The sequence below is a fragment of the Heloderma suspectum genome, chromosome 6 (assembly GCF_057233095.1).
Source record: "Heloderma suspectum isolate Gila_16-S chromosome 6, 16-S_ref, whole genome shotgun sequence".
NCBI classification, from domain to species: Eukaryota; Metazoa; Chordata; class Lepidosauria; order Squamata; family Helodermatidae; genus Heloderma; species Heloderma suspectum.
Window position 1 is genome coordinate 6,320,373 of NC_139463.1, and position 205,257 is coordinate 6,525,629.

At 45.3% G+C, this 205,257-nt stretch overlaps 3 protein-coding genes across 11 annotated transcripts; all 3 read right to left on the reverse strand.

The window, feature by feature from the left end:
- Positions 1 to 1,311: 1,311 nt before the first annotated feature.
- On the reverse strand, positions 1,312 to 94,978 carry SIK2 (salt inducible kinase 2). Of its 2 annotated transcripts, XM_084803535.1 has the most exons (15): positions 94,703 to 94,978; positions 82,407 to 82,523; positions 73,932 to 73,995; positions 48,169 to 48,330; positions 35,815 to 35,939; positions 32,904 to 33,027; positions 28,325 to 28,545; positions 26,144 to 26,296; positions 24,090 to 24,254; positions 13,464 to 13,692; positions 9,270 to 9,554; positions 8,361 to 8,521; positions 7,515 to 7,628; positions 7,098 to 7,189; positions 1,312 to 5,772 (listed from the first exon to the last, which is right to left on the reverse strand). In XM_084803535.1, the coding sequence occupies exons 1-15, from the start codon at positions 94,883 to 94,885 to the stop codon at positions 5,205 to 5,207; spliced, it is 2,763 nt and encodes a 920-aa protein (XP_084659661.1). In that variant the 5' UTR covers positions 94,886 to 94,978; the 3' UTR covers positions 1,312 to 5,204. The 2 variants fall into 2 exon arrangements, with proteins under 2 accessions (XP_084659661.1, XP_084659662.1); XM_084803536.1 differs by lacking the exon at positions 26,144 to 26,296.
- A 6,477-nt stretch (positions 94,979 to 101,455) lies between these two features.
- Positions 101,456 to 128,951, reverse strand: LAYN (layilin). Of its 5 annotated transcripts, XR_014784038.1 has the most exons (9): positions 128,746 to 128,951; positions 117,500 to 117,791; positions 114,379 to 114,536; positions 111,808 to 111,849; positions 111,094 to 111,180; positions 110,694 to 110,796; positions 107,805 to 109,200; positions 102,688 to 102,743; positions 101,504 to 101,729 (listed from the first exon to the last, which is right to left on the reverse strand). XR_014784038.1 is itself a non-coding variant. In XM_084807206.1 (8 exons), the coding sequence occupies exons 1-7, from the start codon at positions 128,852 to 128,854 to the stop codon at positions 102,725 to 102,727; spliced, it is 810 nt and encodes a 269-aa protein (XP_084663332.1). In that variant the 5' UTR covers positions 128,855 to 128,934; the 3' UTR covers positions 101,456 to 101,729; positions 102,688 to 102,724. The 5 variants fall into 5 exon arrangements, 3 of the variants coding, with proteins under 3 accessions (XP_084663332.1, XP_084663330.1, XP_084663333.1); XM_084807206.1 differs by lacking the exon at positions 107,805 to 109,200 and having other exon boundaries at positions 101,456 to 101,729; positions 128,746 to 128,934; XR_014784039.1 differs by lacking the exons at positions 101,504 to 101,729; positions 102,688 to 102,743; positions 117,500 to 117,791; positions 128,746 to 128,951 and adding exons at positions 104,271 to 106,502; positions 116,394 to 116,439; positions 116,724 to 116,736.
- A 28,310-nt stretch (positions 128,952 to 157,261) lies between these two features.
- Positions 157,262 to 193,013, reverse strand: HOATZ (HOATZ cilia and flagella associated protein). 4 transcript variants are annotated; one of them, XM_084803549.1, is made up of 7 exons: positions 192,184 to 193,013; positions 189,301 to 189,374; positions 183,714 to 183,773; positions 183,191 to 183,240; positions 160,808 to 160,918; positions 159,485 to 159,520; positions 157,262 to 157,577 (listed from the first exon to the last, which is right to left on the reverse strand). In XM_084803549.1, the coding sequence occupies exons 1-7, from the start codon at positions 192,659 to 192,661 to the stop codon at positions 157,538 to 157,540; spliced, it is 849 nt and encodes a 282-aa protein (XP_084659675.1). In that variant the 5' UTR covers positions 192,662 to 193,013; the 3' UTR covers positions 157,262 to 157,537. The 4 variants fall into 4 exon arrangements, with proteins under 4 accessions (XP_084659675.1, XP_084659676.1, XP_084659677.1 ...); XM_084803550.1 differs by lacking the exons at positions 157,262 to 157,577; positions 159,485 to 159,520; positions 160,808 to 160,918 and adding an exon at positions 177,734 to 179,033; XM_084803551.1 differs by lacking the exons at positions 157,262 to 157,577; positions 159,485 to 159,520; positions 160,808 to 160,918 and adding an exon at positions 178,681 to 179,033 and having other exon boundaries at positions 183,709 to 183,773.
- Positions 193,014 to 205,257: the final 12,244 nt, after the last annotated feature.

The window sequence follows — 205,257 nt, forward strand, 5'->3', positions numbered from 1 at the left end:
ACTCAAACTCATGGCTGATTTAGCCTGCTATAGGGCGACTCCCTGGACACATCATTACTGTATCCTTCCATGCTCATCCTGCTCTTTCAATTTCTTAAACCACGTTCTTTCATCACACTACTAGGGAGACATTAGATTTTATGTAACTGCACTCAGATGCTATTGCTTATCAGATACCTCAAATTTTACTAGACCTATCTTCTGGTTATGACTTCTCTATAAAGCCAGATTCTGTACTGCACTGAAAACAAGTCTGAATAAAATTAACTTTCCGTAATTAATCTGTGAATCAATTTGCAATCCCAGCGTATCAAGCAAATTGAATTATTCATATCCTAACAGGGGACAGGTACAAAAGGAGCATCATTCCAATGACATTTTGCAAAAATCCATATCTTTCTCCTGATGCCAACGAGATGACATGAATTACATACAGTGCAGCTTGATTCTTTGTTGAAAAACAACCTTGATGAGAATGAGGGTTGTTTTCATGTTTTAAAGGGTGCTCCTAGTTGCACAGAGGGCATCTGCACATCACAGCCAAAGGTGGCACTGGAAAAAAAAACACTGAGGGATTGAAGGGTGACATGCATTTCTGCAGGAGCTGGGATGAGCTTTGCTCCACACATTAAATTTCTGAAAGAGAAATAATATATTTCACCTTAACTCTCCCATTCTAAATGTAAGAGGGAAGGTGTGTGCGCGCGCGCTTCTTGTCGGAGGTTTCACTTCACCATCACCCTGTGCTGCCAATGTGTCCAGCAATCCCCACAACTTCTACATAATGTTGTTCTTTCGGGGAGGAGGGGGGGGGAATTCCTGGTTTAGCAGCAACCACAGCAACTTTGCAATTCTATGGGAAACATCAGTCCCAGGAGGAGAGAGTGAGTGTACACTAGGAATGGGGAGCACAGCACCGGAAGAAACAGAAGAGCCGCCTTCCCCAAGCTGGGGGGCTCAAGATGTGTTGGCCTACACCCCCAAAGTCCCCCAGCCAGCTATACTGGCTGGGGGGTTAAGGGAGCTGCAGTCCAACACAGCTGGAGCAGACACGTCCGAGGTCGCTGTACCACGTGACACAGCGCTCCAAGGTGTGAGCGCAAACTCTTCCCGTGGTCAGTTTCCAGACACCAACGTAACTTGCAAAAGCATTTCTGTGAAGGGAGCTCTACAATGATTATTTTTCTTGATTTGTAACCACAGGCGCCTTTGCTAACAGAGTAGCCTCAAGGGAAAGGCTACCAAACTTGGCATGTAAGAACAGGAGAGGATGGCCACTTCAGCTCACCAAAAATTTAAAAAACATAAGGTCCATGTTCTTTATTTTGCATGAATACACTGTAATAGCTTTTACAGAGTCCAGCATACCAACCGCATGTAAATACTACAGACGAAAGCACCAAAATGGGTGCTCACAAAACTAGTGCATTTCTCCCAAAGCGAAGACTAAACCCTTTTAACTCTTTTTAAAAAAATACATTAAGGAACGTACCACACACACATATTGCACTTATCTCCATATGAAAATTTTTGTTTAACCCCATGTACATCTCACCAAAGTCTCTTCAAAGGAACTTGCATTAAAACTAATAAAGCTAGTAGTTGCTATACAGTAGTATACACAAACCCTCTAACAATAGACACAGCAAACTCGACAGAAGCGGCTATTTTGAAGTAGCGCTAATACAGAGGGAGAGGCAATGCTCTATGGATATGTGAGTGTGGCTGAGGAAAAATGGTTTTCCTCTGTTATCGTAACAGAAATGACACCAAATGTTCAGAAACACAGGCTGCTAAGCAGAGGGAGACGTCTCATCTAGTTTTACATTCAGAACTTCTGCCCCCATAAGCTGAGGTACAAAGCGACTGCCGACAGAAATGATGTCTATACTCTTTGCCCCTGTATACCTGTCTGTAGCCACCTCCTAAGGTTGGCTACAAGTTGTGCTCTGGGCGCACCATCAGGAGAGCTGTATCCGTTGCATCAGGTCGTTGGCAACTCCAGGAGGCTGGTTCCCTGGTCTTCAGTAGTCCTTGGCAAGAACACACGAGCCGAGAGTCAAACAAGCTTCAGTCTGTCTCCAAGCACCCTCTAAATATCCTCTTGCAAAGAGATGCCCGCTCACAAATCTCCTATGCGTTAAGTCAAGGAGGACCATCAATAAAAGATGAAGAGTTCTGAAACCTCCTTCCCCACAACCAAGACATTACAGAAAATTGCTTTAGGGAGCAATCCTGTGGCCCCTGGACAGCGTCTGAGGGGCCATAGGATATTTTGGTTTCCCAGCTCCAAGATAGCACTCCGACCTTGGAGGAGGGAATCAGAGCTCCAACCCCCCTCCCCCTTGCAGCTGGTGCAAATCTTGGCTGCTCTCCAAGGTCGGGAACTCTACCTGGGAGGATGAGGAAAGGGGGCATTTTGGTGGGGCAGGAGGAGGAGACTGGAGAGGCCAGGATGTGAGCTACTCTGAGTCCTCTCCAGCCTCCCCCCCCCCCCCGAAACACCATTGTTAGATGGGCATAAAAGCCCGTCTAGTGGAAAATGCAGGGCAGGAGGACAGGGAGGCAAAGATCACTTCCGCTGCTCCTCCCGCTCTGCATAGGGTGACTGTAAGCCTCCGAACTTGGAGGCTTACAATCAGCGCAATAGGATTGCATCCTTACAGACTTAAGAGTACAGGTAGGCAGCTTTCTGTCCAACCCACCAAGGTTTTGGTTAACACAGGCCAGTGTGCTGTGATGTCCTGGGTGAAAAGCCTTGGTGGGCTGGATGTGGTCCAAAGGCTTATGCCTCCTACCCCTGGCTTACAGAACCCCTCCTGCACAAAGCAAAGAGGAGAGAAATGTCTGACTTGTGTTAAGCTTCTTCCCGCCCCCCGGAATAAAACAAGGGCCTGGCAGAAGGGTGGCCAGGTCTCCAGGGCCTGTGGGATTTCCTGCCATGCTTACAAGGAAATAAGGCAGTTGGCATCAGCTTGGCTGACATCTCCTTCCCACACCCATATGAAGTGCCGATGATCCAACAAGAAAGGCTCTTCTTGGGAGAAAATCCCTGCAGTCATTTAGATGGAGACACAACGTTATTAGCCCTGGCTTGTCCGGCAAAGAAAAGCTGGGACCATCCCCTCAAAGTCCTATACCTAAGAGCAAGGATCCTCCACAGGAAGGAGAGTCAGCTTAAGCACCGCACGGGGTGAATGTGGCACACAGACTGAAGCAGGTCGGGGTGGGAGGGGAAAGGAAAACGTTTTCCCCAGTGAGACGGGCCCAGTTATCATCAAGGTGAGCGACCTGCATTTGGGCTGGACCACTTCAGACAGCAGGTGGGGGCTCACAGGGTGAAACGCTCCTCCATACACCCCCCTCCAAAGTAGGGATGAGCAGGAGGTTCTCCGCAGAGCCTTTTTTGATGCAAAATTTGGGAAGCCAACCCAGACCCCATTTCAGCAATGTTGATGTTTGGGGGGGGCGGGGGGAGGGAATTACCTTAGTGGTAACACATGTTTCTCTTCTTTAAAACTTTGAAATACTTATAAAACAGGCAGCACCAGCGGTCCTCTCGCCAGCTACCTCCTGGCACCTGTCTTCCCGCCCAGAATGCCCTAGATGTGGCTTCGTCATACTGCAGTCTGAAGTGCTACAGCCCAGGCACACACCGAGTCTCTCAGTGAAAACTGGGTCTAAGACTGCCTTAAGTCAGATCACCTTTGCTAATCCATTGTTCTTTGTGCTTAAACAAATCTGTGTTGTGCTTAAATCTTTTATCTGCTCCCACCAGGATGTTCCAGAACATCAGTGCCTTCTCCTTAACACTGTCACAGCATTTTAAAATACCCTCTTATGTGACAAATTCAAGAGATTCTCAGTATTCTTCCTATGGATTTGAGGCCAACAAGTCACATCACAAAGGTCTAGGCCAAATGCTTGGTAGAGCAGATGCCTGTTGAAGTGCTTAACAAATCAACAGTTATTGATCCTAAATATTGCTGTAATACTTTTAAACATTTCAGATATATAGATGTACAAGTCAGAAACACTCCAGGAAAATGTTAAAACCTGCATTCCACATGGTGGAACTTGGGCTCTGAAGGGACTTTGGTGTGAGCATGGACATCAATGGGGTATTTTCTACTTCAGAAAAGAGAGAGAGAGAAAAGGAGAGTCTCAAAAAGAACCCAAAAAAGGCACAGCACTATCACTTCACATGGGTTTTCTGATAAGCTCATTTTGTTTTGTCCTTAAAACGCTACATCCCTAAATAACTGTCCAAATATACAAAACCTAAGAAACCACCAGCAATGCACACTGCTAAGTCCAAGTCCAGTTGCTTCTTTTAAAATAGAAAAGCAACCAAGGGCAGCTTATAACAACTTCTCCAGTGATCAACTTCTTCCCAAGCTTCCTTGAGAGGCACAACTGAGTCACCCTCCCATCCCCAGGGTCTTTTCCCAGGCCTTGCCCCCCACCTCACATTCTCTGCTCACTGATCTTCAGAGGACCTCCCAACATGCTTAGTTCTATAGAAATCCCAGACAACAGCTCCATGTTTTGTTTGAGATAGACACATGGACCTTTTCATCAAAGATCCAGGGACTTGTCATGGTCGGCATGAAGACTGGGAATGTCCCGGCAAGAGTCACCAGCCAAGAGAAGGAAGTGGAGGCAGCGAGGAGTGTCGGGTGTCCTCTGAGGATTGTCTGCAGTCTAGTTCACCATCAGCAGCTCAGAGACAGGTTACATTCCTGATTTGCTCTAATGTCAACCCACATCTGTGCCAAGTTCCAATGAAAAATGTATTGCTTTTATTGCCAAGAAGTATGGTGTGTTCCATATTCACTCTTATTCCTGAACTCTGCCAGGCTTCCTCTGACAGGGGTTACATGGTTAGCAGAATACCAAAGGTTGTGGAAGGCCAACACTTCCTTTCTTCCTCGAAGTTGCTGCCTCTTTCCCTTCAAAGTTGTTCCTTCTTTCATTGAAAGTGCAGTACGCATCGCCAACCCTCTGCTGGCAAGCTTTCTTGTAGAGTGATACTCAGTCATTCCCTGCTAGTACCAGTGAGGAGGGCTTGTATATTCATCTATTAAGGTCAAGGGTTGGGTAATAAGCCAATTTTAGGGGTAGAATGTTAAATTGAAATCCACACGCATTGATGTCCTTCACTTCAACCAACCAGCCTTCCATCCAGAATGCTCCCAAACCTGCTAGTTCACCAAGACATAACCACCATGCTGGGGGTCAACGGTCTCCATCATTTCACAATCAAAGAGCCCCGGCAACTCCACCAGGCCTAATGCCTCGTAGCTAGACTGGGACCCAGGAGATTGGACGTTCCTCCGGGGGTCGGTCACTGCTACACTGCTCTGCTGAGCTGGGTCCAGGGTATACTGCTGCTGACTGGCATAGTCTGGATCAGGAGGGGTGCCAACAGGCAGTTCGCAAGTCTGATAGGGATACTGCTGCTGCTGCTGCATGGGAATCTGTGACGGCAGCCGAGACGAGCTGTGGATCGGAGGAGAGGAGGGCTGGTCAAGCGGCAGCTTCCGATACTGACTAAGGAAAGGGTCGTATTGCATTTGTTCTGCAGAAGGCTCCACGACAGGGCGCAGGGGCTGCACCAGGCTGAACTGCGGAGGGGGCGGTGGCTGCTCCTCATGGCAGGGAAGGGGGAGCTGGCTGGACCTGGGGTAGGGGCTTTCAGCTATTTGCATCTGGTTGAAGTATGCTTGCAGCTGGGATTGCTTCTGGAGAAACAGCCGCTTCTGGTGCAGCCTGGACCAAGAGAGAGACCCAGAAAAGTTAGTTCAGCCTTTCCTAAAAGCCACAACCCTTTCTGTGGCACAAAAAGTAAAGGTAGCTGTGTCGGCTAGAAGAAAAAAGCCAGAATCCATACTAGCGTAATACCTTTATTAGGCCAACCCAAAGCTCACCAAAAGCGTGCAAGCTTTTGAGATCTCCAGATCTCTTCATCAGGCAAGATGTTACAAAAGGCAGGTGGGGCGGGAGGGGGGCAGCAGGGGCGGGGAGGCTGCCTTCCTGTTGACATCATGATGCCTGTGTGGTCAGAGTCTTAAGATGAATGGGGTGTGTGCAGATATTCAAACTGGGCTCCCCCAGGTGATTGCTTGTACACTTTTGGTGACCTCTGAGCTGGCCTAATAAAGGTATTATACTACTATGGATTTTGGGACTCTTTTGGTGTTGCCTTTATCCTCCCCTTGGATCTTTGGATCACTAAGCTGGCAGCAGATGTCAAAAGGACTTCAAGCCTCTGCTCCAAGCCAGGAGCAGAACTAGCCACCAGCCTCTCACCCCCATTTTATTACTAACTAGCCCTTCTAAAAAGCACTTCTATTTTTAGTACTCTTTCTTCCTTATCAGGGAAACGGAGACAAAAAAAATGCAGCTTCTCCAGTTTTATGTAGCATGCGCATCTAGCAGAGCTAGAAAGTAGAAGAATATGCAAAGTGAGCTTAAGGAGCCTTTGGAAGAACCTGGGGAAGACAGAGGTCCCTCTGAACATCTCCAAGTCTGCACAGCAGGACAACTTCAACCTGGAACCAGCAGCAATGCACTCTGGCTGAGTTTCCCCACCCCTTTCTGAGGCTGACTCCCAGTTCAATTCTGAGCAGGGGAGGCTAGACATTCATTCCAGACTTGTCTTCGCAGAGCTCAGCAGGCAAGTCCCTCCCCTGCAAACGCTCAAAGGAACAGCTTTCCCCCTTCTTCTTAAAGAGGTATGGGTGGATGGGGAGAGGGAATACTATAGGGTGAATGGACCATGCTGGCTGAGGGTGATGGGAACTGTAGTCCAACACCAGGTCAGGGGAGGCTGGCATAGGCTAACTGGGCTGCTGCTGCTGCTGTTCTGGTTTTTGATGGCTGGACAAGGATTAGCTCTCTTCTGCTTGGAAACGCCCTCCCTGCTGCAGCATTTGTACTCTGCAGGTGGGCTTGGTTCTGTTGTTCTGTGAGCTAGTGTTTCTCCTGGCTCCTGGTGTTATTCTGCTCATACACAGCCTTTCCTAACTAGGCTTCCTATTACTCTTACTGCAAGCTGATATGCCCATATCAGCAGGGCTTGCCTTCTTGCTCACCTGTGCTCCTGTAACTGCTGCTCAAGGCTCCGAGGTAACTCCTTGCAAAAAACCTGGCAGGCATTTTGGGCTTTTGAAAGCAGGCTTGGCTTCTGGAACAAGGTTAAAAAAGATCTGTTGTACCATCAGATACACAGTGTTCTATAATCCTGCTGGAAGTATTTAAAAATTAGGAGTTAGCTACTGCAGTGCCACCCCACCCATGACAAGCCAACTAATTCAGCCACGATGCACACAGAATACAATACTGCCGCCTCAGTCCCACCTCCTGTCACCCGAAAGCATGAGGAGGGTGGGGAGAAGCCTGATGTCCTGACCCATTTCACCTGGGGCAAGACAAGAAGGAAGACAGGAACACTCCCTGCGGACATAAGTGCAGTTTAGATTGGCTTAACACTTCACAAGAAGGCACCGTACCTGGAGCCTGTGCTGCAAATACTGTGTTTCTAAGCTCTGCCGCCTGGAGAGCAACTGGGGATGCATGCCGTTAGGAAAAGCAGAGGCAGCATCCTGCTGCTGGGATGCCTCTTCCTTGGGAGAAAAAGAGGGAGAGGGAAAGATGAATACACTGTGGAGACCCTCCATCCTCCCTCAGGCCACACTTTCTGCTTAAGACTTTGAGCATGCTGCCGAGAGAGAGGGCTGTAGAAACACAGCCCAATCAGGAGCCAGGCAACTGGCCAGAAACCTGGAAGTGGGGTGGCTGTGGGTGGGGAGAACACCTGTGCCTGATCTGCTTGCGTCCACCCAGAGCCATGGCTGGAAAGAGGTTTGAAAATCCCCAGGTGCCATCATCACATCTACAGCCAGCACATTTGGGCTGGAGGCTTGTTTCCTGAAGAAACCCCAGAAGTATGAAGGGAGGGGTCTTCCAGAGGCTAATGTGTTGCGTACATCTGGACTGCAGAGCTCCCTACCCCTCCTTAGAGGAGGGCCCCCACTTAGGTCCACTAGCCCCTAGTTCCTACACCACTGTAAACACCCCAGCTCCAACCCAACCCTGCCCCCAAACATTCCAAATTTGAGGGGGGCAGGCAAATGCGAGGCAAAAGATTGTAATAAAAACTAGATGAAAGCTAAGAAAATGCATCCAGCACAGCTTCTTCCTCGGCTTCCTGGGTGGCAAGTGCCCTGGTGTGTTTGCCCTCTCTTCAAGGTCTTTCAAGCACATCTAGACTTCTCTTTGGTGCAGCAGCTGAAGCAGCTTTGCAAGGCTTCCCAGAGCACAAACGGATATGCCGAGAGTGCTCGTGAACGACATACCTGGGGCCCACTCCCAAGGTCTTGCAAAGGAGGAGGGCTGAATCCCAGGGCAGGCTCTTCTTCTGACCTCATCTGTTCGTACAACAGCTGGACTTTGTTCAGCTCCAGGATTCCTTTGGTTCGGGCCAGATTCTGAAGGTGCTGTCGAAATGCTACAATTCCTGGATTAAGAACAACCAGAGCAACTTTGAGAGAAAAACAATCACAGGTCATTGAAGTATGTTCGTGCAAACAGTTCCCCACTGTAAAACTTTGTATTTTGTTTAGGTTTTTCTCTTTGTCCCTGTGCTGCTCTTCATGTGTTTCCAGCATGCCCACCCACCCACCCTTTTAAAAAGCAGCCATTAGAAAACACCAAAAGGTTGTGCAAAAAGAGGTGATGAACATTGAGGCTATGATCCTACACACTCAAGAGTAAGTCCCACTGAACGCAACAGGACTGACTTCTGAGCAGACATGCACAGAACTGCACTGTGAAATACGTCCATGGGAGCAGGTCAGAAACAATCCTCCTCTCCCGCTGCCCCCTTCAAAAAAGAAATATGATGCAGAATATCAAATAGCTGGACATTTCAGATTTTAAAAAGGAAGGTTCAAGAGAAAGTCTGGAATGAGGGACATTGAGATGACCATGTCCAAACAAAACCAAGGAAGTCTTGGTGAAGCCAGGGCCCACTTGCTTGCTGACTTTCACACTCAGAATGCTAACTGGCAAATGGCACAGGATGGAGTGTGGGTTGTACAGTCCTCTTGTGACCTTTTCAGGTTAAAATTATCTGGAAACCTGCAGAAGCATATTGCAGGGCACCCACAGCATACCACGCACACGCACACACACAGCCAGCCTGCCCAAACACAGGCAATGCAAACCATGTGATACAACAGAACGGATTTGTTTCCAGCAGTTACCTTGCGTCAGAGATGTGTCCGATGCTCTGCGCCCCTCTCGGAAACTGACAGGGGAGCGGTTGTGGGCCTCTCGCTTGTGGGAGGCCAGAGCCTGCATGGCTGGATTAGCGGGTCTCAGGCCTATGAAAGAAGGGGTCATCCTCGGAGCTGGCTGATTGGCCAGCACCATTTCCTTCAGGGAGGACGTGTCTTCCAGGAAGTTAAGATCCCTCTGGATGGATCCGATGTCATATTCAGAGTCGACACTGCTCAAGGATTGGTTCTCGTCCATGGAAAAGACTTTCCCTTTAGAACCCAGGAAAATCCACAGTAAACGGAATGACAGTAAACCTGCCAAAGCCAGCAAGCAGCTATGTCTAAAGCCCTGTACCTACTGATGAACTGGAACATAATAATGGGCCTTGAAATGACTTCTCAACTCTGCAGTAGTCAGTTCACACAAAGCAGCAGCTCTCCCAACTGCAGAATGGTCACATGAATTGGCATGGTGCCAGACAAATATATACCACAGCCTTCTCCAAGCTGGTGCCCCCCAGATGTATCAGACTACAACTTCCATAATGCCCAGCCAGCATGTCACAGTGATGGGAATTTTAGCCCAACACAGCTGGAGGGCACCAGGTTGGGCAAGGCTTTTCTACCACATGAAACTCTTACTTTCTGATCTAAAACACTTAAATGAATAGACCAAATTTTCAGGACACATCATGCTGTTTTTCTGTTCGAATATTGCCCTGAGCGCTGTGAGAACTGTACACTGCTCCTCTCTATAGCAACGGAACCACTGATCCTACTCAGTGGTGTCCAGATATGATACACACTTGGACATGAGCAAAACCAACTTTCCTACATTGAGAAAAATTATACAGAAACTTGCAAATGAAAAAGACATAAACTGAGAATTGTCCTTACCTGTAAATTCCCTTCTACTTATTCTCCAAACAGCAGTCCAGACACTGGGTGCTCTGGACTCCACCCAGTAGGAGACAGTAACCTTTTTTTAATTAAGTCAGGCTAGTCATTAGGAGACTAGCCTGGGGGGCTGGGCTAGGAGGCACCTCCCACTACCCTCCTAAGGCCAGAAACTACTGCCTAAGCAATAATCCTGACTTCACATGGCCTAACCCTGGCAGTAAATCCAGGGCAGTCACCCTACAGGGTGGGAGCTGGACCACTCTCTGGTGAACAAGTAGAAGGAGAATTAAGAGCCAAGGAAAACTGAATTCCCTCTACTTGGCGTCATCCAGTGATCCAGAGACTGGGGTGTAACAAAGCAGTGTCCCACATATATAAAGCAGGGCGGGGGGGAGAACAGTCTGGACTTGTGGTTGAATTATATATATATATATATATATACACACACACACACACACACACACAATGAAGTACTCTGCGGCCAAAGACTACCTTGGCAGAGGCAAAAATAAAATCAAGCCTGTAATGCAGGCATGTTGAGCCTCTTTCATCCCAAGGCCCAAATTCCAAGCCAGAGAAGCTCCTGAGGGCCACATTCCAGTGGCGGGTGGAGCCGAAGGCAAAAGGAGGCTGGGCAAAAGGGGTGGGGCCAAAACACCACTGTATTTTAGCTTAATGTTCTTACTGTCAGCTGTTAAGCCACATGGGAGGTATCTCCACCTGTTAAAATGGGGTGAAACAGCACAAATGTTGGGAAACCACCAAACCATTGGTGGTTAGGGGAGAAGGAGTGGGGCCAGGGGAGCGCCAGAGAGCTGGATTTGGCCCCCACAGGGCCTGAGGCTCTGTACTCCTGCTGTAGTGCTTGGTGGGAGTCCAACAGGAAGACCAACTCATGGCCCTGCATACCTTTCAGGAGAGGGACTAGGCCCAACGGCTTGAGAGGTGCTGCTCCTTGGAAGGCGGGAACTAAGAGCTCCGAAAGGCGGAGGCTTCCCCAGAACCTTATATGTTTCTTCCTTCCTCAATACACTGTCAGAGATGTCCCTGAGGTGCTTCTAACTCTGCCCTCACCCCACAGGTGAGGAAAAGGGAAGAAGACCGTCCGAAGGGCTGAGCACAGAGGAAACCTCCAATGCCCTCCTAATGCCTAGACCAGCCTTCCCCAATGCGGTGCTCTCCAGATGTGGACTAAAACTCCTATCATCCCTGGCCAGCACAGCCATTGGCCACCTTGGCTGGAGGATGGAAGTTGTAGCCCAACACATCTGGAGGGCACCATGTTGGAGAAGGCTGGTCTAGGCAGTCAACAGTGGAACTGGGAAGGGGGGAACATCTTCCTGAGTCCACCAGGGGGAGCTTTGAGCTCAGCTGCCTGCCAAGGCAAGAACAGCCAGCCAGGCAAAGGGAATTCCCAAAGGTAGTAATGGGAAATGACAGGATTAAATTTCAAGCCTCCACGATACTGGGGTGGAGCTGAGACTCCCCAAGACTGTTCTGGTGCTTATTTTCACTTTCCATTTCAGTTCTGTTTCTGCTTGTTCCAGAACAAATAGCTTACAAATTGGGCCTACGAAAAGTGAGTAACCTCTCCCTTTTTTCAAAGTCAAGAACTTAACCCTAAAGAGTCCACAAATGTAGAAACACTAAGTCTCTTAAGCCCTGGATACTGAAGCCCTGGCAGAACCTCATGCATCCCTTTTAGGCCTGAAAAGGCATGGGTGGGGGAGCCAAAGGAGGGGCAACACCTCACGTGCAGTGGCTCAGGAACCCCTTGAGGTTAAGCTTCTCTTTCCTGTTTAGTCTTCCGTTGTTCTTTTTTAGTCTTCTGCTCTTTCTTCCATCTTCCTTCAAGCCTGCTCTAACAGGCAGACCTTGTTTACAACTGGCTTCCAAACACAGTGGGCAGGAGAAAGACGGGCCTCAGGGAAGAAGTGGAAGGTGCCTCCTCCTGGGCAGGGAAGAGAGCACTGAGGGCCTGGACCACTGAAGGCGCCCAGTGACGAGAAAAGGCCTTTCACCAGTGGCAGTGCGGAGCCAGGGCTTGCAGGGACACAGCACTGCACTGTTTCATTAGAAGGGACCCTGATGTCATCTGCCCGCCCCCACCACCCAGAATTCCCTATTTCCTTTGACCTTAGCTGCAATTTTCACAGTAACTGGGGCGGATTAATTTTCCCAGCAACAATATATTGTTCTCTGCTCTGATGCTAAGCATTTTAGGGTGTCTTTGTCTTGAATGAGCAACTAAGACCCATTGTCTTTACAAAAGATCTGCTCCTGATGGAGTTAAAAACTGCTAGAACAGGTGTGTTGATATGGAGCAACACCGCATCTGCATTTCTGGTCTCTCCTTTGGAGTGTGGCTATGGGACCGTCATGACGAGCACCTGCACTGCACATTACCACCACACCACCGCCTTTCAGCGTCTCGTGCTTCTGCACGTGATCCCAAAGGTGCTTATCGGATCACATGAAGGTACGTCTTGTGTGCCCTGGCCCTACATGGCAATCCTGGAACGTGCTTGGGCACCTGAAATATACGGGAAATGCAAGGAAACTCATATGTTGGTTTACGGCCATGACCCTCTTAGCGGCCCAGACAGGCTGTTTGCTCAGCAGCAATTTTGCTTTTAATGCAGCCCACCTTTTCCATGGAAGGGCAGGAATTTCCCACTGCAGACACTGGGCATGTCCTGTACACAACTTGCAAGAACTAAGAAGTCTCCCAATTCATGAGGAGACAGCTGGCTCCTCCCATTCACATAGGAAAGACTGGGAGATAGTATCTTTGGGAGCTTTTCCATTTGCTACCAGTGCCATTAAACATCCACAAGCTGGTGGCTCCTTTGCTGACATTGTTTGCTCTTCCCAGCCTTTGCACACTGTCATGAGATTGCTTGGCAAAGCAACCTGAAGCCATCTGGACATTTACTCCTCTTATCTTCCTACAAAGCAAATTCATTGTTGGCTCCGAGATAATAAAACACACATACGGCTTCTCTTTGTTGGCTGCGAAGTTCAGTGGGATGTAAAACTGAGCCAGAGACTTCCAATCCACCCCTGTGCCTTGAGCTGCCTGCAGCACTTCTCCCTACCAAGAAGTCCTGCACAGGCCCCTGCTTTGCTCCTGAGATGCCACAACTGGAATTATGTGGATGAACCTGAGGAATAAGACTCTGTCTTAGGGCAAGGTTGGGCCAGATGACCTGTGGCTACTCTTTAGCACTACTCTAAGTTCTTAGATTCAGCCTGGGCCAATGGCTCCTGTTCCTCTACCTGTGCCTGGCATGACAACCAGCTGATTGGTTACTTCTGCCAGAGTGTGACGCCTCTTCCCACAGCGAGTCGCTTGCAGGGCTGCAAATGCTTGTGCAGGATCTTCTTCGGGTTCTCCCTCTGTCTCTATCCCTTCATCGATGGAGGTTTCCATCATGCTGCTTGGCAGGGACTGGCACCCCTTCCTCCCCATTATCAGGGGAACAGGATCCAAAAGGCAGCCATTCACCTAGTACCAGAGCAAAAAGGGGACACACAAACACACACAATATGATGCACATATATACAGAGGCACCCCAACATTTGTTGTACATTGCCCAGAGTGGCTGGGTGACCAGCCAGATGGGCGATCAACAAATTTAATAAATAAATAAACAAACAAACAAACATTTGGAATCTCTGTGAATCAAGTGACAGACGGTTACACAACAGAGGAGCATCTGAAAAAAAGAGCAGATTCAATCTATCACACACCATGAAGCCAACTGTCAAAAAGTCAAGATAAGAACCGGCAAGAAACATCAGAAACAGACATCAGTGAGGTGACCTTTCTGAAGGGCCACCTTCTCCTGGTAAGAATGAGCACACTTTCTAGTTCAGCAGAGCCTTCTCACCCCACCACCCAGACAGATAACAGAAGTTAAACCAACGCCAGCCATCTCTCTCCATTCCCTGGGACCTGCGTGGCAACGTAATTCCAGAAAAGTAATAAAATTTTTGCTATTTCAGTGACACCTTGCTAGAAACATTTGTCAAAGAAACTGAAACATACAGCTCCTCAATGCCAGCTCAAGATTACCATCCAACTAAAGACTTGCATACCTTTTTCCCAGGAACTAGAGACTGGGACACAGTTGACTGGGAATTCTCCTGTGCAATCCTGTGAAGGAGAACAAGCATATGCTCTTGTCCAATGGGGCTTGCACAGGAGATGCTCCCGTAAGGCCCTCCAGGTGTGCTCCTCTTAAAATAAACAGCTGATGAGTGACCCCTGCTGCTCTTGACTAATTCCCAGTCATTTAAGCAGCTGTTTCTGAATTCCATCAAGAAATCTGTCTCATGGGATCAGCTTCAAAATTAGTTAATTGCTAAACTGCTGGCATTGGGCCAAGTGCCCACTTATCTAAAAGCTTCTGTGGATGCCTAAAAGCCTGTATGAGTTTTACTCTGGTTTATCTTATGGGAGAAGGTTTCTTAGACAGGACTTCAGTGAGGGAATCACCCCCCGCACGCACCCAAGTAAGGGAATCACCCCCCCCCCACGCACCCAAGAAAAAGGCACATTCATCTACCTCTAAAATTTGAAACATAGAAGTGTCAGCACAGAGAAGAAATTGCATCAGCTTTGTGTATCTCAGTTTTGGTCCTTCTAACTTCTGGAGGGGTTGTGGAACACAGGGTGAATTTCACATGTGAACAACCAGGTCACAAATCAGTGCAACCAGGCAGCTCTGAGGACCGATTCTAAAATGTGCGAAAACAAAAATGTAGAACAGGTATGCATGTGGTTGAAGGGATCTTCTCAGGTAAAAATGTATCCACCTGAGCTTCATTCTGTCATGTGTCTGTTGCATCAACCCCAGAAATACCTGTTGGGCTGCTCTAGTGATTGATTTCAAGGCAAGTGATTTTGATGCAAGTGAAAGTTCTCTCTAGATTCTGCCTTGTGATGGAGCTGCTTTCATTGTCTTTAAGTGCAGGGTGCTAAAAGCTTCACCATCTCTATGTTTCACTATGATGCATCTGATTTGTTGTTGCTGCTGCTTGAAAACTCACCCAGGTCTAATCACTTTAAAGGTTTTTTTTTTAAATCACCTGGTACAATAACTCATTGTACATTCCTTAGGCCCTTAAGTATGAATGATCTCATAGAAGGGGCAGCCCTTCTTGCCCTACAAAGGACTCACCTAGCAACACCAGACAAAAAGCATGGCGTACTCTAGTTTAGGATGATGGCACCAATTGTGGTGGCCAATAACACACTGACTTTCATTCTATACTTCCTCTGACTCCTTTTTTCTTTTGCTTTCTATACTGAGAGGCTGAAGTACAAACAGAAGCAGCTTCTGCATGTTTCACTAGCTTAAATAACATAGTTTTGCAATTTGCCAACTGCTGCAGGCATGGACGTTTCAGAGGCAACGTGGATCTCACAGCTAAGCTACAGGGGTGGCATTGTTTGTGCCACAGGCCTTTTAAGGTATCTCCAGCTACTATTACGTTTATAACACAGGGAGGACATCAGTGCTGCCTGGATTTTCCCAGCTCTGCAATACCTTTGCCTAAATACTTTAAAGGGGAAACCAGGCTGAAAGGATCATCTGTGTTACTGGTGTGTCCACACCTTAAGACAAGGTTGGGGAACTTCCAGATATTGCTGGGCTCCCAATTCCCATTAGCCCCAGCAAGCATGGCAGTTGGAGTCCAGCAACATCTGGTGGGCCACAGGTTCTCCATCACATCTCACAACATGACAGAGGAAAAGCAGGCTTTGTAGAGTTGCGAGTCTGTACATGTGAAGACATCTCTGGATGTAGAGTTGCGAGTCTGTACATGTGAAGACATCTCTGGGGAAAGCTGCTTGCTTCTCTGCCATAAGAGCAGGGAACAAAAAGCCAAGATACACCAGCCCCATGTTGATGATGACTGCAAGGAATACAGTAAGCTGTGTAAAGCCCTGCTTGGTAGATTGGATTTGACAATCAAGCACAGAAGAAAAACAGGTTGAAGACAACACCTCCTGTATGAGCAGGTCTTGGTATTTTAAGCAACACAGCTGCAAAATGAGAGAGTGAGCACCATACTTTCTCCCCGGAGGCAAAGTTGTGTTTCTCTCAAAACTCTACAGCTGCTAACTCAGCAGTGGGGCTGTGTTATGCTAGGCGGACCCCTTTCTGGAGCACCAAGCCAGCCAGAACGCAAAACGTTCTGTAGCTGGCACCACGCTACTACCCACGTCACAACAGCACAACATTATCTGTTAACAGCAGGGCTGGTTAAGCAGCAGTGGAAGTCATAGCCAACTTAGTTAAGTCAGCAGAAGTGACACAGAACAAACAATTTGATGGAACAGAGTTCCAATTTCAAGACAGGTTCCTCAGTTTTACTTTTCGGATGGTTTGTAGTAAATCAGAAGAAAACAGCTAAACCTCAACAGCTGTTATAAAGAGAAATCTCCTGGATTAAAGAGGGGGAGGACTCAAACAATGTGCCTGAATTTTTTGCCATTCCAAAATGTACACAGGATTAGACTAGAGCTTGTCGACACCCAGGGTCAGGATGCTGTATGATAAGAGCCCTGTTCAAATTAATCCAGCCTTATCAGAGACAGCCCATTGTGCACCCCACTAAAGCATGGGAGAACTCCCAATTCATCTATTGAGCTACGTACTTAGAAGTGGTTGATAAGACTGAAGCACTCTAAGCATCCTGTCTCAGGATGCTTCTAGATGGAGAATCATTTGGGTGTCAGGCATGCTGGTTCAGGGTAACAGATGCATGTGTTTATTCCTGTGCCAAATCCTCCTAGCCCAAATGGCAAGCCAGGGATTATATGAATCACTTTAGGAAGGATAGTCTAAAAGCAAGACGGTTGTGCGATGACCCTGTACTACTTGGGTGCCTTTTGGGGGGCAAGCTCAGATTCTTGCTCTTCTGTTTTAGCACTGCAGCCCAAAGCCAACTGTGGGAGATGCAGCCATCTTAACAACCTCATAGAATTTTTTTAAAAAATTATAAACCATGAAAAAATAAACTGAATGATTATAATTCACCTTTATGTCATCTCCTGTTAAGGATAGTGGGCTAGACAGCCCAAGTACATGCTGCTCTTATATAAATATAGAAACCTCCCATACTGGCAATCAATGGGGTAATTTGAATCAGACAGAATAAAACAGGCCAATTTTAATGAGGCAACGAATGTGCAAGAACAAAATGAGTTGCTCGCTATGTAGGTATACACACTATATAAACATGCTTTTGGCCTATTTTGTGCTCTTGCCACAAGAGCTCCAGAACATTTCCCTCCTGCCAGCTCACATAAATCCTAGTTATTTCCTACTTCCCTTCAGGACCCATCACCACAGAAGCTTGATGTGTGGATGTGCAGTTGTTCATGGGAGCAACTGTCTATACAAGTTTTCCTGTATAAGCTACAGTAAGCAAAACCACCGGGATAACAGAAAAGAAATCACCGGGATAACAGGCAGGCATGGCCTTGGTGTACAAAATGAAGCAGGACAAAAGCTAATAGAGTTTTGCCAAGAGAACATGCTGATAATAGCAAACACTCTTTTCCAACAGCACAAGAGGCGACTCTACACATGGACGTCACCAGATGGTCAATATCGAAATCAGATTGATTATGTCCTTTGCAGCCAAAGATGGAGAAGCTCCATACAGTCAGTCAAAACAAGACCTGGAGCTGACTGTGGCTCAGATCATGAGCTGCTTCTTGCAAAATTTCGGCTTAAATTGAAGAACGTCAGGAAAACCACTAAACCGTTCAGGTATGACCTAAATCATTTCCCTTATGAATATACAGTGGAGGTGAGGAATAGATTTCAGGGATTAGACCTGATAGACAGAGTGCCTGAGGAACTATGGACGGAGGTCTGTAACATTGTTCAGGAGGCAGCAACGAAATCCATCCCAAAGAAAAAGAAATGCAAGAAAGCCAAGTGGCTGTCTGATGAGGCTTTACAAGTAGCTCACGAAAGAAGGGAAGCGAAAAGCAAGGGAGAAAGGGGAAGATATACCCAACTGAATGCAGAGTTCCAGAGAATAGCAAGGAGAGACAAGAAGGCCTTCTTAAATGAATAATGCAAAGAAATCGAGGAAAACAACAGAATGGGAAAGACTAGAGATCTCTTCAAGAAAATTGGAGATCTCAAGGGAACGTTTTGTGCAAAGACGGGCATGATAAAGGACAAAGAAGGCAGGGACCTAACAGAAGCAGATGAGATTAAGAAGAGGTGGAAAGAATACACAGAAGAACTATACAGGAAAGATCTGAATGTCCCTGATAGCCATGACAGTGCGGTCACTGAACTTGAGCTGGACATCCTAGAGAGTGAAGTCAAGTGGGCCTTAGGAAGCATTAGTAACAACAAAGCTAGCGGAGATGACAGTATTCCAGCCGAGCTATTTAAAATCCTAAAAGATGATGCTGTTAAAGTGCTGCATTCAATATGCCAACAAATCTGGAACACTCAACAGTGGCCACAAGACTGGAAAAGGTCAGTTTACATTCCAATTCCAACGAAGGGCAATGCCAAAGAGTGTTCAAACTACCGCACAATTGCGCTCATTTCACATGCCAGCAAGGTGATGCTCAAAATCCTACAAGCTAGGCTTCAGCAGTATGCGAACCGAGAACTACCGGAAGTACAAGCTGGGTTTAGAAGAGGCAGAGGAACTAGAGATCAAATCGCCAACATTCGCTGCATCATGGAGAAAGCAAGAGAATTCCAGAAAAACGTCTATTTCTGCTTCATTGACTACACTAAAGCCTTTGATTGTGTGGATCACAACAAACTGTGGCAAATTCTTAAAGTGATGGGAGTACCAGACCACCTTACCTGTCTCCTGAGAAACCTGTACGAGGGTCAAGAAGCAACAGTAAGAACCAGACATGGAACAACCGATTGGTTCAAAATTGGGAAAGGAGTACGACAAGGCTGCATATTGTCACCCTGCTTATTTAACTTATATGCAGAGTACATCATGAGAAACGCCGGGCTGGATGAATCAGAGGTCGGAATTAAGATTGCTGGGAGAATTATCAATAACCTCCGATATGCAGACGATACCACCCTAATGGCAGAAAGCGAAGAGGATCTCAAGAGCCTCTTGTTGAGGGTGAAAGAGGAGAGTGCAAAAGCTGGTTTGAAACTCAACATTAAAAAAACTAAGATCATGGCATCTGGCCCTATCACTTCCTGGCATATAGAAGGGGAAGAAATGGAAGCAGTGACAGATTTTACTTTCTTGGGCTCCAAGATCACCGCAGATGGTGACTGTAGCCATGAAATTAAAAGACGCTTGCTCCTTGGGAGGAAAGCTATGGCCAACCTAGACAGCATAGTAAGAAGCAGAGACATCACCTTGCCGACAAAGGTCCGTCTAATCAAAGCTATGGTTTTCCCAGTAGTAATGTATGGCTGTGAGAGCTGGACTGTAAGGAAGGCTGAGCGCCGAAGAATTGATGCTTTCAAACTGTGGTGCTGGAGAAGACTCTTACGAGTCCCCTGGACTGCAAGGAGGTCAAATCAGTCCATCCTAAAGGAAATCAACCCTGAGTGCTCATTGGAAGGACAGATAATGAAGCTGAAGCTCCAATATTTTGGCCACCTAATGCGAAGAGAAAACTCCCTGGAAAAGACCCTGATGCTGGGAAAGACTGAAGGCAAAAGGAGAAGGGGATGGCAGAGGATGAGATGGCTAGATAGCATCACGGATGCAATGAATATGAACTTGAGCACGCTCCGGGAGAGAGCGCAGGACAGGAAGGCCTGGCGTGCTATGGTCCATGGGGTCACGAAGAGTCGGACACGACTGAACGACTGAACAACAACAACAACAAGCAAAACCAAATGGGACTACCAATGCACTACAGATTATCCTGGATAGATTGTGAATTTCTAGTTGCAGGGTGGGAGAGAAAACAAGATGCAGCACAGAGATAGAAGCCTTCTAATATTTTTTGACAACTTGAAGGTCCCAGCAAGCTTGTTACTACTCATGAAATGAACTAAAAGCAAATACTAATAACACCGTTTCAATTAAAGCATCATGCTGTGTGCCAAGTTTCCAGCATCTCACAATGTAAACAGGCAGGAAAACAACTGCAGTTACAGCTGAAAATTAACATGGAAATTCTTGGCTCAAAGGAAACTTGAGGGCTAGTCATTTTCAGAACACCGTATCTGCAAGTTGACAAGCTGTTCTAAATGTGAAGAAATCTAAGACTGGCTGCAAAATGGCCTCAAAACTATAAACTGAAATCCACCCAACAGTGTCCTTTTCAGCATAAATGACAAAGACTGTTATGGCATCTTAAAGATTTAGCTTATGCCATAATAAATTTGTAAGTCTTTAAGTCAGCCTTGTTGCTTGGCCTACAAAGATTAGTAGCCTGCAACATTTTTTACTCATCTGCTTTTTACTTACAAGAGGGGCTCCTCTTAAGAGTAAAAAGCAGGCTTGTAAAAACTTGAGACTAGTAACACAGCAGGCTCCCTGCCTGCTCTACCAGCTCTCTTAGCTTACATGCTGGCTGCAGAAATGAAGCTCCATGAAGGCAAGTGAGCTGGAGGAGGCAGAGAGCAATCCATGCCTCCATTGCCAACCCACTGCATTTATGTGCTAGCCAGGGAGGAGGGGGCTTCACTTCTCCCCCGGCCAGCACAGAAGCTGTGTGAGCTGGCTGAAGAGGCAGGGAGAAACTCACCCCTCCTTTACCAAGCCACTGCATTTCTGTATTGGACATGCAGAAGGCAAAGCTCCTTCTTGCATGCCCAGTATAGAAACAAGGCTAGCTGGTGGAGAAGGCATGGATCATTCCCTGCTGCTTGATGTCTAGACGAGACACGCAGGAAAAGCCTTCACCTTCAGTGCATCCAGTGTTGGAACTGATCAGGCTGACACATTAGGGACACTGTCCCTGTTGCAACAGCCTGATTCGCTTCCATATTGCAACCAGCACGGAAGCCAAGGGTGCTGGCGAAGGAGGGCCAGATTGCTTGGTCCCTCTTTCGCCAGGTTGCTCACTACTTGTCCACAGGGAATTCCATGTGTTCACCTGTGTGAAATTCCTGGTTGTCAATTGCGACCAGGTGAGCTGTTAAAGACAAGACTGCTTTAAGTTAAATTCTTCATTGTTTATGCTGCAACAGGTTAAACATGGCTGGCTACCCCTCTGCAAACTTTTCAGCACAAGGTTTCATATTTTGCAGAGAATGTGGAAAGATCTATGAGACAAGTTAAGAAGCGTCACCAGCTCTGGTTAACTTCTACTTAGAAGGGAGGCTGACTGGGTATCAGTCAAAGAATACTAGAACCAAAAAAGACATGGCAAGTTCCTTCACACCACAGCTGAATATTATCATCTCTCTGTGGCTTCCATGTACATAGTATCTATGTCACATGCATGTGTTCCACAGTGGTAGCCACGTGCTAGAGAAATTCACTGTGCACTTTTGACCATCTTTTCAATCTTTCTTTTCATGATATTTCTTTTCAATTTTTCTCTCATTTAAAAGTCTCCTCAACTACCTTGTCGAAGGTAGAATTGTTAACATTAAACACACATAAAAATTAATATGGGAAGATCCAGTCACAAATGAAGCCTTTCCTGAAATGAACTACCTTCTCTGGCAACAAGAATATTTGTGAAGATAAACTTTAGAGCACAAGTCATTATCTCAGAAGCATCCCAAGGTCACTTCGCCTGTTCCAAGAGATCGTTTATCTGTCATGTGGCACACATCATGTCACAGGAATGCTATGCCAACTTTACTGTATATAAAAATTTAAATATCAAAGTTGGCAGCTCCTGGCTTTGGCTCATGGTATATTTCTCACACAGCCCCCTGTGCTAACAAAGTTCCTGTTCCTGGGTATGGGGAAAAGCTGCCACTTGGAGAAGAATTTTCAACTTGCCTGGCTTTTTAAGAAGCCCTTCCTGGACACATAGTCAGGTGCTTCAGGTACAATGTTTATGTTGTGGCATTAGAAACCGCACCGCCGGAAATGTGAGATCTTTTCTACCCACACCATCCACCCTGGAAAATACCTGCAAGCCTCCCACTTCCTTCTGCTATGAAGTAGCCAATTAATCCATCTCTTACACATCTTTTATTAGCTACCCACTTCTGATAGCAGAAACATATCTGGTGGTAAACCACACTGAAAAGGATGCCCACACAAGCACCATAAATAAATGGGAACCGTTGTGCAATACCACAAGAAGACTTAACATTGCTCTACCATGAGCTAACTTTGAAAGGCAAAAGCAGCCACAGCCCACAGGCCAAAAAAGAAGAAAAAGCCAATTCATGTTTTTTTGATGATTTGAAATATTTCTACCCAGCTTTTCTCCAAAGTGGCTTACAACCTCATTTGGCATTAATATGAATCAACACTGCAACATCCTACAGCAGCCTTCTCCAACTTGGTATCTTCCAGATGAATTGGACTACAACTCCCAGAATTCCCCAGTCAGCTAGCTGGGGGATTCTGGGAGTTGTAATCCAACACATCTGGAGGGCACTGGGTTGGGGAAGACTGCTCTACAGAGAGCACAGTCAAAATCCATTTTTTTTAAAGACACCAGCATAGTTCAAATTAATCAAACACTACTAAATGCCCAGGTAAAAAGAACAGTTTTTAACAGGAGCCCAAATATCAGTAGAGCCCCATCCTGGCAGACAGATTTGAGGCTGAATTGTACAAACAGGGTGACGTTACAGAGGCAGCTGCCTTCCTCACAGCTACCCACCCTATTTCCAATTGTAGGGGCATGCAGAGCAGGGCCTCTAATGAAGATCTTAACCCTTGGGCAGGTTCATGTAGGAGGAGGCAGTCCTTCAGGGATCATGGCCCCAGGCTATTTACGGCTTGACAGGTCAAAACCAACACCTTGAATCATGCTCAGAAACAAACCGGTAGCCAGTGAAGACCTTTAAGTACCAGTTAAAGTACTCTAGCTGCTTTGTTCTTTATTTATTCAGTTCAACTTTCCAAATGTTCTTCACAGACATGCTCAAGTAAAGCACATTGCAATAATCTAATCTGGATATTACCAGGGCGTGGAAAACTGTGGCGTGGCCATGTTTTTCCAAGAGGGGCTGCAGCTGGCAAACTCTTTCTCATAATACTAGACCCTGGGGTATCTAAGGAAGCTGAATGGTGGGAGATTCAGGACTGGCAAAAGTGCAGATTTAAACGATGGAATTTGCTTCCTTAAGACGTGGTGATAGCTACCAACTTAAATGGCTTTTAAAGGGGATTAGACAAATTCATGGAGGATAAGGCTATCAACTAGTCCTGTTGGCTATATATTATCTCCATTATCTCAGGGAGTATGCTTTTCAGGACCAGTTGCTGGGTAACATGAGCGGGACACTGTTATTGCCTTCATGTCCTGCTTGTGGGCTTCTCAGAGGCATCTGGTTGGCCACTGTGAGAAACAGGACACTGCCCTAGACAGGCCTTTGGTATGATCCAGCAGGGCTTTTTATTGTTAAAGGTGCTTTGAATGACAGAGGCCACTCACCACTAACTGCCCAGAGAGCTTCAGCTATTGAGCGGTATAGAAATGAAATAAATAAATAAATAACCTGGGGATCCATCCATATGGCCAGAACTACTAGCACCCCTAACTGATCCTTTAAGGTTGGGTGCAACCCATCTAGAACAGACCAACTCCTTGGCCAACTGTATTGCCAGCCACCAGTACCATCAGACAACTGTAGAATAAACTGCAGCTCTTCTGTACCAACTATCAGAGATTAGCACAGAAATGTTTCTGTTTATTCTACAATTGCCTCAATGGGCAGCACCTTAGGAGCTCCAAAATTCTGGGAGACCTGAAATATGGTATTTGAGAAATCTAAAATATACCTTTGGTGTGTCAATTCTCTCTTCCTCCATGAAAGCTGATTCTGTGTGGCAGGCAGAGGGGGGAAAGGAGAATGCTTCAGCGGCAGAAGCTGGTGGGAGGCCAGGAGACCTTAGCAGCCTTACATTCTGGGGACGCAGGTTTACAGGAGCCCCTGCAGCATGGGCCTACATGGAGTAAAAGAAATGGGAAAGAAAGAGCAGTTATTATGCAAGCAAAACACAAATGGAACTAGAGGTTTAAGACATGGGATGGAGAAGGGGCAGAAAAAAAACACCAGCAAGTAATAAAGCGGAGGGTTGGCAACCTGTGGGACAAAACAAAACAAAACAAGCCTAACTTGACAACAGGATAAAGGAAGACAGAAAAGACTGGACTGCTCAGAGCAGGTGCTGTGTCCTGCCCCATCAGCCCATACTGCCCCACATGGGGGTCAGAAAAGAATCAAGAAGGAAGGTGCTGGTTCTGCCTCGTGGTAGTTCCACGTGAGGCAGAATGTTCTTAGAAGAACCTTCTCTTCTGCCTAAGCTCTCAACATTTCTGTATTACAGGCTTTGCATGCCCAGTCCCACATGTAGGACTGTACAGAGGCCATGAAGAACTAGGGCTTCTCCAAGGGCTAAAGTGAAGTTGTACCTTCCCTGTTATTTTAAGTGTGTGCTAGTTAATGCTCATTATAGTGGCGTCATACTGATTAAAGGAAGAGTAAGAGGCAGCAAGAGGCCTGCCAGCAAGGAGATTGCCACATCAACATTAACCATCCGCGTACACTGCAGATCCCAGGCCTGCAGGCAGATGCTGCTCCCTTGTCTCCAGCATCGCACACTTGGTTTCTATAATTTAGAAACAAAGGACATACACAAATATAAGTTCGTGAAATAAGGCAATGTTCGGGGATCTATTGGGAGCTCCAACTTACTGCTAATTTTCATATGCGACAAGGTCCAGACTTATTTTTAATGAAAGAAACTCTGATCCCATCTAACATTTTGCTCCCAAGTGTGTGTGACTCACACAACACTGAGATACAACAACATCAGGGCTCCTGAAGCAGGGGCAAGGCCAGCTGGAACATCATGCTAAACATGCCCCAGTGCAGGACAGTCAGAATGTTTCACCAATGAGTTTGAAAGCGATTTAACAACCTGACTGCTTTCCAGACCACCAGCTGGTTTATGAGTATGTTAATGTAGGCCAGTGCTTACCCTGCAGCTTCAGACCTGAATTGTTTGTGACTTGAATGTCAAGAGAATCACAACATCTCCCCAAAGCAGAGTATGGCATGATTGGTAGGGAAAACCATTAGCTACTTAATAAGCATTTACATAGCACTTGGACGTGGTCAAACACCTTCACATACATCACAGTAATCCTTACAGTGACCTTGTAAGGAAGTATTATCATTTCCATATTGCAGATTAGAGCAGGGAGGGAGGAGTTGAGCCTGAGAGATGTTGGCCTGCCTAACACTACCTAGAGAGTTCATGGCAGAATTAAACGGGGGGGGGGGGGGGGGGCTGCCTATTTCGCAATTTCAGCCAATATACCAGTGCACATTATAGAGGCATAAAACACAGTTTCTTGCCTTTACCCAAACCATGTTGCATCCTGAAATGCTCTGCATCAGAAAAAATAATCAAGAAAAGTAACTGGGCAGCAGCCTAGGTCCCTCTTACTAATTCTCTTATCACTGCAGCAGACAGCACCACTCCCTAGAACTCATCAGGGGAGTAGTTGATTCCACATCAAGGGACATGCAAGGGGTCAGGGCAAACTTTTGTGACATGCAAACAGCCAAGTTCCGGGATCTAAAAATAGGGTGGAAGGGGTTGGGATTTAAAATGGGACTCTTTGGGAAGGGAGAAAAGCTTTGTGACTGAATGCTGGCTTGTGTGTTATAGTTCAGTGGTAGAGCACCAATTTTGCATGCAGAAGGTCCCAGGTTCAATTGCCAGCAACTCCAGGTAGGCCTGGGATGGTCTGAAACCTGGAGTGCCACTGCCGGTCAGTGCAGACGGGAGCTTCCTATGTTCCTAGTTCCGCCTAGAACAGTTACCTTGGCGACTGTTTGTTCAGCGATGGTGCTCGGTCGTCGCTGGCGGGAATCTAGCCGTTGCTCCACGGGGAAGCTACTGCGATGTGACTTGAGCCTCTCTATGAGCAAGTAATAGATAGCAGCAAAGTGGTTGTAGCTCTTGTTCTGCAAAGACTGAGAAGAGAACAAGCATCCCAGTGTAAGTCAGAGCATCTTATCTTTCATATTTCTCTAGGGCATAAGGGGCTGCCAGAACTATGTGCGTACTGAGTGGTAGAGCGTTCCACTGAACAACTTTCTTTTGGACAACTCGTGTGTGTAATTTTTTTTTTCTGTTCAGATTCTACCTGCATATTTGTGTTCAGAAGGTATTTTCACAGAGATAAGGTAGTGAACTGAGGGTGGGCATTTGCCTACCCCTGCATTGTGTTCTTAGCTCACTTTTATGGAATTGCATAGAGTGTTTTCTGTAAGTACATCCTGCAGTGCCATTTGGGTGGGCACTTGGACAAGATGCCTTTCGATCCCTTCCAGCTCAGCATTCTGTCACCAGCCAAAAGGGACAGTGAGTATTGGGCCCTGGGGCTATAACAGCAGCTTTATGACAGCATCTGTTGAAGAGGACAACTCACCAGCAACTCAGGTCTGCTGTCTTTAGACCCTCAAAAAACCAACAAAACCCAGCATTAGCTAGCCATTCCAAATTCTGAGCCACAATAGGAAATGGAGCCCTGAGGAAAGAAAGGCTCAAGGTTTCATTCCCTGCCCCTTGCCACTTTCTGGCAGGAAGTATTAATACTGCAGACTCCACACTGGCTAAAAATATCGACCATTCTGAAGGAAGTGATCACACAGACTCCTCAGGGAGCATTTTAACATTTATTTCTGGTAAGAAGCTTGATTTGGAATCCTAGCTGAGAAACCAAAAATAAAAAGGAAATTGCTTGCTTCTCTAAGGATATTTTTTCTTTGTCAAATCTCACATTTCAGAAGCTTAAAGCAAAAGGGAGGGTATTTCCTGTTTTGTTCTTCTCATTATCCCCACTATCTCTTAAAACATGCCCTGTAAATATAATGGAAAATAAGCCCACCTGAACATTTCCCCTTCTTTAGGCTATGAAATATAAGAAGGCTTGCCAGTGAAGGAAACAAAACATCATTTTCAAAAAAGGGGAGATTTGCTTTATTGCTTTAAAAAAACCCATAAAACGACTACATTTTAAAGTAGTTTTAATTTGGTCCATTTGAAACGATAAAAATACCAAATCCAGGGCAGAGGGAGCCTCTAAAAATAGACGAGTACTTACTACTTTGTTCAATGCTTATTTCTGTCCACATTCCATATTGATATGATACACTCTTCAGATGCATCATCATCACCACCGCCGCCACCAATTCTTATACCCCGCCCTTCCTCCAAATGGAGCACAGAGCAGCTTACAATATTAATAAAACAAGTACCAGAAAAACAACAATAAAAACCTGCCATCACAATAAAACAATTTAAATACAATAATAATAATGTAACCTACAAACAACAAAACCAACAAAACCAACAAATCAGGAGCCAAATATTTTTGTGAACAAGAAGGTTTTTATCTTACATTTAGACGTATTCCTAGTGGAGGCTAACTGCACCTCTCCTGGGAGGCAGTTCCACAGACACAGGGGACTGCCACGGCGAATGCCCCGTCTTGCGTCCCCACCCTCCTCACCTCATCTATGGCGCAGGTGGGGTGGGGGTGGGGGGGGGGGAAGATAGCGAGGATATCTTCTGCAGATCAAAGGGCCCTAGTTCACTGGTAATGGCTGGCCCACTCATTACCAGCCTAACATCTCACCCATGGGCATCATACATTTCACTGCCACTGGAAAGCTCTGCAAAAGAATCCCCAGAATACAATATGAGCTATCGTGACAGTGTATACTGTGGGGATACTAGCTAAGTAACACATCTTCCGGTATCGGAGACGTACTTGCTAGCATATATCCAAAGGCCATCAGTTTTCCTCCCCAAAATGATTTCACAAAAGCACTGGGGTCACTTAAGTTCTCATACCATTATGTAATTTGTTTTAACTTCACACAAAAGACCTAATAATGCTACAGAACCTTGAGGAAAGATACCAGATTTTTTTCTTCTTTACAGAGCAGTAAAGTAGGGCTGTAAACCATCTCCCTCAACACCAGAGACTGTTTTACCTCAATCGTTTTTTGTTGATCTATTCCCAAGCTGTGCATCAGTCGCAGAACTTGCTCGTTGTATTCTCCAATTGAGGGCTCATTCTCTTGACCTTGGGGGTAGAGAACAGGTCTCTGAACAGGAACCTCTATTAGCATCCACTTGTGCTCTTTAATCTGAGCAATTGTCAGCCTCTTAGAGGGGTCCAGGACCAGCATCCTCCGGATCAGATGCTCACACTCTACATGCACAAAAGAAGGGGTGAAAAGGACAACTTGACAGAGCTCATATGGGATCTAGTGAAGAGGTAATTAGTCCAATACCTATTGATACAGGCTATTAATAATAGGAAAACTGCTTAGTTTAGATGCCAAGTAAGTTCTTGCTAAAAATAAAAATAATCTTGAAGCCAAGGTCCTTAATTTGTACAAAGAACAAAATCCATCTCTCCCACAGGTGAGCAATTAGGGGAACAGCACAATTATTTCGAACTGCAGGCACAATAAAAGGAATAATAATAGTTATTTGCACCCGTGGGGCCAACTGATGTGCACAGAAGCACTACATTTGCATTAACCAATGAAGCCTCAGAACTGAAGCAGAAAGTAACTGCATTTTAAAGCTGATGTAACACAACCATGGACACAAAGGACTTCTGTGGCAAAGAATGCTGCCTTATTCCACAGTCCAGCTTCGCACTCATGAATATGGGCATTCTCTGGGTAACTGCACACATTAATGGTCAACCATAATTTAGGGTTACATGCACAAACAGAAATGTGCTTGTGCAAAGCGCTCCCCACCTCCTTCTCCTGCACAGCTGGGAGGAAGAATAAACCAGAATTTAGTTTCACTTTATCAGATTCCTTACATGTGAACCAGATATTGTGGTTTAAAATAAACTCTAGTCAACTGGTAAACAAACTGACTTCAACCCATAGATTGTTTTTGTGCTTTGTTTAGCAAAGCAGACTTTATTTTAAACCACAATTCCTGGTACACACATAGCGACAAACCAGGAATGTGCTGAAGTGAATGAAATTGGAGCCTGGCTTATTCCTCCTGCTGGTCACGTGGGAGGAAAAGAGGGGTGCGCGGGAGCCCAGTGCTTTGCGCATGTTCATTCTTTCTCAGGCACTTAACCTTAAATTACAGTTTACTGTTACATGCAAATGCATCCTCTCTCTCAGGTGTCCCAGAGAGTGACCCAATTTTTTCTCCTCGTAAGTTCCCTCATTACCCTTGAAAAGTTCCCCTTTCCAGCCATGCATCCTTTGCTCTTCTGGTTTGCTTGCAACTGTGCCCAGTATCGTTGCTGGAAACCACTGTGGTCTTTGCCAAGCATTTATGGGGTCTTTGAGGAAAGCTGCTAAGAAGATGTTTTGCTGTTTCAGGGCATACGATCATTTCACCTTGCACCAAGATAGGTTGTTCTTCATAACGTATCTCTTTTTTATGGCAGATTGGATTTCCTCACTCACCCAACCCTGTTTAAAGATGGATTTCGATGACTGGGAGCCAGATGGTAGCTGCCAACACTTGGAAAGGCAACACAAGGGAAGGCGGCCACTTGGGGTGTTTCCAAGCAGGGGGCTCCTAGTGCTACCAGTCAAAATGCACTGTGAACCTATTCCAGCTTTCTCTCCTTGACCACTGGGGGTAGGGGTGGTGTGCGGTAAGAAAAAAGATGGAAGACGTGGTGGGAAGACATAGGTTACAAATGGCCTTCCAATGTCTGGACCTCTTGTAAAATTCCATGTTTGAGGAAAGGTGACTGCAGGATACAAGCCTCAACTGGAAGCGCCCCTGGTGTCTTGGCCACAGAGTGAAGCCCAGCAATACCTGCTTCCCTGGAATTTTTGGTAATTTCCAAAGGGGTACCAATTTCAGTCTGTTCCACCAAAAACAACAAAGAGTCTTGTGGCACCTTAAAGACTAACAAGTTTATTCTAGCATTAGCTTTTATGGACACTATTCACATCTTTAGTTTTTAAGATGCCACAAGACTCTTGGTTGTTTTTGCTGGATATTCAAGCGACTGCAGAGGATGCGTCATGCTGGGCTTAACTACATGGTTAGAAAATACTCAAAAGTCTTGTCCTTGCTTGAATCTATTCCTCGGACTCCTAGGAATTAAAGGCAATCCCATGTCCACAACTGCATTCTGAAAGGCAGTTACTTGATCAGGATTTCATATTTGCTTTCATAATAGACTTATAGCAAATGTAATTTTGAACTAACAGAGGCTGTTCTCAACCTCAAAGGCTAGAGAACATGAGCCTAGATGGCTTAGGGTTAATATCAAAAGGCTGAGGGGCAAAGATTCTGAGAGAATGCAGAGCTTATTCTTTTCACAAACAAAACATGAAAAGGACTTCACTATTTTGAATCCAAGGTGAATAGAAGCACAGCTAAGCACTGGAAAACACCAAAAGTAGAACATAAATGATGGAGAAAGGAAACAGAGCAAGGTGGTGGACACATTATTTTGGTGTTGGAAGCATATACTTGTCATATGAAGAGCCTTTTACAAAAGGAGCCAGTAAATAATGTATTTTAGGAGTGGTGTCTATTGGAAAGACTTAACAAAAAATAATAATTAAAATTAAAACAACAAAGAGACGTGTTGCACCTTAAAGAATAACAAATTTATTCTGGCATAACTTTTCGTGGACTATAGTTCACTTCATCAGATGAATGAAGTGTTACTGACAGCTTCAGGTGTATATACAGTACATATGGTGGTGGTGGGAGGATTTTAAGGCACAATCCTATTGAGATAGACAGTCGGCTCTGACTTCTTGTGAAGTCAGAGGCAACCGCTATCCAATGCAGGGCAGCTGAAGCATGCAGGAGAGGGTTCCTTCTGTGCTCTGGCTTCCCTGCAGTTTGCCTTAGATGTCTGATTTCAGGTGTCTAAGTGTGGCTTGGGGGGGGGCTGGGCTGGAGACCGCATAGGAAGCGGTCTGAAACAGCTTCTGTGGTCTCCTTCCCTCCCTGCCCCCGGGAAGGCCCCCTTTTCGCCCTGTCCATCCTCTGTGTTACAAGCACAGACAGGCACAGAGGAGCAGCCACCGCAGTTCTCTCTGCCCTGGCTATGAGAGGGAGGGGAACACAGTTTCCTGGTTACGAGCTCGGAGCTGGGACACCCAAAAATTCTATCTCCCCCAGAGAGGCTGTCTAGGGGACACAGGACTGCTCTCTTAAACAGTGAGCTTAGAAGGAAATTAAATGCAGAAAGTACTGACAATCACATTATTAACAGTGGCCATTCACAAAACAATTGCTGCTGATAACAAACATCCTGGCACTACGTAAGCCAATTAACACGTGAAGCGTGATTTAAAAAAATACTTTAAAATTCAAGCCTCTGGCAATAGAACTTGAACCTGTTGATGAATTCTAACTCTAGAATTCTAATTCTAGCAGACTCTAGCTCTAATCTCCCACTGAAGTGTCTTTGCTCCACAATAGCCACTTTAAGGTCAGTGACAGACTGGGCAGATTCACATGACTGCCAGCACCCACAGTGGCTTAAATAAGCTGTGGCAGGTGAGTGCCCATGCCGACAAGCCACCCTGCCCAGGTTCGCATGTCACAGTAGGCTGTGGTGCCCACCCTCCACAGCTTGAATATTCACAATGGCGGCCAGCATGCACCACAACCCATCGTGGCTTATTTATCAGCTCATACAAAGCAGGTGGAACAAGTCTATTCATTCATCACTGCTTAGCACTGTTAAATATGGCATCCCAGCTGCTTTCTATGGTATATCAAACAGCTAGTTTGTGCTGATACAGATGGCTTAGCAGAGGCTAGAGTATTATTAGGAAGCTGCTTAGGTCAGTGCTGAATCATGGAGCCAAAAGAGCCCGACTCCACATTATGTTCTGTGCACGTTATAGCAGGTGATGCGTCACCCAATTGCTCCAAGACTGGTGCTTAGCCACTTATGTTATCATATGCTAATAGAGCTGCACAATGGAGCAACCGGATGACAACTTGACCATGCAGCCAGCTGTACTGGGCACTAACAGATTGATTTATTTTCTGTTTATTTATGTTTGTTTACAATATTTATATACTGCTTCTCATCTGAAATAAATCCTGATGGGGTTACAAAAGAATAATAATAAAAAAAACTACACACAAAGATACACACACACAAAATAACAACATGAGGCTGGTTTTCTCATGGCTGGGAGAAAACCAAAGTAAACAGATATGGTTTCAATAAATGCCAAAAACACGCCAGTGTTGAGGCCTGACATACCTCAGAGGGGAGATCATGTCACAGGGCAGGTGCCACTGCAGACAAGGCCCATCTCCATGTCATCAAAGTCAATTTGCAGCCATCCAAATTGACCTTTAGCAGCTTCGCTTTCTGTGAGGTTAGAAATAATGTTCTTCTAGTCCAAATGCCTCTCTTTTTTGCCAGAGGGATGAAATGGAATTATCTTCAGGACTTTTATTACACAGGCAGGCACACGCACACACACACGCACATGCACACACACACACACACACCTCATCACCTGCAGCATATGGTAATCAACAATGGAAATCAAAGCAAAAAGAACTGATTCACATAGATATTACCTTCAGACATGAAATAGGGGATCCGGAATCTTCCTTCCAGAACACGTTGCCTCAGGATGGGGAGTGTAGGTCCGTCAAAAGGCAGTGCTCCGCAGACTAAAACATAGAGAACGACACCCATGCTCTGGAAAACAGAAGAGGAGTTCTGTGTTTGAAAACATGCAGGCCCTGTCCCTCCTCATTCCAAGGTGCTAGCCCAGTCACATTATCGTTTTATTTCCAAAGGGTTTTTTTTTTACATCTGAATGTTTCAAGCAGCAAGTAATGTATATCGAAAACTTACCCAACACATATGTAACCCAGAACAAGACCTATACAGCAATACTACCAACAGCACCCCCAATCCTTAGAAGCCCATGTCTAGGTTTTAATAAAATGTCAGCTCTTGACTTTTGTAATACATTTCTTCTTCTAAAATTCTGCAAGAAGCCTATTGGACTTCATGAAAATGATTCACGCTTGCTTAACTTGGCTGCAGATGTTGGGTTGTAGTTGCTATAGAATCAAAATAATCTGGCCGGGACAGGCTAGATGTGAGCTGCATGTTTCAAGTGTATGTTCTGGGCCATCTGGGAGGAGGCTTTTGACGCTGGTCTGACATAAGAGGGCAAGGAACCCATTTGAAGTCACTTCTGCTGGGCTGCAATCAACCCACAAGCTAGTGCAGAGGCTTCCTCATCCGCTGTGTTCTTGTGTTCCAACTACCCACTTGTGGGTTCAATTTAACATCTGGATCTATCTGGCAGTGACATTTTGATACTAGTACTCAACTGCAGGGTTGCCATTGCATCTGGAAGAAGAATTCTCAAGTAGGGCAACATTCACCACGATGTTATGATAGGAAAACATCCACCTGTGGAACTAACACGTTCCACAGCATACTTAATGGAACAGCCACCCTATCCTGGATATGTTACAGCACCCCAGCTATCATGTGAAAGGCTACAGGCACGTTCTATCCAGACTGAAAAACATTACAAGAACGTCTGCAATTCTGGAACTGCAGAGCAGACTAGACCCTGACTGAGACTGATAAGGGAGGCTGGGATATAGAAGCTAGCTCTACTCAAGAAAATGTAAGCCATCTCTAACAGAGGCATAGGTAATCTTAATCCACGTTTGAATCCCACTCCAAACTTTGCTTGAATTCTCACTGCTCAGAATACACAAGCCTGATCCTCTCTAGTTCCCAACTCATAAAAGCTTAGGGGAAGAAATCCCTGTGAAGGTCAGGATAAGAGCCTCAGATCCTGATTCTATGCAAAGCCCATTAAGAGTTATTACATAAGACTGGGGCAGGGAGTTTGGGGGAAGAAGCAAAGTCAAAATATCAGCAACTTGGCAACTGCTGAGCTCTCATTTGAAAATATGTACATTATCAAGCAGCACAAAGTGAAAGTTTTAAAATCTGCCCTACAGTTTAATGCCACGCGGAGACTGTGATGATTTGATAGTGTTATATATGTAGATTTGAAATACTTTTATTATCCACTTTCCTTCTTTTCAATGTTCTCCCCAGCATGTTTTGGCACTCTAGACACTTCTTTAAATGGTTCTACCCCATACAGATTGTCGTATTGGGGTTGGGGGACAGATGCAAACCCCACCATAACAGTGGGAACATTGGCCAGCTTTGCAAAAGACATAGGCTTCTGTTTTAAAAAGAGCCTTTACATTGCAGTGCAATTGTTTTTCTTCTGTTTTTCACAGCAATCTGGTCAAGTCAATAGCTTCCACAAATATTTCCCAGAACCCCTGTTGTTCTGGCACATCCTCACAGCATTAGGTGCTGTAAATGACTGGGTGTGTATGGGGTGTGAACAGAGTTCATTTGGAAGTTACAGTGCAGCAGACGCAATGAGGTGGATATTGTTTCCTCATTAAAGAGCAATGCTTGTTGAAATGTGTTGATCTCTTAATGTGGACCACATGGCAGAAGGTAGCACTAATGTCCATGCCCTGCCTTTTTTCTGAAGAGAATGGAGACTAAGGGCCAATTTCCACATGGCAATTTTCATTCATAGGAGTGCATTTACAATACACCCACCATCAGATGGGCTTATGCCTGCCATAAACAGGCAGAAGGTATAAGACCTTCAGATGTTACTGTTTTCCTCACTAGAACGACTTGTGGGAAGCATGCTCCCATGACTGCAAACTGGTATCAGAAAATGCCACGATATGCATCTGTGAGATATTCAGTCTGACAAGTCTGAGCCCCCAAAAGCTGGAACCATGACAGATTGCAAAATCATGCTGTGTGTGCATTGCTAATACCAGGAGACACTAAGACCCAATTACAAAAAAGAAAAGCATGAAGAGCAGCATGCTTGACAATGCCTTAAAAGTTAAAGGAACCTGGATCAGCATATTCTCTCTTCTGGATGCACTTTGCAAGATTTTCTTGCCACCCTGCATGCCCTTTCCCATTAGAATAGCATGAAGCAAACATACGCATGGAGACACACACACACTTTAGCTCAGCCATGTGTACCAGCCTGCAGCAGCAGCAGCATTGTTCAAGGCAAACAGCCTGCCTCTCAACAAAAAGAGAGGGCAAATAGCCATGTGCAAATGACTCAGACAATCCCTCTGGCCTTATAAAGACTTTGGTCTGAACTCCCAAAGAAGGAGGAATTAATGTGCTAAATCATAGCATGGGCACTTGAGTACAGCCTTGCATCGATTCAGTAGAGAGTGGTCAGCTTTCTGCATCGGCTGAATTACTTCCCTTCTAACAATAGCTGCAGATTTCAAAGGCACAAGTTCCCAGTCTCAAAGCTATTAGGCCTTTGTGACATGTCTAAAGAAGCAACAGCAACTTATCTATGGCCTATAAGAGAAATGAAAAATAACTAAAGGTTAGCAGGTTCTTTAGAAAAAGACACTTTATTTAATACAATGAAAATACCCAAATATCCAGCTGTGGACCCTCGTACTGCTGGCCTTCAAAGACCTCGGGAGCTGCATATGGGGGACTTCCACACCATGTTGTCAAAGGCTCGCCACTTTTGTAGAAGTTTCCAAACCCAAAATCTGTGAAGGGAAAAAAAGTGTAAGAGATAACTTAGCTATATTTTGAAGCCTAGGCTGAAGGTATCTCAGTTATGAAACAGGACATAGCCTTATGTACATTAAGCCCAAGAGCCCTCTGGGCTCTTTGCATTTCCAGTGACTTTGTTTAGACTTGACCGTATACAGAAACGATTCTCCTTAGTCACCTCAAGAGAATTTTGGTAACTGCTTAATAAGAGCTGGAGTCCTGCAAAGCAGTCAAAATCGTGGGGAATAGAATCCAAGTGCTTGCAGCCTTCTCCCCACATAACATGTTAACCAAACTCCCTTACACCAAAAAAAGTTATATCAACTTCATACCAAGTGCTGCCAAATGTTAAACCTAGAGAAATGGGAAAGAGACACCTCCCCTTCTTCTTGTTACAAACCCATCTTAGGAGTTGCATTTAACAATCGAAGAACAACTGCCAGTTTGGGGTTGCTGGCGTGCCTTCTAGGTCTTCAGTTTATGTTTCATAAAGGTCTCCGTTAAAGGTTGCTTGCGCAGTTATTACTCCTGAGTACAATGAAGTACTGTGATTTATCTATGGGGGTGCTGTGTACACCCTGGCTTTTCCGTTATATCAATCACAGACGTCCAATTCAGGTTGTCTTACAGACAAGAGCTTAAAGCAAGAAATGCCATGTAATTCTACAACAATGGGCACTCATTTTGTTTGATGCTGTGAAAAAGCAATGTTCCTGGAGGTCAGGGCCGAAATAAGTTTTTAACTCTGATCCTGAGAAAACCGCTGTGATCTCTTTTCCCCCCTCTTGTCACTCAGCTTCATACCCTGCGTGGGTCTCTGCCATACATTCTAAAATCAGGAAGCTGCAACTTAATAACCGCTACACTTATTGGCAACCTCCAGCCCATCTATACATTACCTGTAGATCCACTCCCAAGAAGTGACTGAAGTCACCCCAACCTGGAGAGCCTTAAAAGCCGCTAAAATATAACGTGCATAGCAAGAACAGCTTAAAAGGGCAAAACTTAAAGCTCAAGAGCAAAGAGATGGTGAACAATTAAGTCGTTTGAGGAAGAGGACACAGTGGAGAGAACACAAGGAGTCTGTTTTGTGCCCTTTCACATTTTAATGTCACCTGCATAGCTAGCATGATGGTGGAAACAAAGGAGCATGAGGGCGTTGATTTGCACCAGTATGGTATTCTTGACTTAAAAGCCTGCAGGAGACTAGCAAGTGTATGTTTCCAGTTCTCTCAGCACTTTATTCTGTCAAATACTGCTGTCAAAGTATAATATACATTGTTTGTGTAGCAATTCTAATGCAAGATCTGTACAGCACGGCTTCATGCACACTTACTATTAGCATAGCACGGTGCTCGGCTTATCACTTAACAGCGTCTCGAAAGGAGCTGCCCTAACTACTTTTCTACAGAGCACTGAGGTGCACAAGCTAAGTTTCCAACTGTGTCTTTGCAGAAAGAAACATGCCCTAGAACAACAAGCCAGATGCCTTCCTGCATGGAATTGTTTCCTTGTGAGGTTTGTGGAACCTTGTGAGTGAATCTCAGAGTTTGGTAACAGACAGTGCTGTTGGTTTAGTCTTATCTTCCATCTGAATAGTTCAGAGGCATGTGAGAGCCATGTGGCATTATCAGCAGATAGCAGGGCAGATAAATGCTGCCATCAGGAGACACTGTGCAGGCATCATCAAGAGTTCACTTTGCTCCAGTGGCGGGCACATTGCCTTTTGCTGGAGAAAGATTCTGAAGTTACCTGACACAAACTGTGCTACTAGATGGAGCTAGAAGTGGCATGAACTAAGACCTGGGATTTAAATGTGTCTCCACCTCCAAATAGCTTTTGAGCCATCCTAAAATCATACAGACAGACCAAGACTCTCTCTGTGAGATCCAGTGTGTGGATGCCCATAGCAAAAGTCAATTTGTGTGTAACCCACCCTCCTCACACTGGAAACAAAATACAAATAAGGAACTGAAATTCAAACAGTTCTGCACCTGCAACTCAATATGTCCAGACATAGAAGACTGTTCCCTTATGAGGAACCTTAAAACACACACACACACGATTTTTCAAATTTGCTATGCTAGAAGAAACATGACAATGGTCTGAGTAGCATTTTCAGAGAGCCAGTCCAAACAAACAGCCATGTGATTTTGCTGGTCTTGGACCAGGGAAACAGATAGTGTCAAGGGTTCACCCAGCAGTAACTCATGACTTAGCATTAGCAGGATGAGATACAGCAAACCTTGGGCTTGCATGCTTCCTGCTCCCCTCTCCTCTAGTGCAGCCACAAGGAGGAGACCATTTTAGTTTAACCACAGTTTACTATTACATCTAAACCCTAAACTGTGTTTAATCTCAACTATGATCAATGGAAACAAGCCAGCTTCATAAACTATAGCATGAAGTTGGATTGTTTCCACTAACCATAGTTAAGACTAATCACAATTTGTTCAGGTTTGGACTTCACAACAAGCTATGGTTAATCTAAAACACTTCCAAACTCTTTCTTACAGCTATGAAGGAGATGGTAGCTTAGGAGCCTGAAGCTCACTGTAACTTGTCCTCATAATGCTAACCCATGCTTTAGCATTATGTGCTAATGCAGCCAGTAAGTGGTTTACATAAGTAGACTTAAAAAAAACACACAACTATTTGTCCAGGATATACAATTGCTAGTTTTCCTTTTAGATAGGGTTGTTGAGATGTGTCTGTGTGTTTTAGATTTTGTAACCCACTTAGAGCCTTCAGATTAAGCTGTTAAGCATTTTTAAATAAAGAGAAACCCAACCAAAAACATGAGAACAACTAAAGGCACTCAAGACTGTTTAGCCTCAAAAAAAGGTGGTGGAAGGAGCAATATGCTAAGTGTCAACATACTTATCTGGCCATTTTAAGTAGGATAGTTATAAATAAGGATCTCGGGGGAAAAAAGGAAGAAGGGCCACATAATTAATTGCAATAGGGATGTTATAAAGTCACAAGTGGAATAAAAATAAATTAAATACCTGCTGAGGGCTGTAAAGATATTGATGTTTTTAACGGCAGGGGATGGGCTAATTTACTTTGCGGTCCCTTCCAGCCCTGAAGTGATAATCTTGGTGGGAAGAAACTTTTACCTGAACACAACTGAGAAACAAAGACTGTTTTTTACCTCACAGTTCCCCTTTCATTCTGTCTTCCCCCAGTCTAGAAGCTGTAGAATTAAATTTTCGTAACTTATACCCTCTGTTTGTTACACATCCAGTTGCTATCACTGCTAGACCTTTTTTTTTTTTTTTTGGGTGAACTTAAAAAAAATCACTTTAGCAAACCTTGAAAAACATGAAGCCATTTCCCCCCAGTTTGACTTCTGTGCAGGTGTTAGGAGTCTTTTCCTACAGTTATCTCATTCATATCTGTCACACTGAGCTGAAATCTATAAAACCCGAAACATACTTGCAAACTTCCCAAGGGTGGCAGACAGGCAACAGTATTCTGGCATGAAATGTTTTTAAAGCCTGTTTTTAAAGCATCATCCTCAGGAAATTTCAAAAACAGATTATGCATACTTTTGATAAGGTGAAAATACAGAGGCTTGTTCAACCAGGGAATGCCTGTTAGGCAGTGCAGTGCATCTAATTCCCACAAACACAGTTTCTACTATCAATGTCTCTGAGCTGCCTATTCTTTTATGTGAATGTATTAGATACAAAACAGGGCTCCCGAGCAAAGGAAGGTCCCTCTTTTTCAGTTGGGGTGTGTGTGTGTGTGTATGTTGGGGGGGGGAATCCTGGCAACTAACTGGTAGTTCTTAAGCCTGCCTCCCTTTCTGAAGAATAACACTGCAAGACTGCACCTCCATCCTTTTAGATGATATGGGGGCAATGAAGCTAGCAACTGGTTGCCAGTTCCCAGGACTAAGATCAAACAGACAATACCTGACTATTACTTAAGTGCTCTAACCCCTACCTATACATGAACTTCATGCAAAAATACACAGAAAACTAAGCTGGAGCAATGACGCTGCTTCACACACACACATTTATTTAAAATAACTTTAAACATTGGTTTGCATGTGGTGCCTCTCCCTCACTCTAATAAAGCAGGAGTGGGGAACCTGTAGCCCTCTAGATGTTGTTGCTCTCCCAACTCCCATCAGTCTCAGCCAGCATGGTCATTGGTCAGGGATTGTGGGCCCTCCACAACATCTGGAGGGCCCCAGGTTCCCACCCCTCACTTATACTCATGCAACTGTACCAATACGAGATGCAGTATACTAGGCATTATTGCTGATGCCCACCTTGCATGATTGTCTATAAAGCCTACATACACGTGAGCCCTAATGACTTAAGGTCATATGAACAGAAGCTGTAAAGTGCTGGATTAAGCCGTGTGTGTATGACTATTTCTGTAACCCTGCAGTGTTATGCAGTTTCTCTTAAGAACTAGATGATAAAAAGGTGTCCCCAACCAGTCGTGTCCGACTCTAGGGTGCGGTGCTCATCCCCGTTTCTAAGCCGAAGAGCCAACGCTGTCCGAAGATGCTTCCGTGGTCATGTGGCCGGCATGACTGAACACCAAGGTGCACGGAACGCTGTTACCTTTCCCGCCGAGGCGGTACCTATTTATGTACTTGCAATTTCTTGCTTTCGAACTGCTAGGTTGGCAGGAGCTGGGACTGAAGACGGGAGCTCACTCCGTCACGCAGCACTCGGGTCTCGAACTGCTGTCCTGCCGACCTTCCGGTCTGCAGTTCAACGTCTTAACCACTACCAACAATTAAAAATGTACACAGAACATGAGCACTCATACTGAGCTGCACCATTCAGCTTGATCACTGTTTATTTTAATCCTTTGTGAGGAGTGTTAGAACATTATTAAATGTAAATACAGAACAGCATACATATTTCACTCTCACACAGGCTTGCAAATAACCCCTCACTTGTTCACCTGGGGTAAGGATAGTCCAGACGGCGAAGCAAGATAGCTGTGTGCAGCCTCCTGGTACTAGGCCTTTCACTCTAACCCTTCTAGGAAAGAGGGAAAAGAGCGCGCCTAGCAAGAAACCTCCCTAACAGAATTCTGCTTAGGACAGTCTACATCCCTTCCTTCAGGCATTAAAGATCACACATGCCCTGCCCATAATATAGCTCCTTCGTTTTGAAGGCTGATATTGGGCTTTCTTGTGTTACCCCTATTCCCACCCAAAGAAGAAGACAGGCCATCATGCTGTCTGGTCTTAGAAAGAGTTCTGTCTGTAACACAACATGACAGGTAGCTGGATTTGTCTTTTGCAAGAGGAGCAAAAAAAAGGACACTAGATCTGTCAACCCCACTGTGCTTGCCAAGCTGGGGAGATACAGAGACACTGGCTGCTTATTTTTCTACAAAGAGCACTGGTCTTGAATTGAGGGGTTGGGACCCACAGTTAGGATGATATGCCCCGACCTAAGATGGGTTGCAGCACCATTTTCTTTTTTTTAATTAAGGGAGGCAAGGTTTACCAGCTACAGAGCCAGACAAGCCTGTTCTGGCTTTTTAATAGTTGCATGGAAGAACAAATCTGAGCAGGCTCAACTCTCCCTGCTCCTGCCTGAGAAGCTGCATCTACTAAAGTTCCCTCTTCTACAAAACTTCAAAAAGGGACAGAAAGCCTGTCCTCTCTTATATCTAATCATCCTATAACTGGGGTAGGCAACCTGGCGCCCTCCAGATGTTTTAGACTACAACTCCCATCAACCCCAGCCAGAAAGGTCAATGATCAGGGATTGTGGGAAGTGTAGTCCAAAACATCTGCAGGGCACCATATTGCCTACTCTTCTCCCAGAAAGAAAAACAAGAAGATGGCCATGTATGGTTAAACAAATAAATGTAGAACCCCATGCTGCAGGTTGTATGTAAGAGGTGGACCTTGGTATGAGAAGGTTCAAGGTGACAGTGCTGGATGGAGAGGGAGAGAAAGAACCTGAGAAGTAACTGCTGGCCTTTTCGCTTTCTCCCCCACCCCACCCCCAAAACAAGGAGAAAGGGAGCCCATGGAGGACTTCCATGTTATGAAGGCTTCCCACAAGCCTGGTCTCTGATCCCCCCCCCCCCCCCAAGATTTCAAGACTTTTTGTTTCTGAGAACAAGTACTAAACATACCAGATTGGTCTATATACTAAACTTGCTCCATTGGTTTACAAAAGGTCTCAAGTCCCCAAATTAGAAAAACCCCTTTATCCAAAAAGAGCAAATGAGTTTAAAAGGGGAGTAATTTAAGAAAGTGGATCTATTTGTTAGCAGAAGTCAAGTTACTTGGCTTCATTGGGGAGACATGTGGATCTTTTGTTATTTGGTAATGTGAGCAAGGCAACAATTGCAGAGAGGAGCTGATAAAAGGAAAGGAATGAGAAAAAGAAAGAGAGAGAGAGAGAGAAGATAAATAAACCTGACCCACTGCTGGAACTGAATACTGATCACCCAGTTCTGACGTCAATGCATGTTATACGCTCCACCGGCAGCAGCAAAGACTACTGTGCAGCCTTTCAAAATAACAGTCTCTCATACCCACTTTCCTTCAGATGACCCAACTGCAGTCAGCTCTTGGGGATCTCTGCTCTGTACAGTGTCACTCTGATGTTCAAACTGCTCTACTGAGTTTAACCCTCCTGGCCTTTAAAGAGGCTAATGTCGACTTCAAGGAGTTGGGCTAAGAATACACACTGCAGGTTCAAAGGTGCTGCATTGACCAAGTCAGGCCCACAATGCTTCGTCCCTTTGTAAAAGGGCCTCACTGAAGCAAGAATACTGTATCACTACCTTCACAGAACTGTTGTTATCGCAGTTCCAGTCGAAGTGTCTGATGCCACCATCTGCCTGATTTTGTGGGATCAGTTCCAGTTGCTGCGGCCTGATGATGTGGACAAGGTGCTTGCAGCAACCATGTGCCCTCTCGATCCCTGCCCCTCTTGGCTAACAAAAGCTAGCTATGACTGGGTGGGTTCAGGGAGTGATAAATGCTCCCCTGTGGGAAGGGGTGGTCCCTGCTGTCCTTAAGGAGGCAGTAGTGTGGCTACTCCCGAAGAAGCCTGGACCTGGACCCAACCGTATTAGACAACTACCACCCAGTCACAAATACCCCTTTCTTAGGGAACGTACTCAAGAAGGTTGTCTGGGAGCAACTGCAGGCACTCTTGGAGGATACTGATTATCTAGATCCATTCCAGTCTGGGTTTTAATCTGGTTATGGGACAGGCTTGGTCACCCTGATGACCTTTATCGAGAAGGGACAGGGGGAGTGCAACCCTGTTAATTCTGCTCGAACTCTCATCAGCTTTTGATACCATTGACCATGGTATCCTCCTCAATCGACTCTGTGGGATGGGTATCGGAGGCACTGTGTTACAGTGGTTCCGGCCCTACCTATGGGCCAATTTCAGAGAGTAACACTGGGTTACATTCCTCAGCCCCTTGGCAATTGAGGTATTGGGTTCCGCAGGGTACCATCCTGTCCCTAATGTTGTTTAACATCTATATGAAGCCGCTGGGAGCAGTCATTAGGGGATTTGGAGCGGTGGCATCAGTATGCTGATGACACACAGCTCTATCTCCCTGTGACATCTGAATCAGGACAGGCTGTGCAAGTCCTGGATCAGTGCCTAAACTCAGTAATGGGCTGGATGTGGGCCAATAAACTGAAGCTGAATCCTGGCAAGACAGAAGCCCTGTGGGTGAGTGGCTCCCGAGTCTGGGAGATAGGCTCATTGCCTGTTCTGGACAGGGTTGCACTCCCTCTGAAAGATCAGGTTTGTAGTCTGGGGGTACTCCTAGATCCATCATTGTCGCTGGAGGCCCAAGTGGCCACAGTAGCTCTGAGTACTTTTACCAGCTTGGGCTGGTTTGCCAGCTACAGCCTCTCCTGGACAAGGATAGCTGGGCCACAGTGGTACAGGCATTACTAACCTCAAGACCGGGTTACTGCAATGCACTCTATGTGGGGCCGCCCTTGAGGCTGGTCCAGAAGCTGGAGCTAGTGCAGAATGCAGCAGCTCGGCTGTTGCCAGCAGCTGCCCCTTTTCAGCATATAACTCCTTTGTTGAGGAACTGCACTGGCTGCCTATTCGCTACTGGGCCAGGTTTAAGGTACTAGTGTACAAAGCCCTAAACAACTTGGGACCAGGATACCCGAGAGAGCACCTTCTTCTTTACCAACCTGTCCGGTCACTCAGGTCATCGGAGGGCTTGCTCCTGGTGGTTCCACATGGACCTATAGCCTGGTTGTAGTTCACCAGGAAAAGAGCTTTCAACGTGGTGACCCCTTTCCTTTGGAACTCCCTGCCTTTGGAGGTCAGGCAGGCACCAACGTTGCGTTGCTTTCGGCGCCTCCTGAAGACATTGTTATTTCGAGAGGCCTTCCCCGCGTGACGAGCTGCAGTTTATTAAGTTCAGAATCTGTTCTTTTAAAACGTTTTCATTGTTTTAATTATGGGGTTTTATTCTTTTATCTTGCTGTTCACCACTCTGAAATCTTTGATGTGAGGTGGTATATAAATATTGTAAATAAATAAGATGGATACTTTTCACATACTCTTCAAAAGGCTACGAAACCTCAACAGAAGAGTATTTTCTCAGAACACCAAGAGGACTGTATTCTCTCCCAAGGAATTTGGAGTCTGACAAAAATTATTAGCTGTTCTTTCTGGCACACGCTCCATACCTCACCCCACCTGAGAACTGATACAGAAGTCAGACAATCATTTACCAGTAAACCTACCACAGCACATAAATCAGAGCTTGCCAAGTCAGTCATCCATATTGTCCTCACAAGTGTTAAGAGAATTTTACCAAACAGATCACAAATCTGGGGTAAAAGCAGACTGATAAAAATCACCACACAAATAATCAGTGTATGAACTGGCCACATGCTCCGCTGCAGTAAGATCCATGCAGTAGTTTGCTATCTGCATCCATCTAAGATTACCAGACACTGAGCTTTTGGTTAATTTCCTTGTCATTATTATTAGTAATAGTAGTAGTAGTAATAATTTATTTTTATTTATAAATCACTTTTATGCCCACTTCAAAGCAATGTACAATTTAAAACATTACCATAACAGAATACAATCACCACAGAATAAAAAAAGAAACAAAAATTATTTAAAACAGGCTAAAAATAATAAATCAAATGACTGCTGAAACAGTTGTTTTTACTGCCAGCCTAAAACACAGTAGGGATGAAACCAACCTGACCTCCCTTGGGAGGGAGTTCCACAGCCAGGTTGCTGCTACAGAAAAGGCTCTATTTCATTTATAAAGTTAAAAAATAGAATGAAAAGTATTTTAAAAAAGAAAAGAAAAGGCTCTGTCTCGTATACCCACCAACCTAACTTCTTTTGGTGGTTGGATGTGCAACAGGGCCTCCAATGGAGACCTCAAATTACATGCGGGCTTATACGGAATGAGGAAATCTTTCAGATACCCTGGCTCCAATCAGCACCTTGAACTGGGCTCAGAAACAAATTGGGAGCCAGTGTAGCTGGTTCAAGAATAGTGATATATGGTCTCTAAAGCACATGTCAGACATTAGTCTGACCGCTGCATCTTGCACTAGCTGTTATTTCTGAACAGTTTTCAAGGGTAGCACCACATAGGTTGCATTACAGTAGTCTGAATGAGAAGTAATTACGGAATGGTAATTAAGTATTGATTATTCAGGGAAAATGCCTGGACAAATATTAACTAGAAAATGCATGGTCTTTTCAGAAAGGAAAGAGATTCAATATTTAAAAATAAGGTCAGTATTAATTTGGGTAGATAGCTTTAGAGAAGAGCAAACAAGATCTTCAAAGCAGACAAGACAGATCCAACATCACACAGGTACAATAACTGTTACATTTCAAAAAGGAGTCCCAAAGGCCATTCAAAAATACATAGTTCATATACTGAGCATAAACGGTATGAAATGATGTTGCGATGGACACTGGTTTGTGATGGCTTTGAAAGCGAATTAGACAAATTAATGGGGGATAACTCTATCAATGACAATGGACCATGATAGCTAAATAAAAACTCCATGTTCAGAGGCAATGACAGGGTTCACATGTCATGACAGGGAAGGGTCTACTGCCTTCAACCTCACTGTAAGCTTCTAGGAAGCACTGGGGTAGCCACTGTTGGTAACAGGGTGCTGGACTAGATGGGCCTTTGGTTTGATCCCACAGGACTCTTTCGTTCTTATGGAATACAGATCAGAAGACAGTGCAATGTGGTGGAATGAGTGTTGGATTCAAAGTGGGGGATAGCCAGCATCCAATCCCTGTGTTGTCACTTTGGGCCATTTACACAGCCTAACCTACCTGACATGGTTACTGTGAGAATAAAATGATGGGAGGAACCAAAGCTATATATGTTTGAAGGATGGGCAGAATAAAATGTAGTGAGTACATAAAGCAAGCAGATGACTGTTGTTCATATACAATGTAAACTTTGAGCCTTTAGATCAGGCTGTCCTAATAATTTCATTTCAGTGTTGATTTCTTCAGCACTGAAGACTTGGCAGTATACAGACACCCACAAGCATCACAATAAATAGAACTAAGCTGGTTTGCACCAGAATAGAACAAGCATCCCCTAGGTGGAAAGATGTATGAAAAATCAAGACACCCACTGTGCAGGTACACCAAAGCCTGCCAAAGGCATTTCTAAGTTCATTCTCATGGCACCTGAGGTATCTTACAATGGACAACACTAGAAGGGGAACTTCAGTTGATGAATAAAGTGATGCTCCTGTTGCAGAAGAGGGTGGGGAAGGTTCTTGTCACAACATGAAATACATAGTTCATTGATACAAACAAGATATATGTTGGTCTTTTCCTCGGTAGTTTGGCTATCCTTCAATCCTTCCTTTTCTGCCCTAAGAGATGCGCAAAAGGAGATCTGGAAATAGCCTAATTTTAGCTAGCACTGCAAACTATATAGTCTGAGGAACTGAACACTTCCCCATTTCCCGACTTCTGCTTTACAATGTAAATTTCCAGTCATAACGGGGTGAAAAAAAATACCACTGGTGTTCAAAATAGTTCTTTGTATGTCACTGATCCATTTGCTTCAGAGGTACAAGAACAAAATACTGATTATTCTACCTTCCCTGCAAAAGAAAATTTCATTCTAGTATTCTCTTAAGTAGCCATTTTACTGCAGAAACAAATTTTACTTTCTTCCAAATCTTTCAGTGTTAAGATTAATGTTTCAAAGCTTTATCATCCACTGAATGTCACTAAATTCTTTCTCAATATAGCACTTGTATCCCATTTCCTGCCCAGTGTATATTGCAAAGGGTTCTACATGCAAGTTCTAAGCCCATGGTTTCCTAAGTATAAAGAGATCCCTCAAAGATAGGAGCAATTTCTAAATGAAGGAGGAAGACTTTCATGACGCCCATTAAGTCAGCCTGGGGAATTTGTGTTCACTGCAGCAGTGCATATGGGCTATATAAGATAATTATCCCCCCATTTGCAGTGAGTTAGTGTTTGTCTGTGTTAACTTTACTGCAAACTTTTCTTTTGCTGCAGCTGCTCTTCTTTTCCTGTCGTTGTCTATTCCTACATAAGTAAATGCTAAGAAGTCTTAAACAGCCATTATTCCCTCCTCCTTGGAGCTAAGCACCATCTGGAAACACTGCCAGACATCTTTTATTCCAAGAACTCCACAGCTCTATAGAACTCTCAGCAGCTTAAAATTGTTCTGCCTTAGAGTGTCCCTCATTTTTGAAATTCTGGTCTGGCAATCCAAGGATCCTTCGCATTATACTGAGGCAAAAGAAAATTATCCTATGCAAGGAACATCTGCTGTGTCTAAATTTGTAATTAAAATTAAATCAAGTGTGCTAAAATAACTCAGAAAGTTTCCATTCTGAGCCGCTTCTTCTTCTTTTTTTTTAATACTGAAGAATTATTTAATTAATTTGTAACCTGCACATCTGGAAGTTTAGCGCGTTGTCATGACACTACAAAAATTAATAAAACCCTACGAAATTATTGCCATTTTCCCAAGAAGATAAAAATATAGACGTAGGGGCTATTTTTAGCAAGACCTTAGTGCCAACATCCTACATCACCCACAACACAAAGAACGTGATCAGTCAAGCCTCTCCATCTTTCGTCTTCCTCTAGTATTGCCACAGGAAGTTGGCAAAGGTGAGAGGAGAGAGAGATTTACACCTCAGACTCCAACACAAAAAGAATAAAATCTTTGAGGTACCTGCTATTTTAATATTCATGTTGTTATCAAGCAGGAGGTTTTCAGCTTTGAGATCACGGTGCACAATCTTCCGGCTGTGACAGTATTCGACAGCAGAGAGAATTTGCCAGAATTTGCGCCTGGCTTCAGACTCGCTCAAACGGCCATGGTTAGCAAGGTAATCTGTGGAAAGAAAATGAGTTTCAAAGGGTTAATCACATGGAAAGTCTTTTTCAAGCACTCATCACAGGGAGGCAGCGGAGACAGTACGCTGACATCTTTCTCAGATTAACTGGCAAACCATACTGTGGTAGTTGCTCACTGTTTGAGGTAACATGTTTGCGCCAAGGTTTAGTCACTACGAGGAAGCCCTTTCGCATTCTTGTTTACAGCTTCTGGCTTTGGCTTGTTCAAAAAACAAAAACAAATGTCAACTTCTCATCTGCTGGAGACTGACTGAACATTTCACCCCTCCTTCACAGTACGTTCTGTACTGACTGTTTACTAGAGCAACCAAAGGTGTTGGCTTTGCACAGGGCCTACCTTCAGTTTCCTATGCATGGCAAAGAGAGAGAGAGAGAGAGAGAGAGAGAGGAAGAGGAGGTAGGCTGGGAAGCATCTTCCTTTCCTTACCGCCCCAAAGGAGGCGGGGAGCAAAGTACAGGCTTTTAGGTTTCTGGGTGGGGGGAGCAATCTGGCATATTCTCTGTCCAGTTTTAGAATTCTGAAATAAAGGACATCTGCTATAGCCCAAGCAGGGCTGAAAAAATGTTACATATTCCTAGGTGCCAATATTAAGCTTTAGGTGACCATCCCTGATTTACAGAGCTATGGAGTGAAGGAATAATTAGACAGTAATAAGCAAATGGGTGTCTGGCAACACAGTGATGGGCCCGGTAATTTACACAAAGTCCAGTAGAATCTGAAGCCATGAACATTAGGATGTAGCTTAACTGGAGAAAAATATTATTCACATAGGAAAGAAGAACTGGAGAAGGACTCTGCCTGTGGCGTTCTAAACACGTGGCTCTTGACAGCATTCTTCCTACTTCAACAAATACCATGCCTCCTTCTCTAAAGGGGGTGGAGGGAGTACAGCTAATTTTAAAACATATTCCTGTTCTCCCCTCACTGCAATAAATGGCAACATTTCTTATTAACAAGGAAATAACTTGAAGCCAGATGCTTCTCCCTTTTTCCCCGTCCTGAAAAGTAACCGAAACAGCTGCATGTGCAGCCTCCAGAATGAGGAGCCTTTCTTAAAGCAGGAGTTGGCAACCTAAGGCCTGTGGCCATTTTAAGCCCACAAAGATTTGCTTCCCAGAAGCTGACACACAGAAAACAGTGGGAGGGGACTGGTGAGAACATATCAGTTCGTATTGTTTTCTGGATTAGAAGGTTATGATGAGAAGTCCTACTGATAGTAGATTCACACTCCTGTATAACCAATATTTCTGCTCAAGGAACAAGGATATAGCAGCTACAGATTAAAGGATATATAAAACCTCCACATTTCCTTGGAGAAGAGGTGAACTAACTTATGAAACTGAATGAATCAACAGTAACAAACACCAAGCCACCCATGCAATAAACACCAAGCCACCCATGTCCATATTTTATGGGAATAATACTGACAATCTACTCTGGGTATGCATTTCTTAGATGAAACATGAAAGATTTCATTACTTCCCCCCCAAATGACATCAACATACCTAGCAGGACTTCTGTGGTAAGAGGAATGAGATGAAATGCAAAACAAAAATGGGGATCAACCAAGCCAGCCTACTAAGAGATCAGCTGTTACATCTACTAACATAGGGAAGCCTTCACTTAGCCACGAGCCGCTAATCCAAAATACATGTTTTGTTCTGGAGTGGACAAAGCAAGCTTGTACTTGGGGCTCCCCTATGGCTAGCACAGATATCTGAAGGCCTGGGGGGAAATGGGAAGGCGGGATATTATCAAGCAAAACAAGAAGTGTTCAAGAAGTGCTCAAATCACTGCTACAGTGACAGGCATTTCGGTAATCTAGACAGGGACAAAGTAATGCATCTCTCCACAACTTGAAACCTTCCCTGTTCCAGATTAGCCCTTCATCAGCCCTTCAACCCAGCAGTTGAACTACATTTCCAACAGCCTAATAGGCAGGCTGGCCTCAGATATTCTTCTGTCTGACTGTCAGAAAAACTTCCTGACTGTTAGAGCAATAGGACAATGGAACCAATTACCTGGGGAGGTGGTGGGCTCTCCCACACTGGAGGCATTCAAGCCGAGGCTGGACAGCCATCTGTCAGGGATGCTCTGACTTGGATTCCTGCATTGAACAGGGGGTTGGACTCGATGGCCTTGTAGGCCCCTTCCAGCCCTACTATTCTATGATTCTATGACTGGATACCTGTCTCGAAAATAACCATTCACAGACCTGCATGTGTTCAGTTGCCCTGTAACACAACAAGTGTTAGAATTGAGGCTCCTTCTCTCTCAGTTCCTTCCTAGGAATCAAACAGCTATGTGCTCTGCCCTCATCTGAGTGAAGAACTCCCAACCCTTGATTATTTGCAAAGCTGGGATAATACGTATCTGAGAATGAATACCTGGTCCTGGTCCTCTACAACTCTCATATGTAATTGTTTTATTTCATCCTGGCATTACCATAGAACTTGTTTTAGGTCTACACACTACTGCATGCTTGGAAAAATTATGAAGCAAAACAGCCAACCTCATATTATTCTAGAGTAACTGAATAAAGCTCCAATTTACCATCAAAACCATTATAATAGATCTAATACTTCACATTTAGTTTATAAGGACATTTTCAACAAGGTATCACACTGCAATTTACTTTTCAATCCATTATGAAGATGCCCGCCTACCTGTACGGAGAAGCTGATAGAAACTATGCTTTGTAGCTTGCATTTTAAATATCAGGCCTCCAACGGTAATTCAATTCATTGATTCATCACAGAATCATAGAAGAGTAGGGTTGGAAGGGGCCTATAAGACCTGATTAAACTTCAGTGGATCAATTAAAAAATAGGGACACAGTTAATTGGGCACTGTCCTCAAGAAAACTGATTCCAGTTCAAAGTGTCCTTTTGGGGGCGGGGGGGGGGGAACAGAGCTGAACTTACAGCTTTCTGGTGGATCCTTGCCTTGGTGGGCCCAACAAGAAGTAACAAAGCTGAGCTCAAAGTGCTGCTTGCCTGTACAAGGTGATAGTCAGACTGGAGTGGTGGGAGACACAAGCAAAATCTTGCATACTGCATGCCTGTCTCCACTGGAGGAGGACAGTTGATAGTTTAGTGAGGTCAGTACATCCACTCTCTATTGGGGCGGGGGGGAGAAGGAGACCCAACAAAGCCTCAAGGTAATTATTATATCCTTTATCATTATATCCTTAATTACTGTGTGGGAAAGTTGCATTGTCTGAGGCAAGGAGGGGCCACATTGCCCCCACTGGCTCCTGCTGAGAACAGGATGCTATAGGAGGTTAATGTTGGTGTGACTCAGCAAGGCAGTTGTTCTGAACTTTATTAGAGCAGGTCAGATTGAACCTCCAAGTGCAGAGGAACTATACCTGTGAATTTTAAGGCCTTATAAGTGACTAAAAAGCCCCCTAGAGTGTAGTCATCATTTAGTCTATCGGTGGGCAACCTCTGAAGGGCTGGGGCTAATTCCCAACCCTCTGAACCCACTGTGAATATGGGGTCTGCACCCCTCCCTGCTGCTGCAGTTACCACTACCATTTTTTCTACTGAAGTTTGGCAGTACAGGAGTGACAAAAAGCAGCTATTTTCTTTTAAAACAAGGAGTACAAGGGCCATGGTTGGGAAGCAAAATCGTTTTCCTGGGAGGGTGGGGATGGCAGGGGTTGCAAAAATAGCTGGGGGGGCAGAGACTGCATGCGGTTGGCATCCCTTTTCTCCTCATATCCAAATCTATGCAAATCAGTCAATGGAGGGAGCAATCCTATGGCTGCTAGACAACGGCTAGACAGTATAGGATATGTCGTTTTCCAGGAACCAACCTCGGAGCCCGCACTTCTGTGCTGCCTCAGAAGCAGCGCGGAACAGCTCCGTCTTCCACGCTCACAAGAGGAGTGCGGAGCGGTTGGAAAGGGGTGTGGCTGGGGCGTTCCGGGGCGTAGGTGCCTGTACAACACATTCTATGTGTCATACAGCAGCCTCCCTCCCCGCTCCATGCTCCCGCAGCTACACAGCTGCAATCGGCTATCTAACAGAAAAAGCAAAGCAGGAGAAGCACGGAGGGAACGATCCCCCCCGTGCTTCTCCTACCCTGCTTTGGATAGGCAGCCGCCTTCAAGTTCGGAGGCGGCCGCCTATCTCGATAGGATTGCACCCTAAGTTGTCTTTCATATTCAGATGACAGCACTACTTAATGCACCATTCCAGGCTGCATTTCCATTTTGCCCCTTACCCTAAACAAACTTACAGTAGTTGTTCTTGCTTTTCCATTCACCAGGTGGTGGTGATGAATGCAGCCTTAATAATTACTAGATGAAGACTGAAGTCTTGTGGCTTTGTAGGCCCCTTCCAACCCTACTATTCTATGACTATTCTATGAAGTACTTTAAGATGCTAGAGATGATGGACAAAACGCTGTAATCCCCACGATGCTGGGGGAAAAATTTAGGAGCAGAGAAAAAGATTTTACATCTTGGAACATGGGTAATGAGGTTTAATACACAGAGAGAAGGAACAAACATTATCTTCTGGCAACATTTCAGATAAACAAAAAAGATGTCAGAAGAACAAATCTAATTTACAGTACCAGTTAAGCTGTTTGTTTGTGGCACAGAATGTAATGAGGGGAACGTAGCTGGCAAAGAAGCACAAGGAACCAAGGTTAAAATCCAGCACAACTCAGTTGTTATAGAATAGTTGCACTGGGCTTTTAACTGTATCTCTTCCAGAGGAGGTAACGTGTGAATCAGGATGCACGATATACAGCAGTATTTGGCTCTCAATGTTATTGCCACTTGAAAAAGATGAATCCATACTAAGCCTGTGGTGATTATGGTAACCTGATATTAGCATACATGAAAGTGGAATTCAGAATTTTTAGCTCGAATGCTCATAGTATTTTGCTGGTAGACATTTAGATTTCTCATAAGTGTATATTTAGTAATGACGACGACCACACTGGATTGGAATCTCATTTGTTTCCTAGATAAATTTGACGGGGATCCCAGAACTTTAGGCTGTCGGCATTCCTTTACACAACGTCTTTCTCTAGCCTGTGCAGGTAGCAAATGCTCGGAACCCTCACCCTGCTGGGTCTCCTGCAGGCAGGATATAAAGAAAATGGATACCTTCTGGTATTAACAGGATATTTATTTATTTATTTGTTTGTTTATTTATATTTATTTATTCAATTTCCAACCCGCCTGCATACAAATGCTCTAGGTGGCATACAAAGTCAAAAACAATTTAACAAAAAACCCAACAATAAAAACAATATAGCATAAAAACAGTATGTAACAGTCAACTAAAAGGAATGAGGGTTCTAAAAAGGGAAGGCCTGTCGGAATAACAGAGTCTTTAATTCCCACTTAAAAACTTCAAAGAGGTCAGCAGGTGCGTTTCAACTGGCAGGTCATTGTACACCTGAGGGGTGGCAAAGGAAAAGGTCCTCTTGCATGTGGCTGCTAATCTCACATTAGGCAGCCGCTGCAGATAACCCTCAGAAGACCTTAGAATGCAGCCTGGGACATAGGGGAGAAGGTGCTCTGTATTTGTAATGTTTTTAATCTTTGTAAACTGCCCAGAGAGCTTTGGCTATTGGGCGGTACAGAAATGTTGATGATGATGATGATGATAATAATAATAATAAGGAGGAGGAGGAGGAGGACGACGACGAGGAGGTACCTTGCGCCAAGACCATGTAAGGCCTTAAAGTTAAGAACCAGCACTTTATATTTTGCCCAGAAACAAATTGGCAGACAGTGTAAAGATTTTAAAACTGATGTAATATGGTCTCTACAAGGTGTCCCGGAGAGCCACCTGGCTGCCATATTTTGTTCCAGCTGAAGTTTCTGAACTAGAAACGTAGGCAGCCCCAAGAACAGCACGTTACAGAAATCAAGCCTAGAGGTTACCAGCGTGTGCACCACCGTTACCAGTCCACATGTTCCAGGAATGGGCATAGCTGGCATATCAACTGAAGATGATAACAGGCACTTCTCATTGACACCTCCACTTGGGGTGCCAGGAGCAGGGTCAGGTCAAGAAGCACCCCCAAGCTATAAACTTGCTCCTTCAGGGGGAGTGCAACCCAATCCATGAACTGGTTGACATACCTCAGTACCTGAAATAGGACCCTTCACAGCGAGCACCTCTCTCTTGCCTGGATTCAACTTCAGCTTGTTCTCCCTCATGTCATCAGCATACTGATAACACCCAGCCCCAAATCTCCTGATGATCTCTCCCAGGGGTTTCATGTAGATATTAAACAGCATCGGGGATAGGATAGAGCCCTGAAGGATTCCACTTAACAGCTCCTTTTTTCGAGGAGCAACTATCCCCAAGCGACACCATCTGGAATCGTCCGGAGAGAAAGGAGCAGAACCACTGCAGGGGAGTGCCCCCAACCCCCTCAGGCGATCCAGAAGGATACCATGATCAATGGTATCAAATGCCACTGAGAGGTCCAAAGGAACCAATAGGGATGTACTCTCCCTATTGATTCCCAGGTGAAGATCATCCACCAAAGCAACCATGGCAGTCTCAATTCCATACCCCACTCTGAAGCCGGTTTGAAATTAGTTAACTCATTCCAACTTTCTACAGCAATCCTTGTCTCTCAAATGTTCATTCCATTTTTGCATCATTCACATCGCAAAAAAAAAGTTCCAAATGTTGCTGCGTATGCAAAAGTGCATATTTCTTTGAGTCGAATACTAAGCTAGTGCAGTACTTCATTCACACAATCAGGCATAGCAGTAGAACTCCTAGAAATGGGGCACTAATTAGGGATAACGTACATCTCAAAGATATATAGAGAGTGCTGGGCTTCAGTGTCAAATTTTATTTGAACAGTTTATAAAAGCCATGGATTCCCAGTACGAATCCTATTGCTATAGGCACTGCATGAATAATACAGTATCTATCTACCTCTTATATTAGAATACAGTCTATGATGAGAAAACATCCCAGATGGAGAGGCGTGCAAGTATGCATGTGGGGAGGCATGACTGTGGTAATAACTACATAAGAAGATTGTATAAACATCTTAAATTAGGTCAGTACTAAGAGGTTTCAATGAGAATTCTCATGTAGTATCAGAGTCCATTCCAAAACAACCTCAATACTAAAAGGGGAGGGGATGAAATGATGGAAAGCACCGGATATAACACAGCACATTTAAAACAAACTAACTGGTGTTCATCAGTTTACTCTTGGTGTGATGGTTTAGAAGAAAATGATGTCTACCCTTTTCGTATGTTTTATGTTCATTGCATAGCCCTCAGTATTTAAAGTGAAATAACAGTGCAATCCATGTGGACAATGCTTTACATGGTAACAAAACGGCAGTTCTCAGGCAATTTAAAAGGTTTTACAATCTGAAGTTCAACACAGGAAAGAGAACAGGGGATGGGGGGAAGATAATGGAGGCGAGTATAAACAGGGAAAGAATATGTTCTGTTTAGCTACAGGTATTTTGGCTTAGTTCAGCAAGGGATGAGGACTAAGGGATTGTGCCAAAGGCTTTCCATGAAAGGGTTTTTTTGGAAGAGGGATTCAAAGGAAGAGAAAGGCAGCATCATAAAGGTGTTATGGGAGGTAGTTCCAGGCAGAAGGAGCAGCAAGGGCAGAGTCACTTAAGGCACAATCCTATGCATGTTTAGACAAAAAAAGGACCTACACTCCCAGCATACCCCAGCCACCATGGCTGGAGCATGCTGGGATATATATATCTGTAGCTGTAGGTACATATTTACTCTGTTGTTATCTGCTTCTGGTTTTTATGATTTGGTCCTTTTTTAAACCACCTTGATTGGTCTAGAAAGGCAGTATAGAAATACTATAAATAAATGAAATAAAAATAAATAAAATTAAGAAGAGACTAAATGGATGCAATATCATGCACAGTAACCTAAGAGTGAGTCTCACTAAATTCATTTCCAGGAGGGTAGCCATGTTACTCTTGTGCAGAAAAACTCTTAGGGCACCTTAAAGATTTAAGTTTTTGTGGACTACTTCATCAGATGCAGGCAGTGTTATCCTGAATTACACAGAGTGGACCATAGACCACGATAGCTTATGCCATAATACATTTCTTAGTTTTTAAGGTGCCACAAGACTTGTTGCTTCCACTGGATTCAGTTTGACTTGTTTACCAATAAACATGCACATAATCATAATATATATGCACCTTCATGTGACAAGAAAGAACACACCATTATCCAAGTATTTAAGACAAAATGTCCCCCCCCCCCCATTATACAGATGCTTTTTGGTAGCATCATTCTTAATCACGCAGAAAGGTGCGTCTGTGTGTAATAGGGACACAGGCCATCCTTACACACAGAGACCTGGTTCACACATCACGGTAGCAAATTGTGGGTTACAACAAACCAGCGTTAACTGCTGGGCTGGTTAGCCTCTAAACAACCCATTGGTCTGGGTTCGCATGTCATACTGACAACCTCAAATTGTGCCAACCTGAGGTGTGCATGTGCGTGTTTTTAACAGAAGTGACTAGCACACAGCACATGTCCCTACAAATTGGACAGATGCTAATTAATTAATCCACAATTTGCCATTGAATGCCGCCATGACATGTGAACAGCCCTAAAGAAAACAGCAACTGAAAGCCTAGAAGGAGCATGTTGGAATCCACCCCAGAAGTTACATCATTCCTATAAGAATCAATAGCAAAGACACTAAAAAGAAATGTACTTTTGGGGGAGGGGCTCTTATTGAAATCAGGTGTCTAATTGTTTTATCGAAATTGCTCACACTAACTGGTTTCAATGGATTTTTCCCATTTTGTAAGATGTTCTTCTTTTCAAGTCTAAAGCTTACACACCTTTCAACTTAAAGTCTGCTTAATTAATAATCTTAACCTATTTTTTCTTAACAATTAGGATTTATACAACAAAATTACATACCAAACCAAGTATTCTACTAACCAGGAAGGTGTAATTTTAAAGTAAAACAAAAGCCTACATGTTCTGCATTATGATTAATAATTTAACATGACCTTTCATTAGATAGATGCACCTCAAGCTTTGCAGCAACATTTTGCCTACTACATCAAAAAGCTCCATTAATTCTCTCTTTGCTCACTATTATAAGACATGACAAAGTTTTCTGCATTATTATCTTTCTCTGCCTTTCTTCTGAAACAATATTTATTGTTTCATTCCAGTCACTTTTAAAGTGGTCATCTTCTTCGCAACTAGGTCTTAATTTCCAAAATTTAAAGAAAAATGACATAGGCCAAACTACGTGGTGGCTTTTGCCAGGAACAACATAGAGTTAATGTGCAAGCGTGTGTGCGCGCACACACCGATCTGTCTATGCCAAAGAAGAATTGCATGCTCCAATATCCTGAACATATTTTGAGAAAAGGAGGGTGCATTCCAAGGGTACAGTTACATGGCAGTTTCTTGTATTCCTGGTTCAGCACTTGAGCGACCAAGGGCAGGACACATTGCATAAACAAACAGGTATCCCTGAAGGCCAAGTCTGTGCAGCGTGCAATGATACCCTACAACTGTCTCCCTGAACAAGGCAGGTAGTTGTTGTTGTTCAGTCGTTCAGTCGTGTCTGACTACACACACACATATACATACAAACACACACACTCGTGTGTGTGTGTGTGTGTGTGTGTGTATGTGCACACATAATAGAAGGTAGGAGAGGGATCTCATGTTCAGCTTTTTATGCAGTAAGTTACAAACACCTTTTACTCTTTGAAAAGACTAGTGGAGAACAGCCCAAAAATTGACTTCAAAACAATTCTTTTAAAATATCTGTGTTTCCTCTAACTGACTTGACCTTTCATACTCTAGTCATTCCTAATTTTAGGTCTTTTAAATGTCTGCTGGAATATTTAGTGTGGGCAAAGCATTTTCATGCATACCAGTAAGCAGGAATTCTTTTCACTCAGAAAAAAGACGCAGGAAGATTCAGGAGATACATTAGCCTTACTGATGTACTATTTATAACTTACATAGAAAGGCTTATTCGCGACCTACAACTGTTGACAGATAAGGGAAATTAGGTCTCAAATTTGATATGTCAATGTGTTATGCTAACAGAGAGGCTTGTTGTTCCCTTTGGATTACTAGTACAGATTGTCAGGACCAACGTTTTATTGAATTGATAGAGTCAAAGCTTTCCACAGAGGAAGCAAGTTGTGGGCCCTTCACTAATGGTGGAATCTATACAACAACCCCCTAGCATGATGGTGCAGGATGAAATGAGAAATGTAATGGTGGGTTTAGAGTTGCATTAATTAAATTTTGTATGTATACACAATAAAGTGCACTTTGAATTTAAGGCGTGGTATTTAAAATTATGCTAATTATTTTGAATTGCTTTTTAAAGTACTGGGAGAGACGTAATCTGCTGCACACTTTTGGAATGGATTTTTTTTCTCTTTTAAAATACACTTTTATAAACAGTACTGCATAAAGGCATTGCTCTGACACTGGCAAGCTACTAATACCGACATAAGAATTATGATTTTCCTGCACCTCAGCTGAATTCACGCAAATAGGTCAAAGCATTTGCTTTTTAATGTAAACAAAGGTAGATGATGTAATGATGGATGCAAGCCCTTCTTCTGTTTGTAATAATGCCATTGTAAGATCTGATTAATGGTTTTACTTCAGTCAAACTGGTTATATAATTGCAATGGGCCAAACACGGTTGTCCTAGAAAATTTAATTTCTCAATAATGACAGGTTTGGAAAGACTCAAACTAAGCCGGCCAATTTTGACTGGATTAGTTCATTGACATTCTGTCTGAAAAGCATCTCTCCCTGTACCCCATATTTTTTCCCCTTGTGATGCCCCCTTTTTATTCTTCCAAAATGTTACAAAGGCTACCCAATTGTCTAGAACAAACTTTAGTTCAAGGATGCAAACACTAAGAAATTACTTGTGAGGTTAACTTCCCCACTAATCAGATAGTCAAGTGCTGCATCCATAATTTCTCACCAAAGTATATCAATTCTACCTCAATTTGATGATCACCACTTCCACAAATTCCTCTTCCCAATCCTCACCAAGTACTGCCAATGTTTACTTCCTGGGCTATATCCCAGGCAGCAAAAAAACAAAAGCCCTACAAGGGTAGGGGAGAGAGACAGCTTTAAAAGAGGACCCCCACGAGTAACTTGGCCTTGCTATCGAGTATGGTAGAAATATCATCTGCATATACCGGAGAACCTTTGCACAGCCTCAGCTAGTGCACCAGCTGCACCCTTTCCTGCCCATTGCTACATATGCTTTGGTCACATTGATTTCAGACTACTGAAACATGGCCTACGTGAGGCTGTCCATCAAATGCTTGGAAGCTTCAACTGATGCAAAATGAGGGTGCCAGAGTAGCATCTGGGGCCTGTTTTATGCAGCATAATTCCACTTTTGTACCATCTGCACTAGTTACCAATACATTCCCAGGCACAATTCAAGGTGCTGGTCATTATCTATAAAGCTTTAAATGGTTTGGGACCAGAATACTTGAAAAGCCCACCTTCTCCAACATGAACTGGCCCGCCCACCCACGGCATTTGTCACTGGGGGTCTTGCTCCCCATCCCGTTATCAGAGGTCTGATTGGCCATGGTGCAGAACAGTACCTTCTCTGTAGTACAGGGATGAAGAACTAGTTTAAGGTGGGGGGCTGAACTCCCGCCTGCCCGCCATGACATCAGCATGTACAGCTACAGCCAGATCCAATGATGTAATCACTCCACCCATTTTCCCTTTCGCTGTGCTGGGAGAGGCACAGAGTTCCCTGCCTCTCCCCGCATGGAGAAGAGCCTCAGCTGGCACTGGGGAAGTGGCTCCTCCCAGCGCCAACTGTTATCTCCAATCTGAGATTGGCAGTAACAGTAGGGATTCCTCCAGATCAAGCCCTGCTCCCTGAAGCAACCCAATGAGGATCCACAGGCCAGAAGAAAAACCTCTGTGAGCCAGAGGTTCCACAGACCTGCTGTAGTAGCACCCAGGTTGTACACCCCCCTCCCCTGATTAGCACCCATAGTATTGGCATCTAGATGGGCTGTTAAGATCTTTTTGTTCCACTGTACCTTCAGTTAAGTTTCCCCCCTCTACAGTTTCATGTTTCTGCTCTATCCTGGTAAGTTTGTTTCTGTTCTTATTTTATATTATTGTACACCAGGAGTAACTTGAGCACACTCTGGGAGAGAGCGGAGGACAGGAAGACCTGGCGCGCTATGGTCCATGGGGTCACGAAGAGTCGGACACGACTGAACGACTGAACAACAACAACACCAGGAGTGGTCAGAACATAGATTGGGATCCGCCGGTAGATCTCTGGGTGATTTGCAGTAGATCAGCAAGGATTTCAGACTTGAAATAGTTTAACAGCAGCAAAAACAAAAGACCTTTTCTCTCTCCTAATTTATTTATTTGATTTGAATCCCGCCTTTTTACTATTTTGCTTATGAAATCAAACTTCCAGATGCTACTGGTACTTCTCAGCTTTTGATAGCTATTCTAGATAAAATTTCCAACTGGGATGGTGCTGTTGGGTGTTAAGTTGTATTACAAGTACAAATGAACAGATTCTAGACAGAAGCCAACTCGTAGGTTCCATTGACAGGCAGCTACTGCTCACAACAAGCATTTTGACACACCAGCTGGACCTTGCTCTAAGGAGATTTGGAAGGGCTGACTGCAAGATAATAATTTAAGCTGCAGCTTTTCTCCAGGGATGATGGCTTGCTTATTAGGGATATTGTAAGACCAAGTCAAAGAACTAGTTTGCCAATACATACAGGCAGGGCAAACTAGCGATTAACCAACCCCCTCCCTGCCCCCACAAAGAAGCCCCTGATTAACAGCCAACCAAGCTCAGTAATACCCTTGACCATCTTTTTGTAAAGTAAGCAATTTCAGTACAAAGAAAAAATATTCTACTTAATATGTACATTTTATTTACTCATTAATTTGTAATTTTTTATTTTTTTCTTAATGCATTTTAAAAATATAGGTTATACCTACAGGAAGAGCAATACTAGACATATTATATACAACAACAAGACATCCTTTCTCTGGGTTGCTAGAATAAGGCATTTGGTGGATTTTTAAACCACTTTTTAGGATAGGTTATCCTCCCAAGGTGGTTTATGATACTCAATAAAACGTAATAAAATCACACAGAAAAACAACAACACCACATAAGCCAATACATTAGGTAAAGCAATCTATTATTTTTTTTAAAGCAGTAAATAAAAACATTAAAATAGGGGTAGCAGATAAAACAGTTACAGCACCATGAATCATCCAAAAATTGACCTGATTCGCCCCATCACCGAGGGTTGAACAAGCCACCGCAGGGCACAATTTGCCTAATTACCTGCCCAGGCGCAGGTTGTTGTGTCATCTGAACCCGGGTAGCATGGCTTCTTGGAGGGGAAAACAACCCTCAAATAATCCATGGCATGTTGTGGACTTGTTTAACGCTGGTGATCATGCAAACCAGCCTGCTGTCTGGAAGAAAAATGTCTTTAGAACTTACCTAGACCAACAAAGAGTGGGCCAAACATATTTCCCTGAGGATGTGGGGCCACCACAGAAGAGTACTCTAGTACATGCCAGCCTAACATTGCTTGCTGATCAACCAGAGAGAGGGCCTCAGATGCCAATTTTAAAGCTCATGGAAGTGCATATGAGTGCAGGTGGTCCTTCAGATAACCTTTAATACCCGGGGTTGGAAATTAATAGGTAGCCAACGTAACTGGTGCAGAATAGGTGTAATGTGATTCAAAATGCCCAGCTCCTACAGGCATTCTTGCTGGTGCATTTTACACCAGCTGAAGTTTCTAAACCATCTTTAAGGGCAGCCCCACATTGACTGTAGTACAGCAATCCAGTTTGGATGTAATCAACGCATGTGTCACTGAGGCAAGATCTTTCCTCTTCGACACCACATCCAAAAGTACTCCCAAACTGTGTACTTGGCCATGTAAGGAGAAGCAACTATGTATAGGATCAGTTGTTAACAACTAATATAGGTCAACATTACTCAACTTTATATTTAAATTGCAGCAACTGCACTAGAGATGTGAAGGCCTGGGAAAAAAATTAGAAAAATACCAGGTTTTCCCCATTTTTTTTCCAAAGACTGTTCTCGCCCTCTCCCCCTGAAAAATGGGAAAAATTGAACAGCTTTGGATTATGAAATATTTTCTTCTAGAATTTATGACAAGGTGTTTATACATCTGTTACCCAGCCTTTACTCCCCTCAAATGATTTCTAAAAGCTATGTAATAGGAAGACTTTTATAGAAGGACTAGATATGTAAAATGTCTGGAAATAATGAAGCCATGGGGAACATTTTTTAATCCTCTCTGTAAGGTTCTCAGCTGAGTTATTTCTTCCATTTCTTATTAGAATTATTGATCCAATGTATCTTTTACCGACAGACATTTTGGAATGTTCCAAGTCATGCTCAGTTTCCCAACATGTGAATAGTCACCATATCATAATATGGAAGAAAATACACATTCTTGACAGTTCTACAGAGCTCTGTGTTTCTAGGTTTGTCTTCCTCTGCCTCCAGTTCTTCTTGCTTCTTCTGGCTTCTAGGATTCAGATGTTTCAGGGACTACTTCCTGGTCAGATATTGTCAGGAACGCCCTTGCTACCTTCTGAAATCCTCAAGTAGCCAGAATCAACACGCAGATGATTGCTTACAGATGCTAATTGCATGAGCCTAATGAGGGAAACTTAAGAGAGCTGCCTACTAGGGGTTTCTAGCCTTAGTGAATCACTTGATCTCTGTTCGGAGGGTAACGGCGGGAAGCCTCTGAACTTAAGGGCTAGGAGGCGAAAGTCCACCCCTTTCCCGTGGGGCATCGGGGCGCAGCTGTTGATGTCGCGCCAAGCGGGCTGAACGCCTCCTCTCGCGCCCTCCATCTCCCGCTTGTCCCTGTGCCGGCGCCTAGCATCCCAAAGCTCCAGTTGTCCCTCCCCCTGCCTTCCAGGGTCGCTACCATTCTCAGGAATGTGAGCAGGGAGGGGCTCTCACTCCGGCGGCGCCTCTGAACAGTGTGCGGGTTCCTCTCCCACGGTTTCTATCTCTTCCTCAGAATCAGAACTGCTTTGGGGCTCTATGGGCTCTGATCCAACCCTGACAGACATAAACTAGGAACCTAAAATATGTTCTGTGTAACTTGATTTGCTCATGGAACTTTCATGTTTTGGACAGATGTTTTGGACTTACAAATGTTTTGGACTACAGTAGCCAGCATTCCTGACCACTGGCCATCCTGCCTGGAGCTGAAGTTCAAAATACCTGGAGGGCACCAGGTTGGGGAACACTGTCCTAAAGCAACAAAGTGACTTTAGATCTGTAAAGGGTGCTAAAAAATAAGTATTGCTTATTTTTCAATTTCCCCCCAAATCTCAATTTTTCCAGTAAAACAACAGGGGGAAAACCCCATTTTTTCCCCATGGCTTCAAAATTTCTGGAAATTTTACATCTCTAAACTGCACCTTCCTTTCTTTGCCAGGTGGCTGGTATATTGCAGCTAAACTTCTGTCCTCTAATATTTTGTTCTTAGAAATCTAAATGCTGTCATTTTACACTTGCGTTATGGACAGGTTTGACCTTCTCCTTAAGTTGTTCTATTTGGGGTAATTCAGTAGAAACTGGAAACCTCCTCAGACTTAAACAGAACAATAGCTGGAACAAAGAGGCCTTTCACTTGGAAGTGAAACAGCTTCCTGTCCTGTTTTCATTAGCATGTTACTTATTTGGAGGAGTAAAACATGTGGAAGAATTTGGAACAGGCTGATATTTCAAAGCACATGATCCAACATAAATCAAGTTCAATGGACGGGTACACTAGGAGTTAGGACTTTCTTTCGTCAAGTATTTCTAAAGCCTTTTTCATGCCAGTATACATAAGCCAACCAGGAAGGCTCAAGAAAGTGTTTGTTGCTTAATGAATTGAGTGTATGCAAGGTACTTGGTGTAAGCAGAGTGTCCAGGGCATCTTCAGTGTTTGAGAATTTGGTGGCGGTACTTTTAAGGCTGAAGAATGCTACAAGGACACTATGGGGCTATCCTCACTCACATGAAGCTTTGGATCATGACCATACCAGTTTTCATTCTGGTTATGTTAATGTGAATGAAGAATGACAGCATTAAATATTCATGGCATGGTAGATTGAGAAACTGGCTTGATTTATATCGTAAATCAGCAAGAAAAAAGCAAGAAAAAGTAATAATTGATTTAAATTAAGTTTCTCACTGATTATTCATATATTTCCTAAACAATGTTGCAAATCTGACCACTAAAACCTATTCATGTATAACTAGATAAAGCAGGGATGGGGAACTAAGAAAGGTAGTTTTATTACACACCAATTAAATGTTTGGCAGGAAAAAAGGAGAAAGCTTTTCACCTGCAAAATTTTATTTTCTTTGCTGACTTTTTGCTCTTATCAACAGCAGCCTTGCTTTTTGGCTCTTATTAAAAAAATGAAGCTTGTACACATGACTGACAAACACCCAAGGCACTGAAAAGTACTGCTCAACGATAATGCTTTAGAGGAAATACAGAGAGACAACTAGAAGTGACTTTTAAAATTGCTGCAAGTCAGCCTCACTCAAAAGTCAAGCCACGAAACAAACAGGATGGCATCATCTCAGCCAACCTTCACCTCCTCTGTTCTCCAATGACTAGAGGTCTTTCCACTACAAGCCAATGAACTTTATTCCAAACTGCTCTTCTTGGCAATCAACAGGCCCTCCTTCCATCAAACTAGGCCCTCCCCCAGGCCAACAACTTGAATCACCACCAAATACCTACAATTTATATTAGTGGCAGTAAGTTAACGATATTATCGTTGCTGCAGTGTCACTTTGCCCTTTCTAGAATATCTAACACCAATCAATAAGCATGTACTTCTAAGACTTGCAGCCAATTCTTAAACATGAATTCCGGAACAAATGCTGAGTCTATTCTGTTCCTGCAATGGTGTAACTGTTCATTCTTAATCCATTTTAGAGACACACATATGCAAAATCTTTTGAAAAGATTCACAGAGTTTTGTTAGTCACCTCACCTCCACCGCATTCAGCTCTTTCCCTTATACAAATTGAACCCAACTGACAGCTTTTTAATTTGGAATGTTACACTTGCATGCAAGGAGAAAAAATTAAATTTTCTAAAGTAACTCCTACCATCACAGATGGTTTATCAAGTCATTTAATAGGCATGATATTATAGCTGAGTTTTGCCTTTGAATAAGGTAAAAAACTTGAGCCTTTTTTTGTAAACAAATTGTATATTGGGTCTGAATCATAGCAGTGCATCAACTTCTACACACAATGGGATTCAGACATATATTTCTGGAATATCCACCCTCCTCACAAAAGCTGCATGACAAGACACTTACAATTCAGAGGTGCTTCAAAAGCAGTTTGCAAGATGTACGGGGTTCTGCTGTTCACATAAATGCCACAAAAATGTCACATGCAAGCCCTGCAACACCTTCATAGTAGCTCTTTGGATCTCAAACCTCTTCATTCAATTTTATCATAACTCACCTTGAGTTCCTCGTGGAAAAAGACAGTATATAGCATCTTAAAATCCATGAAAATATGACAAGCCACAGAGGGTTGTCGTGTCGTCCAAACCCAGGCTGATTCCCAACGGTGGCATATGCATGGGCAACAAGCCACCCTATCAACTCATGGCTTGTTCTAGGGGTTGACATACCCATGATGGGTTGGCATGTCGTCCAAACCCAGCACTGCCAACCCATTGTGGGTTGTGGGCATTGGGCAGTGAGGCACTCAGCAAGAGTGGTAGAAACCCCTGGGACTCTTCCTGAGTGTGGCCTTGATCACTCTTTGCGATTGCAGCTGAGCCACTTCAAGTGCCCCTTGCCAAATGGGGGGGCTGTCACAGGTTCCCCCGTCTCCCATCAAGTCCCCCGTCCCCCGCTCTGTGACCCAGGTTGCGGTCAGAGCTTTAAAAAAAAATCCTTTATTTTATTTGTGCAAAATGGGGCCAAAATATTTTTTTTTGTATTTTCCCAGCTCCGGGGAATGTGCACAAGTGTCTCCCTTTACACACACACACACACTTACTTTAAGTTGTGTTTTTGAGTTGCACACTTCCACAACTCCAGCTGTCAGAAATATACAGACTTGCCTTGTTTGGAGCCTTGTATTTTTGAGCTGTCAAACATAGATCACCCCCTTAGCAAGTTTATCCCCAGGATTGAAAGGGTTGCCCTGAACCTTGGGGGTGCCTTCCTCCCGGTCGACCCTTCCCTGAGTTGACAGGAACTCTTTTTCATGGAGATCTACCCCCCCTTTTTTATCTCCCAAACCCAATAACCGCATCTAGTTTAACAGCTATCAAACTAGAAGTGATTCCTGCGATTGGGAGATTTAAAAAGGGAGGTGTAGTCTCCCCCAAAACACTTGCTGGGGACTCAGACAAGTGGGGATTTGAAGACAGGCACCCCAAGGTTCAGAGCAACCCTTTCAACCCTGGGGATGACCTTGCTAAGGGGGTGGTCTACACCCCATTTCCCCACCTGTCAACTGTTAAAGGCTGTCAAAGCAGCCTACATACAGCGTAGTTTTGCCTGTTACCTTGTATGTTTGACAGCTCAAACATACAGGGCTACAGACAAGGCAAGCCTCTATATTTTTGATAGTCAGGGCTGCACAAGTGTGCAACTCTGAAAACCCGATTAGAAAAATTTTTAAAAAATTATTTGCACATACTCCCCAGGGCTTGGACAATCCAAAAAATAATAATTTCAGCCCCATTTTGCGTAAATAAAAGGACAAATAAAGAAAAAAGCTCCAACCATGACCGGGGTCACAATCGGAGCAGGGATGGGAGACTTGGCAGCAGACAAGATGGGTTCTGCCACCAAGTCCCCTGGGATACTGGGAAGAACCAACTGGAGGACCGAGGGGGAAGGAGAGGGAGAACAATACAACGGAAACCCAATCATCTGTCGGGCTCATCATGGGTTGTTCCAACAACCCACACTGGCTTATTCCACGGACAGGGTGAGTTGTAGTGAAGTGCGACGAAGTCACCCATACAGTCTGCTAGACATACAGTCAGAGCCAGAAATATTGGAACAAGGATAACTGTTTTGGCAGTTGGCCTCTGTACACCACCACATTGAAGTTGAAAGGAAACACACCCAGATGGGAGTGAAATCAGGACTTTCAGCTGTAATTCAAGGGGTTTGACAAAAGTGGGGCACTAACCATTCAGGAAGTACAGCCAGTGGCATGCACACACACCCATCATTGGTGCCTCATAAGTAATGGAATGAATGGCTGACAAGCAGCTGCATGGTCATGACCCCATGACCAATCAAGCAGATAAAAGGCCTGGAGGTGGTTCTGAGTGGGACATTTGGTAGCTGTTCACTGGAACTCCCAACATGAGGTCCAAAGAGGTGTCCATGCAAGTGAAGGAGGCCATCATTAGGCTGAGGAAACAACGCAGACCCATCAGAGAGATAGGAAAAACAGTGGGAGCAGCCAACACAACAGTTTGGAACATCCTGAAAAAGAAGGAATTAACTGGCAAGCTCAGCAACATCAAAAGCCCTGGCAGACCATGGAAGACAACTAAAGTGGATGATCGCAGAATTCTGCTCATGGTGAAGAGGAACCCTTTCACAACATCTAGCCGGGCCAAGAACGCTCTTGTGGAGGTAGGCATGTCATTGTCAACATCTACAGTCCAGAGACGGCTTTATGAATGTAAATGCAGAGGCTTCACAACAAGGTGCTAACCACTGGTAATGCTCAAGAACAGACAGGCCAGATTAGCTTTTGCCAGCAAATACCTAAAAAAGCCTGCCCAGTTCTGGAATAAGATTCTTTGGACTGATGAAAGCAAGATTAACTTGTACCAGAATGATGGGAAGAGAAAAGTATGGAGAAGAAAAGGAACAGCTCATGATCCAAAGCATACCACATCATCTGTCAAACATGGTGGAGGCAGTGTTATGGCATGCGCATGTATGGCTGCCAATGGAGCCAGGTCACTGGTGTTTATTGATGATCTGACTGCTGATAAAAGCAGCAGGATGAATTCTGAAGTATACAGGGCTATACTTTCTGCTCAGATTCAGCCAAATGCTGCCAAAGTGATAGGACACCGCTTCATCTTGCAGATGGATAATGACCCAAAACATACAGCAAAGCCAGTCAACTGATCTACACCCAGTAGAGCATGCTTTTCACTTACTGAAGACAAGACTGAAGGCAGACCCACAAACAAGCAGCAGCTGAAGGCAGCTGCAGTGAAGGCCTGGCAAAGCATCTCGAGGGAGGAAACTCAGCATTTGGTCATGTCCATGGGTTCCAGACTTCAGGCAGTCATTGACTGCAAAGGATTTTCATCCAGGTATTAAAGGCGATCCTTAAGTTTGAAATGATATTGGGTTGTTCCATTACTTATGAGCCACCAACGATGGGGGTGTGTGTATGCCACTGGCTGTCCTTCCTGAATGGTTAGTGCCCCACTTTTGTCAAACCCCCTGAATTACAGCTGAAAGTCCTGACTTCGCTCCCATCTGGGTGTGTTTCCTTTCAACTTCAATGTGGTCGCGTACATAGGCCAACTGCCAAAACAGTTATCCTTGTTCCAATATTTCTGGCCCTGACTGTACTGACTCAGCTCACACATCACAACAACCCAGAGTGTCAGTTGTGAATGAAGCGGGAGTGAGCATGCTGATTCCCGCCACCTGATTGTTCCAGCTACAAGCAGGAAGACCTAAATAACTGAGGGACGCTCGATTCCCTGAGTTGTTAAGTGTGATGTGTGAACCAGGAATTCTGGGTTGCCTCTCCAACAATGGAGAATTCCTGGTTCACAGGTCACACTTAACAACTAAGGGATGGAGCATCTCTGGACTGTTTAGCTCCTCCCGCTTCCAGCAGGAGCAATCAGGCGGGAGGAGCCAGCATACATGGCTGTTGTTGTTTACAACAACTCCGGGTTTTAAAAAAACCTGGGTTGTTGTGATGTCTGAATTGGGCATCTTATACCAGGTTCAACAATATATAAGTACAGTACTGTGAACAATAATATTGCTAGTTAGCCCCATTAAGTATACTTGCTTATGAATTACAGGAAGCCTCATTTACACCACATGGATATAATCCAACAACAATCACTGCAGAAGAAGATAAACTGATCATAAATAAAAGAACATTGGTTTTGTCCTTGCATGCAGGCTGATGCCCTCATTCAGGAATTTCCTCTCAAGAGATTTCTCTTGGTGCACTGAAGATACATACTGCATCCAAGAGACAACAACTGTGGTTTGCTCAAAGTTCACACTTTAGGATACCGAAAACAAGGAGTACTGTACACCAAGACCTCTTACTTAGCCAGCACCAAGGAACTGTGTCTCCCGAACTAGCCAAGTGATATATAAGATGGTAAGAGATAAAAAATAAAGACAAGACCACATAATACGTTTATCCATTAGAAGATACTAAAGAATACTATGGGCACCATACCCTTAAGACTGCCAAAGACAACCTAGAGTGCAGCCTTCCCTGCTGCTGAGGAAGTGAAGGCATGACATAAATAGCTTGAATTCTCCCATTTTATGTTATACGGAAATTGGTACGAACAATTTACATTGTTACATCTGACGAGGAGAACATTCTCATCGTGGGCAATAAAGGAAAACACCACATCATCCCATTTTCCAGGAAGAGCTCTAGCTTATTATTATTCTTTGACTTATTATCTTTTTATCTGCCTTCCTCCAAAGACCTCAGGGTGGCATACATGGCTCTCCCCCCACCCCATGTATCCTAACCACCTGTGGAGCAGGCTAGGCTAAGAGCTGGCAACTTGCCCAAGGTCAGCCACTGTGCTTCATAGTTGTACAGAGACTTGTATTTTGGTCTTCCAACATTCTAACCGTTACACCATGCCTTTATTCTGGTAACCCCCCAAAGCTACTATGAAACGGGACCATCCGGAACAGTCCACTCGCAGCACTTCTAATACACAATTAGTCATGATCTAAGCTATGCACTTGGAGGCATTGTAATACAAGACTTCCCCAAGACATATGATATATGAGGAAGTCTCCCTTAGCTATATCATCCTTCATCTTCCATCCTTTGCACAAACCAACAGCAAAACTGTGAAGTCTGGAAGGCACCCAAATGGTTATCATATCCAACCACCACACAGGATGGCTGAATTAATTAGATTAAAGCCATCTGAAATTGATGGGGGAGGGAGGGAGGAAATATAGCTCATGGGAAGAGCACATGTTTTGCATGCAGAAGCTCCTAGGTTCACTGCCTTAGCAGATCCAGATAGGGCTAGGAAGGAATCCTGATGGAAACCCTGGGGAGCCTCTGCTGCCAGTCTGTATCAGCAATACTGGCCTAAATGGACCAAGGGTCTGACTCAGTATAGGACCGCTTCCTATGTTCCTGTGACGTTTAGGCATCCTTTCCCTATAGCAGGGAAGGCAACATGGTGCTTCAGGAGTTTTGGACTACAGTTCCCATAACCCCCAGTCAGCATGGCCAATAGTGAGGGCTTATGGAAGTTGTAGTCCAAAACATCTGGAAGGCATCAACCTGCCATAAAGCCTTCCATAACTTCCTTATACATCTTGCACTGAGAGGATGGAGTTAGACACAACCTAGGACAGCTGCCACCATCAGAAGATGGGAGAGGAGTGGCCTCTATCCCAACTGCCACCAGAAGGGCTTCTAAGAAAACATCTTGCCCCAAAGGGATGGGAGAAGAAACAAATTAAGCTTTAACTCAAAAGAAGAGATACTGCAGAAGAGAAGAGGAACAGACCAGCAAAGAACATGCCAGCCCAAAAGGACAATAGATGCAGTGCAAATCTGAGTACAATTTGTTCCAGAATAGGTATATTCCCATCCAGCTGAGCAAGCAAATCAAGCATCATCATCATGGTTTTTTCCTCCTTCCTCCCAACCTCTTTCCTTGTGTCTCCTGTCTTTTTAGACTATAAGCCTGAGGGCAAAGACTGTCTAATTACTGATTCTTGTAAGCCGCTCAGGGAGTCTTTTGACTGAAGAGTGGGATAAAAATGCTTTGAATGAATGAATGAATAAATTATACAACTTGCTCCCTTGCCCAATTGATATATTGCAGTCTAGAAGTGCTTACTACAGGTCCATTGAAGTCTGTACTGGTGCTACATAAATTCAATGAGATAATAAAGGCAACACCCCAGAGTATATGCAGTGTTTTCCCCTCACTGCTGAGTAACCTCAAACTGCCCTCCTGCTGGAATAAGGAAATGGAGGAAAATGTTTCTAGGACAGACAGCCAAGACTTGCACAGATTTGATCCTCCTTTTAGAAATTAAATACAACCTTTGAAAAGCATGAGTTCAAAATTCACCTGGGTCTCTTCTACAACCACCACTGCCAAGACATTTGGTTTCTTGGGAACTTCTTTTAGAGCCCAAATCAGCACTTCCTAATGACCAGTTCTCTCAGTTCTAAATGATGATCCCAGAAACCCTAAATAGACTGTGTTCATGGTAGAATGTCTACCATGGGTTGTGCTTTATCAGGAGCTAAATCTGGGGGGGCGAGGAGAACCTGTAAGCATCCATATGTTGTTGGATACCAACTGCTATTAGTTCTAGCCTGCATGGCCAATGGTCAGAGATGATGAGATTGGGATCAAACATCTGGGAGGGCCACAGGTTCCCCATCTGTGCTCTAAACAAATCAGCAAACAGAAACAGAAAGGAAACCACAGAGCAAAGAAATGACTAGCTTGTTTCACAAGGAAAACAATCTTATTAGGCACCAATCCTGAAAATTCACATGTACCACATTTCTACCACAACAGACATCTGTTTACTTACTAGAATTCAAATTCTGATTCTTTGGTGACATACTACTGGCCCACTGCTCCCCAGAGGAAATCCTGGTGTTAAGAAATGGGCAGAGTTCAATACGTCTACCCATCACAATAAGTGTGGCGTTGCTCTATGACAACTGTGATGGGCTGTCAGCCTTTCTCCAAATGCGACAGAGGTGGATGGAGAACCTCTCAGCAGTTGAGCAGGGATTCCTGCCATATTTCCAGTTGGGGGGAAGGCTGGGAATTGTTTGGCAGCTGTATGGCCAAGGCATCTGGAGAAGCTTGGCCACATAGAGCCAGACCAGCAGACGTCTCCTCAACTCTAGAGCAGGAAAGCTGGCGGGGGAGGTTGGACACTGCTGCCTGAAAGCTCCCCATGCAATTCAAGCAAAGATGACAAACTGGCCATTCTTTTCCCACCCACCCTTTCCTAAGGAAGGACAAGCGGGGGCAGGGCAGGTGTTGGACGTGATGCTCTGGGCCTCATCTGGGTAACGTACTTCAAAGGCAAAGGACTATTTTTCCTGTGTGACCACTGTGGGCCAGGAGAGATCAGAGGGAAAGGAACAGGACTTTTAACATCACTGTTCTCCCAACACCTCCAACCATTTTACTCCACACAATTCTAAAAGCCAAGAGCTGCCGATGGAGGCCTACAAGACCCAAGGAAGAGTGCTGGTGAAACTGGAATGGAAAGATTAGAATTAAATATTTTTTGTATATTTTAATTGTTGCCCTATTTTATTAAGTAAACTACTCTGAGAACTTTTTGTTGAAAAGTGGTATATACATATTTGAAATAAACAATACTTCGTACAGATCATTTCTTTTGAAAACTATCACTACTGCTTAGGACTGCCAAGCTGCCCCTGGAGAACAGGAGCTCTGTCTCTCGCCACCCTTCAGTTGTTCCTCCTCCTCCTCTCAGCACCTACCTGGTTCTGTCACCCTCTCTTGCTCCTACCTATGGGAGCAAACAGGGAAGGAGCAGGGTGAGGTAAGCTGTACCTGCACCTTTCCTTGCAGGTGCAGGGCTGCTTTCTGGGTTGCAACCACATAATCTTGCCACTACTGAAATGCCAAGTTTTGTAAGAATTTATCACTTCACCCCCAAACTAAAGCATAGGTCCATTTGTTCATTAAGGAATATGTGGTGTAGTGGTTAAAGTGTTGGACTGGGTCTCGAGAAATCCGGGTTCTTGTCCCCACTCAGCCGTGAAGCTCACTGGGTGATTTTAGTCCAGTCGCTGACTCTTTGCCTAACCTACTTCACAAGGGTTCTTACGAGGATAAAATGGAGGAGAAGGATGATCATTTAAGCAACCTTAGGTTCCTTGGAGGAAAAAAAGCAGGATATATATATGTAATCATACATTAAAAATAATTAATACTTGCCCTGGACAAAGCGTATTAAATAACACAAAATAACTTACTCATTCAGCAAGAGGTAAAGCAATGCTCATGAATAAGTTTAATACAAAAGCTTCCTTTAAAAGAGAAGCTTAGTCTCAACAATAGCATTAAAGGTTACTTTAAGACAGAAGGCAAGGTACAGTGTAAATATAAAGCTTCTATTTTTAAAAATAGAAACAATCCCCAAAGAAGTCACAGTACACAGTCACTGAAATAAACTAGCAAGCTATTTTTAGAGTGAGAAGGCTTACCAAATATTTCTCCATTTTTGGCATATTCTGTCACAAGGTACAACATGCTTTTGGTCTCCATCACCTGTTGATGGATAAATCAAATATTTGCTTAATTAGTGAAAAGAGGAAAAGCAACAAAATCCTGGAAATTTTTCAGCATTTTCCCCAAACTCACCCAGATAGCCATTAAAAGCCTAACAATCCCAGGTTACTTCAAGGATTCATATTCAACGGCATGATGAAATGCCTCCCACACTGGTGCCTAGATGGAGTGCCTTTGTTTCCTGGCCATGACTACCTTTAAGAAGATGTTGAGATCTCCTGGGGCTAATTGCAGGATTTGAGCCAACATGCCAAAGTAACTACTTTGCTCAGCTTCTACATTAAAGTTCCTAAATTACATGGGGAACTGATAGCATCTGGGGTCTTAGCACTGGAGTCTATGCCTCTCTCTGATGCACCTAACAGATATCGTGGAGTGTAAAATATGGAATACACAATGCAATAAATCTTGGAGCAGACACCCCAGTCATTGTGTTTTTCAGGTCCTCCCTTTGGAAGTGTTTAGCTTCTCTCTGGGAAAATACATTTATCGAAGCATTTCTGTAAACAACACAGTCGTAGAAACTATACATAACAAGTGGGAACTACAACATGGTGTTGCAGTGTATACTCCTCACCACATAATGGGAATGCTCCTATAAGGTGCTCCTGCCAGCCAACTATACCTTCCTCCAGGATACTTTTAAGCTATTAGAGCAGAAGTGTTGAAACGCTTTCAGTCCAACGACCAAATACCATTTCGAAGATGCTCTCGGGGGTGGGTGAGGCTGAAGGTAAAAGGGGCAGGGCCAAATGAAAAATGTGGGGGCTAAAAAAAAAGAAGCCATCATTAAAACTTATTGCTCTTACTGCCTGTAAGTAAGCCTTAGGAGATGCATTTCAACCTTTCAGAATGGGCGAGAAACTGCAAATAAACTGGGAATTCACTAAACGATTGGTGGTCAGGGAAAAGTGAATGGGGCCTGGGGAAGAGGGTGTGGCCATCTGGGGAACCCCATAGGACCGGATCAGGACCCCAGGCAGGTTTGACCCCTGGATCTGAGGTTCTACACCTGTGTTAAGAGGCTCAAGCAGGCAATTCTGCTCTCTCTCCTTCCCTGCTTTTCAATTTTCCTTTTCCAACTGACCCTCAACATTCTGTGGCTATTTAACATGCTTAGTCTTCCTTGAAAGCACCCCCCCACCCCAGTTCTTCTGTAAAAAAATGTTTTATGTACTTCTGCAAAGCTCCCTCTTGTTTCCCAATGGCCCTGTTTTAGCTTCATTTCTGTCAGCACTCACCAAGTGATATCGCTATTAGGAGATGAGGATTACCCAAACTTCTGAAGTATCTTTACCAACATACTCAATGTATATGCATGCCCCTCATTATCTTTTCATTACACTGCGGCTGCCTCCGCCATCTTTTAAGCCTCACTATGTCATCAGCTATTGCAAGCAACAAAACAAAAACAGAAAATGAGCTTCAAGCTCCTACTAGATAATTACCTGCCTGTAACTTGTTAAACAAGTGATAGGCCAAGTTAATAAGAATGCAGGCTAAACTCTTTTAAACTTTTCATTTAGATTGACTATCAGGATTTTTCACAACCTTGAAACTGCTGTTGAAGATTCTTTTTGAAACTGGTTATTCTATAATATTCTTAAACTGCAAACTAGCCTGTGATATTACCACAGCTGTATATTTTCTACATCTGTCAGCTACCAGTTAATCCAGCCTCTCTACTGTTTTATGAAGCCCTGACCTCTTCTTTTACTGGGCACCTTCATTGCCGGGTATCAAAAATGTGCAAGACTAATGCTTTAGAATATGATACCAAGTCCCAAGTATTTCAAATATCTTCCCCAATCTAACAGTTTGTAAACCCTTATGGCAGAGAGTGCAATGCTGGCACTAAACGAAAGTTAAGCTCATTTGGAATGTTAAGATAAGCAAGCTGCCTTGTCAATAAAAAAAAAAGGCTAGAAATGTTTTAATAAATGTATTAAGCTGTAATAGTGAATTACCTGAAGCCAGATGTATTCTTTTTTGTCCCAGCATCAAAAAACGTAAGTGAAATTTAGACTGGATCCATAATATGGTATGTGGAAGGCACCCACTGTGACATGTTTTAGGTACCAGTTAAAGCCCTATCTTTTCACCCAGGCCTCCCCTGGCTGATTGTGCTGCCCAGTTCGTTGGTTCTTAGTTTTCTGATTTTAAATATTGGGGGGGGGGGTATTTAGTTTTAAATGTTTTAACTAAAACATTTTGTACTTTAAATTTTTATGCTTTCTAAAATGAGAATGAAATGAGCCATCTGTAAATTGATTAAATACATTTAAAAAATTTAAAAGTTTCATGTCTCACCAAAAACGGACCTGTTGGTACCCTCAAACCCAGGTTCAACATTTTTGGTTGCTAAGACAATTGTGCTGCCACCCTCTGTTGAACGGACAAGTGACCAGGCTCTCCCCAAACAATGAAGCTTGGGTGGGTGGGGAGGCCACCCAAAGCTTGGATGGGTGGGGATCATCCTGACAGTTGCACAGCACCCCCCACATGGCTGGTAGGAAGGCTAGGGATGGGACCGTTCCTAAGCAGATTTTTTAAAACTGCATCTCAAAATGTAGCATGATTTCTACAAAGCAAATGAAAAAGTCACATTAACCTTGGCCTTAATAGATCTGGCTTCCCCTTATATTTTTAAATGGAATTATTATATTTACATAGCATGCAAAGAAGTGAGATGCCTTTATCATTGCTCAATGTGCGATTAGTTAACACACATTTCTTATCTGCAAGTTTGTTGACTCTTAATAACTAGCTAACCTCTGAGTGCTATCACAGACATATGGCAGGGGTTAACCCATAATAAAAATGTAGACGTATTAAAGGTGACTGCTTTGCAGAAAGAGCGTAAGTCATAGCTAGCCACTTTTTCAGCAAGATCCCAGAGTATTCTTTTCAACTACATGAAAACTCTCTCCTTCTGCATTCTGATTTGAAAAAGCAAAATAAGGTGCTTGTTTCATCCTATCAGAATTATTCTCATGATTTATAGGGTGCTGTCAAGGTTAAGACATGATTTAATACAATTGAACCACTAGACTGTTTCCACTATTAAAATTAAAGCTAACAAGACAGACCTCATTAAATCAGATCTTTCCTCTTTAAATAGCAGGAACTTCCTATTCTGCTTATGGCTCAACACTTAATGGTGGCAATCTGTTAATGTCACTGGGACAAGAAGGGTAGCTCAGAACTGGGACTCCTGTGGAAATTTACAATGGACACAATCCATTGGCAACTTATTCACACAACTGTGTTCTTGAGTACCTTCTGTTCATTTCATTCAGTACTACACAGGGGACATTCCTGAACTTTTGTGTCCTTTATCCACATATTCAGCATCTAAATTCAATTTTTGGCTTACCCTATGACGAATTTTCAACTGCAGTGAGGCATCACATGCAAAATAAAACTGCAAGACTTGAATATCAACTCTCAGCTTTCAAACACTTGCCTACCTAACCTAAAAGCCAAAAGCCAATCACCCTTATCAATCAATGAATGCTTCTTCATCACAGACAGCAATATGAACACCTGCCCATCTAATTCTTTGGGCAGTTTACTGAATGTGCTGCCCTTATAAATGCTACGCTGTCATTAGATACATGGGCTCTAATGGAGAACACGTGGCCCTAGAAAAGCTTTGATGGAGTCTTCTAGAGCATTTATCCAATTGATGGTAAGATGAAATGCTTGCCGGTGTATGTGTGACTACATGCGTGCTTAATGAAAAATGAAAGATTAAGGCATGCCTACATGACCTTCAAACCTGTTTACTTTCATGGCTCTCTATAAAGGGAACTCTCTTTCTCTGAACCAAAAGAATTCTCAGAATCTTGACAGACAATTCACAGATACTTTGGGGGAAGCAATGACACTTAAAACAAATTCCATACCAATTCGTTTTTTGTAGAATAGATGTGCCCTTAGGCTCAGAATTAAGCATTAGAAATGCAAACACTCTAGTAGTCTCTGACTAACACATGAAAAACAACTGAGTCATCCCTGAAAGAGTGATGACTTCCCCCATCTCCTTACTATCCAGACCTAGAAAAAAGCTAAGTACTATAATGAAGAAAAGTAAATCAGACACACTAGGCAGATTTAAAAACAATAATTTCCCCAGTTAAATCACACACACAGTAGCACAGCCCACATTCAAAACTTTATTCCATCTTTAAAAGTTCACTGTTTCACACTATGAAATTTGTTGACTTTTGTACTGCACTCTCGCCCCTTCATGGATCACTGCCTTGTGGTGGCGAAGGGGCTTGCGTAACTCAGTGAAGCCATAAGCTATGCCGTGCAGGGCCACCCAAGACGCACAGGTCATGGCAGAGAGTTCTGACAAAATGTGGTCCACTGGAGAAGGAAATGGCAACCCACTCCAGTATTCTGGCCAAGAAAACCCCATGGAACGTATCTCAAGGTTAAAAGAGATGACGCCGGAAGATGAGCCCCTCAGGTCGGAAGGGGTCCAATATACTACTGGGGAAGAGCAGAGGGTATTTCCAAGTAGCACCAGAAAGAGGGAAGCGGCTGGGCCAAAGCCGAAAGGACACTCAGCTGTGGATGTGTCTGGTGGTGAAAACAAAATCCGACGCTGTAAGGAACAATATTGTCTAGGAACCTGGAATGTAAGATCAATGAATCAAGGTAAGCTGGAAGTGGTCAAACAGGAGATGGCAAGATTGAACATCGACATCTTGGGAATCAGCGAACTAAAATGGACAGGCATGGGCGAATTTAATTCAGGTGACCATCATATCTACTACTGTGGGCAAGAATCCCTTAGAAGAAATGGAGTAGCTCTCATAGTCAACAAAAGGGTGGGAAAAGCAGTACTGGGGCACAATCTCAAAAACGACAGAATGATCTCAGTACAAATCCAAGGCAAACCATTCAACATCACAGTAATTCAAGTCTATGCCCCAACCACTGAGGCCGAAGAAGCTGAGGTTGATCGGTTCTATGAAGACCTACAACACCTTCTAGAACTAACACCAAAAAAAGATGTCCTCTTCATCATAGGGGATTGGAATGCCAAGTAGGAAGTCAAGAAATCACCAGGATAACAGGCAGGCATGGCCTTGGTGTACAAAATGAAGCAGGACAAAGGCTAATCGAGTTTTGCCAAGAGAACACGCTGATCATAGCAAATACGCTTTTCCAACAGCACAAGAGACGACTGTACACATGGACATCACCAGATGGTCAATATCGAAATCAGATTGATTATGTCCTTTGCAGCCAAAGATGGAGAAGCTCTATACAGTCAGTAAAAACAAGACCTGGCGCTGACTGTGGCTCAGATCATGAGCTTCTTGTTGCAAAATTTCGGCTGAAATTGAAGAACATAGGGAAAACCACTAAACCATTCAGGTATGACCTAAATCATATCCCTTATGAATATACAGTGGAGGTGAAGAATTGATTTAAGGGATCAGACCTGATAGACAGAGTGCCTGAGGAACTATGGACAGAGGTCCGTAACATTGTTCAGGAGGCAGCAACTCAATCTATCCCAAAGAAAAAGAAATGCAAGAAAGCAAAGTGGCTGTCTGAGGAGGCTTTACAAGTAGCTGAGGAAAGAAGGGAAACGAAAAGCAAGGGAGAAAGGGGAAGATATACCCAACTGAATGCAGATTTCCAGAGAATAGCAAAGAGACAAGAAGGCCTTCTTAAATGAATAATGCAAAGAAATCGAGGAAAACAACAGAATGGGAACGACTAGAGATCTCTTCAAGATAATCGGAGATCTCAAGGGAACGTTTTGTGCAAAGACGGGCATGATAAAGGACAAAGAAGGCAGGGACCTAACAGAAGCAGATGAGATTACGAAGAGGTGGCAAGAATACACAGAAGAACTATACAGGAAAGATCTGAATGTCCCTGATAGCCATGATAGTGCGGTCACTGAACTTGAGCTGGACATCCTTGAGAGTGAAGTCAAGTGGGCCTTAGGAAGCATTAGTAACAACAAAGCTAGCGGAGATGACAGTCTTCCAGCTGAGCTATTTAAAATCCTAAAAGATGATGCTGTTAAAGTGCTGCACTCAATATGCCAACACATTTGGAACACTCAACAGTGGCCACAAGACTGGAAAAGGTCAGTTTATATTCCAATTCCAAAGAAGGGCAACGCCAAAGAGTGTTCAAACTTCCGTACAATTGCGCTCATTTCACATGCCAGCAAGGTTATGCTCAAGATCCTACAAGCTAGGCTTCAGCAGTATGCGAACCGAGAACTACCGGAAGTACAAGCTGGGTTTCGAAGAGGCAGAGGAACTAGAGATCAAATCACCAACTTTCGCTGGATCATGGAGAAAGCAAGAGAATTCCAGAAAAATGTCTATTTCTGCTTCATTGACTACACTAAAGCCTTTGATTGTGTGGATCACAACAAACTGTGGCAAATTCTTAAAGAGATGGGGGTACCAGACCACCTTACCTGTCTCCTGAGAAACCTGTACGAGGGTCAAGAAGCAACAGTAAGAACCAGACATGGAACAACCGATTGGTTCAAAATTGGGAAAGGAGTACGACAAGGCTGCATATTGTCGCCCTGCTTATTTAACTTATATGCAGAGTACATCATGAGAAACGCCGGGTTGGATGAATCACAGGTCGGAATTAAGATTGCTGGGAGAATTATCAACAACCTCCGATACGCAGATGATACCACCCTAATGGCAGAAAGCGAAAAGGATCTAAAGAGCCTCTTGTTCAGGGTGAAAGAGGAGAGTGCAAAAGCTGGTTTGAAACTCAACATTAAAAAAACTAAGATCAGTGCATCTGGCCCCATCACCTCCTGGCATATGGAAGGGGAAGAAATGGAAGCAGTGACAGATTTTACTTTCTTGGGCTCCAAGATCACCGCAGATGGTGACTGTAGCCATGAAATTAAAAGACGCTTGCTCCTTGGGAGGAAAGCTATGGCCAACCTAGACAGCATAGTAAGAAGCAGAGACATCACCTTGCCGACAAAGGTCCGTCTAATCAAAGCTATGGTTTTCCCAGTAGCAATGTATGGCTGTGAGAGCTGGACTATAAGGAAGGCTGAGCGCCGAAGAATTGATGCTTTCGAACTGTGGTGCTGGAGAAGACCCTTACGAGTCCCCTGGACTGCAAGGAGGTCAAATCAGTCCATCCTAAAGGAAATCAACCCTGAGTGCTCATTGGAAGGACAGATACTGAAGTTGAAGCTCAAATATTTTGGCCACCTAACGCAAAGAGAAAACTCTCTGGAAAAGACCATGATGCTGCGAAAGACCGAAGGCAAAAGGAGAAGGGGACGGCAGAGGATGAGATGGCTAGACAGCATCACTGATGCAATGAATATGGACTTGAGCATGCTCCGGGAGAGAGCGCAGGACAGGAAGGCCTGGTGTGCTATGGTCCATGGGGTCACGAAGAGTCGGACACGACTGAACAACAACTGAACTCTCAGTCACAGGGGTATTCAGATCAAGCTGCAGATTAGATAACAAACAGGACTTCATGAAAGATGAAGTTCCACTGATCCACCTGGCCTCATGGCAGCTTACTGTTTAGAGAGAGGCAACTGGCCACATTTACTGAAAATGCTTATTGTTTACAAGTGATCATGCTGATGTACACTACCTGATCACTTCCACTTGCCTACCCCTGCAAGCAGAAGTGGCTAAACTAACAGGAAGCTTATCAGGGTGGAAAACCTTAGTGTTATGTCTGAATCTGGGTTGTTGCTTCTCTACCAAGCCTCGATTCAGAAGTCACATTCAAACCTTGGCTTGTTAGAAGAGCAACAAGCCAAGAGTCCCAGTATGGATACAACGACAAGCTTTTCTGCCCTGGTAAGTTCCTTGTTGGCTTAGTCAAACCAACTTGGATGAGGAGCCAAGTGGGAGCAGTCAGTCAGTGTGCACCAGCATGGTTGCCGGTGAATGATAAGTCAGGATTGTGACGAATTCTGGCCTAGTGTTTTGTGGGAATGTGGCCACACAATTTCCAAGCTGAGCAGATTCTCTGCAGCCTGGCCTAAAAACTACAGAGGCTGCTCCTGTCAACAAGAGTCTTGCACTGACTAAGTAAATTGTCAGTTGTCTAGTTCTCCATGCCTCTGCCTGTTCAAGTCAATGGAAGTTCAGCTATGTGAATTAATGAATTATTCAAAACCATTCAGATGTCAACATTCACAAAGAATCAAGTAAGAAACAAACCTGAAGGATACATATGTTTAAACTTATGTTCAGATTTGTGAACCAGCATTCATTAATTACCACATAGAACCTCAAACACTTGCCAGATATACATAGAATGCAGGACTTCATTAGGCAAGGAGCTTCATTCTGATAAATCCTTAACACTTAAGCTTGGCAGGCAAGATTGCTACACACCTGATAAAGCTTGATAATGTGTGGGTGGTCCAGCATCTTCATTATCTGCACTTCACGATAAATTTTCTCCAGGTTCACAGAATCTAGCTGAGATTTGTCAATGATTTTTATTGCCACCTAGAATCAAATACAAAAAGAATTTTTAAGTCAGTTTTGCCCAACTGGATTACCAAGGTAGCATATAAATAAATTTTTACAAGCCAATTCAACACTTTCTATACAACAGAACGAACAAGTCCAAACTCTTGGCCAGAATTTTAGTAAAAGCACACTTGCATTTATTTATACACAGGGGAGTCTACTTTGTTTATGCTAAGGAGGAGCAGGATATTTTAAAATAAAGCACATCAGACTCAGGGGGTGGGGCAGAAAAACCTTCTAGGGGACAGGTTTGTCACAGAAATTAAGACCTCCACAGTATTTTCCCTATACCTTTTCATTTTATCTGTTACTCTCTATGTAATCACACTGATGAACCTTCTTGCTTGCACTTACAAGAAGTTCAGGTATCACCAAGCCTGCTATTAAGCATCGCCATACAGGACATGGCCAAGATATGACAGTCAAGTTGCCTAGTAAATAAAATACACATTATTTGACATTGTTGTAAGACCAAAAGACATGCTCAATAGCAAACCTTAAAACATAGGATAAAAAAGAGGAACCACAAAGACCATCATTATTTAAGTTCTTAGCATCATGATTTAGAGAAACTAAAACAAAGCACCTCTGAAACATCACAAAATGTTCTTCAAGAATGTACAAACACAGTAAATAATATATACATGGGCCAAGATCCAAAAGACTACATGATTCATTCTACAAGCTTAAGGGATCTTTAAATTTGTGTTCCTTGAATAGCACCCAGGCTATCTGAGAAATAATTCTTGAAACTAAAGGGAGTTTCAGAAGCAGTTGAAGGTCTGTTGTTGACCTGGGGGTGGGGAGGGAAAGCACAGATGGATGCATGCACACACGCACGCACACACACAAAGTCAGAGAATGGGCACACACAGCCCCAAAGTAGCTTTTTGGATCCTAGCCAAAATGTCTCACAGTTTATTCCCACTAGAAATATGACTTTATTTTTTTAAAACAATCCCAAACATGTGTCCACTCTACCCACTAACTAACCAAAAAGAGAAAGTGTCCTTGAATGTAAAATACAATTTAAGCAGACATTCACATCATATTCAGTCAGAAAATAAAATCAATGAAGTTTGAATTATTGCATGAGCTCCATTTTAACTGTGATTAATGCTTCCCACATAAAGACATTTATAATCACACTATTGAAATTTTAGTGTAAGCTCCCCTTAGGGAAACCCAAACCACTTAAACACAATAAATATAGCTCAACCCATCTACAATCTAGTTTTGGGATTGCAAACCCCCAACTCTCTGAGAATGCTGGAAAATTAGAGTTTTAAAGAAATGCAGTTACAGGCTCACAGATTCATTTTAAAGGCAAATGAAAACAAAAAAGAGTGGAATGTGCAACTGAAAATGCTACATGGATCACTGCACAACCATTACTCCAATGCCAGAGCTGAATGATCACTGGAAAACTATAACAACGTAACACACATACACACAAACAGAAAGTCTTAGTCACATGGAACTACTTTAACATAGAAAGCCAGGGGGCCACAAATCTGGCCAAAGGGGGCATACAAAATATGTTCAGTGCCCCCTCAACTATGGAACTCTCCCTACACACTTACTAAAACCCCCAAATCTTTCAGAAGCAGTGCAATTTGGGCTGGCTTTTGAGTATTGTTGTTGTTGTTACCATTGTGTTGCAAATAAAAAGATTTTTTTTTAAAGTATGACCCTCAACTCTTGTGTATTTTGGACACATGTTTTTCCATTTATTATTACATGCCCCATCCTTGGAGAAATTTGAACAAAAAGCAAATGGCAAAAGGTTGCTAGAATCCCCTAGGTTTGCATTAAGTTGCTTCTTGTCCAGTAGACATCTATCTCAATTGCCATGGTGCCCTTGTTTCCTCTTTGTGGTATATCATATTATTTGATTAATAAAGAAATTATTAATCAAATATTAATATTAATATCATATTAATCAAAGAAATTATTGCAGTGGAGAAATTATGATTATTATCTCATAATACTAGAACATGTGGTCATCCGATGAAGCTAAATGGTGGGAGATTCAGCACAGACAAAATAAAATACACAATACAGCACATAGTGGAATATACAGATACAGAACTATGGATCCTGCTTCCACAAGATGTAGTGATGGCCGCCAACTTGGGCAGTTTTAAAAGGGGATTAGACAAATTCATATGGGATATTGCTTTGAATGGCTACTGATTCCACTCTTAAAGGTGGCCTAAAATAACTTCAAATGAATAAAAATAAAATGATGGCTATATATCACCACCAGTATCAGAGGCAGTATGCTTTTAAATACCAGTGGGTGGGGGACGTAAGTGGGAGGGTGCTATTGCATTCATCTCCTGCTTGTGGGCTTCCTGATCACTGTGGAAACAAAATGATGGACTAGACAGACCTTTGGCCTGATCGAACAAGGCTCTTCTTATGTTCTTATATTAAATAATCAGAATTTTTAGTATAAGCAGTATCTTGATTCAGTGGAAGACCTGTACTAGAAATGAATTTGTGTCTCTCTTCTGGTTTTACAATTCCTTCATGAAATTTTCTGATCAAAAATGTCTGTAAGAGTATATTTAGCATGCCAGAAAGATAATTTTCCATTTAGCAGACATCACTAATGGCTACTGAAAAATTTAAAGGAACTACTGACCCACAGCAAATACACTAAAGGAGACAGAGTTCCCTGGAGGTAGACAACAATCTGAACCTGATGGAATAGAGGACGATTATCCCCTCTTATATGGCTGAAGTGCTGCTAATTCAAATGACTTCAGTGCTTGTATATCCAGAGCTTAAGGCTCCAACCCTGCAAAGAGATGCTTAGAGGCTTATATTTTCTTTGTATAAGATCATGCATGCATTTAAGAAGAGGAATAAAACCCACACTTCCTTTGTTTACCCAATAGGTAACCAACCTGAGAAAATGTCACAATATATCATTAAGATTAGCACTATTTTTAAAGAAGAATGAAAGACAGATGAATCATGAGAACATCAACATTTACTAGAAACAGAAATTCTTATCCACTCCAGACACCTTGCATGTCATTCACCCAATGGATCAGGGAAAATAAAGGATATGGAAGGTGTTGCCCCACAAAGATATGAAGGCATTTGATATGGAATCAGAAGAATGGTCAGGTAAGGCCTGAATCCTGTCAGCAGCAGTCTTGGATCTCAAACAGAGGCCTTTTCCAGTCCCGCTACCAGTTAAACTAGGATCTGCCCTATCTCCATCTTTGACTCATAATACACAACACTTTCCCCTCTGCTTGCTCTTATGAAGAAGGCAGGGACACACACCAGCAACTGGGCTACCAATATGTTACATTTCCCACACTGGGACCATGGCTGATGATGTCACAAGATTTAGAAGAATCCCTGCTTACCAACCTTCCCCCACCACAAAAGCACAGGTATAACTATTACAGCATGAAAATTTGCTAGAGGCTTAACTGTATGCATACTTAACACAGAAGAACATCACATCATTTTCATCAACCCTGACTTGAATGAATTACACATACAACTACTAAACACCTTTGCTCTAGAGAAGCCAGCAATGCTAAGCTACTGCAGGAGATTTGGGGGTTGCCACTGCATCTGTGTAGCAATTCTAAGGTATTATTTTTCACTCATAGTCATGGCCGCTAATCCTCCACTATGCATAAAAGCAGGGTGATAAGCAGCAGCATTGACTTCAAAGAGGTTGCAAGCCAAGTAAAAACTCAAAAGGCAAACACAACCATTTGCCCTTGTTACTTTGGAAGCAGCTCCTGATGACAAGGAAAACAAACCCTAACTGAACAAAAATCTTCAATTATTTATCAATGTTTGGCACAACAGTTTCTGCACATGCAGCTTAGTAGTTCCCAAAGTGGAACATGGTTACGTCTATGCCTTCCAAGATGTGTAATGGGAGTCTAACTCAAAGAAGATGTGGGGTCTCCAAACTATTAGAAAGGTATTTCTTGGACCCCATCTAGCTTGAAGGAGTCCACAATAAATAGTTGGTGAATATATGCAATGATGGAAGAAGTGTTAACTACCAAAGCAGTAACCACAGGTTTAACTTCCAATTCAGAACAGTGACTGAGACAAAGAGAGAATTTCAGGTGAGGTATAGTTGCAGCAACAAAGCTTAATTACTAAATCGCTTTTTAAATCCAGTTTAAAAAAATGGTCTGGCAGTTAAACAAGGACTGAAAATGCTGCACAAAGGAGAACATGTGGATTTGGGGATCACAGCCCCGATCTCCCCAAATGCATTCTAATTATAGTCAAGTTCCATTTTTAATTTTTGTTTAAACTATAATTTAAAAATTATCTTCCCAGCATTTATTTCTGGCCAGGTCCACAAATAAAGATTCTAGAAAGAACCTCCAAAAGAGAGAATATATTTAAAAAGAGTGGAGACATTAGTTTTGCTGTAAACCTTGGTTCCACTTTCACAGTGTTAATCCAACTCGCTGCTACTCCCTCATTCTCTCCAGGCTGTGGATATCTGCTACCAATATAACCTTTCCAAACAATGACGAAATAAACTATTTCATATGAAGGTCTGCAAGCTATGCAGTTCCAAGAAATTCAGTTCTCAGTAAGTCAGATGCTTCTCAGCAAATCCAAGGAAGTCAGTTTTACTGGCTTCCACATATTTCCTCAATTCTGAAACATAGAAGGGGGTGGAGTGCAAGACTCCACACTAAATTCATTCCAAAGTATTTTGATTATAACTAACTTTCCACAGAGGCTCCCTCTAGACACTCTGCGGTAGTTCCCGCCTTCACTGTCAAATCCTTCTTTGCAGAACACTCTGCCTCCTTCATATTTGTGTGTGTGTGTTTTTTACCAGCCTGTCATGTTCTGTTTTCATGGTGTTCCAGTGCATTTCAGATTTCCTTTCAGAAACATTGCTAAGACATTACTGAAGATAACAAATTTTCAGCCTGAATAAAGTAGCAACAGCTATGAAGCACCTGAACGAGTAGCCCGTAGCAGTCTAGTGGGCTAAATAGAATTCACCACTGTAATCTAAACAGAATTCACCACTGTAACACTTAATTCCACCAAATACATAATTTCAGTTTTCTAAATCCTTCCCCACTGAAGACTGAGAATTCAATTCTTTCCACTGTTTCCCCCCCCCTCCCTTACAGAGACAAACCATGGCATATGGCTTCTGTACTTTTTCAACCATAATCATAACTCATATCTGTGCCATAAGCAAAATGTACCCATCCCTAAGAAGCCTTTACACCTACAAATGGTAACACATAGAGGAAGAATGCAAACCACTACAAAGCAAAATACTGGCCAATATCCATTGACGTACCTGACAGATGCAACCAACACTCTGATTTGACAGGCAATTTCTATATTCTTAATAATATACAATAGAATTTATTGAATTGTATATTACAGTGTAATATACAATAGTGTATTCCCACACTGATGGTTACATGATTCAGCGCTAAAGGAGAAGTTAAAAAAGCAGTGGGTGTAGAAATAAAGCAGAGTCATGGATTTTTTTTCTACAACAACCTTCCCACCCACCAGCAATCCTTTGCTCAAGCTGCCATCAATAGTGAATCCAAGAATCCCCCAAGATGCCATTTGAGCCAGGGAGAATTGGCCCACTCATCGTGCTGCTTGCAGGTGTCAGGTGCACTGCCAAATAAGCATGCTTGATACCCAAAAGAATTCTCTGGAAGCACTACAATTCAAAATCATTTACCTTACAGACCCTTCTGTCAGGCACACAATCATGTATCTACATCACATGGATGTGCTCATGAATCAGTATATTAAGACCTCCAAATTTCCCTCCACTGAGTGTGTATAGTCACTGCATAAATAGTTTCTGTATATAAAATACTACTGGACACTTATATTAAGGACTGGCAAAAACTCATTGGGCTGGTTCCAGATTTAGCCATACTTACAGTAGACCTATTGAAATAAACTGGACCTCAAATGGGTCAATTCTAAGTCTGACTAAATCTGGAACCAACCCATTGTGTCTCATACACAGAGTATAGTATAATCAATATGAGCAAAGTTAAATATACTACTGTTGCCAGGATTTCAGACACTAAAATAAGTTTAAGAGATTGACTGATTTATAATCCTATGCATTTCTACTCAGAAATAAGCCCTACTGAATTCAATTGTACTTACTCCCAGCTAAGTGTGTACAGGACTGCAGCCTAGATGAAATGGTTTGGGGCTTCACAACAAAGTTGCACAAACATTTACACTATAGGACACAATCACCCAGTTCACAGATCAAGCAATCCACAGTTAACAAACCACGAGATGTTTGTGAGCTCAGAGGAGTGAGAGAACATGCTGGTTCCTGCCTGCTCACCCACTTCCATTTGCCTAAACAACCCAGGAACAGGGTGAAGTTGTTATATCTGAACCCAGAAACTCTGAGTTGTTTAGGGGTTAAACAACCCAGAGTTAGTCCACGGTTTGCTGCTAGGTTATCTCTGTGTTGTTTAACCGTTAAACAACCCAGAATGTCCAGGTTTGGATAGAACAGTAACTCAGGAATGGGGCTTTCCTGGGTTGTTTAGGAAAGTGGGCGCAACGAGCACGCAGGGGGCAGTGCGCTCACTTGCTGCTGCATGGCCATGACTATTATTATTTTATTTCTACTGAAAATGGCACTTGAGGTAGCTTACAGAACCAATGAAAACTGATTAAAACAATATATTAAAATACAATAAATACATAACAATTACACACTTTTTTATTATTAAAAACACAATGTTACAGCATGTTTCAATCACATGGACACAATCAAATTAATTAACATTAATTAATGTGTTTTAAAAACAAAACAACTCTTTAGCGCACACTCGTACCATCCATTTAGTATGCAAGCCAAGTTTCAGCTGTCTAGGTTTTGTGGTCTTGGTGCTATGATGCTGACAGATGGACAGACAAGACACCCATTGTCTTTTATTAGTATAGATTGTACAAAGCTCCATGTTTAGCTATTTATAACTTCTATTATTTTTCACTGTCTTAAGCAAAACTTGTAAACTTTTTTGACAGCATTGCCTAGGTGCACAAAACTCAAAAGAGATGGCCAGTAAAGGTGAAATGCAATAAACATAAAGTTTAAGGAAGGGAGTAGTTAAAAAAAATCCAATAGCCACTCAAAATGTAATCTAGAATGTGCAGTCCAATCGGTTGGCCCCTGACTTAGTCAGAGTATACTGGGCTGTAGCCAGATTTCATAAGGCTTAGAGTAGACCTGGTGAAATCAATGGGACTTACGTTAGTCATGACTAACTTAGGTCCAACCGATTTCAACGGATCTGCTCTAAGAATTACTAAATATGGCTACAACCCAATATGAATCTTTTTTCTTGACACAGCTTGGGTTTTACTGGGTGAATGAGGCACTATATACTAACGGTGCAATCCTATGGGAAGCACCCTGGGTACTCGTAAGCCTCCATATTCGGAGGCTTACATGTATCCAATGCAGACAGGGAGGCACCTCCTGCTCTGCATTTAAGCTAGATGGACATTTTCGCCCATCTAGCAGAGGCTTCAGGGAGGGGAAGAGAAGGAGGCTGGGACACCCATAGGATTTCTCGTATGGCTGCTGCTCCAGTCTCCTCCCCTCCCCCAGGAATGCCTCCTTTTCCCCATTTTGCGAGCATGGAGAGGTTTCCCACACGGTTCTCTTCACGCCAGCTACAAGGGGGAGGGGGTTAGGAGCATAGTTTCCTGGCTCCGAGCCCTGTCTACAAGCTCGGAGCCAGGAAACTGAACAATCCTATGTCCCCCAGCTGCTGTCTAGGGGACACAGGATTGCTCCCTAAAGGAAGAAAGGATCTCTACAGTTCTTAGCCCTGTTTCTACCTACATAATCAAATATAGTAATTGTTGGAGTTTTCTTTTTAAAATATATATAGCTCCTCAATCTTGCTTGGGACTTTCAGAAATCATAAAGTAAAACTTTAAGAACACAGATAAATAACTGTAAAGCCACATAAAATCAGCTAGGAAACTTATCGCCATTAAGAACAAACTTTCAGTTGCTTAAATAAAAAATAGCATATGTTTTGAGATCGTTTAATATAATCCCACTAAAACTGTTTCAACCATTCATTTAGTACTTAACCCAGCTACCTCTTCATCCAATAAACTATCATTACGTGTACCCTCAGCTTTTTTCTCCTGTTTCTTGTATTATATTTAATGTGTAGCTTGCATTCAGTGAGACTCCTATGGCCTTAATTTAGTACACAGACAGAATGATTCATATGATTGGAAGGTAAAATAGAACCATCCTTCTTTAACTTGATTCCAGGTCAAGGGAAATAGTTTTGTAATCTGCCCACAATGGATGCATAATTTAACACTTTGAGGTTTGACTTTTGTGATTTGTAACAAGCTAAACAAAGGTCTAGTTTACACAGCTGCTATCATTTCTGTCCAAGGAAATAACTGAAGAATGGAGATAACTGATTCGTACCGTGTACCACCACCAGCACTGTCACCCTGCTTCCAATATGCACCCACAAATTATGCCTTGGGCATGCTGCCAGACGTCTGCACTACTGGTGCTTACTAGGAGCAAAAGAAGAAGTAAAGTTTTCAAGGTCTGCCAGCATGACTTGCTTTGGAAGCTCTGAGAAGTAAACGAATCACCTCTCCTCAATTCCTCTTCTTTCCCCAACTGGGCAAATAATGCCACCAGCTGCAGAAATACTGACAGGACTATGCCAAGACTAGTCCAGGCCTGGAGAAGCTTCTTTACCTCCTTTGCTGTTGCTATGAAAGAAAGGGACAAAGGAAGTTATGCATCCCACCTCATTCCCAGCTACTGGAAAGGAAGTAACTGTGGTCAAGGCTACAAGGACAAAGGCTAGGGAAGGCACAGTTCAGCTATGCCATCCAAGAAGGGCAGAAGCTGCTAAGAGCATCAGACAACTACCCTACTGAGAAATTATACCCCCTCTGACCTTGCTGCATCTCCCATGCTCAGGGACTCCCTTTTCTAAAAAAAAAAAACGAGTTCCCTCCTCTTTCCATGCCAGTTCCCACGTGCCAACTTAGAAGTCCAACACCCCCCTTTTTCAATTACATCAATCTTTCCCCATTGCAAGGCCTCCCTTTTCTCAGATGAACCTCCCCTTCTTATATGTCCCCTCCAAAACATACACCATGACCAAGATTATCGTAAAGCACCTTTTTCTCTAGGGGTAGCTGCCTTTCTGATTCCAAATCCTTTTTATTTATGTAGCTTTAATATTTATATTCTGCCCTTCATCTTTAGTTACCAGGCTGGTTTGTTGTTCAGTCGTGTTCAACTCTTCGTGACCCCATGGACCATAGCATGCCAGGCCTTCCTGTCCTGCGCTCTCTCCCGGAGCGTGCTCAAGTCCATATTCATTGCATCAGTTTACAAAATGTAATTACATTTTTTTAAGAAATCCCACTATCCTTTTGATAGGAAACAGAACAATCTTTTTATCATCACTCCACACCTTAATATCTGCTCTTGCTTTCTGGTAGACCTCTTTTATCCATTTTCCCTTCCAGTACGAGTTCCAATCTTTTAAGCTACTGCCCTGTTTTCGAAAGGAATGCTTCAAATTTGTCACTGCCATGCCCTCCTAAGGCAGAGCTCCTTTTAGACATGTCAACCTTTTCTCCAAGAATCATGCTCTGCTCCCATAGTGGACTGTGCAGCCTTCCCACTGAAAGGAGTACCATTATTTATGAGGAGAGAACATCCTTGAAGGGATAACTCCTCTCTGGTGAAGGCAACTGTCCCTTGAAATTCTCCTTACTCTTTCCCAAGGAGCCGCTTTATTCGGATGGCTCCCACATTTCCAAGACAAAGGAATGACTTAGTAAGAGACACAACAGGCTGGTTCACACAATCACAGAGGGGGAAATAAGCTGTGGTGGCTTATTTCCCCCTCTGCATGTACCTGTCATGTGCTGGGGGCGTTTGCATAATTGTCCTTGTCAGTGCAGTTTTTTGTATCGTGCGAACACAGCAAGGATGACCTGTTGCTGTAGGTAATAAGCCACCCAGAACCCATGGCCTACTGTAGGGTTTTGGCTGCCTTGTTACCCATGGCAATTAGCCACCCTCACCAGGTTCGCACAACATGACAAGCCGCACCGGTGAGGGTAATTATGCAAATCCTCCGGCATGTGACAGGCATCCGCGGAGGGGGAAATAAGCTACCGTTGCTTATTTCACCCTCTGTGATTGTGTGAGCCGGGTCAATATCACCATTTCCTAAGATCACATGCTGCTTTCTTATGTGGAGAGATGAGACAGGGGAGAATCCTGCTCCCTCCTTCCCTGTTCCCTTTTTATTATTTAAGAAAAGTATATGCCAACTTTCAGAACAAAGCCCCCCCAAGGCCACTTATAAGCATCGTTAACCTCTTTTTAAATTACATATAAACCAACCCAGTTACAAAACTAGGAAAAACAGTAGTTTAAAAGTCCAGCACGACACTATTATTAGAACACAGAATGAAACTAAAAAGTTTAAAGGTCCGTTTAAAAGCTAACAAATATGGAGCCATATGTATCTCCTTCAGCAGATTTGGAGCCACCACTGAAAAGGGCCCATGTCTAGTGCTTGCCAGTTTCATGGCCTTTGATGGTAGGCCTAGATACAAGACCTCTGAGGATGCTCTTATGGTGAGGGCAGGGTCACAGTGGTGCAAATGTTCCTTCTAATAACAGCCCCAAACTATTCAGGGCAGCCTACCCCAACTTGTTGCCATCCGGAAGTGTTGGACTACAACCCCCAACATCTGAATGTGGCCATGCTGGCTGGGGACGATGGAAGGGCAGTCTAACACATCTGGAGGGCAACAGGTTTACAGCTTCAAAGGTCTAAAGCAGCATTTTAAACTGAGCCTGGAAACAAATAAGCAACTAGTGTAACTGGTACAATATTACTGTTAATATGTTCTGAACACCTGGCTCTGCACTAGCATTCTGTTGGTTCCATTCTGTACCAGCTGAAATATCTGAACAAGTCTTTAAGGCTGCCCCATGTAGAGCACATTGAGGTAGTCTAGTTTGGATGTAAACTGAACATATGTAACTGAGGCAAGGTCTGCTTTCTCCAGAAAGGATCACAGCTGGCAAACCAGCCTAAGCTGGTAAAATGCATACCACCTGCACCTCCATAAATAGTGCTGTGTACAGGAGAACCCACAAACTGTGCACTTGATCATCTAGGCGGAGTTTTAACCACATCCAAAACCAGCTGAAAACATCCCTCCAAATCAGCAGATTTCCCAAACCATAGTACTTCCACAGCATCTAGATTCAGCTTGTTTGTCCTCACCCATCCCAAAACTGCCTCCAGACACCTGCTCAGGATTTCCCAAGCCGAGTTGTGCATTATCCAAATACTGATGATACTGGAGCCCAAACCTCTGGATGATTTCTCCCAGCGGGTTTCATGTAGATGTTAAAGAGAGCATATGGGGCAAGATGGAACCTTGAAGCACCCCAAAGGCTGTGAGGGGGAACAGAAGTTCCCCAGCACCACCTTCTGGATCCACCCCTCCCCCGCCAAAACCCTGACTAGTACTTTTGCATTGGGGAGGGAGAGGTATGAGAGAGAGATGGCATCGCCTTGCTCTCTCAAGCCACTGTTCTTATTTTTTAAAAAAACACCATGAGTCTTGCGGCGCCTTGAAGACTAACATATTTATTTTGGCATAAGCTTTCCTGAATGGGATCATCATCCCTTAAAAAAAAATAAAATCCTCCTCCTTTCATGTTCTTTTACTTTTCAAGGGAGAAAAAGGGAGGGGGGAGAAGGTGTGCATGAGGAGAGCAGGGAGAGAGCGGGGGGCGCACTTACCTCTCCTCCAACGTGCCTAGGAAAGGAAGGAAGGAAGGAAGGAAGGGAGAGGAAAAGGAAGAGGATAGAAGAAAACACCCCCTTGCTCTGAGGAAGAGAAGGAAAGCAGGCGGGACCCCACACCAATGAACGGGGGGGAGAAACGCCCCCTTGCTGGGGGAGAAGGGGGCGGGTTCACACGTTACACCCCCCGCCAACACGCGTGTTCTTGGCCAAGCGCCACCCCAACACCGCCAGCGGGGGAGGGGGGCCGCCCCGCCCCTCCTCCGAGGCGCTCACCTCGCTGCGCGTGATGCGGTGCCGGCCCAGCTTGACCACGGCGAAGTTGCCTTTGCCCAGGGTGCCCTCGATCTCGTAGAAGCCGACGCGGACGGGGCCCGACCCCCCGCGGGGCGGCTGCAGGAGCAGCGCCGCCGCCGCGGCGGCAGCAGGGGGAAGCCGCCGGGGCTCGGCCATCACCATGCTGCCCGGGCGGCTCCCCGCTCCTCACCCGCCGCCGGGGCCGGGGCCGGTCCCGCTCCGCCTCCCCGCCGCTCCGTCTCCCTCCTCGCCAAGGACGGAGGAGCCGCCGCCGAAGCCCGCCGCCGCCGCCGCCGCGCTCGGCCCCGCCCCGCCGCCCCGCGTCACCGCGCGCGTCAGCCGGGGAGGGGGAGGACGGGCCGCGCGTCGCCACGGCAACCGCAGCTGCCCGCGGCCGACGGCGCCAACGGCCGCCCCTCGCCCCGCTCCGGGGCCGCTCCCGACGCACGCGCGGGGCCGCTCCCCGTCAGCCCCCGCGCGGTACTTACGGGGCTCCCCCGCGCCCCGCGCGCGCGCGCCTGCCCCGCCCCGCCGCCGCCGCCGCCGCCCTGGGCCCGCGGAGCCGGCGGCGTCCCTCGGCGCCCCCCCGCCGGGCAGCTCGAGCCGCCGTCGCGCCGAGGGGCGGCCTCCGCTTCGCCCGGGCCGCCCTCGCCCCCCGCGCGCCGGCGGAGGCGCCCGTTGCCGCAGGCACGGTTGTGCCGCGCGGCCCGCCTCGCGCCTCGCCCTGTGGCGCCTCGCGCCTCGCCGCGCGCTCGTGCCGCGGTTCGCCGCGCGCTCCGCCTCGCGCCCGCCACCACTCCGGGCCCGGCAGAGGAACGCCCGCGAGCGAGCCCGCCGGCCACGGGGTGCGGCCGGGGAACGCGCCCCGGGGCCGGTTCTCGGCGGGGCGGGGCGGGGACGCGCCCCGCGCCCTTGGCTGGCCGCCCCTCCCGATATAAAGACAGGTCCCTTCCCCCGCGTAATGCCCAACAAATGTGGCCAACGCAATTCCGCGGACAAATGCAGGCAGAACCGCGGCCTTCGGCGGGGGCAGCCTCTTCCCCCGTGGCTGCTTCCTCGCAGCGAGGGCCTGGGGGGCCTTCTAATGCATCGGCGACGTGCTTTGGCCTGATGGAGGCTTCCCTTCGGGGCGCGACCGAATGCCTGTTTAGACGGGAAAAAAGCCCCGCGACTCCCCGCACGCTGCGCGGGACACGGTGGGAGCTGTAGGGCTCCCAACGCGTTTTCTCTCATGTATTCGTATACGTTCGTATTATTCATGCACATGAAAACATGCATGTTTTCTTTCTGAAACATGCGCAGGATTGCGCCCTTAGGGCGCGATCCTATGGCCGGCAGGCAGCCACTCGACGGCCATGGGATTGGTCGGTTCCCAGCGGACCGCCCCCCACCCCTCCCCCGCCGCCTCGTAGGCAGCGCGGATCGGCCCCTTTGCGCGTGAGAGCAGCGCGGAGCAGGGGAAACGGGGCGTTCCTGGGGCGGCCGGCGTGGGGAGGCCAGAAGTGCCAGTATGACGCTTCCTCTGTGTCTTCGGGCCTCCCCACCCCGCGCTCCGAGGTCCCATGGCCAGACAGCCAGAATCGGTGGTCTAGGCGTAGATCCAGGGCAGCTGGAGCGGGGAGGAGATGCGCTCCTCACCCCCCTCCCACCCTGCAGTGGATAAGCAGTCGCCTCCGGGTTCGGAGGTGGCTGTCTCCCCCCGTAGGATTAGCTCTCGAAGGGTGCAATCCTATGCGTGTTTAGATGAGGAAAAAAAGTCCTGTAACTCCCAGCATACCCATGCTGGCTGGGGCATGCTGGGAGTTGTAGGACTCCTCCCCCCCCCCCCCCCCGATCTAAACATGCATAGGATTGCACCCTTAGTGTGGTAAGCCAGGATGGGCTTACTACATCATCCCTTACCATTAGCTATGCCGGCTAGGACTGATGGGAGTTATAGGGCAAAATATCTGGAGGGCCACAAGTTGCCCACCCGTAGTTTCAAGGAAAGCTAGTGCACTCGCATGGAAGAAAACCTCCCCCAAAAGACAGTTTGTCCATCAACAGTGATCTTCCCCCGTAATGTGCTGCTGCAGCTGTGCAGGGTAATGGTGAAGCTCAACAGGCTGGCCAGTGCCCTGCATATACCTTGTGCTTAATAACAACCCTCTGCAACACACTGGGTTCCCATGGTGGCAGATGTACCGGGCAGAAGGTAGACCACCATTCACTAGTGGACCACTGGCCAATATCCAGTAGACCATCTATCATGTGCTGGTTGATATGATTCCAGCCAAAAATCATAAGGTTTCTGGGTCTTAGTCTGATCCAGCAAGGCTCTTTTTAAGGTCTTACATGAGAGTGTAGACTCAGAATCTCTTAACACATTAATCTTGCGTTGTGACTTAAAACACATCAGAGAACCACAGGACTCCTAGCAAAAGAAAAAAAGACTATACAAGACTGCTTTAACACATGGACAGCAATTGCCATGTATATTTATGGGTGGGGGTGTTTTTTAAGGGCACTTAAACTAGTGGGCACTGTTACCAGGTTTTGTGATTTGGGGGCACCATCGACCACTACAAAGGCAGCAGAGAGAAATAAGATCACTATTGTTGAAGTCAAGTGCCTTTCTACTTCTAATCAATATATTCATTCTTCTAGAACAGATACATTGACTTTCCTGGGATTATGAATGGGTAAATGTTTATAGCATATGCTTTCAGGATTTGGGCGAGTCATGGAGCTGAGTAGCAAAATACACAAAAGGGGAGTTAGGAGAAATATTAACAGTAGTTTAGTTACAGGCAATACCACAGATGGACATCCTAATCTAAAGCAAAATAGCAGTTATACTTGAAGGACAATGGAAATTTTTCAGTACGTGGCCTGGGTCTGTATTCTATAATGCAACATAAATATCAATCAGTGGGATCATGGTGTCTTGCAAAAGGGAGACAGAAAAGGAAGAGGAAACATTCACTTATAATGTTGAAATCTATAGCTCTTGGATATTACAGACATAGGCCAAATAAGATGGTTGCCTAACAAAGAAAACCAGTCTCCATGGTGCCACAGCATTTTTTAAAAACTTCTGTCTTGATCCTATAATTCCTGAAACAAGTAATTCCTGGCAGCCTTTGTGGACTCAGAACTTACTTGAATGATTGAAAAACTATTTCCAATTATAAGGCAACATTGAGCCAGTGGTGGTTTGGAAAGGATTAAAACAGTCTGGGTTTGAGGGGAGGGGGGAAGCATGGAAGAAAATTTCATGATGGAGATTCTTCTGACATTTAAGAAAAATAATCTAAAATCTTACAAAGTGCTACACATAGTAAACATTGGCATTTGTGCCATCATTTGAAAATCCAAAATAAGTAACTATGGAAGTTCTTTTGGTTCTGCTTTGTTTAAAATCTAATAAATGTGCAGCAGTTATTTTAATTATTAACTGCTTGATTACACATTGCTTATGCTAATTTACCTACAGAGAGGTTGAACTGGATGGGAAGGAGGTAGATGATCTCTGTTACTGGTAGCCAGCACCACCCAAACAGAAAGAGTTGACTGATCGTTCTGATCCTGAATCTTCTCAATTAATGGGGAGAGAAGAAAGATTCTACAACGCTCTCTGTTCTGGCAAAAGAACAGGTGCAATCCAGTGGACAGAATATAATGGTTATACATCTAACAGCCTGATCCTAGGCAGACCAAAGTTCCTTTATTATGTGCATTTTGCTTAAAAAGGTAAAGGTGTCCCCAACCAGTCGTGTCCGACTCTAGGGTGCGGTGCTCATCCCTGTTTCTAAGCCGAAGAGCCAGCGCTGTCTGAAGACGCTTCCGTGGTCATGTGGCCGGCATGACTGAACACCGAGGTGCACGGAACGCTGTTACCTTTCCCGCCGAGGCGGTACCTATTTATGTACTTGCAATTTCTTGCTTTCGAACTGCTAGGTTGGCAGGAGCTGGGACTGAAGATGGGAGCTCACTCCGTCACGCAGCACTCGGGTCTTGAACTGCTGACCTGCCGACCTTTGGGGCGGCATTCTGCGTAGGGATACTTAATTATGCATACGATCAAGCTAGTACACCTAGGTTTGCTTCCAAGCTCAGACAGGCATTCATATTTTTTTTATTTCCCCCACCTGTAAAGTGGGAATAATAGTGGCCCATTTTGTGTGGCTGTTGTGAGGGAGAATGAGAGGAGAAACTATAACCTACAATAAGCCTTGGAGATAAGGTGGGATACAGAATCTAAATAACTGATACTCTCTTTTGACAGTTTTTGTTCCTTTGATGTATCTCACGCTTCACTCAAATACTTACCTCTGTTTTCAAAATCTTGCTTAATCTCTCTTTGGTTGTTACATTTCTGGATGGGTAGAAGAGCCAATAATTAATTTACACGTGCCAATTTATTTACATATATGGAGTTATGAGCCCAGCCACTGAACCCCTCCCTCAAAAGTCAGCCAGGTCAGAAGGCTGTTGTCACTCGTGTTGGAATTACTTTTACATAGCTAAAACTGACAGGAGACTGGCTCAGTCCTTGCCAGTAGCTGAATTTATCTTGTATATTATCTTAAGAATGAGAGGCAACTCAGTGGTGGGCAGGCAGTGAAGTGATGGGCAGGCACTGGTACCCTGGCATGGAGCAACCTTCATTGAGGGTGACATCGACCTCCACAATTGCCATCCTATTAGTCCATCCTTTCCTTAAAAAGATGTCTAAGGGGGCATGGTACCCAGAACTCTCCAAAGTATACATTTGAGGCGACATTCAAGGATCCCACAGTAAAAATGAGCGCCCTCACCTCAAATATTGAAGCTGAACATTGTCCTCTGTGCATAGTTTGGCTTTGCCCTTGTCCTTGCAGCTTCGGTACTCCTCCTACTTTCCTTGATTCAATGCTCCCTGTTTTGGAAACACTTGTGACCTGTGGCATTTCCCAGAACCTCCGACTTCTCTGCTTAACTTAAAAGCTTCCCTGACGATCGGGCTGGCAGCTGATTGTCCCCTCCACACTGTAATGGCTATTCCCCCAACAAGCCAGTCCTCTGCTGAAAACAACCTTCTGGACTCTGGTACTCTGTGGTCATCCAGTCCATAGGTTTGTTTGGCAGCAAGTCTCGCAGCATGACCAGTTGTCCTGGTGTGTTGGTGAAACTATACAATTAGCTGAATCGAATGACAGACCTTCAAACTGCCTCTCCACCCAGCTCCACACACATGAACTACCAAGACTTTATTAAATAGCCTCTCTATAATTTCCTTCTCAGCACTGAACAATGCAAGACAAAAACACAACCGGTGAAAGTGACTGCAGCTGATAAGCCCCAACGTCTCCTAAATTCCATCATACAACTCAAATAACCTTACAACTGGTTGGCTATCTCAGGGATTTGCTGTACATTGAGCTCATTGAGCAATAGACATAAACCAGAGTTTGGCCCAGTTCTCTAAAACACTTGGAGTCAGATTTTTAATTTGGACATTTCTGACAGCAATCTTACTCTGTTATGGCTAACAGTTGCTTTACTGCCTTCAGATTTATCCATTACAAAAAGTTCCAGTGGATGAGGAATTGCCGAGTGGAATTAGTCAGCCTTCCACATTCTGAGAAGGCTGATGTAAGCAAGAGCAAGCTAAGAATAGTCCCTATCAGGCTATGATATGTTACCAGACGGTCTACTCAGTTCATAAACCCATTCATTATCCCTTCTCATAGATCGCTGTCGTATTTCATTCATTCAAGGAATTAATCTGTAATTATTCTTTCATGCTTCCAAAGTGACTCCGAAATGTTCCTCTAGTAGATCCCCCAAACTCAGTTTGTTCTGTAAATATAATGTATGTACATATTTTTAGAAGCATCTGATTTAATCTTATGGCCCTTTATTGGCAGTTACTGTAGGTGCCCAAAATCAGTGATCAAAAAGTTGGACCCATCTTTAGTGGGTTGGATGCAATGTTTTCCACTGGTGTACCCCTTAATGGGAATGTGCAGGGAGGTACAGTTCAGTAAACAAGAAGGATCAAATGAAGCCTGTAACAGCTTTTTGAGGGAGGGAGGGGGGGGGAGATAGAGAAGGGTTAAGCCTCCTTCCCACAGATGGTTTTAATGCCTTATAAAAATATTCTTTTTGCAAGAACTCATAGTTCTGCCACCCAGAACTCTTTAACAGTCAAGAGTATGACCTTTTATCTACAAAATACTCAGGAAATTATGCCCCCCCCCCAGCTATGTGAAATATGAAACATAGGTGCCCTCTAGTGATACATATTTTCCCCTTCACGCTTTGTGTTCTCCAGAGTTTCACAGGGCTGAGAAAAATGGCCTCCCAAAATTCTCCATCCTATTTGCAGCACGCGAAATTCTTCAAGTACTTATAAAACCTGCAAATGGCAAGCACCATCTTAAAGGGGGCAATCCCCCTTTTCATGGAGGACACGGCTATCAATGGCTGCTAGCTCTGATAGCTGTGTATTACCTCCAGTGTCAGAGGCAGTATGCTGGGGAACATGAGAGGGAGGGTGCTATTATTCATGTCCTGCTTGCGACCTTTCCATAGGCATCTGGTTGGCCATTATGGGAAAAGAATGCTGGACTTGATAAGCTTTTGGTCTGTTCCAGTCTGGCTCTTTTAATTTCTTATACTTTCTCAAATAGGAGGGAATACCCACTGTGTGCGCAGTATCTAAAAACATAGAAAGCATGCTCCTTGTTTCTGAAATATTGTTTGTTTAGCCATATGCAAATTTAATAATCCACTGATCAACTAAAACTCATACATCTGATTAACATTTATTTAATTGGGTTGCAGCTCTAATTTTAAGCTCTTTGGCAGAGGACATACATTCTGAACAGTACCCAGCACACTGTTGTTCCGTTCATGTATATAGAAAGATAATTCCTGGGCTCAGTCTTTTTGAAACCCTCAAGCATGACCAAGAAATGGAAATCAGGACAGAGCTATGAGGACGGAGGCAGGTTCAGCCTTCTTTGCCTGGCGGTGAGTTCTGTGGGACAAAGTAAATGGGCAGCAGTTTGATACACATTTGAATGAAGGGCAAACTCCTCCCCAGACTGCTGCCAGGGGTCCCTATAATATGCAGAGCCTTATTCTGCCCCCACCCCCTACACTCATAATGATGGGCATTCCACTCATGTAACTGTGAAATTTACAAGGACGCTTCTCCATGCCCCCCCGCCCCGCCCCGCCCCGCCCTGCCCCTCAATCTCAGGAAAAGACAATGTAACGATCACATTACAGAATAGTTGTATGGGATAGCTGGCTTGATATTTGCACAGACAGCAAGTCACCAGCACTGTCTAAAAACGCTGCCATCCCACTTTAAAAGTGATTAATAAGACACACAAGGATTGGAGCCATGGGTTTTCCCAGCACAGCTCTTGTTTCCTGTTTACCTAAACCAGTAACAGATGATCCTGGATGTCCTAAGAAATGTTGATGAGAAATGATTAAAATGTTTTGAATAAAAACCAAAAAACAAATGCCTCTAACAGCTTCATAAAATGTACAGTTAGTATGGTAAAGATTGGGAAGGCAGCCAAGGGCTGTCACTGAACTGGCTTCCACTTCTCTGGTGCCACTTGGCAGCCGTTGCTTAGCATGGTTCAGACTTCTTGTAGCGATTGTCTGGCTCCCAAGACCCCTATGCATATGGTCACGGTTTTCCAGAGAGATTTGCACCTTGGAGGACCTAGCTGGCAGCAGGCATTTCTCAAGACAGCTAGCTAGGAAACACAGAGTCATAGGCTGATGCTGACCATCAGGCAAAGGCCAACGGCAATGGAAAAAGACTGTACTGACTGCAAAGTGATAGGACTTGGATCCAGAGAACTGGTTGCCGTAGGTGTTTATACTGGCAAAGGAAAATCATCAATGTTCTGCATTCATTTTTATGGTTATTTCATTCCCATACAACACACATTCTTCCAGAGACAACGCTATACCTCGGCTCCCTGGTGGCTTCTGGGTAATGGTTTTAATTCAGTCTTGTGGTTTAGCTCTGTTTGATGCAAAAGGAAATAAAATGCCAGTCATTGTATTAACAATGTTAGTATCTATTGATAGTTCGGGCACTTTGTAAGTATTACTTCACTGCTGATTGCATGCAGGGAGTCAAATGGGAGGAGGTACGCAGAATCCATTAGGTGTTTACACCTCCGCTGATTCTCTTGTACCCTGATGATGCAAATACCACTTGCACAAGTGGTGGGTCTTGCCAATTCCACTGCACAAGCAGGACGCACCACTTGCACAACAGAGATTTAGGTCTTTCCAGAGGAAGCCCTGAAACTAGCAGAAATGCTTGTTTCTCAGTTGGGACAGGTTGGCAGAGCTCCCTTATGCGAGCTCTGCTGACCGGCCTTGTTCCAGAAACGAGCATTTTGCTTGTTTCCAGTTGCCCCCAGAATCACTAAATCTTCATTCTGCAAGTGGCGGGCACCGCTTGCAGATGGGAATTGCCAGAGAATCAGCAGGAGTGTAAGCATCAAGTTGGATTCTGCCCAGTACCTTCAGAAAATTGGGAAAACTCCCCAAACTAGAAAGCAGCATGCAATCTTAGGTCTTTCACAGCCCCACAAATGTGAACTGGGCATTTCCCACATTCCCTCTAGCTGTGTTCTGATGTCTTTCCACATAGTACGATGAAGAATTCCCCATAATACAAGAATACAAATAAATTACTTTAGGGTGCAATCCTATGCATGTTTAGACAGAAAAAAGTCCTACAACTCCCAGTATTCCCTAGCCACCATGCTGGCTAGGGAATGCTGGGAGTTGTAGGACACTTTTCTGACTAAACATGCATAGGATTGCACCATTAGGGATGCTTCCAGATTATGCTTTTATTGTGCAATTGCCCTGCTCCAGTCACAAAACTTTACAAGAAGCCCAGACGTCATTGTTTTCCATTTGTAACCTTTTTTGTATTTTCCCATCGCTTCTTCCACCCAATAAGAACGGAAAGATGGAAAAGCTGCACAATGCCTTTTGCTTGGTAGCACTAGAAGCACAATATCTGGAAACACCATAAAACCCAAATTCTACAACATACTAAGAAAGCAATATTAATGAGAATGATTACTTTTTAAAAAGATAGCAACAACAACAACCACTACAAATGCATCTAACTGCTTAACTGTACAGTTAGTATAGTAAAGACTGGGAAGGCAGAAGACAGTTAAGGGCTATCACTGAACTGGCTACCACTTTCCTGGTGCCACTTGGCAGCTGTTGCTTAGTGTCATTCAAATTGTTGCTCATGAGGATTTGGGGCATCTTTGCTTTTAAGCAACAGAGGGCTGATTCATACATGCATATTTATTCCTTGCTCACTGTAGCATCATGGGCTGATTTGCTTGTGGAACTGAACCATCACAGATCAGACTTAATGTTCTTTAATGAAGAAAGTTCACACATTCAGTAGCAAGTGTGAACTATAATTAAGGGATGGTCAGGACTCAGCTCACTGAAGCAGATATAGCCCAAATGTTAACGAATCTTTGTTAAATTCCAGCAATCCCTTCTTCAGCAAAACAAGTTTATTCTTGGATAAATGACACATAAGAATGCATTCAGATGTGCACAAGAGAAACAAGACAACAGTGCAATCTATGTCCAGGATAACATGGGAAGTAACTGAAACCACAGTGGATGCTTGTGGCTGTTTCAAGAAATTACACTAGTAGGTTTTGTCAATCATAAAACTGGAATGTGCCTGAATTCTATTCTAGACCAACCCCAGAGTGCTGCAAGCATTAACCATCCTACAACCTAACCCCTATAAGGTGATTCTCATGACTGATATATATGTGAGTGGATCATGAATGCCTGACTGCTCCCGGATTATCTATTAAGATTTAGTAAACAATCTATCAGAAATAAGTCCCACTGAGCTCAATGGGGCTTACTCCCAGCTAAGTGGGTATAGGACTGCAGCCTTAAAGATTAAGTACAAGAAGGAAATGTTGTGTTTGAGCCATTCACACAATGTACCTGCCAGTTAGCACATGTCTGGAAATCATGCAATGCAAATCAGTCTTTAAAGCAATGAGCAAATTCCTTGACTGCAATTGTGTGCTGAACTGCACAAAGAGTGGTGGAAATTCTACAAGCACCCAGCACATCACATAAAATGATACAATCTGGGAAGGAGTCTGCATAATGTCCATTCTTCTATGCCCTGGACCCGCCAATTACAAGCTTCCTAAGCCACCATGCCTGTCTTCTTCCCTCTTACCAGTAGCACACAGGCAGCCCTTTCTGTTTTCTTGGCTAATGTTTTCCTCAGCTCCCTGCCTTTGCCACCCTGGTTTGCATGACATGAGAGCCCACCATGGCTTAATTTACCTGTGGGGGCTGTTGCTTCATGCTGGGCACCCATGGGCACCCAGCTTGCCATGTTGTGTGAACCCAGGCAGCAGGGGTTGTTTGAGCGTTAGACAACCCTCAGATAACTCATGGCTTGTTGCACCTGGTCTCTTTTAGCTACCCTGATTCTCAGTGAGCCTCTCCACCTCACCCCTGTCAAGAGAATAAATATCTTACTAAATAATTGCTTAAGCCCTATGGCATTTCATCTCATTGTCATTACCCCTTCTTTGCACCACTGTATTTCTCCTCTGCCCCTTGTTTGAGTTTCTATTTTCTTCATCTACCTTTCACTCTTACTCCTAGGCCAGGGTGTCAGGGAGAGGGTCGTAACTAAACTGAGTTTTCAATTCATTTCCCTCACATAAACTGGCCTATTCGTAAGGATTGTCCAGGGCTCCAAAGTTAGAATGTTCACAAGCATCCTATGACACCACAGCAACTCAGCCAATCGCTCCCAGAGGTTTCACACACCCATATGCACATACCCCAACACCACCACCAAATCTTTTAGCACGTTGCAATATCAGTTCACTATAGGATCACCTCACACTAGTGTCTGAAAAGCTTTTGTGGCTTCATGTAGTAGTATTGTCTCAGTACATGACAGAAGCTTGCTGCTAGTACAGAATGTATATTCTGTTTTTCATCTGTCACATGTCAAATGACAAAGCAAGACAAACAAAAGTATTTCTCTGTCTCTGACCCACAGCTTCTTCCTTGGAGCAGTTAAGTGGGGAGTTGTGGCACTCAGGTTAAAAAAATTGGTATCAAACCTGAACATGGCAACAAATAGTGTATTGGTTGTTTGATTTTGTTCATTTCCAGGAATAACAGCATGGAATTCAGTAAGACAATGTCCAACACCATTGTGCAGTCAAGAATTATGTGTTGCTTATAGCCATGGTCACTTTATTCCTTTTTCCCATGTGGGTTTGCCAATATAATCCAAGGCAGACACTCACTGAAATGTGAGGGAAAGGAACTCAGTGAACTTTATTACATTTTCTGAAACCTGCATCTGCTTTCCTCCATCTTGTATTGTGTTTCCAAGAAACAGAAATCAAACCTGTTCTTGGCTCTGGATGGGGTCTTGTCAGTCCTGGATCATTTCCAGATCAAAGTTGAAATCTCCCACTTACGAATCAGTGGTTAAAAAAACAAAATTAAAATGATAATGTATTTAAGAAACAATTTCCCAATGACTGCCAGTTCATTCCTCTCATATACACTGCTCTCTGGTGGTAGAAACCAAGGATTTGGATGCTAATCTCAGAAGAATGTTGTTCATGAAGATTTTGGGCACCTTTTCTTTTAGCCACCTCCATCACTTGTGTATGTGCTGTTGCTAGGCTCCTCATAGTCGCTTTAAAACCTTTTAAAAATGGCACTGTAAAACAGTGAAGGAACAAGAAATACTAATAAGAGGCTAAATGCAAAGAAATACCAACTTTATGAAACAACTGTAAGGGGGGGAGAATCTCTAAAACAGCTCAATACATCTTCAGTGGGCATGAAATACTGATTTTTGGGTGGTGGGGAACAGAATGCCAGGTGGAGGGGGAGTGGAATGGAGTGGCTAGAAACTTAAACGGGAGCAACCCACACTGCAACCTTTGTTGTAGGTCTCCATTGATTACCAGGTGCTTGAAGGAAACAGGGTAGAGGTATTATTTATTTTTATTTATGTTATCACTACATTCATATCCCACCTTTTTTCCTCTCGCAAGGAACTCAAGGTGGCTTACGTAGTCCTCCTCCTCTCCATAGTAGTCCACAACAACCCTGTGAGGTAGGTTAGGCTGAGAGTCAGCGACTGGCCCAAAGCCACCCAGTGAGCTTCATAGCTGAGTGGGTACTAGAATCTGGCTCTCTTGAGTCTCAGTCCAACACTCTAAGCACTACACCACACTGGCTCTATTACTTTCATGCCCTGCTTGTAGGCTTTCCAGAGGCACTTCCCAGAAGCCAGATGCTGGACTAGACAGATTCTCACTCTGACACAGCAGGGCTCACCTTACGTTCTTAGATTCTCCCTCTGTCATTTTGTAAAGCAGTTTCCCATGCTGTAATCTGCAATAGGAGGCATATTCATACTTGCCTTTCTGTTCATTTTTCACTTCCAAATTGTTTGACACCCCCCACCCCTGCAAGCTGCTTTTAGCCCTGTGGCAGGAAGGGAACAGCACCCATACCTTTCTCTCCGCAGGGCCAAAAGCAGCGATTGGGGCAATTTGGAGGTAGAAAACAAGCAGAAAGGAAAGAGTTAAGACCCCACCCTCCCTCCCAGGTTCCAAATGATGCAGCCTGGGTGGCTGCTTTACATTTAAAAAAGTGTGTGTACGTGTGACTCCATGTGATTAGTACCATGTGTAGTTTGAAATATATACATGTACATTTTCCCCTGCGGAGCAGACAGCAACTGCAGGGGAAATTCAGATCAGGAAAAATGCATGGGTAAGGTAAAAAACCCTCCTCCCAGTGTCACAACCCTGATATGAATTCCTCCCCTCTCCAGTGACTGCATTTACAAAAAATAATAATCTGTAAGAGATCTGATGGCAGATCTGCTGATGTCACATCTAGTTTGACCCTAAAATGACTCACTGCTGCATCAGCCCTGGTTTCTACCATGACAGATTGTTACAGTTTGTGCTGCTTTGTGTTTCCAATCCACATTATATTCACTAACCTTTCATGGTAATGCCACCCACATCAGGACTTCTGGGAATACAGCTGTACTGGTTTTCCACATGCTTGCTGGCAACACAAAGGGCAAAAGAGCCAACAGCATGCGAGTAGCTGGTCACTTGTTTCCTCCAGAATTAAGTGACCAGTGTTCAATCTTTCTGTCAAGGTATACAAACAAACCTAACACAGAAGTCTATTGTACAGCAGTATCTAAGGACACTTAAAAATGCCTTCTTGACAAGGGCTCTGTCCAGATGCAGATGCTTCTGATGTTTTTGCTTTAGCAGTATCTTTCCAAATATTTGGGCTAGGGAATGCAGTCATTCCTAGGATAAAATGCACTGTCTGCATAGACATTGTAAGTTCTTCCATATTTCTGGTCCTTGAATTGAGTCTTTTTGTTTAATGTCCAACACCCTGTGCATACTGTTTTATTGGTTTTGATGGGATTTGTTTTCATGTCATGTGTCACGAGGAATGGGGTATAAGAGAGTAGACTGGGTGGATAAGAAGAGCAGGAAACAACAGAGGAACAACCCCCTCCTTGCTGGAAAAATGTTGCCTCTCAGGATGACAAAACAGGTAAAAAATGGGAACTAGGCAGCTGGTAAAAATCAGGTGATGATGGAGACAGCTTGCTACACCTGCAGTATTTTTAGCTGTGGAGCTGGAAAAAACATCATAAATTCCATCTGGGATTAGGCAATTAAAAAAACAGGAGTTTGAATTTAGGTGCACGTTGTTAAGATGCAGAAATACTGGCAAGCTGTAGATTATTAGAAGATGATGTACATCTGACAAGGAATGGAATTGAGGTGCACAAGACCATTTCTTCAGTTGAATAAAAGCTCTGCATACATATATAAAACATGTTCCCTTACATTCCAGTTTCAGAAAAAAAATCCTTATCATAAAACCTTAAGCGCTGCCAAATGCAGAAATACATTCTTTTGCATATAAGGGACGTGTCTCTGTGTGCCAGAGCTGGTGTGAATGGGATCATTTCCCACTTTGCTTAGTATCTCGAGTGTCATCTTTAATATCCATAGATTTCATTTTCTACCCAGGCTGACTCTTTGCTTTGCCCCACTCTGTCATTGCAGAGTTCATATATATCATTGGTGACAAATCCACTTTCAGTGCTAGCCAATGTCACAAAGCCACTCTCTGAGGTATTGACAGCCATATTATCATAGTCTCCAGAGAGGTCATCAGGATTATCTTTTCCAGGACAGGCCCGGAAAGAAGAATTCTTAATTTCTGGCCTGGTCCCAGCAAGATCGGCTTCTGACTGTTTTTGAATTACATTATGTATCTCCAAACTGGGGCTGGTCTGCCTCTTGGTGGACAACCAGGTGTCACATTCCTTCATGTTCAGCTCTGTTTGCTCCCGTCTCCTTGGCAGGGAAAGAAATAAAATGTATTAACTGCCCTCTATCTTCCACTGTAGTACATCATACTTCCTTAACAAGAAACTAACATAATGGTTCCACTGCAGAGAGAACTGCTATTAAAATAATAACAATAACACACAATTGATGACCGCATAAAGGAATAGTCACTTCTGTTGCATTATGTTGGAGCATTATCCAACAATTTGAATTTAACAGCAGCAAGAAAGAGGAGGCAAGAAATTAAATTCTTTCTTTGTCCACAAGCAGAATTTGACCCTGGAAGCAGGCACAAGCTAGCAACAGGAAGGACATGTAGCATTAATAACAGCAGGAACGTTGGTAATACAGGAATGGAGTGCTGGCCAAGGTGCTGAAACGCATGTACCTGTGTGAGAATTTATCCGATGCTTTAATGTATAACAGGATCAGTACAATGCCAAGGACTTCAGAAAGCGATTCCCAGGGCCACCTCACTTGTTTGTGGCAACAAGCACATTTTTACCACCACATGTACAAGGGATCCGCAGCCCACCATGGCTTATTAGTACATGTACTCATACAATGCCATTGCTAAAACTGGGCATGGCCACAAAGCCATCTAATGGGCGTGAGTAAAATGTTAAAATTCAGTGTGCAAAGTGACCTTATATATGTACAAACGAACCAACACAGTGCTATATGGCAACAGGAAGAAGTGGAGAAACAGATATTGGAGCACACTCGATTTTTCCAGAGTGACCACAGATGCTTTTATTCATCCACCCACCTCCATCTTCCCTGATAGTTGCCAATATTAACACCACCAAATCAGTGTACTAGTTTCAGAATATTACACATCAGTCTGGTTCACCTAATGCCAAACCATTACACGTTACCTCTTACCCTCGCATGTTTCAGTTCCCTCACTGATTTCTAGTTTCAAGCAAACCACCATTTGCTGTTACACCTGAATTGGCAAACTATGGTTTGACTTGCTCTCTGAACTACAATTGGAAACTGGCTTCAAACTGTGGTTTCTACCACTGGTTTGAAAAGGAAGTGCTAACCATAGTTTACCAATTCAGAAATAATTGCTAATAATGATTTGCCCAAATCCACAAATCAGGGAAGGAATCGGAGTGCCTGAGGCTAGGAAGGAATGAGTGTGCAGCTCCAAGGATTGCTTGTGTCTGAACTGGGGCCAAAGTCTGAGAGCATCCTTTATATGCTCCTCTTATTTCCTGGAAGATTTTAGGTTTGGGTTTTGTTTTGTTTTTGTGGGGTGTTGGTGGTATATTTCTTCCTCAAGAAGCTCTCTTCTCAACAGGAAGATCTCCCAGATAACTGAGGTTCTTAAAGCACTTTAACATGTTTCCTCTTTCATCACTTCTGCACTCCCAATTTTATTCATTGTCCATTCATGCATCCTCTTTGCTTGAAACACACTTGACCCATTCTTGATACTGTTTAGATGCTATCCATGACAACCTATCATAAAGCCTCACACTTTGACTTGCCTCTTTGCATAAAGCCAAAAGATGAAAATGGCTGTGATGACCAAGAGAAGCAGCAGCACAGGAATGCTTGGGACTAAGATGTACTCAAGGCTCCAAACGGATTCTGTGGGAGAAAAAGATAAAGTTCTAACATTTAAAGGGGAATTAAGTAAGGCATTACTTTTCCATGAAATTTGATGAGCTCCAAATTTTCTCACTGCAGAATTTTGACATTTTCATTTCAGTTTTGGAGAGATGTGTGTGCTGGGGGTGGGAGAGAGCTGGCTATCCAGCACAGAACATAATGAGCACAACTACCAGTATGCTTTAAAAATCTGTGCTGTGTAACAAAGAAACATTTCCATTCTTTGGGAAATGGAGAATGGTAATGAAGAGAGAAATTATGTTGGATTGTGTCTACCTTTGGTTTCTTTGAGGGTTTTATTCATCATATCTTCTTGAGTGGGTTCTTCTGGAGATGTGAGTGTTGAAGATTCCCTTACGACACCTAAGAATGAAATCTGGGTGTTAGCAATGCAAGCAGTCTATTTGTATCATGAAACATTTAAGGGGAGGAGCCCCTAACATTTATGGGGAAGGCCTATGGTTTAGTACAGCCTTCACCGAGCTGTGCCTTCCAGATGTGTTGGCCTGCATCTCCCATCATTCCTGGCCACATGGCCAATGGCTTGCTGGGAATTATGGGAGTTGCAAGCAACACATCTGGAGGGCACCAGGTTGAGGAAATCTGGCTTAGTGGTAGAATACACGCTTTGCATTGTAGAAGGCCCCAGGCTGAATATTTGGCATCTCCAATTAATGAAGGAGCTCTGTTAACAGGGCTGGGAAACTCTCTCTCCCCCGCTGAGACTTTTGAGAAACATTTCCACCTTGACAAGACGGACCAATAGTTTGACTAAATATAAGGTGGCCACGTATGTTCATAAGGATAGGTGAGACATACGGGTTCATATGAGAAAAGGTTTTACGTATGTCCACCCTTTTCTGTGTGTCTGGGGCAATGGCCGTTATTTGGATAGGGTTTAGATTAAAAAAGGAAGAAAAAAATAATTCTAAATGTGTTGAGAGAGACTACCCCCTGCATGTACTTTTACTGATGTGAAAAAAAATTTACCTGCTTGAGAGGTGTTCATTTCAGAGGCAATGGTTGGCTTTTCTGCAAGGAAAAAAACCCACAAACACATATTTTCTCCTACAGTTGGTTACAATATGGTGGGAAAAAACAATCAGCTGCACTGACAGCAAGAATCGAAAACTCTGCTTTTCAGAAGTCATTCTAGATTGTGAATGTAACAGGTTCAGCCCAAGACATTTGGCTAGCTCAAACATTACACTGGTGAACTTCATCAGTACAATGTTTCTGAGGCACTGGTGTGTGTGTGTGTGGGGGGGCGCGCGCGTGTGTGTTTACAGTTGTGGGCTTTGCTTTTTCCACCCTGAGCTCTAGGAATTTTGAAAGGGAAGCTGCTTCAGAAAGACAACTCCCTTTGGGTATCTGCCAAAGCGGGACTGGCAAGAGAAGAGAAAAGCTACATTTTGGGGGTCCTTTCAGTAGGGAGCTGAACCCAGAATACTTGCACATGTCCTGAAAATGGGTAACCGAAGGGTGGAGGAATTTGTATATCTACAGCTGACAACTCTGCCTCCATCAGTCTCCTGCAGGTTAAAGGTTTTAGACAGAGAGCATCAAGGAGTTAGTCTAACTCTTACTCAAGGCAAACTTTCTGGCTCCTGTTATTAGCTAGAAGCTCTCTCAGAGGCCGCTGCTTTATTGTTTTTCAGCACTTCTGGCATTTTAGACCCAGCTATAAGAGCTTTGGTGGAGCAGCTGAAGGCTCACATAACATGCCTTTGAGGGAGGGGGCGTTTTGTGGGGGCTGGAGAGCATGAGGGACCAGTTCTTGCCTCTGGTAACTATATTCAGCTCCCTATGAAGCTTTTGGTGAACCCCCCTAGTCTCCGTGCCCTACTGTAACTAATAACCGCAATAATTCTTTCCTTTTTATCCCAGCTTCCTTTTCCCTTCCCTTCCTTTGCATTCTCCCTTGTGTCAATTTCTAGACTGCAAGGCCCTCAGGGCAAAGACCTGCCCACTCATTCTTTATGAGTGGGCAGGTCTGCATGAACATGGATGGTGATATGTACATAAATATCTAAGCAGCAGATTATTAATTATTATAATGATTATATTTGGTTTCACTTGGTCTACATTCTTGAGTAGTAAGCAGCATGGAAATAGTATTTTAAAGTTGTAGTGTGTTGGTCTGTTTAATCCCCCCAAGAAGCCACTTACTGATTAGCTCTCCTTGTGTGGCCTTTGTTTTTGGCTTGGGAAGGAGGCGCAACAGCCTTTTCTCTCTGTGTGGTTGTTTTGTCTCTGGGCATTTGGCCAGAGAACAATTATTTGGAGAGTAGGCAGAGGGCTGTATATCGCATAGTGAGGGGAATGGGTTCCTTTCTTTTGCCATTGCTCTTGTGTATAGGGTGATCATATCAATGATTAAATGTTATACTTCATTTTAATATAGTCTTGATTTCAAAATGGCCTTTGCATGGTCATGATTTGGAGTAAGCAGCAAACTCCAAATGTTTGGACACAAAGGTTAAAAGACCTAGATTTTCATCATTTGAGAATTGCGGCGAGTAAGTGTCATTCTCCACTATACTTCAAATTATGGAATTGTCAGAGCGTCATACTTGCAGACAAAAACTATTTACAAATACAAGACAGCATTTATGCTTGCTTGTTTTAATGTTCTATTTATTTACTTTATTGCATTTCTATACTGCTCAACATTTCTATACTGCCCAACTGTTTTGCCCTCTGCTCTCCTAACTGCCCAATATGGGGCACAATACTATGCAAGTTTAGACTGAAAAAAGTCCTCGCTGGCTGGGTAATGCTGTTGTAGGAATTTTTTCTGTCTAAACATGCATAGGATTGCACCCTTAATGAGATTCCTCTTAGTGAACAATTTTGTCCTTGGGAAACTGGAGATAGAATTCATTACTTGTGCCCTTTTATACTCCAGTCTTTACAGGGAGCCCAGAATGAGGGCTGACTCTTCCTTCATTAAATACTGTAATTGGAAGTTCTATTGAAACTTTAATATCATCCTGTTTAATAGATGACTCTGTGTTACTGATAAGGCAACTAAACTCCTTCTATCTTCTATACAAATTAGGAAGGGATGGTAAAATAAGAACTTTTTTGAGTACTTAATTTTGGTAAACATTATCTGTATTCTTTTTATGTGTTTTATTCTGTTCATATCAAATTTTATTGTCTGTGACCATAATATATCTGGGAGTCTGGTTTAATGAATTCTCTTCACGGGATAATCATTGAATGGCTCTTAGAGTCTTGACTTTTAATCTGTTCAGGACAGTAACAGTGCAATCCTAGGCATGTCTACTCAGAAGTAAGTGAGTTCAATGGGACTTACTCCTAGGTAACTGCATATGATTGCAGCCTATTTTTTTCCTCTAGGAAGGGCTGGACACTTGGTGATCTCAACTACTGAAACCTTTCTGGGAGAAGTGCTTGCCCAAATATTATAGAGTGTGGATTAGGCCTTTGGTCTGACCCACCATGGCTTTTCTTATGTTCTTTTTATCCCTTGGATTACAGGAAGCATCCCACACCACAAATAATTGACTCTTGCACCAAACTGCACAACATTACCCTGGGAATATTTGCAGATGAAATTGTTCCTCGTGTTGCATCGGTCGTCATTCCACTGAAACATGTAAGGGCCCCCATCGCCATCAGGTGCCGAGGGCTGGTGATACATCACAACACAGACTTCACCTCCACAGGAGGGCTCATCTGTGTACCAGTTACTGTGGAAATAAAGTAGAGGAATAGGTGAATTGTTTTTCCCTGAGGGATCAAATTCCTCCCCATTATGGACATTTCTTAGAGCAGAGAAATGTAAAATGAAGCAAATTCATTTGCAGGAATGTCTTGCTTTCCACCTGCTCCATCAGTTTATGTTGGCCTTCCCCAACCTGCGGTTCTCCAGGTATGTTGGACTACAACTCCCATCACCTCAGCCTGTATGACCAATGGTCTGCTAGCTGGAGATGATGGGAGTTGTAGTCTCACAAATCTGGAGGATGCCAGGTTGAGGAAGGCTGGTTGATGTGTATGAAAGAGAATGGTGGGGGTGGCCAGGAGCTACCAGGGCCAGAAGCAGGAACTCTCATGCCTATGCACGGCTGCCCTGTATGCTGAGCCACCAGGGCTACAGGTTGGAGCATCTCCCTGGGCAGGAAAAGGTTCCCAGGTACTGGAGCAACTCCACCCATTCAGGCAAGCTACTGGCTGTCCTCAGCAGGAAGGACTAGAAAAGCTTTCTGTTCAGGCTGGGATTTTGCCAAGGCCAGGGATGGGGGACATGTGGTCCTCCTGATGTTGTTGGCCTGCAACTCCCATCAGCCCTAGCCAACATAGCCAATGTGGAGGGAGGAGGATGAAGACAATGATGATGTATTACATTTCTATACCACCCAATAGCCAAAGCTGCCCGGGTGGTTTACAAAAGATCCGAAACTTAAAAACCATTTACAGTTAAAAAGACAAACCCAATTATAAAACAATTAACATTAAGAAACCCCAGGACCAGTTAAAGCCCTATTATATGCTGTCAAATGCCTGGGAGTAGAGAAAAGTCTTAACCTGTGCTGAAAGGATGACCATATTGGCACCAGGCAGACCTCCCTGGGGAGAGTGGTCCACAATGGGTATTGCGGTCCAATAGCATCTGGAGCACCATATGTCCCTCATCCCTGGCCTAGGCAATAAAACTCTTTCCTGGCTCCCCTTCCAGGGCTGCCTGCATTTAACCCTGATGGGTGTGAAGGGTGGGGAGGAGCCCTGCGGATGGGTAGGTGGTCCTATCAGAGGGTTACGGAGCTATAAGATACTTCGAATTCCTGGATCTGTGGTCAGAGACAGTGCTCCAACCTCGGACCCGGGAATTTGTGCTCCACCCCTCCCCGTCCCCCTCACAGCTGGTGTGGAAAGAACCACGCTGGCTGCCTCTCTGAGGTTGAGAACCCAACCTCAGAGAGGGGTAAAGGGGGTGTTCTGGTGGGCAGGGAGGGGACTGGGGAGGTTGGGATATGAGTGAAGCCCCTCTCCAGCCTCCTTTCCTCCCCCGCCAGAATGCCCCAGCTAGATGGGCAAAAAAGCTCGTCTAGTGGGAATGTAGAACCGGAGGAGGTCAGAGGCTAAGACCGCCTCCGCTGCTCCTCCCACTCTGCACTGGATGCTTGTAAGCCTCCAGAGGCTTAATTGAGGGTAAAAGACATACGATTGTGCCCTTAGCATCTTTAGTCCCTTCCATGTCTATAATGCCATAATTCTTGTTACTGAGTATATCAACAGGCTTAGGCTTGAGAAGAGAGGACTGAGGGAGGATATTCATTCATTCATTCATTCATTCATTCATTCATTTTCTTGCATTTATATCCCACCTTTTTTCCTCCAAGGAACCCAAGGTGGGGTACATAATCCTCCTCCTCCTCTCCATTTCATTCTCACAACAACCCTGTGAGGTAGGTTGGGCTGAGAGTCTGTGACTGGCCCAAAGTCACCCAGTGAGCTTCCATGGCCAAGCGGGGACTAAACCTGGATCTCCCAGCTCAACACTCTAACCACTACAGCACACTAATATGATAGCACTTTCCAAGTACCTAAAAGGTAGAAGAGGATCCCAGCCAGTTCTGTAACATCCACAACCTGTGAGAATATGATGGATTGATACTATTTTTATATTGTTGTTGTCTTTCAAAAATTTTGATATTTTATACAATTTTAATACTACTGATGATTTAATGATATTTTTAACTTTTGTATATTTGCATTTCTATGTTTTAACTGTACAAGATTTTAATGTTGTAAAGCTGCCTTGAGTCCCAGTATTGGGAAAAAGGCAGGATATAAATATAAATATAAAAATAATGATGATAATAATAATAATACGAAGAAGAAGAAGGGGGCACAATATAACAGGCTTAACTTACAGGAGGGCAGATTTTGGTTGAACATCAGGAAAAACGTCCTAACAGTCAGAGCAGTCAGACAGTGGAGCCAGCTGCCCAGGGAGGAGGTTGAGTTCTCCATCACTGGAGGTATTCAAGAAAAGACTGAATAGCCATCTGTCAAGGATACTTGAAACTGGAATCCTGCACTGACCAGGGGGTTGGACTCAGTGGCCTAAATGGCCCCTTCCAACTCTAGGATTCTACAAAGCCATTTGCCTCTGTGCCTCCTGAGGTCCAGGGAGCACGGGCTCCCCTCTGGTCAACTCTGGTATACAAATTTCAACTGATGGTGCTATTTAGATGGAGAAAGCAATAACTGTGTCAGGAAGTAAAGGGCAAGGCAGCATCCTGCATTCCCAACATGGCACTGGAGTCTGCAGTCAGGATGTGGGAAGGTTCTGTGTAAGGACCAATAACTTTCCCACCAGACATTTCTGTTGTTAACTCACACAGCTCCCAACATCCTTCTAGTCAGCAAGAACAGGCAAGGAAACAGAATAACCTGAACTCCTCCACACAGCATGTGCCACCAGAGGGATCCAACTGCATCCGGAAGGCATGGCCAGCAAGGCAAGCAAGACACAGTAGCAACAACCAGAGACATTCTCAAGGGAGCTGGATTAAAGACCCAATGCTTCTTCAAAGGGTAAATCTTATTTACAAATGGGAAAGAACCTCTGTTTCTAACCCCTACTGCTATTACTTGCTAGATTCTCAGGGGAAATCTTACTCCGGCTCCATGCCCATGGACTTACCGAAATGTGGATGAACTCCCATCAGTCCAGGAGTACAAGTTTGGGCATTCAGTGCTGTTGCTCAGATCTTCTCTTATAAGTCCTATCCAGAAATCGCCATCAGAGGCTGAAAAACTCCCAATTATCTTCTCTATCAGTTTCTGTTCCGACTGTGATTCAATGCTGACTAGGTCTCCTCCATCTCTTCTGCAGGACTGAAGGGCTTCATTAAAGCCAACCCTGCGCAGGACATTATGAAAGTAAACAAACTTGTAGCATGGTCTCTGGGTTCCTCCCCGGCAGATGACCTGACCTGCAGAAACAGAAACAAACCCATTAGCAGAGACAGGGAGGAAAAGACGATGAGCAATTGTCAGATTAATTGCATGTTGTATGGAATGGCTCTTTCAACACCCAACAGGAACTAACATTAGTTTGAATCATGAATGCCTATTTTACTGCATATCATGGAAATAGACTGGTTGGCCTTTAAAAAAAATTGCTGTTGAGGAAAACATTCCTGTCAGGTGCCAGCAAGGTTCATAAGAACATAAGAGCAGCCATGCTGGATCAAGCCAAGGATCCATCTAGTCCTGCATTCTGCTCACACAGTGGCCAACCAGCTGCCCATGGGAAATTCACAAGCAGGATGTGAGTGCAACAGCACCTTCCTGCCCATGTTCCCCAGGAACTCGTGTACATAGGCATATGCCCCTGATCCTGGAGGTAGCACATAGCCATCAAGACTAGTAGCCTTTGATAGTCTTTTCCTGCAGGAATTTGCCCAACCTCCTTTTAAAGCCATCCAAACTGGTGGCCATCACTACTTCTTGAAGAAGTGAATTCCATAGTTTAATTCTGCACTGTGTGAAGAAGTCCTTCCTTTTCTCTGTCCTGAATCTCCCACCAATCAGCTTCACATGATCACCCCTTTGGGTTCTAGAATTATGAGAGAGGGAGAAAATGTCTCCCTATCCACATTCTCCACACCATGCATAATTCTGTACACCTCCATCATGTCTCCCCTTACCCTCCTTTTTCCAGGCTAAACAATCCCAGCTGTTATAAGCTTCTCTTATAGGGATGGCAGAGAATTCCGCCACGGATCATGGTGAGGACGAATGCCAGTGCATTCGGCCCCCCAAAATCTGTGGCGGAATGGCCTGCCCCCCTGCCCCCCCGCGGATCTTCCCCGGGAAGACTTACCTGGGGCGGATCTTCCGGGCAGCAGCGGCTCTGGCAGCAGCTGGTCTTCCGACCGGCCGCCGCCTCCATTTACATTTTTTTTTTTTACAGAGACATGATAGGCTACGTAAGTTTTTATGTAGCCTAAAACGTCTGGGTAAAAAAAAAAAAAAAAAAAAGGCGTACGCAAATGGCGGCGGCTACGGCCGCCACCATTTGCGTTCCTTAGTTTGGGCCATCTTAGTCTACATAAATATTTACGTAGACTAAGACGGCAAAAATAAGGGGAACGCAAATAGCGTCAGCTACGCTATTTGCGTTCCCCTTATTTTCGCCGTCTTAGTCTACGTAAATATTTATGTAGACTAAGACGGCCCAAACTAAGGAATGCAAATGGCGGCGGCCGTAGCCACCGCCATTTGCGTATGCGGTTTTTTGCCCCCCCCCAGAGCCCTCAGTGGCCGGAAATATGGCTGCGGCCTTGCCTGCTGCTCCGTGAGCTGCCGCGGAGCACAGCCAGCCGCGGAGGATTCCGAGGCGGAGGAACGGAGCACCTCCCCCCCCATCGAGGATTCTGGGGGGAGGGATGGAATGCCTCCCCCCCATAAACATAATCTGCGAAAGGTAAGTGACTTTCATACATCACTACTTATAAGAGAGATGCTCCAGCCCCTTGATCATTTTAGTTGCCTTTTTCTGCACTTTTTCCAGCTCGACAATGTATTTTTTTTTAGGTGCGGTGACCAGAACTGGACATAGTATTCCAAGTGTGGTCACACCATAGATTTGTATAATTATGCCTAACATGGAGTTTGCCTTTTTTTTTTTTTTTAAACAACAGCTGCGCACACTGGGTTGACATTTTCATCAAGCTGTCCACCACAACCCCAAGATCTCTTTCTTGGTCGGTCACCGCTAGTTCAGATCCCATCAGTGCATACTTGAAGTTGGGATTTTTTGCCCCAGTGTGCATTTGCTTACACTGAACTGCATTTTCCATTTAGATGCCCATTCTCCCAGTTTGGAGAGATCCTTTTCGAGCTCTTCACAATCCCTTTTTGTTTTAACCACCCTAAATAATTTGGTGTCATCCGCAAACTTGGCCACTTCACTGCTCACTCCTAATTCCAGATCATTTATGAACAGGTTGAAAAGCATTGGTCCCAATACAGATCGCTGTGGGACTCCACTATTTACTTCCCTCCATTGGGAGAATTTACCATTTATTCCTACTCTCTGCTTTCTGTTCTTTAGCCAGTTACTGATCCATAAGAGGACCTCTCCTCTTACTCCATGACTGCTAAGTTTGCTCAGGAGTCTTTGGTGAGGGACTTTGTCAAAAGCCTTTTGGAAGTCCAAGTAAACAGTGTCTATCGGATCACCCCTGTCTACTTCTGAGGCATCTCATTTATGGCCAACTAGTTATGGATTCTGCCTCTAAATCTGAGTGGGCTGGATCTTGGGGTTGTGGTAGACAGCTCGATGAAAATGTCAACCCAGTGTGCTGCTGCTCCAGAACCAGAGGCAGTGAGCCTATGTGCACCAGTTGCTGGGGAACATGGGTGGGAGGGTGCTGTTACGCTCGTGTCCTGCTTGTGGGTTCCTGGTCGACAGCTGGTTGGCCACTGTGTGAACAGAATGCTGGACTAGATGGACCCTTGGTCTGATCCAGCAGGACTCTTCTTATGTTAATGAAGTTTCCCAACTTCCTTTGCACAATTGTCAAGGCCCTGATTGGTTCAGAGGCCAGTCTTTTTGACAGGTAGCCCTATTAATTATAAAATAGAGCTGAAATGCAAACCTCAACTTTGCCCCTCCATTTGCAGGCTGTAAAATGGGTGCGGAGGCACTTTGGCCATATGTTCTCCCCCCAGCCATCCCAATTCCTTCTGTTCCCCCCCAAAGATGCCAGACTGAAGGTGAAAGCAGCATTGGTTCCTGCTTCTGCCTTTATTCTAACTGCATTGTTCTTAAGCCAAGTGAGGGCAAGCATCCTTCAGCATCAGAGTGACCCCTCCTACAACTAAGAGTACATGATCAGGCTGGTAGAGGAAACAGAAAAAAAAGGTGAAACCACCCTGCAGCTGCCAAATTTAAGCCTAGTTAAAATAAAGGTACCACTCAGCTCTACTATAAATCCTTCTGGATCAAGTTAGCCTAAACCCTGGGAATTCTGTTGGTACCTGATGGCCCCAAAGAGCTTAAATTCTGCTTCATGTAAGGACTTCTTATCAGAAATAAATATGAGCAAAGAATCATAGAATCATACAATAGTAGGACTGGAAGGGGCCTATAAGATCATCAAGTCCAATCCCCTGCTCAGTGCAGGAATCCAAGTCAAAGCATACCTGACAGATGGCTGTCCAGCCTTGTCTTGAATGCCTCCACTGTGGGAGAACCCACCACCTCCGTAGGTAAGTGGTTCCATTGTTGTATTGCTTTAACAGTCAGGAAGTTTTTCCTGATGTTCAGCCAGAATGTGGCTTCCTGTAACTTGAGCCCATTATTCCGTGTCCTGCACTCTGGGATGATCAAGAAGAGATCCTGGCCTTCCTCTGTGACAACCTTGCAAGTACTTGAACGGCGCTATCCTATCTCCCCTCAGTCTTCTCTTCTCAAGGCTAAACATGCCCAGGTCTTTCAGTCTCTCTTCATAGGGCTTTATTTCCAGTCCCCTGATCATCTTTGTTGCCCTCCTCTGAACCCTTTCCAGCTTGTCTGCATCCTTCTTAAAGTGCGGCGCCCAGAACTGGACACAGTACTCCAGATGAGGCCTAACCAGTGCTGAGTAGAGGGGAACTAGTATTTCTCGGGATTTGGAAACTATGCTTCTATTAATGCAGCCCAGAATAGCATTTGCCTTTTTTTGCAGCCACATCACATTGTTGGCTCATCTTCAGCTTGTGATCTACAACCATTCCAAGATCCTTCTCGCTTGTAGTGTTGTTGAGCCACGTATCCCCCATCTTGTAACTGTGCATTTGGTTTCTTTTTCCTAGGTGCAGAACTTGGCATTTATCCCTATTAAATTTCATTCTGTTGTTTTCTGCCCAGCGCTCCAGTCTATCCAGATCACTTTGAATTTTGTTTCTGTCTTCCAAAGTATTAGCTATCCCACCCAATTTGGTGTCATCTGCAAATCTGATCAGCATTCCCTGCACCTCCTCCTCCAAGTCATTAATAAAAATGTGGAAAAGCACTGGGCCCAGGACTGAGCCCTGGGGTACCCCGCTCGTTACCTCTCCCCAGGTTGAGAAGATCCCATTGATAAGCTCTCTTCGAGTCCAATTCTGTAGCCAACTCCGGATCCACCGGATCGTTGTTTCATCTAGCCCACTTTGAGCTAGTTTGCTCATCAGGAGATCATGGGGCACTTTGTCGAAAGCTTTGCTGAAGTCAAGGTATATGATGTCCACAGCATTCCCACAGTCCACAAGGGAGGTTACCTGATCAAAAAATGAGATCAGATTCATCTGGCAGGATTTGTTCTTGACAAATCCATGTTGGCTTCGAGTAACCACTACATTGTTTTCAAGGTGCTTCCAGATGGATTCCTTTATCATCTGCTCCAGAATTTTCCCAGGGATTGATGTCAGACTGACTGGTCTGAAGTTTCCCAGGTTCCTCCTTTTTACCCTCTTTGAAGATAGGGACAACATTAGCCCTCCTCCAGTCATCTGGCACTTCACCCGTCCTCCATGATTTCTCAAAGAGAATAGACAGCGGTTCTGAGAGTTCTTCTGCCAGTTCCTTTGTTACTCTAGGGTGCTGTTCATCTGGCCCTGGAGATTTGAACTCATTCAAAGTAATTAGGTTTTCCTTGACCATATGCCTATCGATCTCAAGCTGCAATCCTGCCCCTTCAGCCTGTACATCGCCTTTGCCGGGGGGGGGGGGTCATAGACCCTCTTTTGGGAGAAGACTGAGCCAAAGTAGGAATTGAGCACCTCTGCCTTTTCTTTGTCATCTGTTATCATTTTGCCATCCTTATTTAATAGCTGAACCACCATTTCTTTCCTCTGTCTTTTACTTTGCACGTATCTGAAGAAAGCCTTTTTGTTGCTTTTAGCATCCCTCCCTAACCTCAGCTCATTCTCAGCTTTAGCCTTCCTGACGCCATCCCTGCAATTCTGTGCTACCTGCCTGTACTCTTCCTTTGTTGCTTGGTCTTCTTTCGACTTCCTGTATGTGAACTCTCTTGTTTTCAGGTCATCTCTTAGCTTTTTGTGAAGTCACATTGGCTTCTTCTGTTCTCTTCCACCTTTTTTTCTTGTTGGAATTGTTTGTAATTGTGCCTTGAGAATTTCCTTTTTTTAAAACTCCCACCCATCTTGGACTCCTTTTCTCTTTAAAGTCACTTGCCATGGGACCTTACTGATAATTGTTCTGAGTTTATTAAAATCAGCTTTCCTAAACTCCAGGGTACGCGTTTGGCTACACTCAGCTTTTGCTTCCTTTAGAACCATGAACTCAAGTATAACATGGTCGCTTTCCCCCAGAGTTCCTGTAACTGCTACTTTATCCACGAAGTCATCTCTGTTGGTTAGGATCAAGTCAAGGATAGCCGATCCTCTAGTTCCCACCTCTACTTTCAGTTCAGTTCAGTCCAGTCCAGTCCAGTCCAGTCCAATTTGATTTATTCAGGTTCATTCAGTCTCAGAATTAACATTATGGACATTTCACATGGACTGGTAGAGTCCACATTTTGTAAGCAGAAGGTCCAAGGTTCAATACCTGGCATCTCCAGATAGGGCTGGGAAAAGATACCAGAACAAAACACTGCAGAGCTGCTGCCAATCAGTGTAGGAATTGCTGAGCTAGATCATTTAATGGTTTGACTCAGTATAAGGCTCCTATACCTCAGTATAAGGGTCCTATAAATATATATCATCAGCTAATCTCCACCTCATGCATTTCACAATCTGGCTTTATTTATTTATTTACTATATTTAGCAGATGCCCAATAAGTGTCATTCTCTGGGTGACATAGATAGGGAAAGTGAAGACCACATCAGACAGAGTAGGTCATTTTAATTACATACCATATGGCCAAGCTTATCCAGTGTTTATTTCTGCTGAGGCAAATGGTTTTGTTCTGAGAAGCCAGACAAGATGTTAGAAATCTCTGTGGTGCAAATGGGTATTTCTAAACTACAGTTTGAAGGATGGCTTTGTTTCCCCTCTTCCTTAAAGTATAAAGCAGAACTCTGTAGCACTCCATTCCAAGAATCTTAACATAATACAATACCATCATCTGACTACTTGGAATTACTTGTGGAAGGCATGCAAGTTAAAATGCTGAGCACAGCAAAAATAGCCTTGTCACCATCGATAATGTGAGACACATGCAGCTTTGATGAAAGATGCTACCTCTGAAGAATCAGATCAACAGCTGTGAGGAGAGGAACAGAAGACCCTGTTACTTTAATAAAATTGGCATCAACCAAGTCTGCAGAAAATCCACATCTAAAGAATGGGCTGCTTTGGAAGTTAAACTAAAAATTTTCGTAACAACTTGGCAAATTGTCTGTGTTTTATCAGCAAAATGTGAAGCTATTTTTAGCAAGGCAAGAATGCGATGCTGGCAACTGCAATCCAGCCGGTGCTACAAGTCAACTGTCCAACCAGTGAGCTCACTCTACCACATAGCTAAAGATACTGGGTTGGATCCAGTCTTAGTTGTACTTAGAGCAGACCCACTGAAATCAGTGGAACTTCATTAGTCATGACTACCTTATGTCCCATTAATTTAATAGGTCTACTCTAAGTATGACCAAGTCTGGATCCAACCACTTGTAAAAATCCAAGCATCTAACTCGTTTCTCTAGAACAACAGGGCAGGTTTTTTTTAGCACTAGCAGCACAGGTTCAAATCCCTGCTTAGAGCAACTTCATACTTTGCATGGTAGCTGGGCAACAGTGGAGTTCCATGCAGAAAAAAAAATGATGGGGGAAGGGTGGATGTGAGCTCCTAAACAGGCAGTGGATGTGCACCAGAAATCCATGGCCAATCACAACCCTTTCAAGCATGTTCCTAAACGTTTAGCAGAGCACATCATATTTTTCATATTTGCTGCAAGAAACATCAGGAAATACTTTATTAATGATTTGGACAAATAATGGGTAGTTCTGCAAATGGTCAGTATGATCCAATACACAGCGTTGGACCTGGGAGGCTAGAGCTCAAATCCGTTTGTAATCAAGGCCTTGTGTGGTTATTATTTGTTAGAATTATATCCTGCTTTTTCCTTCAAGGAGCCCAAGGTGGTGTACATGATCGTACCCCTCCCCATTTTATCCTCACAACAACCCTGCAAGGTAGGTTAGACTGAGAGTCAGTGACTGGCTCTCAGTCACCTAGTGAGCTTTATAGCCATGTGGGGATTTGAACCCAGGTATCCCCCGGCCTAGTCCAACACTAACCCCTACACCACACTGGCTCTCTGCCTTGGCCTCCACTCATCTTCTGTAAAGTGGGAACAATAATATTATATCACCCACGGTTTTGATGAGGATGATTGAGTAAAGAACTTCAACGTATTTTTAATGTTAAAACTAACCAGCATCAGAACAGCAAGTGAGTGGTGGTGAGCCTCACAATCTATGCATTCACATGATAGTTATTTACTCTGGCGGCTTCACGACAAAATCATAACACAGCAACCATTTTTGCAGGGGGTATGTTTGCATCGCAAACCTGACTTGCACATCATCAAACACTGTATGACTGCATCATGGCACAAACAGCGGCGACTGGTGCCCACTGGGGCTGGTAGGGCGGAAGACAGGGCAGATGTGGTACTTGGCAGCTCCACACATACCTGGTTTAGGCGGGATCTCTCTGCTACAAGTGCATGGGGGACAGGTGGAGAGTCGCTACCCCATTTGCCCCCAATACAGAACCACCTCTGGGCACAAGTCACTTTGTGAAAATTTTTCAGGATGTAGCAGGTCAGAGCGTGTGTGAGACTGGTTCTGCATGCCAAAATAGCGCTGGTGCTTGCTGATGCATTCAACCCAGCAATTTCTGTATGTTTCAGGGATGGGGCTAAAGTGCCCCCCAAAATGGATTAATCTTTGGGGAAGTGGAAGGCTTTTTTGTTTTTTTCTAGAAGGAGGAAAGAAAAACTATTGGCTACCTCATATTTAAAGGTAAGACCCCTTCCTCCAGCTCAAACATTCTTAGAACTTGCCCACTTGCAGAAGTCAACAAATATTGCTTCCCTTTTCATGGGACACCCCATGGAAGTGTGAGTGTGGGGATATTCGACTCAGCTTTATGCCAAAAGTACAATGTTTGAGGTGCTTTCACAGTGTTTCAAATGGCAGCATGAACTGACTATATATCTTCACTTCATGAACACAAAAAGCAAATGCCTGTAACATTTAAAGAAAAAAATGGCTTTTAATTAGAAATACTTATCAAATAATTTCAGCATGCGTTACTGCATTACTGGGTTGATTTTTACATTGTCTACATGATTCTGGAGACAGCCTGTGACACTTTTAGTGGTGTGGGTGGAGGAACAGACACATCCACCCAAAGGAAACAAATCTGCCTGACTAGTATACAACAACTGGGGAATCTTTGGCAGTATTTATTTTCAGACACTCCCCATACCCAGAGTAGAGAAAGAGTTTATTTAAGGACTCTTAAGAAGGGAAGGAGGAAATATATGCATATTCTGAGAAGATGCTTAAAATGCTATTGTGCTTGAGTGGTCAGTCCACTGTATAATATTTCTAGCTGGAACATTTTTGTGCTAGAATATTTCTAGCGCTGTGGAGCTGCCATGGCTCTTGCTAAAGGCACCCCATTTCCAGTGGCTGACTTCTGAAAAGCTCTGGAGCTCTCAAATCTTCAAATGTGAAATGGAAATGATGTGCTCCAGGCTAAAGGCCTGCACACTATAGTGCAGAGGCCTTTAGCCTAGAGCTATAGTGCAGAGGTGCAGAACCTCAGGCCTCGGGGCTAAATTTGGCCCTCGGGGGTTCCTATGATAGCTACGCCCCTTTCCCCCAACCACAGATAGTTTGGTGATTTTCTGGCCTTTGTGCTGTTTTTTCACCATTCTCAAATGTGGAAATGCCTCTCCTAATGCACTGACTGGGTTCACACAACATATTCAAGGATTGAGTGTGGTTGTCATTGAAACATGGGTTATTGTTGAAACATGGGGTATTGTGTTGTCTGAACCCAGCCGTGATAACAAATCTTGGTTTGTTAATCAGAACAACCCACAGTTCACAACCCAACAACAAACCACGGGTTCTCTTCATGAGTTGTTCAGACATCACGATAAGCCATGTTTCAACAACCCCATGGTCCAATGACAACCCACACTCAAGCCATACTCAACCCTTAAGTGTAGGTTATTGCGTTGTGCGAACCCAGTCTTACTTACTGGCAGGAAGTGCTTTATGTTACAATAGACTGGTATCTTTCTTTTGCCTTTGGCCCCACCCATTCCTGGAAAGCAGCCCCTGAGAGCTTCTCCAAAATGGACTTTGGCCCTCAGGCTGAATAGAAGTCCAACACCCCTGCTAGAGTGACTCAGTGGTCATGGAGGGACATTCTGCGCATGCAGAATGCACTTCTTTGTGCACGAATTAGCACTTGATGGAAGGGTCCATAGCTTGGTGGTGGAGCACCTGCTTGACCTGCAGAAGGTACCAATATTATTTATTATCTTATGTATTAATAATATTTATATACCGCTTCACATTAAAAATCTCCAAGTGGCTCGAACGCCGCCTCCAGCTCTAAAAAGATTCTCATGTAGGCCCTGGAGATCCACCAGCGGCAGGAAGAGATGACTTGGGGCCAGATGGGCCAGGAGTCTGACCCGGCGTAAGCAGTTCTCCTATTATTTCTTCCAGTGCCGATCCCCGGAATTGAAAACAGGTTCTTGGGCTCGATCACGGGCTCACATTAAGCCCTGCCAAGACTGAAGGCTGCCCACCATGTGAGTCCTCCCGCATGCTGTGAAGCTGGCAACTCTTCCCCTCCACGTGCCAAGGACAGCAAAGCCCCTGGCGCCATGCCCTCCCCCTCGGCACAGCCCCAGCCTGTGGCTGCACCCCAACTTTGCCTTCTCTGAAGCATCAGCAGCCCAGATTGGCGCCTGGAGAGTATCCCAGTTTCTCAGCTGCGGAAACACACAGGGCTTCCACTTGGGTTTGGAAGCGCTGCCTGCCTGCTGAAGCCCCCCCCCCCCCCCACACACACATTAGCCAGGTCACTCCCTAGGGTACCGTTAACTCCTTTCTGGATGCAATCCTGCACACAACTTGGGCGGCTTAAAGAAAGCGCCTGGGTTTCACTGGCTTTTAAACGGCTAAACCAAGCGCCGGAGGAGGGCTGCACGCTTCATCGCCTCCTTCTTGCTGCTCAGGACCGGTGCCGTGGCTGGGCCAGCCCTTTGTCCCGCTCTTCGCAGCCCTCCTCGCTAAAGTAGACCTTTGCCCGGTGTGGGTGCAGGCGAGAGCGCGCGCTGCCCCTTCACTCCCCCCCCCCGACTTCGCAGCGGCAGTGGACAAATGCAGGGGCCAGGGAAGGGCGGGCAAACTCCCCTGTTGCAGCATCTTTGATGCGCAGTAATAAAAGTAGCACCAGGCGTGGGGAGTGGGCTTGGCCCTGCCTCGACCCCCACCCACCTTGGTCACTGATGAGGCTCTGTGTGCCCCTGTTCTCCTTTCAGGAAATAATCTCTCCACCCCCCGCCCCCAACTCAACATCACCTCGGCCACCCATAGGCAGGGTTCTCGGGGCACACTGCACCGCGTCCCCGCGCCCGGCAAGGCGCTGGTTCCCCCCCCCCCAATGGCTCCCCATTCCAGAAGGGGAGGCAGTTGCGGAGTTTTCAACCTCCCCTCCCAAGTCCCGGGGCGCTGCTCACCCCACACACACAAGCCCGCCCCTCACGCACCCCGATCCCCACTGCACCAAACGGGACGGCGAAAACAGCCCCGGGACCGCGCGTCCGCAGCACTTCCCTCTCCCTGGCCCAGCCGCCGCTCATCCAGCCCGCGCACTCGGGCCTGGGGTGGCTCGCTCGCCCGGTCCGCGGGAGGGCACTTACCGCCAGGCAGCCGCGTCGCCTGCGCGCTCGCCACACCGCGCAGCGCGGCCAGCAGCAGCAGCAGCAGGGGCGCCCGGGCGGCTCCCCCGTCGCGTTCCCGGAGCCGCATGTCCCGCCGACCTCAGCAGCAGCAGCACACCAGCAAAAGCAGCGCGCCGAGCTCCAGCCGAGCGTCTGCCACCGGCCGAGGCGGCGGTGACTCCGCCTCCGGGCCAGGGGCCAGCCGCGGGGAGGAGGGACTCCGGAGCGGCTCCTTGGGGCGGGGGAGAGCAGCCCTGTCCCGAGACTTGGAGGCTTTCGAAACGCCTTCTGAGGTCTAGGCAAGCGATGCTTCAGTTGACGCTTCCCCAAAGCGGACACCTTACTCTGCGGCGAGGTGATGAAGAGTCAGGGGCCCCTGTTACATGGTGGCCCTGTCCAGGACCAGCGGCAGAGAGATGGAGCCTTTCCATAAGCAGCATGGGCATTTTGCTCACCTTAGTCTTTTATGCAGTTCACACAGTGCGAAATTGAGGCTGGAGCATATGTTACCCCATGGCAGGGAAGCCGTAACACATTCCGCAGTGCAATCTGTGAAGAAAAAAACTCCCAGCGTACCCAGAGAAATTGACTCTCTTCAACATCAGTGATGGGTGCTGAGTGGCTGTGCCTTTTATGGCTGGTCGAGCGGTCATTCAAACCACACACCACAGGTCCAGATCATGCTTTGCCACACCCTCATAAAGCCAAGCTGGAGAAACCAAAAAGCGATGGGGAGACTTGATGGGAATGTGTGAACCCCTTAAGTTAGTGAAGCCATCCCAATGAAGGGGAGACTTGCTGGGGCTGTGAGAGCCCGACCATTATGCGAAGCTTTTCCCACGAAGGGCAGACTTGCTGGGAATGCATGAACCTGTTAAATAAGTAAAGCCATCCCCATGAAGGGGAGACTTGCTGGGATTGTGTGAGTAAGACCATTAAGCAAAGCCTTGTTCGGACTGTGTGCACCCCCCAAAAAGTGAAGCCATCCACATGAAGAGGAGACTTGCTGGGAGTGGGAGAGCCCCAAAATCAGTTAAGCCATCCCCAAGAAGGGGAGTCTTGCTGGGATAGTGAAACCCCACCATTAAGCAAAGCCATCCCTATGAAGATTTATTTAAGGGGTTCACGCATTCCATGCACGTCTCCTCTTCATGGGGATGGCTTAACTTATTTGGAGGTTCACACAATCCCAGCAAACGTCCCCTTCATGGGAATGGCTTAACTGATTTTGGGGCTCACACTGTCCCAACAAGTGTCCTTTTCATGTGGATGGCTTCACTTTTAGGGGGGGTTCACACAGTCCGAACAAGGCTTTGCTTAATGGTCTTACTCACACGATCTCAGCAAGTCTCCCCTTCATGGGGGTAGCTTCACTGGTTTTGGGGCTCACACCGTCCCAACAAGTCTCCTCTTCAGGGGGATGACTTTACTTTTTGGGGAGCTCACACGGTCCCAGCAAGTCTTTCCTTCATAGATCAGGTTTTGCATTTTGATGGGGATCTCATATTCCCAGCAAGTCTTCCCTTCATGGGGACGGCTTCCCTTAGGGATGGGATTCAAAAATTCCCAGCAAGTCTCCCCTTCATGGGGATGCTTTCACTTCTTTAAGGGGCTCACGCATTCCTAGCAAGTCTTCCCCTCATGGGGATGGCTTCACTTATTTAAGGGGTTCACGCATTCTAAGCAGGTTTCCCCTTTGTGGGGATGACTTCACTAATTGTGGGGATGACTTCACTAATGACTTCACTTGTTCGGACTGTGTGCACCCCCCCAAAAGTGAAGCCATCCACATGAAGAGGAGACTTGCTGGGACTGGGAGAGCCCCAAAATCAGTTAAGCCATCCCCAAGAAGGGGAGACTTGCTGGGGATTTCTTAATCCCATCCATAAGGGAAGCCATCCCCATGAAGAGAAACTTGCTGGGAATGCATGGACCCGTTAAATAAGTGAAGCCATCCCCATGGAGACTTGCTTGCATAGTGTGAGCCTCAAAATCAGTGAAGCTGTCACCATGAAGGGGCGACTTGCTGGGAATTTTTGAATACCATCCCTAAGGGAAGCCGTCCCCATGAAGGGAAGACTTGCTGGGAATATGTGATCCCCATCAAAATGCAAAGCCTGATCTATGAAGGAAAGACTTGCTGGGACTGTGTGCACCTGTTAAATTAATGAAGTCATCCCCATGAAGGGGAGACTTGCTAAGACTGTGTGAGCTCCCCAAAAAGTAAAGTCATCCCCCTGAAGAGGAGACTTGTTGGGACGGTGTGAGCCCCAAAACCACTGAAGCAAGCTGGTTGTGAAGCCATCCCCATGAAGAGGAGACTTGCTGAGATTGTGTGAACCTCCAATTAAAAGACTTGCTAGGAATGTGTGAGCCCCTTAAATAAGGGAAGCTGTCCCCATGAAGGGGAGTCTTGCTAGGACTGTGTGAGCTCCCCAAAAAGTAAAGCCATGCCCCTGAAGAGGAGACTTGTTGGGAGTGTGATTTGATTTTGGGACTTGTTGGGAGCCCCAAAATCAGTTAAGCTAGCCACATGGACATATCTGCTGGGATTGTGTGAACCCCCACATAAGTGAAGCCATACCCATGAAGGAGAGACTTGCTAGGACTGTGTGAGCCCCCAAATGAGTGAAGCTATCCCCATGAAGGGAAGCCTTGCTGGGACAGTGAAGCTGCTCCATTAAGCAAAGCCTTCACCATTCAGGGGAGACTTGTTCAGAATGTGTGAGCCCCCCGAAAAGTGAAGCCATCCCCATGAAGAGGAGTCTTGCTGGGAAAGTGTGAATCCCATCCATTATAGAAGCTGTCCTGATGAAGGGGAGACCTGTTGGGATTATGTTACCCCCATCAAAATTCAAAGCCTTACCCATGAAGGAGAGACTTGCTGGGAATGTGTGAACCCCTTAAATTAGTGAAGCCTTCCCCATGAAGGGGAGACTTGCTGAGAATGTGTGACACCCAGATAAGTGAAGCCATCCCTATGAAGGGGAGACTTGCTGGGAAAGCGTGAATCCCATCCATCAGGGAAGCTGTCCCGATGAAGGGGAGACCTGTTGGGATTATGTTACCCCCATCAAAATTCAAAGCCTTAACCATGAAGGGGAGACTTGCTGAGAATGTATGACACCCAGATAAATGAAGCCATCTCTACGAAGAGGAGAGTTGCTAGTGTTGTATGAACCTCCAAATAAGTGAAGCCATCCCCATGAAGGGGAGACTTGCTGGGACTGTGAGAGCCCCACCATTAAGCGAAGCTTTCCACATGAAGGGAAGCTAGCTTGGAAAGCATGAACTCCTTAATATGTAAAGAAATCCCCATGAAGGGGAGTCTTGCTAGGACTCTGAAGCCCCACCATTATGCAAAGCCATCCCCGTGAACAGAAACTTGCTGGGAATGCACAAATCCCATCCATCCAAGAAGCTTTACCCATGAAGGGGAGACTTGCCGGGAATATTTGAAGCACCCCCCAAAAGTGAAGCCATCCCCATGAAGGGGACTTGCTGGCATTGTGTGAAACCTGCCCCCCAGTGAAGCCATCCCCATGAAGGGAAACTTGCTGGGAATGCATGAACCCGTTCACTAAATAAAGCCATTCCCATGAATGGGAGACTTGCTTGCATAGAGTGAGCCTCAAAATCAGTGAAACCATCATCATGAGGGGGAAAGTTGCTGGGACTGTGAGAGCCCCACCATTAAGCGAAGCTTTCCCCATGAAGGGGAGACTAGCTGGGAATGCATGAACCCCTTTAATTAGTGAAGCCATCCCCATGAGGGGGAGACTTGCTAGGAATGCGTGAACCCCTTAAATAAGTGAAGGCATCCCCATGAAGGGGAGACTTGCTGGGACTGTGTGAGACCCAAAATGAGTCAAGCCATCCCCAGGAAGGGGAGATTTGCTTGCATTGTGTGAGCCACAAAATCCCCATGAAGGGGAGAGTTGTGGGACTGTGAGAGCCCCACCATTAAGGGAAGCTTTCCCCATGAAGGGGAGACTAGTTGGGTATGCGTGAACCCAATCCACGAAGGGGAGAATAGATGGGACTGTGTGAACCCCAAAGTAAGTGAAGCCTTCCCCATGAAGGGGAGACTTGCTGGGACTGTGTGAGCAAGACCATTAAGCAAAGCCTTGTTCGGACTGTGTGAGCCCCCCCCAAAAAAAGTGAAGAGGAGACTTGCTGGGACTGTGAGAGCCCCAAAGTCAGTTAAGCCATATCCAAGAAGGGGAGTCTTGCTGGGACAGTGAAGCCCCACTATTAAGTGAAGCTTTCCCCATGAAGGGGAGACTAGCTGGGTATGCGTGAAACCAATAAAGAAAGAAACCATCCCCATAAAGGGGACACCTGCTGGGAATGTGTGCACCTGTTAAATTAGTGAAGCCATCCCCCTGAAGAGGAGACTTGTTGGGAGTGTGGGAGCCCCGAAATCAGTTAAGCCATCCCCATGAATGAGATATTTGCTGGGATTGTGTGAACCTCCAAATAAGTGAAACCATACTCATGAAGGGAAGACTTGCTAGGACTGTGTGAGCCCCAAAATGAGTGAAGCTATCCCCATAAAGGGGGGACTTGCTGGGACTGTGAACAAGACCATTAAGCAAAGCCTTCCCAATGAAGGGGAGACTTGTTCGGACTGTGTGAGCCGCCCCCAAAGTGAAGCCATCCACGTAGAGACTTGCTGGGACAGTGAAGCCCCACCATTAAGGGAAGCTTTCCCCATGAAGGGGAGACTAACTGGGTATGCATGAACCCAATAAAGAAGAAACCATCCCCATGAAGAGGAGACGTGCATCGAATGCGTGAACCTCTTAAATAAGTGAATCCATCCCCATGAAGGGGAGACTAGCTGGGAATGCATGAACCCCTTAAATTAGTGAAGCCATCCCCATGAAGGGGAGATTTGTTGGGAATATGTGATCCCCATCAAAATGCAAAGCCTTATCCATGAAAGAAGACTTGCAGGGACTGTGTGAACCCCTTAAATGACTGAAGCCATCCCCATGAAGGGGAGACTTGCTGGATTGGGTAAACCCCTAAACTAAGTGAAGCCATCTGCATGAAGAGGAAACTTCCTGAGAAAGTGTAAACCCCTTAAATAAGTGAAGCCATCCCCATGAGGGGGAGACTTGCTAGGAATGTGGGAGCCCCTTAAAGAAGGGAAGCTGTCCCCATGAAGAGGAGACTTGCTGGGAATATGTGATCCCCATCAAAATGCAAAGCCTTACCCATGAAGGGAAGACTTGCTAGGACTGTGTGAGCCCCAAAATGAGTGATGCCATCCCCATGAAGGGGAGACTTGCTCGGAATGTGTGCACCTGTTAAATTAGTGAAGCCATCCTCATGAAGAGGAGTCTTGCTGGGACTGTGTGAGCAAAACCATTAAGCAAAGCCCTGTTCGGACTGTGTGGCCACCCTCCCCCCAAAGTGAAGCCATCCACATGAAGAGGAGACTTGCTGGGGATTTATTAATCCCATCCATAAGGGAAGCCATCCCCATGAAGGGAAACATGCTGGGAATGCATGAACCCCTTAAATTAGTGAAGCCATCCCCATGAAGGGGAGATTTGTTGGGAATATGTGATCCCCATCAAAATGCAAAGCCTTATCCATGAAAGAAGACTTGCAGGGACTATGTGTACCCCTTAAATGACTGAAGCCATCCCCATGAAGGGGAGACTTGCTGGATTGTGTAAACCCCTAAACTAAGTGAAGCCATCTGCATGAAGAGGAAACTTCCTGAGAAAGCGTAAACCCCTTAAATAAGTGAAGCCATCCCCATGAGGGGGAGACTTGCTAGGACTGTGTGAGCCCCAAAATGAGTGATGCCATCCCCATGAAGGGGAGACTTGCTCGGAATGTGTGCACCTGTTAAATTAGTGAAGCCATCCTCATGAAGAGGAGTCTTGCTGGGACTGTGTGAGCAAAAACATTAAGCAAAGCCCTGTTCGGACTGTGTGGCCACCCTCCCCCCAAAGTGAAGCCATCCACATGAAGAGGAGACTTGCTGGGGATTTATTAATCCCATCCATAAGGGAAGCCATCCCCATGAAGGGAAGACTTGCTGGGAATATGAGATCCCCATCAAAATGCAAAGCCTTATCCATGAAAGAAGACTTGCAGGGACTGTGTGAACCCCTTAAATGACTGAAGCCATCCCCATGAAGGGGAGACTTGCTGGATTGTGTAAACCCCTAAACTAAGTGAAGCCATCTGCATGAAGAGGAAACTTCCTGAGAAAGCGTAAACCCCTTAAATAAGTGAAGCCATCCCCATGAGGGGGAGACTTGCTAGGAATGTGGGAACCCCTTAAATTAGTGAAGCCATCCCCATGAAGGGGAGATTTGTTGGGAATATGTGATCCCCATCAAAATGCAAAGCCTTATCCATGAAAGAAGACTTGCAGGGACTATGTGAACCCCTTAAATGACTGAAGCCATCCCCATGAAGGGGAGACTTGCTGGATTGTGTAAACCCCTAAACTAAGTGAAGCCATCTGCATGAAGAGGAAACTTCCTGAGAAAGCGTAAACCCCTTAAATAAGTGAAGCCATCCCCATGAGGGGGAGACTTGCTAGGACTGTGTGAGCCCCAAAATGAGTGATGCCATCCCCATGAAGGGGAGACTTGCTCGGAATGTGTGCACCTGTTAAATTAGTGAAGCCATCCTCATGAAGAGGAGTCTTGCTGGGACTGTGTGAGCAAAAACATTAAGCAAAGCCCTGTTCGGACAGTGTGGCCACCCTCCCCCCAAAGTGAAGCCATCCACATGAAGAGGAGACTTGCTGGGGATTTATTAATCCCATCCATAAGGGAAGCCATCCCCATGAAGGGAAACGTGCTGGGAATGCATGAACCCATTGACTAAGTAAAGCCATTCCCATGAACGGGAGACTTGCTTGCGTAGTGTGAGCCCCAAAATCAGTGAAGCTGTCACCATGAGGGAAAGAGTTGCTGGGACTGTGAGAGCCCCACGATTAAGCGAAGCTTTCCCCATGAAGGGGGGACTAGCTGGGAATGCATGAACCCCTTAAATTAGTCAAGCCACCCCATGAGGGGGAGACTTGCTAGGAATGTGTGAACCCCTTAAATAAGTGAAGGCATCCCCATGAAGGGGAGACTTGCTCGGAATGTGTGCACCCGTTAAATTAGTGAAGCCATCCCCATGAAGAGGAGACTTGCTGGGATTGTGTGAACCTCCAATTAAGTGAAGCCATCCCCATGAAGGGGAGACTTGCTTGCATTGTGTGAGTCACAAAATCCCCTTGAGGGGGAGAGTTGTGGGGCTGTGAGAGCCCCACTATTAAGTGAAGCTTCCCCTATGAAGGGGAGACTAGCTGGGTATGCATGAAACCAATAAAAAAAGAAACCATCCCCATGAAGGGGACACTTGCTGGGAATGTGTGCACCTGTTAAATTAGTGAAGCCATCCCCCTGAAGAGGAGACTTGAGGAGAAGTGTAGTCATACCTATGAAGGGGAGACTTGTTAGGACTGTGTGAACAAGACGATTAAGCAAATCCTTCTCTATTAAGGGGAGACTTGTTCGGACTGTGTGAGCCCCAAAATCAGTTAAACCATACCCATGAAAGGGAGATTTGCTGGGAAAGTGAAGCCCCTCCATTAAGCGAAGCTTTCCCCATGAAAGGAAGACTTGCTGGGACTATGTGAACCCCTTAAATGAGTGAAGCCATCCCCATGAAGGGGAGACTTGCTCGGAAAGTGTGCAACTGTTAAATTAGTGAAGCCATCCCCATGAAGAGGAGTCTTGCTGGGACTGTGTGAGCAAGACCATTAAGCAAAGCCTTGTTTAGACTGTGTGAGCCCCCCCCCCCAAATAAAGTTAAGCCATCCACATGAAGAGGAGACTTGCTGGGACTGTGTGAGCCCCAAAATGAGTGAAGCCATCCCCAGGAAGGGGAGATTTGCTTGCATTGTGTGAGCCACAAAATCCCATGAAGGGGAGTGTTGTGGGGCTGTGAGAGCCCCACCATTAAGGGAAGCGTTCCCCATGAACGGGAGACTAGCTGGGTATGCGTGAACCCAATAAAGAAGGAAACCATCCCCATGAAGAGGAGAATAGATGGGACTGTGTGGACCCCAAAGTAAGTGAAGCCATCCCCATGAGAGTGAGACTTGCTAGGAATGTGTGAGCCCTAAAATAAGGGAAGTCTTCCCCATGAAGGGGAGACTTGCTGGGAATGTGTCATCCCCATCAAAATGCAAAGCCTTACCCATGAGGGGGAGACTTGCTGGACTGTGTAGGCCCCACCATTAAGCGACACTGTCCCCATGAAGGGGAGACCTACTTAGAATGCATGAACCCCTTAAATAAAGCCATCCCCATGAGCAGGAGGCTTGCTAGGAATGTGTGAGCACCTTGAATAAGTGATGCCATCCCCATGAAGGGAAGAGGTGCTAGGAATATGTGAATCCCATCCATGGAGGAAGCCATCCCCATGAAGGGGAGACTTGCTGGATTGTGTACACCCCTTAACTAAGTGAAGCCATCTGCATGAAGAGGAGACTTCCTGAGAAAGCGTAAACCCCTTAAATAAGTGAAGCCATCCCCATGAGGGGGAGACTTGCATGCATTGTGTGAGCCACAAAATCCCCATGAAGGGGAGAGTTGTGGGGCTGTGAGAGCCCCACCATTAAGGGCAGCTTTCCCCATGAAGGGGAGACTAGTTGGGTATGCGTGGACCAAATAAAGAAGGAAACCATCCCCATGAAGGGGAGAATAGATGGGACTGTGTGGGCCCCAAAGTAAGTGAAGCCATCCCCATGAGAGGAAGACTTGCTAGGAATGTGTGAGCCCTTAAATAAGGGAAGCCTTCCCCATAAAGGGGAGACTTGCTGGGAATGTGTCATCCCCATCAAAATGCAAAGCCTTACCCATGAAGGGGAGACTTGCTCTGAAAGTGTGCACCTGTTAAATTAGTGAAGCCATCCACATGAAAAGGAGACTTGCTGGGATTGTGTGAACCTCCAATTAAGTGAAGCCATCCCCATGAAGGGGAGACTTGCTTGCATTGTGTGAGCCACAAAATCCCCTTGAGGGGGAGAGTTGTGGGGCTGTGAGAACCCACTATGAAGTGAAGCTTTCCCCATGAAGGGGAGACTAGCTGGGTATGCGTGAAACCAATAAAGAAAGAAAACATCCCCATGAAGGGGACACCTGCTGGGAATGTGTGCACCTGTTAAATCAGTTAAGCCATCCCCATGAAGGGGTGATTTGCTGGGATTGTGTGAACCCCCAAATAAGTGTAGCCATCCCCATGAAGGGGAGACTTGCTGGGACAGTGAAGCCACACCATTAAGCGAAGCTTTCCCCATGAAGGGGGGACCTGCTTGGAATGCCTGAACCCCTTAAATAAGTGAAGCCATCCCCAGAAAGGGGAGACTTGCTCGGAATGTGTGCACCTGTTAAATTAGTGAAGCCATCCACATGAAGAGGAGACTTGCTTGCATTGTGTGAGCTACAAAATCCCCATGAAGGGGAGAGTTGTGGGGCTGTGAGAGCCCCACTATTAAGGGAAGCTTACCCCATGAAGGGGAGACTAGGTGGGTATGTGTGAAGCCAATAAAGAAAGCAACCATCCCCATGAAGGGGACACTTGCTGGGAATGTGTGCACCTGTTAAATTAGTGAAGCCATCCCCAGGAAGAGGAGTCTTGCTGGGACTGTGTGAGCAAGACCAATAAGCAAAGCTTTGTTCAGCCTGTGTGAGCCCCCCCCCCCAAAAGAGAAGCCATCCACAAGAAGAGGAGACTTGCTGGGACAGTGAAACCCGCTATTAAGCAAAGCCATCCCTATGAAGGAGAGACTTGCTGGGGATTTATTAATCCCATCCATAAGGGAAGCCATCCCCATGAAGGGGAGACCTTCTTGGAATGCCTGAGCCCCTTAAATAAGTGAAGCCATCCCCATGAGGGGGAGACTTTCGAGGAAAGTGTGAGCCCCTTAAATAAGTGAAGGCATCCCCATGAAGGGGAGGTTTGCTGGGATTGTGTGACCCTCCAATTAAGTGAAGCCACCCCCATGAAGGGGAGACTTGCTTGCATTGTGTGAGCCCCAAAATCCCCTTGAGGGGGAGAGTTGTGGGGCTGTGAGAGCCCCACTATTAAGTGAAGCTTCCCCTAAGAAGGGGAGACTAGCTGGGTATGCATGAAACCAATAAAGAAAGAAACCATCCCCATGAAGGGGACACTTGCTGGGAATGTGTGCACCTGTTAAATTAGTGAAGCCATCCCCAGGAAGAGGAGTCTTGCTGGGACTGTGTAAGCAAGACCAATAAGCAAAGCTTTGTTCAGCCTGTGTGAGCCCCCCCCCCCCAAAAGAGAAGCCATCCACAAGAAGAGGAGACTTGCTGGGACAGTGAAACCCGCTATTAAGCAAAGCCATCCCCATGAAGGGGAGACTAGCTGGGAATGTATGAACCCCTTAAATTAGTGAAGCCATCCCCATGAGGGGGAGACTTCCTAGGAATGCATGAACGCATTAAATAAGTGAAGGCATCCCCATGAAGGGGAGACTTGCTGGGACTGTGTGTGCCCCAAAATGAGTGAAGCCATCCCCATGAAGGGGAGATTTGCTGGGATTGTGTGAACTCCCAAATAAGTGAAGCCATCCCCATGAAGGGGAGACTTGCTTGCATTGTGTGAGCCACAAAATCAGTGAAGCCATCCCCACGAAGGGGAGAGTTGTGGGGCTGTGAGAGCCCCACCATTAAGAGAAGCTTTCCCCATGAAGGGGAGAGTAGTTGGGTATGCGTGGACCAAATGAAGAAGGAAACCATCCGCATGAAGGGGAGAATAGATGGGACTGTGTGGGCCCCAAAGTAAGTGAAGCCATCCCCATGAGAGTGAGACTTGCTAGGAATGCGTGAGCCCTAAAATAAGGGAAGCCTTCCCCATGAAGGGGAGACTTGCTCAGAATGTGTGCACCTGTTAAATTAGTGAAGCCATCCCCATGAAGGGGAGATTTGCTGGGACTGTGTGAGCAAGACCATTAAGTGAAGCTTTCTCCATGAAGGAGAGACCTTCTTGGAATGCCTGAGCCCCTTAAATAAGTGAAGCCATCCCCATGAGGGGGAGACTTTCGAGGAATGTGTGAGCCCCTTAAATAAGTGAAGCCATCCCCATGAGGGGGAGACTTTCGAGGAATGTGTGAGCCCCTTAAATAAGTGAAGGCATCCCCATGAAGGGGAGGTTTGCTGGGATTGTGTGACCCTCCAATTAAGTGAAGCCACCCCCATGAAGGGGAGACTTGCTTGCATTGTGTGAGCCCCAAAATCCCCATGAAGGGGAGAGTTGTAGGGCTGTGAGAACCCCACTATTAAGGGAAGCTTTCCTGATGAAGGGCAGACTAGCTGGGGATGCGTGAACCCAATAAAAACAAACCATCCCCATGAAGGGGATACTTGCTGGGATTGAGCGAGCCCCAAAATCAGTTAAGCCATCCCCATGAAGGGGTGATTTGCTGGGATTGTGTGAACCCCAAAATAAGCAAAGCCTTCCCCCTTAAGGGGAGACTTGTTCGGACTGTGTAAGCCCCAAAATCAGTTAAGCCATCTCCATGAAAGGGAGACTTGCTGGGAAAGTGACGCCCCACCATTAAGCGAAGCCTTCCCCATTAAGGGGAGACTAGCAGAGAATGCATGAACCCGTTAACTAAGTAAAGCCATTCCCATGAACGGGAGACTTGCTTGCATAGTGTGAGCCCTTAAATAAGGGAAGCCTTCCCCATGAAGGGGAGACTTGCTGGGAATGTGTGAACCCCATCAAAATGCAAAGCCTTACGCATGAAGGGAACACTTGCTGGGACTATGTGAACCCCTTAAATGAGTGAAGCCATCCCCATGAAGAGGAGACTTGGTAGGACTGTGTGTGCCTGTTCAATTAGTGAAGCCATCCCCATGAAGGGGAGACCTGCTGAGAATGCGTGAACCCCTTAAAGAAAGCCATCCCCATGACCGGGAGGCTTGCTAGGCATGTGTGAGCACCTTGAATAAGTGATGCCATCCCCAAGAAGGGAAGAGGTGCAAGGAATTTGTGAATCCCATCCATGTGGGAAGCCATCCCCATGAAGGGGAGACTTGTTGGACTGTGTAGGCCCCACCATTAAGCGACACTGTCCCCATGAAGGGGAGACCTACTTAGAATGCATGAACCCCTTAAATAAAGCCATCCCCATGAGCAGGAGGCTTGCTAGGAATGTGTGAGCACCTTGAATAAGTGATGCCATCCCCATGAAGGGAAGAGGTGCTAGGAATATGTGAATCCCATCCATGGAGGAAGACATCCCCATGAAGGGGAGACTTGCTGGATTGTGTACACCCCTTAACTAAGTGAAGCCATCTGCATGAAGAGGAGACTTGCTGGATTGTGTACACCCCTTAACTAAGTGAAGCCATCTGCATGAAGAGGAGACTTCCTGAGAAAGCGTAAACCCCTTAAATAAGTGAAGCCATCCCCATGAGGGGGAGACTTGTGTGCATTGTGTGAGCCACAAAATCCCCATGAAGGGGAGAGTTGTGGGGCTGTGAGAGCCCCACCATTAAGGGCAGCATTCCCCATGAAGGGGAGACTAGTTGGGTATGCGTGGACCAAATAAAGAAGGAAACCATCCGCATGAAGGGGAGAATAGATGGGACTGTGTGGGCCCCAAAGTAAGTGAAGCCATCCCCATGAGAGGAAGACTTGCTAGGAATGTGTGAGCCCTTAAATAAGGGAAGCCTTCCCCATAAAGGGGAGACTTGCTGGGAATGTGTCATCCCCATCAAAATGCAAAGCCTTACCCATGAAGGGGAGACTTGCTCTGAAAGTGTGCACCTGTTAAATTAGTGAAGCCATCCACATGAAAAGGAGACTTGCTGGGATTGTGTGAACCTCCAATTAAGTGAAGCCATCCCCATGAAGGGGAGACTTGCTTGCATTGTGTGAGCCACAAAATCCCCTTGAGGGGGAGAGTTGTGGGGCTGTGAGAACCCACTATGAAGTGAAGCTTTCCCCATGAAGGGGAGACTAGCTGGGTATGCGTGAAACCAATAAAGAAAGAAAACATCCCCATGAAGGGGACACCTGCTGGGAATGTGTGCACCTGTTAAATCAGTTAAGCCATCCCCATGAAGGGGTGATTTGCTGGGATTGTGTGAACCCCCAAATAAGTGTAGCCATCCCCATGAAGGGGAGACTTGCTGGGACAGTGAAGCCACACCATTAAGCGAAGCTTTCCCCATAAAGGGGGGACCTGCTTGGAATGCCTGAACCCCTTAAATAAGTGAAGCCATCCCCAGAAAGGGGAGACTTGCTCGGAATGTGTGCACCTGTTAAATTAGTGAAGCCATCCACATGAAGAGGAGACTTGCTTGCATTGTGTGAGCTACAAAATCCCCATGAAGGGGAGAGTTGTGGGGCTGTGAGAGCCCCACTATTAAGGGAAGCTTACCCCATGAAGGGGAGACTAGGTGGGTATGTGTGAAGCCAATAAAGAAAGCAACCATCCCCATGAAGGGGACACTTGCTGGGAATGTGTGCACCTGTTAAATTAGTGAAGCCATCCCCAGGAAGAGGAGTCTTGCTGGGACTGTGTGAGCAAGACCAATAAGCAAAGCTTTGTTCAGCCTGTGTGAGCCCCCCCCCCCAAAAGGAGAAGCCATCCACAAGAAGAGGAGACTTGCTGGGACAGTGAAACCCGCTATTAAGCAAAGCCATCCCTATGAAGGAGAGACTTGCTGGGGATTTATTAATCCCATCCATAAGGGAAGCCATCCCCATGAAGGGGAGACTAGCTGGGAATGTATGAACCCCTTAAATTAGTGAAGCCATCCCCATGAGGGGGAGATTTCCTAGGAATGCATGAATGCATTAAATAAGTGAAGGCATCCCCATGAAGGGGAGACTTGCTGGGACTGTGTGTGCCCCAAAATGAGTGAAGCCATCCCCATGAAGGGGAGATTTGCTGGGATTGTGTGAACTCCCAAATAAGTGAAGCCATCCCCATGAAGGGGAGACTTGCTTGCATTGTGTGAGCCACAAAATCAGTGAAGCCATCCCCACGAAGGGGAGAGTTGTGGGGCTGTGAGAGCCCCACCATTAAGAGAAGCTTTCCCCATGAAGGGGAGAGTAGTTGGGTATGCGTGGACCAAATGAAGAAGGAAACCATCCGCATGAAGGGGAGAATAGATGGGACTGTGTGGGCCCCAAAGTAAGTGAAGCCATCCCCATGAGAGTGAGACTTGCTAGGAATGCGTGAGCCCTAAAATAAGGGAAGCCTTCCCCATGAAGGGGAGACTTGCTCAGAATGTGTGCACCTGTTAAATTAGTGAAGCCATCCCCATGAAGGGGAGATTTGCTGGGACTGTGTGAGCAAGACCATTAAGCAAAGCCTTGTTCGCACTGTGTGACCCCCCCCAAAAGTGAAGCCATACCCAAGAAGGGGAGTCTTGCTGGGACAGCGAAGCCACACCATTAAGTGAAGCTTTCTCCATGAAGGAGAGACTACCTGGGAATGCATGAACCCCTTAAATTAGTGAAGCCATCGCCATGAAGGAGAGACCTTCTTGGAATGCCTGAGCCCCTTAAATAAGTGAAGCCATCCCCATGAGGGGGAGACTTTCGAGGAAAGTGTGAGCCCCTTAAATAAGTGAAGGCATCCCCATGAAGGGGAGGTTTGCTGGGATTGTGTGACCCTCCAATTAAGTGAAGCCACCCCCATGAAGGGGAGACTTGCTTGCATTGTGTGAGCCCCAAAATCCCCTTGAGGGGGAGAGTTGTGGGGCTGTGAGAGCCCCACTATTAAGTGAAGCTTCCCCTAAGAAGGGGAGACTAGCTGGGTATGCATGAAACCAATAAAGAAAGAAACCATCCCCATGAAGGGGACACTTGCTGGGAATGTGTGCACCTGTTAAATTAGTGAAGCCATCCCCAGGAAGAGGAGTCTTGCTGGGACTGTGTAAGCAAGACCAATAAGCAAAGCTTTGTTCAGCCTGTGTGAGCCCCCCCCCCCCCAAAAGAGAAGCCATCCACAAGAAGAGGAGACTTGCTGGGACAGTGAAACCCGCTATTAAGCAAAGCCATCCCCATGAAGGGGAGACTAGCTGGGAATGTATGAACCCCTTAAATTAGTGAAGCCATCCCCATGAGGGGGAGACTTCCTAGGAATGCATGAACGCATTAAATAAGTGAAGGCATCCCCATGAAGGGGAGACTTGCTGGGACTGTGTGTGCCCCAAAATGAGTGAAGCCATCCCCATGAAGGGGAGATTTGCTGGGATTGTGTGAACTCCCAAATAAGTGAAGCCATCCCCATGAAGGGGAGACTTGCTTGCATTGTGTGAGCCACAAAATCAGTGAAGCCATCCCCACGAAGGGGAGAGTTGTGGGGCTGTGAGAGCCCCACCATTAAGAGAAGCTTTCCCCATGAAGGGGAGAGTAGTTGGGTATGCGTGGACCAAATGAAGAAGGAAACCATCCGCATGAAGGGGAGAATAGATGGGACTGTGTGGGCCCCAAAGTAAGTGAAGCCATCCCCATGAGAGTGAGACTTGCTAGGAATGCGTGAGCCCTAAAATAAGGGAAGCCTTCCCCATGAAGGGGAGACTTGCTCAGAATGTGTGCACCTGTTAAATTAGTGAAGCCATCCCCATGAAGGGGAGATTTGCTGGGACTGTGTGAGCAAGACCATTAAGCAAAGCCTTGTTCGCACTGTGTGACCCCCCCCAAAAGTGAAGCCATACCCAAGAAGGGGAGTCTTGCTGGGACAGCGAAGCCACACCATTAAGTGAAGCTTTCTCCATGAAGGAGAGACCTTTTTGGAATGCCTGAGCCCCTTAAATAAGTGAAGCCATCCCCATGAGGGGGAGACTTTCGAGGAATGTGTGAGCCCCTTAAATAAGTGAAGCCATCCCCATGAGGGGGAGACTTTCGAGGAATGTGTGAGCCCCTTAAATAAGTGAAGGCATCCCCATGAAGGGGAGGTTTGCTGGGATTGTGTGACCCTCCAATTAAGTGAAGCCACCCCCATGAAGGGGAGACTTGCTTGCATTGTGTGAGCCCCAAAATCCCCATGAAGGGGAGAGTTGTGGGGCTGTGAGAACCCCACTATTAAGGGAAGCTTTCCTGATGAAGGGCAGACTAGCTGGGGATGCGTGAACCCAATAAAAACAAACCATCCCCATGAAGGGGATACTTGCTGGGATTGAGCGAGCCCCAAAATCAGTTAAGCCATCCCCATGAAGGGGTGATTTGCTGGGATTGTGTGAACCCCAAAATAAGCAAAGCCTTCCCCATTAAGGGGAGACTTGTTCGGACTGTGTAAGCCCCAAAATCAGTTAAGCCATCTCCATGAAAGGGAGACTTGCTGGGAAAGTGACGCCCCACCATTAAGCGAAGCCTTCCCTATTAAGGGGAGACTAGCAGAGAATGCATGAACCCGTTAACTAAGTAAAGCCATTCCCATGAACGGGAGACTTGCTTGCATAGTGTGAGCCCTTAAATAAGGGAAGCCTTCCCCATGAAGGGGAGACTTGCTGGGAATGTGTGAACCCCATCAAAATGCAAAGCCTTACGCATGAAGGGAACACTTGCTGGGACTATGTGAACCCCTTAAATGAGTGAAGCCATCCCCATGAAGAGGAGACTTGGTAGGACTGTGTGTGCCTGTTCAATTAGTGAAGCCATCCCCATGAAGGGAAGACCTGCTGAGAATGCGTGAACCCCTTAAAGAAAGCCATCCCCATGACCCGGAGGCTTGCTAGGCATGTGTGAGCACCTTGAATAAGTGATGCCATCCCCAAGAAGGGAAGAGGTGCAAGGAATTTGTGAATCCCATCCATGTGGGAAGCCATCCCCATGAAGGGGAGACTTGTTGGACTGTGTAGGCCCCACCATTAAGCGACACTGTCCCCATGAAGGGGAGACCTACTTAGAATGCATGAACCCCTTAAATAAAGCCATCCCCATGAGCAGGAGGCTTGCTAGGCATGTGTGAGCACCTTGAATAAGTGATGCCATCCCCATGAAGGGAAGAGGTGCTAGGAATATGTGAATCCCATCCATGGAGGAAGACATCCCCATGAAGGGGAGACTTGCTGGATTGTGTACACCCCTTAACTAAGTGAAGCCATCTGCATGAAGAGGAGACTTGCTGGATTGTGTACACCCCTTAACTAAGTGAAGCCATCTGCATGAAGAGGAGACTTCCTGAGAAAGCGTAAACCCCTTAAATAAGTGAAGCCATCCCCATGAGGGGGAGACTAGTTGGGTATGCGTGGACCAAATAAAGAAGGAAACCATCCCCATGAAGGGGAGAATAGATGGGACTGTGTGGGCCCCAAAGTAAGTGAAGCCATCCCCATGAGAGGAAGACTTGCTAGGAATGTGTGAGCCCTTAAATAAGGGAAGCCTTCCCCATAAAGGGGAGACTTGCTGGGAATGTGTCATCCCCATCAAAATGCAAAGCCTTACCCATGAAGGGGAGACTTGCTCTGAAAGTGTGCACCTGTTAAATTAGTGAAGCCATCCACATGAAAAGGAGACTTGCTGGGATTGTGTGAACCTCCAATTAAGTGAAGCCATCCCCATGAAGGGGAGACTTGCTTGCATTGTGTGAGCCACAAAATCCCCTTGAGGGGGAGAGTTGTGGGGCTGTGAGAACCCACTATGAAGTGAAGCTTTCCCCATGAAGGGGAGACTAGCTGGGTATGCGTGAAACCAATAAAGAAAGAAAACATCCCCATGAAGGGGACACCTGCTGGGAATGTGTGCACCTGTTAAATCAGTTAAGCCATCCCCATGAAGGGGTGATTTGCTGGGATTGTGTGAACCCCCAAATAAGTGTAGCCATCCCCATGAAGGGGAGACTTGCTGGGACAGTGAAGCCACACCATTAAGCGAAGCTTTCCCCATGAAGGGGGGACCTGCTTGGAATGCCTGAACCCCTTAAATAAGTGAAGCCATCCCCAGAAAGGGGAGACTTGCTCGGAATGTGTGCACCTGTTAAATTAGTGAAGCCATCCACATGAAGAGGAGACTTGCTTGCATTGTGTGAGCTACAAAATCCCCATGAAGGGGAGAGTTGTGGGGCTGTGAGAGCCCCACTATTAAGGGAAGCTTACCCCATGAAGGGGAGACTAGGTGGGTATGTGTGAAGCCAATAAAGAAAGCAACCATCCCCATGAAGGGGACACTTGCTGGGAATGTGTGCACCTGTTAAATTAGTGAAGCCATCCCCAGGAAGAGGAGTCTTGCTGGGACTGTGTGAGCAAGACCAATAAGCAAAGCTTTGTTCAGCCTGTGTGAGCCCCCCCCCCCCCCAAAAGAGAAGCCATCCACAAGAAGAGGAGACTTGCTGGGACAGTGAAACCCGCTATTAAGCAAAGCCATCCCTATGAAGGAGAGACTTGCTGGGGATTTATTAATCCCATCCATAAGGGAAGCCATCCCCATGAAGGGGAGACTTGCTGGGACTGTGTGTGCCCCAAAATGAGTGAAGCCATCCCCATGAAGGGGAGATTTGCTGGGATTGTGTGAACTCCCAAATAAGTGAAGCCATCCCCATGAAGGGGAGACTTGCTTGCATTGTGTGAGCCACAAAATCAGTGAAGCCATCCCCACGAAGGGGAGAGTTGTGGGGCTGTGAGAGCCCCACCATTAAGAGAAGCTTTCCCCATGAAGGGGAGAGTAGTTGGGTATGCGTGGACCAAATGAAGAAGGAAACCATCCGCATGAAGGGGAGAATAGATGGGACTGTGTGGGCCCCAAAGTAAGTGAAGCCATCCCCATGAGAGTGAGACTTGCTAGGAATGCGTGAGCCCTAAAATAAGGGAAGCCTTCCCCATGAAGGGGAGACTTGCTCAGAATGTGTGCACCTGTTAAATTAGTGAAGCCATCCCCATGAAGGGGAGATTTGCTGGGACTGTGTGAGCAAGACCATTAAGCAAAGCCTTGTTCGCACTGTGTGACCCCCCCCAAAAGTGAAGCCATACCCAAGAAGGGGAGTCTTGCTGGGACAGCGAAGCCACACCATTAAGTGAAGCTTTCTCCATGGAAGGAGAGACTACCTGGGAATGCATGAACCCCTTAAATTAGTGAAGCCATCGCCATGAAGGAGAGACCTTCTTGGAATGCCTGAGCCCCTTAAATAAGTGAAGCCATCCCCATGAGGGGGAGACTTTTGAGGAAAGTGTGAGCCCCTTAAATAAGTGAAAGCATCCCCATGAAGGGGAGGTTTGCTGGGATTGTGTGACCCTCCAATTAAGTGAAGCCACCCCCATGAAGGGGAGACTTGCTTGCATTGTGTGAGCCCCAAAATCCCCTTGAGGGGGAGAGTTGTGGGGCTGTGAGAGCCCCACTATTAAGTGAAGCTTCCCCTAAGAAGGGGAGACTAGCTGGGTATGCATGAAACCAATAAAGAAAGAAACCATCCCCATGAAGGGGACACTTGCTGGGAATGTGTGCACCTGTTAAATTAGTGAAGCCATCCCCAGGAAGAGGAGTCTTGCTGGGACTGTGTAAGCAAGACCAATAAGCAAAGCTTTGTTCAGCCTGTGTGAGCCCCCCCCCCCAAAGAGAAGCCATCCACAAGAAGAGGAGACTTGCTGGGACAGTGAAACCAGCTATTAAGCAAAGCCATCCCCATGAAGGGGAGACTAGCTGGGAATGTATGAACCCCTTAAATTAGTGAAGCCATCCCCATGAGGGGGAGACTTCCTAGGAATGCATGAACGCATTAAATAAGTGAAGGCATCCCCATGAAGGGGAGACTAGCTGGGTATGCGTGAAACCAATAAAGAAAGAAAACATCCCCATGAAGGGGATACTTGCTGGGATTGAGCGAGCCCCAAAATCAGTTAAGCCATCCCCATGAAGGGGTGATTTGCTGGGATTGTGTGAACCCCAAAATAAGCAAAGCCTTCCCCCTTAAGGGGAGACTTGTTCGGACTGTGTAAGCCCTAAAATCAGTTAAGCCATCTCCATGAAAGGGAGACTTGCTGGGAAAGTGACGCCCCACCATTAAGCGAAGCCTTCCCCATTAAGGGGAGACTAGCAGAGAATGCATGAACCCGTTAACTAAGTAAAGCCATTCCCATGAACGGGAGACTTGCTTGCATAGTGTGAGCCCTTAAATAAGGGAAGCCTTCCCCATGAAGGGGAGACTTGCTGGGAATGTGTGAACCCCATCAAAATGCAAAGCCTTACGCATGAAGGGAACACTTGCTGGGACTATGTGAACCCCTTAAATGAGTGAAGCCATCCCCATGAAGAGGAGACTTGGTAGGACTGTGTGTGCCTGTTCAATTAGTGAAGCCATCCCCATGAAGGGGAGACATGCTGAGAATGCGTGAACCCCTTAAAGAAAGCCATCCCCATGACCCGGAGGCTTGCTAGGCATGTGTGAGCACCTTGAATAAGTGATGCCATCCCCAAGAAGGGAAGAGGTGCAAGGAATTTGTGAATCCCATCCATGTGGGAAGCCATCCCCATGAAGGGGAGACTTGTTGGACTGTGTAGGCCCCACCATTAAGCGACACTGTCCCCATGAAGGGGAGACCTACTTAGAATGCATGAACCCCTTAAATAAAGCCATCCCCATGAGCAGGAGGCTTGCTAGGAATGTGTGAGCACCTTGAATAAGTGATGCCATCCCCATGAAGGGAAGAGGTGCTAGGAATATGTGAATCCCATCCATGGAGGAAGACATCCCCATGAAGGGGAGACTTGCTGGATTGTGTACACCCCTTAACTAAGTGAAGCCATCTGCATGAAGAGGAGACTTGCTGGATTGTGTACACCCCTTAACTAAGTGAAGCCATCTGCATGAAGAGGAGACTTCCTGAGAAAGCGTAAACCCCTTAAATAAGTGAAGCCATCCCCATGAGGGGGAGACTAGTTGGGTATGCATGGACCAAATAAAGAAGGAAACCATCCCCATGAAGGGGAGAATAGATGGGACTGTGTGGGCCCCAAAGTAAGTGAAGCCATCCCCATGAGAGGAAGACTTGCTAGGAATGTGTGAGCCCTTAAATAAGGGAAGCCTTCCCCATAAAGGGGAGACTTGCTGGGAATGTGTCATCCCCATCAAAATGCAAAGCCTTACCCATGAAGGGGAGACTTGCTCTGAAAGTGTGCACCTGTTAAATTAGTGAAGCCATCCACATGAAAAGGAGACTTGCTGGGATTGTGTGAACCTCCAATTAAGTGAAGCCATCCCCATGAAGGGGAGACTTGCTTGCATTGTGTGAGCCACAAAATCCCCTTGAGGGGGAGAGTTGTGGGGCTGTGAGAACCCACTATGAAGTGAAGCTTTCCCCATGAAGGGGAGACTAGCTGGGTATGCGTGAAACCAATAAAGAAAGAAAACATCCCCATGAAGGGGACACCTGCTGGGAATGTGTGCACCTGTTAAATCAGTTAAGCCATCCCCATGAAGGGGTGATTTGCTGGGATTGTGTGAACCCCCAAATAAGTGTAGCCATCCCCATGAAGGGGAGACTTGCTGGGACAGTGAAGCCACACCATTAAGCGAAGCTTTCCCCATGAAGGGGGGACCTGCTTGGAATGCCTGAACCCCTTAAATAAGTGAAGCCATCCCCAGAAAGGGGAGACTTGCTCGGAATGTGTGCACCTGTTAAATTAGTGAAGCCATCCACATGAAGAGGAGACTTGCTTGCATTGTGTGAGCTACAAAATCCCCATGAAGGGGAGAGTTGTGGGGCTGTGAGAGCCCCACTATTAAGGGAAGCTTACCCCATGAAGGGGAGACTAGGTGGGTATGTGTGAAGCCAATAAAGAAAGCAACCATCCCCATGAAGGGGACACTTGCTGGGAATGTGTGCACCTGTTAAATTAGTGAAGCCATCCCCAGGAAGAGGAGTCTTGCTGGGACTGTGTGAGCAAGACCAATAAGCAAAGCTTTGTTCAGCCTGTGTGAGCCCCCCCCCCCCAAAAGAGAAGCCATCCACAAGAAGAGGAGACTTGCTGGGACAGTGAAACCCGCTATTAAGCAAAGCCATCCCTATGAAGGAGAGACTTGCTGGGGATTTATTAATCCCATCCATAAGGGAAGCCATCCCCATGAAGGGGAGACCTTCTTGGAATGCCTGAGCCCCTTAAATAAGTGAAGCCATCCCCATGAGGGGGAGACTTTCGAGGAAAGTGTGAGCCCCTTAAATAAGTGAAGGCATCCCCATGAAGGGGAGGTTTGCTGGGATTGTGTGACCCTCCAATTAAGTGAAGCCACCCCCATGAAGGGGAGACTTGCTTGCATTGTGTGAGCCCCAAAATCCCCTTGAGGGGGAGAGTTGTGGGGCTGTGAGAACCCCACTATTAAGGGAAGCTTTCCCCATGAAGGGGAGACTAGCTGGGTATGCGTGAAACCAATAAAGAAAGAAAACATCCCCATGAAGGGGATACTTGCTGGGATTGAGCGAGCCCCAAAATCAGTTAAGCCATCCCCATGAAGGGGTGATTTGCTGGGATTGTGTGAACCCCAAAATAAGCAAAGCCTTCCCCATTAAGGGGAGACTTGTTCGGACTGTGTAAGCCCCAAAATCAGTTAAGCCATCTCCATGAAAGGGAGACTTGCTGGGAAAGTGACGCCCCACCATTAAGCGAAGCCTTCCCCATTAAGGGGAGACTAGCAGAGAATGCATGAACCCGTTAACTAAGTAAAGCCATTCCCATGAACGGGAGACTTGCTTGCATAGTGTGAGCCCTTAAATAAGGGAAGCCTTCCCCATGAAGGGGAGACTTGCTGGGAATGTGTGAACCCCATCAAAATGCAAAGCCTTACGCATGAAGGGAACACTTGCTGGGACTATGTGAACCCCTTAAATGAGTGAAGCCATCCCCATGAAGAGGAGACTTGGTAGGACTGTGTGTGCCTGTTCAATTAGTGAAGCCATCCCCATGAAGGGGAGACCTGCTGAGAATGCGTGAACCCCTTAAAGAAAGCCATCCCCATGACCGGGAGGCTTGCTAGGCATGTGTGAGCACCTTGAATAAGTGATGCCATCCCCAAGAAGGGAAGAGGTGCAAGGAATTTGTGAATCCCATCCATGTGGGAAGCCATCCCCATGAAGGGGAGACTTGTTGGACTGTGTAGGCCCCACCATTAAGCGACACTGTCCCCATGAAGGGGAGACCTACTTAGAATGCATGAACCCCTTAAATAAAGCCATCCCCATGAGCAGGAGGCTTGCTAGGAATGTGTGAGCACCTTGAATAAGTGATGCCATCCCCATGAAGGGAAGAGGTGCTAGGAATATGTGAATCCCATCCATGGAGGAAGACATCCCCATGAAGGGGAGACTTGCTGGATTGTGTACACCCCTTAACTAAGTGAAGCCATCTGCATGAAGAGGAGACTTGCTGGATTGTGTACACCCCTTAACTAAGTGAAGCCATCTGCATGAAGAGGAGACTTCCTGAGAAAGCGTAAACCCCTTAAATAAGTGAAGCCATCCCCATGAGGGGGAGACTTGTGTGCATTGTGTGAGCCACAAAATCCCCATGAAGGGGAGAGTTGTGGGGCTGTGAGAGCCCCACCATTAAGGGCAGCATTCCCCATGAAGGGGAGACTAGTTGGGTATGCGTGGACCAAATAAAGAAGGAAACCATCCCCATGAAGGGGAGAATAGATGGGACTGTGTGGGCCCCAAAGTAAGTGAAGCCATCCCCATGAGAGGAAGACTTGCTAGGAATGTGTGAGCCCTTAAATAAGGGAAGCCTTCCCCATAAAGGGGAGACTTGCTGGGAATGTGTCATCCCCATCAAAATGCAAAGCCTTACCCATGAAGGGGAGACTTGCTCTGAAAGTGTGCACCTGTTAAATTAGTGAAGCCATCCACATGAAAAGGAGACTTGCTGGGATTGTGTGAACCTCCAATTAAGTGAAGCCATCCCCATGAAGGGGAGACTTGCTTGCATTGTGTGAGCCACAAAATCCCCTTGAGGGGGAGAGTTGTGGGGCTGTGAGAACCCCACTATTAAGGGAAGCTTTCCCCATGAAGGGGAGACTAGCTGGGTATGCGTGAAACCAATAAAGAAAGAAAACATCCCCATGAAGGGGATACTTGCTGGGATTGAGCGAGCCCCAAAATCAGTTAAGCCATCCCCATGAAGGGGTGATTTGCTGGGATTGTGTGAACCCCAAAATAAGCAAAGCCTTCCCCATTAAGGGGAGACTTGTTCGGACTGTGTAAGCCCCAAAATCAGTTAAGCCATCTCCATGAAAGGGAGACTTGCTGGGAAAGTGACGCCCCACCATTAAGCGAAGCCTTCCCCATTAAGGGGAGACTAGCAGAGAATGCATGAACCCGTTAACTAAGTAAAGCCATTCCCATGAACGGGAGACTTGCTTGCATAGTGTGAGCCCTTAAATAAGGGAAGCCTTCCCCATGAAGGGGAGACTTGCTGGGAATGTGTGAACCCCATCAAAATGCAAAGCCTTACGCATGAAGGGAACACTTGCTGGGACTATGTGAACCCCTTAAATGAGTGAAGCCATCCCCATGAAGAGGAGACTTGGTAGGACTGTGTGTGCCTGTTCAATTAGTGAAGCCATCCCCATGAAGGGGAGACCTGCTGAGAATGCGTGAACCCCTTAAAGAAAGCCATCCCCATGACCGGGAGGCTTGCTAGGCATGTGTGAGCACCTTGAATAAGTGATGCCATCCCCAAGAAGGGAAGAGGTGCAAGGAATTTGTGAATCCCATCCATGTGGGAAGCCATCCCCATGAAGGGGAGACTTGTTGGACTGTGTAGGCCCCACCATTAAGCGACACTGTCCCCATGAAGGGGAGACCTACTTAGAATGCATGAACCCCTTAAATAAAGCCATCCCCATGAGCAGGAGGCTTGCTAGGAATGTGTGAGCACCTTGAATAAGTGATGCCATCCCCATGAAGGGAAGAGGTGCTAGGAATATGTGAATCCCATCCATGGAGGAAGCCATCCCCATGAAGGGGAGACTTGCTGGATAGTGTACACCCCTTAACTAAGTGAAGCCATCTGCATGAAGAGGAGACTTCCTGAGAAAGCGTAAACCCCTTAAATAAGTGAAGCCATCCCCATGAGGGGGAGACTTGCTTGCATTGTGAGAGCCACAAAATCCCCATGAAGGGGAGAGTTGTGGGGCTGTGAGAGCCCCACCATTAAGGGCAGCTTTCCCCATGAAGGGGAGACTAGTTGGGTATGCGTGGACCAAATAAAGAAGGAAACCATCCCCATGAAGGGGAGAATAGATGGGACTGTGTGGGCCCCAAAGTAAGTGAAGCCATCCCCATGAGAGGAAGACTTGCTAGGAATGTGTGAGCCCTTAAATAAGGGAAGCCTTCCCCATAAAGGGGAGACTTGCTGGGAATGTGTCATCCCCATCAAAATGCAAAGCCTTACCCATGAAGGGGAGACTTGCTCTGAAAGTGTGCACCTGTTAAATTAGTGAAGCCATCCACATGAAAAGGAGACTTGCTGGGATTGTGTGAACCTCCAATTAAGTGAAGCCATCCCCATGAAGGGGAGACTTGCTTGCATTGTGTGAGCCACAAAATCCCCTTGAGGGGGAGAGTTGTGGGGCTGTGAGAACCCACTATGAAGTGAAGCTTTCCCCATGAAGGGGAGACTAGCTGGGTATGCGTGAAACCAATAAAGAAAGAAAACATCCCCATGAAGGGGACACCTGCTGGGAATGTGTGCACCTGTTAAATCAGTTAAGCCATCCCCATGAAGGGGTGATTTGCTGGGATTGTGTGAACCCCCAAATAAGTGTAGCCATCCCCATGAAGGGGAGACTTGCTGGGACAGTGAAGCCACACCATTAAGCGAAGCTGTCCCCATGAAGGGGGGACCTGCTTGGAATGCCTGAACCCCTTAAAAAAGTGAAGCCATCCCCAGAAAGGGGAGACTTGCTCGGAATGTGTGCACCTGTTAAATTAGTGAAGCCATCCACATGAAGAGGAGACTTGCTTGCATTGTGTGAGCTACAAAATCCCCATGAAGGGGAGAGTTGTGGGGCTGTGAGAGCCCCACTATTAAGGGAAGCTTTCCCCATGAAGGGGAGACTAGCTGGGTATGCGTGAAACCAATAAAGAAAGCAACCATCCCCATGAAGGGGACACTTGCTGGGAATGTGTGCACCTGTTAAATTAGTGAAGCCATCCCCAGGAAGAGGAGTCTTGCTGGGACTGTGTGAGCAAGACCAATAAGCAAAGCTTTGTTCAGCCTGTGTGAGCCCCCCCCCCCCAAAGAGAAGCCATCCACAAGAAGAGGAGACTTGCTGGGACAGTGAAACCCGCTGTTAAGCAAAGCCATCCCTATGAAGGAGAGACTTGCTGGGGATTTATTAATCCCATCCATAAGGGAAGCCATCCCCATGAAGGGGAGACTAGCTGGGAATGTATGAACCCCTTAAATTAGTGAAGTCATCCCCATGAGGGGGAGACTTCCTAGGAATGCATGAATGCATTAAATAAGCGAAGGCATCCCCATGAAGGGGAGACTTGCTGGGACTGTGTGTGCCCCAAAATGAGTGAAGCCATCCCCATGAAGGGGAGATTTGCTGGGATTGTGTGAACTCCCAAATAAGTGAAGCCATCCCCATGAAGGGGAGACTTGCTTGCATTGTGTGAGCCACAAAATCAGTGAAGCCATCCCCACGAAGGGGAGAGTTGTGGGGCTGTGAGAGCCCCACCATTAAGAGAAGCTTTCCCCATGAAGGGGAGAGTAGTTGGGTATGCGTGGACCAAATGAAGAAGGAAACCATCCGCATGAAGGGGAGAATAGATGGGACTGTGTGGGCCCCAAAGTAAGTGAAGCCATCCCCATGAGAGTGAGACTTGCTAGGAATGCGTGAGCCCTAAAATAAGGGAAGCCTTCCCCATGAAGGGGAGACTTGCTCAGAATGTGTGCACCTGTTAAATTAGTGAAGCCATCCCCATGAAGGGGAGATTTCCTGGGACTGTGTGAGCAAGACCATTAAGCAAAGCCTTGTTCGCACTGTGTGACCCCCCCCAAAAGTGAAGCCATACCCAAGAAGGGGAGTCTTGCTGGGACAGCGAAGCCACACCATTAAGTGAAGCTTTCTCCATGAAGAAGAGACCTTCTTGGAATGCCTGAGCCCCTTAAATAAGTGAAGCCATCCCCATGAGGGGGAGGTTTGCTGGGATTGTGTGACCCTCCAATTAAGTGAAGCCACCCCCATGAAGGGGAGGTTTGCTTGCATTGTGTGAGCCCCAAAATCCCCATGAAGGGGAGAGTTGTGGGGCTGTGAGAACCCCACTATTAAGGGAAGCTTTCCCCATGAAGGGGAATCTAGCTGGGGATGCGTGAAACCAATAAAGAAAGAAAACATCCCCATGAAGGGGATACTTGCTGGGATTGAGCGAGCCCCAAAATCAGTTAAGCCATCCCCATGAAGGGGTGATTTGCTGGGATTGTGTGAACCCCAAAATAAGCAAAGCCTTCCCCCTTAAGGGGAGACTTGCTGGGACAGTGAAGCCACACCATTAAGCGAAGCTTTCCCCATGAAGGGGGGACCTGCTTGGAATGCCTGAACCCCTTAAATAAGTGAAGCCATCCCCAGAAAGGGGAGACTTGCTCGGAATGTGTGCACCTGTTAAATTAGTGAAGCTATCCACATGAAGAGGAGACTTGCTTGCATTGTGTGAGCTACAAAATCCCCATGAAGGGTAGAGTTGTGGGGCTGTGAGAGCCCCACTATTAAGGGAAGCTTACCCCATGAAGGGGAGACTAGGTGGGTATGTGTGAAGCCAATAAAGAAAGCAACCACCCCCATGAAGGGGACACTTGCTGGGAATGTGTGCACCTGTTAAATTAGTGAAGCCATCCCCAAGAAGGGGAGATTTCCTGGGACTGTGTGAGCAAGACCATTAAGCAAAGCCTTGTTCGCACTGTGTGACCCCCCCAAAAAGTGAATCCATACCCAAGAAGGGGAGTCTTGCTGGGACAGCGAAGCCACACCATTAAGTGAAGCTTTCTCCATGAAGGAGAGACCTTCTTGGAATGTGTGAGCCCCTTAAATAAGTGAAGGCATCCCCATGAAGGGGAGGTTTGCTGGGATTGTGTGACCCTCCAATTAAGTGAAGCCACCCCCATGAAGGGGAGACTTGCTTGCATTGTGTGAGCCCCAAAATCCCCATGAAGGGTAGAGTTGTGGGGCTGTGAGAACCCCACTATTAAGGGAAGCTTTCCTGATGAAGGGCAGACTAGCAGGGGATGCGCGAACCCAATAAAAACAAACCATCCCCATGAAGGGGATACTTGCTGGGATTGAGCGAGCCCCAAAATCAGTTAAGCCATCCCCATGAAGGGGTGATTTGCTGGGATTGTGTGAACCCCAAAATAAGCAAAGCCTTCCCCATTAAGGGGAGACTAGCTGGGTATACGTGAACCCAATAAAGAAGGAAACCATCCCCATGAAGAGGGGAAAGTGGTTTTTGCAAAAACATGACAAAGATCCACCAACCCATTTTTTTTTTTTTTTAATTGCATTACAGGCCGTGATAACTGCAAAAATTTTTATTTCTCACTCAATAAGATTTTTCTGGCAAACTAAACCGGTGGTGATGGGATGCCCCATGGCCCCAGAAATTGCCAATTTATCTATGCAATATTTCAAACAAATATTGTTTTTATAATCCACACAGTCTCAACATAATCACATGGCTAAGGTTCCCTGATACTGTGGTTTTGATGTGGAGAGGCACGCATCATAAGTTAAAAGAGTTTTTCCAGCGAGTGAATACAAGTGATTTAAATCTTACCTTTGAAGCATCGCACAGACCAGTGCAGGTAAACGTCTTGGATGTCGTTGTAAAAAAACACACACAGGAGCTTTTGAGTACGATTTTATTTGTTTGTTTGTCTCTCTCTCTCCCACCCAATAGCCAACGCTCTCTGGGAGGTTCACAAAAATTAAAACCAAAGAGCACAAAATAAAACAATATAAAATATATAAAACTCTGAAACCACATTTTTCACAAACCAACAGATAAAGATGCTTTAAAGTATGACAGCTATCATCCAGCACATCTCAGAAATAATTTAACCTATAGCAAGTTTAGGAATAAAACATAACTGTACAAGAAGCCGAGATTTTTTCAGAGGATCACATACATTAGTGCAACGCTGTCAAGAAAGGGGATACCCTACCCAGGTGATATAACCAGCCATGAATAAAGCACAGGCCTGTAAACGAGACATCCTATTGGGTACCCGAAAAAGAATGGAGTAACAACCTGAGAAGCAAACATGCATTCTTCCTTTCACTCTGGTTCCAAAAAAACTACAAATGCATATTTTTCCCAACTGGCATCTGGTTCAGGATCTACCAGGTCAACTACAAGCCCGAGAGTAACATTCAAGGGAACAAAAAATCTCAAGGATTGGCTAGTGCACACAGAACACACATGTAAGACAAAACTGTTTCACACACCAAGACCAGAAGGATAGCACCCATGTGGCAACTCTGCATATTGTAAATTCACTAAAAAGAAAACATTTTGAAACCCAAACACTGGTAACCTCATTCAGATCTGATTTTCTGACCTGCAACTCCTCAGGAGTAATATGAAACCTCATGCCCCTGCCACAAGATCAATATTGGAAACATGTCGAGAACCTTAAAACTCCAATTAGGAGTGCAGTGCGATCTGAACCCCAAGATAAGTGAAGCGATCCCCATGAAGGGGAGACTTGCTGGAAAAGAGTGAACCCCTTAATGAGTGAAGCCATCCCCATGAAGAGGTGTCTTGCTGGGAATGTGTGCACCTGTTAAATTAGTTCTCCCATGAAGGGGAGACTCGCTAGGACTGTGTGAGCCCCCCCCCCCCGCAAAGTAAAGCAACCCCTCTGAAGGGGAGACTTGCTGGGACTGTGTGAACCCCTTAAATGAGTGAAGCCATCCCTGTGAAAGGGAGAGTGGCAGGGGTTGGGTGAACCCATTTTCTAAGTATTGCTATCCCCATGACGGGGAGACTTGCTGGGAAAGTGTCAATCCCGAAATCAAGTGAAGCCAGCCCTATGATGGGAAGACTTGCTGGGAATGTGTGAATCCCATCTATCAGGTAAGCTGCCCCCATGAAGGGGAGACCTGCTGGGAATGCATAAACCCCTTAAATAAGGGAAGACATCCCCATGAAGGGGAGACATGCTGAGAATTTTTGAAGCCCATCCTTAAGGGAAGGCATCCCCATGAAGGGGAGACTTGCTGGGATTGTGTGAACCCCAAAGTAAGTGAAGCAAAAGAAGCAATGGCACACATTCTACGAAAGTTTGAAGTCATCAAGGTGAAGCAAGAAGATACCTTAGCCACCATGGAGGTAAGGTCCTTTATACTAGCATTCCTCAAGATGAAATGTTGGACATTGTATTCAATATATTGCAAAAACATGACAAAGATCCACCAACCCATTTTTTTTTTTTTTTAAATTGCATTACAGGCCGTGGTAACTGCAAAAAAATTTATTTCTCACTCAATAAGATTTTTCTGGCAAACTAAACCGGTGGTGATGGGATGCCCCATGGCCCCAGAAATTGCCAATTTATCTATGCAATATTTCAAACAAATATTGTTTTTATAATCCACACAGACTCAACATAATCACATGGCTAAGGTTCCCTGATACTGTGGTTTTGATGTGGAGAGGCACGGATCATATTTAAAAGAGTTTTTCCAGCGGGTGAATACAAGAGATTTAAATCTTACCTTTGAAGCATCGCACAGACCAGTGCAGGTAAACTTCTTGGATGTCGTTGTAAAAAAACACACACAGGAGCTTTTGAGTACCATTTTATTTGTTTGTTTGTCTCTCTCTCTCCCACCCAATAGCCAACGCTCCCTGGGAGGTTCACAAAAATTAAAACCAAAGAGCACAAAATAAAACAATATAAAATATATAAAACACTGAAACCACATTTTTCACAAACCAACTGATAAAAATGCTTTAAGATATGACAGCTATCATCCAGCACATCTCAGAAATAATTTAACCTATAGCAAGTATAGGAATAAAACATAACTGTACAAGAAGCCGAGATTTTTTCAGAGGATCACATACATTAGTGCAACGCTGTCAAGAAAGGGGATACCCTACCCAGGTGATATAACCAGCCATGAATAAAGCACAGGCCTGTAAACGAGACATCCTATTGGGTACCCGAAAAAGAATGGAGTAACAACCTGAGAAGCAAACATGCATTCTTCCTTTCACTCTGGTTCCAAAAAAACTACAAATGCATATTTTTCCCAACTGGCATCTGGTTCAGGATCTACCAGGTCAACTACAAGCCCGAGAGTAACATTCAAGGGAACAAAAAATCTCAAGGATTGGCTAGTGCACACAGAACACACATGTAAGACAAAACTGTTTCACACACCAAGACCAGAAGGATAGCACCCATGTGGCAACTCTGCATATTGTAAATTCACTAAAAAGAAAACATTTTGAAACCCAAACACTGGTAACCTCATTCAGATCTGATTTTCTGACCTGCAACTCCTCAGGAGTAATATGAAACCTCATGCCCCTGCCACAAGATCAATATTGGAAACATGTCGAGAACCTTAAAACTCCAATTCGGAGTGCAGTGCGATCTGAACCCCAAGGTAAGTGAAGCCATCCCCATGAACAGGAGACTTGCTGGGACTGTGTGAACTCCAGAATAAGTGAAGCCATGCCCATGAAGGGCAGGCTTGCTGGCAAGGTGTGAACCCGCACATTAAGCAAGCCACCCTCATGAATAGGGGGCATCTATGCATGTGTCAACTTCAACAATGAGCTACTCCATACTCACGAAAGGAGGTTACATGGCTTATGTGAAACTCAGCAGAGCCAATCCCAGGAAGGGGATGTTTGCCAGGTATGTCTAAGCCCCTGATTCAAGCTCAGCAATCCTCATTGATGTGTGCCATGTTTGCCAGGCATGTTGGAACCCCAGCTCTACTCAGAGCTATCACTACAGGGTGGGGAGGGTTGACATTCCTTAACAGTACATTTTCCAGACATCTTGAAAAGAAGCTATGTCCTACCTTTCTTTCAACCCATCGAGGAGGGTGCGAGCAGAGGAAGTGCCCATGGAAGTCTTTGGCCAGCCTAGCAAAGCCAGCATCCTGAGTCCATATCCCAAACTGAGAGACAATCTGAGACAGAGGAATGAAAATGTACGATTACATATGAGGAGGAAGAACATACCAAAATTAATGCATTGAAAGCCAGTGTGGTATTGGTTAGAGCATTGGCTTGGACTCAGGAGGTCTGGGTTCTAGACCCCACTTGGGCATGAAAGTCACTAGGTGACTGTGGACCAGGCACCTACTCTCAGTCTAACCCACCTCAAAGGGCTGTTGTGAGGATAAAATGGAGAGGATTAGGGCAACCAGGCTAGCTGCCTGGCTTCCTTGCAAGAGGAAAAATGGCAGGATATAAATGTAATAAACAAACAAATGTAAAACTTACTAATTGCAATATCCAGAGAGGCACCTTAGTTTCCAGACATCCCTCAAACAGAAGCTGTATTTGAATAGGGTTTGGTTGCTCATTTGCTTTCCAGTACAGGAAGAAGGCCTTCTTAAATGAACAATGCAAAAAATCGAGGAAAACAACAGAATGGGAAAGACTAGAGATCTCTTCAAGAAAATTGGAGATCTCAAGGGAACGTTTTGTGCAAAGACGGGCATGATAAAGGACAAAGAAGGCAGGGACCTAACAGAAGCAGATGAGATTAAGAAGAGGTGGAAAGAATACACAGAAGAACTATACAGGAAAGATCTGAATGTCCCTGATAGCCATGAAAGTGCGGTCACTGAACTTGAGCCGGACATCCTAGAGAGTGAAGTCAAGTGGGCCTTAGGAAGCATTAGTAACAACAAAGCTAGCGGAGATGACAGTATTCCAGCTGAGCTACTTAAAATCCTAAAAGATGATGCTGTTACAGTGCTGCACTCAATATGCCAACAAATTTGGAACACTCAACAGTGGCCACAAGACTGGAAAAGGTCAGTTTACATTCCAATTCCAAAGAAGGGCAATGCCAAAGAGTGTTCAAACTACCGTATAATTGCGCTCATTTCACATACCAGCAAGGTTATGCTCAAGATCCTACAAATAGGAATGTCAGAGAACTCTGCCACGGATCTTGGTGAGGCCGAATGCCAGCGCATTCGGCACCCCGAAATCTGTGGCAAAACAGCCTGCCTCCCGCCCCCCCCCCCGCAGATCCCCCCAGGGACGAGACTTACCTGGGGCGGATGTTCTGGGCAGCAGCAGATGCAGCGGCTGGTCTTCTGCTCGGCTGCCGCCGCCGCCACCATTTACAGTCTGGAGGGGGGATTTTTTTTATTTTTTTTCACAGAGACGTGATAGGCTACGTAAAGATTTACGTAGCCTATCACGGCTGGGTTAAAAAAACACGTACGCAAATGGCAGCGGCTACAGCCTCCGCCATTTGTGTTCCTTATTTTTGGCCGTCTTAGTCTACGTAAATATTTACATAGACTATTACAGTGAAAATAAAGGGGAATGCAAATAGCGTAGCAGGCATGATGTAGGAAGCATGATGCAGTAGTAATGGGGGACTTCAATTTCCCCATATTTGTTGGGTGACAAATTCTGCAAAACATGGCCCCTTCAGGAAATTCCTGACTTGTGTGGTGGATAACTTCCTCCTACAGAAAGTAGAGGAAGGAACTTGAGGATTGGCTATCCTTGACTTGATCCTAACCAACAGAGATGACTTAGTGGATAAAGTAGCAGTTACAGGAACTCTGGGGGAAAGAGACCATGCTATACTTGAGGTCTTGGTTCTAAGGGAAGCAAAAGCTGAGTGTAGTCAAACACATACCCTGGATTTTTGGAAAGCTGATTTTAATAAACTCAGAACAATGATCAGTAAGGTCCCATGGCAAGCGACGCTAAGAAGAAAAGGAGTCCAAGACAGGTGGGAGCTTTTAAAAAAGGAAATTCTCAAGGCACAATCACAAACAATTCCAACAAGAAGAAAAGGTGGAAGACAACAGAAGAAGCCAATGTAGGTTCACAAAAAACTTAGGGATGACCTGAAAACAAAAAAGGACACATATAGGAAGTGGAAGGAAGGCCTAGCAATAAAGGAAGAGTACAGGCAGATAGCACAGAATTGCAGGGATGGCGTCAAGAAGGCTAAAGCTGAGAATGAGCTGAGGTTAGCAAGGGATGATAAAAACAACAAAAAGGCTTTCTTCAGCAATGTGCATAGTAAAAGGCAGAGGAAAGAAATGGTGGTTGAGCTATTAAATAAGGATGGCAAAATGATAACAGACGACAAAGAAAAGGCAGAGGTGCTCAATTCCTACTTTGGCTCAGTCTTCTCCCAAAAGAGGGTCTATGACCCCCCTGGCAAAGGCGAAGTGCAGGCTGGAGGGGCAGGATTGCAGCTTGAGATCGATAGGCATATGGTCAAGGAACACCTCATTACTTTGAATGAGTTCAAATCTCCAGGGCCAGATGAACTGCATCCTACAGTAATAAAGGAACTGGCAGAAGAACTCTCAGAACCACTATCTATTCTCTTTGAGAAATCATGGAGGACGGGGGAAGTGCCAGATGACTGGAGGAGGGCTAATGTTGTCCCTATCTTCGAAAAGGGTAAAAAGGAGGAACCTGGGAACTACAGACCAGTCAGGCTGACATCAATCCCTGGGAAAATTCTGAAGCCAATTATAAAGCAATCTATCTGTAAGCACCTTGAAAACAATGCAGTGATTACTCAAAGCCATCATGGATTTGTCAGGAACAAATCCTGCCAGATGAATCTGATCTCATTTTTTGATCAAGTAACTTCCCTTGTGGACTGTGGGAATGCTGTGGACATCATATACCTTGACTTCAGCAAAGCTTTCGACAAAGTGCCCCATGATATCCTGATGAGCAAACTAGCTCAAAGTGGGCTAGATGAAACAACGATCCGGTGGATCCACAGTTGGCTACAGAATTGGACTCCAAGAGTGCTTATCAATGGGACCTTCTCAAACTGGGTAGAGGGAACGAGCGGGGTACCGCAGGGTTCAGTCCTGGGCCCAGTGCTCTTCAGCATTTTTATTAATGACTTGGAGGAGGTGCAGAGAATGCTGATCAAATTTGCAGATGACACCAAATTGGGTGGGATAGCTAATACTTTGGAAGACAGAAACAAAATTCAAAGTGATCTGGATAGACTGGAGCGCTGGACAGAAAACAGAATGACATTTAACAGGGATAAATGCTAAGTTCTGCACCTAGGAAAAAGAAACCAAATGCACAGTTACAAGATGGGGGATACGTGGCTCAGCCACACTACAAGCGAGAAGGATCTTGGAATGGTTGTAGATCACAAGCTGAAGATGAGCCAACAATGTGATGTGGCTGCAAAACAGGCCAATGCTACTTTGGGCTGCATTCATAGAAGCATCCCTTCCAAATCCCTGGAAGTACTAGTTCCCCCCAGTCAGCACTGGTTAGGCCTCATCTGGAGTATTGTGTCCAGTTCTAGGCACCACACTTTAAGAAGGATGCAGACAAGCTGGAGAGGGTTCAGAGGAGGACATCAAAGATGATCAGGGGACTAGAAACAAAGCCCTATGAAGAAAGACAAAGAACTGGGCATGTTTAGCCTTGAGAAGAGAAGACTGAGGGGAGATATGATAGCACTCTTCAAGTACTTGAAAGGTTGTCACAGAGAAGAAGGCCAGGATCTCTTCTCCATCATCCCAGAGTGCAGGACACGGAAGAATGGGCTCAAGTTACAGGAAGCCAGATTACGTCTGAACATAAGGAAAAACTTCCTGACTCTAAGAGCAATACGACAATGGAACCAATTACCTGGGGAGGTGGTGGGCTCTCCCACACTGGAGGCCTTCAAGATGAGGCTGGACAGCCGTCTGTCAGGGATGCTCTGACTTGGATTCCTGCATTGAGCAGGGGGTTGGACTCGATGGCCTTGTAGGCCCCTTCCAACCCTACTATTCTATGATTCTATGACTAAGACAGGCAAAAATAAGAAACGCAAATGGTGGCGGATGTAGCTGCCGCCAGTTGCGTATGCAGGGTTTTTTTTGTTTTACCCAGAGCCCTCAGGGGCTGGAAATCCGGCTGCAGACAGCTCTGGCCTGGGCCTGGCCAGGTGCTCTGTGGAGCCACCACGGAGCACAGCCGGCCATCAAGGATTCCGGGGGGGGGGAGGGAAAGATCGCCTCCCCCCTGTCGAGGATTCCGGGGGGAGGATGGAACGCCTCCCCCCCGATAAACATAATCCGCGGAAAGTTAAGTACATTTCGTACATCCCTACCTACAAGCTAGGCTTCAGCAGTATGTGAACCGAGAATTACCGGAAGTACAAGCTGGGTTTCTAAGAGGCAGAGGAACTAGAGATCAAATCGCCAACATTCGCTGGATCATGGAGAAAGCAAGAAAATTCCAGAAAAACGTCTATTTCTGCTTCATTGACTACGCTAAAGCCTTTGATTGTGTGGATCACAACAAACTGTGGCAAATTCTGAAAGAGATGGGGGTACCAGAACACCTTACCTGTCTCCTGAGAAACCTGTACGAGGGTCAAGAAGCAACAGTAAGAACCAGACATGGAACAACCGATTGGTTCAAAATTGGGAAAGGAGTACGACAAGGTTGCATATTGCCGCCCTGCTTATTTAACTTATATGCAGAGTACATCATGAGAAACGCCGGGTTGGATGAATCACAGGTTGGAATTAAGATTGCTGGGACCTCAGATCAGCAACCTCAGATACGCAGCAGATGATACCACCCTAATGGCAGAAAGCGAAGAGGATCTAAAGAGCCTCTTGTTGAGGGTGAAAGAGGAGAGTGCAAAAGCTGGTTTGAAACTCAACATTAAAAAAACTAAGATCATGGCATCTGGCCCCATCACTTCCTGGCATATAGAAAGGGAAGAAATGGAAGCAGTGACAGATTTTATTTTCTTGGGCTCCAAGATCACCGCAGACGGTGACTGTAGCCATGAAATTAAAAGACGCTTGCTCCTTGGGAGGAAAGCTATGGCAAACCTAGACAGCATAGTAAGACGCAGAGACATCACCTTGCCGACAAAGGTTCGTATAATTAAAGCTATGGTTTTCCCAGTAGCAACATATGGCTGTGAAAGCTGGACTATAAGGAAAGCTGGGTGGTGTAGTGGCAAGAGTGCTCGACTGGGAGCTGGGAGATCCGGGTTCTAGTCTCCACTCACCCAGTGAGCTTCCATGGACAACTTTGGGCCAGTCACAGACTCTCAGCCCAACCCACCTCACAGGGTTGTTGTTGTGAAGATAAAAAGGAGAGGAGGAGGATAATGTAAGCTGCCTTGGGCTCCTTGCAAGAGGAAAAAATGCGGGATATAAATGTAATAAATAAAAATAAAGCTGAGCGCCGAAGAATTGATGCTTTCGAACTGTGGTGCTGGAGAACACTCTTACGAGTCCCCTGGACTGCAAGGAGGTCAAATCAGTCAATCCTAAGGGAAATCAACCCTGACTGCTCACTGGAAGGACAGATACTGAAGCTGAAGCTCAAATATTTTGGCCACCTAATGCGAAGAGAAAACTCTCTGGAAAAGACCCTGATGCTGGGAAAGATTGAAGGCAAAAGGAGAAGGGGGCGGCAGGGGATGAGATGGCTAGATAGCATCACCGATGCAATGAATATGGACTTGAGAACACTCCAGGAGAGAGCACAGGACAGGAAGGCCTGGCATGCTATGGTCCATGGGGTCACGAAGAGTCGGACACGACTGAACGACTGAAAAATAACAGCAAATGTGGGAGAGGACAGTAAGTGCCCCATTTACTGTTTGGCCTGCCCAGCCAAGGTATCATGTCTAGAGTCACTTGGTGACTGTGGCAAACTCACCAAGAGTAGAAGCTCTCCACCCAGAAAAGACACAAGGAAGCCCCAGAGCTTATATACACTGTGGTTATGTAGCCACAGCTGAATTGCATTTGGCTTGTTAAGACTCACAGCTGGTTCTTCCTCCTCATGAGTAGACCTCCAAAAGCAGCCATTAAAAAGGAAAGGAAAAAACACTTCAAAAATTCCTGCCTGGCTGGTTCTTCCTCCCCTTGCTCCTGCGTTGACCCCTCCAGGCGTGACCCCTTTAATGCTCTGTACTGCTAAAAGGAGCCATTAAAATAAAAATAAAATCCTTCCAAAGCTGACCTTCTGCATGCAAAGCAGGTGCTTTACCACTGAGCAAGGGCCCATCCCTTAACCCCCTTTAGCTGTGGAGCACTAAAAGCAGCCATTTAAAAAATCCCGTGAGAAGCAGGGTGGGCAGAATGGACCATAGATCTTCTGCAGTTTATTTATTTCCTGCACTTCTATCCCACCTTTTTTTCTCTGGCAAGGAACCCAAGGTGGCTTACATGATCCTCCTCCTCCTCTATATTTTATCCTCACAGCAACAACCCTGTGAGGTAGGCTGGGCTGAGAGTCTGTGACTGGCCCAAAGTCACCCAGTGAGCTTCCATGGCCAAGCGGGGACTAGAACCTGGGCCTCCCGACTCCCAGTCCAATACTACACCACACTGGCTCTTAAGCTTCTCCTCTGTTAATCTGAACTCTGCGTGAGTGATGTGGGTGCTGTGTAATTTATGGTGGAGAGAGTCTTGGAAAGGGGGGTGCTTGAGAGTGTGGGGAGAGAGAATTAAGTACTGAAAGCTAGGGTGGGGAGCAGGGTTTCTGAGCTAGGCAGGAGGAATTATAGGGTGGTATCCAATGGTAGCCCTATGGAGACAAGACCCATTGAAATGAACAGGTCTACTCTAAGTAGGAGCAGCATTGGCTACTGCCCCCAGAGGCCAGGCCTACTCATCTAGCCCACCCGCCACCAGAGGGCCAGGTCTATTCACCCGGCTGGCCTCCTGGACCAGCCATCTCCCAGAGGCCTGGTCTGCCCAGGGTATGGGAGAGTGGGTGCAGGCCCTCCTGTGAGCGGCGCCTCTAGACTACAGACAAAAGCTTGTGTGTGGAGGGATTATTTTCAAAAGACTGCGGCGAGGGAGCTGTTCTGCCTCCCACAAAACCCTGACCCCAATCTTCATCTGCGAATGAGTTAGCACTGGGTATGCACAAACATGTGGTGGGCTATGGGCAAGAGGCAGCCCCCTTCCGGTCACGCTCTGTTCCCAAGATGGGCGGCCCGGCTCTCTCAGGCCAACTAAAAAGCTCCTTGGTGCTGCAGTATCATTACATCTGCCTTTACGATTCATTTACCCTTACATTTATCTTTACAATTCTGACTAAGTGCTTATGGGGCTTCCCTCTCCCCAGCACTGCCACCACCTATGGGGAAACTGCTCCTTCGCTGGGCAATCAGACCTATGTGGTTTCTTATTTTTAGCAAATGCTTTAGAAAATATTTCAGGGCCTAAGGAATTCTCTGCCACTATAATTCAGGCTTCCGCAAGCTGACCCTTTCCTGCTGCCACCAATTCTCTTATAATACTTTAAAACTTCCTAGTAACTGATATAAGAGGCTTCAGCATGAGGTGGGCACCAACACCAGAGACAAGATAAACAAACAACGTTTAGACAGAAAAAGTCCTACAACTCGCAGCATGCCCCAGCAAGTGGCATGGGATTGAACCCTGAAGGGCGCAATCCTATGCAGGTTTAGACAGAAAAAGCCTACAACTCCCAGCATGCCCCAGCAAGTGGCATGGGATTGCCCCCTGAAGGGCGCAATCCTATGCAGGTTTAGACAGAAAAAGCCTACAACTCCCAGCATGCCCCAGCAAGTGGCATGGGATTGCCCCCTGAAGGGTGCAATCCTATACAGGTTTAGACAGAAAAAGCCTACAACTCCCAGCATGCCCCAGCAAGTGGCATGGGATTGCCCCCTGAAGGGCGCAATCCTATGCAGGTTTAGACAGAAAAAGCCTACAACTCCCAGCATGCCCCAGCAAGTGGCATGGGATTGCCCCCTGAAGGGTGCAATCCTATACAGGTTTAGACAGAAAAAGCCTACAACTCCCAGCATGCCCCAGCAAGTGGCATGGGATTGCCCCCTGAAGGGCGCAATCCTATACAGGTTTAGACAGAAAAAGCCTACAACTCCCAGCATGCCCCAGCAAGCTACGCTGGGTAGGGTATGCTTGGTGATGTAGGCCCTTTTTTCTGTCTAAACGTGCATAGGATTGCGCCCTTAATGTATGAAAGGGATTTTTTGTACATAAGGGAATACTACTTATATTTACTTTGGAGTTTTCAAAAGGCTGTTTAGTGGCAATTCTTAAGGACTCAAGACACTGTCCCTGCTACAAAGCTTTTTAAGGACTTCTTTTACCTCGTGCCAAATTCCCTGAACTTTCGCCCTAGTCAAAGGCACCCACAACCAGGTCCAGCTCTTGGGTACAGTCTTCTTCTGACTCCCAAAGCACCTCCTGTCGTACTTCTGGCTGCTTGGATAATTCATCTGGGTTTTTGCTGCCTACCTGTACCACCTTCTTCTGGCAAGATTTTAGGGTAGCCTCCTGGTATAACATAGCCACTGTACAACTGATCTTCACCAGCTGTGTATAGTTATCCCACAGAGGAGGAGTAGCTTAATATTCAGGCCTCAGCTATTCACTTTCTCCTCAGCCTTCTCCAGTGACGGTACCAAAACAAGGCCTCAGGCCTACACAAATACACTGTAGTCTAGTCTCACAGAAGCCATACAGAGTAAACATTACATGATGCCAACAATTATATACAGGCATTTCCTCACACTCCCTAAGACCCTCTGTAAGGAAATATTTTGATTCAGAATCGTTTTCTACAAAAAACAAGTGTTTTATCTGTTGCAAGTATTTTGATTTGAAGAAGGTTCCTAAAATTCTGCAGTGATTTCCTATGGCCATTCAGAATAAACCAATGCATTTCAATGGCCATTCAGTGTTCTTTTTAGTGTGTCCCCAGGTGAAAGGAAACTCTGTATTCCAGCGTCTCAAGAAGGTGCATGAAAGGCCTGCCTCCATTTCTTTGGGTCTGGCATTTTAAAACATTGGACAGAGAGCAACGGCTGGTTCCTACAGTGACCTGACAAACACCTGCCATCCGAGCTTTTTTGCAACATTGAATGTGCCTGAAGAGAGAGAGAAGGGGGCAACCAGCCAGCCATCTCTCGGCTTTCCAAAGGGTCACGTGGATGGGGAAGTCGACTTTGCGCTTGTCCTCTTTACTGGACTGCTCCTTAAGCCGTTTGCTGAGTCCCAAAGCTCGTTCTGTGCAGTAGGCAATTAATCCGCGGCCTTGGCTTTTGTAGTGGAGAACGTCGACATCCTGTTATTTTTGGATGCTCTTCTTCTAAAAACAGAAACTTGCTCTGCGTGTTTGTGCAGCGAAGGTGGTTCCAGCATCCTGCTCCTCGCAGGGACCAACTAGATGACTTCAGGAAGACCCCAAGCAGGGCATGGTCATGCAATAGCCCTTTCCTGCTGTTTCTCCGCAGCAAATGGTGTGCAGAGGTAGCCTGAGACTTCAAATCAGATTGAGAGGCACCACCAGATTTGATGGGCCCCCAACGCCCCTGGCCACCGTCCTGTACCTGCCTTTTTTAAACCTGACACTGGCAGAGACAGCACTATCCTCCATCGCTCCCTGCTCACTGGCTGGGTTGCTGTCATCTGGGAGACAGCTGAAGCATGGGGCCCTGGGCCTGCACCCTATTAATCCAGCCCTTGCGGTGCCGCTGATCAGATATAACATCACTTTACAGTTATGATCATAAACCAAAGCACTAATCATCCCTGTAAGGCTACATGTAGATCCAACAATCACCGTTGCCATCCAGAACGTCAGGGAAGGTGGATTTGTCTGTACTTGTTGCAAGGCTGTTCAGCAGGGGCATAGTTCATTAGGCTGTGATGTTGGCTTCATTTTGGAGGGGAAGGGAAGAGAACTAGGCAGGACATCCTCTCCGTCACAGGGAGTCTTTTCTTCTTGGTGAGACGCCTCTGGCTGGGCAATGCAATGGTGCAAACACGGAGCAGCATGCAACCGTGACATTTGGCTTGGTAGCAGGAGGGTTGCCATGACCTTTGGCTTTTGCTACAATCCATTTGGATTTTGTGGTGCAATAAATACAGAGCCTCTTTAATAGCACATTCTCCAACTGCTGCTATTTACTAGGGGTGGTCCCTGTTTTCCGATCACTGAGCCAGATAAATTGGTGTGCCCCGTTTGACCTGATTTATTTTATTTTATTGCATTTCATTGCCTTTCAGGAAAATGTTGCTACAGTTTTGTTAAGCCAAGTTGCTACATTGGACATCCTTATCCCCTTTTCCCAGGATCTATAGAAATTACATCTCTTGAGTTTGGACAAAGGGGTCGATGCATCTTTACTCTCAGGCATATACACATGGAAGTGCATGCACACGCATGCACACACACTGATGTGAATACACAGCACACCACCTAGCATTTCATACGCTGGTGAAGCTCATTTTGACAATGGATTGCAGAACAACAATGGTTTTGTAGCATATTTTTAAACCAGAAGAACAAACACCTCAGTTTTAAAACAGTGCAGGACAGGCTTTTGCAGAGTAAGTGATAAGACAGATGGAGAAGAAGCTTTGCAGATGGAGGTGGGCACAGGACACTCAGGCAGTGATCCTTTTGGACTGGATTTGAGTGCTGATGGGAGTGTTTTAAAAAAATGGTCTTGTATTTATACAAAAACTTATATCTGGTGCTCACACAGAAGTCAAGGCAGCTAGCAACAATTTAAACCAACTTTAAAATAAAATTCCGTGTAGACACACACATGTGTACAGAGACAGAGAGAGCTGGGTACAGCAGATAAAACAGAAACATTTGATAAAAATGTATGTATCTGATAAAATGAACACCTGCCACAGGAAGGGTTTTACCTTATGGCAAAACACCGTAAGAGAGGGGGCCAACTGAGCCCCTCAGGGCAAAGAATTCTAGTATTATCTTGAATTTTAATTATTTATTCTCTCTCTTGATTAGTAAGAAGTGAACCTTGATTTGTAAGAAGTGAACCAAGTGACTATGTGTTGATGGGCGGCCATAAATCCAGTAATAGTAGTATTTGTTACAGGCATGTCTCTATTTTCTTTGTGAATTGTTGCATGTTGCTCTCACTGAGCCCTAGCCAAGCTGGTGCTTTCCAGATGTGTTGAATTACAAGTCCAATCATCCCAATCATGCTGTTTGGGGATGATGGGAGTTTTAGCCCATCTGGCCTTTGGCTTTGCAGTACTATGTTTGGATGTTGTGGGGAAATGAATATGATGCCTCTTCAAAGTTACAGTTGGAGCATCTCTGCCTGCTTGCCTGCCTGCGAAGCTGTCAGGGACTTTTGAGCCTGTAAAGCTCCAGATTAAAAAGAAAAAAAAGCCCGGCTGTTCCAAGCCCAGTGACTGTGGCAGAAAGAAGGATAAGTTGTGAGTGCTCCAGCCTTGAGGGAGACCCAGGACAGCCTATTCCTACAGACTGAGGTGGCGAGAAAATAATGCCTTTGAAAAGACAAGGCCAAAACGGCCTGTGCAATCGAGCAGGGCAGCTGCCGCCAGAGTTCAGAAACAGCGTCACTTGTGCCCCCCTCCCAACAAACAGCGTACCAGAAGAAGGGCCAGACATGCCTCTTGCTTTGAGGGTCACCAATGAAAATGGGCAGAGGAGAAATGTACATTTTGAAGATGATTCCCCCACCAGCCTTCCTTAATTCTCTTCCCCCTCCATCCTGTTGAGTTTAGAAACACCTGGTAAAAACTCATGCTGTTCTGGCAGACTTATACTCATCTTCCACTTCTGTCTGTCCGTCCTTCCTTCTACGTTGCATAAATGGTTCCAATTTTCATCTGACTAATATTGAGGCCCACCCCTAGCCAGTAACTGGGTTTGGGGGAAGTTCATGCACCCCCTTCCACCAACAAGATGAAGAAGACCTTGCCCCATCCGTCAGGTAGAGGAGCAAGAGTCACCCAGAGGAATGTTTCCCCCTCTGTTTCAGAGGGCTTTCCTACATGAGGCTTTTAACCCACCACTTCACTGAGGCATCTGTATCCTGGTTCTTTGCAGGATTAAGATCAGCTCCTTACATGTGTTTTTTTCTGTTCCCCCCTTCTTTATGTTCCATTACATAAGCAGTAGGTGGCGCTGTGGTATAGAGGAATTGGACAATTATACTAGGCTTTATCCTGCCATTCACAAATAATACCAGCCTTTCCTTGCTACCCCCCCCCCCAATGCTGCAAAGCACAGGAGAGGCCCTAGAGGATGACAATATCATCTAAAGGACTCACAAACTACTGTAAGTGAGGAAACACGAGCACATGATAAAGGCCTCGTGTAGAAAGGCTCAGGGTTGAAAAATGTTCTGCACCCCTGTAGATCTGGGACCAACCTTCAGCTCCAGTCTAAAACACAGGATCCAGTTTAAATTTTTTAATGCAGCCTTCCCCAACCTAGCTGGTGGAGGATGATGGGAGTTGTAATCCAACACTTCTGGAAGGCACCAGGTAGGAAGGTGGCTGTAATGCAGATGTTCCTCTTTCTCCTCCTCCCTTTGTCTTTCTTAGGGCACATCTGAACTTCAACCACTTGGGTTTAACAATTACTCCTTCTCCCAAAGGAGCCTTGGGAACTGTGTCTGTGCCTTGGCAGAGGCATGGAGCTCTTTCACAGGCCCACATTCAACAACAGTTCCCAGAATTTATTTATTTATTTTTACATGCTTGCAGATGAAAAGATCTAAGACATCATTAATACATTTCACAGGAAAATACAATTATGGGGGATTTTTTTTAATCTTGCCTTATTGTTTTATCTCCCCCACCCCCCAGCTTGCCCCCAAATCACAGAAAGGTCACCAAACCCCAGTACTGAACGTAGCATAGCTTTCCCCTGGTGAACAGAAACATCTTGTGCCAATTGATTCATATCCATGATGTCCCAGGCTTTAATCAGCCATTCTAATTTCCTGCAATATGTTTAGTCCTCAAGCTTCTTGCTAACATTTTCTTGGCCGCTGTCACAATAGTCCATATTTTTACCATCATCATCATGATGTTGTTGTTGTTGTTCTTGTTAGCATTGTTGTTGTTGTTATATAGTATTAAGATATTAAGTGTTCTCTATTCAATTGAGCTTGAAGAGGTCCTAGAACCATCACTTCTGGTTTGAAGTCAGAGGTGAAGGCACAGTCCTATGCATGTTTACCTGGAAGTAAGCCCCACTGTATTCAGTGGGGCTTACCACCTTGTCAATGTATGTAGGATTGCAGTCATGATCCAGTAGGGACATAAGATCAGCCTAGCTGGATCAGACCAAAGGTTGACCTACTCTAGCATCTTGTTTCCAACAGTGGTCAACCGGATGCCTCTGGCAACCAGAACAATGAAGGCAGCTCCCCTCTCCTGTTCTTGTTTTTCCCCTGGAAGTGGTCTTCAGCAGCATGCTGCCCCAGACCCTGAAGGGCCCGTCTATCCATCATGACTAACAGCCAGCAATAGACCTATCCTTCTCCATCAATTTGCCAAATCTCCTATTAAAGCCATCTGCATTAGTGCATCTCTCATCACATCTTGTGTCACTGCATTCCATAAGTCAGGTCTGCAGGATAAGATTTGGCTAGACGGTGAAATTGTGCACACTCATACACCAGTCCCTCTGTGGTCCAGATGACATCAGATGATCCATTTTGCCTTCCTCCCTGCTGAGAGAGGCATGGATTTCCCTGCCTTGCTCCACATGGAGAAAGGGACTCCACCAGCACTGGGTTGAATCCTTGAAGTGCTGTGCATTGCACGAAGCCCTTGGCTGGTACTGGAGAGTAGAGCTGTCAGAGAAATCCGCAATGGATTCCAATGAGTTTGGATTTCTATGAATCTGACCTGTGGATTCTGCAGTGGACCAGCTTTTTCCACGGACATGCAGACTATGTTTTTACTTCTGGGGGGATTTGTCCAAATACGCACTTGTGCTAATACACATTAGCGCAATGCGAATGAGTGCAAGCAGAATAACATTCTTGTATATCCCTAAAAAACAAAAATCCCATTCTGTCAGTGAGATACAGCTTTATCATGGAGATACAGCTTTATCACAGAGCTTTATACAGCTTTATCATGGAGATACAGCTTTATACAGCTTTATATAGCTTTATCACGGAGATACAGCTTTATCACGGAGATACACCATAGAACAGAGACTAGCTGTCATTCAGTGTAGACCAGGGGTGGGAAAACTCTTTCAACCAGAGGGCCGAATTCACTTTCAGAAAAGATCTTGGGGGCCATGTTCCAGTGATGGGAGGGGCTGAAGGCAAAGAGGGTGGGGCCAAAAATACCAAAATTGTGAACCCAGGGGAGCTAGGTTTGACCCAGGCGGCTGAGGTGCAACACTCCTGCTGTAGGAGATCAACATGCTAGAATACAGCTCAACACTCCTGCCCTGGAAAATCAACGTGCTGAAATGGGGTTCAGTGCTCCTGCCCTGGAAAATCAACGTTCAACGCTCATGCTGTAGAAGATCAACGCACCAGAATAGGGTTCAACACTCATACCGTAGAGGATCAACGTGCCAGAATAGGGTTCAGCGCTCATGCCGTAGAGGATCAATGTGCCAGAATAGGGTTCAGCGCTCATGCCGTAGAGGAACAATGTGCCAGAATAGGGTTCAACGCTCATGCCGTAGAGGATCAACGTGCCAGTATAAGGCACCCCCCTACTAACACTTCACACCTTGCAAAGAGAACCATCACAATGAACATAACTGAACTTTTCTTGGAGATAACATTGATGGAGCTGAAATATGAAAAGAAAAAGATAGCAGTTTATGAATTTCGCTGGGGTGGCTGGCAAAGAGATGAGCCCAGGAGAATGGAATGCGAGCCCAGCCGCTTGCCAAGAGTTTGGTCCTGTGTGGAGAGATTGGCACATGGCTCTGGCGTGTCAGGGTGGCTGAGGGGGTGGGGAAAGAAGTGCAGGATGCTTCTATTCATGAGTTCTATTGCAGATAACAATGGTCAATGCACACCGGGCTAGCAGGGCCGAAGGGGGGAGCATGGGAAAAACCCTCTTGGGTTGGAGCACGCGGAGGTGTTGCAACAGCCTTTTCCTGAAGACCTTTGCAAGAGAGTCCACAGCAGGTGGCTGCAAGGAAGGCGGTGACTTTCGGGCAAGAAAAATCCCATGAGCAGTAAGCAGCAGCAAGCCCAGGCTGTTTATTTGATTAAAGAAGTACATTTGGCAAGCCGCGGCATTTGGTGGAGGAACGAATTCGTAAACACAGCATCCGTGCAGGAACTGTACTGGGAAAGTAGAAGAATACGGACCACCATTTCCTCACCCACCATTACAACCTCAGCTAGAATTGAAGAGCGACCAGATTTCCTAGGCAAAGGAGAATTTTGGCAGGCTCACATTCTCCTGCCAGTGGAGTGCTATTGTGGGAAAAGTGAGATGACGCCTGGAGCTGTGGGCTGTTTATGTTGCCAGCCCTCTGATAAGAGACACTGTCCTTTGTAGCTCTGTGATGTACTCTAAAGCCATGCAAAGGGATGAGCCATATCTCAGTGGAGGACTACATGTGCTGCCTTCCAAAGGTTCAGTCCCGCCATCTCCATAGGGATGGAAAAGCCCCTGTGGCTATGGGTGGAGGCAAAGGGCAAAGCCAATTTAATAATAATTAAAAAAAAACACCTTTGTAAAACCCATATACTTATTTTTTTCAATTTTACTTCTGATTTTTTCATTCTGTTTACTCAGAGGTGAGGCAGAGGGAACACAGCTCTGTTCAATGCATGTTTACTCAGGTTCTGCTGAGTGGTCCGAGGCACTGAAAGATGGGGATGTTTGGTGAACCAATCCCACATTATTTTATATGGTTACCTTCTTGAATGGGGCCATCTAAAAAGCCCCAGAACAAGACACCTCGTCCTGGTTTCTGTTTTGGAAGCAGGAGGGAAGAAAATACATGTGTGAAAAGTTATCTTCACAATGCTTCCAGTGGCCGAATGCTGACCTTGCATTTCTCCTGCTTATTTCCTGAAGGTTGGGAAGCTGGAGTGCACTTGCTTCCTGGCTTCCTGGCCAAGTTTCCGCTCATCCAGGCTTGGAAATACTTTTTAGATGCCAGAGTAAGGACGAAGTAGGAATGGACTCAAGCTGCTAATTGTATACAGCACCAGAGCTTTAAAATAACAGGCTATATTATGGGACCCAGTTTAAATAAACTTTCAGCGAGGACCATTTCGCTGAGGTACAGGTCTGAGCTGTTGGGCCAAGCACACAACAACTGGTGTTTGCAAGAGCTTTGTAAAAGATGGAGCCTGTACAATGGTATAATTCCAGTAACAAATCCATACAGATATCTGGATCACTCCAATTTGGGGAGGAAGTCAGATCACCTTCCTTTTGCTATTTTTCAGGGTTGCTTCCCCAACCAATTACCATGCAGGTCAAGGTAGTTGCCAAGGCTGATTTACACATACATGTATATCATTTGATCTCTTATGACTTGTAATCAACACTAGAAGACTGTTAGCTAAATGTGTGAACTGTCTCACTGAAAAGTATTGAGGCTGAATTGATATCAGGTGCTCTAAAAGTTTTGTCTGTGGAGACTGATGTGGATTTGATCTTAGTGAAACTGCAGAGGCAAAAATGATGAATACCAGTCATTCTGATCATCTCCCTATTCACACAGGAGGAGTTTCTTGGAAAGCTGCACTTTAATGGCTCCAAAAAGCTAACATTAAAATACTGCCACACATTTCCTGGAAGAGGCGTCAGCAATTTTCTAGACGGGATCCTGAATTATGAACAGGGGCTATATTTAGTGCCACTCACTTATCACCAGCCCCTGCTAAAGCACATGCAAGCCTGACCTGTGAGCATGCTGCAGAAGCTGACAAGCAGAATCATTAATTGATATTCTGCTGATTTTGACAGGACAAAAGGCAGTGAGTGTTACAAGGCTCACCTGTTTTTTCTTTTATCAAGAATAATGTAGACACTTTAAAACATCTCACATTAATACATACTTTGTAACAGATCTTAGCAGATTGGTATTATGATGAAAAAGCATTGCGCAATGCTTCCTTTTAACTAATTAATTGCAGAAATGAAAAAAAGAATGTAATTGCAGCCTCTGAAAGGCATAGCTTCAGTTGCCCATCTGTGAATTGGAAAGAATAATGACAAGCCTCTCTAGGATATAAGAATTATAGAGACTTACAATGTGCAAAACGCTTTATAAATGATGGATAGTTAATGTTCCTCCTTCAATACCCAGAAATATGTGCATGCCTGTGTCCTCTATCACTATTTTAAGAGTGTAAAATATTGCTAAAGCAAACCCTTTAAAGACAGAATGAAAAAACTCTTCTGCCGATTCATGGAATCATTTCCTGAACACTGAGAACAAGGGAGTGGATTCAGTTCTTGCAAATTTATCTCAGCACATTAATGCCAAAATGCCAGAGGAATTACAACACTTAAGCAAATCTCTTAGGCAGAATTCACTAGGCTATCTTGTGCCATCATATAGAGAGCAAACTGGTTAATATGCTGTGCAATCCTATGCATGTTTACTCAGAAGCAAGCCCCACTGAGTTAAATGGCACTTATTCTAAAGGAAGTATGCACATAATGGCAGAGACACAATACTATAGGATATAAACTGTAATAAATGAAACCTAGCTCTTAGAAATTGGAGTATTTAGCTTGATTTAGTGGGCATGTGTTTTCCTGTTTCTGTGGAGAGACATTTCCTTAAACATTTAGTTTCCAGGTCCCTGGTCACTATTTTTGCCTCAAATAAACACTGCTTCTGGGTTTTATTATTGGCGGCGAGCCTTCTTCTGCACAAGAAAGAGATTGAAATATTACCTCTAAAAACCACAGAAAGATTACCATTTCAATATGCATAAAGCACGCTAGTGTTTCATAACCAGTTTATTGCATTTAACATTTCCTACCATATCTTATTTCGCATGACAGACCAAGAAATTTACCAGCTAAACTGAAGAAACCTTTAGTGTTTGTCAGAGAGCACTTCTGGCTCTCTAGTGACAACATCAGACAGGGAATCCCACAGAACATATGTGTCTGAAGTGTCCAAAGTAGAACATGATGAGGAACAGGATAGGATTTATGAAGGAACAAACACTTCTCTCTCCAAGTTATTTACGTTGACCAAAATGCTCAAGTTAAAGCTTTTACACTTTCTCGATCCTCATGGTCGGATTCAGTTATCTTTACCTTGCTGAAACTGAACAAGAGAAAATGCATTAATTAAGGGTACAGGTTAGTGACTGTACATGATCGTTTAGTGCCACTGAATTCAGGAACAATTGTTGGGAAGTGGATTTAGCTCTGTCATGCTCATGTTCTTGTCCAGTTTCATTTCAGTGGGGACTGTGCAGGAAACCTCCCAGTGGACTGAGCATGTTGGTGTCCAATTGTAATTTGAGGAAAGGAATGAGCTGGCTGTGCAGACAACTGCACTGTCCTGAGGGTGGGGGAGGTAAACATGCTTAAGGACTACCTCCAATTATTTCAATGAAGCTTAAAGGTGCCCAACATCCTCTGGATTATACCCAGTATCTTTTACTCTTTGGTTGCTCTCTCACGAGGTAAGTGATTCCTCGCCTCTGCATAAAACTTCCTCTAACTGAGAATCTAAGAGAGGGGAATATGCAGCTCAACTTGAGTACAGCAAGATGGCAGATTGACAAGTACTTCAGGGTAAAACTGATTTATTCGCAGGTACATGCAGCAAATGTAATAAATACGAAGACAGTAACGTGCTTCCAGTGTTAGCTTTTTTTACAGAATATTATTGTTGTAGCTATTAGAGTGGCTGAAATCCTAGAAAGGCTTATACAACACAAAGGTAACTGGACATTGCCCCATTGATCCTACTTCCTGCTGTCAATCAAATTAAACATAACCCATGTCTCTGTTTCCAAGACCAAAATGAAAAAGCCAAAGCTGGAGGCGAGAGGTTTTTAGAATATCTGGTAGTTTTGGAGGATTCCAATTTTTCAGAAAGCACTGGTGTTATGTGAGATGGAAAGAGCTAGGGCGCTTCCACACAAACAGACTTGAGGGTGATCAGCATTCCGAATCAGAGCAATGGTCAACTGCAGTCCACACTTTCAGGGGGATGATCCCCATTCTGACTACTGCTAGTCCTCAGACATGTGAATGCAGCACACTTGCATTTTGCCTCACTTTGAGCTCAAGTGGCAAGGAGAAGAAGGGGAGGCAGCTTCTGTGAGCTCTGGAGGGAAGGGAAAGTGTTTAACAGGAAGTCAACTGTTCAGTCTTGGCTATATTTAGCTTGAGGATACAGCTAAGCGAGCATCTATGAGGAACGTCCAGTATGCGACAGAAAGAATGAAGAGGAAGGAGCCCTCAGCATATGGATAATTGAAAAATGCAGATAAGGTTTCTGAGCAACAAAATCCATTCCACTTGTCTCTCTACGATATGCAAGGATCTTATTCCCAAACACTTTAGTATGAGGATGCACCCAAAGAATGCTTTCTTTGTTTGGGGATAGAGAGCCAGTATCTTGTTCTGACTTTTCTTTAGCATATTGACAAACTTCCCATAGCGCATTGGTAGGGCCAATGTCCAGTGAGAGACAAGTATCTCTCTGCATCCAATATTGGGAATTAACAGAATATGGAAACGATGTTTGATGAAAAACTGGATTGGGGGGTGGGGGAAGGTGATATAAAGGAATACGAGCAAGACAGTAGAAGGGGCTATCATTTCTGTTCATTTGATTGGAGCTGCTTGGGGCTCTGAGCAGAAACAGCATTAAATGAATGCAGGCTATGTGCTGGCGGTGGGGGCGACTGATCTTAGAAGAATGTTTCCCAGAAAGTCAGCCTGGTAAAGAAATGCTGAACTCTAAGGGAGTCAGCTGAAATAAAGAAAGGATTCTCTGTCATCCATTGTAGCGATCATTGCTTACAGGGAGATCCACCATTGCAGCCTTCCCTGTCCAAAAGGCGACAAGCACTGATCCAAGACATTTATGAAACTGACATTATCATGGCATCTATCAGCAACAGTTATCAGGAAACACTGTAGGGGAAAATTCCACAATCATTTGAAATATGACTGTTGGTGCTCAGGCCACCAATAATGAAGTGTCCAATGGTGCAATCCTATGTATGTTTATTCAGAACTAAGTCTCACTGATTTCAATGGGACTTAATCCCTAGTAAATTGGATAGGAGTGCGGTCCAAGTGAATTTGGCCCAGTAACTGAGGGGAAAAGGAATGACAATATTTTAAGAAGGGCTTTAATATTGTGAGAAGCTGGGTTTGAACTGCACTTTCTCATGGGTCATAAGTTGTTGTGTCTGAGAAATATGCTGTCAATTAACACATTAAAATAAAGAAATTGCTGAATGAAGGAGTGTGAGATGCCAAGTCAGCTTTTCCAGAGAAGCAGTCTTTAAAAGAGGTGGCTTTGAAACTCATAAGGCTATATTCTTTCCCCCATTGCTCAGTCTAAGCCCTGCCAATAATAATGCTAGTACATTAGGTGAACATTTTGTCAGATGTACATTTTTTTAGTCAGTGTTGAGAAAAATAATGAAATAAGATAATTTCGTTTTGCATTGAAGATTTTTACTCTTTTTCCTTTTAGTCTTAAAATGACAAATGGGGAGGGAAATTGAGGGGATATTCCCTTCTGTCTAGAATTCTTTAAGTTCTTAAGCCCTAACAGTTAGAGGATCTGCCCTTTGGGGGTGGTTAACTGGGATCTGAGAGCAAAGTGCTTCCAATCCAAATTAATCTCCACAAAGGATTATTTAAGATGCAGAGGGGACAGACCTCCTAACAGGTTTGGAGTAAGTATTGGGGGGATGTACAGCTTGGCTCCAATTTCTTTCTCCCCATTAGGGCTGAGGATGAAGGAAAGGCACACTGTGGAAAGAGCCTATGGTCTCCTCTCATGCTGCCAGGGTATTATGGAAACATGTATGCACAGCTGTGTCTGCATGTCCTGTCTTCCCATGGGGGGGGGGTGTATGTGTATGTGAGAGTTTCTTTTTAAAAATTATATATTTCTGCATACTTGTGGTATCCTGTAAGAATCTTCCTTGAGATTTTGTTTATTTTTGCAAATACTCCATCACACAGGGGGTGGGGACAGAACATTATTCCCATCACTCATGAGGTCACGCTAAATGCTGGAGAGGAAGTTGTTCAGCAGGGTTCAAGTCTGAGTGGACCCATCGTCACCAGCTGCATTATTTATTTCTTCATCCTTTGGGTTTTATTGGTATGAAGGCACCATTCTTGACAGTGTCTTGCACCCAAACAAACTGATGGCCAGGACGCAATTCTGTGTTGTCTTGTAGAGGACACTCTCTGGAGATTTGGGTATTTGATCTGGGGTGGCCAAAATATTTATGTATGTATGTATGTATGTATGTATGTATTTATTTAAATGTATTTCTTAGCCACCTTTCGACTGTAGTATTCCTAATTCATCTCACAATATAAAACAATAAAATTCATTATATAAACCATTTTAAATTTTAACAGTGTTAAAATAAGGTGTGCACCCCAGTTCCTTAGTAATTCCTACATGTTTTGGCTATTATTGATATTGGGGCACCATGTGTCCATGCCCAAAATGTTAGGATGGTTGAAAATCATGTTATATCTTGTAGTGGACACTCACCTGAAGGTGTGATTATATGATTTGTGGTGGACAAAGCTTATTGTGGAGTGTATACCCCCAGTTCCTTATTTGTAATTGTCAACTGGGGTCATCACACATTAATGAGGAAAGCACAAAAATAGCAGCTTTGATGGGAGAGAACTGCTGTGGGTCTTGAAGGGGACAGCCCCCAAGTCAGGGAAATATATGATATTTGATAGTCCAAAGCTTATTTTGGGGTGTAGGGCATATAAACCTTAGTTCTTTATTAACTTTACTGATTGAAGTCTGTTCTGAACTTTTGTGCAAATAAGAAACTGGGAACTAGTAACCAACTTCAGCATTGTATCCCACTTGAACCCGTAACACCCTTGTGAGATAGTTTTCTATTATTCTATTATTCACATTTTACAGATAATGAACCAGTGGCTCAGCCAACACTACCTTAGAAAGTCTGTGGTGGGCCACAGCAGATGTTGTGGAGCAGAAAGAAACAGGCCCACATGAACTCTTAACATGCGCATGCTGCTGCACATTATGAGAAACAGCCCCAAGCATGGAAAGCAATGTTGGCTCTGCTGCCACTAGTATCCTGTACTCTGGAACATGTGAGAGTTACAAGAATGCAAGGGAAATTGGAAAAGTTTCACATCGACAAAACTATAAAAATGCTTAGCCTACACTACAAGGAATGAAAGCTACAAGTATGGTGAAATCTTTATACATTTTATTACCTTTCCTGTGTTTTGATCTTTGGCTTATGCAGATGAGATACCGACTCTTTCTGGGAAATAAATAGTTTGTTTAAAAAAGAGTTCTTAAGTCACATTTAAACTGCTCGTTTTTAAAAAATATATTTTTATTGAGTTTTAATCACGTTTTCATTTCTCCTTATTCCCCATTTCCTCTATTCCAGGCAGGTGTTTACACCTGCTACCATTCTGCTCCTTATAACTGGGCCAGGCCCTGTCCACCAAGTTGTTACCTAACCTTTAAATAGTTCTACTATTTAAAGCCATCCTCTTCCTCCTCAAATCTTTTGGTGAACCAGAATAGCCTGGACTCACTTGAGGGAATTTTTTTTATCACATTGTGGACACTAAAAAAGCCAAATAAAATATCACTACTTGCACATAAAATATGTACCATTACTTGTTATATGTTGCATACTATGACATGCAAAACAAAACAAAACCCACCAACCCAAAAATTTGCCCTCAAGAGATAATTTTGGAAAATTATAATACTCCACCTCACCATGATCCTCTCTTCCCTTTGTTTCCTCAACAATGCTATTATTTCCTCTCTCTTCTTGGCCTGCAAAAAAGTATGTTTGCAATAATTAATTGCAAAGAAACTAATTTAGGGCTCTTTCATAGGGTCTTGTTCAACTTGGCTGTGTAGGAAAGTGCCCATATGGAGCAATACATATTTCTATAGACAATGTTTCCGTTTCACATGTCTTTAACTGATGGGTGAGCCAAATGAGTGTCAGCGATACCCCTGCCTCAAACTCTCCCAGTCCCTCACCTGAGAGAGAGCTGGAATTGTTTTAGTGGCTAAAACAATGAGCTATATATCAGGAAGCCCTCCGTTCAAATCTCTCCTCTGCTATGAGCTCACAAACTGGTCTTAGTCAAATCACACTCTCTATACTGCAGTTTCTGACCTTACTTGTTGTTAAGGATTACAGCAGGAGGGCAGAACCTCTTTCAGGTTGAGTGCTGAATTCCATTTTGGAGGAGCTCTCAGGGGTCGCATTCCACTGGTGGGCAGGGCCAAAGATACCAAAATTACCAGCCTATTTTAGCTTAAAGCTCTTACTGCCAGTAGCTAAGCCTTAGGAGAGGCATTTCAACCTTTTAGAGTGGGAAAAAGAAATGCACAAAATCTGGGAAACTACCAAAAGATCAGTGGTTGGAGGAGGGGGTCATGGCCTTCTTGGGAACCCTGGAGAGTCAGATTGGGACCCCCAGAGGACCAAATCTGGCAGCCAGGCCTGAGGTTCTGCCCCCCTGAATTACAGGGTTATGGGCTGTATCCAGACTAAATTAGTTGAATGTAAGTCCCACTGAAATCAATAGGACAAATTAGTCATAACTTAACTTGTCGCATTGGGTAGTATGCAGTGTCCTAGTGTTAGAGCTAATGACCTTCCACTAGTATAAACTAATGCTTGTGCAACATAATTAATGCAATGGGAAAAAGTTAATTTGCCGTGTTGGTTTACACTAACACAATGTTATTAGTGCTAGTTCTAGGATACAACTGGATGCTACCCATTGATTTCAATGGGAACTAAGGGCAACTAACTCAGTCTGGCTCCAACCCAGTGGCTCAGTTTGCATGCCATGGCAATGCAAGGTTTTTAGAAACATCAGGCTACCGAGCGAGCCAGCCTTTATTCTTGGGTTTCAATCCTGGCTTGTCAGCAGAGAGTCCCTGGCTTGTTTAGCCACTCCCACTGGCAGGAAGAGACAAGTTGGAAAAGTCAAACCATATGAACTAGCATGCTGGCTCGCTCACAGAAACCTAGAGGGGTTTTTCCTGGATTGCTGCAATGTGCAAACCCTCCCGGTATGCTGAAACGCAAAGCATTATTTTCTGCATCAGGAGAAGAAAGCTAGAGACTCAGCTGAGCCAAACACTGGCCCTGCAATCTACCACACCCCAGATGGTATATGCCAAGTTAAGGCAAAGAAAAAGGGAAGCTGAATTGCTCTTCTGAAAAATCTCTATTTCCTTTACAAGGCAAAAAAAATAGTTTTGCTCTGCTTGAGATGGAATTTAGATTTCTCATGGAGCACTATTCTGCCCTGATGATCTGCATTTCAGAGGATACACACTGACAATAGTTCTCCCAGTGGTGCTTCCAGAGCAGAATGTTGTTCTGGCAGTTGCTTGCATAAAACAAAATAGCCTGGAAACGTCTCAAGTGCAAGAGGAAGGGAAATAAATTCATTCTTGTGAGGTTTGTCCGCAAATGTAGTTTCACTGGCTTTCAACCAGTCACAGAACATGCTCTTGAGAAAATTCAATTTTTGCACAAACCCTTTTTGAATAAGACGCTTGCAATGATTTGAGTCCATTATTCTATTCTACCTAGAGCCAAACAAGAAGTGACATCAAGAAAACAAGTGGTACTGTTGGGGGATTTCCTCCCAATGCAAGTAACAGTTTCAGAGGAGTGATTTTGTCAAGCCTATAGCAATGATGGAAAGGATTAAACTCCCCTCTCCATCTGCTTCATCCCTAATAATAATCAGCCCCCAATCCCTGGTGGCTGCATTTAAAAAAACATGCACATTAAATGCAAAGACACATTTAAATTAGGTCTAGTTTGGTCCTTATTCTCTTTCATTTCTATGGTTTAACTGAGACTTGCAAAAGTTATATACAACATATATATGAATTATAACCATCCTCTCCTAGGTTCTGGGTAAGTTACAATACATTCCCATCATAACCACCATGAGAAGTAGGTCTGACTAATCAATATATCATGTAGCTCTATAGAATGATTTCCTAGCCAAAATTAACCAGACTTGCCAATGAATTATGATGTGCAAAACTGAACAATCCTGAGCTCATCTCTTGGTTGCAGAATTATTTAACAAAATAACTTAATAATCGGTGAATAGGCTCACTTCTCCTGTTCATCCAATCTCCACAAGTTAGATTTAATGGATGCTACTGGATGAAATCCATTATATGGTTATTAATTAAATAAGTAGCAATGCTGGCTTGCAAGAAACAGCTGCAAACCTCAGCGCTTTTCAGACCCTCCTAATGACTGCTTGTATCTGGCTTCCTTCCTGGGCTTGATATAATAAAGCTTTTTATTTTTAATAAAAGAAGAAAAAGTCTATTAAAACTACAGAAATACCCTCTAGTTACAGGACAGCAGCCTAAGCACAATACTGTAGCATTATTGGGGTTAGCTAGGGAGTAACATTACTTACTCCTATCAACGAGCTTAATGATAAATTAATGCAGCAGTGAGCCACAGTACAACATGCATAGTTCCAAAGCATGCTTCAGGAACTAATTAGTAAAAAGCCAACATGGTTTTTCCCCATCAAGATATATACAACTGTGGTCAATTCCCATTATATCAGCTGCTGTATGATAAATGATGTGGTCCCAAGAACTGACATAACTGTTGCTTCTGAAGGAGAAAACAGCCTTTGCTTCCTACATCCTTTGACAACAGCTTACTTAGAATTTTGCCAGCCATCTCTTCTCCTTGATTGTCAGAGTCTAATGGACTTTGCTGCCGGATTGATTCCCCATTTCCTATCATGCTGGCTATAAAAACCTCCCCTGACAGCCACAGAGTAGATACTGCTCTGACTTAGAACTTCTGATTGCTCCTCCCTATCCAGTCTTGCTTTGCTTCTGTGCTCGAACTTGATTTCCAGAACCGCATCTTTGATCTTGGAGGACTCCTTATAACCAACAGCCTACATTGGACACATAAGAATTCCATCAAATTTGGCCTGGACCTCCATACCGGAAGAACCAACCTTTTTGATCTGAAAATATTTTTGCATCCCAATCCATGTTATTTGGAAGTAACACCAACTGGTTTCAATGGTAATTTCTTTCTAATAAATGTGCTTTGAATTGAAACCTGTCCATGAAAACTTATGCGGTAACAAATTTGTTAGTCCTTAAGGTGCCATAATGAACTTGAGCACACTCCAGGAGAGAGCGGAGGACAGGAAGGCCTGGTATGCTATGGTCCATGGGGTCACGAAGAGTTGGACACGACTGACCGACTGAACAACAAGGTGCCACAAGAGTCTTTGCTGTTTTTGCTGCAACACACTAATGCGGCTACCCCTCTGAAATTTATCTTTTCAAATCTCTTGTGAGAAAGGCCAACGCTATTCTCTCAGTAACATTAAATCTCAGTCGTTTCGTGGCTGAAATGTGATTTGGCCAAGTCCAACACAATATCCACTGGTCCATATTAAAAACTAAGGGCACAATCCTATGCATGTTTAGACAGAGAAAAGTCCTGCAACTCCCAGCACACCCCAGCCAGCCATGCTGGCTGGGGAATGCTGGGAGTTGTAGGCTTTTTCTCTGTCTAAACATGCATAGGATTGCACCCTAAATCAGTGTTGTATATAGTATGTAGCAGGAATGCCGCACAGGCAGCTGCTGAGCAAGAAAATTCTCACCAAGCAATATTATTTGTCCCCTGACAGCCTATCCAGATTTTAACTAAGGGCTGGAAACTGTTTCACCACAATTTCACTCACAAGGGAATGCAAAATGTTTTTAAGAATTACATGCAAAAGAGAGAGACATTCCATCCTTTCAGGGTTTGTATGTAATTGCCCAAATGCGTGCACTCCATAACCAGGGGTGGGTGCATAATGTAATTCCACAGGAGAAGGAAGAATGTGCTGGATGTCTTAATGAGCACAGAATTCAGCTTCCTGAGAATCTCAGCTTTCATTTTTTTTGTAAATGCACGTTTTCTATCCCTTTATGACAGCAAATATATTGTTGTTGGTTTGGGGTTGGTGTCAATAACCTTTCAAGGGTCCCTTATATCCCAGTGCCTATGGCTGCAAAGAGATTTGGAATCCCTTCCAACTCTGTAATCCTTGACTCCAAGATTTCTGTAAGTACAGCTCTCAATGTGGGTGCCTTGAGGAAATACCTCTTACGACCTGACATTGGACAGTGGATAGCTGGTAACATTCTGGTGATGTGTTTCAATGGGAACTAGGATGGTCTGGCTACAAGAAAGCATAGGTGCTGGGCAGAGAAGACTCATCTTTCTTCCCCCGTCCTAGATAAAGAGAGGGGGCAGGTGAGGTTTGTTTTGTGCAGCAGGAGGTCAGACTGTGCTGGAACTGGATCTGAAAAGCAGGCAAAGAGCTGACTTTGCTTTCACCAGAAAATCCTATGGCACTATGGATTCCCTTGTACATCTGATGGGAAGCAGGAATCTGTTGGAGTGTTAATGCTGTGAACATTAACATGTTCATGTTAACATTAACATGAACATGAACATGTTCATGTTAACATTAACATGTTAAGATTAACATCTTATGCTCAGCCTGTACACATGTAAATAAACCTTACATCACAGAAACACCTTAAGTCTCCAGTGACCTTCTAAGGAATCCTGGGTAAGCGCTGGCACCTGTGAAACTTCTTACTGCTCAGAAGTGGGGTGTATGTAACAATATGGTTGAGAGTGTGCAGGCAATGGCTGCTGAACTCCCTGAATCCAGAGGAGTAGCTGAGTAAGATTTGCACATTAATTATACAAATTGCAGAAGCTAGTTTTTCTCAGATAGCCTGGGTGCAGAATTTAGGGGTTTTTTTTAATACAGCCCTGTCTGTAACTCTGAAGTGCTTGTTGCTAGGTGGTGTTGGGCTTGTCTGACAAAATACATTTTTGGCCCCAAACCACTGTCTGGGGAATAGGGTGGTGCTCAAGAATACAGCTCCAAACACTTTTTCCCCCCTTTGAAACACTGCTGCAGTAGAAATGTTGAAGCAAGGCCATTTCATTCTTTTCAAATTTATAATTCTAATCCAATGCACTTGTATATCTTCCTCTCTCTCAGATTTACAGTGCAATTTAATTATCTCAATTCCCTCTCTGAAAGAGAAAATCAGACAGAAAGCCTTCTAGAGTGATGCTAAAAGGTAGGCTGCATTTCAGCATTCTAAATGGTTTCTGCAAATCTGCTGCATAATATATAGTTACTTATATATAGCCCAATATACCTACATTCTAATAATCCTCCAGAAAATCTAAATAGTAACAAGAAAGATCTAAACCCAATTGTGAGGGGCGGGGAGCCGAACTCACTTTGTTTAGGTACTGCTCTTTCACATCACTTTTCTCAGCTTCAATAGCTTCTAGGGCCCTCTCTTCTTCTTTTCCTAAATAAAACAATATACAGTAAAACACAGAGAGAAGATTTTACTGAATAATTCAAAATGGCTCAAACTAGCAGTCACAAATGTCAGAGCAAATGGTGTTAAGGCGTTTAACAACATGAGAACAGCGAGAGGGCATGCTAGTCCACAGACAGGAAAAGAAGAAGTGGCAAGAGGAAGGATGGGGCCTAGTGAACTCATGCAGGAGAATAAGTTGTGGCAGGTCTGTCAGTGTTTAATCTGCTTTGTGTCTTCTTTTCATTTATCAAGCCAGCTACCTTGAATATTTTTTGAAGAATGTACTGTCTCATTTCAGACCAGATGTGTGAGATACCATTTTTGAATGCTCCCCAATGTAGAAACTCTCTGCATGAAGAAAACTAGGACATCAGGGTGAAAGGCTCTAGCTCAGATTTTTTCCTCTGCAGGGAGGTTTTTGTTTTTACAACAGGGACCATTTAAATATGTGACCCTTTCAGTATATTGTCTGTAGCAATGCCATCTGCTCCGCCACCCCATTCCATTACCAGTCCTGCATAATGGAATTCATTTTTACTAGCTTGTATTAAACCAGAGGCAAGGGAATCCTTCTTACGGGGAATCTGAGGCATCAGTGCTTTGCCTTCAAGCTCTATTATAAAAAATATTGGCAAGGATTCAAAATTGCATCAATATCTTGTTAAAACTAAACTATATATTACGTTCATTGTTTGAGGGCCAAGCAGAAGAGCTGTTTTTCACTACAAATGTACCTGAAAGATTCAGAGGGTAGGATTAATGCCTCCTTTTTCACATTTGTCCCCAAATCACCATCCCTTGCTAGGTTTATGGACATCTCAGACTGCAAGTGCTCCAGTATGTAAAAGCAGCCTTGCAAATAAGACACCAGAAATTAGTACCCACACGCACGTGCAGTTGAGAGCCACACATAACTCTGATGGCCAGTTGTGGAAAAAAAGGGAAAGAGAGCAAATTTTTATTTTTTTATTGCATTTATATCCTCACCACAACAACCCTGTGAAGTAGGTTGGGCTGAGAGTCTGTGACTGGCCCAAAGTCACCCAGTGAGCTTCCATGGCCAAGCGGGGACTAGAACCTGGGCCTCCCAGCTCCCAGTCCTAACACTCTAGCCACTACACCACACTGGCTAATGATTCCTTGCCTGGGCACTTGCACACAATTCTTACCCACCATAGGCAACCAGGCAAATAACTATTTGTAAGTCTGATAAAAAGTGACTTTTAGAAATGTAAATATTAGAGACCATTGTGGCTAAGAAGTGCAATTTTCCACATAAATAATGGGGATCTGGGGAAGGACTGGAGAATCATTCCCCTGAGCAAAGAGACTGCATTCACTTCCAATCATCCTTGCAAACTTAAGCCATCCTCTAATGTTGACTGGAAAATAAAGACATTGCTGTCAGGGCTTTACCGGAAGAGCAGGTGCCCACCAAGAAATCGGGGTGGGGAGTAACTGACGGGCAGTAACCAGTCAGAGAAACACTGATCCCCAGCAGATGTGATGTCTTTTCCAATTTAACACAGGGATGCCTCTGGTACCCACAAGGCTCCTGAGAACAAATAGGACCTCATCTAACAGAGGAAAAGGACTTTACATGGAGATGCTCTCCCAGACCCCACGAGCTCATGAGCTGGTGGCAACTTCAGGACTAACACAAGGGCCAGTTGAGCCAGTGTGACTAGAGTCCAATTGGACCTGGCCATGAAGCTCTGGAGTTACTCTGGACCAGATGGTCTCTATCAACCTAGCCTACCTAACAGGGTTTTTGTGAGGATAAAAAGGGATGGGGAGAATCATGTCAATAATAATAATAAATAGTAATGGTGACAGCCATGTATCCTAAGGTGAAAGAGAGAGGTGGTCCCCAAGACAGAGGCTAATATGAGAAAAGAGGGTTACACTGAAGAGAAGTGTGGGTGATAAGGGGTGGTGCTGCATGAGCTAATACAGCACAGTAGCTAAGTCCCAAATTCAAATTTCTTCTCTGCCATGTACTCCCACGAACTCTACCCTGCAAGGTACACTCTCTCCCACACACACTCTGTCAACCCCTCTGAGTTCTGCGTCTGCAACGGAGGGACAATACCAGTGGTCTACTTTGCAGGTTTGTTCCACGGGCTACTAACACAAGCATTTCTAGGAAGCGCTTTGATGCAAAAGAGACCAGGGCTACTGTACTTTTAATAACGGTGTAGAAGAGGGAATTTCAGCAGGTGCGGCTTGCGCAACACCAGGCGACGCCGGCTGAAGCTTCCTCCTCTGCAGAACTATTAAAGGTGCGAGAGCTCTGTCCTCTTTTTGTATCTGGCCCCTCTCTCTGAACGTGATATACCTGCTAAAATTATTATTAGTAGTAGTAGTAGTATTGCAAGTCTGCTGGCCTCACAGCTCCCCTGGGGGAAATGGGGGGGGTGAAGCAAAGTTTTAGGATTCAGGAACATGGAAAGCGCCTCATGCGGGGAAGTTGGAAGAGAAGAGCGGCCGGGGGTGGGCAGCAGCGGATCCTCGAGAGAGCGGGGCGGCCAGGGAGCGAGGCTTCACGCGGAAGGCCCTTCCCCGGCGCGCGCGAGGGAAGCTCTCCCCGCACATGCTCAGGCGCGCCGCGCCGCGCTCCCACAGCGGCGGCCCCGGGCGGAGGGAGGCCGCGTCCCCGCTCTCCGCGCGCGCTCAGGGGCACGCCTCGGGCTGCTCCCCGCCTGGCTGGGGCTGGCCAGGGCTGAGGGGGGAGCCTGCCGCCGCGGGCCGGGGCCGAGCCGGGCGCACGCGCGCTCGCCGAGGGCTTCCTCACGGCATTCGGCGTCGGAGGAGCGCTGCCCGGGCACGCCGGCGCCGGAGCCCTTCCTGGAGCTCGGCCCGCTGTTGCCGGCCGACTCCCGGCGCGGGGCCAGGCGGGACTCGAGCGGCGGCTGGAGGGTGGCGGAGTTCCAGAAGGACTTGGCCAGCGCCTCGTCGTGCTGGCTGCAGCCCGAGAAGACCAGCGGCGCCGCCGCGCCCGGGGGCGCCGCCATCGCGGCCGTCGGAGGCGGCGAAGGCGCCTCAGGCCTCGCCTCGCTGCGCGCCGTCTCCATGGCGCCCGGGCCGCGGGGGGGCCGCCCCCGCCCCTCTGCCCCCGCCCCTGTCCCCGCCGCCGTCGTGGCGCGCGCGCGTTCCTTCGGGCTCGCTCGGCGCGGCAGGCCGAATGCCCCAGCGAGGGGTCCCCTGCCCCACGCAGGCGGGCGCTGACGTTTATGTACAGTTCTCAGCCCGTTTGCACCCGCGCGCTTCATATACGTCGCTGAAATCGAGATAGTCAAACTTACGCAGTCACAGTCCCCCCCCTTTTGTGTTTTGTTGACATTTCACAGTAGTATTTAAAACACACACACACACACAGCCTTTCTCTCCTTCAGCAAAAGCAGGCCAAATATCCATACAAGTATTCAACATAGACGTTGAAGTTTATGTATAATTCATACGCATGCGTTGAAATTGATAAGTTTATGCAGCCGCTTTTCTTTTCCTCTGTTGTTTTGTGTTCAACGTATACGTTGAAGTTGATGTATAATTCTTAGCTGTGTTATACGTGTATATGCAAGTTTTATATGCATGCATTGAAATTGATAAATGCAGTCACTTTTCCTCTGTTGTTGTGTTTTGACATTTCACAACATTTTTTAAAATACACACGCATTCTTTCCTCCAACAAAAGCAGACCAAATACCATGTAAAGTATTCAACGTATACGTTGAAGTTTATGTATAATTCTTAGCTGTGTTATACGTTTATATGCAAGTTTTATATGCATGCATTGAAATGGATAAATGCAGTCACTTTTCCTCTGTTGTTTTGTTTTGACATTTCACAACATTTTTTAAAATACACGTTCTTTCTCTCCTCCAACAAAAGCAGACCAAATATCCATGTAAGTATTCAACGTTCTTTCTCTCCTCCAACAAAAGCAGACCAAATATCCATGTAAGTATTCAACGTATATATACGTTGAAGTTTATGTATAATTCTTAGAAAGCTGTGTTATACATGTATATGCAAGTTTCATATGCATGCATTGAAATTGACTAATTTATGCAGCCACATTTTTTTTCTTTTCCTCCTTTTGGTTTTGTTGACATTTCACACACACACACGCACCCCCGCCCCCAATTCCTTCTCTCCTTCTGCTCTGGATTAAAGGGAACCTGGAATGGAAACGGAATGTGGTGCCGCCAGGGTGGCTCCAAACAGAGGAAGGGAAAGCTGGAGTAACTCCCATCTTATGCATCGCCCCCAAAAGAGGAGATGCATTGCCAAAACAGGAAAGGACATAGATTTGCCTCCATGTGCTAATTTATATGAATAGATGCAAATGTGGAAATAATTACTATAATTTCAGTAGACTAATAATGCATCTTGCTGTAGTGAGGAAGCTGATCATGTGAACTGGGTGTCTGTTTTCTCTGCTGTCCAGATGCGGTTGATGGGCTACTTCATGGCTCCTGCTACTCCCCTTTCTTAGGGTTCTTTATCTTTAATCAACCAGATCTGGACTGGACAGGCCTTCAAACAGAGGACACTTTCAAACAGAGGACTGTCCTCCAACATCCCTGCAAACAGAAGCCTATCGTCTGTAAAGTAGGACAAGTGGCCACCCTACATCCCATTGTGGCCTCCACAGGAATCCACAAATTCGAAGTCATGGGGGGCATAAGGTGGATTTTGGAGAGAAGAGAAATTACAACCTCCCCAAAAAACTTCTGTCCTCCCAAATCCCACTTGTAATGGTCATTGTACGTTTGACACGGTCACTGAAATGATAGGGCATATAAATAATGCATTAGCCACTCTCTCTCTCTGTTTAGCCTACCACACTGAAAAAAACTCACAGGATTGTTGTGAGGATGAAATGTTTAAGGGGAGCCAATTATGGAGACTTGAGCTCTTTGGAAGAGAGACGGGTTAATTTATAAGTACTTTTAAAGTACTTATATTTGAATCATTTATGTACTGCTTTTCAGGTGTTACTTGTTTTGTATGTTTGTATACCGCCATTCAACCAATCAGCTTCTGGTGCAGTTCGCTACAAATGACGATAAAAATCAGTGCAATAAAATCAGTATGATACACTAAGCAAAAACAAAGTAATCACAATAAAACTAGCAATGAAGCAGCAGTTAGGATAAGACACAGAACTTTAAAAGCCTTGGAGAACAAAAAAAGTCCTTGCCTGGTGTGAAGTGTTAACAGAATAGGTGCCAGGCGAGGCTTCCTAGTGAGGGAGCACCACGAGCAGGGTGCCCTCACTGAAAAGACCCATTCACTGACCATCGCCCACCTCACCTCAGATGGAGGAGTGTAGTGGAAATGCAGAAGACACTTGTCATTTTAAAGAGTTAGCAGTGATGAACACCAATTGCTCCTTTCTATGCCTCAACTTCCGGTTGAGCCTGTTGCTTTAAGTAGCTAGCCATGATTTTTTCACTATTATTTCCCAGAGTCAGCTATCTATTTTAGATAGTAGGAGGCTGTTATTTATCTTTAGATAGCCCTTGGCTAGATGGCAAAGTCTGCCCTCTAGTACAGTCGGAGATGGTCATATAGTTAGTTATATGTACTGGCTACTGGCCACTTGCTAGAGCTAATCCTTTCACTTAGTGAGAATGCGTAAACATTCTAGAAGTTATTAGAATATGGCCAGAACATAACTAAGTTTAATGTGAGCATAATAATATATGTGTCCCCCAAATTCAGAATCTCGGTGCAGGCTAAAATGCAGGAAGTGCAGTGTGGAGTCCAACTGTCGCTGATTCTGAGGGAGTTCCCATTGGCTATAAAAGAATAAGCATTACGGTCTTGTTCTATAGTTTCTTGCTGCAATCATTGCCTTGTAGCCGTTTGCTTTCTTACTTGCTTATTTTATTCCTGCGTAATACAATCTTTCCCTTACCCATTAATATGTTAATTGTTTTTAAATCTCAAAAAGAACAATAGCCTCTTGGCAACACAATAAGCCAACTGGAGGAGAGCATCTGCTAATGACTCATATGGGGTTGATGTAGGGAGGTTGCAAAGGTACCTAGGTCCCAATGATTTCAGGCACAATCCTGTGCATGTTTAGGCAGAAAAAAGTCCCACAACTCCCAGCTTTCCCCAGCCAACACCCTTAGGGTCTTAAAGGTAAGTGCCAAGACTTTGAACTGGAAAAGATTGAAAGCCAGTGTTTTCAGCAACAGTGGCTTGATACTATCCCAATATCCAGTCCCAGTTAGTAGCCTAGCATCTGAATTAACTGCATTTCCTAGATAGTCTTCTAAGGTATCCCCACATATAGCACATTGGATGCTACCAGAGCATGGTTTACTGGGGCCAGGCTATCCTTGTCCAGAAAAGGCCAAAGCTGGCACATGAGCCTCAGTTATTTCATGCAAAAGTGGCCACCTGGGCCTCCAGTGACAAAGCTGAATCTAGGAAACACACATAGCACTCAAACACTCCAAACCTGATCTTTTAAGGTGAGTGCTGCTCTGTCTAGAATAGGCTGAACATAATCTGGTAAAGGGTGGTCTATGCTGGGAAAGATTGAAGGCAAAAGGAGAAGGGGACGGCAGAGGATGAGATGGCTAGATAGCATCACCGATGCAATGAATATGAACTTGAGCACACTCCAGGAGAGATCGCAGGACAGGAAGGCCTGGCATGCTATGGTCCATGGGGTCACGAAGAGTCGGACACGACTTAACGACTGAACCACAAAAATAAATATAGTACTGGGAAAATGGACTGTATTCCAGAAAAGATTGTGCTAAATGTACTAATGATTAAAAAAAAGGAATGGAAAAACCCTACAAAAGTGCTAAATTGACAGTGATGAAGCAGGCATATTAACATTAAAAAAAAAAAAAAAGGTAAAGGTGTCCCCAACCAGTCGTGTCCGACTCTAGGGTGCGGTGCTCATCCCCGTTTCTAAGCCGAAGAGCCAGCGCTGTCTGAAGACGCTTCCGTGGTCATGTGGCCGGCATGACTGAACACCGAGGTGCACGGAACGCTGTTACCTTTCCCGCCGAAGCGGTACCTATTTATCTACTTGCAATTTCTTGCTTTCGAACTGCTAGGTTGGCAGGAGCTGGGACTGAAGACGGGAGCTCACTATATTTACGGTCTCCTAAATGGTGCCAAGTGTAGTCTAATCCTCTTGAAAATTCTAGTTCCACAATATATCTCCTTTTGACTAACCTTACTTGGCTCAGATGAGTATTGCTCAGGATGACTTGCCCCTTTCTGGAGAGGCCAGGGCTTGACTTTGTCACTGGGGCAACAAAAAATGGTGTCTTATCTCTGGGGGTGGGGGAGAGACTAGTTTCAGGAAGCAGATCTTGACAGCATTTTCAGACAGCTTAGTCAGTCCAAAAATGCTACCTGTCTTGAGTTTGGTACTTTTATGGGCTATGCCAGTTGCCCATTCATATCTCTACAGTCATCCCAGATGTTTGGGTAAGAGGTCAGACCTCTTGTCTACACCTCAGAAATCACTCAACAGCTGTCAGTAAGCTGTGAGCCCCACAAATCACCCCACACTTTGGGGAGGAGCAAGATGAAGCTGAACCCCCCCCATTACCTCACTGCTTTGGGTGATGGCAGATGCCCAGTCAAACCTCAAAGAGTTATTCCACACTTTTGGTCAAGACCAGACAGCCTTAGGCACCCCCAGAATCACCCTTCCCATTCCCCTTGGCCAGATACCTATCTGAACTCCCAAGAAGGTCATCTCTTTCCTTTGTCCAATTTTATTATCCTTGGCAGACGTTCAAGATAGTGGCAGAGGTAGCAATCCCCGACAGGTGGGCAGGCGGTCTGACTACACCTGCTACCGGCCTAGTTTTGCTACTCTTGGGGCAGAGAAGCAGACCGTAACTCAGGTGAGAGATCCTAACGATGAGCCATTTCGGACAATGACCAAACCTGTGTCTTGTGGAGTGAGCCACTGGAGGTTGCTGCTGTAGCCTGTCAGTGTGTGTCTGCTGCTGCCCTTGGTGGGTGTGCTGCCCTTCTCCCTGGCTGCTCGGCAAAAGAATGTTACCCTCCCTGGGTGGGTCTTGAACCCTCGTGCCAGGAAGGCTGTGTGTGCTCCTTTGCCAGGATCCTGCCCAGTGAGCTGTGTGGATGCTGTCCAGTGTGTCTTCGCCGCCTTCTGTGCTCTAAAACAGAAGTGAGGAGCATAAGGGAGGCTCCTGCCTGGTATACCTGGGGACCAATAGCAGCAGGCTCATTGACCATGTCATTGGAGCGATGGGGGGTCTGTGTGCTCCAGTACAGTTTTGCATGTTGTGTGTGTGCTGGTGCAGGACTGTGTGCTGGGAGCATATCCCTGTTGTAAGTTCATTGGTTTCCACCATGTTCAGGCAGCATGTGGCTGATGTCGCCACCACAGTCTAAAATTAGTGGGCTCATGAGGGTCTGTTTGACAAGGGTCTAGTGGTTAAGGGTGCACTGTTGAGGGAATGCTATTTGTGCACGCAGTATGGCAAAAGCCTTCATCAGTGGTGGATCTGGATTTGCATGGGGGTGAACATCTGAAGATGTGATCAGATAAAATATATGTGTTAACTGCTGATGACATTAGCAGGGGGTCACAGACATGAGCATGACGAGAGGGCCTAAACAACATAGTCCAGGGGTAGGCAACCATTTTGGGCCTGTGGTCACATTTAGCAATTTGAGAAACTGTCCCGGCTGTCATGGGAAGTGTGGCTAGTCACAAAAGAAGAGGTGGGGTCTGAACCTCAATACACTAAACAACTCCTTGGAACCACCAGTTTGCAGCACTGACAAAAGCCTATTTCACAGAAGGCAGCCCCTTTTTCTCATCTGATGAAGTGGACAGTGCCCATGAAAGCTTATGCCAAGAATAAATGCATTTTTCTCATAGAATCATAGTAGGGTTGGAAGGGGCCTACAAGGCCATCGAGTCCAACCCCCTGCTCAATGCAGGAATCCAAGCCAGAGCATCCCTGACAGATGGCTGTCCAGCCTTGTCTTGAATGCCTCCAGTGTGGGAGAGCCCACTACCTCCCTAGGTAATTGGTTCCATAATTGTCATTGCTCTAACAGGAAGTTTTTCCTGATGTTCAGCCGGAATCTGGCTTCCGGTAACTAAGGTGCCACAAGACTTTTTGTGCTTTTTCTCATGTCATAGTCCATGACGAAGTAGAAACTACTTAAGCGGGGAACAGAAATGACTTAAGATGTTGCTTAAGATCTAAATAAAATTGTCACGAGTTTGTGAAGTGATTGATTTGGTTGCATACATTTTTCTGCGGAATGTCGAATATTGATTTACTCACACATCTTGGTTCTACCCAAACGTCAGAGGACTGGCCATTCCCCATTGCAGAAGGTGTCAAGTTTGTTTGCAGTGAGCCACTGACATTTGGCAATTATCCCTTGTTGTGGTTGAGGCAAATGCATTGTGTTGTATGGTAGCCTGGTGGGTCAGTGCATCAATAAAACTGAGTTGTACCTTTTCTCTTGTGTGGTCTGGATTTTTGTTCTTGAATACATGGTCTGTATAATCCTGGCGAACCCTTACACTGGCTGGTGTCGGTGCTTACATAGGCACGTGGGGGACACGTCTGCTGTTTTTCCGCTGTTTTTCCACTGTTTTTGTGCTTTCTGGTGGTGTGTTTTTCCCCACCCATCCCAGGCTGACCATGCATTGGATATGGGGCCGTTCTGCCAGTTTAGTGGCAGTATATCTTTGGTTCTGGTGTAATATGACCATAGGATTGCTTTTACTTACTACTACTTGTATACAAAAAGCAAAGGCATCAGTGTTGGGCCTTAAGAACAATTCCAAAATTGGTCTGAATAAAGGAAATGCCCAGCTATGGATTTCGGAATAGTTCTTTTATAATATTGTTATGCTCACTACACTTCTCCTAGTGGTGAGATGCCACATGGGTGCAGCACTTACCTGGGTTTGGTTTTCTTTGACGGAGATCACTGGATGCTTATTGGCATTTGGTAAAATTTGCATTTATTTACAAATATACAGGTTGAGCATAAGTGGGGGCACACAATTTAAACCCCTCAGCAGAAAGCCAGACTCCACTGTTCCACATGAGATCTCTAGGGAGACAGCCAGCACTCTTACGATGCTTACAGAGCCCCCAAACCCAGCTCTCTCTGTCCCCATGTCTTTACTTTTCATCACTGGTTTCCATTCACACAGGGACCTAGCTTACTTCCTCTCCCTAGCTAGAGGAGGTGGGGGAGGAATATGGATAATTTCCTCTGACCACCACATAGCCTTCTTGGGCCATCTTAGCTCCCAGAATGACACATCACCATCAGTGGAGGCTGGTGGCTCTGATGTCAGTGGGGTGGTGAATCTTCAGTGCTTTAGATGGCTCCTTTAGAGTTCTGACTGGTTCCGACTGAAACCAGAGTGGACGCACTGCCCCACTGACATTGGAGCCACCAGCCTCCATTGAACACCATTACCTGAATATTACAGGTTATCAACACACTTTTGTCAAGTCCAAGATAATGCCTCAGGCCAATATTGCACTGATAGACCTACTCACAGAAATAGCAAACACATAATATTTTAAAAACACAAAAACAAAGGTGTGCTGAGCCATGAGAAAAACAATCCAAAATCCACATCAGTACCTTTATTAGGAGCAACCAAAATTCCACAAAACTGCAAGCTTTCAAGTTCTCCAGAATTCTTCATCAGGCTAGGTGGTACAAAAAGCAGCGGATGGGGGAAGAAACAGTGGGGCCATTCAGACAACATGCTAACCCGCAAGATGGTTTTTTCACCATGCAGCATGGCTTATTAACCACCCTGAACAACCCAACAACAAACCATGGGTACTCAAGGTGGCTTGTTTGCAAAAATAACCAACTGTATGGTTAACAAGCCACCCTGGCTGTGTTCAGACAACATGCTAACCCATGGTTCAACAATCAACCCACTGTTCAACAACAAGCCACACTCAACCATTGAGTGTGAGTTAAGTGTTGTCTGAACAGCCCCAGAAAGTCCAATGATACTCCTACTCATCCAGATGTATAACCTTCTTCTAAATTAATATGTTAATATAAATGGAGAAAGCAGAATGGAAAGATTAATGAAATTAATAGTTTACCAGAATGGATCTTAGAGGCATATAAAGAAAGGCTGCTTACTAATGTTTTACTCATTGTATAGTTACAGCCTATTCACAAAATGATTTGCATCTCAAACCTAACTAGCAGACTGCTGTAACAATCCCTAACACAGCTGGCATCTTCTGTAGGTGGTTGCTTCTTCTCTTACCCCTGTATTAAAGTTGCTTTGCAAATGCTACCTCCAGACCTCAGCCGCCAAAGCGTTCCTGCAGACAGTCGAGTCTTCCAGCCAGAGGGGAGGTAGGCCATTTTACCTGGCTGTGTTGTTAGTGACTGTTGCTTTTGTCAATCAGCTAACTACACTGCCTGGTAACGAGGCCGGGCTTCAGGCTCACCTTCTTCCTCTTCCTCCTCCTCCTCGCACCTCTCACGTTATCTTTTAATAGTTAGATTTAAGGCTACTTTTTATATTTTGATCTTACAAATGTCTAATTTGGTTAATTTCTAAAAAGAGAGATTTGGGGGCTCAAACTGAACCCTCTGTCCTAGGAGTTCCCCATCTATCAATACACTCAACGCTGAAGAGAAAAAGGTACATTTGCACTAAATGTGGCAACTGCCCTCCTGCTTTTTCAGTATTAAATCTGCCTTCACTTTAGGAACGTGTGCCAAAGGCACAAACCCCTTTGCTTAAAATAAGAAGCAGGGATGACTGTGGTATCATGATGATGAGGTATGAGAAAGTAACCACAACAAATGCTTTTAAATTCTGCTGCTGCTTTGCTATTCAATTGTGAATATATGCAGAGAGTGGGCCTTTGAACCTTACTGTAAATTCTAGCCTCCCTCCACTGAAATGGTCCCCTTCATGGCATTGTTTTGCCCTTCCTAGTATGTTGAGAAGAGAGATGTTGTCTGTCTCCTATCCCCTTACAAGGAAGAAAAAGGATGCTATCTTTGACAAGGGTACTCTAGTCAACTCTTTCTGCCCAGGAGGACCAGAGTAGTGAATGCTCCGTTCTAAAACCATATTGTTTTCAATGGCTGCAGGAAACTCAGGCCTGGATAAAAGGACATGGGGGCCTATTATGAGCAATGAACTAGTGTCCCACATGAATTATGCATGAAGCCATGGTGTTGCCTTTGAGTGTTGCATATATACAGAAACTGGGCACAGATTAACCCAGCCACATGCAGCCTTTGTCCCTTCTACCAACCTCTTCTGACTGCAAAGAGTTCCCCGCGCTGGTCAGGCTATCCAAAATGGCCTCTCGCTTGCAAGGCAATTATTGCTCCCTTCTCTCGTGACAAGGGGAAAAGATCAAAAAAAAGATGTGCAGAATTTAAATGGAGATCAGTACATGGATCAGTACATGGATCAGTACATGGATCAGGCTCAATAGACACTGGGAAATCTGTAATTATCTATTTGTAGATAATTACAACTAATCGGGGACCGTATTCTGTGGCTTACGTGACATAATAGTTAATCCAGCTCTTAGTATATTACTATGACAGGATATCTGTCTTCAGGCCAAATTTCCACTGATCAAGTGTGAACATAAAAGGCACCTAGAGTCTCAGACCAAGAGGCCAGGTTGTAGCTAGGCTTTATCTCTCATATTACTGAGGCAGCATGGTTGCTGAAGGACTTGCAGGCTGTACTGTCCGGAAGCATCACCTTGGCAGCATTATAAGCCCACCAGCTGACTTAGCACCCAGTCAGGTCACCCGAGGAACCCATATGCTTCTACAGGGCTCAGTATAAATGCTTTGCCCCCATGGGGGCTGTTGAGAGTTGCCTGGGAGGCTGAAAGTCTGTGTTCAGTCTTTCCCCAAACAATCTGCTGCTTTGGCTTGCCTTAGATTCTTTTCAACGGTAGCCTATCTAGACTGTTCTCCCCTATCTTGGCTGACAGTGGATGCTGATCCCCGCCCCCTCCACTGCAAACCCTGGCAAAATTCTGCAGCGTGAGCCGATAGACCTACGTGTCATCCAACGGTAAAGTCATGACAGGCTGCCACTGTCATACCATTGCAGGTCACAGACTAACACAGACACCATCATAAGCACTTCCTTGAGCTGGCTGCATCTCTTAAAGTTCCATTGTCTTGTTTGCTGCTAAGCTGGTGGCCTCTGAGATGAAACAGGATATTATGAACAAAGATAGTAATTCTTCCTTCCGGATGTTTTCTGCAGCACGGAGGTCTGCTATAGAGGAATCCCACGCCTTGTTTTGATGACAGTGAAGCTAGTGATTGCCAGGGAAATATACAATCAGCTAACTACACTGCCTTCAAACCAAACGCTACATTGGTAGAATCCAAACCTGGAAAAGATGAAATGTTTTCAGCGATTGCACTTTGCAATTCATAATGTTTCATGTTGTGAAAAAATAAAGAGGGACAATGCTGGATTACAGTCAGGGCCCTGTGTATTGTTATCCTGCTATTGCCAGTGCAAATTGTGGTGTTGGGAGTAGAATTCAACCTGCTGAGAATCCTTTGTTTTCATATTTTTATAAACAACTTTCTAGTTGGTAAGTTTTCCAAAAACAGGCTTGAAAGTTTGTAGACAATACCTGCTGAAGTCTCAGAAGCTAGCAGTGACTGAACGGAGTCCTGGCTGTCAGGAAGAGTAGCCTGGTGTCCCGTAGAACTCTTTGCCCTCCCCCACAACTGCCGATACACCTAACTTTGCTTAATATACATTAATTAGCATTCGTGGATCTTTTTCTCAGCATGGAGTATATTTGGACTTGGCTGCAGCCCTTCCTGTCCATATTATCTTCAGTGGATATGGAAAACGCAGTCCCCAAGGTTTTGTCACACTCTAGTGTGACCAAGAAATGTAACTGAGGAGCAGGTTTGATTTTTCCATGGCTCCCATTAAGTTATATGGGATTGCAGTCTTGGGGAATCCATTGTGTCCCCTGAGGCAGGGGGAAAGTCAAGCCCCGATGCAATGGAGCCCCTGAATTAATTTTTAAAAACTTTATCCTGTGTAAGTGAGCGGCTGCCAGGGGCCAAGTAAAGTACCACATTTGGGGACAGTGTGGCAGGAGTGGGTGGGGTGGAGTGGGGCACTACCTATCTACCATGCCTGCCTGCCAGTGGGTGGCCCAGCCTCCAGGAACAGGGTACAATGTTCTCCATATGTAGCGTGCTAAGAGATACTTTGCATCCCAACTCAGAGGCTCCTACAATAAGCCCAACCCGCCTCCGTGCTGTCAAGGTCTGGGGCATTTTGCAAGGGTCCCCTTGCTTCTACTGCTCATTTCTGACTACAGCAAGGGTGCAGAAATGAATCCAGCCCACTGGGCACCTTAATCCGGCCTACACTGCCTCTTGGGTCCCTCCGGGGCGGGCCTCAGGCTCCAAGCCCCACCCCACGGAGGAAACCCCTCAGATCAGAGGTAACAGTGGGCATGCGTCAGCAGCAGATCTCCTGCTGTTATCTGACTGGAGAGCAGAGAGAGTAGCAGAGCAGGAGTTAGGGCAAACAGCTGCTCTTCCCCTTGCGTGGGGGAGCCCTGCCGCCCACAAAGAAAAAAAGGGGGAGACATCAGGAACAGGGCCACTCCCCCTGACATCGTCTGGCCTGCGGGGTGTAGGGTGGATGACAAGCCAGCCCACCACCCCAAAACATTTCTGTACCTCCAGTCTACAGCATTCTTCCCCAACCTGGTGCCCTCCAGATGAGTGGGACTACAACTCCCATGCCTGCTGGGACTTGTAGTGTAACACATCTGGAGGACACCAGGCTGTTCTATAGAGTCTGACACAATGTTGATTTCTTTTCTGCCCATATCAATCCTGTGAGCATCCTCAGGCATTAGCAATGGCAACTTGTCCAGGGCCATCCAGCGACCTTCAGCATGGAGCAGGGATTTCAAGGACAGCCTCCCATCTCCACACACCCACCACTGGCTTTCTGTTCAAACCCTGGTAGAATTCTGCTACAGACAAAATACCAGCAGTATCATCAGAACAAGGCTGGTGGGGGAAGTCACACACTCCTCGTCCATCTCAAAAAGTCTAGTTTACACATTACAGGCTACATCCAATACATGCCGCTAGCACAAGATACAGAAAAGAAACTGTAGAATTTGTCCATAAGAAGCTTACCTTGCAATAATCCTGGTGGCAGAACCGGCTTTGATAATTAAATACAACAGCCTGGAATCATTTCAAAACTTGAGCTGGGAAGAAAGAATCAACAATGCCGTTGAATTTCTTCCCTGATGGATAATCTCCCCCATAATCTGCATTTCAGTTTCTTCAAGCTGCAAATCCCCTCAAATAAAGAGGGGCTTATTTCTGAGTAAATGTGAACAGGATCAGTCCATAAAACTAGCTGCCCCACCCCACCCAATCTATTAATTCTAAACCTGAGAACATACGAGAGGGCAAAGTTTCAAAATCATAAGAAGATGCTCCATATTCAACAGATCCTGGCTGTTGTGTCTGCTTTAAAGAGCCTGTGCACTAGACTGGCCCTAAACTAGTTGTGGGACATCCGCAGGTCTGGTATTTGTATATCCCCTGTAACCATGGATGCTCAGGTGTGGCTTATGAATGGAGCACACATGAGCACTCTGAAAGGAGGTAGATTGACTTCACTATGGCTTTATTAGGCAACGTTTCCATGGGTCACCACAGAACACCACTGGAGCAGGAAGAAATAGTATCCTCACCCTTGAAACAGGCCTGGCTCTCCTCTTAGGCAGACAGAGTGAGGTGACTGTCTTAGGTGGCAGGTACTGGTGGGTGG

Bases quoted from the DNA above. Each gene is read 5' to 3' on its own strand.
- HOATZ (XM_084803549.1), bottom strand. From the start codon at position 192,661: ATGAAGCGCGCGGGTGCAAACGGGCTGAGAACTGTACATAAACGTCAG. The intron at 189,375-192,183 runs GTGAGGAAGCCC...TGTTTTATTTAG, and splicing joins CTCCTCCGACGCCGAATGCC to GAAAAGAAGAAGAGAGGGCC. The intron at 183,774-189,300 runs GTGAGTTCGGCT...ACTTTTTTGCAG, and splicing joins AAGAGCAGTACCTAAACAAA to GCCAAGAAGAGAGAGGAAAT.
- SIK2 (XM_084803535.1), bottom strand. From the start codon at position 94,885: ATGGTGATGGCCGAGCCCCGGCGGCTTCCCCCTGCTGCCGCCGCGGCG. The intron at 8,522-9,269 runs GTAACTGCTGGA...TTCTTAATCCAG, and splicing joins GGACACATCTCTGACGCAAG to GAATTGTAGCATTTCGACAG. The intron at 5,773-7,097 runs GTGAGCAAGAAG...CTCTTGGTCCAG, and splicing joins CAGCAGTTACAGGAGCACAG to GCTGCACCAGAAGCGGCTGT.
- LAYN (XM_084807204.1), bottom strand. From the start codon at position 128,854: ATGCGGCTCCGGGAACGCGACGGGGGAGCCGCCCGGGCGCCCCTGCTG. The intron at 111,850-114,378 runs GTAATGTTGTGC...TTTTCCTTGCAG, and splicing joins CATCTGCAAATATTCCCAGG to AAAAGCCAACCATTGCCTCT. The intron at 110,797-111,093 runs GTAGACACAATC...TTTCTCCCACAG, and splicing joins AACCCTCAAAGAAACCAAAG to AATCCGTTTGGAGCCTTGAG.